The sequence below is a fragment of the Nycticebus coucang genome, chromosome 18, assembly GCF_027406575.1.
Source record: "Nycticebus coucang isolate mNycCou1 chromosome 18, mNycCou1.pri, whole genome shotgun sequence".
NCBI classification, from domain to species: domain Eukaryota; kingdom Metazoa; phylum Chordata; class Mammalia; order Primates; family Lorisidae; genus Nycticebus; species Nycticebus coucang.
In genome coordinates, this window is record NC_069797.1 from 76120757 (window position 1) to 76364549 (window position 243793).

A 243793-nucleotide genomic window follows, 5' to 3' on the forward strand; every position below is an offset into this window, starting at 1 on the left:
AGGAAAAAATTAACATAGAAACAGCCCTCCACTGCCTGTCAGGATTTGTTATTCTCTTCATTACACCCTCTGGTCCAGCCTGGCCAGCACTGATTCTGGGGCTGGCAAGTTCTTTCTCCTCCCTGGCTAAGGAACACCTCCCTCCCCTCCCTCTTCTCTGCTCCCTCCCTGCCCGGACGCCCAGGCCCCAGGTTTGGAGCAGAAGCAAGAAAAGGCGGGCAGCCAGCGTGGTGCGGCCATGACAGGGAGACCCCGCCAAGGCCCCAGCCACAGAGCATTCCCTCAGCCCTGACGTTCATCCTCCACCCTCTGGGAGGAATCCACAGATGCCGCCATCCCAGCCACGCTGTGGGGGTCTTATATTCCCATTCCGCTTCCTCTCTGAGTCACAGGCTGGGGGAGGGCAGCAGCTCCTGGAGGTGGGCCCTGTCCTCCTCCTGGGAAGGCTGCTGGCCTCTGAGCCTGGCCCCCATGTCTCAGCTCCTTCCCAGCCCCTGCTCCCTTCCCAGCTATCTGCCTGAAACAGGCAGGCGCTGTGTTTAGGCTCCAGTCTCCGCCACCATCGCGGAGGTCAGGTAAAGGGGTGGGCAGCCCACCTCAGTAGAAACGCCAGCGCCCTCCCTCACCAAGAGGACAAGAGGCACCCACCCCGCCCACTACCTCTAGGGAACCCAGGGCCGAGTGGCTTTCCACAGGGGCCGTGGAGAGGATGAGGGTGTGGGAACTCTTCCCCCTCCTGGGATCACTGATCAGACCCCCTTCCAGCACAGCAGCAGCCCAGAAGTGCCTGGGAACTAACACCTGCTCCCAGCCAAAGCCCAACAAGATCTATGGGTAAACACTCCTGACCCTGGGGCTGACACTCAGCACCTTCTCCTGACTCCCCCCAGCCACCTACGAAAATGGCACCTGCTGTTTGCCTTCTCTTCCCAGCCCCAGTCCCATCCCCTCCCCGTGTTCCCAGGACCAGCCCCAGATAAACTTCCAGGACTCTAGGACTTAAAGTAGGGTCTGCCTCAGAGGGAATCCGAAGATGGGGGGAAGTTATGCCTCATTTGTGTCCCCATTCATACAAATCTACCTTATTTCTCTCCTGATATCTGGCTGATGGGACTGGTTTATCTTCAGAAAGTTCTGATTTGCCTCCTGTTGAAAACCGACATGTCACCTGTCCCAGGTGACTTTGTTGTGTTCATTTTGTTTTGTGGTTTTTGGCTAGGACTGGGTTTGAACCTGCCACTTCCGGCATATGGGACAGGCGCCCTACCCCTTTGAGCCACAGGAAGGGAATTGACCTGCTCTGAGCCCACAGTGCAAGGGTCTGACCCGGGTCTTGGTGTGCTGGTTAGTTTGAGGTGTCTGGGAGGACCTGTGAGGTGCTCCGGGGGGTGATCAGCATTTGAATCAGTAAAGAAAACCTTCCCTGCCAAGGTGGGAAATCCAGGGGACTAGAATGTGGGAAGGCAGATCCTCTGGGTCTGCACTGTGAGCCAGGACATCCACCCCCTCCTACCCTCAGATCCTGGACACTAGAGGCCCTGGACTCACACCTGCCCTGCCCCTGCCCTGCCCCCTTCTCAGGCTCCCGACTGAGAGCTGCACTATTGACTCCCCTGGTTCTCAGGCCCCTCTGAGCTCAGCAGCCCAATCAGCCTTTCCTCCTCCCCCAAGGACTGCAGCTTCCCAATGCCCCGCCCCCGTCTCTGCCTCCCCCAGCCCCATTTCTTCACTGCATCTCACTTAACTGCGGGGCCAGAGGAAAGCAAGTGGGTGGAACTGACCCTGTTTCTTTTGCTGTCCCAGGAATATGCAGGGAAAGGTGAAAAACTGAACCAGGAGCGAGAAGATGAATGGGGATCTGCCTGGTGTGCCTGCTGGGGTTATCTTCATTCTCATTGTCTTTCAACTATTTTGCTACCTGCAAGTGGTAGAAAATGCATAATCATGCAAATGATCCTTGTCCGCAGAAACCCAGATGAATCGTGTCCAGTAGAACGCAACTGCACCCAGCCGTGTATCCGTGGATGCAATCGCCATTGCCCCAGATGTCCACCAGGTTGCACATTCATGCCTTGCCCTGGGCATCCCTCACTACCTGTGCACATGAGGTTATTTAAACCAGCTGTAACCCCCACTGGGGTCTTTGTTCTGAACAAGTTAGATAGAACTTTGGTGCGTATTCATTTTGTACTTGCCCAAGAGTCGTAATCTTACCTTTTATCAAAACTATCCTTTTTGAGGGTAGACTGCTGATTGGTGGACTTCCAAGCTCTGTGGGCAAGATGTGGAGGATGGAGCATGTCCAGGAGAAGGGAGAGGAAAGGAACCCTCGACCCCACCGTCTCCCCAGCCTCCTCTGCCCATTTTACCTTGTGGCTGACTCAGAAGTGCCCCAGGGCTCTGCCTTGAGGAATGTTCCAGGCACCCCTCTCTTTGTCACCTCTCCCTTCATTTCTGCTGTTGTCGAGTGACATTTAGGTCCTGATGCTGCTGCAGCAACATCCACCTTTCCCCTGAAATGACTCACAGGCCTTCCCACTTAGCTATTTTTTTAAAGAGAAAATCTCACTCTGTTACCTCGACTAGAGTGTGATGGCATCAGTCTAGCTCACAGCAACCTCAAACTCCTGAGTTCAAGCCATCCTCCTGCCTCCACCTCCCAAGCAGCTGGAACTACAGACATGCACCCCCACGCCTATCTAATTTTTCTATTTTTAGTAGAGACGAGGTCTCACTCTTGCTCAGGCTGGTCTTGAACTCCAGACCTCAAGGGATCCCACCGTTTAACAATTAAACATAGGGTTACCACCTGACCCAGCAACTCCACACCTAGGAGTGTGCCCAAGACAAATGGAAACATTATGTTCAAACAAAAACTTTTCCACAAATGTTCACAGCAGCATTATTCATAAAACCAAAATGTGCCGTTGACAAAAATGTCCATCAATGGATAAAGAGATAAACAAAATGTGCTGTGATATGAAGTATATTTCCTATGAAAATAATATTTCTGTATAAAGGAATATTATTTTAGTTGTAAAAATAGTGAATTACTGATACATACCATGATACAAATAAACCCAGAAAATATTACGCTAAGTGACACTCCAGACACAAAAAGCCACATATTATATGATTTCATTTATATGAAATGTTTAGAATAGACAAACCCAGAGAAACAGAAAGAGGATTAGTGGTTGCTTAGGGCAGAGGGAGGGGGGATAAGAACAGGGAGTGAATTAGAGGGGTGTCAGCCCACTTTGTGCTATAACAGAATACCACACACTAGCTAATTTATAGTGAGCAGAAGTGCATTTGGCTCATGGCTCTTGGGGACTGGGAAGTCCAAGATCAATGAGCTGCATCTGGAGAGGGCCGTCTTGCTGTGTCCCCACAGCAGAAGACAGAAGGGCGTGAGGGAGAGAGAAAGAGAGAGGGGGGGAGAAGGGGGCCACGCTCACCTCCTTTGCCAGGAACCCACTCTACAGATAACATTAATCCATTTGTGCAAGTGGAGCCCTGGAGACCTGGACACCTCCTGTTAGGCCTCACGTCCCAACACCGTTGCATTCGGGATTGTGTTTCTAACACATGCATTCTGGGCTCACATTCAGACTGTAGCAAGGGTGATAGCTGAAGGGTACAAAGTTTCCATTTGAGGTAATAAAAATGCTCTGAAGTTGACTAAAGTGATGACTGCATATGTTTGTGAATGTGCCAAAACCATGGAACTGCCCGCTTTCAGTGGGTGGACTTTGTGGGGTATTAGTTTGCCAGGGCTGCTATAACAACATACTGTAGGCTGGATGGCTTAACCATTGGAAGTTTAGTTTTTCACAGGTCTGGAGGCTGGAAGTCGATGGTGAAGGTATTGGTGGGGTGGAGGCCTCTCTCCTTGACTGACAGGTGGGTGCTTTCCTTTTGGGTCTTCACAGAGTCCTTCTTCTGTGCGTGGGCCTCCCCCTGTGTGTCCAAATTTCCTCTTGGAGGGACACTGGTCATAGTAGATCAGGGTCCACCCTAACAGCCTTGTTTTAGCTTAGTCACCTCTTCAGAAGGCCTGTCTCTCAATGCAGTCAAGACTGAGAAACTGGGGTTAGCATTTCATCACAAATTTGGGGAGGATGTGACTCAGCCCATAATGTATGGCAGATGAGTTGTATCTCAACACAGTTGGGTTGTAGGGAGCAAGTGGAGGCTCCCCATAGCCTCTGCTGAACGAGATCCCATTCTCCTCCAAGGGAGAACATGATTTAACGTTCTCTGGAATCTCCAGAGAATTTCTCTGGAATTTCTCTGACTATTACAGCTACCCTCACCTTCAGATGGGCAGACCAGGCCACAGACAGGGGTGACAGTTTGGAGTCTAACCAACCTGGGCGACACCCAGCCAGGCAGGTGGACTCGATGGAACTGAAGCATCTCTATGAGTGTCAGCCTCTGCATGGTGCGGTGCTCTTGCAAATGTCCACAAGGGACTCTAAGGCAGCCCACTACCATTTGCCAAGCACCAGGCAAGTCCCCCCAGCCCAGGTCACCCTGTCCTGGGTGAGGTGCAGAGCTGCATCGCCAGGAAAAACTCGGCCTTGACTTCAGGCTGCTCCCGGCCTGGCCAGCGCAGACCCACATCAACCTGAACCCAGACCTGGTGTCAGCGAGGAAGCTGGGGCCTGGGGGCCAAGCTCCCTCATCCTCTCTCTCACTCACAGCACTTACATGAGGGCTCCACAGAGACCACTAGACCCCCAGCCCCCTCCCGAGGATTCTCCCCCACCAGGAGCCTGCAGCTCCCACTGGGGAGGAGGAGGGAGGGCCTTGGCTGCCTCCCCTTTTGTTATGAGTTCCTCCTGTGCTCTCACCTCAGGCTTGGCACCTTCAAAGCACTCTGCAGATACTAGCTAATGAGTATACATACAGTAATGCGAGATTACCTATTAGGAGGCCACTGTTGATATTAGATCATTAAAGGTGACGACAGCCACCCAGGAGTCTCTCTGGGGCTGGGCTCCAGCTTTTCTTCCTGCAAGTCTGATCTCACAGTGCGGAGAAGCATAAGGAGAGTCTGGTGAATTCCCAGCAGGAAAGAAAAACAGATCTTCCTGCTTCACTTTAACCTAAGGACCTATGGGAGTGGCTGGTCAAGAGGAAATCAAGAAGCAAAAGATTTGGACCCATTTGTGATGGCCATCGGGAGCCCAGGGACTTGTGTCCACCACAGGTCAGTACTCAACTAGTGCCAGAGAGGACGCTGGAGAGAGAGTCATGGGAGGGCCCAATTATGGGAGCCAGGAGGCCGGCCGCTAGGCCCAGCTGGGATGCTGACAGCTCTGTGACCTCTAGAAATCCTCTCATTCATTCATTCAACAAAGGCCCCAAGACATTAAAAACAGAGACAACTGTACTCTCACCTCATCAGCAAATCCTGCCATTCCTGCCTTCTAAATTAATCCAGAATCAGCCAATTCTTATCTTCCCCAACTTAAGATTGTGTTCCAAGACCACTAGATCCCGCGGTAGCCTCCCAATAGGACGTCATGCTTCCCCTACCCCCAGCTCCCCGCAGCATCTGCACACCCATACGCAGTGTCAACACAGAGTGGTGATGACTCCCCTATTGGGCCTTTTTTGGGTGAACAGGAGAGAGAAGTATCCAGGTTTATGCAGGATGCACAGCCAGGACTGCCATGGGCTCTAGGGGAAGAAAGTGTTTTCACGGAGCGTGGTGGCCACCGCAGGGTGTGTGGTGGGGAGTGACAGGGTGTTTGGCGAGGAGTGGCCTTTTCGGCTCAGAAAAGCCCAGCTGCCTCCAACCCCATCAGAGGAAGAACTCAATCCCTACAACTCCCTTCACTCACCCCCATGGGCCTCCTTGGTTCCCTTGACCATGCCTGGCATCCCCATCAAGGCTGTGAGATCTACAGTCCCCTGTGCCCAGAACCCTGCTCTGTTCTCTTCCTCACCTCCCCTGAGAGGTCCTTGTTCACATCATCTAAACAGGGGTCAGCAAATTTTTTCTCTAAAGGGCCAGATAGTAAATATTTTCAGCTTTTCCAGCCAAACAGTCTCTATAGCAACTCTTCAACTTAAAAGCAGTCACAGACAACACCTAAATGGAGAAGCAGAGCTGTGTTCCAATAAAACTTTACTTATAAATACAGGCTGCAGTGGGCCATAGTTTGCCAACAGCTGATCTAAAGTAACAGTTCTCACCACTCCCTCATCTCTCTCATTGCCATGTGACAACATAGGTACTCATCCAACTCCTTGTCACCTGCCTCCCCCATGTTGGCTCCACAAGTACAAGGACCATTTTGCTCACTGCTGTATGGCCAAACTATGAGATACTGGCTGGCATACAATAGTAATTCAGTGCATTAAAAATAAATAAATAGGGCAGCACCCAGCTCAGTGGGTAGGGCGCTGGCCACATACACCAGAACCCACCCTGGGCCAGCTAAAATCAACAATGACAACTGCTACAAAAAATAGCTGGGTGTTGTGGTGGGCACCTGTAGACCCAGGTACTTGGGAGGCTGAGGCAAGAGAATTGCTTAAGCCCGGGATTTTGAGGTTGCTGTGGGCTGTGACACCATGGCACTCTATCCAGGGCGACATAGAGAAACCCTGTCTCAAAAATTAAAATAAAATAAAAATAAATAAATAGAAAGGTCACACTGTTAAAAATTTATTAAAAGCAAACAGAACATCCTAGGTAAGGTGTATTGAGCCAGGCCAAGAAGGAAACAGAGCCATGGAGAGTTTATGTAGCTTGCTCAAAGTCACAGGGCTGGGAGCGGCAGAACCGGACACACCTAGTCCCAGAAACCTAGTTCTAACCCCTTTACGGCTGCTCCCCATGTCGCTCCCCATCACACACGGCTGAATCAGCCAATTCTTATCTTCCCCAACTTAAGATTGTGTTCCAAGACCACTAGATCCCGCAGTAGCCTCCCAATAGGACGTCATGCTTCCCCTACCCCCAGCTCCTTGGTAAGGTGGCCACCACGCTCCGTGAAAACACTCTCTTCCCCTGGAGCCAGTGGCAGCCCTGGCCGTGCATCCTGCATAAACCGGAATGCTTCTCTCTCCCATCCACCCAAAAAGGCCCAACAGGGGACTCATCACCACTCGTCCCACCCTGGACTACTTGGCAAGCTTCTGACTGCTCCCTGGGGTCTTCTGACTCTTCCCAAAGCCGCTGAAAAGTCACAAGGACTTCAACTCCGGCACAGAAAAGAGCACTGGCAGCTTTTGAAGCAAATCTGTCTCTGAAAGTGAAATTCAAGTCTTGACATTGACTCTGATTTGCTGCAAAGTGTGATGAATCAACGCAAACAGGTGTTGACCTCTGAAATCCAGGTGAGAAATGTGTCCCCTGGCTGCTGTCATCTTCCCTCTTCCTCTACACTTTGACCCAGAAATGAGCCCATTGTGGCCACCGTGCCCAAGAAGGAGGCTACAATTTCCTTCGCCTGCCCAACACCAAGGACAAGCCAAGGGAGGGTGGGGACATCGACCAGCTTCAACAACCTGGGTTCTGTAATCGCCTGTCTTTGGCATGAGTTTCTCTAGCAAGAGAGCAAGAAAAGCAGGTAAGAGCAACAGGCCTTTAGACCAGCTCTCAGAGACTCTAGATGCAAACAAAAAGCCCGGTCTGAGCCTTGTTAGAAAGGGAAACTCCAAGGCTCTGAGCCTCATGAGTCAACATCAGGAATGCTTGTGACATTTCATAACAAGAAAAAATAATTCCTTACCTCCATGGGTTTCTGAATAGGCTGCCGTATCAGCTCATTTGACCTGCACATACCTGTGAGTGGGTAGGTTCAACATTTTATCGATAAGGTACACAAAGCCCAGGTAGCCTTGACCCAAGGTCCCATGGGAAGGGAGCAGCTGGGGATAGCCCAGGACTCAGACTTTGGGCTTTCACCACAGCCTGCTCAGGGGACTCCCCCGTTACTGGCCAGCCCTCCTGCTTCCCCAGTGCCTGAACCAGTGCTAAGGCAACATGTCACTTCACAAATAAGCAAGTCCCTTTTTATGCAAAAGCCTGAACTAAGCATGATACAGGTGGTAAAGAGAAGTAAAATCTGGTTGGAAGGAGACCTTCCAGGAGAGCCAGCCTGACCTTCTGGCTGACCCACAAATCTCCTTTACTACCTCTCATATGGGTTGTCTTTTGATGTCTAAGAACATCACCACAAACTCAGCAGCTTAAAGCAGCACACATCTGTCCTCTCACTGTCCAGATGTGGCTTAGCTCGGCCCTCTGCTTCAGGCTCTAATCTAAAAGCTGCAATCAAGGTCAAGGCTGCAGGCTTATCAGAGGCTCGTGTGGGGAAGGATCTGCTTCTGAGCTCCATTGGTTGTTGGTAGCATTCACTTGCTGGTGGCCCATTGGAGAGAAGGCCTTACTTAGTTTCTTGCTGGCTATGGGCAGAAACTATGGTCACTTCCCTGCCCTGTCTGCAGACCTCTGCAACCTGGCCACTTGCTCTGTCAAAGCCAACAAGAGAGAGTTTCTCAGTGAGAAGATATTTCAATCTTATATAACAAAATCACGATGTTACAACATCACATAGCATAATCACAGAAGTGACATCCCATCAATTCGCTGTATTCTGTTGGTTAGAGGAAAGTCACAGGTGCTGCCCACAGCTAAGGGGAAGGGACCACATGAGGTTGAGAACATGGGCAGACAGGATCGTGGGGTCTGCTAGACTCAGCCCATCACAATCTGCCAACTCCCTACCTCAGAAGGCAGCCCATTCCATGCTGAAGTCTAGAAAGTTCTTCCCAGTATCAAACCCAAACCTTACTCATTGGTCCAGGCCCTGTAGCTAGAACAACACAGAAAAAGTCTAAACTAAGCTGGATGCCAGGAAGGCAGGGATCTGTTATATCCTCAGAGAGGAGGGTTGCTGGAAAGTTCCAGACACATTGACATGTGCAGCAGTGCTGTGTCACAGAGCAGAGCGGACGGGATGCTCAGTGGGGCTTGTCTCAGAAGCTTATTGGCTGGTGTCTGGTGCAGAGGTGACCCTGTGCAGGAACTTGCTCACCCAAGTGTCTTGGGGGACAGACCTTCATGGTCTTCCTGAGGACCCTCAAAATCTTGGCACATTAAGATGTTCTAGCTCATCTTGACTGTTATTGGTGTACACAAAGGCTACTGACTTGTGGACATTGATTTTATATCCTGAAACATTACTGAGAAGCTAATTAAGGACACAACTCCCTTCACCATAGTCTCAAAGAAAATAAAATACCTAGGAATATACCTAACAAAGGAGGTGAAGGACCTCTATAAAGAAAACTATGAAATCCTCAGAAAGGAAATAGCAGAGGATATTAACAAATGGAAGAACATACCATGCTCATGGATGGGAAGAATCAACATTGTTAAAATGTCTATACTTCCCAAAGCAATCTACCTATTCAATGCCATTCCTATCAAAATATCAACATCGTACTTTCAAGATTTGGAAAAAATGATTCTGCGTTTTGTGTGGAACCGGAAAAAAACCCGTATAGCTAAGGCAGTTCTCTGTAACAAAAATAAAGCTGGGGGCATCAGCATACCAGATTTTAGTCTGTACTACAAAGCCATAGTGCTCAAGACAGCATGGTACTGGCACAAAAACAGAGACATAGACACTTGGAATCGAATTGAAAACCAAGAAATGAAACTAACATTTTACAACCACCTAATCTTTGATAAACCAAACAAGAACATACCTTGGGGGAAAGACTCCCTATTCAATAAATGGTGTTGGGAGAACTGGATGTCTACATGTAAAAGACTGAAACTGGACCCACACCTTTCCCCACTCACAAAAATTGATTCAAGATGGATAAAGGACTTAAACTTAAGGCATGAAACAATAAAAATCCTCAAAGAAAGCATAGGCAAAACACTGGAAGATATTGGGCTGGGGAAAGACTTCATGAAGAAGACTGCCATGGCAATTGCAACAACAACAAAAATAAACAAATGGGACTTCATTAAACTGAAAAGCTTCTGTACAGCTAAGGAGACAATAACCAAAGCAAAGAGACAACCTACACAATGGGAAAGGATATTTGCATATTTTCAATCAGACAAAAGCTTGATAACTAGGATCTATAGAGAACTCAAATTAATCCACATGAAAAAAGCCAACAATCCCTTATATCAATGGGCAAGAGACATGAATAGAACTTTCTCTAAAGACGACAGACAAATGGCTAACAAACACATGAAAAAATGTTCATCATCTCTATATATTAGAGAAATGCAAATCAAAACAACCCTGAGATATCATCTAACCCCAGTGAGAATGGCCCACATCACAAAATCTCAAAACTGCAGATGCTGGCGTGGATGTGGACAGAAGGGAACACTTTTACACTGCTGGTGGGACTGCAAACTAGTACAACCTTTCTGGAAGGAAGTATGGAGAAACCTCAAAGCACTCAAGCTAGACCTCCCATTCGATCCTGCAATCCCATTACTGGGCATCTACCCAGAAGGAAAGAAATCCTTTTATCATAAGGACACTTGTACTAGACTGTTTATTGCAGCTCAATTTACAATCGCCAAAATGTGGAAACAGCCTAAATGCCCACCAACCCAGGAATGGATTAACAAGCTGTGGTATATGTATACCATGGAATACTATTCAGCCATTAAAAAAAATGGAGACTTTACATCCTTCGTATTAACCTGGATGGACGTGGAAGACATTATTCTTAGTAAAGCATCACAAGAATGGAGAAGCATGAATCCTATGTACTCAATTTTGATATGAGGACAATTAATGACAATTAAGGTTATGGGGGGAGGGGAGGAAAAGCAGAGAGAGGGAAGGAGGGAGGGGGGTGGGGCCTTGGTGTGTGTCACACTTTATGGGAGCAAGACATGATTGCAAGAGGGACTTTACCTAACAATTGCAATCAGTGTAACCTGGCTTATTGTATCCTAAGTGAATCCCCAACAATAAAAAAAAAAAAAAAAGAGGTTCTAGCTCAACCCTATCACTAGGAAAAAAAAAAAAAAGACCATGACTTGCATAAGGTCACACAACTGGTGAAGAGCAGACACAGGAACCAGGACTCTGTCTCCACACACAGCTGGACATGAGGCAAGGGTACCAGGCAGGCCTGGACCCTGCATTGTGGGAGTTTGCAACGCAAGGCTATTTCTTCGCTTTCTGTGAACTACCTTGACCCCTGGCCAGGCAAACCAGAGCTGCATCCTCACAGCCAGAAGCAGGTGAGCAGCAGGCCCTCCACAGGCTGTAGCTGACCCCCTGCCGGCTGTAGCACTCTCCCACAAGCTGTAGCAGGCCCCCACAAGCTGTAGCAGGCCCCCATAAACTGTAGCAGGCCCCCACCGGCTGTAGCAGGCCCCTCACGGCTGTAACCATCCCCCCACTCCCGTGGGCTGTAGCAGACCCCCACAGGCTATAGTAGACCCCCATGGGCTGTAGCAGACCCCCCACGGGCTGTAGCAGGCCCCCCACAGACTGTAGCCAGCTCCCCGTGGGGTGTAGCAGACCCCCCCTGCTGGGTGTAGCAGGGCACCTCAGGCTGTAGCAGGGCCCCCACAGGCTGTAGCAGGCTCCCCACAGGCTATAGCCGCCCCCACCCCCACCCCACCCCTGCTGTGGGCTGTAGCAGACCTCCACAGGCTGTAGTAGACCCCCACAGGCTGTAGCAGGCCCAGCACAAGCTGTAGCCAGCCCCCCGTGGGGTGTAGCAGACCCCCGCTGGGTGTAGCAGGTCCCAACAGACTGTAGCAGGCCCCCCACAGACTGTAGCAGGTCCCCCCCCCCCCCCCGGGTGTAGCAGGGCACCTCAGGCTGTAGCAGGCCCCCCACGGGGTGTAGCAGGGCACCTCAGGCTGTCATTGCTTGCCTTGGCTCAGGGCTGCTCTCTGCCGCTCTGCCTCCCACAACACATGCTTCTCCCCAGGAGTGACCAGACTCCTTGTGCCTCCCAGCCTAGCCCAGCCTCCAGGCTTCCAGGGCCCCAGCAGTCAAGGCCATTTGCTCTGGAGCTTCCAAGGTCCCTCATCCCTGCACCTGCAACCACAGCACCGGCCTGACCCCTGGGGCACCCAGCAAGTGTTGAATGGATGATTGAGCATCCAAGGTCTCAGGGCTTGGACAGGAATCTCAGATGTGAGGCACAGCCTGCCTGAACGCAGTGAGGAAAGGCAGAAAGTCTAGAGGATTCCCAGAGGGCCCTGGTGCAGCTCTGCCTCCAAGCTGTGGGCTGAGGCTGTGTCTAAAGTTCTCTGAGAAGGGAGAGGCTGTAGGGAGGAGCAGGACCCGCTGGCCAGTGTCCCTTCCAGGAAACATTCACTCACCCAGTTACCCCTGATGATTTTTGCTCTCAACCCTACCATGAAGGGAGCCTCCCGCCATCAGCCTTCTCCTCCTCCTGGGCCTTCAGCTTCTCCCCTCGGCGGCTGCTATGCCATAAGGCTCAATAAATAACAGTAATTAAATAATTACTGTTTTCTCTGCCCCGTTCTCCTCCACATATGAACATACCCAAGGTTCTAGCATCTGAAATAAAAAATCTTCAAACGTGTTTCACATGGTTGGCCAGAGGTGATTTTTATTTCTGCCTTTGCAGTTTTACATTCCAAGCTTCTCCGCCATGAGCATAGCATTATAAGGAATGGCAGCTGGTGGCATTTACCGAGCAAGGACTCTGGGCTGAACCTTGTGCTAGAAGCTTCCCATGCACTATCTGGGTTCATCCTATCAACAGCCCATCGTGCGGGTGACCAGTTGTCCCAGTGTTCCCAGGACCAGGACTTTCCTGAGATAGGAGGTCTCAGACAAACCAAGCCCTCCATCCCACACCTGCAGCGGCCACAGTTGGCCGCACTTCAGTTTGGGAGCCACAGTTATGCTCCCCATTTCATAGATGAGGAAACTGAGGCTTAAAAAGGCTTATACCTCTGCCTCAGCATCTGATCTAAAAATAGGCAAAAGACTTAAGTAGACGTCTCTCCAGGGAAGAAGTACAAATGCCAACAACACCAAGACACTCCCCGTCATTCCTGACTAGGGAACGATGAGTGAACGCCGCGATGAGGTGCCTCCCCCCACACTCCGGCACAGCTACGAGTTTGTTTCAAAACTGGAAGTAAGTCTTGGTGGATGTAGAGAAATTAGAACACTTGCACACGGCTGGTGGGAATGCAAAATGTTTCAGTCACTGTGAAAAATAGTAATTCTTCAAAAAGTTCATCACAAAATTACTCCATAACCCAGGGCTCCACTCAGGAATATACCCCAACGACTTGAACACAGATATGGAGGGTGCCAAAAAAATGTATACACAAATGCAAAATGCAAATTCAGCCCCTGCAGTTCCCTGGATCATTTTGCATTCATTCAGACACATATGTATGTGTGCGTCTTAATTTCAGGGCGATTCCAAACATGCTCTTTGTTTTTCAAAATGAGTTTCTTGTGTCCTGTTCCTTTAATCATTCATGGGAATCCCTTTCAAGTGAGAGGGTTCTTACTCTCTGTGCTGGTACCTACTGAGCCCCAAACCAGGGAGCCCCAGTGAGAGGAGTGGTTCACTCATCCATCTTCTACTTATCCTCCCAGCCTGCCATCTACCCATCCAGTCCTCCACCCTGCCAACCACCCAGCCAGCCAGCCAACCTCCCACCCACCATCTGTTCATCCATCCATGCAACCAACTTCCCACCCACCATCTATTCATCCATCCATCCATCCTCCAACCACTCACCCTCCACCCACCTCACCCACCACCCATCTACTCATCCATCCACCCCTCCACCCAACCAGTTATCCATGTCATTGAGTCCTTAAACTCTAGCTTTGGAGAGCCACAGAATGAACGCTATCCTTATGGCACTCACCTCCAGGCCCAAATAACTGCCAACTGTGAGATGTGCATGAAGAAAAAGATCCAGCAGCTGTAAGGGAAAACCCCGGGGACTAATCCAGACTGGGTAGGGGGGTTCACCTAGAAGTGTCTGGGTGCTAAATTTGCATCCCGTGAAAGCAAAGCTGCATCCTGCTTCACTGGAAAGTTCACATGACCTGGCTCCAGCTCATTAGTCGCGTTCAGAAGGCTATGTATGACCACCAGTACAAGCCTGGCCTGCCTCCCTACCAAACAGTCACAATGCTGGCCAGAGACAGCCTCTCCAGCACGGAGGGCGGAGCCAGCAGCGGGGGCTGGGGAGCAGTGCCTGCATCATGGGCTCCGCAGGAGGAGGAGGAAGAGAGGGCAGGGAGGGCAGGGAGGGATGTGTTTCTCACTCCCCAGGGAGGCCAGAATGCCTCCCTGCTCCATGCAGTCAGCCCAAAGGTAATCTCAGACAGGAATGAGAAAAAGGGAGGAAAGGTCCCAGCCGTGTCCCAGCCTCTTACATTTTCTGCTTTTGGATCTCGCAGGAAACCAGTTATCTGAAGAGTAGCTTTGTGGCAAAAGCCCTGCACCGCCAGATGCCTTCCAGAGGCTCCTGGATGCCCCTGGGAAGAGACGCCTGTCCCAGAGAAGGCCCCAAAGAACTTAGCTTGCCAGGTCCCTGGTGCCAGCCAGCTGTGGGCAGAGTGGGTCAAACTCCTCGAGTGCCTCCCCAGCCCCAGTGTCTCGTCAGCTCTGTCCTGTCCCTTCCCCCAGCACACCGCCAGCCTGGCTGGTGGGACGCCCCCCCATTGCTGTCGCCCCACCCCCATCCCATGTTGGCCCCTCTGGGTCTCAGCACAGGGCCAGTTATGATCTCTGGTGGAAGCCCTGAGCTGAGATGGTATGGCCAACACCTAAAGAGGTGCTCTGCTGAGCTGGGCCAGCTGCTTCTGTGCCACGGGAGTGGTGGGCACTTAGGCACCAGCCTTGTTGTGGAGCTCATCGAGGAGACCCTCTCCCCCACGCCGTGTCTCTGTCTTGTTTACATCAGTCAGCCTCCATCAGGGTGTCTCTGCTCACTGTCCTGTCTGCCTCTGTCTTTTCTTATTGTCATCCAAGAGATGAGAGAGGAGTGACCGCTTCACTGAATATGGAAGGTCGCTCTGGAAGGGACAATGGCACGTGGCCTGATCCCTGGGGGGCTGCAGAGCCTTCATGCAGAGACTAAGACCCTCACACTCATCCTGCATGTGTAGACTGAATACATAATGCCCCTACCGGGGTTATTTCTCAAATGTATATACGTGCGGTTGCAAATAATCAAATACAAATTGATTTTAAACCACTACTGAATTCAAAGGAGCTTTTTGTCATCGGAGTTTTCTCAACCAATGAATTCTAAAAATAAAAGCAAGGGCATGTGAAGAGATCCTCAAAGGGTTTGACATTAAAATGCAGTTCACAGACTTGAAAAGATGGAGAGCCACTATTCTGAGGCCAATCCTTTCTTCTTGAGTTCAGAGAGGTTCAGAGTCATGGCCAAGGTTACAAAGCTTGTGATGGTGGCAGAACCTGGACTATGCCGGGGTTTACTTCAGATCAGGATGACTACTTTATTTATTTATTTATTTATTTATTTATTTATTGTTTTTGTTTGGTTGGCTGGTTTTTGAGACAGCGTCTCACTATGTCACCCTGGGTAGAGTGCCATAGCATCACAGCTCACAGCAACCTCCAACTCCTGGGCTTAAGCGATTCTCTTGCCTCAGCCTCCTGAGTAACTGGGGCTACAGTCACGCGCCACAACACCCGGCTATTTTTTGGTGCAGTTATCATTGTAGTTTAGCTGGCCCGGCCTGGGTTCGAACCCGCCAGCCTCCATGTATGTGGCCAGTGCCCTAACCACTGAGCACAGGTGCCGCCAGGGTTCTACTTTAATTCCTCTGACTCTCCCTTCCCTCTTTGTGAAATGGGATTGCTGTGAGGACCAAGTGAGAGAACCCAGGCTCAGCATTCAACACGGTGCCAACACATAGCGGGCTCTCCGTCAGTGCTGACCATCACCGTTACCATGCCCATGACTGCTACCATACCATGCGTTCTCTCTCTGCATCTAAGCCACCCGATGACCCCTTGACTCACCTGCCCACGCACACAACAGGGTTGTGCCTTGGAGCCCCACCTTAGCCACCACACACACACACACACTCACACACACGCACGTGTGCACATGCAAACTGAACACACATGGACACATGCATTTGTACGCATGCACACATGCGTGTGTACACAGATGAGGTGCCTGCTCCCCCTCAGGCCCTCCTCTCCCTGCCTGCCCAGAGCCCACCCCACCACGCCAGCCCCAGCACCTCCCACCTCCTCTGACCCGCATGTCTCTATCTCCACATGAACACTCTGAAATGCCAGCACTAATGTCTGATTTTGAAAATCAAATCTCCTTAATGGTTGAAGCTCCAGGTTCTTTGGCAAAGGAAACCCAGGAGTAAATCCCTGAGTAGAGTCAGAAATTTGTTTTGTAAGCAAAGGACCAGCCAGTCAGGAGCTCAGAACAGGGACCATCAAGAGTTTGACTTCTGGCTCGGTGCCTGCAGCACAGTGGCTACGGTGCCGGCCACATGCACTGAGGCTGGCAGGTTCTAACCCAGCTCAGGCCAGCTGCAACAACAATGACAACTGCAACAAAAGAAAATTAGCCAGGCGTTGTGGCGGGTACCTGTAGTCCCAGCTACTTGGGAAGCTGAGGCGAGAGACTCACTTAAGCCCAAGAGTTTGAGGTTGCTGTGAGCTGTGATGCAATAGCACTCTACCCAGGGTGACATGATGAGACTCGGTCTCAAAAAAAAAAAAAAAAAGAGTTTAACCATCACCTCACAGAAACCATCATTTTATGCAGGAACAGCTTTGGGACCTCGAGTTTTCCCTGCCAGTACATAGGGATTTCTTTTGTGGGTTTGGGTACACAGTCCTCGTCTGTGTCCCTGGGCCCCTTCAGTTTGCTGGACCCAGCCAGGGTGTCAGGTCCTCGAGGCTGTGGGGTGTGACTGACAAGCACAGAGAGCCAAGGCAGGGCGTGTTTCAGGTACTGACTAATAACCAGGCCCGTTCTACTTACGCCCTCTTAGTGCAGACCCCAGTTGTCTGTGTGTGTGTGTGTGTGTGTGTGTCTTCCTAGGAAGACAAAAAAAAAAGATACCAATGTAAATGGCCACCTCAGCCCCTCCAGCCAGGGCTTCCACTAACTAATAAAATGCCCAGAGAGCTGGTGGTCCCCCTCCACCCCCGTCTATGTCTCTAGGGGTCCCCTCCACACCCCCTGGCAATGGGCTGTGCCAGCCAACCAGCTAGGCCCAACCCAGACACTGGGGAGGTCCAGGCCGGGCCCACAGGGGGCCAGTTCTCCTTCTTTTAGGTGTGAAGCTCAAGGTGGCCCCTTTGGGAGCAGCCAGCCAGGCCACCTCGCTCAGTCTCCACCAAAGGGCCCTGAAGGGGAGCTTCTAGGTGGACATTCCTCTGGCCTTTTACTATTTTCACTAAAAGACAGTGTAACCTAGCGTTTAAGAGCCTGGACCTTGCCACTTATTGGCTATGTATCTTTGGGCAAGTTACTTAACCTCCCTGTGCTCCAGGGTCTTCAGTCTATAGGATGATGATACTGTCAATACCACCTCACCGGGTCATGGGGAAGCGTGACTAGCACCATGCCCAAGTGATTAATAAAGATAGTATTACCGGGCAGTGCCTGTGGCTCAAAGGAGTAGGGTACCGGCCCCATATGCCAGAGGTGGTGGGTTCAAACCCAGCCCCAGCCAAAAACTGCAAAAAAAGAAAAAGATAGTATTGCCATTTTTATTTACAGTTAACTAAATAGTGAATGATATGATTCTACTTACAGCAAACTGTGACTAAGAAATGGCTTGGCCCCAAGCTAGCCCCAGCCCCGTCCACTAAGCAGCAACGCAGCGTGCCTGAAGGTAGGGCCGACGGAACTCGAGGCCCACTCTGGCCTGGTCCACGCCTCCTCTTCTTCCTCCACATCCCCAGATGCCATTGCACATCCCGTGCTGGGCTGGGCAGGCTCCCTGCAGGGGCCTCCACCTGCTGTGTCCAGGGTCACATCTCACTATACGCATTGAAGCTAAAGGGACAAGTTTCCTTCTGGGGCTACGCACCTCTCCAGGAACGGGCTGTCCCTCCCTCGGAAGGACCAGGGGAATACCCACCAGGCCAGTCATCCCTCTGTCTCTGTTTACTGATGAGTCCAGAGAAGGGAAGCAGCCTGCCCCAAGACACACAGCAAGGTGGTGGCAGAAGATTCTCGGGGTTCTGAGTTCCAGCCAGTCTAGTTTACAGCTGGAATGACTTCATAGCCACACTCTAGGGGGAAAATGAGCCCTCAGTAAATGTTAGAGGCCACCTCCTCCCTCCTGGCGCCCCCACCAGCAGGAGCTGCTGGCACACTTGCCGCTGGCTGCCTTCCTCGCACCTTCACGCTGTGGTTGCAGGCTGAGCTCTCTGCCCTACAGGAAGAGAAGATGGTAAACTGAGTGGGGAGAGGGCAGGACAGTGGGGGAACGGGGACCCAGGGGAGCCCCAGTGAGTGGCTGTGAGAGCTCCCGGTGGAGGTCGGGCAGCAAGGGGCCCTCAGCCTAGCCTGCTCCTCCTTCACACAGCGCCAGGCCCCTGCAGGCCTCTGGATGTGCTGGGTACTGAGGTCCACTCGGCTCAGCAGGCATATTGGGCCCAGCGACTGACACAGCTTCAGAGGGCTGTCAGCATTCACAGGGAGAGGATGGCCCCCACCCACTCACCCCTTCCAGGAACCTTTCATGGTTCCCGCCCTTTAGGAAAAGCCCAGAGGATGCACAGAAGTTCAGCACCCTTCTTTTCTTCTCTTGTTTGACCGGAGGGCTCCTGAACCAGAAATACAAGGGCACATGCTCCCTGCCCCACCCCGTGCAGGAGGCAGGGCCCTGCTGATGATGCAAGTACAGATAGCACCAGGTTCTTCCTCCTCCCTCCCTCAAGGACAAGATCTGACCATAAGGAGGTCTCAGGCTTTCGTGGAATCAGGGCCTCCCTCCTGGAAGAGGCACCAGGATGGAAGCGTCAGCCTAACTCCTGGGTTAAGTCATTTGCACGGTTCTGCTGCCGGCTCACCTAGCAGGGCAGCCACCTGCCAGAGGTCATTTCTGTGACCTCTGAGGTGCCCAGCACAAACAAGAATATAGCAGGGCCTATGTTTGGGGTCATTTCTGAATGTCACGGGTGAGCAAATAAAATGGGCAGCATTTCCTGCTTACTCTCACTAGCCCATAGAGACCTCTGTGTTGCCTCAAGCAGCTTTGAGCCTCTAGAAGCTGGGGCTGTATGAGAAAGTGAGAGTGAGGGGGCAGCCCTGCTGCCTGGGAAGCTGGGCATGGCAGAAAATCGCGGTGCCCAGGGCTGGGCCCCCTGGCTGTTTGTCCTTGCCTGCATAGTGGATCCCCCTGTAGACCTCTGGGTCCCTACTATCCAGCTCTGGGAAGGGAGGAGAGGCTGCCCATAGCACCACCTCTCTGCACCAGCACACACACACACACACACACACATATGCACACGCATGTACGTACACTCTGGACTGGACTGGCCAACACAGAAGCTTAGCTGAGCCGAAAGGGGCGGGCAGACGCCCTGTCTGGGAGCTGCGTCAGCCTCAGTCTGTGTGGGAGCAGTAAACCATGTCCCAGATGCTGGGTGGACCTCGTTTACGTCTGGAAAGAAAAGGCATTCCAAGGAGGGCTGGAGTAGAGCCCTGGCTCCCCGCAGCCCAGAGCCCACTGCAGGGCCCGGGACTCTCAGCAGGCCTGCCACAGCTGCCGGGGTCCCAGGGGACAGGGTTAGCACCCATGGGCCCAGCAGCACCTTTCCCTTGGGTGTTTAACTTCCCAAAGATGCTGGCAGCTGATTGGGTGAGCAGAGCATCCAGACTGAGCTTAGACTCACACCCAGTGGCTGGCCTGGAACCCCCCCCCCCAGCCCCCGCCTACAGGCCTATCAGTGAAGAGATACATGCCTGGGTCACCTTCGTCTGAAGACCTTTCTGCCAGCACTGTCTGCAGGAACTACAAGAAGAGGGGAGGGAAACAGTCGCCCAGATCCTGAGCCCAGAAATATGCTCCCGCCCCCATCTGACCACGGGCCTGAGTCTACCCTGGACTGTCTGCTCACCCTGGGAGCCCAGCCACGGAGCCCAGGGCCAACCTTTAACACACAGTAATAATGGATAGACATGATAGTTAAATCGCATTGTCTCCAGACGATGGAATATTACTCAGAGAGAAAAACAAATGAACAATTGAGCCACAGAGGATATTCCCAAGTGAAAGGAGCCAGTCCAAAAGGGTCTGCGTGACATTCTGGAAAAGGATAACACTGTGGAGACAGTAAAATGACCAGTGGTTGCCAGGGGCTGGAGGGGAAAGACAGAAGGATGAGCAGGTGGAGGGCAGGGATTTTTAGGGCCATGAAACTACTCTGGGTGATGCTGCAGTGGGGGACACATGACATTATGCATTTGTCAAATGTGTTGTCTACACAACATAAAGCGTGAAGGCTGAGGTGGACGGTGGTCCCAGTTAATAAGGAGTCATTGCTTCGGGTTCAGCTGGAACAAAGTCACCGTGCTACTGCCAGGCGTTAACAATAGGGGGGCTGCGTGCGTATGTTGGGAGAGGGTAATACGAGAGGCTCCTGGGTGGGCAGGTTCAGAAACCACAAGACAGGCCCCCAATGGTATTTCATTTGGGACAGTGAGGCCACAGCAGTTCCCAGCTCACTCATCCCTGCTGACATTGAACTGCTGTGTGAACTCAGACAAGCCCCTTAAGTTCTCTGGCTCAGGATTTTCCCCTATAAAATGAGATTAATAGTTTCAGCTCTGGCTCCCTGTAGTTCAGTTGTTAAGGCGCCAGCCACATACACTGGAACTGGTGGGTTCAAATCCAGCCTGGGCCTGCTAAACAATGACTACTGCAACAGAAGTATAGCCAGGTGCTGTGATGGGTGCCTATAGTCCCAGCTACTTGGGAAACTGAGGCATGAGAATCACTCAAGCTCAGGAACTGGAAGTTGCTGTGAGCTGTGACGCCACAGCACTCTACCAAGGGCAACATAGTGAGACTCAGTCTCAAAAACAAAATAGTTTCAGCCCTACCAGCCCTGTCAGGTCGTAGACAGATCACGTGAGAAAATGGGATATGAAAGCACTTTTGTCAACCGTGCAGCACTCGCTGAGTGCAAAGCCACAACCACGTCCGCCTGGGGCAGCCCAGCCACCTGCCAGCCACAGCTGCCTCTGGGGCTCTTCTGAGTCCTTGGGGCTTTTATTCCCATTCCTGTGGTCCCCCCAACCCCCAGCATTGGAGCAGATGACACACACCAGCACTTTTCATTCTCCCAACAACCCCATTTTCAGATGAGGAAACTGAGGTTTAGAGAAGAGAATAAACTGGCCAAAGTCAGCGTGGACACGTGGTGAGGCTGGGTCTCAACCTCAGATCTGTGTGGTGGCCACCAGAAAATGCCAGGTTCGTCCGACATGCACTCTGCACCGTCACAATTTTTGGCAGATCAAGGCCCCAGCAGACCACTGTGTCTAATAATGTCTTCATTATGTGCAGCCACTCATTCAACAGATTTGTGCTGAGGCATAAGTAAAAGAAAAAACAGACAAAAATACTCACCCACATGGGGCTTACCCTCTAATACTGTTATCTATTTACTTAATAGTCTTTTACTTTTTTTTTTTGTAGAGACAGTCTCACTTTATGGCCCTCGGTAGAGTGCCATGGCCTCACACAGCTCACAGCAACCTCCAACTCCTGGGCTTCAGTGTTTCTCTTGCCTCAGCCTCCCGAGTAGCTGGGACTACAGGCGCCCACCACAATGCCCGGCTATTTTTTTTTTTTTGGTTGCAGTTTGGCAGGGGCCAGGTTTGAACCCGCCACCCTCGGTATATGGGGCCGGCACCTTACCGACTGAGCCACAGGCGCCGCCCAATAGTCTTTTACTTTTAAAAGTCATATTTATTGGTAAAGGAAAAGTTCATGTTGCTACTATGGACAAAAATCCTATAGTGGATTTTCTGATCATGTGAACATAAAGACCATTGCAAATCGAAAGCAGCAAACTCTAGCTGAGCATTCTCCTTGCCGGAGGTTTGAACCCCAAAGAATGTTCTCATTAGATTAAAAAAAAAAAAAGAGAGAGAGAGAGAGAGAGGGAGACTATTCTTCAAAAATTTAAGCATGGAATTATCCTAAGACCCAGTAATTCCACTCTGAGGTATATACACAAAAGAATTAAAACAGATATCTAAACAAATACTTGAACATAAACGTTCATAGGAGCACAATTTGTTACAGTCAAAAGGCAGAAACCACCAACACCTTCTGAGGGACGAAGGGATGAACAAAGTGTGGTGTGTCCATACAATGCAATCTTTTCAGCCACGGAAGTCTTGACAGATACTACAGTACAGATGGACCGCAAAAACATCACGTCAGTGAACGGAGACCCACCAAAGGTCGCGTGTAAACTGACCACATTTCTGTGAAATGCCCGGAACAGGTGACTCGTCAGAGACAGAGAGCAAACCAGTGGTTGCCAGGGGACGGAATGAGGGACAGGGGGGAGCGGGGGGAAGGGAAGTGATTGCTTAATGAGCATGGGGTTTCCTTCCAGGGTGACAAGAATGTCTTAGAACCGGAGACAGGTGACAGTTGCACACCTTTGTGAATGTACTAAATACCACAGACGTGTACGCTTTAAAATGGTTAATGGTTAATTTTATGTGACGTGAATTTTATCTCAATTTTTATTAAAAGGGAGATTTCCAAGGGTTAGTAAGATATTAAGGACATACCTTCCTCAAATGAGATTTTCTCCTTAATGGAATAAAGGAGAATGAAACAGAATTGCAAATTGCCTTCTAATCCCCATGGCACGTTCGCCGCAGCATCTCCTCGGGTCCTCTCAACGACCTTGGGCTGTAGCTTAGAAGGTAATGGTATCTGTTTCTGTTTCCTGGGGCGGCCATGACAAAGTAACATGGACTAGGTGGCTTAGGTAGCAGAAATAGATCAGCTGCCTGTTCTGGAGGCTGGAAGTCCTGAGGCCCCTCTCCTTGGCCTGTGGGCAGCCACCTCCTGACTATGTCCTCATGTGGTCTCTGTACTCATGTGTCCCTGTCATCTATGTCCAAATTCTTATAAGGGCACCCATCAAATTAGGTCTGGGTCCACCACAACAGGCTTTTTTTAACATCATCATCTCTTTAAAGGCCCTATCTTCATATACTGTATGGTGGTCACACCTGAGTCGGGTGGGTGGGGAACTCAATCCAGCCCATAGCAGTGTCCCAGGTGACGGATGAGAAGGCACCATCACAGAGAAGGTCACTCAAGTCACAGAGCTGGTGGGAGTCGAACAAGCCAAGAGCTCAGTGCTTTGATCTGCTACCCAAGATGTCCCCCTCTGCCCGCTGCAGCTGGAGGTGGGAGTGACCCCACATGTGCACACTCGGCTTTACTGCAGTGAACAGGACAGGGTGGCTTCAGCTCACTCTCAGTTACAATCTCCATCCAACAACTGCACAGACTTCATGAAGGCCCTGATCTAGCATCCGGGAGGGATGCGTGGGATTAACTAATGAATCCTAATGAGTCGTGTGTTTGTGTGCCTAGTGGAAAGGACCCACACAGAAGACACACGTCTTCCTGAGTCTGTACCTGGAGAGCTTGATAATAACCACACAGAGCGTTCAGAATCCAGAGCTGGGTCTTTGTTTAATATGCATCTTTCTTCTTCGGGCATCAAAGAGATTAATTTTTTTTTTTTTTTTTAGAGTAAACAGACTTCAAAACAGGATTTAGTCTCTGAAAGCCTGCCTCTGATTTGGCAGCCCTGGCTCGGCTGCCCCAAGCCTTAATCGTTCTGCAGGTGGATGAAAGAGGCCTAAGATAGCAGAGGGGAGGCGGGAGGGGAGAGGCTGCCCCAGGAGGTGCTAGCACGCTGGGTCTATGCCTGCAACGAGAGCAGAGACCAGGATCGAATCTGTGTGAGCCAGAAACAAACGGCACAAAAGAGACCATCTTCCTACTCTGCCCCACAAGCCTGTCACCTCCAAGGAGCTCCCTCTCCCCACACTTTTTTTTTTTTTGAGACAGTCTCCCTTTGTCACCCTCAATAGAATGCCGTGGCATCATAGCTTACAGCAACCTCTAATTCTTGGGCTCAAGCAATTCTCTTGCCTCTGCCTCCTAAGTAGCTGGGACTACAGGTGCCCCTCACGACACCTGGCTATTTTTCAAGACGAGGTCTCGCTCTGGCTCAGGCTGGTCCTGAACCAGTGAGCTCAGGCAATCCACCTGCCTAGGCCTCCCAAGTGCAAGGATTACAGGCATGAGCCACCGTGCCCAGACTCCCTGCCTTTCTCGTGCCAGGCTGTTTTCGAGGCCATCCTTAAAAAGATGCCCCCTTGGGGAAACACTTTTCCTTAGGATCAGCTGTATGATGGTGCTCCAAGCAGCCTTTTCCTCTTCAAGGTCCCTGTGTCCCTTAGAAATCCCTCATTCAAAGACATTCTCACTCTCCAGGGGCTCTGCCTGCCCTGTCCCCACCACCCATGCGGTTCTGCTGAAGGGCGCACCTATTCTGACATCCTGGGAAGGTCCAGTCCCAGACGGGCATCTGTGTGACTGCTGCCCAAGTGCAGAGTTCCCAGAAAAACCAACCAGCCCCTAGAAACCTTTCTGGTCCCCACAGAGCTGCCCCCTCCCTGTGTGCCATCCTTTCTTCTCCCAGCCATGGCCTCAGCAGCAAAACAGTGTCCTGGTACACAATGAGGGTACAAGCCATGTCAGAGGGAGACCTGGCTCAGCCACCATGGCTGAAGACACCTTTGTCCCTACAGCATTGAATGCCTGCTGGACACGGTGTATCTACATCACTGCAGAGGCCTAGTTTCTGGACCAGCCCACCTGCCCACATCACAGTCCTGGCCCCGCAGCCCAGAGCAGGCAGGGCCCAGAGATTGGGTGTGGCCTTAGACCAATCCCATGCCTTAGACCTGGGCTAAATTCCAGCATTTCCCCTTTGTGACCTTGGGTGAGTTCTGAGCTCCCCAGAACCTGTTTCCTCTTATGAAAAATGGAGGTGGTAGCTGAACCCACCACAGGACAGAATGTGTGTGACAAGAATGACATGAAAATGCCACAGATAAGCCAGCACTCTGTCTGCACCGCCTCTCCTCTGCTCTTTGGCTCCTAGTGAAGCTGAGGGGCTTGCAAGGTGGGGTGGGGGGGTGGAGAGGGTCCCCGGCCCTACTCATTCAGGCCACACTGCACCACCAGTCTCCAGTTTCCTAAGTGCCCCTCAGCTGCCTGGGGCAACCAATTGCTCCCCTGAACCTGGCCCCTGCTTGTCAGCACTGGGGGAGCTCAGACTGCAGGAACATTCAGGCGGCTCCAGCCTGGCCACCCCAACCACATACTCGCCCTAATTCTGCCAGAAAGACCAGCCTGTGGTTAGGAAGAGCAGCCATGATGACTTCCAGAAAATTCCTTTGAGCAGAGAGAGCTATTTGCCATTCCTGAGGTCTCTCCAGTCTGTATAAATGTGGTTTTCCAATTAAGCTGGGGCTGCTCCCAGATCTCTGCTTTAAATAGCTGTCTATTTGCTTTCCTTCTAAAGAAACAAAAGTTCTCGAGCTGTGGATGCTCCTTTTCATTTTTTGAAGTGACTTCAGATTATTTTTCCCAATTAACTAAGTAGCTCCTCTTCTGTCATTGAGAATGCCCCCAGGGGCCCTGGATTAGGTCAGAGGTCCAGGGGGTGAAGTCAGGGGCCACATCAAGACAGGCAAGCTTCAAGGGAAGGATAACCAGACCCCTCTCTGGATGGGTTGAGTAAGACGCACTTTGAAATTCTCAAATTCTACCTCTGGGTAGGACTGTCTAGGAGAGAGTTGGATGCCCAAGGCTGACTCTCAGGTGTGGACTGGAAGGGTCAACATGGAGCTCCTGGCACAGATGGGGCACCGGAGTCATGAGGCTGGGTGGGATCTCTGGGATCAAGTGAGGAGTTAAGGGAGCAAAGTGCCAAGGATAAAACAAGGAAGAGTGAACCTGAGGAACCTGGAAGGGGGAAGAAACCAGAAGACAGGAATGCCGAGAGTCCAGGAGGAGGGTCTTGGCAAGGGAGCCAAGCCGTGTAGCCACATAGGTCAGTTTAGATGAGGCCCCAAATGGTCCATTGGATTTGGTATTTAAGTTGTCATCAGATGACCAAGCAAACACGACAGAAGTGATGCTGTGCCAGTTCTGGGTCTGGTCTTGAAGACTAGAGCTTCCACTTACTCTTTCTTGAAATGACGTCTCCCCAGGACCCTTCCTCTCAGAGCCAAGCTTCCATGCTGTGAGAATCCCAGCCTGGGACATGCACAGCCACGTCCATCAACAGCCCTGGCTGGGCAACCAGTTCATAGTTAGCATCAAATACCATGTAAGTAAGGCATCTTGGGGGCTCTGACCTGGGCAAGTTTATCTGTGTCTGCAATCCCAGCCAGAAGAACCTCCCAGCTGAGCCCAGATGACTCCTAGAATCATGAGATAACAAAATGGTTTTTTTTTTGTTTTGTTTTGTTTTTTGTTGTTGTTGTTTGTTTTTTTTCAGATAAACAAACGAAAAAGTCATCAGAGACTCCACCAGAACAACTTTAATGGCTTGTTGGGGATAGACCTGTAACCAAGACGGATAAAGTACAAACAGGTGTGTGTACATGTGTGCGCATGTGCAGGTGTGCAGGGGTAGAAACAGCATTTAGAAGCTCTTCATTGAGGAATTTGACCCTGGAAGGAAGAGAGGCATACCAATTTCCCTTCACTACTTCAAAGTTTTCTTCTTTGCTGAGTCTCAGGCCATGGTCCACCAGGAAGAGCCTGCCAACAGCCTCAGCAATTGGACCTATCAGAAGTATCCAACCAGTGTGATCAAGGAGCCTCAGCAGAGCCAGATAGGGAGCAGCAGGCTCGAGCCCCATCCCCAGACCCGTGACCTAAACTCCCAGATCTCACTTTCTTCCTCTCTAGCATGGGGCTAAGGACACTTCACCTGCCAATTTCTCAGGGTCATAGCTGGAAAGAAATAAAATGAGAGATATGAAACTATCAAGGCAAAGGCTAATGTGAGGGATTCTTCTCATTTTTAGGCAAAGGAAAGAGGAGGCCGAGGTCTAGCCAGGAGCTGGCCACCCACTGACTTTTGTACAGCATGTTTACATAAAAGAATGCTTAGGAAGACCAAGGTACCCTCACCACTTTGAATCTCACCAGCAACCTCAGGAAACTCAGACTTCACGTCATACCACAGAAACCTGTCCAGCCTGCAGCCCCTTCTGAGGGCTGCTGAGGTTTGCAGGGAAAGCTGGGGACTGTTTCTGCCACCAAAAATAAGAGCAGTTTCTACAATGCCTGCCAGAGGAGCTGGCCCCCTCTATCATAATCCCATTTTCTGCTTCCAACATTTGTGACTTAAAATCAGTGCTGCCTCCTTGGGTGGAGGAGAGAACACCAGGAAACGAGCCTGAAAACATCATAAATTTAAGAAAAAAGAATTAGCATCTTTATCCTACTGACCTGCAGGCAGCTCCCTATGCAGGGCCCGTGGGAAAGCAGAGAGAGAAGGGAGAGCAGGGATGGGATGCATAAAGGGGTAAATAAATAAAATTCTCACAGCACGTTAGGCAGAGGATCCAAACTGCCGACCAATGGCGGCTGAGCAGCCCTCCTGGTGGCTGCAGCTTTCGGGGGCTTTCAGAGCGGTTTCCATGGTACCCGCGCCTTCATAATCCTCACCCAAACAGCTGTCCTTCAGCTCACCTTGTGTCACCAAGCTGGAGGAGAAATGAGTAAGTGTGCCGTATATTCTGGTACTGACAAAGACAGAGAAGGAGACAGACAAGCCCAGGGTCTTCCTCTAGGACAGGGCACCTGGGTCCCTGTCTAGAGCTCAGGGGGCATTTCTGGAGGCCTAGATGATGAGACTTTGATTTAGAAGTATCCATGGACTCAAATACCAACAGGGATTGGCAGGGAAGGTGATCCGGGCTGCTGTGTAGGATGGTCAGATCCTACACAGCACGTCACTGTGGGCACAGACCCCCAAGCCTGCGGGGCCAGGGTCTGCAGACCCCACAGTCAGGCCTCTGTCTTGTCATGCTCACCAACCCCCACCCCCACCCAAGGTTCAGCCTCTATCCCCTGGCAGAGATAGGAGCCGAGTGGCCGAGACACGCTGTGTGACCTCATAAAACCTGTGTGTTTCCTCACCCCTGACAAGATGTTCAGTGGTTGTGAATACCAGAATTCCCATCTGTAGATGGTCCCAGCTCATGCCTGGAATGCAGGACTGCAGAAAGTGGTGGAGTTTTAAAAAATCAGATTGAAATATGATTGACGTGCAATAAAATCCACCAATTTTAAGTGTAGCACTTGATGGGTTTTAACACGTGTATGTAATTGTAAAACCATCACCCTAATCAAAATAGAATATTTCCATGACCCCAAAAAGCTTCCTCCTGCCCCTTGGCAGCCAATCTTCTCCCCTCCCCGCCACCTTCCACCCTGGGCCCCTGTGGGTCTGCCTTTTCCAGAATGTCACCGGCAAGAAGGCCTCTGTGTCCAGCTGCATTCGCATCACACGGGGCTGTTAACATCCATCCTTGCTACTACGAGTAACAGCAGCTCTTTCCTGCCCATCACTGGGTAGCGGTGCATCATATGGATTAAATGGTGGCTTTTAAAATTTTAAATATGTGAACTTCAGTTATGATAAAAGTCCACCCTCATCCCTGTTCCCCTCTCTTCACGGTTCACCTCAGAGGCATCACCACAGTCAGATCTTGGCATGTTCCTGAACTTTCTTTAGGCAGTAGTGGCCAAGGGGTGAGAGGGGCAGGGCAGAGGATGAGCAGCCCATCCCACCTGGGCTCAACCTCACTCCATGGGAAGCTTTGCACATCCTCAGTGGCCGTATCCTTGCGTGTCACCAGCTGGAGCAACAGTGGGGCAGTGACCTCGTTCTGTGCACCTTGCCCACTTCACACTCCCCCCCACCTGCTCCTCCTCAACTCTGCAGACAGACGTGCCCCCTGCAGAGTCTAACCTCCCTCCTGCCATCACTGAGCTTTTCTTCTTTCATTCATTCAACAAGAAATCACAGAGCAGCTGCCTGTACCGGGCTTAGGTGGGAGGCAGGGGCCGGGGGGGCAGGGGGCGTCGGGCAGAGGGGCAACCCCAGGGCCCAGTGCCCTGTCAGCCCCACCCCCCTAACTGCTTCTTCTCACCCTGCACTGCCCCGACTGGCAGGACGGAGATGGACACTCACCCTCCAGCGGCCCATGGTCCCCGCTCTTGGTTCCTGCTCTTGACGCCCGGCCCCATGCACAGTGGCAGCAGTTAAAAGGGATTTCCAGGCACTCAGCTCACCCTTTCATCTGCTTTTTTCTCTCTCTCTTTTTATCTTCTTTTTAAAAATGCTCTTTAATAGTGGGAAAGTTAGCATGAAAAGGAGAGAAAATGAGGCTCTGGGAGAGTATGTCAGATGCACAGCAATTTGTTTGCTCTTCAGAGATGCCTCCACTCTGAACCCCACGGCAGGGGGTGGGCAGCGGCCAGCAGCCAGCAGCCGGCCCGGCCTCCCTGCTCCCCTCTGAGAGCAAAGGCAGGGGACTGGTCAGGTTGGGGGTATAGCCTCATGGTGGCAAGTGAGGTCAGGGCCACAGAAACCGCTGGGTCATGGCCTCTGGCATCTATTGGAGACACACTAGGGGCCTGGAGGACCAGACTCTCCACAAAGCATCCCCTTCCCCACCTGAGGGTGGGAACCTACATCCCAGGGGTGGGGAAAGGAGCCTGACTTGGGGTCTGAGGTCCCTGCAGGGTAGTTTGCAGGCCTGGTCATCCCCCACACTCAGGCTCCACTGCTCTCTCTTTTCTCCCTGGGCCCTGGCCGCATGCCCCACTGCCCTCTGGAAGCCCTCTGCTATGGCTCCCCCCAAACCCCAGCTGGGCTGAGGATTTTTAGAAAGCTTCAACCTGCTTTCATCCACATTCCCCAGCCACTGTAGACCAACCCCACTGACCACCTCCCCTGACCCCCAGGAGAAAACTCGGGACCCACATCCCAGGAGGAGCTGCAGGAGAAGACACCCCCCAGACCCCTTCCCAGAGAAAAGATCGCATGGGGTGCTGCAGCTGTCTCCCCCAGGACGGCAGAGGGGCGCAATCCCTGCGAGCCCGGAAACTGGAGAGAGGCTGGAGGGTTCAGGGGTAGAAAGTATGTTTAGATCAGACCAGATCAAATCTGCTTGCTACCATGTGACCAGTACCATAACTGGACTTAAACTGGTCAGGGTAATAGCAGTGCCTCCCTGATGCCCATGCTTTCACCTGTAACACACTTAGAACAGTGCTTGGTACACAGCAGGTGGCAAATACTTGCATCCTGAGTTTGACCCTGTACAGCATGCCAGGCACAGCAGCCACCACCACCACTGGCAAGATGGAGGATGGAGGACAGCCAGGCACAAGGCAAGTGGACCTGCTAGGGATGCCTCTGCACCTGGGCCTCAGCCCCTTCCCATGGCAGAGTCAGAGCTGGGCTGAGGAACCAAAGCTGTGGATAGAGGTCTGTCACCTCCACTGCACAGGGAGATGACGTTGCTTCTTTCAGTGGCCCATATCGGCCCCTGCCCAGGGCTGCAGGGCAAAAGAGGCAGGAGGCAGGATAGGACCCACAGAGGTGATGAGCCTGAGAAGGGAGAGACCCGGCGTGGGGGCATGGGAGAGGAGTGCCAGCAGGCCTGGCCTGCCGTGACCTGGATTTTCCCTTCTCCTGAGCACAGCAGCCAGTTTTGTCCCATAGATGAAAGAGATCAGAAGAAACAGTATCACACACTCCCTCCCCCAAAGCCATCTCACACCCTCACCTCTCTACCACCCTCCCCGAGGGCTGGAACTATGGCCACCCAGAGCGAGAGTGTGGTTTCCTCTCAGCCTTGCTTCCTGGGGACTTCCGCTGCACAGCAGTTGTGCCCAGCTCAGGGGGAGATGTCAGCCAGTCTGCGCGAAGCCGCCCTGCCTGGGGGAGACAGACAGGGACAGAGCACAAGGCCAGACCCCTGCCACTGGAGGGGCCGCAGGTGGGGAATGACAGGGAGAAAACGGCGACCAGGCAGATGGATGCAGACGTGTGTGCCGCCGCATGTGTGTACCAGTGTGCCTAAGTGTGCTTAGGGAGGTGTGTGGGTGTGCAGGTGCAAGTGTGTGGATGTCTGAAAACCTGTGTGCAATGGCGCAAGTGTGTAGGTGCAAATAAATGAATGCCTGCGTACAAGTGTTGCCCATGTGTGGTGTGGGTGTGTCTGTACACATGCAAATGGGTGGGTGCAAATGTACAGGTATGTTGCACAAGTGTTTAGGTATGTGCAAATGTGGGGATATGTGGAAGTGGGCAGTGTGTGCACACAGGTGTGTGTGCAAACATGCATGTGTGTGCACGTGTACCTGTGTGAGAGGCCTGGGAGAGAGGGAGGGAGAGGAGGAGAGAAGGGCAGAAAAGCCAGCACTGCCCAGCTGACCTTCAGGCAGAAAGCCTGGGATGCAGCAGCGCCCTCTCACCTGTTCACTGTCTCAGAAGCCAGCACAGCAGGTGTGTGATGACAGCTGCTGCCTGCCCAGCAGGTCGCCCAGGTCACAGATGCATCCTTGTCACAGGATTCAGTCACCGCAGCCTCTCAACTCCACTTCTTCCCCTGCTTTCCCGAGCTGATCCCACCCAGCTCCCTCCCCATCACGGTCAAGGCCTGCCGGCCCCATCCCCACCAGGAGGGATCCCGGGTGGCATCTGCTCAATGTCATCACTCCATGTGGACCAGTTTCTCCTTACCCAGGAACAAGGGGATTTCCTGACATTTCCCTAGGCGGGTGACGTAAGCTGTTTTTCTAAAGTTTAGCCAAAGAACCTTCCAGACCTCATTTATCTAAATGCAGAGGCCTTTGGGGATGAGGATAACTGGCTTGTTCCTGCCGGAACCTAAGCAAAGGGCTCTGCAGGACTGGAAAGACAAATCCTTCCTCAGACGGTAACACCTGGGGCTAGAGCCGTCAGAGGGTGAGAGGCCCCACAGGACCATCTGCCCACTGCATGGGTGGGTGCCTGACCTTGGCCCTGAAGTGAGCAGATGCCTAACCCCTGGGCAGCCCCTGAAGTGGCGGAGGAAGAACCAGAGCTGGGGGTCTGCTTCCCTATGGGGCTCTCCACGGGGTTCCTACATAGCCTTCTCTGCACAGCCCTCTCTGCAGTCATCCTCCAGGTCAAGAAACTCTCCTTGGGAGAGTCTCCCAAGACAGGCAGCTGGGCTGTGCCCTGGCAGACCCTCATCCACTACACTCCAGGACCCCTGTATTTGACCTGGGAATCACAGCACGGGATATCAGTCACAGATCCAGCAGCCTGGATCAGAGCCGAGACGCAGCTCTGCCTCTGTTCTGCTGCAGCTGTTTGAGGGTTGGTTTCCTCATCTGCAAGATTGGAGCTGAGGTGCCCAGTCTGGACCCAGACAAGCTCTGCTATCCCCACTTCCTCCCTGCTGGTAGAGCACCAGTTCTCTCTCTCCTCCCTCTCCCTGTCTCTGCCTCTGACATTCCTGTCCCCTGATCCTTTTCCTGTCTTCAAGCCTGGGGGGGGGAGGGGTGCTCTCCTGGGGCCTTACGTGTATTCCAAACTTCCACTCTCCTCACATCCATCATGGTGCTCTGGAACCACCTGATAACCCACCTGTCTCCTTCCCAAGACTAAATCCCTTTGAGGACAAGTCCGGTCCCGCAGGCCATCATATGCTCAATGCCCATCACATAGTAGAGGCCCATGAAACATACCTGGAATTAGCAAACTTCCCCCACCCCCAGGACCACTGAAATGGGACAGGGTAGGAGGCAGCTTCTGACTGGCTGCTGGGCAGAGCAAAACATCTCTTGCCTCGCTCCTCCCCCACTCCTCCCGCTCCACTCCTGTGTCCCTGCCATCATCTCAGCCAAGCTCACACTCCAGGGCAGCTCAAGGCTGGTGGCTCTGCCATCACCTGATGCAGACTCATCAGCTGTTGCCATGGAGACCAGCCCACAGTCAGCTCTGTGCCCTCCTGCTGCAGGGGCCGAGCAGAGCAAAGGTGGCAGCCAGCTGTGCACAGAGAGAGCATGCCAAGCAAGGGGAAGTGTGTGGCCCTGTGCCCAGACAAGCCTGGAGCTGGTGCAGCCCACCCTCACTCTCCTTCCACAGCAAGGTGACCTCAGGCAAATCACTTCACCTCTGTGAGCCTTGTCAGTGAATGCACATGAGGATGCCAGCCACAGGTGTTGATTAGGGAAGAGGGCTGTCACCCTGCCATTTTGGTATGCCTGCCCTCTGCATTAGCTTTCTAGAGGCTGTTTTGATGGTTCCTCTCACCTTAACCTTGTCTCCAACTCCTCCCCACACCCCGCAGGTGGGGTTGGGGGAAGGAGAAGTTCTGTTCATTTATGGGACAACCTCCAGGAGGGGGTTCATCCTGTCTCCTTACTCCCTTAAATGGCAGCTATTTCTGGGAATGTCTGAATATTCCCCACTGGGCACCCAAGCACAGGAACATGCCAACATGATACAACCAGCCCTGACAACAAAGAACGCATGCTCACCAGCTCCCCACAGCTGGCATCAGTCTTGGCAAGGAGCTGAACACCTGTGTCCCAGGCAGGCCTGGGCCCTGATGCAAAATGCACCATCTACCTCTTTCTCCCAGACATGAACTCAATCCAGCTGCCAGCAGTGTTGCCATATGTAGGGAACAGGAAGAGGTCCCTTTTGTTAAATGAATGGAGGGATTGTTGGGTGGGTGGGTGGATGGGTGGGTGGAAGGATGGATGGATGGATGGATGGATGGATGGATGGATGAAAAGATGGGTGGCTGGATGGAAGGATGGGTGGATTGATGGAAGGATGGGTGGATTGATGGAAGGGAAGAGGGATGGACGGATGGGTGAAGGATGAATAAATAGATGAATGGGTGGGTGGGTGGATGGATGGATGGATTAATGAATGGACGGGTGAAAGGATGAATGGATGTTCCTGCCCCTATGTGGGTAAATGATGAATGGACAGATGGATGGGTGGATGTGTGGCTGGATGGGTGGAAGGATGGGTAGATGGGTACGATAGGTGTGTGAAAATTAATAGAGGGGTGAAGGATAGATGGATGGATGGATGAGTGGGTGGGTGGATGGCTAGGTGGATGTGTGGTTGGATGGGTGGACGGATGAATAGATGGGCATAAAGATAGGTAGACAGCTAAAAGGAAGCCAGAAAAAGAGGGAATATGTGAGCCCTTCTTGCAGCAAAGGCCCTCAGGGACCCTATGATCACCATTCCAAACTCCTCACTCATTTTTTATCACCCCCCAGCCATGGTGAGAATAAAGGGAAGCCCCAAGAACCAGAATCATAGAACCTTTGAATCCTAGGACCCAGTTCTCTGGAAGCTTCCACAGGGAAGAGTTGAGGGAGTGTGGATAAGGAGGACACCCCCAGCTCCTTTCTCCCGGAGCTGTCCACATGCTGAAAGACAAGAATCTTACCCCTTAAGTCTCAGGCAGGAGTCCCTGCCCCTACGTGAGGCCATCAGGCTACCTCCTTCCTCCCACAGCCTGAAAACCACAACTTTATTATACTGTAATTCCTCTGAGGCTGGGGACTATGTCCTATCTTTCCATCTCCAGCACCTAGCAGTATTTTTGACCCATGGCAGCCACTTAATGTTTGCTGAGTGAATGAATGACCTGCAAATAAGTCAGCTATTGCTGCAATGACGCTGCATAACAGCCAATCCCAGCAATCTCACTTACAGCAACTTTTTTTCTTATTGGTGACTACAGGGGCTCAGCTCTAGGTGTAATTACAGGTCACACAGCCATACTCAGCACCATGCACCAGTGGAGAGAAGGGGGGAAGGGTTGCACTGCAAAGCCACCTGGCAAAGAGACAATTCTATACTGGGGAGGGAGGGCAGAATTAAAAACCAGAATCCAATCTGCCACAAACTATAAAATGGAAACAATAAAAGAAAATGTGTTCCCTTGCAGGATAGAAAGTTGTTATGGCAGAATATGTTTACAGTGTGCTGCAGATCACCAAGCACTGGGTAAATGGTATGACAGTGTGTTGTCATTACAAAAGCCCCCCTACTGTGACAACATGGTGATCATAAAGAGATCTCATTCTTACAGAAAGGAACTGGGTGGTGGGCAGAGAGACTCCTGAGCAGCAGGAGAGGGGAGCCCCTCACAGAGGGATTGGGGCTGTGATCAGCTGGTTAGCCCCCTGAACGGCCACTCCTCAGAGCATGATGGATTAGGGTGGGCCAGGCAGGAGAGGCTGGCCTGCCATTTCAAAAACTGCTAGGATACAGAAAAAAATGGGGGTATTGTTAGCCCCTCAGGCTCTGCGGCAGTGTGTCCCTGATTTCAGATGCATGTGGCTGGCATCAGATCCCAAAGCCTCCCACTTCCTCCACACACAGTACGCACACACACTAAAACACTCCCTCCCTCCTGCTCCCCCAAAGGCACTCAATTCAAAGGTGTGAATGTTCAGAGCCTGCCTACCTTAGGGCTGCTGTGAGCATCAGATGAGAAAATGCCTGGGGTAGTGACCTCAGACCTTCCTGCTCCGCACCTGCCAAGTGTCACTAGACCACAATTCTGCTCTCAGGGAGAGAGGAAAACTGCTACAGCCTCAAGTGCTTTCAGAAGTTTGTCAGGTTATAGTTTCCTTTTTTGTTGTTGTTGTTGTTTTTTTTTTCTTTTTCCTTTCCAAAGCTCCACTTGCCCAAGAGAATAATGTAAACACTTATGATGGCATTTTAATAGTTCCAGGGGCATTACTCATGATTATGAATCTGAAAATAGCTGAGTTGTTAATGTGTGACAGTGCAGTCAGGCAGGGTTTTATGTTATAAAATCGTTAATGGAGTATATTGCTTTTATTTTCCAAGCACTTTCTCATCTGTTATCTCAGAGGGGAGGAGTCAGGCTCCTGGTTAGGGTCACCAGAGAGAAAGCAGGGGTCAGGAAGGGTCAGACCACTCTCCAGCTAGGGGGTGGTGGGTAGGGCTGGGATCTGACCCCAGCAGCCTTTTCTTTCCTCTGCTGCCCTCAGAGTGCCTTCCTCTCCCCAACCTGAGCTTCGTGCTGTCCCCAGCCATCCTCCTCCCCTGGGGTCCTGCTCTGCCAAGGATCTCTACCGTGTGTCTGCTTTCCTGCCTCCACATACAGACATGTTCGTGCCCTGCGCACCCTCCGGACACCCAGATACCGCCCTCCCTGGCTGCCTCGGTTTGGGCTCCCTGGGAGCAGAGTCAGGCACACAGGTTTGGGGGCAAGCATGAAGCTAAACGTCTGCGAGAGGTTGAATTGTGTCCCCCAATACCTGTGAATGAGCTCTTATTTAGGAATAAGATCTTTGCAGACGTAATGAGGTCAGAGGAGGTCATACTGATTTAGGGTAAGCCCTGAATCCAGTGACTGGCATCCTTATGAGAAGAGGAGTCCAAACAAAACTAAATAAATAAATTTTATAAATGAAGAGAGAAATGTGGACAGAGAGACACACTCAGAAAGACGGCAGAGGCAGAGACCGGAGGGGCGCATCTACGAGCAGCCACCAGAGCAACAAGAAAAGCCAAGATGCTTTCTCCCAGAGATCCAAGCCTGCCCTCACCTTGATCCTCACTCCCGCCTCCGAAACCCCAAGAGAATAAATGTCTGCTGTTTCAAGCCCCCAATCCATGGGAACTTGTTACAGCAGCCCCAGGAAACTCAGACAGTGCCCATCTTCCTGAGGCTACTACATTCCTCAGAAAAAATTGGGCCAGGCCACCTTTCAGACAGGCTGGGACAGCCACAGTGCAGCTGAGAAGGCAGCACCAGGGCCAGAGAGCTCTGTGTAAGCCCCAACTCAGCCCCTCTATGAGGGCGGGGGCTGAGCGTGATTTCAACGCCCTCCTCCCAATAACCACATACAATAATAATGAAAGCGCCAGCCCTCTGCCAGGTGCCCTGCTAGGACTTCAGTCCTGGCCATCCCAGATTGGAGGAGCTGTTCTTGGGAAGGCTTCCAGAATAGCTGTGTGCACAGCAGGTGCTCAGGGATGGGAAGGTGGGCGTGCAGGGTGCTCTAACAGGGACACTGTGACAAGGCAGCAGAGGCCGAGGCTGGCTGAGAGGTTGGGCCCTGTCCCCTGCCCTCCTGGCCCTCTCCCCCACCAGGTAACTCTCCTCACCCCTGGGCAGGGCTCTGTCATCCCCCCTTGACACTTGGCTTCTCCTCAACTCTGCCAGGCAAGTCACCATTCATCCTTTCCTCATTTGCTCAACAAGCTACTCTGGGCACCCACACCACACAGCAGAGCTCCAGATGACAAGGTACTGTCCTGCTGTCAAGGAAGAAGGCCAGCACACCTCCGACAGAGACCCCAGCCCTGGAGCAATGGGAGAAACCGAGGCCATGCCAGCTTTCCTCCAACCCCACCCCTACTGCTTCCTCCCCCACCACCTCCCAGGAGCCCGTAAGCCCAGGTTTCTCCAGCTGGGGGAGTCCCACAAGGGGCCCCCCCAAGACAACTCATCCCCCCATCTTGCTGAAGTAATCATTTTATTTTAAACATTGGAAGGAAGGAGTTAAGTTAAACAAATTCAGCCAGCAAGCAACCAGAAATGTAATTGTGCCACAAAGACAATGGGTGATGTAGACGTCAAATGAATTTTCAGAACAAGTCTTCGCACTCACAGATGTCTGTCCACTCCCGCCCAAAGTCCCAGCCCCACGGGATCTGTTCTCACTCCTCCTGCCACTAGGAACACCTATCCAGATGTGCAAGAACCTTCCTGGCATGTGCTTGCATTTTCTCCAAAAGGGCAGCTCCTCAGTCTCCCTCCAGGCCCCATTCCAGGCCCAGTCTCCTCTTGGCCCAGGAGACCTTGTCCTACCCTTCCCTGACAGCTTGCGGAGGGGCCAGAGCTGGGAGCTGCATGGGTGGCTCCTGGGAGGCACTAAAGCCACCTCTGCATGGCAGCCACAAGGACATCAGCCATTAATCATTCTTCCACCCATCACGTCAGGCCCAGCAAGCTGCAGGTGCCATATAAATACACTTAAATTGTAAAGGGCCCAGGGGCTGCCCCAGGGAGGGGCACTCAAAATCCTCACCCCAGGATGAGTCCCCTCCCTCTCCTCCACTCTCCAACTCAACTGATCACGGAAGAGGAGAAAGTTTAAAGCAAGAAGGAAGAGGTTATTGCAAACCTCATTCCATCCATCAAACTAACAGAGCTCTGGCTGCCGGGAACCCAGGGGAGGTTTTCCAAGGAGGACAAAAGCCAAGGAAAGATGTCAGGCGAGTGACCCAGCCCATCTGTCACAACCACCCCAGGGGGCATCTGCCAATGTGGTCCCTGATAATGGGCCTGACCCTGCCTGGGGGGTCCACTAGGCTGGAGGGGGCTCCCCAGCACACCTCACTTTTCCCTCACTCTTGCATTCACTGAGCGAAGTCATGACCAGCCTCCATGCTCCAGGTAAGGCCCTAGGTACCAGGGACACGAAGAGAAAGAAAAGGTATTATCTGCACCCAGGGGACACATGGGAGGAGTCGGGCAGTAGGCAGGCTTGCAAGTAATCATTTCTACAGGATAAAAGTGAAGTCTGGGGGCGGCGCCTGTGGCTCAGTGAGTAGGGCGCCGGCCCCATATACTGAGGGTGGCGGGTTCAAACCCAGCCCCGGCCAAACTGCAACAACAACAACAACAAAAAAAATAGCCGGGCGTTGTGGCGGGCACCTGTAGTCCCAGCTGCTCTGGAGGCTGAGGCAGGAGAATCACATAAGCCTCCCCCCCCCCCAAAAAAAGGGAAGTCTGGGAGAGGTAGGAAGGGGGTGCTATGGAACCCCAAGAGGGGATAGAAGTCCTGATGACTGGAGAAGTGACAGGCATTCTCTCAGCAGAGGTGACATTTGATCTGGGTCTTAAGGAACAAGTTGGAGTTCTGAGCAGACAAAGGGAATTTGAATGGATCAGCTAAGTCCTGGGTGGCAGTGAGGTAGTGACCAATGCTGGGGGCCTGGCCACCCAGAAGGTCAGTGAGGACAGGCCCCACAATGTCACAACACGGTGGACACTGAGCTTCAACACTGAGTGTGTTGCCTGCAGCTGGCAGTGGGCTCAGGGACCCCCAGCTACAGAGAGGTGCCCTGTCCACAGCCACACCCTTCCCTGGGGGGCTACAGCCTGGGCCCTTTGCGTGCAGGGCATGGCTGGCCTAGACAGCTCCGAGGGCCAGCCTTGCCCCCTGCCACTCAGCCTCCTTTCCCTCTTTTGTTCTTCAGTGACCACCCCACAGACGGCGCCTGCCTCCCGGGAAACACGAAACGCGATGGGCGGTAGGGGTGGGGGAGGGAAGGCTGCAGCTTGGAAATAAATCATCAACAAACCAATCAGAAACAAAGGGTCCCCACCACCTGGAAAGACAGCTCGCTCCAATTTCACAAGGAAGACTTCCTCTGCTTCTGAAACATCCTCCACGGAGCACAGCAGGGGCCGGAGTCCTCCCAGTGAGCAGCTTGATAGTCTTTACCTTCCAGGTCCTCGTGGTTCCTACACAGAGACAGGACACCACACACGAAAGATGGCTCTGTAGGGGAGACAGGGCATGTTCTAAAGAAGAACTGTCATATCAGAAAGGGGATTGCACAGTGACACAGAAGACACGCAAGAACCCAGGATACCGAGTTCTCAGAGTGTCTCAGAACCACACCTGAAATCACACCAGAGTTGCTGGAAGACACACAACTGTCTATAGACACAGCGCCAATCTGCAGTTTGCTTGCCCACTGAGCACTCCCTGCTCTAGTAGAAGGGGCCACCTGGGTCACCTGGGCAGCAGATAAAGAAACATGGCTCTCCGGGCAGAAAATCAGGAGGTAACAGGCAGAACTTGCCTCTCCTGCTTCCTCTCCTCCCCAGATCCCTGGCTCAGAGGCTCAAGGTTGGAGACAAATTAACATGCCTTAAGGTGCTTGAGTTTACCTGTTAGTTACACTCGCCTTCCCAAGCCGTGCACCCTCTTTCTGTAGGCGTCTGTGCCTCTGGCCAGAAACAAACCTGATGCCAGCTTGGAGAGACTGGGACATTGAATTTGTTTGTCCACACCTCGTGAGGAAGCTTAGTTGCCAGGGACTCATTGAAGAAGATGCCAGGGTATATTGTTCACTTTTTTGACCTGCCCGGCCACCTTCATTTGCAGCTTAGAAGGGAGGCGTCTATCTGGTTTTCTAACGTGCCCAGCACATGTGACAGTGGTTTCTTCCCTGACCGTGTGCAGGTGTGTGGGGGTATTCCCCTCTCCCCTCCTGCTTGTCAGACTTCAGGGCCTGAACTGGGACCAGGTGGAGACCCTCCTCTCAGGTGAGACCAGTGGAGTGGTCTGGGCACAGAGCAGGTCTGCAGAATGCAGTGTGGAAGCTGCCCCACGGCTGGGGCAGGCAGATGTGAGCTCCCCTGAGCAGGAGCGGCCCTGAGCCGGAGGGTCCCACGGTACAAGGTTGAACCTGGAGGGATCACTTGGCATCCTGAGAACTAGACCAGGTGGAAGCCTGGGGGACAATAACTGAGGAAAGGCACAGGGTGGCACAGAGAGGGACAGCAGGTCCGCAAGGTCCCTGATGTGACAGGTAGGGCAAGCTGCAAGGGCAGATGTGACATCGAGGAGCCAGTGTAGGAAGAACGCTGAGACACTGGTAGGCCTGGGTAGGTGAGTCCAACGAGGGGAGCCCAGGTGGGGCCTGGCACACCAGAGCTTCATCCGGGCCCTGAGCTTCTGGGCCACTGATCAGATTCAAGTCTGGCCCAGAAGGGTCAGAGCCTTCAGGAAGCCAGATCTGGGGAGCAGGAGCCAGGTGACCTCCGTTCCCATGGCCAGTGCTGAGTCCAGCCCAGAAGTGACAGGAAGAAAGAAGAGCTCAGAGAGGCCTTGGGGCAACCTTGGAGCATGGCCGTCTCCTGTGACCCTGTAGCTTACTGCAGCTGCTCACCTGCGATGCTTCCTGAAGGGCCCTTCCAGGCCACCCCCAGCCCCACCCCGCTAAACTCCAGGCACGGTGGACCTGCCCACTAACCTGTGAGATGGCCCCATGACCAGAGCGAGGGCTGGGGTCATGTCTGCATCAGACACGTAGAATTCATTCGTCCTCTAAGCTGACCTGAGCCTTGGTTCCTTTGCATGGAAATAACAATTGCTAACAACTTCCTCGTAAGATTGCTGTGATAATTTTTAAAACAATACTTACAAAACACAACAGTACTTATAAAATGCTTAGCACAAGGCAAAGCAAATGGCAAATGTTCAAGACATGCTTCTTAAAAATTATTATTGTTCCCGGTGACAACTCCAATCCCTGCCACATGGGGTTGTGGAGACAACTCAGACATGCTCTTCCCTTTCTCTGTATTTGTCGAATACTCTGGCAGAGTAACATATGGAGGTTCAGGGGTGGCTAGTGACTCCAGATCAAACAAGATGAGGAAGAGAGAGACAAAGAAACAGGGGTGATTCCACCAAGCCTGGAAACTTCCAGACTCTCAGCCATTCCACCAGGAGAGGCATTAACACCAACCTCAGCCACTTTGGCCACTCTGGAGCACAGACACCAGGGCACAGGCAGGCTGGCCTTGCAGTTGGTGGAGTCAGGCTGGCTGTGCTCAACTCTTAGTAGACTCTCCTTCCATCCCAAAGAAAAGATGACTATTCAGGGACATCCTTGGACGCTCCTGCCACCTTTTCCCACATATAATTCCTCCCACCTCACCTCTAGGAGCAGCCAAGCAGAAAATGAAGGGAGCCATCTGGGGTCCAGGTCCCCGCCCCTTGGGCCCCCCCAGACCTAGGGGGAAGGCATGGCCCTGCTCTGCCCGCCCTGCCCCTCCCCAGCCAAACCCCAGCCTCCCCACCTTGCAGAGTCGCCCCCTCCCTCCCTGGCCCTCCACATTCAGGTCCTCATGGTTGACAGCGCCCCCCCCCCCAGCACTAGGAGATGATACCCTGATTCCAGCCTTGCTCCTTGGACCCCTTCCCCGCTCCCTGGACCATTCCGGGAACGAGGGCAGACTTGGTTGCCTTCATTATAGACTATAGCGCAAAAACACAATAAAATAAAATGAATGTTTTCTCAGCAAGAATCCATTAGATAAGTTACTGGTGTAATTTAATAATGGGACGGGAAACTACAGCAAATTACCGAAGTATATAATTAAAGTAAATCTGTTTTAAAGTCCTTTATTGCTTAGTATTTCTCAGATCTCAGTCTTTCTTTCCTCTGCACTCCCCGCCCATGGCACCCCCTTCCCTTTCACTGAGTGTGAGGAGGGAGATGGGAGCTGTGGTTTCCTATGAAGCTGCCAGGACGTTGGTGGCAAATGCAGGTCACTGCTCCTTACTGGAAGGACAGTGTGCCCAGCGTGGCCAAGGCCCCAGCCTGGCCTCCCCTTGGCAGAGTGGGGTCAGAATGATACTGCTACTGACCAAGGCAGGCCCTGTCTCTGCTGGCTCCTTGGGGGAGAGCCCAGAGAATACCCCTCATGAAGGACAGATGCCACTGACCCCTGGGCATCAGATTGCTAATGATTGCCAGTTTCAAAATAGTGTTGTGGGGGGCGGTGCCTGTGGCTCAGTGAGTAGGGCACGGGCCCCATATGCCGAGGGTGGCGGGTTCAAACCCAGCCAAGGCCAAACTGTAACCAAAAAATAGCCGGGCGTTGTGGCGGGCGCCTGTAGTCCCAGCTGCTCCGGAGGCTGAGGCAAGAGAATCGCGTAAGCCCAAGAGTTGGAGGTTGCTGTGAGCCGTGTGATGCCACAGCACTCTACCGAGGGCGGTACAGTGAAACTCTGTCTCTACCAAAAAAAAAAAAAAAAAAATAGTGTTGTGGGTAAGAGCCAGCAGGAAGCTAAGGCTCAGAGTGGTTCAGAACTTGCCCAGGGTCACACAGCTATAAGTGGCAGAGCTGGAATTGATCTCAAGCTCTTGACACAGGGCCAGGAACCTGCATAAAATCCCCCAAGCCTGCACAGGGACCCCTGTGTGCTGGATATAAAACCCCTGGTTGTAACGAGCCCAGGCCGTTATTGCCCATTTTCAAAAGAGGGAAGAATCGACATAAAATGAGCAGCTGTCGCTTCACAGTCACTTTCTCCTTTCTGCAGTTCAGGACTAGAGGCATGGGGCACCCTATGGGTCAAACCAAACCTGGGATCCCACACACACAAAACTCTCTCCCAGTTACAGCCACCTCCTCTTTGGTCAAGAAATGAATTACCTTCCTCGAAGGCCCAGGTAGGTCCCTTGGCCTGGTCTATAGACAACTATGGCCTAGGCAGCTGGGACATGACAGGGCTGGCTGAGCCTGCTGTCACTTGAAGCCATCTTGATGAAAGAATTTTTGTGGTTCCTTTTTAGGGCCATCTGTTCGCGGCGCCGCCTCCCACTCCTCCCGCTGCCGCCTGAGTCACTGCCTGTGCAGCTTAGGCTGCCTGGCTCCCCCAACCAGCCTCCGGTATTTGGAGATCTTAACAACATGCCAGACGTTGACAACAAAGAACAGTGTGAACTTGATCAAGATTTGGGTGACGATGAAGAAGTAGAAGAAGAAGAAACTGGTAAAGAAACAAAAATCAAAGCTCGTCAGCTGACTGTTCAGATGATGCAAAATCCTCAGATTCTTGCAGCCCTTCAAGAAAGACTTGATGGTCTGGTAGAAACACCAACAGGATACATTGAAAGCTGGCCTAGGGTAGTTAAAAGACGAGTGAATGCTCTGAAAAATCTTCAAGTTAAATGTGTACAGATAGAAGCCAAATTCTATGAGGAAGTTCATGATCTTGAGAGGAAGTATGCTGTTCTCTATCAACCTCCATTTGACAAGCGATTTGAGATTATTAGTGCGATTTACGAACCTACGGAAGAAGAATGTGAATGGAAAGCAGATGAAGAAGATGAAATTTCGGAGGAGCTGAAAGAAAAGGCCAAGATTGAAGATGAGAAAAAGGATGACGAAAAAGAAGATCCCAAGGGAATTCCTGAATTTTGGTTGACTGTTTTTAAGAATGTTGACTTGCTCAGTGATATGGTTCGGGAACACCATGAACCTATTCTGAAGCACTTGAAAGATATTAAAGTCAAATTCTCAGATGCTGGCCAGCCTATGAGTTCTGTCTTAGAATTTCACTTTGAACCCAATGAATATTTCGCAAATGAAGTTATGACAAAGACATATAGGATGAGGTCAGAACCAGATGATTCTGATCCCTTTTCTTTTGATGGACCAGAAATTATGGGTTGTACAGGGTGCCAGATAGATTGGAAAAAAGGAAAGAATGTCACTTCGAAAACCATTAAGAAGAAGCAGAAACATAAGGGACGTGGGACAGTTCGTACTGTGACTAAAACTGTTTCCAATGACTCCTTCTTTAATTTTTTTGCACCTCCTGAAGTTCCTGAAAGTGGAGATCTGGACGATGATGCTGAAGTTATTCTTGCTGCAGACTTTGAAATTGGTCACTTTTTAGGTGAGCGTATAATCCCAAGATCAGTGTTATACTTTACTGGAGAAGCTATTGAAGATGATGACGATGATTATGATGAAGAAGGTGAAGAAGCAGATGAGGAAGGGGAGGAAGAAGGAGATGAGGAAAATGATCCAGACTATGACCCGAAGAAGGATCAAAATCCAGCAGAGTGCAAGCAGCAGTGAAGCAGGATGTATGTGGCCTTGAGGATAATCTGCACTGTAATAGCCTAAACACAACTATTATTTACTTACAGCCTTATGTGTTTTGTATTTTCTTGGTAGACTTAGGTAATTTTTTTTAAAGAATAGGAACTAATATTTTAAAAACCAGTTTGTTCTACCTAGCATTTTAACTATGGTTTTTTTGCCATATATGTTGAATGCACAAATTCTTTCAGCATGTTCCTTCATTGCAACATAGTTTGGTTCTTTTGGATTATTTTCATTTTGTAGCTATTGGAACACAGCTATGGAATTAACTGTTAAATGAAGCATAGTTTCCCCCTAATTTTTGTCCTTAAAGAACCAAAGTATTTCTTCAGCTGTTAGTTGAATGGGGTTAAGTCCACTTGTATTAGCTGTGCCTTTCATTATTTTGTTACAGAAATACAGTGACATAAACTAAGATAATTCATTATTTAAAACAAAAAATTGATGAATCCACTCTATGGTTAAGAATTTCCAGTATGCCCATACCCGATAACTGTTAGATTATTATTGGATTTTGTATTTTAGTTGACAAGAAGTATAAAGCAACTAAATGCAGTTACTGAAACCACAGGGAGAAGAAGAAAACCTAGGCTTTTCGAAAGTTAGCCTGGTAATATTTAACTGTACTTGTAAATTTTATTTCCATTAACTAAGTATCTTTTTTTTTTTTGTGGTAGGAGCTGCCTTCTGCTTCCCTGGAAAGGATGAATTTACATCTTTTGACAAGCCTATTTCAAGTTTTTTGTTCTTGTTTGTTTGTTTGCTTGTTTTTGTTGTTGCAGCCTACAATAAAAATGTCAAATACAAAAAAAAAAGAATTTTTGTGGTTCATTGAGACCCAAAATGATGCATTTCCCCCCTTCCCAGAGCCTTCGGACTGCACTTCAAGACCATGACAGCCACAGAAAACCAAGCAACCCGAATAGACATGAAGCCACTCAAGTCACTTGGAGACCACAGGGAGCTCTTGGCTTAAGAGAGAAAATGACCCCCAAGGAAAACTCCCCTGCCCACTGGTGGGTTTTCCAGGGAAGTTGGACCTCTGGAGAACCAATGCTGCCCAGCAGCCATTGTTCCCTGGCCGCTACTAGCCCCAGGCAGTCTTGTCCCCCTCCTCGCCCAGCACACAGCCAGGCTTCTCCAGCCGTGAGGGCCCCAGGAGCCACAAGGACACCAGGAGCCAGGGTGGGCTGGAGGATGCCAGGAAGGCGCAGGCTTCACAGGCTGTGGGTCCATGCAAATGAGATGCAAAGTGATATGTAAATCAAGCTTCTCTTTCTGAACCTCCTCTGGTGGCTGAGCTGCTACAGCCCTGCGGGTGCTCTGAAGGCCCCTACCATCTGCTTCCAGCCTCACATCAAGGACAGGAAGGTTTGGCGATGGTGAGGTGAGCAGGGCCTCGTACAGAGCAGGGACAGCCTGGCCACTGACACCCTGCCCACCTGACAAGCCCTGGGGACGCTGGAGCTCGGTGTGTGTGTCCTGGGGTTCAGCGGCTGTTGCCTTCTTCTTGGCTGCCCTCCAGGGTGGTGCCCAAACACATGCACCCTACTTCCCCAATTCTGAGGTACCTCTGGGATGAATGCACAGCAACTGTGGGCAGGCAGATGCCCCCGTGCCTCACTTTAGCTTCAAGGGGGTAGCTGTTCAGACTGGGCACCATACTCAGGGTAGAATCTGCATGGACATTTCCGAGCTTGGTGTCGTCATGGGCCATTTCCTGCCCAAGGGGTGAGGGCCGGGCAGGGCAACACATCCTGCCCACCTAGCCAGAGTTGCATCTCCAAAACTACACTGGGGCACCACTCAGAGGCCCTCTCCGTCCACACTGGACAGTCCTAGCCCAGGACACCTAGAACCTACTTAGAAATTGCCTCTGTGGAGTCCCAGAGCTACAGGGCCCTGTGGTAGAGAAGGAGCCAAAGTTTATGACCATAATCATGGGAAGGGAGAGAGTGGGCACAGAAGCCAAGAGCAGAGAGGCCAGCCCTGGGCAGCCGCCCCAGGACTGGAACCACGAGGCCCAGCAGGGAGGCACCTTGGGCAAAGGCAGAGGAGAAAGCAGGAAACTTCAGGAGGGGTCACCAGCAGGGCCACAGACCAACACTCTCCACCCCACCCCGACATCGCTACCCAGGCTGCCCCCGACCCAGCCAGGGTCCAGGACTTCTTTGAAAGGCTATGGCCTCAGTTCCGTCTAGGCTCTTCCCTACGCCCCCTTGTGCCTCCGATACCTCTTCGTCTGAGATGAGAAGATCGGGAGAGAGAGAGAAAGGTGGAACAAACGGGCCTGGGTGGGCGCCCTCCTTCCCTCTCAGCGGGTGCCAGCCTTCAGAACCCTGTGGCACTGGGCTGGAGCCTGTGCAGGGGATGCTCTCAGAGACAGCCCCTTCCTCAAGGTCGCCCAGGCTGGCATCTTCCTGCTTCCTGCAGCCTGAACCACGTCTCTCTGCTCCTGTCCTCTGCCAAAGTCTGCAGAGGAAGAGGTGGCTACTGTGGAACCTCCATCTGGTCAGTGGACATGGGCACTGCCTACACCACAAAACTCTGCATGGGAACAGGCTGCATTCCTCGGGCCACAGGCACAGAGCAAGCACCACTGCATGGCAGGCTCTGCGCCAGCCCTGGGGCTTCAGAAACAGCTGGCAGTGGGGGTTCTCCCTGGCCCACCTCCTCTTCCTTTCCACCAGTGCCCACACTGGCTCTGTGCCTACTGTGATTAATTTGAAAATCGGGGGACTCCCTACTGCTCCAAGGTGGGGATCACCCTTCACAGTGAACATGACTCAGGGCATAAGCAAAGCCCTGAAATAACCAGATAATTCACCAAACTAAATGTAAAGCCAAATTCCGACGCTCAGGTGCTTTCCTGTACCGAGAGAGTGCTGGCACCTTGTCTCAACATTAGCTGGCCCCTCTGTGTGATGCTGCCTGTGACCCCAGGACAGGAGGCGTCCCAGATGCTACCTGCTTTCCCTACTGCCCTCCCGTGTGCTCTCAGCTTAGCTCTGGCTTTGCTGAGGGCTGCCTGGGCCAGCAGCTGCCAGATGGTCTGCTGGGGACACAGCCCAAGGTGTGTGTCCCCAACCAGCCACATGGGGCTTTCCAGCCCTGGCCAGCTCTGAGCCGTATGCATCAGATGAAGAACCAACAGAGGAGGTGTGTGAACCACACTCACAGAGACCCCAGGTGCACACTCACCTGGGCAGTGCCTGGAGCTTCCACCAGCCAGCTCAGGGAACACCACAGTTGCTGCTGTTGTAAACAGGCCATGTTTGGGAGCCAGCTCAGGTAGCACACACCTGTCGGGGGTGGGGATGTGGGGTTTTGGTCCAGCTGATGGTCAGATTAGCGGTATGACCTCGGACTTGCTCCTTAACCTCTCTGGACTTCTGTTTTCTCATCTGTAAAATAGAGAAAATCAGACCTTACATGCTTATTATATAGGTCATATGACTATTTATGCAACCAAAGCTGTGCTTTATAGAGAATCTTCTATGGACCAAACATTTCGATCAATACTCTCTGACAGAATTTCACATATTCATTCTGTGACGAAGGCAGAAGTACTGTCTCTGCCTCTGTTTTATACAGGAGGACGCTCAGGCTGTGACATCACACAGCTGCGAAGTGGTCCAGTCTGGTCAGGGTCTGTGGGGCCGTCCTCACTGCTGAACAGACCTGGAGCAGCCCAGGGGAATAGAGGGCTGTCAACACAGTGCTGCCTCCATCCTTGCTGTGACAGCGCCAGCTCGTTTGAAAATCAACCAGCCTTAGCTCCCACATATTTCCCTGCGTGGGTTTACTAGCTTCCTAGGGCTGCATGACATAGTACCCCAAAACCCCTGTGTATTGTGTGGCTTAACACAATACACATTTGTCATCTGACAGCTTTGTGGCTTGTAAGTCTGTGCACAGGGTGGCGGTATCCACAGCTTAGGGTCTCACTAAGCATCTCCAAGATCAGGGCTACAGTGTCATCTGAAGCCTGACTAGGAAAAGATCTGCTTTCCATACTCAAGTGGTTGTCACAGGTTGTTGGACTGAGGACCCGAGTGTCTTTCTGGCTGTCTGCAGAGGCCACCCTCAGCCCCCTGCCACATGGCCCCCTCATAGGCACCTCACAACAGGGCTATTTGCTTGGTTCCAGACAGAGAAGGAAAGCTTCCTTGCTAGACCAGCAGTAAGCCACTGAGTTAGAGGGCACTATGTCACAATGTCACCGCACACACCCAGTCAGTCCCAGGCCCTGTCCACACTTAGGAGGAGGGGCTCACACAAAGGCACAAGCACCAGGAGGTGGGAACGGAGATCTGCCAAGAGTCTGTCGGCCACAGTGTGAGCCACAGTCACAGACAGTCACATACCCAGTTCCTGGAGATAGGAAGAGAGGCAAGGGCAGGTGAAGGAGCCACCCAAGGCCAGCCTAGCATTCAGGGTTCCCCTGTCAGAGTTCTCACCAGCACCTACAAACATGCCCAGCTTCACAGACACAAATAAAGGTGAGGCTTCTGGGAGGACCAAAAAAGGCCAGGGCAAGGGACAAACGGCCAGGCAGTCAGCGCTAGACCACCAGCTCCGTGAGCTGAGAGAATGTCTGTTTTTACTCCCTCCTGCATTCCCAGTACCCAGCAGTGCGCAGGGCCCCTAAGCACCCAGCCAGCATCTGCTGGATGAAGTAAACACATCAGCTGATGGTAGCAATTGGGACTGATAGGAAGGGGAGAAGGTGGGAAGGGAGGTGTGGGGCAGGGAGCTGGCTGCAGTGTGCGGTGCCTGCCTCCCTCCCACCCAGGGAGCCAGGGATGCCACCAGCTCAGCTAATGTGTCTACAGAAAACACCAGTGAACTCGGGTTGAAGATGGCAAGTAGGGGGTTGAATTCCCCCTCTGGAGTCTAGACTACCCTTCCAAGCCTAGGCCCTGAGCCCTTGGGAAGAAAGAAAAGGCTTTTGTTATGAGAGCCCTCCTTTAATAGAAAGGAAACGGTAGCTCCTCAAAAGCCTGGTAGTGACACCTCCCTAACAGCCATGCTCGCTGGTGACAATGTCTAATGAAGACTTTTATGATAGGGATGTAATTGTAAAAGAAAAAATGATTAAAAAATTGGTTTCAATGCTTTGCAATCCAAGAGTTCATTTGTTTCCTCATTCATGCACTAAATAAGCCCCTAATTAATCTTGAACCTTGGAAAAAGGAGACTAGATTGCCATTTTCTCCATAAGGACACACTTCACATTTTGGAAAGTTTGAAGAGGCTCTTAAGCATTCTCCTTTAGTGGTATGTTATCAGCATTTTAGAGATGCTTCATTAGGCTCCCGAGAGCTACTAATTGCATTACCATATTTTTAAGCCTCCTAGTTGCGGGTCAGGTTCATCCTTCTCCAAATTCTCCCCTTTGTCTGAGGGTTTGACATGTCAGAGACCCAGGGCTCACCGTACTTCCAGGAAGAAGGGAGGATGAGCCCTGGACCCACTTGTCTTCTCTCAGCTCCCTGCCTGCCACCACCAGGGAGGGAGGCCACTTCTCACTCTAGCAGGGACCAAGCTGCTTTAAAAGAAAATTCAATTTCAAAAATCACCGTGCTGTCATCCCTCCTAGGGAGGAAAAAAGCCTCCATCTTTCCAGCCAAGAAAAACAAAAGGAGCATGTGCATGTGTGCGCGTGTTTGTGTATAGACAGAGATGAATATATATGTGCATGTGTGTGTAGACAGATAAAAATATACCTCCTGTGCACACATGAGTATCTGTATGTGTGTGCACAGAGATGAACACATGTGCGTCTGTGTGTAGACAGATACAAATATCTGTATATGCATGTAGATGGGAATATGTGTACATACGTGTATAGATAGACATGGGTGTGTGTACATGAGCATACACATATGTGTGTTCATAAATGCACAGCTTATGTGTATACATCCGGATGTATGCATACAGACAGAGAGATGTGATGACATGTGTGTAGTAAACAAGGATGCTTGTTTTATCAGAAACTTTCCCTCCTTTAAAGAAAATTTCAATGAGGGGCTGGGTGCAGTGGCTCACACCTGCAATCCTAGCGCTCTGAGAGGCCGAGGCAGGTGGATTGCCTGAGCTCACAGGTTCAAGACCAACCGGAGCAATAGAGCAAGACCCCATCTCTAAAACTAGCCAGGTGTTATGGCGGGTGCCTGTAGTCCCAGCTACTTGGGAGGCTGAGGCAAGAGAATTGCTTGAAACCCAGAGTCTGAGGTTGCTGGGAGGTGCGACGCCACAGCACTCTACCGAGGGTGACAAAGTGAGACACTGTCTCAAAAAAAGAAAAAGAAAATTTCAATGAGAAACTCCTTCCCAAACCCAGGCAGCTGCACAGATGAAGGTGAGCCCTCTACCAAGGTCTTCGTGGACATTATGTTATTTAATCCTCTCTACAGCCTTTCAAAGAGCTGACTGGTATTTCTCTCACTTCTCAGAGAGGGAAATGGATTCTCAGAGATGGCAAGGCACAGACCTTGTAAGTGAGGGAGTCAAAATTTGAAACAAAGCTGAGGAACTCAAAAGCTTGTGCTCTTAGTTACTAAGTATCTGCTCAGGAGTCAGGAGCCTCAGAGGTGGACAGACCTGGGTCTAAACCCAGCCCTGTGCCTCTCACAAGCATCTCTACTCCTCTGGGTCCCATCCCTGCTCCCATCGATGGAGTGATGATATTCACCCTGCAGAAATAAGATAAAATGAGATAAAATTTGTCAAGCAATAAACCCTGATCTGGCCACTAGCTGCTCATATGGGCACGGTCCTGACTCGGGCAGTGATCCCAGATCCTCAGCAGGCCCTGGCCAACACACAAATCCCTCCAGCCATCACCACTCAGAGATGGGGTAGGTACAGTCCTGTCTTCTAGCTTGAAAAGACCTATGTGGTTTCTCCTCGCCCACATCTCATCCCCAGAGTCTAAACAGACACTGTACTGGGCAGTGAGACCTTCTCCCTCCTGCTCCATCACTGGTCCCCAGTTTCAGTTTTTTCTGGCAGGAGCACCTGGGACCCAGCAGCCACTACCCTGCTTTCCCTGGTCCCTTCCCCATCCTACCCCAGGACCCCCAGCCCTGGAGCCTCCATCTATGCAGGATAACAGAGCTGGGCTAAGAGTGGGGTACTTGGAGTAGAGAGAAGTGATGGAGCAGCTCCCTCAGGCTGTGACCTTCTGTCCCCTGGAGGGTTTTAACCACATTGACAGGGCCCAGGAAGGGCTCCCTGCCCCTGGTGACAGAGGCTCTCTGTTAACGCAAGGACACCCTCCAGGGGTGAGCTGGGAGTACGGGGCCTGCAGGCCAACTCTAGGAGGAAGGGGGCCTCCCTGGCAGGAGCAGCTGGTTCCTCCTGCCTGTGGCCTGCCCCCCAGAAGCCTAGATGGCAAGAGCCATACTCAACAAGCTGGCCACCAGCCCTCCACCACTTGGGTGGGTTGGCTGAAGGGATGTTGCCCTGGGAACCCCTGGCTTCTCTGCCAGACTAGCATTATTTGATAGTAAATAGAGGATTTCTTATTTCTTCTGTAGGACCCTTCTGTGTCCCCATGTCTCGCATTGAGACAGAGGCATGCGAGGGGACAGAGAGTTGCTCACATAGGGTCCCAGGAGGCAGGGAGGTGAGTTTGGGCTTGGGCTCTGGAGTCAGGCAGATGTGGGCCCAGATGTTGGCTCTGCCACACCCCACAAGAGACTCAGCTGAAAGAGTCACCACTTGTAGGATTGCTAGAGGATTAAATAAGATTAAGTGAAAATTAAATGAGGATTAAATAAGACTAGTCATTCAGCAAATACTTGTTGAGCACCTACCATGCTCCAGACACTAGGCTGCAGGTCGCTGGCCCCACAGGGCACAGGGTCTAGCTGGGGAGGCATTAACAGACGGGATGACCCAGCAAACACGGAAGGACAACCTACAGTGAGCACTGTGAAGCCGAAAAAGACAATGCCGGAGAAGAATGACGGGGGCAGGCAGGGGACGGGGAGGCCTGGTGTTCAGGCCAGGCGTGGAAACGAGCAGAGGGAGTGTGTGGCCCTGAGCAGGGAAGAGCAGGAAGCAGCGGGTGAGACAAGCTGGACTGGGCTGCCCCCAGGTCAGCAGCTCCCTCACTGGGGGTTGTGTGCCCTGCAGTAGATGTTCTGGCAGTCACCTTCCCTTCCCACCAGAGGGCCACCCAGGAGAGTTTGGCCCCTGCCCTGGGGGGCTCTCCAGGTCCCAGACCTGCATCCCGACTGCTGGACCAGCCAGGGCACAGAGACATCACCAACACACCCAAACCACATCCCGTCTTAGCACCCAGGCAGCAAGTCTTAAGCAATAGAACATGTCCTAAATGATATTATTTCCTCTTCTACCAGGAAACTCTATTTTATTCTGGTTTTTTGTTTGTCTTATCTCACTACAAACTTAGGTCAGGAGAAAAGAGATCATATGAGACACTGTTCCATCCATCTCTCTCTCTCTCTCGCTCTCTCTCTCACACGCGCGCCCACACACAGGTCAGCCACAAGTGGGAAAACAAGCACTACATCCGACTCAAAGACCCGGAACCACACCACTCTTTCCCCTGTACACACCAGGTCCTTCACCACCAAACCAACAAAACAGTTGCAGAATGCTGGTGATACGGGTCATCTGTGAAACGCGTGCAGCACTTACACGTACATCTTCCTCAGCCAATGAAACCAGCCAGGTCATGTTTTGTCCCATTTAACACAAAGGAAGGTGAGGCCCGGTTCCAAATGCCGCTGCAACTTAGCTGCAGGGACGTGTGACGCGGCCGTGGTCCTGCTCTTTGAAGTCTGGGCACTTTGTTCCCTAACAAGTGGCACTTTTGGCTTTTTTTCTCAGCTCCCCAACTTAAGAGCAAGGACCATGCTTCGTCCATCTCGACGTCCATCCCTCGGCCGCAGCCCAGCGTCTCTGGTCCATCAGAGACAATCAACGTTTGTTGCCTAAGTGTCCTCCCAAGGCCCAGCTTGGTAGAAATCAAGGCACGTGAAGAGGTAATGTGAGTCCCTACAGCGTGGCTCTGTCCCCCTCACTTCCCAACACTCTCTCCCAGTGCCTGGAAGCCCTGCACCGCCCCCACCTCCCCTCAAGATGAACTGCCCAACTCGGACGGCACCTGGGGTCCTCCAGGTGGCGAACATCAGACTCACAAAGTAGGGAACTCACACGCAGATGGCTGGCTTATTTTCTGAGAAAGTATAATTTTTAAAGCATTTATCATCTGACGTCACCATTATTTTATACAATAAAGGACTTTCTAACACCGAAAGGTAGAAAGGATATACTTTCAGGAGAGAGAACAACTCTGGAAAGGGGCTGGATCCAGCTCCATGAGAAACTCACCGCTCTGTCCTCCGACCTCATTCCAGCATTAGACACTGGGTCAGTGCTTAGGACACCCCTGCCCAGTAGGACGGCCCTCCCACCTCGAGGAGAAAAGCCTCCGGCCAGGAAGGCAGGACAGTGGGAAAGAGGCACGGTTCACCGTCAGAGTAGGGCCAGCACGGAGGAGGCACCAGGGTCCTGACCAGGAAGGCCCCACTGAAAAGAGGCTGAACGCAGCGCTGGGAAGCCTGCCAGCCACAGGCTAGGATTTCACGTGGAAAATAGACGAGAAACCACAAGTCCTCAAGATTCACTCTGGACACCAAAATTCTTTCAATGTCTCAGTTAGAGACCTGATGACAAATTGTGTTCAAGGCCAGCTCTCAATCACATCTATAATTTTACACAGCACAGTCCTCGTTCTCCATAAATGTTTCCTGTGAAACTCAAGAACACTTGGGTTGTCAGGATGACTAAGGCAGGAAACAAGGATGGGCTAGGGCTCCCTTTCCCAGGGCCGGAGCTAATGGTAGACACCCCCCCACCAACTTCCGCAACCACCTCCCCATCTCACCCCCCACACCTGCACCCTGGAGAGGGTCCCCAAAAGCATTAGCTAGGAAGCTGAGGCAGCCAGCCCCCCACCTGCTGCCCACTGTCCACCGCACACCTGGGTCACCACTGGTGACAGCCTCCCCTGGACCAGTCACACAAAAAACTCCACACCAAGGGTCCTCAGCTTGTGGCCCCTTCGTCACTAGAGATGAGGGGGAAGAGAAATTTGTCTTTGAGCACTTCTTCCCCTCTCTTTCTCCCCCCGCCCCTCTGTCCATGCCCCCCCAAGCCTGCCTCTGCTGCATGGCTCCGTCTGAGATAGTTCAGATGTTTAAGGATGGTGAACAGTTAACCGAGGGTCTCAGCTCCAGCTGCACCAACCACTCAGTGGCAGTCACCTGAGGGAGGCTGTAACATAAGGGGTGCCTTGGCCTCACTCTAGAGACCCTGACCTAACCTCTGGAGGGGGGCAGGTATTAAAGGGTCCCCGGGGAATTCTAGTACGCAGCTCAGGTGAGAACTCTAGCACCAAAAGTCAAAGAGGTGCTCACGTAGGGCAACTGTTAGCCAATCACGCCCCGAGTCTTGCCATCTGGGTGGAATGGAACTCCAGGGTTCTAAATTTCAAGCTAAGCAAGGTAATCCCAGGAACAGGGGACCTCCTACCTGAGACATCACCCCAACACCCCAAGGCAGGTACAGATCGGAGATAGCAGGAACCTGTCTCTCTTCTCCCTCAGATGCAAAGCTGGAGACAGGATTCAAAGCCCCTTCTCTGAAGGGGACCAGCTCAGGGGGTGTTTCATACGGGCAACTGGGGACAGTCAACTTCCCGTAGGATCCCCTTTGTGCGAGGTGCAAGGATTAACTGAGATATTAAGTGCAAAATGTCTTACATCTCTTACGTGGGCATGGCCTATACACACACACAGTAGTGCCACCTGGGTAGCTGCCAGGATGTCCCTTTTGAACGCACTGTCCCTGAAGTTCAGCTCCTCAGCCCATCTTTTTCTGTCCCCTGCACGTCCCCAACATGGCGCTGCTCTCCCTGTACCTGGTGCAGCAGAGTGCTGCCCTGTGAAGGAGGAGCCCAGCAGAGATCTGCACAGTGATGAGACAAACACCCACACACACGGGCACACACTCGTCTCCAAACAGCACCACCATCCCCCAGCCATGCCCCCCCCCTCCTCCTGTGCTGGCCGCACCATTCTCCCCCTGGTCTCTCTGTAGCCGCCCTGGCTTCCAGCCCGCTCTCCAAAGTGTGTTCCTTTGAATCCACTGGGAAACATGCACAGGAGATTACTAACTGGTAACTGCATTTCCCCCAAATGATTTGGGTTTTGGAGCACCAGTTTGAACCGAGTCAAGATTACGTCGCACCAGTTTGAACTGAGTCAAGGTTATTTTTTCCTCTATTAAAGACATCGTAGTTCAGGTGCCTCTGAGCCAGTGTGTGTTCCTGGAGAGAGAAGAAGGGTGGGGTGTGGTCCATGCGATGGTCGCCTGTGTGTGGGACCTCTCTGTGTGCCTCAGTTTCCTCATCTATAAAATGTGAGAATGACAGTTCCTCTCTGATAGGATCATTGCTGCGTGTGCAGCTGGGAGCAGAGCCTGGCCCACTGCAGGGGTTAGCCGCTACCACCTCATCATCCTTACTTGTGCACAAAAGGCGGGGCTGAGAACTGCAGCTCTACACTGTAGCCAGCCACGGCTATAAAGTTGCCACCTCCCTCCCCTCATAAAAATCCCTCCACGGCTCTCCAGTGGCCTCAGGCAAAGTCCTTCAAGATCTGGTCCCTCTGACTGCAACCTCCTTTCATACCACACAGCCCCTCTAACCAATTTCGATGGAGGGGGTGCCCCTGAACAAGGCCTGTTCCTACATGCATTGAATGACTAATGAAAGTTCAAGACACGTTCCCATAGCATCTGATCAGTATCTGGCTCAGGCAATGTCCTCTGGTTTAAGAGCAAAATGCAAATGGTAAATTCTGAAATTAGCAGCGAGATTGCGTATCAGGTGCAAGGAGCTCTTCTTCCCATGGTAATGCTGCACGATGGCGTCTGCCAGATTTCTGACTGGTGTCCGTGTGTATTGCAAGTGCCTAATCTTGCTCAGCATTATTATTTTTGGAGGATAAGATAGCAATGTTAGCTCAGAATTATCAGCCTGTGATTGCAGCTACCCGTACTTTATATTCACCGCCGAAGCAGCAAAACCTTCTAAGACTCATGAAACCAACCTGATTAAGGGTGTGGGGAGGGCAGATATAAAAGAAAGAAAACCAGCGTAAGAGCTAAGGAGTAAAATATTATTCTGATTAAGTAAGGGGGAGGAGTTAATACACTAAGGTTAAAAATGCATAGCTTTATTTGTTTTCCTTTTTGCAAATAGTGTTCTTGTGTGTTTCCTGATGACTGATGTGATGTATTCTTGGCTTTCAGACCAAGAAAAGTCATCAGGGTTTCATTTGTTATGTTTATGCCAAGAGAAATAAATCTCTACAGTCACTGTGAAGGCTGCTTACGCTGCCGGTACCGTCTGGGGAACGCGGCTGGTCACGGCCCTGGCAGAAGGCAGAGTACAGGGTAAGGTCCTCTTTGGCCTCATTGATCTCAATGCTTCTTCATTACTTTTGTGGGTCTGCGGATCAATAGGCTTGCAGAAACACAATTGATTTTTTTTTTTTTTAGAAAATCAATTAAACGGAATATTTTTTATAGAATTGAGTTTGCACGGCCATGTGGTTGGTGTGTGGTAACACAGTTAATACGGTTTCCCCATGAGAGCTGCCCTACCATGAAGAGGGGTCAACGCCTCGGGTATAAGTCATACATTGCAGCACCAATGGGTCATATGTGAGAGAAGAAGAGATGGCTGATTCTCTGGGCAAAGGAGAGAGCATCCACTTCATGGCCTGACGCCCCCGCCTTGCTGGGAACTCCCTGCACATCAGCACGTGGATGGAATCTGTTGGGGGTGCCTCCTCTTAGCCTAAAACACATGGAACTGAAACTTCTTAGAAAGCTCAGACTGACATCTGAATTTCCCCATTCTGAAAGGAGAAGGAAGCTCAGAGGGTGGAAGGTGAAATGACGGGGTGGCGGCTGTCCGCATTTGCCATCACAGTGCACAGGCATCTCCCCCACTAAGCAGAGGAGTACCTGGACGTGGGGCTCAGGCTGCAGAACAACAGTGGGGGGGCTCCTGAGGCCCGAGCATGGGCACACTGGCTTTTCCAGGGCACAGATACGAAAGCCCAGTGGGTGGGGGGGCATAGAGGCCACCCTTTGCAGACATGCTGGGGTGCCCCAAATCACCGTCTTGGGCCACAGAGCTGTCACCACCATGTCTCCTTTGTTTCACTCTTCTTGCCGCTTCTTTTCCGGTCTGGCATGATCCTGGATGGCATCCATTAAAAATAAAAAAGAAGAAGTTCCCCGCCCACTCTGGCAACTCTATATGGAGAACCTCTCAAAAGGCTGCAGTAGGAACCCAGCGGGAGAGCTGCCTGAGAGTGCCCCAGCCCCGTGGTACACAAGGACTTGTGTGTTCTGACGGTACATCATCAATAACAGGGAGCCTGGTGGTGACATCTAGGAAGCCCCCTTAGCTTTGTTCTCATGGTTCGTGTCATCCGAACACCAGGATGGAGTCTCAGACTTGATTTATGTCCGTTTCAGAGTGTGCGTTGTTTAACATCATTTCCTTTCCTCAGTCTCCTTTTATTGTGGGCCTATCTCCAGTTGTCCTTCAGCACCACAGGCCTTTCCTCCTTCCCACTCCACCCCGGAGAAGGACGAGGGCACCACCTCCAAGAATTGAGGTCATGGACACCACCAAAAGGACAGGACTAAAGGAGCCATGTCTGGGCTCCCAGCTGCCTGTATGCTGCTCTGTAAGTTCCCTCTGTTTTGTTTTGTTTTATTTTGTTTCCCCAGAGTTGAAAAGACATAGAATTGAATCTCGAAAGCTGGAGTGAAATATGAAGCCCTGTCCCTTTCTGCAGGACTAACAGAGAATCAGAAAGATTCCGGAACAGATGTAAGGCAGCAGCACCCATGTGCCTGGAGACCAACATCTGCCTGAAAATGGAGACACTCATTCCCCTTGACCCTGCAGAGAGTGGTGCTGGGGAGGGATCCAAGGGCACTGGGGCGGGCGGCGCCTGTGGCTCAGTCGGTAGGGCGCCGGCCCCATATACCAAGGGTGGCGGGTTCAAACCCGGCCCCAGCTGAACTGTAACCAAGGGCACTGGGGCTGTCTGTCTTATTTAGAAAGAAGTGCAAACGGAGGTTTTTCAGATTCAGTGATTTGGGGGAAATTGCTTCTTGTAAGACCAGGTTTTCACCCCATTAGATTTCATGAGACCTAGATGTATCTCAGCAAAACAGTGAATGAGCTGTGCAAAGATCAGCTTTAAACCTCCCACATTTAATCATTTGGAAATTCAAGTTGGATCCACAATAGACACTAGATTCTGAGGTTGTGAGGGAACGCTAAAAAAATCACAGAAAATAATAGCATTGCCACAATAAACAATGCAGAAAGGAAAAAATCCCCCTATGTGACCTGTCGGGGGCATTTTTACTGGGACAGCCATGACTGCAAGTTCCTACCTCTCATAGAGGGACCCAACAGGACAGCAACCCACTCAGTACATATTCACTGAGACCTGCCACGCTCTACAGGTTCTCCCAGGAAAATAGCTCAAGTCAGCAGGAAGATTGCCTGCCCTCCAGGCACACACATTCTGTGGGTGAGAGGGAAATGCACAAATGCTCAGAGATTTGTGCAGCACAGGGGCTTTTCTACATGTTCATTGCTGAATCCCAAGTTTAGAAGAGTCCCCTGCCCACAGCAGGCCTTCAGTAAATTATGAACCAGACCCAGTCTATACTGCAGGTGGTAAAACATGATGTGTGTGCTGTAAAGAAAAAGTACCCAATGTACTCAGCCTTATTATGAAACTAATGTAGGACCTTCACATGAAAGCTATAACCCAGTTACAACCTAAGAATAGGGAGAAAGGGGAAAGGGAGGGGAGGGAGGGGGGAGAGAGGGGGAAGGAGGGGGATTAATGGGATAACACCTGCGGTGCATCTTACAAGGGTATATGTGAATCCTAGTAAATGTGGAATGTAAAGGTCTTAGCAAAATAACTAAGAAAATGCTACAAAAGCTATGTTAACTAATGTGATGAAAATGTGTCAAACGATCTATGAACCAAGTGTATGGTGCCCCACGATCATACTAACGTACACAGCTATGGTTTAATAAAAATAAAAAATAAAAAAAATAAAAAGACTGTCCATAAGAAAGAGTCACAGAGGCCCTATGGGGGCTGAGCGTCAGTACTCCTGACCCTGGAACAGGACCACGTTTTATTAGCCCTCAAAACAGCCCCTCCCTCACCCTTTGCACAGCACTTGCAGGCACACGTGCACACACCTGTCCTTGACATGAGACAGACACGTTCTCACCTCATCTGTGACAGACCCAGCCCTTCTTTGCTGCAGTGTCAGGCTTGGGCCCCATTTCATACCCAGACAATATCATTTTTTTAAACCCCTCCCCACAGAATAAAATTACTTTTGGTAATTATAGGTTGGTTGAGTAAGGAGCCCCAAAGAATTCCGGGCCCTGACCGCTAGAGTCCTTGAAGCCTTGAAAAAGGGACTCTACTGGGGCGGTGCCTGTGGCTCAAGGAGTAGGGCGCCGGTCCCGTATGCCGGAGGTGGCGGGTTCAAACCCAGCCCCGGCCAAAAAAAAAAAAAAAAAAAGAAAAAGGGACTCTACCAATGTGGCCAAACTAAGCACGGTGAAATGGGGGGATTATCCTGGTTTACCTGGGTGGGCCCTAAAAGTGGTCATGTGGATCCAAGTAAGAGGAGGGGCAGAGAGAGATGTGAGAACAGAGGGAGTGTGTAACCACAAAAGCCAGGCAGGAGTGAAGGACTCGGAAGACCCAGGATGGGGCCACGTGCCAAGGAACCTGCACCATCTCTAGGAGCCGGAAAGCCAAGGCCAAGAATTCCCTGAGGGATCCCGGGCCTGCCAACACCCTGCTTCTGGTCTGGGGAAACTCATTTCAGATTTCCAGCCTCCAGAACTATAAGATAGTGAATTTGTGTTGCATTAAGCCACCGAGTTTGTGATAATTGGTTACTGCAGCCAAGAGCCTAATGGTCATTCTTCTCTTGATTCTTGATTTAAAATAATTTTATACATTTTAATGTTTAAAATTATTCAAATTGAGCAAAACATTTCATATATGGACTAAATTTTTACTTACCGAACGTATTTAACGTGGCAAGTCACACGGTTTCGCTGTTTTAAATACGAGACCCAGATGCAACCTCAATGCAGTCACACGAAGTGACAGTGCTGGAGTTAGGTCAAGCTCTGTCTCATCGTGCTGCCATCACTGAGCTGTCATTGCTTAAATCATCGGTTCTCAATCTGTGGTTGGTGACCCACAGGAACCGTACTAAAGGGCCACGGCATTAGAAAGGTTGAGAACCACTGGTTTAAATGAAGGAGCAGGTGATTCTGCCGCAGCTGGACACATAAGCCACATCTAAGGCCATCTCGAAAGATTCCAAACCGTTAGGGACTAGCTCCTCAAATGAATGGGAGAGGCCACAGGGAGTTGGGAGCCAACTATGCAATCCGGGCTTTCCAAATTAACTGTCACAAAGAACACAATGTTTATCAAAGGACAAGCAATAAAAATATGCTGTAATAAGTTGGCATTTGCATATATATGACACAACAGAGTTGTTTAGAACGTTAACCAACAAAAAAGAATTTCAGGGACATTGTGCAGAATTGCAGGTGCAGGTTGTTAATAAAAAGCAGAGCAACTTTTAGCTGGTTTTATTATTGCTTTTGAGTTTCCTAGGGATGTTGCGTGTCCCACTGCCTACACGTGGAACGGACAGCACCTGCCACCTGCTTTCTGCATCACACTGACCTCTCACAGGCTGCTCTTCTGGCTGAGAAGCGGAGTCTTCCTCTGATGCTGCCATGCCGGGAGGCATACCCAGTCCCAGAGAAGCTCTGAGAGCTCATGGGCAGATTACAAAAGGCCACAAGTCCCCAACTTTTCTGGCACCAGGGACCAGTTTCATGGAAGACAATTTCCCCATGAATGGGGGGAGGATTAAATTCTCATAAAGAGCACACAACCTAGGTCCCTCTCATGCACAGTTTACAGTAGGATTCAAGCTTCTGTGAGAATCTAATGTCCCTGATCTGACAGGAGGTGGATCTCAGGCAGGGGAGCGGCTTTAAATACACATGAAGTTTCCTTCATTTACTCACCTCATTGGTTCGTGCTGTGCATCCCATTCCTAACAGGCCTCAGCCCATACCAGTCTGCAGCCAGAAGGGGGTAAGGAGTGCAGGATTTGAGAGAAGGGCCAGCCTAGACAAAACCTGCACAGAATCCAAGGGGACACCCCCATGCAGCCCCTTCTCCCCAAGACACCCCAGCCCCCCGAACCTAACTTCCCAGAGAAACTTACTCCAGATGGACACGCCCTCAACCAGAAACTCACCACTCTGCTGACAACCAGCAGTGACTATTTCCTTAGTCAGGTGCCACTATGAGTGGTGGGCCCTGCAAACTGGGGGGTATCTGGATGTCTCTAGGTATTTGGCAGTGCCAGGCCAGCAAAGAGACAAAGTCACCAGGAAGCACAGAGCAGCAGGAAGAAAGCAGTAAGGAGGCCACCCCTACTAGAACCCCCAGGCCACCACTGTGCCAGGGTGCAACCCAGTCCCTGGTCACACTCCAGCCGAGGGTCTTAAGCGAGCCCTGGCAACACTTTAAGCAGGTCACCTCATCCTTGGCAAGGTTCCACAGGTGTTGGCTCAGTTCCCAACATGAAAAGCAGCTCCCCTGGCACCCCAGGCTGCAGGTGGCCTCTGTGTGACAAGAAGACCAGAGGTACCTGTGAGTGCTGCTGTCAGGAGTGCGGGATCCATCACAGCTGGGACTAGAGTGCTGAGACTGGGAGCCTGGTCATTTGGACCAGGTCAGGACATAGTGGCATTTGTCCTGAGCCCCACTGCCCTGGCCTCACAACCAGGAAGGGTCCTACCTGCCCCTCAGAGTTAGCTTTGAACACTGCATGGGAGCCTTTTGGAGAGGTGATGGTCATTTATCGGCAGTTCCGGTGGGGGAGGCATGTGAGGCTTTAGGGAGACACCCAAGGGGACTTCTGGGACAGGCAGCCCCAGTTTGAATTGAGCTGAAGTAGGAACAGGCTTGGGAGGGAGGAGGGCACAGGGAGGCAGCCCCACTTCATATGCAAATCACTTGCTGAGATAAATGATCTGGCAGGATGGCAGATAAGGTCCCAGCAGGAACCATTTGTCATTTCCACTCCCAATGTGGGAGCAAGAGTGAGAGGTTCTCCAGGTAGCTCAGGCAGAGCACAGATCCCTGGGATAGCAAGAGGCATCTCCCCAACCTCCTGCTCCCCAAGTCTAGAGGGGGGCCTGCATGGAACAGCCCCAGAGTTGGACCATCCAGTATAGCACATGGGAGAAAGCTCCTCACTCCCCAGTGGTCAAAGGAACAGACTCTTTGTCCCTGGAAGGACAATATGAAGCACGAGCCTCTTTCTCTCTCCAGTTAATTGACAAGTGTGCATCTTGCTCATGGGCTGCTGAGATTTCTCATGACGTGAGCAGAGCCCAAGAGCATCCAGGGTTCACCCAGCAGGCCCTGCACAGAGCAGGGAATCAGGAGGCCATGTTGTGTTCCAGCAAGAATTTGCAGAATGCTTGCACCTGTAGGCTCATTCATAAAGGACTGATGAAAGGACAGATAAATCAATCAATCCTAGAGATTTTGAAACTGCCATCCAAACCATTACTCCCTTTCCTAAGGACTCAGAATGGGAGCAAACACCAAGCAGTAATGATTTGCAGAGAGAGAAGATGGGCTGCCCTTCCTCTCCACTCACATCCACACACTCAGAGCCTGCTCCATAGTGGGGCCAGATAAATATCTGCTAATGAATTGATAAGCAAACAGCAAAAGTACCCAGTAGGAACACAGAGCACAGACTTAATTCTGGAAAGGAATAAAGCCCTTTGGCACGGTGAGGGGTTGAACCACACCCTTGGTGATGAAAGCACATGGCCCCTCTTGGCCTTTTATTCTCTTGTTCCTGCACTCACTCATTCAAGAACTACTTACGGAGTGGCCACTATGCACTCGTGTCGGCCGATGAGCCTCACCAAGTCCTGGGCTGCCAGTGAGCTGGATCCTGAGCAGTGACTGGAGCTGTCTGCTGACAGTGGCTGGTCATCGCCAGGAACTCCTGCACACAAGGGCCTGCAGCTCGCGGTGGACTCCAGATACTGCTGGGCTTGGCCGACATCAGAGGATATCTCAGCAGCTTGTGCATGGGACACACGCTTGTCCATCAGTGCTAAGCTCTCGAGCCAGAAGGCAGCAGGCGCCATGCACATCCCGCTGCCTACTAGAGGCTGGAGCTGTCTGCCACCTGCCATCTAGCATTTGAGATCCCCATCAGAACTCTCTGAAGTCAACCCCACCTACCGCCTCCCACAGCCAAAATTTTGGAAAGCTCCAGAAAAGCAAGTTTGATTCGATTCAGTTCAACACCTCATTATTAAATACCTATGATGCGCAGGTCCTGTGCTTAGTTTGGGAGCTTTTCCTCTCCCCCATGGTTCCCCATCTCCTGCCCTTCTCTAGCCCTCTCTGCCTGCAGCACCCTCTTGAGTTTCTTCCTAGGGCAAAGGGAGATGTCCCCCAGGTGAAGAGTGAAGCCCCACCTGGCGTCAGTCTCCTCTTTTGTGAAGTGAACAATCAGAAGTCCCAGAATGAATGAAGGGCTTTGAATATATCCACCCCAGTCTCAGGATGTGAATCCTCCAGCCCAGGATTCCTCTGCTAGAGAGAAGACCCTCCCTGCCCCCAAGCTCCCCCCTGCCCTAGCTCCTGCCATTGTACCCTCCTGCCCCGGCTCCTGCCCTGCCTCCCCACCCCTGCTCCCTGCCTTTCCTCCCCCTGCCCAAGCTCCCCACCCTGCCTCCCCCCTGCCCCAGTTCCCCACCCCGCCTCCCCCCTGCCCCAACTCCCTGTCCTGTCTTCCCCTTGCCTTGCCTTGCCACCCCCTGCCCCAGCTCCCCACCCCGCCTCCCCCTGCCCCAACTCCCTGTCCTGCCTTCCCCTTGCCTTGCCTTGCCACCCCCTGCCCCAGCTCCCCACCCTGCCTCCCCCCTGCCCCAGCTCCCTGCCAGCACATCCCTCCTCTGCTCTCTCTGGCCTCCTGAAGTCTCACTATGCCGCACATCCCAGGCAACGTCCAGCTTGGTGGAGATTATAATTACTGTGTTAGCCCAGTGGCCTGAAGAAAGACTGGGGGTCGGGGGTGGACCGAGAACTGGGCAGAGGAAGGCTCTTTATTAAATGCAGATGTTTTTAAAATCACTGTAATTAACTGGAATGGATACCACGAATCACAGGCATAAAAGCCAAATGGGCTTTTGTTTTAACTGTTTGTCATAAATTTAAAAGGGTCATTGGAGAACATAACATGAGATGTTCTTGCTCTCCTCCTGTTTGCTTTTGCCTGGCAAACACTTTCTTCAGGCACATGTGTGTGTACACACGCACGTACCAGCCTCTCCTGCCTCTCATTCACACATATACACACTGTGCACACATCCTCCATGCACACACTCACTCTCCCACTAACTCACACATATACATGCTGTGCACACACACACCCATGCACACCCTCACTCACACTCACATATATACATGCTGTGCACACACACACCCATGCAAACCCTCACTCCCACATGTACATGCTGTGCACATACCCTCCATGCACACACTCACTCTCCCACTAACTCACACATATACATGCTGTGCACACACACCCCCATGCACACCCTCACTCACACTCACATATATACATGCTGTGCACACACACACCCATGCAAACCCTCACTCCCACATGTACATGCTGTGCACATACCCTCCATGCACACACTCATTCTCACACATACACACTGTGCACACACCCTCCATGCACACACTCACTCTCCCACTAACTCACATATATACATGCTGTGCACACACACACACCCATGCACACACTCAGTCCCACATATACATGCTGTGCACACACCCTCCATGCACACACTCACTCTCCCACTAACTCACATATATACATGCTGTGCACACACACACCCATGCACACACTCCCACATGTACATGCTGTGCACACACCCTCCATGCACACACTCATTCTCACACATACACATTGTGCACACACCCTCCATTCACACACTCACTCTCCCACTAACACACATACATGCTGTGCACACATCCTCCATGCACACCGTCACTCACACTCATATATACACAGGCTGTGCACACACCCTCCATGCACACCCTCACTCACACTCACATATATCCAGGTTGTGCACACACCCTCCATGCACACACACTCAGACATATACATGCTGTGCATACATGTCCTCTCTCTCATCCACATCCCCACACACACAACAAACCCACACACAGGGTTGGCCTGAATAAGTCTCAGCTTTAAAGGAGGAGGACCGGGCACAGTGGCTCACGCCTATAATCCTAGCACTCTGGGAGGCCAAGGCGGGTAGATTGCCTGAGCTCACCAGTTGGAGACCAGCCTGAGCCAGAGCAAGACCCCGTCTCTAAAATATAGTGGGTGTTGTGGCGGGCATCTGTAGTCCCAGCTACTCGGGGGGCTGAGACAAGAGAATCACTTAGGCCCAAGAATTTGAGGATGCTGTGAGCTCTGACACCATGGCAGTCTACCAAGGACGACAAAGTAGACTCTGTCTCAAAAAATAAAAAAATAAAGGCAGAGTAGGGTTCACAAAGGCACCTGTGGAAGATTCGGTTCACCCCTTGGAAAGCTTTTCAGAGGCCTGTGGGACTTCCTGCCCCCGAGGCGGCTGGCAACACCAGTGGCTCTGAGAGGACACACAGAGACCCACACTCAGTCTCTGCCTATGACCACCGTGGCCAGGAGGCACATCCATGGAGACTCACTGCCCCAACTCTGTCCTCCTCCCACGGAAAACGTGGAAGGACAGACGTATTCCCTTCTCCTCAGGGACATCGGTTCTCTTCTAGTTGGGCACTGTCCTTCCTGAGTCCAGGGCAGCAGGAAGGACACAGGGTCAGGTCCCCTTTGGCCAAATGCCTCCTCCCCCTTTCTTCCTGGGCCTGCCCCCAAAATACCTGGAAGAAGGCAGGGCCTGCCAGCTGCGCGTGGCACATGGCAGAGGAAGGATGGGACAGGCAGGGGGTCTGCACCAGCAAGGGAAGGGGCTCTCTGGAGTATCTCCTCTAGGCCAACACTCACCCACTGCCCCAGCCTAGAATTGGCCCTGCAGGAAAGAGGATCCAGTGCCAACCTCTCCCTGTCCAGGGAGCCCAACAGTTCCACTTCCAGATGAAGCCAGGACTCTGGGCCCTGACCTCCAGGTGCCCACCTCCGCCCAGACACCAGAGCCCACACCTTGCCCACCCTGAACACACATCCTTCCAGTGGAGCTGTTTCCCTCTGAACCTCCTGGCTGTTCTACTGTTCTCCCTCTCCCCCCACCTCGCTGGACCCAAGCTGTGGAAAAGAAAAGGGAGCAAGGGGGACACTCCCGGGATGCCCTGGAGTGAAAGCCAGAAAGCCACTTCCTCCAGTTCCACAGAATCTATGGGAGGCCAATAGGTTCTCTGGCACTGCACCTAAGGTTGCAACTTAGCCATACCCTGAGCTGAGCTAGGAAGCTGACTCCCGTTGAAAACAGGTTTCCACGGGAAACCATCTGGACACAGCTGGAGCCCACCCTGGAGGCCCAGCTGGAGGCCCCTCACCGGGGACTTTCATCCTTCAGAGCATCAACTTTCCTTATAGTGTGGCCGGGAAGAAGCCCGGGCCCAGTTTCCAGCTCCCTCCCTGGCATCCCCATCATCTCCTTCCTCCCCGACTTCAAGAACTCCTCTTGGGTGATACCGTGGGCAAGACCCCAATAAGACCCCCAGATCACAGCATCCCAGCCCAGGAACACACACCTGTGCTTGTTGCATATAACGGAAACAAACGTGGGGTAGAACAGCGAACCCTTGTTTGAATTTGTACAGTGGTGTTTTCTATTCTAGTCTTCTGTTTTTCCTTCTTTTTTTTTTTTTTTTGCATTATTTTTTCTATTGTATTCTAGTTCTGCCTTCCACTGCCCACAACCTAGATTTCACCCCTTTGGGTCTCCCTTGGGGGTTGAAAACCACTGCTCCCTGCTCCCGCTGGAGCTGCAGCACTAGCCTACCTGCAGGCGCCTTCCTGCCCTGTCCGGCCCTTCCTTTCTCACAGCCCAGCACAGACATCCAGCGGAGAGTCTGACCTTGCCGTCTTCCCTTCTCTTTTGGTCTTCTGCTCATCTTCTTTCCCAGTGTCACTAAGCTCCTTCTCTCTACAGCCTTCCTGTGGTTTCCTCCCAGTTTTCTGAACTCTCAAACGTCTCTTCATTATTCAGAAGACATGACTTGGGTCTCCACCACCTTGAGAGATGACAGAAGGGAAACTCAGCTTCTTTCTCTGTAAAGAATCCACCTGCATGTCCGAAACCTGACCTGACATTAAACTGTTCTTGTCCCGGCCAGCAAACCAATACTCTCAATTTATAGAATGGGTTTTTTAGGAAAGAGAGGAACCAAACATTTATTGAGTACTTACTATATGTCTGGTGTTCTCATTGGAGTTCTAATGGCAACTATCTTCTCTGTTGCTCTGAAGAACCCTATTAAATAGGATCTTAGTACCACTGTTCCACCAGCAGGCTTAGAGAAGGGAAGTCAGTTACCCACGGCTTTAGGGCTAACACCAGTGGGGAGAAACAGGGAGGGTGGTGATGAGGTTTGCAAAGTCGAGTTCTTTCTGCTAGAGAGGTTGCTTCCCCGGAGGGGAGGTGATCTGACGACAGAACAGGTCTCCAGGCAAACCAGGATCATTTTGCTAAATCAACGTGAACCTGTCTTTCCTAAGGCTTGCCACACAGCCCTCCCAGCTGCAAAATGCCAAGCTGAAGGCAATTGTTCTTAGAGTCTTATTTAACCAAAAATGAAAGAGATGGAGAGGGAACAAAGGAAGTAGTTAGGGACAGAATGGGGAAAAACGAGACTTGGCAACAAAGAGAAAAAAGAGGGAGACAGAACCAGAGACAAAAATAGAGATCAGGATAAAAAAGAATCATACCTTTTGATACATTTTCTGTTAGAAAATTTCACTGTCTTATGTTCCTGAAACCGAGGTGCATCTTATACTCGATGTCAACAGAAATCTGTCAAGTAGTGATGCATCTCACAGCCAAGGTGAATTAGAATAAAGGGGGGGAAACGCACAAATACCATAGTCGAAGGTCATCCCTGCAGCTTCCAAGGTGAACACCACCTGGGGCGGTCTGAACTTCCTGTGTGTGGACTTGTGAGGTTTGTTATCAGAAAGGCTTAACATAATCTGGCTACCATACTTTTAAGCACAGCAATGTACGGGGAAGGAAATTTTAGGGCCATGATTTTTATTTGCACAGTATCTGCTGTGCTCAGATACTGTGCAAATAAACATATGCTCTCAGCAAAAAAAAAAAAATTACAGTAGCAATTAACCTAATAAACCACTTTTCCATCATCCAGAGTGTAGCTCCGCCACTTCAGAGAACACCAGATAAACACGGTGCTTTGTGGGCACCTTCTGAGAGAAGGCTGCTATTTTCACAAGCCAGGAGGAACAATGGGAGCTGTTTTAACTGTCTGATCCTAGTAATTAGAGAGAAGAGGCCCCTCAGGTAACCGCTGAGAAAGGTCCCTTAATCTGACCCTGTTTCATACAGTCCAATTTTCAATAAAATGAGACACTTCAGCCCTGTCCCTTAGGAGAAGGGCCGGGTGTGCATAACCCCTCCATCTTCCTGGGGGTTATTCAGTCTAAAGTTCTCCCCGCTGATCTGTTTGCGTCAAACCAGCTGTCCCTCTTCCCGCTCCGTGTTTACCCAGGGATGCTTCCCTGACCCGGAACTCCTTGCCCTATGGCAACATCAGTCAAGTGCAGCCTTTTCTTCCTCCTTGGTGGCAACACCCTTATCATTATTTTTGATGATTTGCTTGAACTTGCATCTCTTCCCCAACTGTTGATGGAAACCCACAGCAGTCCTTGATGGTTTATTCATTATCCCCTTATTTATTCATTGAACCATACTTCTAGTGCAAATACGTTCTTAACAGAAGTAGAAAGAAAAATACTCTCAGGCTGCTCACCCCACACTGCTCTCCCCTGCCCAGCTCCGACAGGCCAGGGAGATGCTTTCACATACAAAGCAGCTCAATTCCCTGTAATGTTGATATCTTCTCCCCAGACACTATAGGTTCTAAGTTTGGGTTTTGTCCCCATATTTCCCTCCTTGAAGTTTGATCTCCTGGTAGCCCGGGATGGCAGCAGGGACAGCAGTCAAATGCCATCTTCCTTCAGGCAGAATTCTCAATAAATGGACCATAAAATTTTCCACTCGCTTTCCCAGGAAACGTAAGCATCTCCAGGTAACCCATGTCTAGCCTTTGGTGCTTCCTGCCATGTGCCAGAACTTATTATCCAGACCCCTTAACTTACTGGGTCTTGGGTACCAAGGAGCTCATCAGAGACTTGGGGCCCAGCTGCCCATAGGTGTGACACACAGTACCTAGGACAGGATGGCTTTCCAGGTGAGCAGCCAGGTGGGACCCTGGGTGAAGAGGCACATGACTGTTTCCTTGGGTTCCCCTAATCTGTCCCAGCATCAGATGAGACTGCACCCCACCCCTGCGTTCTTGAAGGACACTTGGGTGAATCTCAATGAGTTAGAAAGGGAATTAAAGGTCACCCAAAGTAACCAAAACACCACCTCCTTTCAGCAAGACAGATAACCCAGGACTGTGGTGATACAGTTTATCTCATGTCTACCGGACCGTCACTAATCCACATATTTTTATTAATAAAGCTGGATTCTTTCTTAATAAATGCAATTACAATAGAAAAATATCAAAACGCAGTGTCAGTGGAGTTAAAGGATAGTAAAAGACATCTTTAGTAGCTAGGAGTTGGAAACTACTGGCTCGGCGCCTGTAGCACAGTGGTTATGGCACCAGCTGGTGGGTTCAAACCCCAGCCCGGGTCAGCTAAACAACAATGACAACTACAACAAAAAATAGCCGGACACTGTGGCGGGTGCCTATGGTCCCATCTACTTGGGAGGCTGAGGTAAGAAAATCACTTGAGCCCAAGAGTTTGAGGTTGCTATGAGCTGTGACACCATAGCACTCTACCAAGGGCGACACAGTGAGACTTTGTCTCAAAAAAAACAGAGTTGGAAACTACTAATCTGTCACTAACTCCTATTTTATGGTGGGGGAGACAGAAGTGTCCCCCTCATCATGGAGGCCCCCACCTACCCTGGGCTACGTCCTCCTCACTGCATCTTTTGGTAGCTGATCCTAGCCAGAAAGATCTAAAATGTGGATCTCCCCTTGCCCCCTGTCCTTCCCCAGGACCTGAATCCTCAGCCTCTCTCTGAGACCCCTCCAAGGACAAGGTGAAGCTCAACTCTCTGCCATCTTAACCCACCCCAGCCCCCAGCCCCACATCATCTCCCGGACTCTCCCTTTCCTGTCCTTGCTGAGCATGGTGCTAAGGTGCTCCTGATCACCTGCTGACTCTTCAACCCATGCGGTCAAATGGCCCCACACCCTGCAGTGGGTGGAAACTGCCCTGGTGATGGTGACCTTCGACCCCATACTGCCTAATCCAATAATATTTTCCAGTCTTGACAACACAGAGGACAGGGCACATTTGATGACTGGCTCCTTGAAATTCTCTCCCTCCTTGGGCTTCCCGGACCCTGCTGCCAGTGTCCACCACTTCTCCCCCTCCCCTCACGGCTGCCTCCTCCTCCCCTGCCAGCCCTGCCCTCCAGGTCTCGGCTCTCTCCTTGATCCCTCCACTCCCCAGGTTACACCAGCACCTGCTGGGGTACAGCGCTCTGATCTCACCACCATCTTTGCGGGAAGGGCTCCCCGGCACAACCGGGAGGCCTGGACATCCCCAGGAAGTGCTGTCTTGCGTAGTGATTCTCTTCTTTAATCATAAGCCAGTCCCCTAAATTGCCTCAATTATGAGACAAGTTTATTGTAGTTCAGCCATTTGAGTTCCCACGTGATACTCTTCCAGTGACCCACAGCCAATCACGGGGCACCCGTCCACCCGCACAGCTCCGCGCCTGTCCCCAGCACCCGCTTGGCCGCGCCTGCCCTTCCCTTTCCTCTTTGGCAAAGGAACTGCCCCCATTTCCCCCCAGAACCAGGTGGAAAGGAAGGTGACAGTATAACTTAGTTTCTCATACTCTAAGTGTGTGTTCTCCGTGTAAAGCCTCCCAACCTGCTTCCAACAACGCTCCTGGAAGTAAGCACCCCAGCACAGCGCGTCCCAAACTGAACTCATCCCCATCCCCACAAGGCCCACCTCCTCTTTGCCCAATCCTAGCACAAACCCCAAAGCCAAAGCTCAGGTCCGGGTCCCTCCCACTCCCGTGCTCAGTGCAGTCAGCCTCCATGTCCTCCTGACTTCACATCCTCAGCGTTTCCTCAACTTTCTCCTCTCTACCCTGGCCAGACCTTTACCACCTTCTGCCTGAACCTTTGCTTCCTAACTGCTCTCTGCTGGGTGCCTTTCAAATCCATCCCTCAACTATCATCAGAGTTTCTAAAGGACAAGTTTGCCCATAATACTCCCTGCTTCTCCCCCTCTAGGATGCCCAAGAGACTCCCCCTGGCCCACCCGCTCCCCATGGCCTGGCCCTCCCTGCCACGCCAGCTTCCCTGGGTGGCTCCTTGCACACCACGTCCTCTGGGCACACCTGGAGGGAGGCTCACAGCGTCCTGCCTTTGACTCACCCTACCCCTGCAAGACTTGGCTCAGGCACCCACTCCCCCAGGGAGTGTCCTGAGAGGTTTGGCTCCCGGTGCCCCATGGAGCCCCTATACCACCCATGTAGCTGAAGTTTCTGTCTACCTGTGTCCCCAACAAGACCGAAGGCTCTTCAAAAGCAGGATATAGGAAAGGGCTCCTTCAGTTGCACAGGATCCAGAACCAGCCCTGTGGGATTAAGCATAAGAAAAATGTACTGCAAGGCTGGCGCCCCCCTGGACAGAGGCCTGAGTTCCTGCCACATGGCCAGGACTCGCACCTGCTCTCTGTCCCTTCACTCTGCTCTGTCGGCTGCATTTCCAGACTGGCTGTTCCCTCCCGTGCTCTCACTTCTCATCCAGTGGGGAAGAGAGTCTAGGCACTCCCTAGCTCCGGTGAGTTTTATTATAACTTTCTCATAAGAAATATAATACATAAAAAGTATACAAAATTACAAAAAAAAAAAAAAAAAAAACCATTGTTACCAATGACCTCACCACCCAAAGATGATAACTATGAGCACTTTGGGGGTATTTTTCCTTCTAGCCTTTTTTCTGCATGTAGGTATTTTCTTGCCGTTGTGGTCAGATTATCTGTGTGTTTGATGATTCACTTTTTTTTCGCTGAACACTTCACTTTTCTAAGTTAACCTACAGCTTTTATAAACTTTTAATAGTTGCATAATAAACTAAAATGATAGTTGATCACTTTATAATAGGCTGCTTTTAAATGTGGACTATTATAAAAATGAAGATGTAGTGCTTTAAAGAATGGGAGATAATATGACCTCTGATAACCATCCTAGCGATCCTAGATTTCCCTAAAATTTTTTCCATCTACTTTTTCCCGACTCCCGTCAGGACTGTGGGAGGTAGAGGATGTTTTTCTGGGCATTCTGAGTATTTGCAGCTTCATCCAGGGAATCATCCAGGGCTCTTTGGTGATAAATTCACCACAGAGGGATGTGGCTGCCCTCCTAAAATTCTCTTGTGGGGACCATTCTCCGAGGTCTCACGTGGTTTCTAATTGACAACTTGCTTTAATGGGCTGGGATGAGAACTCTTTCTTCAAGCCACAGATGATGATTAATGGAGTTCTAGTAGGACAAGGTCCTCACTTTATTCTCACCTTCATTATTTTAATCTCTCTCTAAATGATCATCTAATGGATCTGTATTGCTGTAAAATTCTGCGAATGGTGGGTGGGTGTCCATAAATCCCTCAAAATCACCAGAGGTCCCCTCCACTCAGATAAAAGGGCCTGCTGAGAGGTTTAGATCAATGTCTTCCCCACCCCCAGGCTCAGGGGGTGACCACCACTGGCAGAAACATGCGTGAGGTGTTAGTACAGAGTGTCCAGATGACGTTGGCTTCCCCTGAATGGCCTGAGAGCCAACAAATTACATTCACTTCTTGTGGGTAGCAATGAAAGCAAAGGGTGGTTAGCGATTTGGAGACAGTCAAGGATTGTGAGGATCGTTAATTAAGTTGCCAATTGATTCATTCAATCATTTAGCATTTTATTGACCAAGTTGGTCTGTGCCAAGCATTGTGCCAGCTACAGGGAAATCAAGACAGCTGAGACGGCCCCAGGACTCCAGGGTCTACCAGCCTCGATGTGGGAGGGAAAATCTGCAACCCAATAATGACCATAGTGATAATGGCCCTGGTAAAGGGCAGGCAGGACCTCGTGACTGCTGTCACTGCTACCCTTCCAATTCATTCGTTCATTCCATGAAGAAGTATCAAGACAGTAGCAAACAGCTCATTAAAACATCTTGGGTGTCAAGCAGGACTGGGTCCCGTGGAGGAAAACCAGGCTGGCCACACCTAGCCCCTCACCTGTGCAGTCCACAGACAGCAAGTGACCACCAGCTAGATGCTGTCATCTTGTGTGCCTGGGTGGTTGGGCTGGTTAACTTTACATGACAACATGGCTCGGCTAAAGCATATGGTGAAACACTAGTCCAGATGTTGCAGTGAAGGTATTTTTCAGATTTTTTTAGATGCAATTAATGTTTTAATCAGTGGACTTTGAGTAAAACAAATTGCCCTTCATAACGTGTATGGGCCTCACCCAATCAGTTGAAGAAGCCCTTAATTAAGAGAAAAAAGACTGAAGTCCCCCCAGAAGGAAGAAATGCTGCCTCAGGACTCAAGACTGCGGCGTCAACTCTCCTCTGCTGCCTGCTCTGCGGCCCCCACGATCACGTGCACCAGTCCCCTAAAATAAACCACTCTTTCTCACTGGCTGTCTCTGTCTCCTACTGAGTCTGCCTCTCTGCAAGGCCCTGACTGACACAGCAGGGCACAAGGCATGGTCGCTGGCTCTGCCCTCCTCCCTGCTCCCAACCTCTACTGGCTGCCAGAGTCAGGATGCAAAGGGGAGGCTGGGGGACGGGAGGCTACTGACCCAGGGACGCATCTGAAGACTCCTCGAAGTTTCCAGCACAAACAGCCGTGGCAGCCACCCCTACCTGTGCCGATGGTCTGGCTGCAGGTGTCTTCCCCTCTGCTTGTTTGGAAAGCCCCATGTGAGAAAGCCCTGCACCCCGCCCCTCCCTGAAAGCCACCGTTGTGATGCTTACGCTCAGAAAGAGAGGTCACTTTCTTTCTGACTGCTATTGTATATGATTTGACTTGGACCCCAGGATGGAGCCACTTTGTGGCAGAAAAGGCCCTCAAATCAAGCCAAATAAAACCTTTCATGCTGCTAATCACTGCACTGTGTGGCACTCCACACCCAGCAGTCTCTGGCGTTCACAGAATCTCTACAAAGGGCCCGTGGCTTGTTGAGTGGTGGGGGGTGGTTGTGGCAGCCATTGGGACAATGTCTAACAAGGTCTTTCAGTAATAAGTACAGAATTCTCCAAAGAGATTTTTGCTGAAATGTCAGGCTCTGGCACTTTTTTTTTTTTTTTTTTGTACATTGAAACACGTGTCATCACTGCAGATCTGTGTTGTCTTATGGGAACAAACACAGAAGCCCATTGTTTGTGCTGCCAATTAGGAACCATGTTTGACCCAACACACAAAGGGCCAGTTGTGTCCAGACCAAGGAGGGAAGTGTCTTGGACCTTCTGACACAGGTCTTCCCACAGTGGGGCCTGGGCTAGTCACTTACAGGACTCTGGAGAGATTTCCCCCGGCTGGGCCAAGCCGGTGCTCCTGCCAGGAGCTGGCAGAGTGCAGCACTGATTCCTGTGGTGTCACTCCTTTGACAGCTCCCCTATCAACTGGGCTGTGCAAGGGCTGCATCCCACCCTGGGGTGTGCTGCCTCTGAGCCCCTGCAGCATCCCCTCCCTGCGGAGCCTGAGAAGGAAGCTGGGTTTGGAAGGGGCTGCAGATAAACTGAGCTGTCAAAGGCTTCCTGCTCAGCAGGGGGATAGTGCACACTCCCCATCAAGAGGAATCTACTGCCACCTCAGAGCTGGGCACAAGGGCAACATGGGGCCTTTGTGAGCCCCAGAAAGGAGCCCCAGAAAGGAGCCCTAGAAGGAAGCCCTGCTCAGGGACAGAGGCCTCCAAAGGCAACGTCAAAACTGCTTTCTTTCCAGAAAGCTGACACAATGTGCCTGCTGTAAAAATAAAGATGAACAGAAATAAGATTTTCTCAATTAAATGCATTCCAATTGTAAATGGATGGAGAAAAGCCGAGGGAGGCGGCTTTGCTGAGACACACCGGCAGCCAAACAATGCTGGCCCACGGGAAAGCACCATTCCCATGATGGTCCTCAGCATCACCACTTTAGAGCAACACTCCCAGCTCCCATCAGAGAGGAGGACTTGATCTAACATCCTAGGCCTAATGTGCAATAGGAGATTCAGTCACACAAATTATGGCAAATTCATTTAATAAAATGGTGTGCCTTCTATTAAAATGGTTTTCACAAAGAATTCATTGTAATAGTAACATGAAAGATTATGATATGAAAAAGTTTCTTACTTCTAGACTAAACATATTTCTCTTTTTCCCCACAGAGTAATTCAAAACAACTTGTAGAGTATAAACATAGCTATGTGTTTTTCTTTTTTAATTATGCTAAGATATGAGTCTGGAAGGAAATATTTTTAAATGTTAACATAGGTTTCTTTGAGGGACAATGTGATAGTTTTCCTCTATCTATATTTTCTATGTTGTTTCATAAAAGAGTCTGTGTATTATTTTATGGAAGGGAAGAATAAAATCATCAAAAATAAATAAACAAGCAGTTGCTAAGATGAGAGAATAGGGTGGGAATAGTGTCACATTGCAGCCAAGGTCTGACAATTGGCAGCTGGGGGGAACCCTGCCTGGGTTAGGAGGGGTGAATACACAGAACAATTTGGCCAAGTCCAGATTATACCAGATGCTAAGTTTAGACCTTTGATTTTTACCAGGTTTGGGTTTGGGATTTTCCCCCCACCTTTGACTAGACACGCACACACAGACATACACGCACATTTTAGTCTGTGGGGGTCAACGTGGGCAGCACACCTCTCAGGGTCCCCTTGAAGTAACATAGACTCCTTTAGCAGATGCTGGAATCCCTGCTCTGTTCTTCTCCAAGGCACATTGACCTTTGAAGTCCAGATGTAGATGAGACAGATTTCAGTGATAAGTCCCAGAATCACAGTTTCTAAGACACAGGCTTCGTTCCAGAGGTCACTTTGAGCGTGGACATAAGGCATCTCCCTGGAGCTTCTTCCCGTGGGTCGAAGGCAGTGGTTCTCAACCTGTAGGTCGAGACCCCTTTGTAACAATGAAAATACATCGAGGCATTAGGAGGGTTGAGAACCACTGGTGTAAGGGCAGGGTCTGACCCCAGGAGGAGGGTGGCACACTCACGTTCTGGGAGACTGACAATGCCACGGTGGCTGTAGGTAAACCTGCTCTCACTTTTAATGCATCAGCTGCTTGAAATCTGGGCCTTAGGCAGCAGCCATACACCAGTATCTTTTTGGTCCCACTTTTCAAAAAACCCAACATATTAATTTTAGCAAAAGTTGCAGCCCAAGCGTCTGAAGTCAGGCTCATTTCCATTCCCCAAACTACCAGGTAGACAGGTTCTGCCTCTATCACCCAGACTGGCTTCCTCGCATTTACATATACGGTGCCCCGAGCCTGGACTGGGTGTGCTCCGATGCACACCTCCTCTTCAGCTCCAATGTCATCACAGTGGCACCTCTCAGACGCCCTCAGGCAGAGGTAAACCAGTAATGTCAGACACAGAAAGTTGTTCATTCAACCAACAAATATTCACTGGACATGGTCTGCCCATGTGGCTTTATTTGGGCACTAAATAAAATGGCCAGAAAGAAGCCAGTGGGAATCCAGCCTTACTGTTGAGGTACAGCAGGCATTTGGGTGACACTTGGAACAACAAAGTGAAGAAACAGCTTGAGCGGAACTGAACTGAGACTTCCTTGGTTGACTTTAATAAAAGACTGAAAGTAGTATGTGCTTTGCTTAATCAAATATTATTAAAGACGAAGTATCATCTGAGTATTAACCAACCCACTTCAAGCACTCCTATGCCTGCTTCTGAAATTCCTTCGTGTGGAAGCAAATCACCCAGGCTCATATCTGGACCTACTTTGACACCCCCACTCCTGCCCTCCAATTAGCCATCAAGTTGGTCTCTCTCTAAAAGGCCTCCGGCAATTTCCTCGTGGCCACCACTCTACTTATCTCCACCTTTCCAACACCTATTTTCCATTCATTCAACAAACATTCATTAAACACCTACTGTGTGCCAGGACTGACCCCAGGACTGAGCTACAATAATAATCAAAAGAGTAAGTGAGGGGGATGGGATCAGGGGTGGTGGCTCCCACCAGTAATCCTAGCACTCTGGAAGTCCGAGGTGGGTAGATTACTTGAGCTCAGGAGTTTGAGAACAGCTTGACCTAGAGCAAGACCCCATCTCTAAAAATAACCAGGCATTGTGGCAAGTGCCTGTAGTCCCAGCTACTCAGGAGGCTGAGGCAAGAGGATCGCTTGAACCTGAGAGTTTGAGGCTGCTGTGAGCTATGACAGTACAGCACTCAACCCAGGATGACAAAGTAAAACTCTGTCTCAAAAAAAAAAAAAAAAAAAGTAAGTGGGGGAACCTACCATCTAGTGGGGGAGAGGGGCATTAACCAGGGCTCATAGGTAAATGAAAATGAGAAAGTTGATAGAATGAGTAAAAAGTGAATGGATAAATACACGAATGAATGACCAGTTATTTGGGATAATATATGATCCATGCTCTGATCCACCCTACACATACTGCCTGGATAATCGTGCCCTAGAATGGCTTTTTTAATGTCACTCCCTGCCTTAAACTCTCAATGGCTCCCTACTGCACACTAAATGAACTTCTGATTTCCCAGCTGGGTAGCTCTCCAAGCTCTGGTTCCAACCTACCTTTCTAGCTTTCCTTCTAACCCTCTAGGAATAATCGCTGTATTACTCTTACTATTGCTATGTTTGTTTTTCCTGTCTAGAAAAGTCTCTCCCATTTCTGATGTTGAAATCTTATCCATCTGAGAGAGGGGATGTGTAAGATGATGGGATGTAGCACAGAAGAGACGCATTCTCGTCCTCTAGAGTAGGAAGTCGTGATGTTAAAACAGAAAAATCAAGAAGAAAGTATAAGCCTATTATTTAAAAATATTAAGGCAAATGGCAGAAGAAGCCGCTGAAGGTCACGCAAGTGGTTGCCTCTAGGGGTAGAAGCTGAGAGCAGAGAGGTGTGGGGGGCACGAGACTGGGTTTTTTTCTTTTTTGTTGTTCTTTTTCAAGATTAGTGATATGTAATTGCCTTTTAAAACTACATATGTGGATTAGTTTGCTTTTAAAATTGTTTTTAATGCATACAATGTATCAAGAGAAAAAATTAAATGAGAACTTTAAATGAGGTAATGCATATAAAGTGTACAGTGTAAAACCTAGCCTGAAATAAGTGAAGAATAAAAGATCATCATTTTTTTGTCTTTTCTATGAATCCTGGAAGTCACAGAAGCAGGGATGAGATGCTGTAAATCTTCATATGTAATGTTGAAACTCCTATAACAGCTTCCTGACTCATTCCTTTGGCTTCATGGTTTCTCTCCCCTAATTATACCATCTTTTTTTTTTGAGACACAGTCCCACCCTATGCCCTGAGCAGAGTGCTATGGCGTCATCGCTCACTGCAACCTCAGACTCGGGCTATGGGCATCTGCTGCCTCAGCCTCTGGAAGCTGCTGGGATCACAGGTACTTGCAGCAGCACCCAGCTGGGTTTTTCCATTTTTTTAGGAGTCGGAGTCTCACTCTCACTCAGGCAAGTCTCCAACTCCTGAGCTCAAGCAATTCTCCCTCCTCAGCCTCCCACAGTGCTGGGATTACAGGTGCAAGCCACCACACCCGACTAATTATACCATCTTAACTATTCATTTCATATTCATCTTTCCAAGACTATTTTTCTTTTGAAATCCCCATGGAAGGACTTTACAAAGGTTTCCCTGTGTGTCAGGGTAGTGGTAGCTGCTATAACAAACATGCCCCAAGTTCTCAATGGAGTCACTTACCATTGAGACATTTTTCACTCATCTGATATTCCTGGTTTTTAAATTTTTCTCCTCTTGAGGTTCAGGAACACAGGCCCTTTTCATCTAGAGGCTCCTCCATCTGCTGGGCCTCCTCATGCCGGCAGGAGGGGAAGGAGCAGAGGAGAAGGCCTGACTGCCTCCCAATTGCCCTATGGTGGAAGTGAATCACACCGCTCTGCTCATATTCCTCCAGGTGTCCAGACTTGGTCTCTTGGTCCTGCAGGAAATGTAGTCCTGGCCGTGTAGCATGAAAAGTGACACTATGGAAAAGCAGTGTGGATTTCGGTGGAGCCGTCTCTGCCACCTTCCCCACTGTGAAGCCACTTCCAAATTTCAGCTCAACCTATAGGTACATTCACTCATCCAGACTGGTTTCTGTCTCCCAACAGGAACCTTCTATAGTCCCAGCCACCAAGTCTTGCTGCCCTCTCTCCCACTTAGCTCTGGACATTGTATGGGACACATCCTATTCATCCCAATACCATAGGCCTTTTCAATGGCAAATGCCACCTCCTCTTTGAAGACTTTCTCTTTCTATAGCCACCCACTCACAGAACCACTGGAACTGAATTCCTGCATCCTCAAGTTTGAGAGTTGGATGGGACCTTTGTAATGTGGCTCAATCTGATTGGTTTAAGAAAAAGGAATGGGGCCCAGGAAGGTGAAGGAAATCCCCCAAACATGGCATTGCCAGCAGACCTGTGCCCTGACCCCCATTTGCCAACAACTCAGCAAGAACCTTTCAGGCCACAATAGGCCACGATCTGGATTTGGTTGAGCCATGAATTTGGCTTGTATGAGCATAACCGACCTCCTGGCATTTGTATCTCAAGGTGGATGCTTTTGTTTTGGTTCCAGCTTCCCAAATGGCTCTATGGAGCTCCCCCTCATGTCTGGATATCCTGTGTCCCTTCCCACACCCTGCTAGAGGCGGTCTGTGCGACAAGTAGCATCTGGCAGAAAGGACAGGATGTTACTTCTAATATTAAATGATGAAGGACTTACACTTAGAGAGTACCAACATGGTACTCTCTCTGGGATTCCTTACTTTGGGGTAAACCGTGTTGTGAGAAACTTACTGGGAGGTGCACCTGTCAAGACACAGAAGCTACAGCCACATGAGCGAGTTTAGAGAAAATCCTCCATCCCCGGGCAAATCTTCAGAGATGTCAGACCAGGTCAACATCTTGCCTCATGAGGGTCTCACCCAGCCAGGCCTCTCCCAGATTCCCGACTCTCTGAGACTGTGTGATACGCTCATGTTCATTGTTTAAAGCTGCTAAATGTTGGGATAATTTGTTTCTCAGGGACAGATCACTGAAACAGTCATTTCTGTTGTCTACTCACAATTTAAGCATGCATTTTGTGTACTTAAGAAGGGGAGAAAACTTAAAACTGTATGTTATGTTACAGTTGCAGTTTTTTAGGTTGGGCTCTACAAAGGGTTCAGGAAGTATCTGTTGTAAATGTCAGACTTTCTGGTATTTCTTCTGTGTGTTGTTCTAAGTCTCCAAATAATTGGTGCACTACTGAGGAAAAGAAAGGAAGGGAAGGAGAAAAGGTGGAAGGAAGGAAGAGCAGGAGGGAAGGAAGGAAGGATGAAGAGAGAGAGGGAAGGAGAGAAAGGAGCCCTATCCACCCCTCTAAGCCATCTAACTGCCAGATCCCCTAGGGAGCTTTTCCATCCCTCACACCTCATATCTAGAGGAGATTCTACTGCAGTCCTTTGACATTACCTTTCTTATGACACTTGTCAAAGTTTATCTCAATTCATTAATTCAACAAAGAGCTATTTATTGAGCACCCAGTGCTGGCTCTGTTCCAGGTGCTTGAGATTCATCAGTGAGCAAAACACGCAAAGAGGTGGCTCTGGTGGAGCTCACATTCTCGCCGGGGGAGACGATAAACAACAGACACAATACACTCCAAATAATATAACATGGAAGGTGATGAATGTTACAGAAAGAAGGAAAAGGAGAACAGGGAGGCGAAATTATTTATGCCTTTACCATGTCCTTGTTCAGATTCTCAGCAGCTTGGGAGGGTGGACAGGAGGAGGGCCCACCTGAGCCTGGACGTCTGCAGTACACTGTGCCAGGTGCTTGCAAATATCTGTTTAATTAATGCCAAAAGGAAGAAGCTAGCCCAGGAAGGAAGAGACCACTCAGATGGCAAATCCAGGAGACAAAGCCCTACCCCTAGTTGTCACCAGATCTATCAGCAGGATTGGGGCCACAGAGAAGCCCACCTGGGTGAAAGCCCATGGGTGAGCCTCACTTGGAGCCCTGAATGACACTCTGCAACCCAAACCACCTTATCTCTCTCCTGGTACACCAGACTGCCAATTGGTAGAACTAGATCAAAGAAACTCAGGGTCTCCAAAGCCATCTGCCCAGCATCACAGGGCCCACATAAATGAGACTGTTTTAAGCAGGTGAGCCCCCGGGAACAGGTAACCTTCTCAGTATGACATCAGTCATTTTACATCCCCAGGGGCCCTCCACAGATTTTCACCCCTCGAGTCTCCCAGAAATAGACTCAATGGACAGAGAGTACTTCACAATGTCCACATGCTGACCAAGGCCCCCAAGACAACAAGTGTTGCTTTACCAAACAGACACAAAGAAACAAAAGCAAATGAAATACTCCTTCCATAATTTACAATGGTGGTCCCATAAAGTTTGGGGGCTGGAATTTTTCTTAATAGCAGGCAAAGGTACGAGGTTTCTTGTTTACTATGTTTTCAAGGTCTCCTATGTTTTCCTGTATATTACAGGCAGTAAATTAAAAAGCAATGCAATTAATATAGGATCAAAAATAATTTGTGTTCAATAGCTACGAAGAAATTTTAGGCCACTTTCAGCATCACCAAAGAAATAAAAAAGGCTGAATGTAAGTAACGTCCTCCATTTTTTTCAAACCACCCCACACAGGCATGCACACACATGTGCGCACATACACAAGGGTCAAACAACTAGTGAGAGTGTAAGTGGGACCCTTACTTTTTTTTTTTTTTTTTGAGACAGGATCTCACTCTGTCACCCAAACTGGAATGCAGTAGCATCATTATAACTCACTGCAACCTCAAACTCCGGGGCTCAAGCAATCTTCCCACCTCAGCCTCCTAAGTAGTTAGGTCACCATGAATTTTTTCCATTTTTAGTAGAGACAACGTCTCTCTCTTGCTCAGGCTAATCTTGAGATCAAGTGATCCTCCCACCTCAGCCTCCCCGTGTCCTAGGATTATAGGCATGAGCCACCGCACCCCACCATCACCCTTGCTCTTATTTTAAATTTCTTCTATTCCAGTGTCACTTACTCCTAGTGCAGTGGAAGGTCAAGTGCACCACAAGCACTGGGAGAGCTGGTAGACATGCAGACTCCTCAGCCTCACCTGGACCTACAGTGAATGAGTGTCATAATAAGCTACTTGGGTGATCTGCATTGACAGAAAGTTTGGAAGCCAGTGCCCTATGCCTTGCTGCTGTCTGAAAGACCTTTGTAAATTGATCGCACTTCCTTAGGGCAAGTCAGTTGTTATCTACTGGCAACAAGCACAGGAACTGAGCCCAGCTTCCTTGGATTTTTATTGAAAAGCAACCCTTGGTTTGAGCCCTGAAGCTTTTCCCTTTAAGAATCCACTATCAGATCCCCAGAGGTGGTTCACGCCTGTAATCCTAGCACTCTGGGAGGCTGAGGCGGGTGGATTGCTTGAGCTCAGGAGTTTGAGACCACCCTGAGCAAGAGCGAGACCCCGTCTCTACTAAAAATGAAAAACTGAAGCAAGAGGATCGCTTGAGCCCAGGAGTTTGAGGTTGCTATGAGCTATGATGCCATAGCACTCTACAAAAGGCAACAAAGTGAGACTCTGTCCCCCCCCCCACAGAAAAAAATCCACCTGTCTATCCTCAGGATGCAAATTCTACTTGTGGACTTAACAGAAATACAAGAAGGGATGGAAGCAGGGCCTTTGGGAGGCAGCCAGGTACTCACATGGGATAGCAGCGTAAGTGAAAGGGTATTGCACACAGAACCCCAGAAAAAGGCTCTTTATGATTCTGCTCTTACTTTAGCGTGTGTCAGAATCACCTGGAGGGCTGGCTAAGATGCAGATACCTGGGCTCCACCCCCAGAGGTTCTGATTCAGCAGGTGTGGCAGAGGATCTGAGAAGTTCCACTTCTAACAGGCTGCCAGGTAGTGTCCAGACTGCTGGTCAAAGGAACACGCCACTGAGAACCACTGAGCTAGTCAACCTTTTTGCTCAATGCAATAATCTATTTTGCTGTACATCCCTGGAGATAAGGACATGATCACCCTGTCTTTCTGCTTACTCCTCCCCACCCCCTGACAGTTGAGAATCTCAATACTTATTCAAAAATAGAGTTTCTGTGGATAACTCTCATGACTCTTGAACTGATCCAAAACTTGCCTCCAATATCTTTCGCCCACTGACCATAGGTCTGCCTCCCAGGTTCTCACAGAATAGCTCTGTGCCTGTTTCAACACAGGAGTTTCTTAAATATTTGAAGACACAGCCATCCCGTCCTGCCTGTCTCTTCTTCCCTACACCAATCCCTCTGTGCCTTTAGCCAATGCTTAAAAGGTTGAAGATTTCCATCAACAACCAGCTGCCTCCCTGCGCCAATTTCTAACGTTGTTGCTTTCTTTCTTAAAACATAGTGGCTGGAACAGGACATAATACTCCATTTGAGATCTGACCAACTTAGAGTACGGTCTCTTGAACTGGACACCTATTTTAACGCAGATCACATATTTTTTTAACAAACCATCACACACATTTAGCTTCGTTAGGCATGTAGTTACCTAAAACTAGAATTTTTTTTACATAAACTTGTATTCAGCCAGGTCTTCTCAATTTGTCTTTAAAGTTGCCTCTTTAAGAGTTATATTTAATCCTCTCAAATGTAACTTTGTTGGGTTTGGCCATTTTTTAATGATTATTAATGTATACCTTAGTTATGAGGTGGTGGCAGCCGCAAGGCTGACAAGAGGATGACAGGCCCCAAATATCAATGTATTCACTTTACAACTTTAGGAGTCCCAACAGCCACCAGTGACACTGTATTCTGCTATCCCCAGACTCAAGGCCTCAACATTTCTGGATCACCCCTGATTTCAAATATTCTTTCTCCTGCTACAGTCTGCATGCCAAACCCGAGTCTAATTTGGGGTTCAGGAAATTCAGTCTCTATAGCTCTGCCTTTCCTCCAGGTGTTCAGAGTCTGAGATAATAAAGACAATTTATTTTGCCAGGCTAAGCTGCGGGAGAAGGATAATACAGTGTAAAGAGAATCAGAAACTCAACATCAAGGACAATATTAAAAATGCAATTTGGGTTCAATTTTCAAAAAAAGTGAAGTTCGGCTTATTACAATGATTGGTCCACCCAGATACCCGGATTCTTCATTTATGTATTCAGTGATCTTCCTCCTGGAAGCTGCGTACTTTGGAGATGGTATTTTGCACTCCCGCCTGGTGCATGTGATAATACCTCTACCGTAGAGGAAGATGAAGCTTCTCCGCAGCCAAGAATTAAATTGAGGTAAATAAAATGTTTAACAGAAAAAGGCAGAAGCCTCCATGTCAGCTCCCTCTGCCTTCAGATCCTTCTACGGGATGTGGGTTTTTCGGGGAGGAAACACACAACGCAACAGACATCTGGAGACTTTAGAGAGCAGTGTCTGACTCTGACTACCAGAGGGCTTAAAACATGGCAGCAAGAAGAAAGGAGCCAAGGGAGCTCTTGGGGCCTGAGGGGAAACGAGAGCGGGCGATGTGTTGTGTCTCTTTATCCACTGACGTTTCAAAGCATGACACTTGCGGTAACAAAATTGCCTCGCGAAAGTTCTAGTGTGATACTGTCTCCTCTTCAAGACCCGGGGACGCGTAGGCAGGGAATGGCCTCTTCTTCCAACCCTAACTTTGGAGCAGCACCGCTGACTCCCCATTGCCTGATGGGGGAAAACCAGCCTGCTGCCACGACCTTTCATGAGAATGGAGAAAATGCTTGCTTTCAAAATCTTCTCGTGGCTTGAACCGAAAGTTAAAAAGGGAGTTTTCAAATTGCACCCTGCGCTTGATCTTACCTACCATTAATGAATAATGTATGTCCGAGAGGAGCCGTGGAATGGAGCATCACGACGGGTTACGGAGCGACGCAGAGGAACCACGGGGTGTGTAGGAGCCGCAGCGCCCGGATTTGGCCCCGACCGGCGATTCTGTTTGCGCTGTAGGGGTGGGGCTGTTTGCTTTGGTGGAAAGGGATGTCTCAGGGGTTGGGGGGGAGCCGTTTCGCAGCGAGGCTTGTTTTGCTCGTAGCGGGGTGCTCCCTGGGGAGCTGCTGCGCGCAAAGGCGGGCCCGGAGGCGCGGGGTGAGCAGGATGCACCAGGGCCCCAGCCGACTCGTGTACGTGTGTGCTCGGAGGGGAGGTGCAAGGCGTGTGCACGACACGGGCAGGACGCGCGCTGGGGCGCCGCGGAATAGAGAACCAGCGCCGCCGGGCAAAATTACGGCGCCAAGCTGGCCTGGAACACCTAGCGGACTGAGATCGGCGCCCCTCCGGCCAGCGCGCTAACGCGGAGCCACAACAGGTCGAGCGGCAAGCTGCAAACGGGAAGAATACGGCGCAGGTCTCCATGCACCCCCGGGTGGAGCGAACACGAGCTCCAGGGACAGGCGCGCGCTCAGACCAAGCAGAGTACGCGCCGCTCGCACCCCGGCGCGCTCCCCGCGCGGTCTGGAGAACCTCGGCGCGGGCGGGTATTAAGGAGAAAAGAGAAGGCGTGGCCTGGCCAAGACAAGCCAATGGGCCGGGGAGGGGCGCGCGGGGGCGGAGTTCTAGTGCAGAGCGCCGATTGGCCAGTTTGCCGCGGTATGCAGATACAGTGGGAGTCACGTGCCAGGGGCCGGGACGACTTCCTGTTGGAGGCAAACGCCGGGCGGGGAAGGGGGCGCGAGCGCCCCGTCTGGTTGAAGCGGGGGGGAGGGGGATTCTTGTCAGTTAGAGCAACAAGATGGCCGCGGTGGCAGCTCCGCACCTCAGCGCGACGGCCCCGGGAGCCGCAGCCGCCGCCGCCGGCCCTACCGCCGCGCAGCCCTGAGCGCCGCCCAGGCCGCCCCCGCCGCCCCCTGACAGGGCCGCCTCCGCGCCCGCCGCGCTCCCGTCGCAGCCGCAGCGGGCCTGCCCGAGCCGGAGGCGGAGGGAGTGGAGCGGCCCCGCGCCCAGCCGCCCGCAGCCGCCGCCGTCGCCGCCTCGGACCCGGGCAGCGCCAGAGCCGCGTCCCGCCAGCGCGAGGAGGAGGCGCGTCGCGGCGTTGCCGGGGCCGGACCTGGACCTGCCGGGACGCGCCGCCGCCCACCCGCCCGCGCCGCCGCCGCCCGCGTCGGGACCTGAGCCCGCGGCGCCGGCGCTGAGCGGGCCCCAGCCGCCCGAGCGTCCCCGAGGCCACCCGGTTGTTTGTGTCGCCGCCGCCAGGCCCGCGCCGCCGGAGCCCCGCGGAGCCGCCGCCGCCGCCGGGGACGGAGCCCAGGTGAGCGCGGCCGCCCGCCCCCTCCTCGCCGCCGCAACTTTGCCCGGAGGTTCGCGGGCCCTTTGTTCGGCCGAGCCGAGCCGGGGCGGGCGCTGGCCCCAAGCGACCCCCTGGCCCGCGGTCTGCGGGGTGCAGAAGGTGCCGGCAGGAGTGGCCCGGGGACCGGGCGCGTGTGTGCGTGTGTGGGGAGATGCGCAGACACCTGGTGTGCGACACAATCAAACGTGATTGGAATGGATGGTTCTAAAATACCCCCCCCTCTTTTAAACTAACGCAGTGGGTGAAATTCGGCCCTCCGAGCTGGCACCTCAGGTTTTGCATTTCTGATGGCAGGTACGGACCCACAGCCCTGTGGTTTGGGGGAAGAGAACTAGGGCGTGCTTCGGGTGAGCAGAAGGGCGTTCTGCGGGTCCGAAATCAGGTGGATTTCTAACGGCGCTGTGGGCTGCGGAGTAATGCGTGTGAGGAACACGAGCCGTCCAACCTCCAGCCCTGTTACCAGATAACGCAACCCGAGCGCTTCTCCGCCACCTCTGCTTTAAGCGATGCCTCCTTGGCACCTTTACCTTGTGGATGAGATTTAATTAATTGATTCATAGCTATTAAAACGTGCAGATGCCAATATAAGGGTTCTCTTAACCTAGCGACGCGATCATTGGCGTGCCCGAGAAGCAGAGCTGGAGGAATCTTAGCAAAGATGAAGGATTGCTGCGCGGATGTTATGCGGGGAGGCGGGGGAGGAGGGGCCGCCAGGTCTTGGCTGCACCTACTGCAGTTGAAGGCATCCGATGGTATTGCTGCTCCTGCATGTAATTAGTTGTCTCAAGCCTTGCCAGATGAAACCTCCATTTGAGTGGTCTGCTGGGTTATTTCTAGGCTTTAACTGCAGATTCTGAACTCAAAATGGTGCTCTGTAGATGTCCAACTTAAGCGTCTTTAAGGAGTTGCAAGTTGGAGCCTTCCGACTGGCTCGATCTATTGTGTTGCCGAGCTTCGGGTTTTCTCGTATGCTGTTGTTCACGTTGGTGTCCTTGGGCTAGTGCGGATAGCCAGTTTGTGGCTGTCACTGTGAGAGGTTAACTGATGATCTGACATCGCTGAATATAGCTTAACCCAGCATAGGGCTTATTTTATGCAAGTAATTTCCTACATTAAGAATTGAGTAACAGTGTAAGTTGAGACACTGGAAACGTGGCTTGAGTGATTTCAGAGGACAGTGGTGGCCAGTTTGAAATGTGGAGGGGATGCTGACAATTTTATTCATAGATTCCAGGCTACCTTCCCTGCTATGTGAAAGAATAAATGGTAAAACTTAGCCCTAGGCCAGATGAACTTGGTTATCAGAGGGCACCTTGAAGAAATTTATATTATTCTAGAACAGAAGTGGTGGTCGTCTTTGAACATTTTTCAGTATGGCATCTCTACGATGCTTTGTGGGGAAAATAATTCAAAATGAGGTTTTTTAAATGACCAGTTACACATTATCTGAATGAATTTGTGTTTACAGAACAAAGTCATGGTGTGTGAGTAGTTGAGACTTTGTTTATTGGTGCTGAAAGGTTCCCCTCTCCCCGAAAGTTTTTAGTAGTCTCATAAGAATAGAACTTCTTAGAATCTGGTTTTCTTTCACACATTGGGTCAGGAGAAATTGAAAGCTCAGAAAATGGTAACCGTAAAATATACATGTATACATACAGACTTGGTTTTATTATTTTAAAACTCTGCTTCTTAGGTAAAGACCTAAATGACTGTTACATGGGTTTTACTATTAAGGTGTGAAATTAGATAAGGTTGACATGAAGATTGTCATAAAGTTTAATCTTATCAATTTCACTTTGGATTCTGGCATTTAAATATTCCAGTAATAACCTGGGGTATATGTAAATATTTGTTTTAGATTTTTCTCCTTACAATGTTTATTGTTGTTTTTTCTTCAAGTGGCAAGTTCTCTTTAACAAAGATTATTTTGTAACAGGTTTATATTTACTCTTAGTTGGCTCAGGAATTTTGGAATAAATAGTTGCCATTAGGATGCTGATTCTGAAGGGGAAATGGGATGAACTGTACCATCTGACATTCTGTGATTAAAAAATAAGTAATTTGGGGGAATATACGAAACTTTATTATTTTTTTTTTTTTGTAGAGACGGAGTCTCACTTTATGGCCCTCGGTAGAGTGCCGTGGCCTCACACAGCTCACAGCAACCTCCAACTCATGGGCTTAAGTGATTCTCTTGCCTCAGCCTCCCAAGTAGCTGGGACTACAGGCGCCCGCCACAACGCCCGGCTATTTTTTGGTTTTAAATTACAGTGTTTCTCAGCACCACCACCTTTTGGTTAAACAGCCCGCTTAACTGAGATAAATTTGTGCTTTTCCAAATGCTTTAATCTGGCTCATTTCCAAACCAAGCCAGAGGAGGAGGTCAGCACTGGAGTAGGACAGCCTTTTTCCTTAGGGAAGAGAGCTTTGGAAAGAAAGGAAAGATAAAATTTCTGCAGTACTGGCTGAGAATGGGCTGTCTGCGTTACCTGCCCAACTCCAAGGGAGGAGGATAAGGTCCTGAATGTAAACTTAGTCTTGCTCCACCTGGAGACAGTGATGCTAACTGACTTTTTTTTACAAAGACTACGAGTGGAAGTTGGTTCATTTATCCATTATGATAATTATGATTGGAGTATATAGTCTTTGGCATCATATTAGTTCCCTACCAGCTCACCTTTTAAGGCTGGAGAATTGTTTTAAAGACTATTTTCGGGTCTTGGGGGCCTTCCCCAGTAGAAATTGGATCCCTTAAATTACATGCTTATGTTTTTAATTACTGTTTATCAGTCAGGGTTTATTGCATTAAGGTGATAATTGAGAAGATTTTATAAGAAAGACAATACATTGGCTGTGAAATCCAGGCTATTCCATATATCAGAATAACATAGGAGACAATTAAGATTTGGGGATGGAGGCTCTGTTGCTGGTATCTCAATGATTGGGGCGCCAGCCACATATGCAGAGGCAGGCGGTTCGAACCCAACCCAGGTCAGCTGAACAGCAGTGACAACTGCAACAACAAAAAAATAGCTGGGCATTGTGGCAGGCGCCTGTAGTCCCAGCTACTTGGGAGGCTGAGGCAAGAGAATCACTTAAGCCTAAGAGTTAAGAGGTTGCTGTGAGCTGTGATACCACAGTACACTACTGAGGGTGACATAGTGAGACTCTTGTCTCAAAAAAAAAAAAAAAAAAAAGATTTAGAGATGGAGGAAGCCAAGATTACTTTGCCAGAGCAGGTGAAGCCCATGGGGAAGACATGAGAAACTGCAAGGAGACAGGGATAGATTTATAGATGCCTTTGGAATGAGAGAAGAGTAGGTTGAGGGAGCAGAGTGGAGCTCTGAACAGGCAGAGCATGGAAGCTCCCATGTAAGCAGGGAAGAACCAGGTAACTTTGTTTTTATCTGTTTTGTTTTCTTCTTTCTCACGATTTTGAGATGAATGGGTGTTTTTCCCTCCAGCTTTATCCTATAGGGTCTTCAGTGTTTCCTGTGAGAAGCAAAGAAATCTTTTGAAGACTATAGGTGACTTAGCATGGTAACTGGATTCACAGTGAAAGTGACCGGATTTTAATTGCTTAGTTAAGATACTTACATCTTAATTTTGATGATGCGAGTAGGGAAAGCAGAATGTCAGGAACCGGCTAATATTTTGGGGGGTTGATTTTACAGGGCTTTTGCTATAAGCCAGTTTAATTACGGTTATCCAAAATTCCAAATTTACAGATGAGCTATTAGCTAATTGTTCAGTCATGAGGAGAGCATTCTTTACCAAATGCTGTATTAAATACAATAAGTTCTTTTTAGGTGGACTTTAATGCAATAGAGATGTTCCCATTTATAAATTTTTAGCTTACAAACACAACTTTTCAGGAGTATAATTACTTAAAAGTATAAAGGTTATTTGTCAGAAATAACTATATAACCTTGTATAGAGAGTGTATATGTGATAATGAAATCAAGGAATGTTCCTTGCCCAGTGAACTTGTTTGAATAACTCAATTAAAATAATCCTGTAAGTTTTCTGTTGTACACATTATACATACGAACGGTTAACTTATTTAATTTATTTATTTATTTGAGACAGAGTCTCACTTTGTCACCCTTGGTGGAGTGCTGTGGCTTCATCTCTCACAGCAACCTCAGACTCCCGGGCTTAAACGATTCTCTTGCCTCAACCTCCCACGTAGCTGGGACTACAGACACCAGCCACAACACCGGCTATTTTTAGAGACGGGGTCTCGCTCTTGCTCAGGCTGGTCTCAAACCTGTGAGCTCAGCTACTCCTGCCTTGGCCTCCTAAAAGTCCTGGGATTAGAGGCATGAGCCACCACGTCTGGCCCCTTGAACTGTTAACTTATTAAATGAAAAGTAAAATATGTATTTTTTAATTCTCCAACTGGGATATAAAAAGGTTTTGCATGTAAAAACATGGTGACAAGCCATACTGTTTGTGCCATTTTTGGGGTTTTACTAAAAATGAATTTTTGATGTCAGGTGTTTTCAGAGAATGAAGGCATTCTTGCTGGGATGAGGAGCTGTTAAGAACTGTTCCTCCTCTCTAGCCCTTAGCAGTCTATAGATCTGTGTGCAGAGCTAGATAATCTGGGCATCCAGCCATAAAACATCACTGCTGTAGCACAGATAGTTGTTTGCACTCTCCTGAGCCCTCCGTAGTGGCAAACCACAACAGAAGGAAGGGCCCTGGGAAAGCGGCATTCACTGGTATTTTGAACTCTTTAATATTCTATGTTTCTCTTGAGTTGTAGCTATGCATTGGGACTTTGGTTTTCTAAAATATAGAAATGATTAAGAATGGGCAAGAATATGTATCTGCTTAAATATATGCCTCTTGTAGGCCAGTGGCTTTAAATATTTGCTCTAGGAAATAAGGAGTATAGAGTTGTCTTTCCCACTATTTGCGTCTTCGTTTGCCTCTGTGTTGCAACATTTCTCTGTTGGAGAATGACCCCTCTGGAGACACATTTGATCACTAGGCCACACACAGTGCACGTGGCACGAGGAGTCACCTGCAATCTGTTTTTTAGAGTGCCCCAGGGATAGATTGGTCTGACATGGCTCATTTTCTACTTTACTTCCTCATAAACCTAACATTAATTTTTTAATTTTTTGCACATAAATGAAATAGTGTTCATCAGCTCACCATTGTTATAAGCTTATAGCATGTTATGTGACCAGCATCTCTTTGTAGAGTCCAGATAATCCCCTGTGGTCCTCCAGAATACAAAAACCTGAGCAGGTCTTTTCTCTTTAATCTGAAGACCCTCTGTTTTCCTTCTTCAGACCATTTTCAAAATTAGTACTTTTATATCTTTGTAACATCCTTCCTCTGAAGGCTTGAACAGCAAACCTACAATATCAAGTCAAATTCTCAGCAGTTAGGTAACTCCTTATCTATGGTTGAGTCCTATACTAGCATCCAGACTGTCTTGAAGTGACTGACTAGTGCCAAATACAAGGTAGTTAGTGGAATGTAAGCTTTGCTTGATTTATTTTATGTGTGCCATCTAGCTTAGTAAGAATAAGATCTCACAGCTAAAATCAGGTGCTTGGTTTGAATGTGGCAAAGGTATTGTTTACTTTTTATTCCCAAAGATAATTTCTTTTTAATTACTCTTTTAATAAGCAGGAAAAACCTAAGTTAAAAAAAGCAGCCAGGAATTAAACTAAGATCTGAAACTGGGAAATGGCAATGTAGGCACGCTATCCCCTTTCCAAGCATTCTTGCTGTGAAGAGACGTTGACAACAAGGTTGTTCAGAAATTATAGTGGGGGAGATGTAATATTACTCCTTGGATCACATTATTGTTTTCTCACACTACATATGAAATATGAAATGCAGAGAAGAGGGGCCAAGAGTGTGTGGGGAGGGAATTTAACAGTCTTTGTTCTTCAGGAGGCTGTGGGCTGATCACTGTGAGGGACAAAGCGATGCCTTTGCTGGACCAAGTACATTTGAGTCACTGAAGACACTTGGGAATTGTGGGTTAGGGTGAGAGGAGGTTAGAAAGTGTCCTCTTAGATAACCAGATTGCCATTTAAAAATAATCATTGAGGCCAGGTGTGGTGGCTCATGCCTGTAATCCTGGCCCTCTGGGAGGCTAAGGTAGGATGATTGCTTGAGCTCAGAAGTTCAAGACTAGCCTGAGCAAGAATGAGACCCATGTCTCTACTAAAAGAGGGCAACAGAGTGAGACTATGTCTCAGAATAATAATAACAGTAATCTTTGAGCATCGACTTTCTGATAGTGTGCCGAGGACATGAGTATTATTCAATCTCACAACACACCTGAAAGGAGAGCTTCTATTATTCCCATTTTATAGACAAACAGGCACAGTGAAAGATGTAATTCCCACAGTATCTGCAACTTGTAGGATATGAAGTCAGAATTTAAAATCAATATTCAAAGCCATCACACATGGAAATAGCTTGAAGTATTTTAAAATAATTGTTCTTCTTAGTCTCTCCTTTTGCTGTGTGTCTCACTTATCTAGCTGCCAATATTAGCTGAATGTGTTCTGAGCACTTTATTCCTCAACAGCAATGTGTAGGTTAGGTGCCAATGCTGTGTTCATTTTATAGATGAGGAGTTAGAGATGATGGAGGTTGAATTACTGTGCTGTAGGAGTACTTGTGGGCCCTTGATTGATAATGCCAGAGCTATCCAGCTGGTGGTAGGAAGAGACACAGACACAAAACAAGTTGTTTTTTAAAAGAGAGATAGCAATAAATGTTGTGAAGGAAGCTGCATGCACATACATAAAAGCTAGTAAAAATCTAAGGTACTACATGATTCTATAGCTGTATACCATATCTCCTCTCTGAAGATGCATGTCAAAATACTGGATGCTCTCAGAAGTCCAGAAGCAAAAGAAGTATGTTTCCCTTTATTAGTTCAGTATTTCCCAAGCTTACGTGAGCACGGAACATTGCTTTCTCTTCATATCACATTTTAGTTCAACCAAATGGACTTTGGGAAATGCAGGAAGAAATAATCTCCAGTCATTCATATGAAAGAAGGGATATGTGGGTTGGAGTGTTCAATCAAGCAGGACTTTACTTAAAATGGCTTCTGAAAGATTGGTAGAATTTGAACGGAAGGAATAATCTACAAGAAGAGAATGAGGAACATTTAGTAAAGTACAGATCAATGGCTGGGACTTAGTAGAAACTTGGTGTATTTATTGAATAAATGAACCCTGAGATCTAGCTGTAAATGGAGGTTTTATGTTGGCAGTAAGGTTTAGAAGGGGCTATGTTGAGTAGAACCACGATTCTTTGACTTGTCAGGAACTATTGGTAGTTGTTGAGGGGCATGACATGAAACAAGTAGTAGATTAGAGACTTCCCTTGAGCAGTGATAATGGTGTTAAAACTGAGACTGTTGTAGCTGTCTCTGAAAGGTGATGCAAGCTGGGAGGAGCATACTGACAGGGTCAGACAAAAGGTGCTTGGAAGAATCAGCAGGACAAACACTGCAAAATGGTAGTTGTGCTGCTCTTGCTAGAACTGGCAGAGAGGCTTTGTTAAAATGTTTGGTTAAATATAACCACTGTGTCCTTTTTAGATGCTGATGTTAAAAGATGACATAGCAGTTTCAGGAGAGTTTATTGTATGAGGTGGTGTTCAGGAGTAGAGATTTGACTCACAGCGTAAATCTATGTATGTAAGGAGCCCTGTAATGATACGGGTCTGCTAATTATGGTGAATACTGTCAATGAAATTGAATTTTCTTTGTGTTGTACCCATAAAAAATTCTTAACTTCATATAACGGTCCCAGATATATTTTAAACTTTATGCATATGGGTATTGACAGAACAGTCTTTAGTGTTTCAAAGAAACATAAGATCCAATTATAAAATAAATAGTACAAGCAGTGTTGTAGTTGTGTTGAAGTTACTAGAACTTTTCAAAGGTTAAATTTAATAAATTCTTTTTTAACAAAGAAAAAAATTAAAACAACAAAATAGACTTTTGTCTCTTATACTCCTACAGAGTGTGGTGGGCAAACTTTAAAACAGATTAAAATATTTTTTGTTCTACTACAGTCAAGTGACAAGAATGTTAGCCACCCTTATATTTTTGTGTATGTTATAGTTTTGTATTTAATTAATTGGGCACTATTATTTCATCTTTTCCTATTCATTTCAGACTTTAAATCTCAGTATATCCATTGCAGGTTAGTGCTTTGTAGAAAACCTTTGTCATTTTGACTATTTCTTTAGATGTGAGTTATTTGTTAGCAGGGATCATAACATGTTCATCTTTGTAGTTTCTATATTATCTATAGTGTTTTGTAGAAATTAAGATAAAAATTTTTAGTTTTATTTTGTGTTGTCTTGTTTCTTCAGAGATGTTGCTTCCACAAATCAAGAAGAGGGAAAAAGGAGATTGATAACTGAACACTTTTCTCCCACATTCAGTCATTCAGGATAATAAGCAACCATATTTTCAACTAGTTAGACCTGCATGTGGGACTTCATCTGCGGATTTCAGGGGAGTGAAGGAGCTTGAGTCCATCTTAACGGTCATAATGGTCAGGGCTCCTTGCGCTGCCTTTTTTTATGGGTAACTGTAGGAATGGGCAGTCCTTTTCTTACGACCCCTGGGCACTGCCAGTAAATGCCACTGACCAAATTATGAGGAAATCACATATCTTACGCACATTAAAATTTTGGTACAATAGAAAAATTACAAAATAATTCCTGGTTTGTCTTTCATAGATTTGGTGCTAATCTTTAGATTCTAGTCTATTGGAAAAATGAGTGTTATAATTAATGGGATCATTCTGGCCAAGCCAGGATGTCTGGTTAGCATATGTTAAACTTTTATTCTATTCTCCTTTAGGGAAGACTCTGGGAAAATAAGAGGATATAAAAAGATATCGTCGGTATTCTTTTTCTTGAAATCAATTTATATTTACTCACTAAGTTAAGTACTCTTTTAACAAAAATAGAGTTGTTAGCTAAGTAGCTTATAGACATGCTTATTTAACCTTAGATGGAAAAAAAAATATTTTTTGAGACTGTCTCACTCTATTGCTCCAGGCTAGAGCACTGTGGCATCACCTTAGCTCACAGTAACCTCAAATTCCTGAGTTCAAGTGATCCTTCTGCCTCAGCCTCCCAAGTAGCTTGGACTACAGATGCCTGCCATAGTGCCCAGTTAATTATTCTATTTTTAGTAGAAACAGGGTCTCAGTCTTGTTCAGACTGGTCTAGAACTCCTGAATTCAAGGTATTCTCCTGTCTCAGCCTCCCAAAGTGCTAGGATTATAGGAGTAAAACCATAATGCCCAGCTTAGATGGCAAAATTATGATTAGACAGATTCTAAGTCCTATGAAGATGATTTCTTTAACTTGTGATTTTTCCAACTAAATCTTAAATTAGTGAACATCATGATGTTTCCGAATTCAACACTCAAAAAAGTTCTCATCATGTTCATAGTGGCTCACGTCTGCAATCCTAATGCTTTGGAGGGCTGAGACAGGAGGATTGCTTGAGCCTAGGAATCTGAGATCAGCCTAAGCAACACAGCGAGACCTTATATCTATTTCAGTACATAGATATATAATGCAAAAAATAGAAAAATAAGCCAGGCATGATGGTGCCCACCTGTAGGCCCAGTGACTTGGAAGGCTGGGGCAGGAGAGTCACTGGAGTCCAATAGTTTGAGGTTGCCATGATCTGTGATGATGGGACTGCACTCCAACCCAGGGGATACAGCAAGGCCTTGCTTCCAAAAAATAAAGAAGTTCTCATATTTTACATTGCTTTTTTTTTTCTTCTTGAGACAGAGTCTCACTTTGTCGCCCTCTGTGGAGTACTGTAGCGTCATAGCTCACGGCAACCTCAGGGGCTTGGGCTTAAGCGATCCTCTTGCCTCAGCCTCTGGAGTAAACTGAAACTACAGGTGCCCGCCACAATGCCTGGCTATTTTTAGAAATGGTGTCTTATTCTTGCTTAGATCTGGTCTTGAACTCCTGAGCTCAAGTGAGCCACCAAGCCTGGCCTTTTCCCTTGCTTTTTTTTTTTTGGCACGGTTTTGGCCAGGGCTGGGTTTGAACCCGCCACCTCTGGCATATGGGGCCAGCACCCTACTCCTTTTAGCCACAGGAGCTGCCCCTTTTCCCTTTTTATTTATCTTCCCCACAGCCTTTTTTCCTCTCTCTCTTTTTTTTTCCATTTGCCCTGTTCTAACTTCGTGCTTTGGGGATGGGAGTAAAGGCCTGGTTTGAGACAACGGAGTGGACAGTCTGCTCATTTTCATTCTGTGTATTGTTGAGTTAGCCTGTTAGCACTGAAGAGATTAACCTACAGCTGGTAAAGGGATTCTAAAGTTCATAGTAGCAATAGTTTATTATCATAAGTGCTTGTCATGTGCAGATACAAAGCATTGAAAATGTCATTTCATTTATTCTCCTTGATAGATGAGCAAACTGAGGCACCTTGAAGTCGGGCCACCTGATTGCACTGACTATGCTTCTGACTGCACTGTTGTAGCTCCTCATTCAGACTGACCAAGTGATTTTCATTATCTTAAAAACTCTGAGAGATTGGCCAGATGCCGTGGCTCACACCTAGCATTGTGGGAGGGTGAAACTGGTGGATTGCTTGAGCTCAAGAATTTGAGAACAGCCTGAGCAGGAATGAGACCCCGTCTCTACTAAAAAGTGGAAAAACTAGCCAGGGTCTTTTGTACTCCCAGTTACTCAGTAGGCTGGGGCAAGAGGATAATTCAAGCTCAAGAGTTTGACGTTTCTGTGAGCTATGACACCACAGCACACTACCCAGGGAGACAAAGTGAGATTCTGTCTCCAAATAAATAAATAAAAATAAAATGAGAGATTACTGTGGCCCCAGATTGGTCTGTGTCATCTGAGCTAGTAATAAAAATTTTTTATTAAATGTTAACATGTGTCTAGGGAGGCACCTGTGGCTCAGTGGGTAGGGCGCCTGCCCCATATACCGAGGGTGGCCAGTTCAAAACCGGCCCCGGCCAAACTGCAACAAAAAATAACCGGGCGTTGTTGCGGGTGCCTGTAGTCCCAGCTACTCGGGAGGCTTAGGCAAGAGAATTGCTGTGAGCTGTGACACGACGGCATTCCACCCATGGTGACAAAGTAAGACTCTGTCTCAAAAAAAAAAAAAAGTTAACATGTCTAATGGGCTGGAAGTTCACATCCCCAAGTAGTATCACTCTTGTCCCTAAAAATATAAAACTAATTTATATATTTATAAGAATTATTTATATTTGAAAATCCTGATACAGGTTTTCTATTCTCTCTGATTTCTAACTTCGGCACCTAGAAGGCAATTTAGGGAGGAATATGCCTATGAGAAAAACGTCAGTCTTACAGAGTATCTTTTTTTCTGCCATAGCAGCAAGGTTTTCTTGGAGCATTATTTGAAAATATCCTTTACTAAAAAATTTAAGCCTATTTAAAGGGATTCTGGCTTCTATCCAAATTGTAAAAAGTGGGAAGACATTTCTGTAAAAATCTGTGTCACTCTTGAAAGAGCAATGCCTGAATAGGGTAAGCTAGAAGTAGCTACCTTTGATATACAGTATAACAGCAGGAATATGAATGGATGATAACTGTCTTTCTTCTGTCTAATTTACCTATTTCCTATTCAGTCTTAAGTCTCAGTTAGAAGCAATTTCCCTCACTTGACCTATTTTTCTTTTGCATTATATCGTCTGTTTCTTCAACACAAGAAGTTTAAAGGACTGGAGTGTTGGAAACTCATAAAGACTTGCAAGGTAGGGAGATTTAGATACCACCTAGGTTTGGGAGTAGCATATTATCCTTTGTTTCTTTATTTGGCTCTCTAGTTGGAAGGCTAACAGTTTTGCATCTTTATTTTGGTATTACAGTTTTCAGAAGAGATATCTGGAAATGACTGAGATTGGTATTGAGGCATATGGATCTAGAAAAAATAGGTGGGAGGGAATAAAGCTCTTCGGTAACATGGACAGTTTATTTATTTATTTATTTTTTGAGACAGAGCCTCAAACTGCCACCCTGGGTAGAGTGCTGTGGCGTCACAGCTCACAGTAATCTCAAACTCTTGGACTTAAGCGATTCTCTTGCCTCAGCCTCCCTATAGCTGGGACCATAGGCATCTGCCACAATGCTCAGCTATTTTGTTGTTGTTGTTGCAGTTGTCGTCGTCGTTTTAACTGGCCCAGGCTGGGTTCTAACCTGCCAGCCTGGTGTATGTGGCTGATGCCCTACCCACTGAGCTACAGGCACCACCAACATGGACAGTTTAATTTAAGAATGTTGTAATTAAGCATATATGGAATAAGCATAACATTAATTTATTCATATTGTAAAGTGCCTGTCTGAGACCTAGGCCTCTTGAATTTATCCCCTAAGTTAATCTGTTAATGCTGTTATTACATATCCATTAGTCACAGGTATCATCTAATAACATTTATTTCACATTATAGAATGCTTGAATTGCCTTCTGTTCTTGCTAGATCAAATTCTAAATTTCCTAAAATGCCTAACATCAAAGCAGTCTTTTTTATGAAGCCTTCTTTACCTTCATTCATGGTAAACTTTTTCTTCTTGGCTCACTCTTTGGCTGACCTCACTCAGTCCTGTCCCTTTACCACATCTTCATTGAGGACTCCTACATTTTATATCACCAGCCTGGAGTTGCTCCCTCACCAGCCTTGACATTTGTCTGTCTAGTTGGCTGCTCCACATCTCCACATGGCTGTTCAATGGGCATTTTCACTTACCAGGTCCAGAACTGGACTGCTGTTCTTGTCCCCCTGTCTGCTCTGCTGGCACTCCTCCCCTCTTGTCCAGGGCACTTCCATCTTTCTAGTTGTTCCAATCAAAAACTTTGGAATCCTCCTCGACTCCCCTCTTTATCTCCATGTACAGTCCACCAGAAATTAAATAAGAGATGTCTATTTTTTTTTAAGTAAATTTATTTCAGGTTCATGTGGGGGTACAAGCAACCCGTTCAGAATATTTAGTTAAGTAGAGTTTGTCTTGTGGTTATGTCCCACACACAGAAGGTGTGCCAAGCATCCCCCCCCATAAGAGATTTCTAAATAGGTTATAGGGTCAGTGAAGAGATCACAGGGGAAAATCAGAAAATATTTTGAACTTAATTAAAACAGAACATATTAAAATTCAGGTGATGGGCTTGGTGCCTGTGGCTCAAGCAGCTAAGGCTCCAGCCACATGCACCTGAGCTGGCGGGTTCTAATTCAGCTCAAAAAAATAGCCGGGCACTGTAGCGGGCGCCTGTAGGCCCAGCTACTTGGGAGGCAGAGGCAGGAGACTTGCTTGAGCCCAGGAGTTGGAGGTTGCTGTGAGCTGTTATGCCATGGCACTCTACCCAGGGCCACAGCTTGAGGCTCTGTCTCAAAAAGAAAAACAAACAGTGCTCGCTTCGGCAGCACATATACTAAAATTGGAACGATACAGAAAAGATTAGCATGGCCCCTGCGCAAGGATGACACGCAAATTCGTGAAGCGTTCCGTATTTTTAGTATTTGACACGTAAAAAAAAAAAAAAAAAAAAAACAAACAAACAAAAAATAAAATAAAATAAAATAAAATTCAGGTGATGTAGCTGAACCTTAAAAGAAGGGACTTTATAGATTTAAATGTCTGTATTAGAAAAAGAGAACAATCTCAAATCAGTAATTTAAGCTTCCACGTACGAATCCAGAAAGTGAAGAACAAACTCAGTATAAACCTATAGCAAGATTAAGGAAAGAAGGAGGGAGGACGGGAGGGAAGGAGAGGGGAAAGGAAGAGGTGAAGGGTAGAGAACTCAATGAAATAAAAACATCAAAGATCAATAAAACTGAAAGTCAGTTAATTGCAGAGAACAACAAAATTGATAAACCCATAGCTAGAACAACCAAGAGGAAAGCAGAAAAGACACAAATTATCGGGCGGCGCCTGTGGCTCAAAGGAGTAGGGCGCCAGCCCCATATGCTAGAGGTGGTGGGTTCAAACCCAGCCCCAGCCAGAAACTACAAAAAAAAAAAAAAAAAAAAAAAAGACACAAATTATCACAACCAAGAATAAGAGAGGTGATGTGACTACTGATACTACAGAAATTAATGTAGGTACTATAAACAACTTTATGCAAACAAATTAGACAATTTAGATGAAATACACAAATTCCTGGGAATGATATATCAAAACCAACTCAGAAGAATGGAAAATCTGACAAGTGAAGAAATTGGATTAGTAATACACAAATCTTCCCACAGAGAAAATACAGGTCATCTTGTCTTTGCTGGTGAATTCTGTCAAACATATAAAGAATCAATGCCAAGCCTTCAAACATTTCAAAAAAATAAAATAGCAGAGGGTATTCTCAGCCAGTTGTATTAGGTTATTAAGTATGAAATGTCTGATCTCCTTGAGTATTACATTTGAGAGTTGATATTGCTGGCATTTCATTTTGACACTTCTTGTTTTGTTATTTTTAATAAGTGAAGGTATACCCTCATTCTTTCAAATGCACATTTGGGCTTGTGATTATCTTTAAAAAAGTTTTTTAGAGAAATTTTTGTGAAACCGTGGATAAATCAAAAATTTTTTAATGTGAGTTCCATTGTGGAACCAATGCAGTACAGACAGCTTGAAATATCAGTGAAGTGTTTGGGAAGGATGTGGCTAATGAACGCACAGCACATTGATGGTTTAAGAAGTTCCATTCTGGTGATTTTAATCTTGAAAATGAGCCACGTGGACAATTTGAGTCCAAAGTGAATAATGATGAGCTGAAAGCTGTAGTAGAGCAAATCCATCTCAACTTACAGCAAATTAGCAGCAAGGTTTGATGTGTTACTGTTCCAGCAACATTGGACCATTTGAAACAGATGAGCAAAGTAAAGAAGCTGGGTAGATGGATTCCATGTGAATTAAACAAGGGTCAGAAGAGAAATCGTCTTAAAGCTTGCCTTTCTTTGCTATCACGACATAAGGGTGAACCATTTCTACACCATATTGTTACGTGTGATGAAAAATGGACTCATTCTGACAATCACAAGTATTCAGCAAATGGCTGGATAAAGACAAAGTGCCAAAACACAGTCCACACCCAGATATTCATCAGAAAAAGCTAGTGGTGTCTGTCTGGTTGCCCAGCATTAGCATTATCACAGCTTCATGACACCTGATCAGTACATTATAGTGGATGCTGACTGCAGCCATTTGGACATGACAAGGATGCGTGTGATTAAGCAGCTGAGATTGGTCAGTAGAGACAGGCCAGTCCTCCTGCAAGATGATGTTCAGCCACGTGTCACGCAAACAACTCTCAAACTACAGAAGATGGACTTGGAAGCTCTGTTATCCATACTAGTCACCAGACTTCACGCCAGCTGACTGCCAGTTCTTCCAGGCTTCTTGCAAAGAAAAAACATTCAACCCTCAACAAGCTGTAGAAAATGCCTTTTGTGATTTCATCACTGCTCACTCTCCAGGCTTCGCTGCTGGCATACACAAGCTACCCTTAAGGTGGTGAAACTTGCTAATAGTTCAGGTGCATACTTGAATTAATTGTACTACTTATTTGAAATATAATAGACTAAACTTTTGGTTCAAAATCAGACATTTCAGATTTACTGAGCTCATATGAGGCCAGTATTACCATGATGTCAAAGCTAAAGACATCACAAGGCAAACTGTAGCCCCGTAGCCATCATGAACGTAGACACAAAAATCTTCAATGAAGGCTTGGTGCCTTGTAGCTCAGCACCTAGGGTGTCAGCCATGTACACCGGAGCTGGCAGGTTTGAATCCAGCCCTGGCCTGCTAAACAACAATGACAGTTGCAACCAAAAAATAGCCAGGTGTTGTGGTGGGCACCTATAATCCCAGCTGCTTGGGAGGCTGAGGCAAGAGAACCACTTAAGCCCAAGAGTTCAAGGTTGCTGTGAGCTGTGACGCCATGGCACTCTACCCAGGGCGACATAGTGAGACTCTGTCTCAAAAAAAAAAAAAAAACTTCAATAAAATACGTATTGGAAAGCAAATCCAGCACCAAATGAAAAGGATTATACCATTTTATGACCGAATAGAATTTATCCCATGACTGCAGAATTGGGTTAACAACCTAAATCAATTAATGTAATAAACCACATTAATAGAATAAAGAGCAAAATCATACGATCATCTCAGTAGATGGAGAGAAAGCATTTAGCAGAATCCAGCACCTGTTCATAATACAAACTCTGAGCAAATTGGGTATAGAAGGGAACTTCTTCAACTTGATAAGGGCATATATGAAAAATAGGAAACTCAGTAAATTGAACATCATACTTAACTGTGAATGTCAACTGGATGCTTTCTCTCTAAAATTGGTAACAAAACAAGTTCTCTTCGCTTCTATTTAACAATGAACTGGAGATTTTAGCCTGTGTCAAATATATTAAAAGGCATCTAGGCTAGGAAGGAAAATATAAAATTGTCCTTGTCCTTATCCACAGATAGCATGATCCTATATGTAGAAAACCTTTACAAATCCAAAAAAAGTTACTAAAGCCAGTTAAACAAGTTCAGCTCAGTTAAAGGATATAAGATCAATATTCAGAAATCATTTGTATTTCTATATACTAGCAATAAACAATTTGAAAATTAAGAAAACTATGTCATTCACTATGGCATCAAAAGGAATTAAATCATTGAGGATAAATGTGATGAAAGAAAGGAAAAATGTTTACACTGAAAACTACAAAAACATTGCTGAGATAAATTAAAGAGGATCCAAATAATTAAAGAGGCATTTCATGTTGATGGATGGGAAGACCCAGTATTGTTATATGACAGTTCTTCCTAAATTGATCTGTGTCTTTGGTCCATTCCTATCGAAATTCCAGAAGGCTTTTTTTCTTTTTTGGCAGAAATTTAATCTGATTCTAAAATGTATATGGAAATGCAAAAGATTTAGAATAGCCAAAAACAGGCTCAGCACCTACTCAGTGAGTAGGGCACCTGCCATATACACCGAGGCTGGCAGGTTCGAGCCTGGCCCATGACTGCTGAACAGCAATGACAATTGCAACCAAAATTAGCTGGACATTGTGGCGGGCACCTGTAGCCCCAGCTACTTGGGAGGCAGAGGCAAGAGGATCGCTTAAGCCCAAGAGTTTGAGGTTACTGTGAGCTGTAAGGCCACGGCACTCTACCGAGGGTGACATAGTAAGACTCTGTCTCAAAAAAGTATGGCCAAAACAATTTTGGCAAGTAATATATTTTTTAAAAGACTTAAAATTCTTAATATAAGAATATAGTATGAAGCTAAGGTAATTAAAACTGTGTGGTACTGACGTAAGGACAGAAGTATAGACAAATAGATCAGAATTGAGCATTCAGAAATAAACCTTTACATTTATTGGTGAACTGGTTTTTGACAAAGATTCCAAGCAGTGGGGAAAAGTTAATCTTTTTTTTTTTTTGAGACAGAGTCTCACTATGTTGCCCTCAGTAGAGTTCTGTGGCATCACAGTTCACAGCAACCTCAAACTCTTAGGCTTAAGCAATTCTCTTGACTTCCAAGTAGCTGGGAGTGCAGGTGCCCCCCACAACACAGGCTATTTTTTTGTTGTTGTAGTTGTCATCATTTAGCAGGCCTGGGCCAGGTTTGAACCCACTAGCCCCAGTGCATGTGGCTGGTGCCCTAACCACTGAGCTATGGGCGCTGAGCTGGGAAAGGTTAATCTTTCTAACAAATGATGCTGGGATGATTAGATACTCATATGCAAACAGGTGAGTTAGACTTTTACCTTAGGCCATACACAAAAATTAACTTAAATGGATCTTAGATCTAAGTGTAAAAACTAAAACTACATGTAATCTTTAGGAAAAAAGAAAATCTTCGACTTTTGGTTAGCCAAAGGATTTTCTTAGGTTGAACACCAAAGTCATGATCCAGAAGTGAAAAATAGTTGATAAATTGGATTCCACCAAAATAAAAAAACTTTGTGCTTCAAAAGATATCTTTAGGAAAATGAAAAGACAGACACAGACTAGAGGAAAATATTTGCAAATCATAGCTGATAAAGGATTTGAATTCAGAATATATCAAGAACCCTTATAACTCAATAGTAAGACAAAGTACCTAATATAAAAAATGGGCAAAGCATTTCAATAAACATTTCACCAAAAAGATACACAACTGGCTAATAAGCACATAAAATGCTAAACATCGCTTCTTCTCAGACAAAAACACCAAATGGCAGATGACATCGGTGCAGCAGGTGGGCCTGGAGAGGGAGCCCTGGAATGGGAGGCTGTGGTGGTTTCTGTGGAGGCTTTGGCAGGGGCATTTGTGGCCAGGGTCATGGACGGGGTTGGGGCCAAGGTCAAAGAGTGGATGCCCGTCACCATGCTGGGCCGCCTCGTCAAGGACATGAAGATCAAATCCCTTGTGGAGATCTGTCTCTTCTCCCTGCCCATTAAGGAATCTGAGATCATTGATTTTTTTCCTGGGGATATCTCTCAAGGAGAGATGCACTGGCCAGCAGACCAGTTTCAAGGCGTTTGTTGCCATTAGGGACTACAATGGCCATGTCAGTCTGGGTGTTAGGTGCTCCAAGGAAGCAGCCACTGCCATCCGAGAGGCCATCATCCTGGCCAAGCTCTCTATTGTCCCAATGTGGAGAGGCTACTGGGGGAATAAGATTGGCAAGCCTCACTCTGCTCCTTGCAAGGTGATAGGCCGCTGTGGCTCTGTGCTGGTGTGTCTCATCCCTGCTCCTAGAAGAACTGGCATTGTCTCAGCGCCTGTGCCCAAGAAGCTGCTAATGATGGCTGGGATCGATGACTGCTACACTTCAGCCAGGGGCTGCACTGCCACCTGGGGCAACTTTGCCAAGGCCACTTTTGATGCCATTTTTAAGACCTATAGCTGTCTCATTCCTGATCTCTGGAAAGAGTGTTCACCAAGTCTCCTTACCAAGAATTCACTGACCATCTTGTCAAGACCCACACCAGAGTCTCTGTGCAAAAGACCCAGGCTCCAGCTGTGGCTACAACATAGGGTTTTTATACAAGAATAATAAAGTGGAGGGTGGCGCCTGTGGCTCAAGGAGTAGAGCACCGGTCCCATATGCTGGAGGTGGCAGGTTCAAATCTAGCCCCGGCCAAAAACCACAAAATAAATAAATAAATAAATAAATAAATAAATAAATAAATAAATAGAATAATAAAGTGAATTAAGTCTGTTAGAAAAAAATGCTAAACATCATTAGACATTAGGGAAAGGAAAATTAAAAACACTGTGAGATACCATATCATACGTTCCAGAATGGCTGCAATCAAAAAGACAGTAACAAGGATGGGGAGAAACGGAAACCCTCAGAACTTCTGTGGGGATTCCTTGAAGTAGCTGCTTTGGAAAACAGTTTGACAGTTTCTTACAAAGTTAAACATAAGTTTACCACTCAATCCCACAGTTCCTCTGCTATTTATCTAACCCAAGACAAATAAAAAAATGTAGCCACACAAAACATGAACATGTATCTTATTCATAATAGCCAGTAAGTGAAAACAATCTAAATGACCCTCAGCTGGTGAATAGATAAATGTGGTACATCCATACAATGGAATGTTATTCAGTAATAAGGATAATGAGATGCTAATACATGCTAAAACATGGATAAACCTCAAAAACAATTACAGTAAGTGAAGGAGCCAGATTTCAATTGATATTTCCAGAAAGAGCACATCTATAGGAATCAGAAGTGTATTTGTGGTTGTCTGGGGCTGAGGATGAGGACAGGTGGTACTGGCTGCAGATGGGAACAAGGGATCATTTGGGGATAATAAAATGTTCTAAAACTGGATTATGGTTATGACTGTATAACCCTGGCAATTTTCTTTTTCTTTTTTTTTTGGTTTTTGGTTTTTGGCCGGGGCTGGGTTTGAACCTGCCACCTCCGGCATATCGGACTGGCGCCCTACTCCTTGAGCCACAGGTGCCGCCCTACCCTGGCAATTTTCTATGACAGGAAAAAAGATAGCCTTATATTTTAAGACTTTGATGCAGTTAAAAAATATGTATTATCAGACTTTAGGATCTTATTTTCTTAATATTTAAAATATTAAGGTTTTGGCTTGGTGTCCGTGGCACAGTGGTTATGGTGTCAGCCACATACACTGAGGCTGGCAGGTTCGAACCCGGCCTGGGCCAGTTAAACAATGACAACTGCAACAAAAAATAGCTGGGCGTTGTGGTGCGTGCCTGTAGTCCCAGTTACTTGGGAGGCTAAGGCAAGAGAATCACTTGAGCCCAAGAGTTTGAGGTTGCTATGAGCTGTGATGCTACAGCACTCTACTGAGGGCAACATAGTGAGACTTTGTCTCAAAAAAAAAAGAAAAATTAATAAAATATTAAGGTATTTTTGTAAATGTTTTGTTTGGTTTTATTTCTTTATTAATTTATTTTTAGAGACAGAATCTCACTTTGTCATCCTCAGTAGAGTGCTATGGCATCACAGCTCACAGCAACCTCCAGCTCTTGGGCTTAGGCAATTCTCTTGCCTCAGCCTCCCAAGTAGCTGGGACTATAGATGCCTGCCACAATGTCTGGCTATTTTTTTTGTTGCAGTTTGGCTGGGGCCGGGTTCAAACCCGCTACCCTCAGTATATGGGGCCGGCACCCTACTCACTAAGCCACAGGTGCTGCCCTTGTTTGGTTTTATTTTGGGTTTATATTACTGTTACTGTTTAATGTTCTGTATAGTCAAGGTGGTAATGATTAGCGCCAACATTGTTAGTGATTATATCTTGTTTATCTGCTGTGTTTCCAATACAGTTTCAAATCTTAACCAATTTAAACTATTTAAATTTCACTGTTCTATAGTATTTACTGAGGAGAAAACCAAGACCTAAAAGAGTTGGTAGGACTTGCTGAAGGTCACAGAGTCTTGGTTGTAAACCCAGGTCTTGTGCCTTTTGGGATAGGTAAGCAAAGAAAAACACAATTTGCGAAACAGTTTAGTAAGGGCATATATTTTTAAAATATATCTTACCAGTAATAAAGGCAAATTGACCAGAATTTTTTTTAATTACTCAGTTGACTAAATTTAAATATGATGTTAAATTTAATATGATACAATTCCACTCATCTGTTGCTGATAGCAACATTAAAAACTGCGCATATTTAAAGTATACCATTAGATGAATTTTGGTATGTGTGTATAGTACACCTGTGCAACAATCTACACTCAAGGTAATGAGCATTGTTGGTGGGGAGGGTGAGGAAGTGTGCTGGAGGGAAAAGAAACGAAATTTCTAACAACCACTGGAAAGATGGTAGTGGAGTAAATGGAGATGCCTCCCTTACAAGCAAAAGATGTAGGATAGAGATTGAGTTTGTTTTCTTTGTTAAGACTATTAGGATTTGTTCTTGTGATGATCAGATCATCAGTTTAATTTGCTGTATCTCACACAAAGAGGCCCCAGAGTTCTAGAAGTGCTTATAAGTTTGTCTCCTGTGTGGCGTTTAATTATCATAATATGGTGAGGTTGGGCTCTTCATCCCTGAAGTCATTTATTTAGGTTTTAAGTCATTTATTTAAGCTTTGTTCAATAAGGTCAGATAACTAAGAAATATACAGTCCCTTAGTCATTTATATATAAAACTTGATTTTCCCTTCATTTTAGAGGTATGTTAAAGAGGAAGAAAACATTGCTTAATGCATTGCTACTTGGCGTACAAATTGTATGAATCGTTATACATGGGTCACTATGAAAGTTTTGACATAGACTGTTATGGTCCATTATTTCACTTCAAGAAATATAGTTGACAGCATCCTTTCTGGGTCACCCAAGGAAGTTTCAGCTTGCTCGGCTTATCAGTTTCCATTTGTTTCCATCTATGCAGATTTTTATGTTTCTTGATTTTTGTGTATCTCAGAACTTTGGTAATGCCTACATAGGACATGTTTTCAGGTGATGTCTGTATCCTGGTGTTTAGGCTTTCTAACCTTCATCATGATTATACATATATACACATTTTCTTTCTTCTATTAAGTTGCAAACTCCTCGAAGGTAAGATTCATGTTTATTTCATCTCTTCATAAATCTTAGTTTATTGACTTACACATAGTAGGCATTCAGTAAATATTGCTTGGTTGATTGAATAACTCAATCTTTGTATCTATTAGATTTTGGTACTGACTTCTGCTGGTATTCACTGTCTCTTCAGAATTTGATGAGATTCAGGTGATGAGGAAAGTATAGTAAGTAGTAATAGCCCATTTTTAGTTCCACACAGTGGTTCTCTACCTGTCGCGACCTACAGGAACTGTATTAAAAGGGTCGCGGCATTAGGAAAGTTGAGAACCACTGCACTAGTATCTTTCCTAAGTTCCTAATCTCCAGTAATGTTAAAGCTTTGGGACAGTGGTTCTCAACCTTCCTAATGCCAAGGCCCTTTGAAACAGTTCCTGTGGGGCACGACCCACAGGTTGAGAACTGCTGCTTTGGGTAATGAAAAGCAACTCCTTGTCTCGGAAATAGTGGATATTTTTTAATGACGTGGTACAAAGCAAAAAGACAACTTTTTAAGTCAAAAGGAAACCATTTATTGAGCCCAAGCTTTGTGCAAAGGCAGTAGTACCATTTTAAGTAGTCACAGATCTTTTGAGAATCTAGAAAACCTAAATAAAACAAGGAAGAAATTTTAATTATCAAATAATTTATCTCCAAAACTTTCTCCTTTTCAAACTTGCATATTTTGTAATGTTTACTTAGAACATTATCTCAGAACTTAAAAAAGGGATAACTATTTATCTTATTTTATGAACCTAGCATAATTACGATACCAGAAACACAAAGATACCTCAAAATCTAACTTTTGATTTTTGAATATAATGTGAGACTGTTAAATAATTTATTGGAAAGCACAATTCATTAGCATTAATAGTATCTCTTTAAAACCTTTCTAAAGAGAATGTGAGACAAATCCAGCAGCGTATAAAACAATAGAATGTGGGCGGCGCCTGTGGCGCAGTGAGTAGGGCGCCGGACCCATATGCCGAGGGTGGCGGGTTCAAACCCAGCCCCGGCCAAACTGCAACAAAAAAATAGCCGGGCGTTGTGGCGGGCGCCTGTGGTCCCAGCTGCTTGGAAGGCTGAGGCAAGAGAATCGCGTAAGCCCAAGAGTTGGAGGTTGCTGTGAGCCGTGTGACGCCACGGCACTCTACCCAAGGGCGGTACAGTGAGACTCTGTCTCTACAAAAAAAAAAAAAACAATAGAATGTTAAGACTGAGTAAGGCTTATCTTTGGAACACAGGAACTCTGCTAGTACTCCATTACAATAGTAGATCAAATAAGAAAATTCACAGGATTATCCCAGTTGGTGCCTGGAAAATTATAAAATTATAAATTATAAATTCAATGTTCTCTGGACTTCTGCTTCTGGCTAAGGCATACTAGTTGTGTCAGACCAGCCTTGCTGCCAAGAATTAAAAAAGGAAGACTTTTAGGGGCCAAGATCCCAGAGAGAAGAGAGGTTTAAAGAGGCAGAATAAACATTGGGTGCCACATGACCCTTCAGAGGTCTACTTGAAAGCTATGACTGAAGAGCTGAACATCCAGGCTTTCAGTTGGAATTGACCCGCCAAAAAAACCCCCACTAACTTTTCACTCTAAGTGTATGGCAAACCTAGAAATGATTCTGAAAATCCATCCCTCATAAAAACTAAAACTCAGTTTTGAAGTAGCTAAAATAGATTAAAGTGATTCACCCCTACTCTTAAATGCTTGTCAGAAGCAAAATGAAATCCTCTCTGGAGGATAACATTTATAGCCTCAGATTATCTCCACTTTTTTTCTCATAAAGTCTAACAACATTCAGTTAAAAAAAACAGGCATATAAAAAGGCTAAAAATTAGGGGAAAAAAACAGGTAATAGGGTCACCCACAGGAGATCCAGATATTAGCATTATCAGACTTGGACCTCAGAGTAATGTTAATTGGCTGGGTATTGCTGGCTCAAGCCTATAATTCTAGTACTTTGGGAGGCTGAGGTGGGAGGTTCCCTTGAGATCAGGAGTTCAGGACCAGTCCAAGCAACATAACAAAGCACATCTGTACAAAAAAAATAGGAAAATATTTGGGCATGATGTCACACACTTGAAGTCCCAGCTGCTTGGGGAGGCTGAAGCAGGAGGATTGCTTGAGCCCACAGTGAGCTCACAGTGATGATGCCACTGCACTCCAGCCTGGGTAACAGAGATGAAACCCTGTCACAGAAAAAGAAAAATGTTGATTATTCTGTTTAATAAATTAAATGACAAATGAGAGATTTCAAAAGAAAACTAGAAACTATGAAAAAATATTGAAAATTCAATAATGGAATAGTACAATATAAATTGACTATTTACAATAACTATTTCAAAATAGCTAGAAGAGAATAATTCAGATGTTACTAGCATAAAGAAAAGATAAACATTAAATTAGTATATGTACCCTTAAAATATGTTCATCTATGTAGCAATATATTTTTCTTTCTTTCTTTCTTTCTTTTTTTTTTTTTTTTTTTTTGCAGTTTTTGGCCTGGGCTGGGTTTGAACCCACCACCTCCGGCATATGGAGCCAGCATCCTACTCCTTTGAGCCACAGGCGCCGCCCACGTGTAGCAATATTTTTAAAAAGAATACTTTTTAAAAATAAAAATACAATAACTCTGGGGATTTAATAGGATTTAATAACTGAGTACTCACGGATAAAGTAAGAATTAGTGAATCTACACTGAAATGCAGGGAAACAAAAGGATGAAAATGAAAAACAAAAATACATGAGACATATGGGACATTTTTAAAAGTGTAAAATACTTATAATTGAAGTATCAGAAGGAAAATGACATAATGACTGAGAATCTTCTAAAACTAATGCAAACTATCAAGCCATAGATTTAATAATCACTATAGAACTAAGCAGAATAAATACAAAATAAAAAAAAAAACAAAGAGAAAAATCGCTAAAATGAAAAAATGTCAGCCAAAGTAGGAAAAAAACATTACTTTTATAGGAACAACAATAAAGACTGATTATCTACTTTGCAGAAGAATTGGAAATCAGAACGCAATTTTATAGTATCTTTGAAATGTTGCAGAAAAATAGCTGCTAAACTAGAAAACTGTATGAGGCTAAAGTATATTCCAAAATGAAGGTAGAATGTAGTTATTTTCAGGCAGACAAAAACTTAAGAGAATTCATCACCAGCAGATACACACTGAACTATAAAGAAAATTCTTCAGGTAGAAGGGAAAACCAGGTGGAAGTGTAGAGATAAATAAATCTATAATGTAACTGTATAAAACAATTAATGACAACAGCACAAAAATCTAGAAGAGAATATAGTTTAAATGTCCTGAGGTCTTTTTAATTTATATTATACTGTAATGAGTCAGGGATACATGATGTGTGATAATATCTAGGGCAATCTTTGTCAATGATGTTAAATGAGAGAAACACATGGTAGTGTGTTAGGACAGGAATTAGCTAACTTCAACCTGCAGGCCAAACCCAGCCTGCCACCTGTTTTAGTAAATGACATTTTATTGGAACACAACCAGGCCCATTAGTTTACGTACTATCTATGGCCGCTTTCATGCTATTGCACTAACATTGAGTAGTTGTTACAGAGACCAGGTGGCCCATAAAGCTCAAAATATTTGGTGTCTCCCCTTAATAGAAAAAGTTTCCAGCCCCTAGGTGTTGTGAACTGATGAATGTTGTGTCCCCATCCCCCTAATTTATATGTTGAAATTCTAACCTCCAATATTAGGAGGTGGGACCTTTGGGAGGTATTTAGTTCATGAGAATGGAGCTTTGTGAATGGGATTAGTGCTCTTTCTTGTAAGAGGAGTCACAGAGAGCTTGCTTCCTTCTCTACTCTCCACCCCGTGAAGACCCAGCAAGAAGACAGCCCTCTGCAAGCCAGGAAGAGGACTCTCACCAGAACCTGACCATGCTTGGCAGGCACCCTGATCTTAGCCTTCCTAGATTTCAGAACTCTGAAAAATATTTGTTGTGTAAGCTACTGAGTCTATGGTACTTTTGAAATAGCTGCTAGAACAAAAACATCTGTGCTATGTCACCTATCATATATTATGAACTAATTCTTTGCATCTAGAATGACACTAGCAATGTACCATACTTGTTTTTTAAGATTTGAAAAAAGTAATAACTCAATATTTTCTGTAGGACATAATTGAGAAAAGCTACTTGAGGATAACTCCTAAAAGGATAGAAAAAGAATTTATAGCTACAAAGCTAGTATAGGAGAGTAGAAATAGAATAGTAAAAATTACTGTCCAAAATAAGACAAAAAAGGAACATAGTGTAGGTGGGGCAAGTTTAAAATAAGCAATAAGATGATCAGCTTAAGTAGTAACAGACACATGGTCCTTAAGGCAAGACACATCTCTAGAAATGAAAAAGGAAATTTCATAATGAAAAATGAGTCAGTTCAGTAAAATGTATGTGTGCACCTAATAACATCGCTTCAGAATACAAAGCACAACAATCAACAGAATCAAAGGAGAAAAGATAAATTCAGTATCCCCGTTTCTTCTGTTAGAACATATTTGGAAGAACAGAATATTTGTTTAATATGACGTGAACTCCCCGACTAATGTGCAGATCATATACTTAATGGTAAAACTCTAAAAGCAGTTTCTCACTATTATTATACCTAATAACCCAGTCTTGAGAATCTCTGCTTCCCATACTAGCAACTTTGAGGTCTGCTGGGATTTGGGATTCTTATTTCTAAATTGGAATGTTTCTGCCAGAGGACACAGAATGCTTCCATTGAATTAAATGATGAGGCTACCACTCTCATGTGGTTCTTTATGCCATTGAACCAATAGGTGGAAAAAGAGATTGGCTGGAGTACTTAATCCTGATTGCTGGACAGTGGTGACTAGGAGGACAATGTTGTTACTCAAGGAATTCTCTGGAGTTTCTCCTAGGACTCTTATGCACAGTGTTGAAGAGTAATGAAAAACTGGTACCCCCCCCTGCCAAAAAAAGGTCTACCTGAGGCAGATCCTTCAGAAATGAGATTTTGGTTATCATGTCACACTGAGAATCCTGACTACCTGAGGCTCTGATTGAGGACAAAGGAAATGTAGGGTGGCTAGTGAAAGAAGAAAGGACACCACACTGCCGCGTGTGACCTTATGACTGGTTACAGAAATGAGGACTGTAGTAGCATAGCATACTTTTTCTTGTGCATCCATATGTTTTTGTGTGTTAAGTTTTCTTTCTCCTCCTCTTTCCCTTATTTTATATACAGATTATTGGAACCTAACAGTTTGACTTTAGAGAGCAGAATATTTAGCGGGACTGTAGGTAAATTTTAAGGGGCAGGTACTATAGCCAGTGACAGATACTGTGACTTTTCATTTTGAGAAGCAGGTGAGATTGGGAAGGGATTGGTCTCTCGTTAAAGAGCACGAGAGCACATACACCATGCTTGCCAGTCTCCACACCTGTGGTTTAAAGACCCACGGGAGAAGCTCCTACTAAGACTGACTGCTGCACCTTTGAGGCGCTCCGGCACCTCTGACCTGACAGACAACTGGTTCCTCCTAATGGGGAGCCTTACCTGACTGAGACAAAATGGGCTCCCTGGCACTTATGGGGAGCTGTACCCCGAGCGAGCTTGTACAGCAGTCCGCGTCCTGGCAGTTTCAGAGGCTGGGGCCCGTGACCTAGCCTCCCGGCTCTGACAACATCTTCATTTATAGCGGTGGTTCTCAGCCTCCCTAATGCCGTGGTGTATTTTCTTTTCTTTTCTTTTTTTTTTTTTTTTGTAAAGACAGAGTCTCACTTTATGGCCCTCGGTAGAGTGCCGTGGCCTCACACAGCTCACCCAACCTCCAACTCCTGGGCTTAAGCGATTCTCCTGCCTCAGCCTCCCGAGTAGCTGGGACTACAGGCGCCCGCCACAATGCCCAGCTATTTTTTTGTTTGCAGTTTGGCCGGGGTCGGGTTTGAACCCGCCACCCTCGGCATATGGGGCCGGCGCCCTACCGCCTGTGGGTTAAGAACTGCAGATTGATAGGAAGCTAGGTGGAAACATTTGTTGTTAGGTGGAAACATTTGTTTTGGTACTTTACGTTTAAAGTTCAAGTGTGTAAAGAGAGTGCATGTGGGGTGGCGCCTGTGGCTCAGTCGGTAGGACACCGGCCCCATATACCGAGGGTGGCGGGTTCAAACCCGGCCCCGGCCAAACTGCAACCAAAAAATAGCCGGGCGTTGTGGCGGGCGCCTGTAGTCCCAGCTACTTGGGAGGCTGAGGCAAGAGAATTGCTTAAGCCCAGGAGTTGGAGGTTGCTGTGAGCTGTGTGAGGCCACGGCACTCTACTGAGGGCCATAAAGTGAGACTCTGTCTCTACAAAAAAAAAAAAAAAGAGAGTGCATGTGGAAGCCAAGGAGCCAAAGGGATGGAATGTGCCAGTTATTAGTTTCTCAGCTCAGTTCCCATTCTACGTAAGTCCAAACCCATCTGTGCCTGTGTTAGTTAACACCTTCCTTCCTTCCTTCTGCTAGCTGGCTTCTTGTTAGGCGTTGTCGATAGAATGCACTGGAGGCACAGTGTAGGGAGCAAGAGGGGGCAAAAGGGGCTTTGCTCCCTGCCTCCAGCATGCTTGTTTTTGGTGCAGTAGTCAGCAGACTGGCACAGGGAGCCCTGCAGTCCTGCCAAGCTCACCTCAGTGATACTTAAGAAGCAGTTTGTTCAATTCTTACCCTCAAGGAAGTTTTTCCACCTCCCTGTGGAACCCTTCTGAGGACCCATTAAATCCTAACCTCTTAGAGGTCTCTTTGCTGCTATCCACCGGCCACACCCTGCCGGTCCTGCCAGACACACGTTCAGCTTGGGGCCTAGTAAGTGCAGCATCTGCTGTCTGCCTTTGCTCTTGCCCTGAGACTTCTGGGTTGGGCGGGGAGGGGTTTACCTCTCTTAAAATATAACCTTATACTGGTTAACAAAATCTTTTTATTAAATCTATCCTATGGCTGGGAGCAGTTACTCATGCCTGTAATCCTGGCACTTGGGGGAGGCTGAGGTAGGAGGATCACTTGAGCTCAGGAGTTTGAGACCAGCCTGAGCAAGAGCAAGACTCTGTCCCTACTAAAAAAAGAAAAATTAGCCAGGTGTTGTGGCGGGTACCTGTAGTCCCTGCTACTCGGGAGGCTGAGGCAAGAGGATCACTTGAGCCAAGGAGTTTGAGGTTGCAATGAGCTAAGCTGATAATATGGCACTCTAGCCTGGAGTAACAGAGTGAGACTGTGTCTCAAAAATAAAAATAAATTTATCCTATTCAGGTTACTGGTGTGGTTTCTGACTCTTGACTGTTTCCTGACTGTGAAGACTTACTAATAACATTAGTATTTAGTCTTCTTTAACATGGCCCTCTAAGTGTAGGCCAGTTAAATAAGACAGATGCACCAGTTCTCTATTGCCACATAACAAATCACCACAAACTTAGAGATTTACAGGATAATCAGTGGTAGTTTGTAGTTCTAGGCCAGAACCCTGGCATGCTGTGACTGGGTTTCTGTTCACAGGGTCACAAGGCTGAGATAAAGGTTTTGGCCAATCTGAATTTTCATATGGCTCTGGGAAGAATCTGCTGTCAGGGTCATTCTTGTTGACAAAATTTAGCTCCTTGCAATTGTAGGACTGAGGTCTTTACTTCCTTCTTGACTGTCAGTAGAGTTGCTCTCAACTTCTAGAAGCCACCCATGTTCCTTGCCTTGTAGCCTCCATCTTCCAGCAGCCATCCTCATACTTTGAGCTTCTGACTTCCTCTGTCCCTGACTGCTAAACCTAGATTTAAAATAGTCATGTGATTAGGTCAGTTTCACCTGGATAGTCTCCCTATCTTAAGGTCAGTTGATTTGACATTTAAATTAAATTGGCAAGGTGTCTCTTCAAATAGTACTTAGATTTGTGTTTGAGTAACTAAGAGAAAGTATGTACGTATACTAGGGGCCAGGAATCTTGAGGGTGGGGGTGTCTTAGATTTCTGACTACCAAAACATGAAATACATGAAATATTATAGAAATTAGAAGGGGAAAAGATGTTTGCTATTTACATATTATATACCTGGAAAACTCAAGATGATCAGCTGAAGAGTTATTTTGTGCAGTATAAATCAGTAATTTTACTAGACACCTAACCATCAGTAACCATTTAGGCAATATATAGAATATTTGATCCAACATAAAACAACAATAAAAAAAATCATAGAATACCTAAAAATGAGCTTAACTTATATAGGAAATGAAAAGAAAATGACAATTTCACTGAAAGAGGAAAAAAATAGATGTTTTCAAATAGGAAAATTAAATTCTACAGAACTTTCAGTTCAATTTGTAGGTTTAAAGTAATTCTAATTTTTAAAAACATTTTTCTTTTGGTTATAAATTTCATCTGGAAGGATACAAGAATAAAGAATTTTTAAAAAGTAAATGAAAGGAAATTCATGGTAGCAGATAAACAAAATTTTATGAAACTGGAATAATTAAAATTATGTGATCCTAGCAGAAACATGTAGTTATCAAACATGAAGAGCAGGATGGTCTTCAGATCCACCTGTTACACATGACTTTGATACATGAAGAGTCAGTATCACCAGTGAGTAGAGAAAGGAAGGGTCATTTAGTACTAGGGCCCAAGTGACAACACCTCACTGCTTGATTAAAACAGAAAACAAAGTGATTCTAGTGGCTACCATAAACCTCAGATAAAATACCATCTGTGCAAAAGAAAACATTTTAAGGAATCTAGAAGATAAAAACAGTGTATTTGTGTAGTTTCTGTACATAAAAGTAAAATCATATGAAAGTGTTCTGTGGAATTTTGTTGGGATTGAATGTGAATGGAGGCCAGGTACAGTGACTCATGCCTGTAATCCCAGCACTCTGGCAGGCCTAAGCGGGTGGATTGCCTGAGCTCACAAGTTCGAGACCAGCATGAGCCAGAGTGAAACCTCGCCTCTAAAAATAGCTGGGCGGGTTATGGCGGGCACCTGTAATCCCAGCTACTCGGGAGGCTGAGGCAAGAGAATCACTGGAGCCCAAGAGTTTGAGGTTGCTTTGAGCTGTGACACAAAGGCACTCTGCTTGGGGCAAGAAAGTGAGACCTTGTCCCCACCCCTCACCCCCCAAAAAAAGAAAAAGTGAAAAGCTATGAATGGCAAAAATAATTAAAAGGCAAACCGAGAGACATGTTTATAGCAACAAACATGTATAAACTCTTATAAATTGATAAAAAGTCAAGAACCCAAGGGATGGGCCAGAATTAAATAGGCAGTTCACAGAAAATGAAATTCAGGTGGGTTAACAAATATGGGGAAATGTGCTCACTTCGGCAGCACATATACTAAAATTGGAACAATAGGGAAATACGTTCATTGATAAAGGATTGTAAATTAAGGCCATTGAAATAGTTTTTCTATTGGATTAGCAAAGATTAAAAATCATTCAGTGCTTATGAGGGTGTTTTGAAATAAGCACCCTTGTCCTCCGCTAATAAAGGTACAGATTATTAAAGTGCTTTTGGATAACAGCATGCTAACGTATTGAAATCTTAATTATACCTTTTTGTTTGAGAAAGTTTCTTTTTGGAGCTCTCAAGATAATAATCACAAATACAGAACAAACTACAAACAAAGATGATTGGTGGTAAAAATAGTATAAAATGGAAACACCTAAGTAAACAGGGGAATTGAATGAATTATAGCCCATGTACACAGTGAAAATATTATATTATTTAATGTGAGAATACTTTGTTAAAATGAAAAAAACAATATGTAAAATTTAATATACAGAATAAAATTTTTAATGCTTAGGCAATTCCCTGGATTTATATGCAATTCCTTTTACTTTTCTCCTTTTTTTGTCTGAGCATATTTCAAGTCCACAAAGGTTCAAGCATAATGACCGTCTTTACCACTAGGGGCTCCTGTGTATCTCAGACTGTAAATCCTTCAGTGAGGTCTGAAACTGCAGTTGCTTTTTCACTGTTGGACATCATTCATTGGGTGGTAAATGTTTACATTTTATTTTATGGTACATATACCTAGAAATGAATAACAGCTAATGGGGAAAATAACATTAATTTTCAAGGAAACATTTTATGCTTTTACCTTCAAGATCCAAGGATGCATAGATTTAAAATGTAAGAACCACACTCTGGGTTCCTAAATGATGTCATGGAATAAAGATGCCTAGCTAGCCTCTAGATCAGCGGTTCTCAACCTGTGGGTCGCAGCCCCTTTGGGGGTCGGACGACACTTTGACAAGGGTTGCCTACATACATCCTGCATATCAGGATATTTACATTATCATATATTTACATCACGATTCATAACAGTAGCAAAATTACAGTTATGAAATAGCAACGAAAATAATTGTATGGTTGGGGGTAACCACAACATGAGGAACTGTATTAAAGGGTCGCGGCATTAGGAAGGTTGAGAACCACTGCTGTAGATTGTAGGGGAGACACATCTTGAGGATATTATATTATGGGGTCTCTTTGTTATAGCAGCTTCACTTGTACTGTGACTAATGTGTCATTTAAAAGATTGGAAACTCTTCAGTTTCAAAAAACTGAGATCAACCTTACCATTAGTTCGTCACAAGTCTGAAGCATATGGCTTTCACTTTGGGGCTATAATAAAGAGTATGCGCTCTTTAGGGAAGCAGCATGGTGTCAGGTCTCAACTTGAATGACAGCTCTGTCATTTACTATCTGTGTACATCAGGCTACTTGCTGAGATACTCTGAACTTAAGATTCCTTTCCTTTAAGATGCAGATGGTATTCTTTTCAGCAGGATTGCTGTGAAGCATGAATGAGATCTTCTGTTTCAAATACCTCCCTAGCCCAGGGCTTAGTAAATGACAGCCCTTGGTATTGTTAGCTTTTTCAAAGACTGTAACCTCAAGCTGTCTGCTGCCCCAGTATTTTTTCAGTTGGAACTTGGTATTTATGGAAGATTGATTGATTTTTTTTATTTTATCTTTGTATTAAGTAAAATCGTTAGAAATCCTCACATTTGGACTGTATTACTTCAGCTCCCAGAGAATTGCTGACTTGAGAATTCCCTGAGTTTCTCCCAGCATGCTTTTTGTCAGTCAAGAGGCTGCAAGAGGCCAGGCATGGAGGCTCACACCTATAGTCCCAGCACTCTGGGAGGCCAAGGCAAGAGAACTAAATCCTGGGGCGGAAATCTGTATGAGCACTAAAATGAAAATAATGGTAGGATCCCTTTGAAATGCCTTGAAGCAGCTGGTTTTGTCATGCCCCTTTTCAGTCTCTCTAATTCTTCACCACCTTTTCAAGATAAAGATCTCTGCTATCATCTGTCCCTGATCAGTAATCAGTTACCAGGGCTGCTCTGAGTCTCTTGGTCCTTTTCTTCAAATCTTCCCTACGTGCCTTATGCTACACTGGTCCTCTGGCTTATGAAGACCCTTACAGTTAAGGCCAGGGGCTGGATTTTCATCTGAAGATTCTACTGGGGAAGGGGATGGTGTCCAAGCTCCCTCAGGCTGCTGGCAAAATTCAGTTCCTTGCAGCAATAGGATTCATGACAGCTTGTTCAAAGTGGGCACCTGAGAGAGAGACCTCGAAGCCAATCTGATGGAAAGATGGAGTCTTGTATAACACAGCAAGGGAATAGCATACGCCCTTGCCATATTTGAATGGCTACAAGCAAGTGATGGGGAAGGGATTAAAGAGTCTATCAACCACAGGACCCCTGATCCTCAACAAAGCTCTTCTTACTCTCTGGTCCTGATTATCGGAGCCCTCTGGCACATAGTTCCCTTTTCCACCTCCCAAGTCCTGGTGTCATGTGGAATGATTTAAACTTCTTGCAGGCAATCCATCCCAGATTCGAGTCTATAGGCTTTTGACCTCTTACATGCTGGTGACTTTATTTTACTTTTGAACCCAGTCCTTGTAACTCTAAATCCCAAGCATGCTCTGTTATTCTGTTTCTTCTCATAGTATATCAGGTATTACATATAATTCAAGCTTAACCTTCTTCCCTGGTAGACCATATGTATGCCCCTTGAGATCTAAGACTATTTTTCTTCTTGTGTTATGCACAAAGGTCTACTGAAAATTTCTTGCACACAATGCAAGATGAATAAATTAAGAACCTTAACTTCTTTTCTTTTCTTTCTTTCTTTCTTTCAGTCTCACTCCGTCGCCCTGGGGTAGAGTGCCCTGGCGTCATGGCTCATAGCAGCCTCAAACTCCTGGGCTCAAGCAATCCTCTCACCTCAGCCTCCCAAGTAGCTGGGGCTACCAGCGCCTGCCATGACACCTGGCTATTTTTAGAGATAGGGTCTCTTAATCAGGCTGGGCTCCACCTTCCAGAGTGCTAGGATTACAGGTGTAAGCCATGCCTGGCCAAGAACCTTAACTGTTTCTATGATACTGGACAGGGTACCACTTCCTTCCCCTTCTCTTTTTAATTTTGGCAGATAATAGTTTACCAGCTCTTCCTAACATAAACACTACAAGGAAATTCTAATTAGCCAAACTTCTTAAATAATGGCATGTAATACGCACCGCCACACCTTCTCACAAAATCAATCAGTGTGTATTTTAATGATGCGGCATTGGAGTCTAACCAGGGTAACTTTGGGGCATAGGTTCTGGTGTATCCTGTAGGTAAAACTAAGTTAGGATGAGAAACATTTATAATTTCTGGTAATTAAACCTCAAAAATAGGCCTCTATCTTCTTTTATTGAATCCTGTTCTTTTATAAATGTAAGGAGTAATCAACTAAGAAAAGATTGGAAATTGTCTAACGTTTCTATTCAGAATAGTTAAGCATAGAGTGCCTGGATTCCCAGGCTACCTACATAATTTTATCTTTTAAATCGTTTATGTGGAAGACGTGCAGTTTAACTATAGAAACGCTGAGATGAAACCCATAGGGTCCTGCTTCTGGGGAACCTCCTACTTCTACTCCCTCTTCCTTTCAGCTGCCTCCAAAACATGAGTATTGCTACTTTCTCTGCCCAAAACCCCCTAATCCAGTGGTTGCAAAACTATTTGAGAATAAAAGAAACATTGAAAACTCAGATTATTTAAAAGTTTTCTCTCTAATAAAACTGGGTACAGAGGGTCCACCATAGTCCACCTTCCATGTGAACCATAGGTAGTTATGTCCACTTTGATCGCCCAAGACATTTCCTCCTTACCTGGCTCCCCTGCTGCTTATATGTTTATAAACTGTTTTGCCTGCTGTTCTCTTCTCCTTAGCAGAGCTGCATAGGAAAGCTAGAGTTCTTTGCTGTGGCAATAAACTCTAAACGAAGCAACTACAAATGAAGAGAGGGATAACTAACTGAACACCGTATGACACCTTCACGCTGTGTTACACTGGGGGCCCTTAGAAATAATAGATTGATCTGCCAGTTGAGGAGGGGAGGAGGGAAATCTCCTTCTCCATGTGTTCAATGAGAAAAGCAGGATGCAAAAAGTTTATATGACACCATCCCAGTTCTGTGAAACAATGATCAAATAAAACCTTTCGTAAAAATGTGTAAGTATATGTGTTTCCATATGACAACATGGGCATGGGCAGAAATATGGAAGGCTATGGAGTAGCTGGTTAACATAGATTTTTTGGGGGGCAGACATTTGACATGAAATGTGAAGCGAGGAAAAAGGATGGATAAGGAATGCCAAACAAATCAGAAAAAAAGCATGATAAGATTACATTTACAAATACATATTAATCATGTGTAGTGAAATGTAATTTTGAAAAGAAAAAAATTCTTGGGCAGCACCTGTGGCTCAAAGAGTAGGGTGCCAGACCCATATGCCAGAAGTGGCAGGTTCAAACCCAGCCATGGCCAAAAACTGCAAAAAAAAAAAAAGAAAAGAAAAGAAAAAATTCTTTGATTAAAAAATGAAATTCTCAGGCGGCACCTGTGGCTCAAGGAGTAGGGCGCTGGTCCCATATGCCAGAGGTGGCGGGTTCAAACCCAGCCCCAGCCCAAAAAAACCACACACACACACAAAAAAAATGAAATTCTCACAGTGTGGCCATTCCTTTTCTTTGTTTCCATTACAGGTTGAGTTATAAGTTTATTTTATAACTTAGAAAAAATAATGATTGACTCTTCATTTCAGTGATAGATAAGGGTTTTTTTTTCCCCTTAAATGAGTCAAGCAACTTTCTAATGATCTTGCTAATTCTGCAAGGTAGGTTATAACTTACTAAATGTTAGTCATATCAGAGAATAGTTTTCCTTGAAAAAAAAACTATGGATTTTTTCCCAGTGTAAATTTCAGCTGGAAATGCTGTGAATGATAACAGGTACTTCTCAAGGCCACAAAGAAGAAAGTCCTGCCACCAAGGCACTTACAGCCCAGAGGACAGAGGCGACTCATAATTTCAGTTAAAACCCCGACATGCGGTTTCCCTGACTGTAACAGAAATATGGTGCGGGCAGGGGCCTCACTCAGACTACAGCAAGAGCCCGTCTGACATGGTCTTCCTGTAGTTTGTACATGTCTCTGTTGAACTTGTGATAATTGGCTTCACTTTTGTTTATATGAATATCCTCGAAAATGTATGTTAGTCTTGCCTTGTTTACTACTGTAATCCTAGAGCACTTCAAAGCCATTGTTCAGAAAATACTAGTTAAATGAATCAATCCATCTCTCCCTCCATCCCTCTTTTTTTTTACCTGGTGCCTATCATGATATATAGCACATTAGTTGTATATGGTTCTTCAGTGATTGAATTAATGAATATACAAGATGTTCTTAAGATTTAGGCTCAGGAAAAGAACAGATGAAAATAGCTTAGAAGAAAATGGAAGAGTCAAGAAATAGGTTTCAATGAGGACAAAGAGCAGGTGCAGTAGAAGTAAGAATAAGGATAGGAAGTGTTGGCCAAGATGCAGGTTTGTGACACACACACACACACACACACACACACACACAAAATGAGGGGTGGGGGGGATTGCAAGTTTTGGCATTTGAAACTGCTCCAGCAAAATAGCCAGCTCCTGACCTAATCTCCCTAAAGCAAAGCCTACTTGGAGCAAATTTAGCCCCAGGCACACACGTTTCCTAATTGGTGTTTCAGTGCTGCTTATAAGCCTGAACAAACAACCAAGTGTTAGTAGACAGCCTTTGCTTGCAGACCAGAGTCTAAGGGAAGAAGTGCTTAGACAACAAGCAAAGATGTGCAGAAAACTTAGAAGACCTTCAGAAAAACCCTGATGAGTGTCCTTAGCTAGACTAGAGATGAAACAAAGCATGGTGTTGTGGGAAAGGTATATTCAAGAGAGTAAACAAGTTATTAAAAATTTTAAATATCACAGAATAAGAAACTCAGAAGGATTAGAAGACCAAGTTGAATCAAACACCCCAAAATAGAAACAATAAATAACACAGAAAATACAAGAGAAAAGGTAAATTACGGTCATCAATCCAAGAGTTAAATATATTATTTAGAAACAGAAGATATTTTCCAGAAAATAGCTAAAAGAAATGTGTCTATTTTGAAAGCTTTGGCCAAATGCTAAGCACTTATGATGAAGGAGAAAAGACTAATGCGCATCATCATGAAGTTTCAGAAACCTGGGAATAAAGAGACTGTAGGCGTCTATAGAAAAAATATATCACCCAAAAGGACTGAAAATCAAAATGACATCAGACTTCTCTTGAGTGGAACTGGATGCTGGTGGACAGTGGCACAGTGCCTTCAAAACGGATTTTCAGCCTGAGGGTTACGCTCAGCCAATACACCAAACAAAAGGTCACCTGAAACTATTTTCAGATGCATGGGCTCTGAAAATTGACCTCCCATGTACTCTTTCTTGGAAAGATACTTGGATGTCTTCCAGCAAATTAAGGAAGTAATTCAAAGAGGGGAAGTCATGGGATGATTGAGTTAATTCTGATCAACATTAATGGATGAGTGATGATGTTTGCTAAGGAGTTTGCATGTTTTACCTCTTCTGCTTAATCTGTTATTTCCTACTTTTCCACAGTATCAGCATGGGTTGGATATAAACCATATAATAATCCAAATAGAAGTTTAATGTAAAAGAACAATTAAAAGATATGCAACATATGAAAAGATGCTGAACATCACTAAACATTAGGGAAATAAAAATCAAAACCACAGTGAGGTATCTAGAATAAATTCATAAGAGATGGAAGGTAGAATGGTGGTTGCCAGAGGCTGGGCTGGTTGTTGAGGGGTGGGGATGGAGAGTGCCCCCCCCCCGCCCCTGTAGAGACAGTCTCACTTTATCGCCCTCTGTAGAGTACTATGGTGTCACAGCTCACAGCAACCTCCAACTCCTGGGCTTAGGGGATTTTCTTGCCTCAGCCTCCAGACTAGATGGGACTACAGGCGCCCGCCACAACACCCGGCTATTTTTTTGTTGCAGTTTGGCCGGGGCTGGGTTTGAACCCGCCACCCTCAGTATATGGGGCCAGTGCCCTACCTACTGAGCCACAGGCAGCAACGCCCGAGAGTTATTTTTTAATAAGAACAAAATTTCGTTTTGCAAGATGAAAAGTGTGGATACTGATTGCACAACAATGTGAATGTAATACTAACAATACCACAAAGGGCTGTAACTATCAGAGTGCTCCCAGCCCAAGTGGAGCTATACAAAGGCTCTGGAAAGTAGATTTAAGCATGCTATGTATTAAACGTGGGATGAGGGGAGGGGCATAAAAAAACAAAACCAGTTTTTATAAGAAGAATAGTACAAGAGGAAAAGAAAGCCAATTAGGAGCTCTAGAAAAAATGACTATGCAAAAAGTAAAATTTAATCACAATATACTACATAGCTCTCTAGCAAACATTTACGTATTCTTTATAAAGCAAATGCCATTTACTGATTTAACTAAAAGTTGTTATGAAGGTAATGGAAAAGCCAAATCCATATCCATCATTACAGGAATTAAACTATTAAGGCCTTAAATTGATAAGTCAGGAAGTAGCAACCTAAGCCTATTTATATAGAGACATGAGGAAACTTAGCTCCTCATACGTATTGGAGTATATATCATCAAGTGAAAAAAGAATAATGTGGAAGAGAGTAAATACTGTGCTCCCATTATTTGTATCAAAGATAGATGCGTGTATAGTCATATCAAGAGAGAATTTTCCTAAAATTTTCCAAGAAACTATTAACATTTGTTAGCTCTAAGGTGAGGGCCTGTGGACATTGGGAAAGGAGGAGTGTTACTTTTTATTATATTAATAGATCTTTTTGAACTATGTATATATTTTCCGTGAGCATATATCAGTTTATAAATTAAAAATGTGGTTACTTTTTTGTTTTTTTTGGAGACAGTTTCACTTTGTTGCCCTCGGTAGAGTGCCATAGCCTCACAGCTCACAACAACCTCAAACTCCTGGGCTCCAGCAATTCTCTTGCCTCAGCCTCCCAAGTAGCTGGGACTATAGGCGCTTGCTACAACACCCAGCTATTTTTAGAGATGGGGGTCTTGCTCTGGTTCAGCCTGGTCTTGAATTCGTGAGTTCAGGCAGTCCACCTGCCTCAGCCTCCCAGAGCTCTGGGATTATAGTTGTGAGCCACTGCACCCAGCCTGTGTTGCTTTTTTTAATAATGAAAATGGCAGAAATTGTACACTAGGAGTTAGAAGAGATTACCGATAGCTGGGGAAACTGGAAAAAGCTTTGAGAGCAGCCTGAATTAGGCTTTCTCATGTGATAATCACAGGTAAGAGAGCGTAAGATAATCTCATAGCTACATGGTGGGCTGTTTATCTACGGCATTCTGCTTTACTGTTAAAATAAAATCTTGAACGTGTCACTGGGGGAATAGTTGCCTCTGATTAATTGGCAGATTGGTAGAATTAAGCAAAAATGATTTTTTAATACCTTTTAAAATATATCCTATACTTGCCTACTCTATGAAGTTGAATATTGGAAAATAACTTGACTCTCATGCTATAGATTAAGAAAGTATGGCAATAGCCGTGGGCCACCCTCACGTGCCTGGTTTTTTGTTCCCTTTCTCCCACTTGGTACCTCTGCAGCTTGATGACCAGAGCACAACTTATCACTCACAGTGATTGATGACCCTTATAAGAATGTCATAAATGCAGATTTCTTAGTATCTCTGAATCTTTTTTTTTTTTGCAGTTTTTTGGCCGGGGCTGCGTTTAAACCCGCCACCTCCGGCATATGGGGCAAGCGCCCTACTCCTTTGAGCCACAGGCGCCGCCCATATCTCTATACCTTTTAACAAGAGAACATTTCTGGAAATTATCATCTAAGATAATAATCATATCATTTTTCAGTGATTACTATAAACGTGTATACCTCCTTTAAATGCAGTGTTCTCAACCTTGATTAAACACTGAAGTCATCTAGAATCTATAAAAACTGATGCCTGAATGCCATTCCCAGAGGTTTTGTTGACATGGATTGCAGTTTTCGCACTGGAAGTTTTGAAGCTTCCTAGGTTATTCCAATGGGCAAAGACTGAGAACCACTGTTTTAAAGGAAGAATATTCACAAAGACATGTCAATTTATTTTAATGTGCTAGTATTTAGATATGTATGAATTAACTCTAGGTTGAAATTCCTTGTACATGTAGTTGTATATAAAACACATTTACAAATGAAAAGCAAACTTCAAAATTAATAAATTCAAAATAACATTAATGGATAGATAGGTGTTTTGCTGAGGCTTTGGTAAATCTTTTTCCTTTTACTTAGTCTGTTAAAGCATCCTTCCCACTTTTATTAGTCTGGGTCCAGTCGGGAGACAGAAACCACACAGTGTTATAAACAGAAAGTTTAATAGAAGGAATAATTAAACTGATAAAATGGTGACTATAGAGAGCTATGCTGTCCCTATGGCTGAATGAAGGAGAATACCCCAGGAAGGGCCAGGCTGGAAGGAGGCCCCAGTCCCCTAGGCTGGGGTTCAGACTCAACATAAAAGGTATAATCACAGCCCACTGAATGGCAGAGCAGTTGGCAGGTTTGCCAGACGAGAGGTTGCCCGTGGTGCTGGGTAGCAGGAAGTCCTCCAGGGTACAGGCAGGGCCAAGCAAGCCATAGTCAGCAGCCAATAGCCAGTTGCACAGGCAGACAGAGGAATTGTGGACCTTGGTTGTAATCCTCCAAGGAATATGGATGACCAGGCATGTGGGTGCACAGAAGAAGTGGGGGTATCACTGCAGCAGGCCTGGTCAGGAGGTCCATGGTTTGGGGTTAGCCTGAGTGACAAATCTGGAGTTAATGGCAAGTGGCAGGAGTCTTGGAGCTCACAGTGTGTTGAGATGGTCATGAGAAGATGACACTAGACCATACCAGAGCTGCAAGATTGCTGAGGAGCACACATGTGTACCCTACCCTGCAGCGGCCAGAGCAGCACGGGGCCCCTTCCTCCTGCAGTCCCCAGGGTGCCCTCTGCTGAGAAAGCTCCACATTGTACTCACTGAAAGCGGAAATGCTCAAAGGACCTCTGTCCATTATCAAGAGCATATATTAAAGGGTGACAGTCCAATAACTAATAGGGTTGATGACTTACATATGTGTGCCACCCCATGCCAGCCGTTCTCTGTAGCTGTCCAGCCCAAGCTCAGAGGCCGCTGTGATCTCCTCTGAAGGGAGCTGCTCTGTACTGCGTAGCAGTGTAACCTTGTAGCAGCTCGCTATGCTGTGTGGGAATCTGCTTACAGAGATTATCAAACAAACACGCAATTAGAGTGTTCCTAGGAATCGCCTGCAAAGATTCTGACTTAGTTGGGCTAGGGTGAAATCTAAGAATTTACATTTTTAACAGGTACCCACAGATAGGTTGGTATTCCACAGAGATGGGCAGAATGGAAGAGAGAGCCCAGCCACTGAAGAAGGCAGGGCAGCTTGGGGTTCTACTGCAGTGAGCCAGAAGGGTGGGCTGATGGCCATTTCTAACACCTTTTCAGAGCAGCCTCCTTTATCCCATGTGCAAAACTCTGCCCGACTTCAAACTTTCTACAGATAAGGTGTTTTCAGTTTTTTATTTTATTTATTTATTTATTTTGAGACAGAGTGTCATTCAGTCACCCTGGAGTTGAGTGCTGTGGTGTCATACAGCTCACAGCAACCTCAAACAAACTCTTGGGCTTAAGCAATTCTCTTGCCTCAGCCTCCTGCGTAGCTGGGACTACAGGCAGTTTTTTATTTTAAATGGATGTTATACTAATGCGGGTTTTCTTAATAGGGAGAAAGAACAAGAAACACAAGAAGAGGAACGTTTGATGGAAGAAAAGAAAAAGAAAAAGCAGGAAGAAAAGAAAAAGAAGGAAGGTGCTCAGAAAAAGGTTTGGGTGAAATCACTCTTGTTGTCTTTATCGTGTGTCCCATTTGCGTTATCACAGCCATTACACATCAGGGTTTCATCAGGTCACTTTTGAAACCAATATGCTAAATTTATAATTAGTAAATAATAGGTATTGTGCTGGTGAAATAAATACAGAGTGACAATGGCAAAATGTCTTCCTTAAGGAATTAGAAATACTAGAACTGTGTTTTTAACAAGCAGTGTTTCAGTTACTGGGAATAAAGAATATCCACGCCATTCTTTAAAATGGACTGTCCAGAACAGCCAAGGCTGAGCAGTGGGAGCAAAAGCTGTCCAAACGATCTTATTAGAAACAATTTTAGCAGCTTTCACAAATGTTCTCTTATAAATCCTATTATTAAACATTAAAAATAATAAGTCCTACTGTAGACCTTACCGTCGTGCTTGAATGCTACGGCATTTACTTTTGTTCTTCCCCAGTGTGATGTATCTTGTAGGTTATGTACACCTTTTAGACTGTATTAAAATATAGAGCTCAAATGAGCTTACAGATATAATTTTTTTAAATTGATATTGGCACGTAATTAATACCGTGTAGACCATTATACATTTTCCCCTAATAATAAATCATGTTACATTAAATGGGCAAAAACTTGTTTTTAAAATTTCCAGTATTAAAAGTCTGCTTATTAAACTTTCATAATGTATACATTCCACACATTATTTTTCCTAAAGAGTTTCTGATTTTTTTTTTCAGGCTGCTGATCAAAAAACCAAAGGTAAGTTTATTTATATTTGTGGGGGTAGGGGGTACATTTTATGGCAGTACCAAACTTTTTATAAGGGTGACTTTTTTAAATTGATGCTTAAAAACAAAGAATCTAAGCCTGCCTTGAGTCTTTTTATTTATTTTTGTAAAATTCCTCATTTATCACTGGTTTTACATCTACATCTCATTGGCACCTGGTTAATCTAAAAATGCCTGAAGAGTATTAACATTAGCTTTCTAAGTAATACTTTTTAATTTTCTTGTGTTTTCTACCAAAGATTGAACTGATAAAAGTTGATGCAGTTTGAATAACCAAAGGACCCTAAATTTTTTAACCTCCTAGTTTCTCATTGCCAACTGTCTTTTATATTATATGTATTGGGCGGCGCCTGTGGCTCAGTGGGTAAGGCGCCGGCCCCATATACTGAGGGTGGCGGGTCCAAACCCACCCCCAGCCAAACTGCAACAAAAAATAGCTGGGCATTCTGGCAGGCGCCTGTGGTCCCAGCTACTCAGAAGGCTGAGGCAAGAGAATCGCCTAAGCCCAGAAGTTGGAGGTTGCTATGAGCTGTGATGCTACGGCACTCTACCAAGGGCAATAAAGTAAGACTCTTTCTCTAAAAAAAAAAAAAAAGGTAGATTCTTTCTGTATTCCCTTTTTGCTTATTGATATGTAAAAGGTTTCCCTTTTTATCCTCCAAGTCCAGAATTTCTTTGTTATTACCTTAATGGGTATTTACTGAAGCATGTGCAGCCCTCCTTATAACTCAGGCATCTCCACAATGTGCTGCAGATTCAGAAAGAGCTCAGTGGAGAACACCAGGTCTTTTCATTTTATATGCTTTGTAGTGGCTAAGAGCATACACTTAGGAGTCACATACATGCCAACTCTGTTTAATTTGGGGTCAGTTACTTCACTTCTTTAAGCCTAGGTATCTCATATTTCAAATTCAAAAGGTAGTGAGTGGTTCCTACTTCATAAATTGTTGCAATTAAAATAAAATAGGCCCAGCATGGTGGCTCAGGTCTGCAATCCTAGCACTCTGGGAAGCCAAGGTGGGAGGATTGCTTGAGCTCCGGAGTTTGAGGCCAACCTCAGCAAGAACAAGACCCTGTCTGTACTAAAATTAGAAAAATTAGCCAGACGTTGTGGTGGCCACCTGTAATCCCAGGCCCAGGAGTTGAGGTTGCTGTGAGCTAGGCTGATGTCATGGCACCTACCCAGGATGACAGAGCGATGGATGGATGGACGGATGGACAAAATAAACTGGGGGAAAAAAAGACTAACTGATCGTGCAGGAAAATAACTTAGTCTCTGGCATATAGTTGGTGCTCGTAAATGTTTGCTGTAACTATTTGTTACGTTTTGAAGTTTTTATTTTCCATTGACCATCATATTGCATGTGCAGATACATGAACTAATACAAGTCTCCATGAGAGTACTGTCTCAGGAGGTATCACTCCTAATACTCTACTTTGTTTCACAGTATAGTTTTCAAGGTAAAGGTTGTGTATGTTATCTCATTTGAACTTCATAATTGAGCAGGACAGGTATTAGTTTACAGATGAGGTTCCTACATCTTGGTTTGGCACTTGGTGGTAAAGACAAGACTTAAGGGAGCCCAGGACTTTGAACCTAGTTCACTGGGCCTCAGAGCCCGTGGACTAAGGCCATATTAAGAGATGGATTTAATGATAATGTGAATATAAAAGGCAGCATAATAAAAGTACGTTTTTCTCTCTAACACTTTCAGAAGCACCGTGAATTTATATAACACTTTTTCAGAAGGGTTTGAGAAGGTTATGGTGCATAGTTGTACTTGAATTTATCATCTTGAATTAGAATCAATGGTTTCTTATCATTGTCATTTAAAAATACAGAATTAGCGTTCTGAATCATCTTTTTATCATTTTGAGAAGTTTTTACAGTCTGATTCAATACCAGCAATATTCTGTTGTCATTGTAATTGTTTTCTCCTCAAATAGTACTAAATTGCTTATTATTATCTAGTGACTATGAATTGCATTGCTATGCTGCTTCACAAAGAGTTATTATTTTCCATTACTGTTCTGATGAGTATTTTCATTGCCAACTCCAAATTCTACTGGATTTTTATCTTCCTCTTCTGTCTTCTCTAAAATACTACTCCTTTGGGTACAGTTTATCAGGAACGACTAACCAGTCTTCATATGGGCTGTAGTAATAATTATTGATGTCCTTCTAAATAAGACATGCTTTTTAAATTATAAATAATCTAGCAGTACTGCTGGGTAATTCATTAATAAGTATTAGCAGCATCAAGATTTAAATTTTTCTCACGTTCCTTATTATCACTGATTGAAATCAAAATTAACTGCCTGTGAAACACTAGTTCTGACTTTCTGACTGGACACTTAACTAATACAGACTGGGCCTGCCTGAATACACGAGATACATTATAGTTAACCAGCACTGGAGTTCACACACAAGACAGACTTGCTCGTCTCACATTCCAGCGTTTGGATGTGCTTCTCCTACTCTAGCCTGTGTGTTCATAAGGGCAGGGGCTACGTCTGCCCTACCCCCTCCTGCCCCCTCCTGCCCCAGCTCCTCCCACCAGGCCCAGAGTCAGCAGGCCTGAGATGGGAACTGTCACTTGGTGACTGCTTTCCTGCCAAACCCTGTGCTACATTTATTATTTCTAATTGTTAATGGTGTTATCTCCAGAGTAAAGAGTAAACTATACTGTATAAACTATACTACGTAAACTTCAGTAAACTGAAGCCATGAAAGTTTGCTGAATACCCCAATACTGCACTGCTAGTGAATGGCAGGGCTGCTGTGCCCAGAATCTTCCTGTGCTAGTAGCTTCAAAAGGCCTACAACAGACATTTATTGAGCATTTCCTGCATCTCGGTACCTACCATGCTTCAAAATAATACTGTATCAGGAAGGAAATGCTCAGAAAGGGACAGTAACTTAGCCCAGGTCACAGAGCAAGTTAATGGGCAGCAGAGCCTGAGACAGTTGTGAGTCTGACTCTGGAACCAGGTCAGGCTACCTGGCCCCACTCCAGAGTCATGAGGAGCTGGGGAAACCTACTCTTGGCATGAGGCAGTGCCTAAAAGGCTCTGGGTCCTAAATTGTTCAAATGCAGGAAAAGTTTGGCAAATATAGAGAGGCCAACAGGGGTCCTCAAACTACGGCCCGTGGGCCACATGAGGTGGTGTGGTTGTATTTGTTCCTGTTTTGTTTTTTTACTTGAAAATAAGATATGTGCAATGTGCATAGGAATTTGTTCATAGTTTGTTTTTTTTTTAAACTATAATCCAGCCCTCCAACAGTCTGAGGGACAGTGAACTGGCCCCCTGTTTAAAAAGTTTGAAGACCTGGGTGGTGCCTGTGGTTCAAAGGAGTAGGGCGCCAGCCCCATATGCCAGAGGTAGCGAGTTCAAACCCAGCCTTGGCCAAAAACTGCAAAAAAAAAAAAAAAAAAAAGTTTGAAGACCGCTGAGGCTATAGTTATAAATTAGACTGTATAATATATTGAGTCAATTAACATAATAGAAAGAAGTTGGGTACCCTCAATGAATCCCCAACAATAAAAAAAAAAAAAAGAAGTTGGGGTTATTTTGATTTTGATAATTAACTCAAGCTAAACCAAACTAATTAGCAATTCCCTTGCTTTGCAATATTACTCACCATTCAAATAGTAGTATTAGTATTAGTGCCTCCATTATTCAGCATTATATTTGACTTAATTGTCTCAATAACTGAAATCCCTTTAAATCATGATTTTAACCATTTTTAGAAAACTCTTTAGAATATATTATACATATATACCCCTCTTCCCTCTCTTAAAGAATATTTAGTCTAATCCATTCTCAATATATCAGTCTTCCTTATAGCATTAATTGTGCTTAAAAGATTTTTTTGTATCTGGTTATGACCATTGAACTTGCGCTGTGAGTCTTTATTTAAAAGACTAATGCAGAACTGACGTTTTTGGATAACTTAATCTAACACATAGCATAGTCACCCATCCTGCCTTCACACATTTGGAAACTAAGTCTCTAGAAAGTCTGCTTTGTAAAATTATAAGTAAAACAGGATTTTTTCCCTGACCGACTTTCAAATCCTGACCTGTTAGTTCTTTTTTGCTGTCATCTTCTTTTAAAGATGCAGGCCAAGTGAGTATGAAGCACTATGCGGCCAGCGGGGCCAGCACGCATACCCTGCATCCTGCCCTGAGGCGATGGTGGGAGCCACCATTCCTCTGCAGCTCGCGCACACTCTCATTCAGCCCTCAAAGTTTCTGTTCAAATAATGGATTCACGCTTGCCTTTCACCAGTTTCTTCCTCCTAATTTCCTTTTGATTCTCCTCTGTACCTCCATGTATGCAAATCCTGCAGTGGGGTTGATGTCCTCCAATCCTAAAGAATCTGGGTATGTTTATATGCTTAGGATTCTTTTCCTTCGTTGCCTCTAATCTTGGATTGTAGTCATTTCTTCCTTATTTTTCCTCCTGTGATGAATTGTTCTCATTGAAAATAATTTGAGCATGATCTTTAAAGAATAAAGTTTACTCAACATCCCTCTATCCTGACGTATTTGTTAACATTTTGTAAACCATCCTTGACTATATCTCTTTATGGACTCATATACTTAAATAAATACATATTCATATAGATTTTTCATTGTCTCTTGCTCCCCCAGGCCCCTGAGCACTCCCCCCATTCTGCCTCAACCTCTGAGCAGTTTGTAAACCTGTGTGGGAGCCTGATCATAAACAGCATAATCCTTTGTAAATTCTGCTGCACATTCTCTTAGCATGATGACCGGATAAAGAGATGGCTGGACACAATTACCTATTATACCTTAGTGGGACCCTAGGTACTCTCATATGAGAGGGGGTGGAATCAGATAGAATCCTGTTGCAGAATATTATTAACTTGTGCCTTATGGCTCTCCTGTGGAAAAGCCAGTATTTACGTGTCAGACGCATTAGACTTGCACAGGTTTGCTCCCATAATCAGCAATCTCTTTTCTTTATTTTGGGCACTGCCCCTAATTTAGATGAATGTCTTAGTAGAATTATATGTGAAATGGTGACTTTGTGAGCCTTTTCTTATTTTTTTGTTTTTTTAAATGAATTAAATGGGTTCGTTTAATTCAGTGGTTTTACCTAGATTTTTTTTAAGTTTATAAAATATATGTTTTCATACAAAAAGCTCAAAGTTAATCATATTGGAAAGCAGATACCCAATGTGGCTCACATTGATAACCCAATGTGGCTCACATTCCTGTGATTAATGAGTTATGATTTTGAATCAATACTTTTATAAATTCATACATTTAATTATTATCCTTTGTTTGTTCGGGGCTTTTTTTTTGGAGACAAGAGTCTTAACTCTAGCCTCCAGTTTCTGGGCTCAAAAGATCCTCCTGTCTCAGCCTACCAAGTAGCTCAGACCATAGTCATTTGCCACCATGCCTCTCTAATTTGTAGAATTTATATTGCCTGGGCTGGTCTCAAACACCTGGGCTCAAGTGATTCCTCCACCGTGGCCTCACAAAGTGCTGAATTACAGGTGTGAGTCTCCGCACCCAACCTAATGAGTATCCTAATCTTGGTTGTAAGGAGTAGAATTTAAGTTTTACAGTCAGATGTTCAGCTTTGCTGTGTGTTCAGGTCATAATTGTTAATTTTAAGAAAAATGTGCTTTTGTTAATGTAAGTCAATTAACATTTCTTTCATGTTGAGTGAAAAAAGGTTTTGGAGTCATAAATTTTGTGTCGTGTGCCATCCTACTGTGTGGTGCCCCAAAAGTAGATGCACAGGGAAGATAGGAAATTGTAGCTGAATGTATGTTTACTTACAAAATATTCGATACAGAATTTTACAAAATATTTCTCTGTGAGTTTATAGGTAAATAAAAATGTTTGTTAATTTTGCTATGGATGGCAACCTTTGGGGCACCCTATGTTAAGGCTCATTCTAACCATCCTTTTGTTTTCCTGAGTTATCTAATGTAGTGTATAGTTAGCCAGAATCCTGGGGTTTATGTGTATTCACATTATCCAACCAAATTTTATTTTGAGTATATAAGTAACCCCTAATGGCAGCAAGTTAAAATCTATTCAGCATGCTCAATGCTATATATTTTATAAAATACAGCATTCTATTCATTTGTTTACAAAATTAATGAGGTCTCAGAACTTGAAGGATCCTCAGAGATTCTCCGGTTTCTATGTCACATAAGGAAATGGGATCCAAATAGGTTAAGTGAATTATTGTTAGAGACAGAACTAGAACTCTCATCTTCTGGTTGTCAGTTATATATTTTTTTTCTACAACAGCATAATAGGACTGGAGACATAGGTATGGTGTGTCTATAATCATTATACCCGTTCATTTTAGGAAGGAACTTAGGCACTTAGGGTCTTTTCAAATAAGGTTGTAAAAAATGTCTAAGAGATTTATTGTTAATACATGAAGAATGGGGTGGCATCTTCTACATTTTAAATATTAGTTACATCTTTTTTTAGCCATTTTTTTCTATATTTAAAGTAATTAATTTTACTGTTAAATCCCAAGTGGAATATATTAAAAATATATTGATTTTTTTCCATGAGAATAAAAGAGTGTATTAAAATGAGGTGTTTTAAATATGTAGGCAATTTAAAAGAATAAAAATTGGGCGCTGTGGCTCATACCTGTAATCTTTGCATCTTGGGGAGCCAAGGTGGGAGGATCATTTGAGACCAGGAATTCAGACCGGCCTGTGCAACATAGTAAGACTTCCATCTCTCCACAAAAAGTATAAGAAAAATTAGCTAGTGGGGGCGATGCCTGTGGCTCAAAGAAGTAGGGCGCTGGCCCCATATGCCAGAGGTAGCGGGTTCAAACCCAACCCTGGCCAAAAACTGCAAAAAAAAAAAAAAAGAAGAAAAAGAAAAATTAGCTGGACATGGTGGTGCTTGCCTGTCCTCCCAGCTACTCAGAAGACTGAGGCAGGATCACTTGAGCCTGGAAGTTGAGGCCATAGTGAACTATGATCGCACCACTGTGTAGGCAGCAGAGTAAGACTTTGTCTCAGAACAAAACCAAAAAAAGATAAACGTTTATTGCCCAAAAACCTTGAAGCAAGTATGTGAATGTATAAGTTTCTTGATCAAATTTTAAAAGAAAGGAGGCAAACCCAGTGATAATAGCGAAGCAGCACACTGCTTTTTTATACGTCCTTTTTTTTTTTAATTGTTAGGGATTCTATTGAGGGTACAAGAAACCAGGTTGCACTGATTGTTGCATTTGTTAGGTAAAGTCCTTCTTACAATCATGTCTTGCCCCCAAAAGATGTGGCACACACCAAGACTCCACGCCCCTCCCTCCTTCCCTCTCTCTGCTCTTCCTTTTCCTCACCCCTCCCTCCTTCTCTCTCTGCTGTCCCCTTCCCTCACCACCACCATGTCCTTAATTTTCATTAATTGTCTTCATATCAAAATTGAGTACATAGGATTCGTGCTTCTCCATTCTTGTGATGCTTTACTAAGAATAATATGTTCCACTTCCGTCCAGATTAATACAAAGGCTGTAAAGTCTCCATTATTTTTAATAGCTGAATAGTATTCCATGGTGTACATATACCACAGCTTGTTAATCCATTCCTGGGTTGGTGGGCATTTAGGCTGTTTCCACATTTTGGCGATTGTAAATTGAGCTGCAGTAAACAGTCTAGTCTAAGTGTTCTTATGATAAAAGGTTTTTTTTCCTTCTGGGTAGATGCCCAGTAATGGGATTGCAGGATCAAATGGGAGGTCTAGCTTGACTTCTTTGAGGTTTCTCCATACTTCCTTCCAAAAAGGTTGTATTAGTTTGCAGTCCCATCAGGAGTGTAAAAGTGTTCCCTTCTGTCCACATCCACACCAGCATCTGCAGTTTTGAGATTTTGTGATGTGGGCCATTCTCACTGAGGTTAGATGGTATCTCAGGGTTGTTTTGATTTGCATTTCTCTAATAATTAGGGATGATGAGCATTTTTTCATGTTTGTTAGCCATTCGTCTGTCTTCTTTAGAGAAGGTTCTATTCATCTCTCTTGCCCATTGTTATATGGGATTGTTGGCTTTTTTCATGTGGATTAATTTGAGTTCTCTATAGATCCTAGATATCAAGCTTTTGTCTGATTCAAAATATGCAAATATCCTTTCCCATTGTGTGGGTTGTCTATTTGGTTTGGTTGTTGTGTCCTTAGCTGTACAGAAGCTTTTCAGTTTAATTAAGTCCCATTTGTTTATTTTTGTTGTTGTTGCAGTTGCCATGGCAGTCTTCTTCATGAAGTCTTTCCCCAAGCTGATGTCTTCCAGTGTTTTTCCTATGCTTCCTTTGAGGATTTTTGTTGTTTCATACCTTAAATTTAAGTCCTTTATCCATCTTGAATCAATTTTTGTGAGCGGAGAAAGGTGTGGGTTCAGTTTCAGTCTGGAAACTGAACATGTGGATATCCAGTTCTAGCAACATTTATTGAATAAGGAAGTCTTTCCCCAACGTATGTTCTTGTTTGGTTTATCGAACATTAGGTGGTTGTAAGATGTTAGTTTCATTTCCTGGTTTTCTATTAGATTCCAAATGTCTATGTCTCTATTTTTGTGCCAGTACCATGCTGTCTTGACCACTATGGCTTTGTAGTATAGCCTAAATCTGGTATGCTGATGCCCTCAGCTTTGTTTTTATTACTAAGAACTGCCATAGCTATTCGGGGTTTTTCTGGTTCCAAACAAAACGCAGAATCATTTTTTCCAAGTCTTGAAAGTACAACGTTGGTATTTTAATAGGGATAGCATTGAATCTGTAGATTGCTTTGGGAAGTATAGACATTTTAACAATGTTGATTCTTCCCATCCATGAGCATGGTATGTTCTTCCATTTGTTAAAGTCCTCTGCTATTTCCTTTCTTAGGGTTTCATAATTTTCTTTATAGAGGTCCTTTACCTCTTTTGTTAGGTATTTCGTTTTCTTTGAGGCTATGGTGAAGGGAGTTGTGTCCTTAATTAGCCTCTCAGCTTGACTGTTACTGCTGTATACAAGGCTACTGACTTGTGGACTTTGATTTTATATCCTGAGACACTACTGTGTTTTTTGATGACTTCCAGGAGTCTTGTGGTTGAGTCTTTGGGGTTCTCTAAGTATAAGATCATGTCGTCAGCAAAGAGGGAGAATTTGACCTCCTCTGCTCCCATTTGGATTCCCTTTATTTCCTTGTCTTGCCTAATTGTATTGGCTAGAACTTCCAGCACTATGTTGAATAGTAAAGGTGACAGAGGACAACCTTGTCTGGTTCCAGTTCTAAGAGGAAGAGCTTTCAGTTTTACTCCATTCAGTAAAATATTAGCTGTGGGTTTGCCATAGATAGCTTCAATCAGTTTAAGAAATGTGCCATCTATGTCTATACTCTTCAGTGTGCTAATTAGAAAAGGATACTGGGGGCGGTGCCTGTGGCTCAGTCGGTAAGGCGCCAGCCCCATATCCCGAGGGTGGCGGGTTCAAACCCGGCCCCGGCCAAACTGCAAACAAAAAATAGCTGGACGTTGTGGCAGGCGCCTGTAGTCCCAGCTACTCGGGAGGCTGAGGCAAGAGAATCGCTTAAGCCCAGGAGTTGGAGGTTGCTGTGAGCTGGGTGAGGCCACGGTACTCTACCGAGAGCCATAAAGTGAGACTCTGTCTCTACAAAAAAAAAAAAAAGAAAAGGATACTGGATTTTATCAAATGCTTTTTCTGCATCTATTGAAAGGATCATATGGTCTTTGTTTTCGCCTCTGTTAATACAGTGGATAATGTTTATGGACTTGCGTATGTTAAACCAGCCTTGCATCCCTGGGATGAAGCCTACTTGATTATGATGTATGACTTTTTTGATGATTTTGTTGAGGCTAGGATTTTGTGCATCTATATTCATTAGTGAAATTGGTCTAAAATTCTCCTTTTTAGTTGGGTGTTTTCCTGCTTTTGGCATCAGGGTGATATTTGCTTCATAGAACGGGTTGGGGAAGATTTCTTCCTCCTCAGTTTTTTGGAATAATTTCTGCAGTATGGGAATAAACTCTTCCTTGAAGGTTTGGTAGAATTCTGGTGTGAAGCCATCTGGACCATGGCATTTTTTTTTGTTGGAAGCTTTTTTATTGTTTCTTTAATCTCAGTGCTTGAAATTGAGTCTGTTCAGGAGTTCTGTTTCTTCCTGCCTAAGTCTAGGGAGAGGGTGGGTTCCAAATATTGATCCATTTCCTTTCCATTGTCAAATTTCTGGGCATAGAGTTTCTGGTAGTATTCAGAGATGATCTCTTGTATCTCTGTGGTATCAGTTGTTATTTCCCCTTTATCATTTCTGATTGAGGTTATTAGAGATTTTACTTTTCTATTTCTAGTTAGTCTGGCCAAAGATATATCTATTTTATTTATTTTTTCAAAAAACCAACTCCTTGTTTCATTAATTTTCTGAATGATTCTTTTGTTTTCAGTTTCATCGATCTCTGATTTAATTTTGGATATTTCTTTTCTTTCGCTGGGTTTAGGCTTAGATTGTTCTTCTTTTTCCAGTTCCATAAGATGGCTTGTGAGTATTGATGCACTCTCTGTTTTTCCAATGTAGACATCTAAAGCAATAAATTTTCCTCTCAGAACTCCTTTTGCAGTATCCCACAGGTTTTGGTAGCTTGTGTCTTCATTGTTGTTGTGCTCAAGGAAGTTAATGATTTCATCTTTTATTTCTTCCTGCACCCAACTGTTATTCAACAGAAGGTTGTTTAATTTCCATGCCTTTGTGTGGGGTTGAACATTTTTGTTGGAGTTGAGTTCCGCCTTTAGTGCCTTGTGGTCTGAGAAGATACAAGGTAAAATTTCAGTTCTTTTGATTCTGTTGAAGTTTGTTTTGTGTCCTAGGATATGATCAATTTTGGAGAATGTTCCATGGGGTGATGAGAAGAATGTATATTCTTTAGGATGGAATGTTGTATAAATGTCTATCAAGCACAGTTGTTCTAGCATCTTGTGTAAATCCCTTATATCTCTGTTTAATTTCTGTTTAGAGGATCTGTCCAGCTCTGTAAGAGGAGTGTTAAAGTCCCCTGTTATTATGGTGTTATAGGATATCATGTTGCTCAGACTGAGTAAGATCTGTTTCAAGAATCTGGGAGCAATTAAGTTGGGTGCATAAATATATAGAATTGAAACGTCTTCATGTTGTATTTTTCCCTTGACCAATATAAAGTGACCATCTTTGTCTTTTTTGACTTTAGTTACTTTAAATTCACATGTATCTGAAAATAAGATTTCAACTCCTCTTTTGAATTCCATTTGCCTGAAAAATTGTCTTCCACCCCTTAACTCGGAGTTTTAATTTCTTTCTTGGAGCTAGGTGTGTTTTCTGCAGACAGCAAATGGATGGCTTGTTTTTTAAATACAGTCAGCCAATCTATGCCTCTTCAGTGAGGAATTCAAGCCGTTAACATTTATTGAGATAATTGATGAGTGTGGTAGTGTTCTGTTCATCTTATTTTGTGAGAGTCCATTGCTTAGTTTTATCTTTTGTATCATTGTGGAAGTTAGGTTCTGTTCTTTAATTTCTGAGTTGTTACTATGCTGTTGATCCATTGTGAGTCAGTGTGTATAACAGGTTGAAGTATTTCCTACAGAGCTGGTCTTGTTGTGGCAAATTTCCTCATTGTTTGTTTATCAGTAAATGATTTGATTTCTCTGTCAATTTTGAAGCTTAGCTTAGCAGGATATAGAATTCTGGGCTGGAAATTTTCTGTTTAAGTATATTAAAGGTAGATGACCATTGTCTTCTTACTTGAAAAGTTTCATTAGAGAAGTCTGCAGTCACCCTGGTGGATTTGCTCCTGTAGATCAACTGGCACTTACTCCTGGCAGCTTGCAGAATCTTTTCTTTTGTCTTGACTTTGGACAGGTTCATCACAATGTGTCTTGGAGAAGCTCTATTAGAGTTGAGGCGACCTGGGGTCAGATATCCTTCTGAAAGGAGTGTGTCAGAATCTTTGGTGATCTTTAGGAAAGTTTCATTTATAATATTCTCTAGTATGGCTTCCATTCACCTGGGGCATTCTTCTTCCCCTTCTGGGATACCTATAACTCATGTGTTTGAATGCTTCATAAAGTCCCACAATTCTATCAGTGAACATCCTACTTTCTCTCTCTTATTTTCTGCTTCTTTAACTGAGTTATCTCAAGAGCTTTGTCCTCTACCTCTGAGATTCTTTCTTCTGCATGGTCTAACCTGTTGCTGATACTTTCTATTGCATCTTTAAGTTCCAGAATTGACTGCTTCAGTTCCTTCAGCTCTGCTATATCCTTTCTATATTCTTCATATCGTTCATCTCTAATTTGATTCTGTTTTTGGATTTCCTTTTGGCTATTTTCCACTTTATCAGCAGTTTTCTTCATTGTTTCCATCATTTCCTTCATTGTTTTCATCTGTATTCTAAATTCCCTTTCTGTCATTTCTAACATTTCTTTATAGGTGGAATCCTCTGCAGTAGCTACCTCACGGTCCCTTGGGAGAGTTGCTCTGGACTGGTTTTTCATGTTGCCAGGATTTTTCTGCTGATTCTTCCTCATGAGTGCTTTCTTTTATCTGTTTCCTTGCCCTCATTTTCCTTCTACTTGTTCTTGCTCTTTAAGTTACCGTGCCTCTGGACTAGGGTTTCGATGAGTCCTTTTAGTACCAGACCAGAAGGATGAGAAGGTTGAAGAGCAAAAAGGGAAAAAAGAAAGAAAAAAGAGAAAGGAGAGGGGATGAGTAAAAGGGAATATTGACAAAAAGAAGAGAAGCACAGAAAGAGGGAGACAGGAGTAAAATAGGTGTGCAGTAGAGTACTTTGACCCAGGCTTAAAAACCCCCAACCTCTGGGGGTGCCAGGTTGAGTGGTTCCCTTGAGGTCAGCAGCTCTTTGCTAGCCTGTTTGGACACATTACCCCACCTCCACCAAGTAGAGAGGAAAGACAAAAATGCTATAATTCAAACCAAAATAAGCAAACAGAAATGCTTTATGGGATAAAATTGGGGGGAAAGTCAAATAATAGAGGTAGAAACACTAGCAAAAATGAAGTTCTAATTGTTAAAGAAGGCAACAATGGAAAATTATATTTAAACTGGAAAAATGAAGGAAGAAAAGAAAGAAAAAAGGGGGAAAATCTAGAGGGGAAATGTTAAAAATTAAAACAATAAAAAAAACCAAACGAACAAAAACCAAAATCAAAGCAGTATATATATCTTGCTGAATATTGTCTAGGCAGCAGGTGATCTGGAGTATGTGATATTAATCGCAATGCTGACACGGGGCTGTACGAGATGGAGACTGGAGGCCTCTGCTGATTGCTCAAACCCCGCAGGTTGGAGAGCGTAAATCTCTCCTCAGCCTGCGTAAAAGACACTTAAACTGCTAACTTTGGCTAAACAGAAGCTTTCTCAGGAAAGCACTTGTCTCTGGGATCACTCCTGAAGTGGCTGTCCATTTACCCAGTGTGCCAAAACCGGTCTCACTCTATACCCCGAGGGCCAGGAGTGTAAGGTGGTCTCAGTCCCTGCCTTTAGGCTGCTCAGTCACTAGATTACTCGCCCAAGGTCTCCCACCTGATCCTTGCTCTGTGACTCTGAGGCGGAGCTTGCCAGGGCAGTTCTCCCATAATGGCACTGCGTGGCCCACAGCCGAACACTATTAGCTCCGTCCAGCTCAGTGGCTCAGTCCGGGGCCCTAGACAACATTTAAATTCCTCCGCACTCTTGCCCAAGTTCTCCCAAGATAGTTCAACTGAGTGCCAAGTCCAAAAAAACTCCAAACAGCTCACAGGGAAGGCCATTCCAGTTTGCAGTCTCCCTGCTGCTGTACTTACAGCTGCCGAACGAATTAGACCGAACGAATACACGCAACCACTTGCCAGTTCTCCACTGCTTTTGTCCTCCTCATGGGGTCCAGAAGTCTCTTGCTGACTTCCTGGGTCCCCAAATGGATGTTTCTGGGCAGATCCCACCAGCCAGAGATGCCTGGAGTCTTCTCTCCCCAGTTTCACCATGCCCAGTTGTAAGGAAGCTGTTACTTGGCTGCCATCTTGCTCCTCCTCATTTTTTTTTTTTTTTTTTTTTTGAGACAGAGTCTCAAGCTGTCACCCTGGGTAGAGTGCAGTGGAATCATAGCACACAGCAACCTCCAACTCGGGCTCAAGCAATCCTCTTGCCTCAATTTTTTGTTTTTGTTTGTTTGTTTTTTGAGACAAAGTCCTGCTATGTAGCCCTTGGTAGAGTGCTATGGTGTCACAGCTCACAGCAACTTCAAACTCTTGGGCTTAAGTGATTCTTTTGCCTCAGCCTCCCATGTAGCTGGGACTACAGGCACCTGCCATAATGCCCGGCTATTTTTGTTGTTGTTGTCATTGTTGTTTTAGCAGGCCGAGGATGAGGTCGAATCCGCCAGCTCCAGTGTATGTGGCTGGCTCCCTAACTGCTGAGCTATGGGTACTGAGCCTTGCCTCAGTTTTTCTATTTTTTTTTTTTTTTTTTTTTAGTAGAGACATGGTCTTACTTTTGCTCAGGCTGGTCTCAAACTCATGAGCTCAAGCTGACGGTCTGCTTTCTGAGAAAAAAATTTACCCAGATTGGTTTCATTTCTTGGTGTTTTTTTATTTTTTTTAGAGACAGAGACTCACTTTGTCGCCCTCGGTAGCATGCTGTGGCATCACAGCTCACAGCAACCTCCAGCTCTTGGGCTCAGGTGATTCTCTCACCTCAGCCTCCCAAGTAGCTGGGACTATGGGCGCCCACCACAACGCCTGGCTGTTTTTTGTTGTTATTGTTATTGTTGTTGTTTCAGTTTGGCTGGGGCCAGGTTTAAACCCGTCACCCTCGATAAATGAGGCCTGGCGTCCTACTCACTGAGCCACAGACACTGCCCCACTTGGTGCTTTTTTAAAAAACAGCTTTAGGGTGGCGCCTGTGGCTCAGCGTCAGCCCAATATACCGAAGGAGGCTGGTTCGAACTCGGTCCAGCCAAACTGCAGCAACAAAAGCAAAAAAAAATAGCCAGGCGTTGTGGCAGGTGCCTGTAGTCCCAGCTACTCAGGAAGCTGAGGCAAGAGAATTGCCTAAGCCCTGGAGTTGGAGGTTGCTATAAGCTGTGTGACGCCACGGCACTCTACCAAGGGCAACAAAGTGAGACTCTTGTCTCTAAAAAAAAAAAAAAGGAAAGGAAAAATAGCTTTATTGATTTATAATTAACATACAATAAACTGCACAAAAGAACAGTTTGGTGAGTTTTGGCATGTATTCACCTGTGAAACCATCCCCACAATCAGAGTAACTCCCATTGTTCATGAAGTATCTTGTGTGCCTTTCTAATCCTTTTCTCTTGCCCCTGTCTTGAGGCAAATGCCGATCTACTTTCTGTCATTCTTGAAGAGTTTTTATGCTGGGCACGGTTGCTCAGGCCTATAATCCTAGAACCCTGGGAGGCTTAGGTGGGCGGATCACCTAAGGTGAGGAATTGGAGACCATGTCTCTACTAAAAATAGGAAAAATTAACTAGGCATGGTGGCAGGTACCTGTAGGCAGGAGGATCTCTCGAGCCCAGATCTTTGAGGTTGTTGTGAGCTATGTATTATGCCACAGCACAACCCCTGGGTAACTAAGCAAGACCCCTGGGTAACTAAGCAAGACTCTTGTCTCAAAAATGAAAAAGCTTTTCTTTTCAAGAATATTACCCTTTTTTTTTTTTTGAGTCTTACTGTGTCACCCTGGGTAGAATGTCGTGGCGTCACAGCTCACAGTAACCTCAAACTCTTGGGCTTAAGTGTTTCTCTTGCCTCGGCCTCCCAAGTAGCTGGAACTATAGGCACCCACCACAATGCCCAGCTATTTTTGTTGTTGTTGTTGCAGTTGTCATTGTAGTTTAGCAGGCCCGGGCCAGGCTCGAACCTGCCACCTTCAGTGTATGTGGCCATCGCCCTGCTCAATGAGCTATGGGACCTGAGCCACAGAATATTATCTTAATAGAGTCATACACTATGCACTCTTGGCTTCTTTGAGTCAATATAGCACTTTCAAGATTCATCTGTGTCATTATATGTTAGAAGTTAGTTCCTAGGCCAAGAGCAATGACTCACACCTGTAATCCTAGCATTCTGGGAGACCAAAGTGGGAGGATTGCTTGAGCTCAGCAGTTTAATACCAGTCTGAGGAAGAGTGAGACCTTGTCTCTACTAAAAATAGAAAAAATTAATTAGGCATTATGGTGGGAGCCTATAGTCCCAGCTACTCAGGAGGCTGAGGCAGGAGGATCTTGAGCCCAGGAGTTAGAGGTTGCCGTGAGCTAGGCTGATACCACAGCACTCTTGCCTGGGCGACAGAGTAGGGTTCTGTCTCAAAAAAACAAACAAACAAAAAAACTTTCTTATGGCTGAGCACTATTCCATTATATGAGTGTATCTTTCTTTATCTGTTCATCTATCCGTGAACATTGGTTTCTAGTTTTGAACTATTGTGAATTAAGCTTCTGTGAACATTCATGTATAAGTCTTAGAATGGATATCTATTTCATTATACTATTTCACACTTCTACATCCAACACATGGTATGGTCATTTTTTTTTTTTTTTTTTTTGTAGAGACAGAGTCTCACTGTACCGCCCTCGGGTAGAGTGCCGTGGCGTCACACAGCTCACAGCAACCTCTAACTCTTGGGCTTAAGCGATTCTCTTGCCTCAGCCTCCCAAGCAGCTGGGACTACAGGCGCCCGCCACAACGCCCGGCTATTTTTTTGTTGCAGTTTGGCCGGGGCTGGGTTTGAACCCGCCACCCTCGGCATATGGGGCTGGTGCCCTACTCACTGAGCCACAGGCGCCGCCCAAGGTATGGTCATTTTTTTTAATTTTAGCCATTCTCATATGTAGGTAGTAGTATCTTGGTATGGTTTTAATTTGCATTTCCCTCAAGATTAATGTTGCACATTATTTTCATGTGCTTATTTGCCATCTGTTCAAATCTTTTGCCCATTTTTTATTGTTATTTATTTTCTTATTCCAGATTGGTTTCTGATATTAAATTGGCCTCTGGAGTTGGGCAGAAAGACTCATCCCTGCAGCTTAGTTGTCTGCGTGCCTCAACCATTTCCCTTCTTTCCTTGTACAGTTACTTGTAGTACAGTGATGTTAGAAAATACCATACGTCATTTAAATATTAGTCATGTTTTGCTACCTAGAGTTGGGTAGTTAGTCCATTAATTAATAAAATGAACAGTTAATACTTAGTAGATAGCAGAAATAGAGAAGTAAACATTCTCAAAGAGATATTTTAGATAAACAAATGTGTGAGCAAATGAATGCAATAAAATGTTCCGAGTGCTGTGATTTATTTATCCCACACCTTCCACCTGAAAGATTTTAAGTTTAGTCATCTTTTCATTAAATATTTATATCTCTATAAGAAAAACTAAACTGTTATTTAAAATAAGTGAGAAAGCTGGGAAAGGAAAATACTGACATGAATGAGATAATTGCATTCTGGATCTGGACAACTCTCCAAGGACAGGTGCCTTATCCCAGTCCTCCCAAACCCATCCATAGACCATCAAGACTGAACACTTAACTGGCTGTCCTACCAGAAAAAGGGTGAAACTAGGGAGCTGGAGCTGGAGAGCTGGCTTACAGAGTCCTTGTACAACCTCTAAAGGACTTTAGATTTGATCTTCTAGAGGGAGCCATTGGAGAGTTTTAAGTGACAAGGTGACATCATGAGATGCATACGTTAGAAAGGTCACTGAATCTGCAGAACTGAAGATGAATTAAGCAGCTGGTGGGGAGAGAGGGCTAGAGGCAGTGGTGGCAGTTAGACCAAGTAAGGGATGGGGGTAGAGAGGAAATGGCAATGTTACTTAGAAACTGACCGGGCTGTTCATTTGATCCAGCAGGTATTAAGCACCTACTAATTGCTTGGTACTGTGCTGGTTGCTATGGGAGAAAATGGTAAAATACATATATTCTTCCCACTCTCATGGAGCCTAGAGCTAGTGAGGGAATGGATGTAAATATCCATCACAGTGATGCATGTGCTTACTAGCTGAGATGGCTGCTCTGAAGGAAAAGAATGTTCGAGGAGATAGTAAACAAAGGAATCTGAACTAGGCTAGAAATTGAGGAAGGCATCCCTGGATGATGCTGAATCAAATCTGAAGGGTCAGCTGAACTGAACTAGGTCAGAACAGAGAGAGAGCGTTTGCTACACCCACATCCAGAGGGACCAGTATATGTAGAGGCAGGATGGACTGTGGCATTTTCCAAGAACTAAACAAAGAAAAGGCTGGAAGAGCAGGTGAGTAGTCAGCAGGAGGAGAGTGAGGTGGGGTGAGGCCTAAGTGGGGGATGGCGACTGGCCTTCCACACAGGCCATCATAGAGGTGTCATGTTCTTTTTCCTGAAAAAATAATAGGGATTTTCAAACTCAATTTGAAATAGGGCCGATTTTCCTCCCTCAACAGCCTTCTTTTCCTGAGTATCGGAGTCATTTAACTTGGGCTCCCTCTTCTGGCAGGTTGTAGAATTCTGTACTTTAGCCCAGGGAATGTCTGAGAGTTACTGTTTCATAGTTTATCAATTTATTAAAGAAAATACAGGTAGGCCTATAGAAGGCAACGTGCATGTCCTGGGCGAACACATTTGAGGCATAATTTCAATAAACCCATGTTTCATGAGATTGGGGATTTGCTGTTGTAAGAGCTTGTTCAGTTCAGGATGGTTTAGCAGGAAAAGAGACATAGTCAGGAAGAGTTGAGGGAACTGACAAGCTCGACGCTCAGTGAACTTGCTTTACCCTTCATGTCTGCTCCAGCATGTTGCCTCACTTGGGAGCGCTGTACTTTATGTTGCATACTGAGAAGATTCTGGAAAAACAGCGTGTATTAATGCTGATTTTGGCTACTCTGCTTTAGCATGTGCTGTTAACCAACATTTTCTATTTCAGTCTTCTAAGTCATCCTGCTGTTGTTTCTTAAAAAACTCAGAAATACTTGCTTATAAGCTAAATAATACATTTTTCTTAGAAGTGTCCAAGGGCCAAAACATGGTAACCTTTTAATGAAACGACTCTTATTGTTAGTAGTCATTGTTAAAATAATCTTACTGTCTTTTAACATTTATGTTATCTAGTCTGATGTATTGAGAGTAGCATTAATTTAATTTAGTGCCTTTTAGAGAGGTAACTGTAAGACATTAGAATAGAAAATACCTCTGAATAGTATTTCTCATTAGTAACAGACACTAAGTTAATGTAGTTTGTAGTTAATGAGTTTGTGCTCATTTTGCGTTGGGTACCAAATGTTGCCATGGTGATAAAGCAGCCAGAAGCGTCAACTGAACAAACAGACGGGCACTGCTTTGTATCCCACGGGGACTACTAATAAACACAACAGATGGACCCTCCTCACCCAGAGCGATCTGCTGCTTGCATCTCATTGTTCTAAAGCAACTTCATGCCACAGTGTTTATTGCTGAATAGATTGCAGAAGAAATTGAAATAACAAAAATATTCCTTAGAATCGCTGATTATTTTGGCACAAGAGAGTAGTTCTCTTATACATAGTCAAATTGCAAGCAATAACTCTAGTATTTGAGTAAATTTAAAATGTCAAGAAACTCAATCTTTGAATGTACTGAACCGATTAGAACTAATGTATGACTTTTGAATATTCTTCTTTTTTGTCATTGTGTAGTGCATAAGGGTTCTGTGCTTTATCATACAAAAACTAAGTTCTCGGGTGGCGCCTGTGGCTCAAAGGAGTAGGGCACCAGCCCCATATGTCGGAGGTGGCGGGTTCAAACCCAGCCCTGGCCATAAACTATATAAAAAAAAAACAACTAAGTTCTGAGCTGATGCCATTCATAAGACATATCATTGATTCAGTAATGTCTTCCTTATGGAGTTGGAGCATTCATGAGGAACTGTAGTAAATTTGCACACTATATATAAGGCATACCCAAATTTCAGAAAGATGTGTTAAATGTGTAGGTAAAATGTCCCTCCAGGTTACTTAACATTTATCTATAAAAAGTAACTTTAATTAATTAACGTATGTATGTATGTATTTATTTTGAGACAGAGCCTCATTATGTCACCCTTGGTAGAGTGCTGTGGCGTCAGAACTCACAGCAACCTCCAACGCTTGGGCTTAAGCAATTCTCTTGCCTCAGCCTTCCAAGTGGCTGGGACTGCAGGCACCCACCACAACACCCTGCTATTTTTTGTCGTCGTTGTCATTGTTGTTTTTGGCAGACCTAGGCCAGGTTTGAACCCCCGGCCTTGGTATATGTGCTGTTGCCCTAACCACTGAGTTACTGGGGCTGAGCCCCAAAAGTAACTTTTTAAAATACACCTTTCTAATTCATCCATGGATGGGGGGCCTGCCTTAAGGAAACTTGTGGCCTTCCTGGTCCTTAAGTGGGACCTTTTTACTGTATCCAATTTTTACATACCTTTCATTAAAAGCAGTGCAGCAGAGAAAAATGAAGCTTTCTTCCCTCTCTTGGTGCTAAAAAAGAAAGATCTTAAAATCAGAAAGCTGCAGTTTCCTCACTACTGCTGAAAGTTTTATGTAAGTCCCTTTACCAGTAAATCCCATTAGAAGGAAACATTTGTAGCTCTTACCACATACTCTGATGTTGTTTAGGTGGATGGAAGATTAAATGTACTATTTGCCTAAAAAACCCTGTGTTCTTAACCAGATTTTGGCTGAAGGATATAGAAAACACTCTAGCTGTTTTAAGCCAAATGAGTTTAAATATGGGGAATTGGCTCCACGCCTGTGGCTCAAGCAGCTAAGGCCCCAGCCACATACACCTGAGCTGGCAGGTTCGAATGCAGCCTAGGACCTCCAAACAACAATGACGGCTGCAACCAAAACTGGGCGTTGTGGCTGGCGCATGTAGTCCCAGCTACTTGGGAGGCTGAGGCAAGAAAGTCACTTAAAAGGAGTTGGAAGTTGCTGTGACCTGTGACGCCATGGCACTCTACCTGGGCGACAGCTTGAGGCTCTGCCTCAAAAAAAAAAAAAAAAAAAGTACCCCTGTAGTAAGGTATTTTTAGCTCCATTTTATCCCCTACTTACCCACGTTTTACAGGTGGCACAATGGAGGGATGGAGAAATTAAATGACTTACCCAGGACCCCTAGTTAGTGTCAGAGCTGAGTTTTGAGTTAAGTCCATAGTCTTAGCCACGGGGCTGCCTCTCAGAAGAAGCGCACAGGAAAGACCAACCTTCCTAATGTGGTGACCATCTGTGGTGGGGGGTGGGGAGTATGCCATAATGGAGGGGCAAGTGGACGGGTTCAGTGGAATTGGTGACATTTTATTTCCTAAGCTGGAGATTGAGTACATGTAGATTTTTGATTATTTGGTCTTTTATGCCTTTTTGTACATCTTAAATATTTCCAAATAAATTTTTAAAGAAAAGGCTATCTTGGTAGTATGACTTGAATAATTAAATAAGATGGAAACAACTCAGTGTACTGGGCATCCCATGCTTCCTGCTCTGTTCAGTCCCTGGTGAGGAAAGTCAGGTGGGTCGTGGTAGGTAGGGAGCTTCTCTTCCCAGGACAGCTTCCTGCACCGGTTGCAGAGCTGAGCAAGGAGGGCGGTTCCACATGACTCTAGAGCCTACACAGGGTCCCAGGGACCTCAACAGGTTTGTTGAGTTTAAACAACCAATGGCAGTCATAGCCCCTTGACCATCCATGGGTTTGCAATCATAGGAGCCATTCCCTAGAGCTTCTCCTGAAAAACTGGAAGTTCTACACTTCTCCATGTGCTACAGCCAGGACAGGGACACCATGGAGTATCCATCTACCTAGGCCCTCCCAGATGCTTCATGATTCAACCCCAAATCCTTCAAGGTCTCTGCCCAGCTCCCTAGCCTCATATCAGACAGCTCCCCCTCGGGCACTAAGCTCCAGAAGCTCTTTCCCACTTCCGGGCCTTCCCAGGCGCTGCCTTGGCTAGTGGGGTGAGTGTGCAGGCACAGTGCACCCACACGTGTGCTCTATCCAGCAAGCACCAACACACCTTTCCAGGCTCAGCTTTATTGTTAACTTCCTCGTGGAGCTTTCTGAGTCCCCAAACTAAATTAGGTTCTTTTGTTCCACTGTCCACTGTCACTTTTATTATGTTTACCACAATGTGTGATTGTGTATTCATATTCAAGGAATCATTTTAAAGATAATGCCCATCTCTTACTCTGTTACCAACTATTAGAACAGGAACTGTATCTGTTTGTTTTCCTCTGTATTCCCGGTGCCTGCACAAAACAGGTACTCATTAAATGTTTTCCAAGTAAGAGGGCAGGTGGATAGGTGAGGATTCTAACACATTTCACATTGGGGGTGGGGGATGAAGAGAATGTAGATCAAATGAGAAGACAGTGAGTTTGAGCCCTTGTTTACCCTGCCCTGCTTCCTCTTCTCACAGCACCCAACACCTTTTGGACCCTGTGTATTACTTCTGCATCATATTTATTGCTAATCTTTTCCCCCTGCTGGGATGTGAGCCACATACAGCAGGAATTTCTTTTTTGTTCACTGACACAGCCCCAGCCTTGAACAGCAACTGGACTGTAGAAAGCTTTGGTATTTGTGGAATGAATAGGAATCCCCTGTCTCAGAAGTCACGATCCTTGGGTGAGCGAGGAAACCAAGTGGCATCAGGATTTCAAAGAACAGAAGTTTTCAACACTTAATAGAGGATCTTGGCAGTCCACATTAGATTAATAAGACGAATTCTTAGTAGCAATGGGACTTATTCACTGAAGTAGGTAGTTGAGCTCATCCCTGTTTCTGAGACTCTGTGGCAGTCTGGAAGCCAGACTGAGGTTGGAATGATGTAGAAGTGTGGAGAGCATAGCTCCAGGGAGCACCGTCGGGGCCTCTGCTGTTATAGGTGGTACAGTCCAAGGACCTGGCCTTGATGTTCAAGCAGCACAAAGTGCTAGGGAGGAAGAGAAGATGGGCTGTGACCAGGCCTTGAGGCCAGGGGCCAACAAGGGAGACTAGACACTAAGGAGACGGGTCATCAGCATGGGCCTTCTCTCTAGCCCTATTAGAGATGACTAATCTAGCACACAGGTTTCAAAAGGTGCTCCTTCTGTCTTGACTGACACCTGTAGCTCAGCGGCTAAGGCGCCAGCCACATACCCCGGAGCTGGCGGGTTCAAACCCACCCCAGGCCTGCCAAACAACAATGACAACTACAACCAAAAAATAACCAAGTGTTGTCGTGGGTGCCTGCAGGCCCAGCTACTTGGGAGGCTGAGGCAAGAGAATCACTTAAGCCCAAGAGTTTGGGGTTGGAGTCCCCACCCTGCCACTTCCGGTCCCGGAGCCGGTGCGGCTGTGAGGGGCCGCGTCCCGCCGCCCAGGCCGGGCATGGTGTTGGGCGCCGGCCCGCCTCGCCTGTCTGCAGGCGCTCAGGGTAAAGGCAGCCGTAATGCTAACGCTGGCAAGCAAACTGAAGCGCGATGATGGTCTCAAAGGGTCCCGGACATCAGCCACAGCATCGGATTCCACTCGGAGGGTTTCTATGAGAGACAAGTTGCTTGTTAAAGAGGTTGCAGAACTTGAAGCTAATTTATCTTGTACATGTAAAGTGCATTTTCCTGATCCAAACAAGCTTCATTGCTTTCAACTAACTATAACCCCAGATGAGGGTTACTACCAGGGTGGAAAGTTTCAGTTTGAAACTGAAGTCCCCAATGCGTACAACATGGTGCCCCCCGAGGTGAAATGCTTGACCAGGATCTGGCACCCCAACATCACAGAGACAGGTAAAATTTTGCCTAAGTTTACTGAGAGAGTCCTCGATCGACAGCACTGGCTGGGCTCCCACTCGGACACTGAAGGATGTTGTTTGGGGATTAAACTCTTTGTTTACTGATCTTTTGAATTTTGATGACCCACTGAACATTGAGGCTGCAGAGCATCACCTGCGGGACAAGGAGGACTTCCGGAACAAAGTGGACGACTACATCAAACGCTACGCCAGATGATGAAGGGGACGCGTGCAGGCCCACGGACTGGACGCAGCTTGTCTCCAACGTGAAGCAGCAAGAGGTGGCCCCTTCGCTCCCCATCCTCACGCTCCCTTAGCCCCTCTGGATTGTCCCAGCCCTGTAACCATGTTGTCCGAAGGAGATCATCCTCATAACTGCCCATTGTAAATGGAGAGTTCAAAGTAAACACAGCAAGAACACGTGTCTGGGCTTCTAAAGAGTTGTCTGCTTACCTTAACATGTTTACTTTTTTGAAATTGTACTGTATAGGTTGTTGGTGAAATTCTTGAAAGTTGTAATGAACTCAAATTTGAGGCTAGAGCTTGCTTACCCTTTCCCCAAACAAAATTGATTTCCTGCACTAGTGACGCTAATGATGTGTTCAGTGTAACTTGCAGATTGGCAATAAGAAACCCGCTACAGGGGCGGCGCCTGTGGCTCAAGGAGTAGGGCGCTGGTCCCATATGCCAGAGGTGGCGGGTTCAAACCCAGCCCTGGCCAAAAACCACAAAAAAAAAAAAAAAGAAACCCGCTACGAACTGTGATTGGATGCAAATTCTCTTTGCTTCTTCTATAAATGTTGGCCCTGCCTAGGTGTCGTGAAGCTTTCCAGAATGCACAGAGTCATCCACTGTAGATCTCTTAATGAAATGCGTATTTTATTTAATGTAAGTATATTTTGGAACAGATTTATAATTTGTACAATTCAATGCTTTAATTATTTTTTCTGTTCTCATTCAGTTTGTGTTTTCATTGTATAGAGCAGACAGAAAGATTTTGGGTCAATCAACTATTGAAGAGAAATACAAAGAAAATATGAAACACATTATTCATTCTGTCCAAATGCAACAAGAATCTGGCTTTTAAAAATCAAAAAAAAAAAAAAAAAAAGTTTGAGGTTGCTGTGAACTGTGATGCCATGGCACTCTACCCAGGGCAAGGTAGTGAGACTCCTGTTTAAAAAAAAAAAGAAGGTTCTCCTTCTAAATAAAGACCTCAGAGTCCCTGAAGGGACAGTCTGAACTTCCTGTCCATAGTGTAGCCTGTTGGTTTGGACAAACAATCACAGGAATTTATAAACTATTTGGTGCTATTATGATAAGGCAACCTAAAAAATTTAGCTAAAAGAAAATTATTTCCTTGAAAAGAAAACTGTTTTAAAAGGCTGCACTTTCTTATGTGAAGAGTTTTAACATCTACCTTTTCACCAGCAGATGTCACCCTCATTTTTTAAAAAGTTAAAGTTTGTAGGGCAAAGAGTAGCCAAAGTTTCCAGCTTGCTGAGGTTCTTTATTAGCTATGTACTTATTAAATGGCTGCAGTCTTGATTTTTTTTTAAAATAGAACGGTTTGTTGACAATCCATCAGTAAATCAGGCTAAATTCCTATCACCTTCCTGTGTTCTATTCCTAAATGAAAACACTGAAATATAACAAGATAGATTTCTATGTAAGCCTTTATTATTTAGGATGTCCTTAGATTCAGGTGTGTTTGAAGAAGAGAACATCAGTATTACTTTTGAGGCCAGGCATGGTGGTTCATGGCTGTACTCCTAGTACTTTGAGAAGCTGAGACAGGGGATCACTGGAGCCCAGGAATTTGAGGCTGCAGAGAGCTGTGACACTACTGTACCCTAGCCTGGGCAACAGAGCAAAAAAAATTGCTTTTCCTGTTTCTTTGGGCAGTAATAGATTCAGAAATTTAGATCTGAAAAGAGTGGATGACCGTCAAAAATTGCCTATTTGATTTATCTTTATTATAAGAATAGACCCAAATTTTGAGATCCTTACATTTGAGATTGAGATTCACTTAACATTTGAGATTGTTTTAGTTGGCTGCTAGTTTCAAAGATCCAAAAAGGTACAGTCCAGAGGTACAGTTGAACTGGGTCAGAATTCCTGGTTCCTATCTCATTGCTTTGCAGAGCAAGGTTCCTCTTCCCTTTCCTTATGGTCCGGGAAGACATACAGAGCACCAGCTAGAGCATTAGCATTGCAAGTAGCTGGAAGTATTACTGTGAGAACTAGTATGTGCGAAAACCGAGCATCTGCGCTTGCATGATACTCCAGGGGCCCTTGGTCTTTGTGTTAATTGAACAAATATTTGGTGACATTTTTCTGTTACCGAGACAATGTGTTAGTACTTTAGTGTAGAGTATAGAGCTATCGGGGAAAATCTCTCACCTGAAAAAGCTTGCGATCTGTCACAGTTTCTGGTTTAGCAGGCTAAATTCAGGTTTTACTTTCTACCTTTCTGAAAACAGTTAATCATTTAAGTTTAGTGTATTTCTGCAAAACTAGCTCAAACATTATTTCTCTTAAGAAAACATTGGCCCATGTGCAGTGGCTCTCGCCCATAATCCTAGCAGTCTGGGAGGCTGAAGCAGGTGGATGGCCTGAGCTCACGAATTTGAGATCAGTTTAGCCAGAGCAAGACCCCATTTCTTTTTTTTTTTTGTGGTTTTTGGCCAAGGCTGGGTTTGAACCCACCACCTCCAGCATATGGGACCAGCACCCCATCCCTTTGAGCCACAGGTGCCGCCCCAAGACCCCATTTCTAAAAATAGCCGGGCCCTGTGTCAGGCACCTGCAGTCCCAGCTACTTGGGAGGCTAAGGCAAGAGGATCACTTGAGCCCAAGAGCTAGAGATCGCTGTGAGCTATGAGGGTGTCAGCCAACTACTGAGGGCGTCAAAGTGAGACTCGTCTCAAAAAAAAAAAAAAAAATTTGTTGTTTCTAGCCCAGCACTGTTCAGTAGAAGTAAAAATAAGCCACAAATGTGAGTCACATAAGTCATTTTAAATAGTCTACTAGCATAATTTTTTTTTTTTTTTAAGAGAGTCTCACTTTATCACCCTCAGTAGAGTGCCGTGGCTGAGTGCCTAGCCTCCCAAGTAGCTGGGACTACAGGCACCCGCCAGAACACCCAGCTATTTTTTGTTGCAGTTTGGCCCAAGCCAGGTTCCAACCCTCCACCCTTGGTATATGGGGTCGGCGCCCTACCCACTGAACCACAGGCGCCGCCCATAGTAGCATCATTTTTGAGAGTAATAGGTGAAATTGCTTTCTTAAAAACAAAGAAATCCACATATTTATTACCTTCTATAGTCCAGTGGGCCAGGAGCCAAGCTTGTTAGAGCTAAGTCCTCGGCTGGGTGTCTTGGAAGGCTGGAATCAAGATGTTGGCTGGCTGTATCCTGTCTAAAGGCTGTACAAGGGAAAGATCTGCTTCCAGACTCCTTCATGTTGTTGACAGAAACGATTTCCTTACAACCAAAGGGCCAGGGTCCCTGTGATTTTGCTAACTGTCCTCTGATCACCACTCTTAGACTTGAGCTATTGCTCTCAGGCCCTTGCCATGTGGCTCCCTCCACAGGGTTGCATTTTAACTCAGTAGATCCAAAATATTGCCAATTCAACATGAATCAATATTAAAAATCATTAATGAGGTATTTTGTATTATTTGGGGGTTTGGGGTAGTAACTATGTCTTCAGAATTCAGGGTTTATCTTGTACTAAAAACCCATCTCCATATGGACACCAGGCGCTTCATAGCCACATGTAGTTAAAAGCTGCATATTGGGCAGCACACCGTCATCTTTCCTCTCTAAACTCACCTGAGAGTTCCAGCTGATTGCATGTGTTTTATACCCTGCGTGTCTTCTGAACCAACCAGTCTATTGTTGGTTTATCTAGGTTAGAAAACACTACCCAGGGGCAGTGCTTGTGGCTCAAGGAGTAGGGCGCCGGTCCCATATGCTGGAGGTGGTGGGTTCAAACCCAGCCCCGGCCAAAAACCACAAAAAAAAAAAATAAAAAGAAAACACTACCTGGTGCTCCAGGACTTTCCTACAGCACTCATGGTCCAGGGCTCTGACTGGGAAAATTCTTGTTTGACTTTTGGATATGCTCAGTTTGGAGGGAAACAAATTCTAAGCAGCCCTGTCAAGTGGGCAGCTGACTTAGAGCTTCAGGGCAGCACTGATAGTATTTGGGCATCAGTAGCATGGAAATGATAGTCCAAAGCATGAGAGTGGATGACCTCTCCAGAAAGTCCGGGGCTGGTGAGTGAGTACAGAGACTTGCAGTGCACTTGTGGTTAGAAGACCAGCAGGACACAGAGGGATGGGCAGCTCGCTCAGGCACGTCTGGTAAAGTGATCTTACAGTCCTTGTAGCTCAGTGCTGTGATATAGCAAAAGCACCTATGTTGTTAAGAGAGTGATCTTGTACCTCTAAACTTAATATGTTCCCTCTTTTTTCTTGATCACTAGCATTTTCATACTTTTCTCTTCAGTAATCATAGAAGAGATGACCTTCACAGTTAGCAAGAAGGGACAGAACAAATTATTTAATTATTTGTTTAGAACTGTTTTTGTTTGTTTTTAAGTAAAACACCCACATGAGACTTTGGGATATGTTACTGGCATTTTTCTCCTAGAAGATTTATTTCTGGCAGTCCAATATTACAGGTACTTTCTGTTCCCCACCCCAGTAGCTGGCAAACTTTTCCTGTGAAGGACCAGGTAGTAAGCGTTTTAGACTTTGCAGTCCGTACAGTCTGTGTTTCTCTTTCCCAACCTTTTAAAAATGTAAGAACATTCTTAGTTCACTCCTGCCCTGCTCAGACAGCAGTTACTCCAGGCGGAAAAGGAAGGCTGGCTTCGAATGCTTTGACTCTAAAAGTAAGATTGTCTTGATAGGAGATTGACTACACACGATGCATCAGGCAGACAGCACAAGGAAAATGGAACATTCCATATTCTGTTAGCTTAGAATTTGGCAGTTTTGGTTGAAAAACGTGGTAAGTCGGGTGGCGCCTGTGGCTCAAGGAGTAGGGTGCCGGTCCCATATGCTGGAGGTGGCGGGTTCAAACCCAGCCCCGGCCAAAAACCACAAAAAAAAAAAAAAAAAAAAAGAAAAACGTGGTAAGTCATACATTTCCTTACATCTTCATTTCTGTAGCATAAAATACCTTTTCCTCTGAAAGTTTTAAAGAAAAACAGCCCTAAATTTGCCCATTGATCTTTTTAAAAAGTAACCGCAGTGTAATAGAGGAGCACAGGACTGGCTGCCAGATGGGAGTGCTGGTCCGTCCAGGTCTATGCAGACGCAGTGGGACCGGATCTTTCTTGAGTTCCTGTCGGCTCAAATTCTTTGCTCCTAAGTCCTTGCCTGATTGTTTCCCTTCATTTCTAGTCTTTTGAAAGACACAGTGATAGGGGAAAATAGAAGCACAGCTGGTCCCCTCTGCATGTCCACTTGGACTCTTTATCTGTGTGTTCAACTGACCTCGGGTTTTCAGAACAAAAAGGATGGTTGCTTGGGCACTGAACATATATAGACTTTTGTGTCATTCTCTAAACAATACAGTATAATAAGTATTTACATACATTTACATTGTACTGGGTATTATAAGTAATCTAGAGATGATTTTCAGTATACGGGAGAAGCCAGATGCAGTGGTTCATACCTCTAGTCCCAGCTACCAGGGAGGATGAAGTGGGAGGATTACGTGAAGCCAGCCTGGGTAATGTAGCAAGACCCTATCTCTAAAAATATTAAAAATTACAAAATTTGTACAGGGGATGTGCATAGGTTATGTGTAAATACTGTATTATTTTATTTTATATCAGAGACTTGTGCATTAGTGAATTTGGGTAGCCTTGGGGATGGTGGGAGTTTCCTGGAACTAGTCCCCCTTCAATACTGAGGGACATCTATACCTTGACTTTGATAGTAACTGGCCATCCAGTGTCAGTTATTTTCGAGAAAGAAAATGAGTTTTTCATCCACAGGTTGGTGGTGTCTCAGTAGCCTGGTAATAATTCTCTTCTTCCCTTCTCCTCCTATTCTTCTGCTGCTACTTTTGAATTTTGTAGTAAAAGAACAAATACTCCTAGCTTCCTCAGAAACATTTGTTGAGTCTAGAATAAAACTTTTGTGCCAGAAACAAATAAATATATAAACTTAATTGATAGCATTCTGAGCACACGTTTTAAAATATACTTAGTGGTTTTAAGTTTGCTAGATAGATGCATATATACTATATTCTTGATTCAGTTTGCTACATTCTTTGTTTTTTTTAATCATAAACACATAGATCATGTATAGATTAATGCATTTATGGGGTACAATGTGCTGACGTCATATAGAATTAGGAACACTTATATCACACTGGTTAATATCTACCTCATCTCGTTTACTTAGTTATTGTGTTAAGACATTTATACTCTATACTTAATAGATCCGACATGCACCTTTGCATTATGCACCACAGGTGTGACCCCACCATTCACCCTCCCTTCATCTGAGCTCCCCTCTTTCCTCTCATCCCCCTTCCTCCCTCCTTCATCTTGGGCCATAGTTGTGATCTATTCTTCATATGAAAGGGTGAGTGATTGTAAATTGGTTTCATAGTAGTACTGAGTACATTGGATATTTTTTCTTCCATTCTTGAGATACTTTACTAAGTAAGATATGTTCCACCAGTTTGCCACATTCTAATGGGAAGTGTGAAAGAAACAGCAAGTTTGTTTCTCTGTTATTTTTAATTAATAGGCTATACTTTTTAGATCAGTTCAGGTTTACAGAAAAACTGAGCAGAAAGTAGAGAGTTCTCATATGTTCTCTCTCCTGTTCACTCCATTTCCCCTATTAACATCCAACACTAGTGTAGTACGTGTGATGCAAGTAATGCACCAATACTGACGCATTACTATTAACTGAGTCCACGCCCTACATCACAGTTTGCTCATTATGTTGTACATTTTTTGGGTTTTGACACATGCATAATGTTGTACAGTATTGTACAGAAGAATTTCACTGCCCTAAAAATCCCCTACTCCCTTGGCAACCATTGATCTTTTTTAACTATTTCCATAGTTTTGCCTTCACCAAAATGTTACACGGTTGGAATCATACAGTATATAGCCTTTTCAGATCGGCAGTATGCATTTTAAGGTTCTCCATGTCTTTTCGTGTCTTGATACCTCTTTTTTTTTAATCACTTAATATTTCATTGTCTGCATGCACCACAGTTTATCCTCTTAAAGGATGCTTCATTGCTTTCAGTTTGGAGCAGTTATGAATAAGCTGCTATACTGTGGACACATTTGTACATTTGTGTGCAGGGTTTTGTGTGAACATAATTTTTCAACTCTAGTAAATGCCTAATAATTTCTCTGTAAGTATAATTAGTTGAAGGTCACTGTCAAAAAATACATTTATGTTTGAAGGCTCCTATACATTGGGAATTAACTTACAATCAATAGGTCTTGCATCCTTTTAAAAAAGAAAAGATATGATGAATGTTCATCCTATATAAACATAACTTTAAAATCTAGATCATTGCAAAAAAATAGTTCATGTCTATACAAAGAGCACAGAAATAGGAGCAAAGACAGGCCAGACATAGGGGAGAGAAAATCAGCACCCGCTGGAATGATAGCCGTCCAAAATTGGCACTGCTCGACATGCTCTCTTCAGACGTGAGAAAAACAACCTCTCCTTTAATATATATTGAGTATTCACTGAGTCAGGCAGTACGCTACCGTTTACAGCCTAGAGAGAAAGACAGACATTTAAAAAGCAGTATGGGCTCGGCGCCTGTGGCTCAAGCAGCTAAGGCACCAGCCACATCTGAGCTGGCGGGTTCGAATCCATCCTGGGCCCGCAAACAATGACGGCTGCAACCAAAAAATAGCCGGGTGTTGTGGTGGGCACCTGTAGTCCCAGCTACCTGGGAGGCGGAGGCAGGAGAATCGCTTGAGCCCAGGAGTTGGAGGTTGCTGTGAGCTGTGATGCCACAGTACTCTACCCAGGGAGACAGTCTGAGGCTCTGTCTCAAAAAAAAAAGGCAGTATGTACAATATTGATTGTGGTAGGAGTACTGTGGATGTTCAGAGTCAGAAGCACCCAAACTGGCCTAGGTGAGTCAGGGAGGTTCAGAAAGTAAGTGACATTTAGTCTGATATTAATTTATTTCATTTTTTAAAATTTTATTAGATTTTTAAAAATTTGTTCTGTTGGCCAGGCTGGAGTGCAGTGATCTAATCAAAGTTCGTCACAACCTTGAACTCCTGGCCTCAAGTGATCCTCCTGCCTCAGCCTCTGGAGTAGCTGGCACTACAGGCGCCTGCCACTATACCCAGCTAGATTTTTTATTTTTCATTTTTTGTAGAGACAGGATCCTGCTATGTTGCCCAGATTCCTGGCCTCAAGTGATCTTCCTGACTCAGCCTTCTAGAGTCCTGGGATTATGGGCATAAGCCACCATGCCCAGCCTAGTGCGACATTTAAAGAATGACCAGGAATTATTATGTTTTGTTGAGTCTGAGATATTATAAATTGTATTATGTATTATTTTATGTACCACTAAGAAAGAAAAAGCATTACCAAACTACCAAAAAGCAAGAAACCATACATATATCTTCAATTATAAAATACATCCAATTTCAAAAATGTTAAATGTTCCAAAATGTATGCTACAATTGATGAAATATGGGGATTAAACGAAAGAGTGAGAGCAACAGCCTTAGGTGAAAAGTTCAACATAGCGAAGCCTGAAGTAAGTCTGAGAGACTGGATATTAGGGACATCTAATTTTTCAGGACCATATGGACCATCCGTAGGGTTTGTATTTTATTCTGAGAGCTTTAGGAAGCCTCAAAGAGTTTCAAACCAAGGAGAGCTGCCCTTCAGAAGGGTCCTGCTGGCTTCAGTGCAGATGATGGGTTAGAAACAGAGTCTCAGCCAGGCGAGGTGGCTCACACCTGTAATCCCAGCCCTCGGGGAGGCTGAGGTGGGAGATAGCTTGAGCTCACACGTTCAAGACCAGCCGGAGCAAAAGCAAGACCCTGTCTATTAAAAATAGAAAAACTGAGGTAAGAGAATCGCTTGAGTCCAAGAGTTGGAGGTTGCTGTGAGCTATGATGCCACAGCACTCTACCCTGGGCAACAGCTTGAGACTCAGTCTCAAAAAAAGAAAAGAAAAAAGGAAACCAAGTCTCTTGTAGTACCCCAGGCAGGAAGTAATGATGCCCAGATTCTGGTAGGAACAGTAGGAATGAAATGGATAGATGCACCTGAGCAGCATAGGCAAGGGTCGTGTAAGAGGTAGAAACGGCAAGATTTGGTGGGTTGAGTAGATGTATGTTGGGAGAAATCGAGCATGAAGCCCAGGTTTTCTTGACAGTGATCTTTAACTAATTATAATTACAGAGAAATTATTTACTAGAATTGAAAAGTTACGTTCACACAAATGTACTACTTAGAGCCATCTGGGAGAGATTGAACGATTCAGGAGTGAGATGAGAAAGCTTATGAGTATTTGGTTGGTTTTGTGGTGTCTGTAAAAGAAACAAATATCCAGTAGCCATCTGGGGCTCAGGTCATGATCACAGGGTTGGGTAAATGAAGCCCTGGGAGATGACCTGGGACGAGTGTATCAGGTATGAGAGCGTGCAGCAAAATCTTAAAGAGAGAAGAACAAACCCCTATAAATTTGGATTCAGTCAGAAGACCACACTCAAGGATCCAGAAAGCTCCACGTGTGAAGAGGAATATTTCAGCTTCATTATGATCTTAGGGGACCACATAAGCAGTCTTGTCCTTGACTGAAATATCATTATGTGACACATAACTGTATTCAGCTTTACTCAGACAACCCAGAGTGCATTAATACATATTTTATACGTTACCAGATTTAAAAGAAGATACATATAAATTCATGAAACCTGAACATCCCTTGAATTTTATAAATACTGAACAAGAGCAGTACTTACAGGTGGTTCAAGGACCAATAGCATCAACATCATTTCAAACATTGTCAAAAAGGCAAATTCCCAGTTTTTCTGACCCCTCCGATCTGAACCAGAAAGTCTGTAAATGAGGATCACGAGTCTGAGCTTTAGAAATACCCCTGGGTGATTGTCATGCATGCCCTGTTAGAACTGCTGCTCTGGTCTAACTTTTATCACATTCATTTTATGAGGAGGAAACTAAGACCCAAGAGTAACTGGCCCGAAATCTCAAGATTGTAGGCCTGCTTTTAGTTCTTTGAGGGATTTCCATACAGCTTTGCATAGAGGTTATGCTACTTTGTAGGAGTGTCCTGCCTCTCCTCATCCACACCAGCATTTGTTGTTTTGGGACTTTTTGATAAAAGCCCTTCTCACTGAGGCTTTGATTTGCATTTCCCTGATGATTGGAAACGTTGAGCATTTTTTTCATGTTTCCTCGTTGTTAGTTTGTCTTCTTTTGAAAATCTTCTGTTCATTTCTTCTGCCCACTTTTTACTGGAATTATTTGCTGTCTTCTTCCTGGTCCCTGTGAGTTCTGTGTAGACCTGCCCTTCATCAGATGTGTGGCATGCAGATACTGTCTTCCCTTCTGTGAGTTGTCTAAAGCTTTTTAGTTTGATCAAGTTTATTTATTTTTGTTGTTGCTATGATTGCTTTTGATGTCTTCTTCATAAATTCTTTGCTCATGCTGATGTCTGCAAGTGTCTTCCCAGCTTCTAGAATTCTCACAGTTTTATGTCTTAAGTTTAGGGTTCTTGCCCCTCACGAGTTAATTTTCCTGAGTGGTGAGAGGTGCAGATCCTGTTTCAGTCTTCTACATGTAGCTATCCAATTTTCCCAGTAACATTTATTTTCTTTCTTTCTTTCTTTTTTTTTTTCAGGCAAAGTCTCAATGGCATCCTAGCTTGCAACAACTTCAAACTCTTGGGTTCAAGTGATCCCCTTGCCTCAGTCTCCTGAGTAGCTGGGACTACAGACACCCACCACAATGCTCAGCTAGTTTTTCTATTTCTAGTGAGATGAGGTCTCATTCTTGCTCAGGCTGGTCTCAAACTTGAGAGCTCAAGCAGTCCACCCACCTCAGCCTCTCAGAGTGCTGGTATTAATAGGCATGAGCCACTGCACCCCCCAGGAGCTTTTATTGAATAGGGATGCTTTTCCCCTGTGTAGGTTTTTGTTTGCTTTGTCAAAAATCAGATGGCAATATAAGCATGGGGTTTTTTTTCTTTTGTTTTGTTTTTGCTTGTTTTTCAGGCAGAGTTTCACTATGTCATCTTGGATAGAATGCTGTGGTGTCACAGCTCACAGCAACCTCAAACTCTTGGGCCTAAGCGATTCTCTTGCCTCAGCCTCCCAAGTAGCTGGGACTACAGGCGCCCGCCACAACACCTGGCTATTTTTTTGTTGTAATTGTCATTATTTTTTAGCAGGCCCGGGCTGGGTTCGAACCCACCAGCTCCGTTGTATGTAGCCAGCACCCTAGCCACTGACAGGTGCCAAGCCTATAAGCATGGTTTTGTATCTAGGTTCTCTGTTCTGATCCATTGGTCTATGTCTGTTCTTGTGCCAGTACCACGTTCTTTTGGTTAATATAGGCTTGTAGTATATATAGCTTGAAGTCTGGTAAATCAATGCTTTCTAATTTGTTCTTTTTACTTAAGTTTGCTTTGGCTGTTTGGGCTCTTTTCTGCTTCCATACAAAGTGTAGAATTATTTTTTCAAGATCTATGAAAAATGACCTTGGTGTCTTAGTGGGGACTGTACTGAATCTGTAGATAACCTTCCTGTATATTATCTCTGTCAATACGTTTGTTAGCCTTAGTTTACTTCTTTATCTCTATATTCCTTTTGCCATTGGGTTTACACTGGGCACTAGCTTTCTAAATCTTGACTTTAACTTGATGAAACATCTTAATAAGATGATTCAGACAAAAAAAAAAAAGATCACAGGTCCTTTGTGGGAAAACGAGATCTTAAATCTGGAACTCTAGACTTTAGTCCAGTTCTCTTTCCAAAGAAATACATGGTCATTTTTTTCTTAGTTTTTTAATTTCAGTTTCCTTGGTTTGGGTTGGGTTTTAAGAAATGTTACTAAAGTTTTGGGTTCTTTTTGTTTCCTTTTGTTCTTTTTAGTGCCAGAACCTACTAAGACCTGTTCAAGCCAGCCCCAGCCTGCCGGTACCAGTACCAGTGCTTCCACCAGCACCATCCCCAGCAGCAGCAATGGCAAGCGTGCGCCTGCCGGTGGCCAGCAGCCAGCTGCGCCCCGTTACCTGCCTCGCGAGGTGCCTCCACGCTTCCGCCAGCAAGAACAGAAGCAGCTATTAAAGAGAGGTCAGCCATTGCCTGCAGGGACTCTAACTAGTGTGAGCCCAACCCAGGGTGCTGGGCCTGCAGGGGTGAGCCCTCCTCCCCCGCCTGGAGCTGGAGCACTGCATCATCCCAGTAAACTCCAACCAGGTAAAAACCACTTAGAGTGAGACATTCTTTTGATATAGACACATTTGGTCCATACTGACTCTATACATATAACAGAGGCAAACAGATTCATTTCATTTGTCTTTTAATATATGTGCTGTGGAAGCCAGCACATACTCCAGTTGGATTTTAAAAAGTGCTTTTCTCTCAGCTTACCAGGCTATCTCACAAGTGCGGCACACTCATTCTTTGCTTCTAGCCAGTGTTTCTAACTGACACTCTTGGAGCCAAAACTGTCTGATAATCTTCTCACCCTAAGTCCCTGTAGAGTCCAGGGTTTTCCTCTACCTGATTCTTGTTGCTTCCTTATCTGTAATTAGATGTTAGCTTTCTGTTGAATCACTTTTATCATATTTTTAAATAAAAAGTTGCATAGTATACTCTAGTTTCTCTTCAGATCATATAAATCTTTCACTTTTTACTAAAGATTTCCATGGAGAGAAACAATTCTAAGTTTTGACCAATTTTGTGAGGTCTCGGCCCTGCAAGGCCGCTGGGGGAAAAAAATCCCATCCCTCCCCAGGTTAAAAAAAAAAGCTGGATGGTACTAGGTGTGGTGGCTCACCATATAATCCTAGCATTTTGGGAGGCAAAGCATGAGGATCTCTTGAGGCCAGGCATTCAAGTCTGACAAACAAAAAACAAACAAACAAAAAAAATCCCAGGCATGATGGTGTGTTCCTATAGTCTAGCTAGAAGAGCAAATGTGCAGAACAGCCAAAAAAATTTTGAAAAAGAATGAGCTATCGAATGGAGCTGTACTCCTCTAGCGATTCTAACAGCCTGTTATCAGGCCAGGAGTAGACAGATGGATCCGTGAAATGCAGTAGAGAGAGGAGAAGAAACAGGTGCACACTTGGAGACCAGGTAGTCATGAGCGGGCCCTGCCAATCACGGAGGAGACGGTGACTCACATCAGTAATGAGCACTAGAAAGCCACATGCAAAGCAAGTACCAGAACTGCTGAAAGATGACATGAGAATGTTTGCCAAATCTTGGAATGAAATTTTCTCTTAATCGTAAGCCACAAAAACAAAAGCTGATGAATTTGAGTGTAAAAACAAGAACTTTTATACAAGACCGTAAATAAAGTCTGAGAGGAAATGTTTACAATGAACTTAGCAAAGGGTAAATATCTCAAAAATACCATGCATCCCTACCCATGAACAACAGTCCAGTAGAAAAGCAGGCAAGGAATGTGAACAGATTGTGGACCCACCACACGTGAGTCCTGAACATACTGAAAGTATTACTATGATCGGGGGAAAGTGAGCGAAAACAGCCGTAAACCACTTTGCGCCTGTCAAATTGTCAGAACTTAAGACCCTGTGAATGTCCTTCTTTTGTAATAACAGTAGTGCTGCCGATTGTTTGCCATTTTCCAGGTCCATGTGCTTTACACATACTAACTCGTCTCATCTTCCTGAGACCTCAGAGCCTCCAGAGGTGACCAGTGAGAACAGGAAAGGGCACTTCTGATTAACTGTTGGTTGAAATGTAAATAGGCACCACCTCATTGAGGGACAATTGGCAGGATTGTCACAGCTCTGGACCAGCTGTCCAGGTGTAGAAACACACCCTGTAGACCAGACTCCTGGAGCCCAGCTCTTCACTGTCAGCCAAAGGCTCAGTGGCATTCTCTGCCCCGTGACAGGCAAGTTGAGACATGTCAAGAGGCAGTGAGGACACAAACGGAGGTCATGTTGCCCCTTTGGAACAGCGACAAGTGTAGGTAGCTTTAGTCTTCCAGTGACCCTTATCAGTAATAATAACAGCCTGTATTTAAGAACCAGCTGACCTTTTGCAAGGCCACGCTCCAGAGAGCTGCAATGTACGCTCTTCCTCCTGTCTCTTACATGATGGCAGGTTCGGTCACCCCCTCTGTGCTGCCTTGGTGTCATCTTCTTGCCCGAGAGGCTTCATGGGTTTCACAGCATTATATTGAAATCAATATTTATCTCATTTTCTAAGATAACCAAGACTTTTACTAGTGGCATGCAAAAACAAGTACTGCACCGTAGTCCAGGCAACAGGGCGAGACACTGTCTCAATAAGTCCTGGATACCTTTAATGTTCATTAATGCTGATGTCCAAGTGAAAATCAAGTTTGAGGTGAAAACAGACTACCAATGGGCTACCAGTTCAGAGTGCAGTTTTCTAGCATCAAGCTGTTGGTTCCCAGTAATGGTTAATGATGTGACTGCATAGGTGTATCCTGTGGGTGCCCTTGCTCATGGAAAACAGAGGCTCTCAAACAAGCATGTCAGAATGGGCAAAGGCCTAGAAATGGCCTCCAAGGACTGGGAGGGCAGCTGAGAGGAGACAGTGAAGAGCTGCAGCCCATGGATACTTCAGCTACCAAAAGGCTGGCCAGGGAGCCCCGGAGCCCATTGCCTCTGGGCAGCTCCACAGGGCACAGGTAGAAGCAGGGTGGCAAGGCTACTGCTGAACAGTGGGCGGGCTCGGCTTCGCAGAGGACATCCGTCCCCTCCCTTCCTTGACAGTAGCCTAAGAGACATGGTGTCACCAGTGGCGAAGGGCTCCAGGTTCTCTTTAAATATAGATTATTACAGGCAAATAAATAATTGGCCTTCTCCTAAAATCATCCAGGGGAAAGTGGAAAAAAAAAAAAGTTTTTTTTTTTTTTGAGACCCTGTGTCACTTTGTCGCCTTAAGTAGAGTCCTGTGGCATCACAGCTCACAGCAACCTCAAACCCTTGGGCTCAAATGATTCTTTTGCCTCAGCCTCCAAGTAACTGGGACTATAGATGCCACCACGATGCCAGGCTTTTTTTTTTTTTTTTTTTTTTCTGAGACAAAGGGTCTTGCTCTTGCTCAGGCTGGTCGGAAAGTGGATTTTTAAATTAATGTATTGATTTGGAGGGCAGCTTCATTTAGCCCGGTGGCAAAAATGTTAACTGGAAAGGTGAGTGTTAGTACATAAATATAGTGATTTCCACTGTTTACAAAGGTTGCCACTTTATTATTTTCTTTTCTATTCAGACTGTTTTTGCAAGTCTGCAGGATAACTCCAGCTTGAAACACTTGAGAGCTTTTATCTTTTCTAAAAAACTCTTTCCTTTCCCTAAAGGCAGAACAATGTCTTGTTTTGGTGTCTGCTTTGTATGTGTATAAAACAGAGGCTTTGATTAATATGCAGCAGTGTTTGCTACTTAGATCTTTTCTAGACAGAGGCAGGAAAGTAATTAAGAAGTTGGACACTTGCCAATTTCCATATGGGGCTCATTTAGCATATTACAGCTAGTGTTGGCACGCCAAACATTTAGGAGCTGTGTAGGAAAAGAGAAAGAAGAAACCGAAAACAAAGGCAGGACAGGATGCAAGTGCAGCAATTTACTTGCCTGCAGCCACTAGGCAATATGCCGTTATTCTTTTGGCTGACTTTCAAAAACACTGAAGAAACGTGGCTGCAGTGCTAATTGTAACTGGGTCCTGAAGTAAACGCGTTTGCAACAATTTAAAAGAATGTAAAGAGGAAGGAAGATCGGTTTAGTGTCAGCTGCAATTAGATAATCAAAGCTGTAAAATCCCATCCGCTGATGCCTCCACCCCTAGTTGAAGGGATGAATTGGATACCTCCTCAAGTGGAAAGGACATTGCTCAGCCCTGCCCGGCTTGCAGCCACGGGTATCTGGGATGTCCTAGGCACAGGCTAGCCCCAGGAGTTTCCTGGCAGCTCCCTGGCAGCTCTGCAGGAGGCAGCTCTCAAAGACCAAGCCGACATGTTGGAGTGAGAGCCCGGGCGAAGCTAGATGTAGCTGGAGGCAGCTGTGCGGGCGAGGTGGCGTCTTCTAGGAGGGTTGGGCAGCACTTTCTGCAGGTATTTCCTCACCCGTCAACCCCACATAGAGCTGGGGAAACAGAAAACTCAGAGCAGGTAGCGGCTGCTTCTTCTGAGTCAGTTTGTGACATGACATTCCAGCATGTGAGGGTGGCTCCGCGTCCCCAGCTCTTGGCTGCAGTTCAGGTTGGATAAAATGGCGTCCTGGAAAACAGCAGCCTGCTCAAGGTCTGCTGCTCCGAGCACACTTGGCCGTGGAGTGCCCACCACAGTTTGACCCTGTGGTGAGCAGGGCAGGCCCTCCCAAATTAGGAAACAAACTGACTTTGGCCAAGTTTCTTTGTTTATTTAATAGATTCTTAACCTTGAGGAAGCAATCTGATTTTATTGCCACTTTGAGGAGAAACACAGGCAACAGCAAGTTTATTCTTTTGGACATTATTGGACACTGTTCGTGTTTCCAGTAAACCTCTTACTGTTCTGCATTTCACATTTCCTTGCATTTATGCTGATTGACAGATGAAATGTTTGGGAGTCTGTCCAGAGATGGAATTTTGAATTCAAAGTATTTTCTCCCCAAGATTTTTACACACGGCAAAGGCAGTGCAGAGGAAGGCATTTTTGGTTAACAAAAGCTGAAAACAGTTGTAATATTGATCCTGCCACTGAAAACCAAGTAGTGAGGAATTTGTGCTCTCAGTAAGCATTAGTAAACATATGTTGTCAACTCTTGGAAGCATTGGGAATTATTTTTTATAATGTTTCTTATTTTGGAATTTCAGTTAAAAGAACTGTGATGATAAAGAATTGATGCATTTATTGTTTATCCACGTTTGGTACCAGTTAAGCATTCAGCATGCTTCTGAGTAAATCTTGTCCACTCTTTTCTATCTGATTAATCTGATACCTAATTAAAATTTTGCCTACTGTAGCTTTTGGAAGCTCTTTGTTAAATACTTTCACTGAACATTTTATTTGTCAGTATTTTGAAAGTTAAAAACAAAAAAAGGAAAGCTTTTCTCTTTAAACCATGCTGTTATGTAATCCTTTTTTAATCACTTAAGACAGTTATGTTACTTAGATTTTTATAGACACCTATTTATAGATCATGTAAACCATATGGACAGCAGCAGAGAACTTACCATTATACATGAACTTCATTTCTTTTTTACTGATGGTTTTTTAAGAGGAGAATTACTTGATAATAGAATGGTACAGTGAGAAGGACACTAAACTTTTATTCTGAAAACACGGATTTCAGTTCAGTCCTTACTGTTTGTTAGTTATAAAGCCTGACCAAGTCACTTCACCTCTCTGAGCCTGTTTCCTTATCTGTAAAGTGTACATAATTTGTTTATAAGGTTCAGTGAAGCCAGTGTGCATGGAAATACTTAAAAGTGCTACATGTATCAAGTGTCAAGTATGTGATGTCTTATGAATAAGAACACTCCTATCTATGTATCTATAAATTCTCTTCAGATTTGCTGCATGTCAGATGTATGGATTTTAACCTTTTTAAACTTTTTTTTGAGGCAGTGTCTCTCTGTGCTACCCAGGCTAGAGTGTCATGGTAATCAGCCTAGCTCACAGTAACCTCAAACTCCTTTGCTCAAATGATTGTCCTGCCTCAGCCTTCTGAGTACCTAGGACTGCAGTCGTCCTCAGTAGAGTGCTGTGGTGTCACAGCTCGCAGCAACCTTTAGCTCTTGGGCTTAGGCGATCCTCTTGGTTCAGCCTCCCAGGTATATAGGCACCCGCCACAATGCCTGGCTATTTTTTTTATTGCAGTTTGGCCAGGGCCGGGTTCGAACCTGCCATCCTCGGTATATGGGTCCGGCGCCCTACTCACTGAGCCACAGGCGCCACCCCTAGGAACTAACTTCTGATATACACTGTGACACAGATGAATCTTGAAAGTGCTATGTTGACTCAAAGAAGCCAAGAGTGCACAATGTATGATTCTATTAATACGATATTCTTAAAAATGAAAACTTTTTTTTCTTTTTATTATTGGGGATTCATTGAGGGTACAATAAGCCAGGTTACACTGATTGCATTTGTTAGGTAAAGTCCCTCTTGCAATCATGTCTTGCCCCCAGAAGGTGTGGCACACACCAAGGCCCCATCCCTCTTCCTCCTTCCCTCTCTCTGCTTTTCCTCCCCCCCATGACCTTAATTGTCATTAATTGTCCTCATATCAAAATTGAGTACATAGGATTCATGCTTCTCCATCTCTCTTGTGATGCTTTACTAAGAATAATGTCTTCCACTTACTTTTTTTTTTCTTTTGAGGCAAAGTCTCACTCAGTTGCTCTAAGGTTGAACGCCATGGAGTTATACCTTACAGCTACCTCAAAGGTCTGGGCTCAAGCGATCCTCCTGGCTCAGTCTCCCATGTAGCTGGGACTATGGGGGCCTGCCACCATGCCCAGCTAATTTTTCCTATTTTTAGTAGAGACAGGGTCTCACCCTTGCTCAGGTTGGTCTTACCACCATGCTCAACTAATTATGTACTTTTCTTCTCTACGTCCCACCACTGAATTTTCAGTAAAATTAATTTTTGGATACCTGGGTTAGTAAAGTGTAAGAGAACAACTGAAATAGGGAAAAGGAAAAACGGAATCGCAGCATGTCCAGTAGTGGGAACCAAACACAGGCTGTAGGTACAGCCTGAGACTTCAGCGGGAGCCCAGACCCAAGCTCCTCTCCTGTGACAGAGATGTGCTTGCCACAGCTTGCCAGAGGCTGCCGCTTCTCCCAGAGCCCTGAGCTATGGAGGAGGAGGAGGAGAAAGAAAAGAGACAGTACAATTGCTTGGGGGGGGTTTTGGTTCTTTTTAAGTTACATGTCATTACTCCAAATTGACTTCCATAGTTTAACTTATCTCTCTTTGAAAGGAGAACTCTTTTTTCTCTCTCTTTTTTTTTTTTTTAGAGCCAGAGTCTCACTTTGTCACCCTCGGTAGAGTATCCTGGCATCACAGCTCACAGCAACCTCCAGCTCTTGGGCGTAGGCCAAGATTCTCTTGGCTCAGCCTCCCGAGTAGCTGGGACTACAGGCGCCCGCCACAACGCCCAGCTATTTTTTTGTTGCAGTTTGGCCGGGGCTGGGTTTGAACCCACCACCTGTGATATTTGGGGCCAGCGCCCTACACACTGAGCCACAGGCACCGCCTAGAGAACTCTTTTTAATGTTGACTTGTAGTCTCAGTTGTAATTTTTTTTTACAAGTAAAGATTTTGAGCTAGGTTCCTTTTCTACTAGTTTGTCTGAGTAGATAACCCAGAATTTTTGCAAATACTATTAACTTAGTTAAGTTGGTTTTTAGTCAACGGCAACCTAAGTTTAATCTTAACGTTGCCTACAAAACTGACTGAAAATTCAGCAGCATTCGTCTTATGCCTTGCTCTTGCTCAGACTGGTCTCAAACTCCTGAGCTCAAGGGATCCTCCTGCCTTAGCCTCCCAGAGTGCTGGGATCACAGGCGTGAGCCACTGTGCCGACCCAACATCGTCATTTCAGAATTGAGAAGTGACTTCAGATTGATCATCTCACTGGTGACTTTAGCTAGAACTGAGATTTTGGCCCTATACATTTATGGTTTTGTCTGAAGCATGTATTGATTGCTGGATATGTGGCAAGCATCATGGATATAAAACTAAAAAAAGACTAGCCATGCTCTCAAGAAATTTAACTTGATCACAAAATCTCAAAACTGCAGATGCTGGCGTGGATGTGCACAGAAGGGAACACTTTTACACTGCTGGTGGGACTGCAAACTAGTACAACCTTTCTGGAAGGAAGTATGGAGAAACCTCAGAGAAGTCAAGCTAGACCTCCCATTTGATCCTGCAATCCCATTACTGGGCATCTACCCAGAAGGAAAAAAATCCTTTTATCATAAGGACACTTGTACTAGACTGTTTATTGCAGCTCAATTTACAATCGCCAAAATGTGGAAACAGCCTAAATGCCCACCAACCCAGGAATGGATTAACAAGCTGTGGTATATGTATACCATGGAATACTATTCAGCCATTAAAAAAAATGGAGACTTTACATCCTTCGTATTAACCTGGATGGAAGTGGAAGACATTATTCTTAGTAAAGCATCACAAGAATGGAGAAGCATGAATCCTATGTACTCAATTTTGATATGAGGACAATTAATGACAATTAAGGTTATGGGGGGAGGGGAGGAAAAGCAGAGAGAGGGAAGGAGGGAGGGGGGTGGGGCCTTGGTGTGTGTCACACTTTATGGGGGCAAGACATGATTGCAAGAGGGACTTTACCTAACAATTGCAATCAGTGTAACCTGGCTTATTGTATCCTCAATGAATCCCCAACAATAAAAAAAAAAAAAAAAGAAATGAAAACAGAATCCTAGGGTGATCTTACACTTTACTACCAAATATATACTGTTGTAAAAATTTTTAAATAGTTCAATGGTAGAAGACATACAAATGTAAATTTTTCAATAGTTCAGTGGTACAAGACATTTAAATATAAAATTTTAAATAGTTCAATGATACAAAATTAAATGGTTCTATTATAAATGTTACTTAACGTATTAATATGTGACTATTAACAATAAAACATTTATTGATTCTTGTAAAAAAAATTTATCTTGAGAAATTATACTCTTAATTCAGTGATCGGATAGACTTTAATCACACTGCTGTGCCATCTCATTTGTATATTTGTATCACATTTAAGCATTTAATTTTTAAAAGAATTTTGAAAACAGAAGTGTACAAAAAATAACGATATTCACAATTGGTATTTAATAATGTTTTGCTGTAGTTGCTTCAGGGATCTCCTGGTTAGAAATTTTAAAGGCACCAACCTCTAATCCCATTCTGTTCCCCTTCCCCAGAGGGAACGACAGTCCTCAGATTTTGGTGTGTGTCACTTCCATCTAGACTGGAAAAATAGTTTTATTGTTTTACTTTTTTTTTTCTTTTTATTGTCTTGTTGTAAAGTGCATTTCTTGATTATTAATGAGGTTGCTTATTATTTCATATGTTAGTTGACATTTGAGTTTTCTCTAAATTGCCTCCTTTTTGTTGGGTTCTTGGTCTTTTTTATTGATTTGTGGTACTTATTTAATCTGATAAACAATCTTTGTCTGTTATATCTTTTTTTCTCCCTGTGACTTGCTTCCATTATATGAGGTCTTTTGTCATTGAGATGTTTTAACATTAACATAGTCAAATGTATCAGTTTTTTATGGCTTATGCATTTTGTGTCTTCTCTAAGAAGATATGCTCAAAGTCATAGAAAGTTTCCTATATTTCTTTATTAAATTTTTAAAAGTTTTGCTTTTCATAATTAGGCCTTTATCTAGAATTTATTTTTATTATGTTATAAGGGATGTACTTGGGTTTTTTTTTTTCATGTGAGCAGCTAATTGTCCAACAGTATTTATTATCTAGTCCTTCCTTTCTCTACTAGCTTGCAATGCTGTTCTTTTGTCAAACCTGTCATATAACTGAGTGTGAACCCCGAAATTAGGGGCTGAGCAATCTTCAAACAGCATTCCACACAAATCCTCAGGTAGACCGTTAACAAACGGCTGATCCTTTTACAGTGTGATGATTATGGAATGAAAGATAATACGGTGTATTCATTGGCACCCCACTTATGGAAAGGAATGCCTTGGTAAGCCAGGTTGTTAACCTGCTTTCTGAGTGCAGGTCGCCATGAGTGCTGTGCCAGTCGAGAGGGCAGTGGCCTGCCCATGGCAAAGCCTGTCCCTGAGGGCAGCCAAAAAGATGGTAAAATGAAATGTAGTTCTTGCTGGCAACAGGTCATAATCTGTGTTAACTTGATCTTATTTTCTGTGTTAAATGATGAATGGCTTGTTTATCTCTTTAAAATTAGTTGTTATATAAGCTAGTTTTTAGGATATTTGTAAAAACTAGCAGAGGAAATTGTCGTAAACCAGAATTGCAGAGCCGATTTCTAATATTTGTTATTTAGAAACTTAATTGCTTTGTAGTAGTTTAGATACTTAAAGTTTTCGTTGCTTATCTTTATTTTTCCTTTGTAATTTTCACTTGGTGTTAGCCACCTACTTTGAAATCACCCAGAGCATAATTCTAAATCCACGACATGAATTTTTAGAATTAGACAGCACAGATTTCTTTTGGAGGTTGATCTTAGCTTTAGCACATGTTCTTTCTAATGCTAATTCTTCACATACTTCCTGGTTTTCCTTAAAAGGAAACTTTAAAAGGGAATTTCTTTGAGAAACCCATGTTTTAGCTCTCCACGAATGAGATTTTTCTTGTTAAAATATTAATAAATTTGAAGAAAACATAATCACTAAAAGGTTCCAAAAGAGAAGAAAATATTTTATTATTATCTATCTGTATATCATACTATTTAAAGAAACTCCATCAAGGATTTCTAAGTCATGTGAGTTTGTTAGGTGTTTAAGTTAAATGATTTTTTTTAACATTTCTTTTACTTTACTTCTGAGTAATGCTTTGAATAAAGTCTACTGGAAATTTTACTGGAATAAAAGTATGATTGCAATGTTGGAAATACTCAAATAATTAGGAAAGTCATAGGAGATAAAATGCAGATACCAAATAGTAAATTTTTTTAAAAGATCTTAACAATGGAATAATGTGAATACTGTAGGAAGATAATCATGGAAAGTTACTTTGGAGACCTTTGAAGAAAACACTGTAAGGATATAGCTGGAATCATAAGAGATCCAGGAAGATACTGAAGGGCTGAGAATTTATTAATTCACAGAAAACAGTGATAGACCAAATTGCAAATAGGGTCAGATGAAGTAATATACGTAAATGTCATTCATCGTTTCTAACCCTGAGCGTCCTTGATAACATAAAATGGCATTCACTAACATGTCTTCTCTCCCTCTCTCAGCCCCCAGCCAGTCCTTACAGTTCCTGTATGCTGAAAGAGCCATGTGCAGCCTCTGTGCAATCCTGTAACTAATTAGAACTCTTGAAGAGAGCTACAAGTTGTTTTCAAAAGTCTGTGTTTCCCAAAAAGTCTCAGTATCCATAGGAATTGCAGAGGCAGAGTGACATGCATTTCCGAGCTGCCTTCTGTACTGTGAATGCTTTCAGAGAGGCCCTTGTGCTGATGTGCATGGTGACTCTTTTCCAGGGGCATTATAGTATGGCATAGTGGTAAGACTTAAGGAACATTAACTCTCTCTAAAAGAGAGCTATTAAAAGAAGACAAATAACTTTTCCTTAAGTCACTTTTTAACATTTATCATTCAGAATTGAAAACTTATAAAGAGTTTCCCCACAGACTAGTTAACTAGTTCATTGACAGATGGGAGGAAAATCTAATTTGGAATTTTGTTTCATCTTTTTCAGATCTCAATCACAGTGGATTGGCAGATCATTATGAAAATTCCCACTGGGGACAGCAGCCCACTTACAGAAGTGAAGCCACCTGCAGCTGGGATCAAGTGATAATAGACAGGACTGACAAGGAGGCGTGGCCTTCCATCACGGGACCCGAGACGGAGCCTGCCTCAGAATGTACTACAGACACTGACTCTGCCTCCAACTGTGGCTCAGAGAACAGTAGCATGGCTACAGGGAGTGCCCAGGGCAACTTTACTGGACATACCAAGAAGACAAATGGCAATAATGGCACCAACGGCGCACTCATCCAAAGCCCTTCCAACCAGAGTGCCCTTGGAGCGGGGGGAGCAAGTGGTAATGGGGGTGCGGCCAGAGTTTGGGGTATAGCCACAGGCTCCAGCTCTGGCCTGACTCACTGCTCTGTTGGTGGCAGTGATGGAAAGATGGACAACATGATTGGAGATGGGAGAAGTCAGAACTGCTGGGGAGCTTCCAACTCCAATGCTGGCATTAATCTTAACCTTAACCCTAATGCCAACCCAGCCGCCTGGCCCGTGCTGGGACATGAAGGAACCGTGGCGACAGGCACCCCTTCCAGTATTTGCAGTCCAGTCAGTGCCATAGGCAACCAGAATGGAAACCCACCAGGCACTTTAGGTGCTTGGGGAAACTTGCTGCCGCAAGAGAGCACAGACCCACAAACGTCCACTTCTCAGAATGTGTCTTTCAGCGTACAACCTCAGAACCTTAACACTGATGGACCAAATAACACTAACCCCGTGAACTCTTCACCAAACCCTATCAATGCAATGCAGACAAACGGACTGCCAAACTGGGGCATGGCTGTTGGTATGGGGGCCATCATCCCGCCCCATCTGCAAGGCCTTCCTGGTGCTAATGGATCATCAGTTTCTCAAGTCAGTGGGAGTGGTGGTGAAGGAGTCAGCAATTCTGTGTGGGGACTGTCCCCAGGTAACTCTGCCACAGGAAATAGCAGTTCTGGGTTCAGTCAGGGTAATGCAGACACTGTGAACTCAGCATTAAGTGCTAAACAAAACGGATCCAGCAGTGCTGTGCAGAAGGAAGGAAATGGAGGAAACGCTTGGGATTCAGGCCCACCTGCCGGTCCTGGAATACTTGCGTGGGGGAGGGGCAGTGGCAACAGTAGTGTAGGTAATGTCCATTCAGGAGCATGGGGCCACCCTAGCCGGAGCACCTCCAATGGTGTGAATGGGGAGTGGGGAAAGCCCCCAAACCAGCATTCCAATAGTGACATCAGTGGGAAAGGATCGACAGGGTGGGAGAGTCCCAGTGCCACCAGCCAGAACCCTCCTGTGCAGCCTGGCAGTGAACACTTGAACTCTTGGGCCAAAGCTGCATCTTCTGGGACTACAGCAAGTGAAGGAAGTAGTGATGGTTCTGGCCACAATGAAGGAAGCACTGGGCGGGAAGGAACAGGAGAAGCCCGAAGGCGTGATAAAGGGATTATAGACCAAGGGCACATCCAATTGCCAAGGAACGATCTTGACCCAAGAGTTCTATCTAATACTGGTTGGGGACAAACTCCTGTAAAGCAAAACACTGCCTGGGAATTTGAAGAATCCCCTAGGTCTGAAAGAAAAAATGACAATGGGACAGAGGCCTGGGGTTGTGCAGCTACTCAGCCTTCAAACTCAGGGGGGAAGAACGATGGGTCCATCATGAACAGTACAAATACCTCTTCAGTATCTGGGTGGGTCAACTCGCCACCTGCCGCTGTGCCAGCAAACACAGGTTGGGGAGACAGCAACAACAAAGCACCAAGTGGGCCAGGGGTCTGGGGGGACTCAATAAGCTCTACTGCTGTTAGCAATGCTGCTGCCACCAAGAGTGGCCATGCTTGGAGTGGGACCGCAAATCAAGAGGACAAGTCACCCACCTGGGGTGAGCCTCCAAAACCCAAATCCCAAAACTGGGGAGACGGACAGAGATCAAATCCAGCCTGGGGTGCCGGAGGGGGAGATTGGGCAGATTCATCATCTGTCCTTGGACACTTGAGGGATGGAAAAAAAAATGGATCTGGATGGGATGCAGACAGTAATAGATCAGGGTCTGGTTGGAGTGATGCCACAAGATCTGGGACCAGCAGCTGGGGTAATGGCACAAGTGCAAAGGGCAATCCAGGCACAAACTGGGGGGAGTCTTTAAAACCTGGTCCCCAGCAGAACTGGGCTAACAAACCCCATGATAACAATGTGAGTAACTGGGGAGGAGCTGCTTCTGTGAAACAGACAGGAGCGGGGTGGGCAGGGGGACCGGCACCTCTCAGACAGAAGGACAGCAGCGAGGCGACCGGCTGGGAAGAGCCCTCTCCACCATCCATCCGACGCAAAATGGAAATTGATGATGGTACCTCAGCTTGGGGGGACCCAAGCAACTATAACAATAAAACTGTAAACATGTGGGATAGAAACAACCCGGTCATCCAGAGCAGCAGCACGACCAGCACCACCACCACCACCACCACCACCACAAGCAGCACCACACACAGGGGCGACACACCACCCCCACACCAGGCCAGTGCACAGCTGAGTCGATCACCATTGCTCGGTCCAGGTATGAAAGGTATTATATGTTACTTTATTCTCATTACGTATGCATAAATACTCTGACTACCGATTGACAGCGTACAGCATTAAAATAAAGGCCCTTTTGCTCTGCCACATTAAGTCTAAATATTCCTTACTGAGAGTAAGACTGGATCCTCCAATAGGTTGCTCTCTTAAGAAAAAATAAAGTCGGCACACCGTGTAGATCATCGGGCTGGTGTTTTTGGTGGTGGGCTACCTAGAGGGGATAGCAGCCAAGATAGAGATGGAGGTGGATTTGAGGGGAAAGAGGGCACAGGACAGCAAGACCTGGCAGCTGTTCAGATGTGTGAGGAAGAATATGGGGAAGAGATGGTTCAGGGCAGATGATCGTGTCACTCACTGGCGTACCTGAGAGCTCAGCAGGAGAATCAGAGTTCTGACGAGTCCAGCAGAGATAACAAAAGATGTTGGATATGGAGGATCCCATCTTAGCCAGAGCTGTGTCCAAAGGCATAGCTGTGGGAGAGTGGCATGGGCAGAGGGACACAGTCATAGGTGGCAAACATGCTGAAAAACCAACAGAAGAAAGGAGCAAGCAGAGAGGATATGGATTCAAAGGGAGTGGATCTCGATGTCCAGGAGGCAGGGGACGCTTCATCCATGTTGCATGGGAGGGAAGGAGCAGGTGGACAGCCACCCAGGTGGCCAGAGAGCAGGGCGCCTTCTGCAGTTCTGTTTTCTCAGGGCAGGTGTGGAGAGGGACGTCTTGGAGCAACAGTGTGAGCAGAGCAGGGCTCACTTTAGCCATGAGAGGACACGCAGAGAGCCACCTGCATCCCCACAGGGTCACTAGGAGGGTTAGGCCAGAAATCAGCACCCAGTGAATCCTGTGGGACCTGCCATATGACGGGCAGCACTCTAGTTGCTGGGGGTACAGCAGGAAGCAAAATCAACCAAAACTATAAAAATTCTGCCTGGATTCAGTGCCTGTAGTTCAGCGGTTAGGGCGCCAGCCACATGCACTGGGGCTGGTGGGTTCGAACCCAGCCTGAACCAGCTAAAAACAAACAAAAAAATAGCCAGGCATTGTGGTAGATGCCTGTCGTCCCAGCTACAAGGGAGGCTGAGGCAAGAGAATCTCTTAAGCCCAAGAGTTTGAGGTTGATGTGAGCTGTGACACCACGGTACTCTACCAAGGACAACATAGTGAAACTCTGTCTCAAAAAAAAAAAAAAAAAAAAAAACCTGCCCAGTGGGGTTTGCAGTGATGAAGTATGTATATACACAGTGTCAGATGGGGACAATGACGCCATAGAGAAAGAGGAAGTTCAGAAGGCGTGGACACTGGGGTGGGGAATTGAGGGATTGTCACCTTGCATTGGGTAGCTGTTTTGTCTTCATTGGAAGCCCTCAGCAGCTGGGGGAAAGGAACGCTGAGCCACTTTCTGTGTTAATTCTGCAAGACTACCCCTGTTCCCTCGGACCCGGTCCTTCCATCCTCCTCTCAGATTCCTGGGCACTTGGATTATGCCCCTGAGACTGCCACGTGACATATCCTTTATCTCAAGGCTACAGGGTATCCCAAAGGTCCCCGTACATAGAAACAATTAATAAGCTGATATTATATATTTATATATCAACCCACAAAAATATTTTGCAAAATTTTGTAATGAATATTTTGCAAATAAAGGCACCTTTAGCTGTAGTTTCCCCTGTTCTGTACGTATGGATGGTGAGCTTTGGGGTGCCCTATATTTCAGCCTCCACGTGCACTTCAGTGTCACTGAACCAAAGGTCCAAAACCTGGTAGTCTGTGCACTGCCCACGAGGTCCCACAAATGTATTTTTTTTTTTGCAGTTTTTGGCCAGGACTCGGTTTGAACCTGTCATCTCCAGTATACGGGGCCAGCAGCCTACGCCACCCCAAATGTACCTTTTTGACCTACATTTTTTCTGAGTCAGTGTTTTTAATGAAAATGTTTTCTATAAAATTCTAGATTTCCATCTTCTTTTGGAAACCTGGAAGGTCTGACACATTAGAGTCACATGGCAGAGTTGGTCACAGGGCTCTGTGCAGTCTTGTCTGCCCCACTCCCACCTGTGGAGGCTCCCAGTTCTGTGGCTTGTGTTCAGTTGCCATTGGTCATCAAGCTCAAGCTTCTGGTCTTCCCAGTACTGGGCCCGTTTACATTGACTGGCTGGTCCCCTAGGGTATGAATTTGGTCAGGCACAGTGCACACACCTATAGTCCCAGCTGGGCAACTTAGCAAGACCCTTTTTTTAAATTCCTCTGAAAACAGTTAATACAATCACAAGATGCTTAACAGTGGGGATATGTTCTGAGAAACGTGTCATCGGGCAGTTTTATCATTGTGAACGTCATAGAGTGTGCTACACAAACCTTGACAGTCTGGGCGGCCACTCAGCTGGGTACATCCTGTCACCTGTCGCTCCAGGCTACCGACCTGTATGGTGTGTGACTACTGAGTACTTAGGCAGCTGTGACAATGCAAAGAATTTGTGTGTCTAAACATAGAAAAGGCGAAGTTGGGAAGCACCTGTGGCTCAGTCGGTAAGGCGATGGCCCCATGTACCGAGGGTGGCGGGTTCAAACCCGGCCCCAGCCAAACTGCAACCAAAAAATAGCCGGGCATTGTGGCGGGCGTCTGTAGTCCCAGCTACTCGGGAGGCTGAGGCAAGAGAATCACTTAAGCCCAGGAGTTGGAGGTTGCTGTGAGCTGTGTGAGGCCACGGCACTCTACCGAGGGCCATAAAGTGAGGCTCTGTCTCTACAAAAAAAAAAAAAAAAAGGCGTAGTAAAAATAGGATGGATAAAAGGAAAAAATGGCACACATAGAGCTTGACAGACAGAAAGTTGCTCTGTGTGAGTCAATGAGTAGGTAGTGCACAAATGTGGAGACCTAGGGTGTCACCGCACACACCTGAGCACTGTGTGAACACTGCGTACTTAGGCTGTACTGAATGTATCAAAAAATTTTCTTCAATAATAAATTGGTTCACTATAACTTTTATACTTTATATGCTTTTTAATTTGTTAATGTTTTGACTCGCATTAACACTTGGCTTAAAATAAGACATTGTACAGCTGTACAAAAAATGTTCTTTCTTTTATCCTTCTATAACTTTTTCCTATTTAAAAAAAAAAAATGTTTGGCTCAGTACCTGTAGCTCAGTGGCTAGGGTGCCAGCCACATACACCAGAGCTGGTGGGTTCAAATCCAGCCCAGGCCAAGTATAACCAAAAAATAGCCGGGGGTTGTGGCGGGCACCTGTAGTCTCAGCTACTTGGGAGGCTGAGGCAAGAGAATCGCTTAAGCCTAAGAGTTTGAGGTTGCTGTGAGCTGTGACAGTACGGCACTCTACCAAGGGTGACATAGTTGAGACCCTGTCTTAAAAAAAACAGTTTAACATTTTTGTTAAAAACTAAGACACCAGGGTCAGGATCATGAACATCACCATTTTCCTCCTCCACTTTTTTTTTTTTTGAGACAGAGCCTCAAGCTGTCACCCTGGGCAGAGTGCTGTGGCATCACAGCTCACAGCAACCTCCAACTCCTGGACTTAAGCAATTCTCTTGCCTCAACCTCCCAAGATAGCTGGGAGTGCAGGCACCCACCACAACGCCCAGCTATTTTTCGTTTATGGCAGGCCTGGGCTGTATTTGAACCCGCCAGCTCTGGTGTATGTGGCTGACACCGTCGCTGTTTGAGCTACAGGCGCTGAGCCCCTTTTCTGCATCTTGCCCTACTGGAAGGTCTTCAGGGGCAGTAACACCCATGGAGCTGTCACCTCCTATAACAACACTACCTTCTAGAATACTACTGAAGGACATGCCTGAGGCTGCTTTACAGTTAACTTATTTTTTAATGAGAAGGAATACATGCTAAAATAATAAAAAGTATACTATAGTATTAATAAATGCATAAACCAATAATAGTCGTTTATTATCATTATAGTCATTATATTTTTAAGACAGAGTCTCACTGTCATTATAGTTTATATCATTATATAATAGTCATTTATATCAATTATTATGCACTATATGTAATTGCATGAGCTAGACTTTATATGACTGGCAGTGCAATGGGTTTGTTTACACTAACTTCACCACAAGCTCAGGAGTAATGTGTGGTGCTACAACATTAAAATAGCTACAGGGGGCCGGGCACGGTGGCTCAAACCTATAATCCTAGCACTCTGGGAGGCCAAGGCAGTTGGATTGCTTGAGCTCTCAGATTTGAGACCAACCTGAGCAAGGGGGAGAACTCGTCCCCAAAAATAGCTGGGCATCACGATGGGCACCTGTAGTCCCAGCTACTTGGGAGGTTGAGACAAGAGAATCACCTGAGCCCGAGAGTTGGAGGTTGCTGTGAGCTGTGATGCCACAGCACTCTACCAACGGTGACAGTGAAATTCTGTCTCAAAAAAAACAGCTATAGGGCCGGGAGCAGTGGCTCACGCCTGTAATCCTAGCACACTCTAGGAGGCTGAAGCTGGTGGATTGCCTGAGCTCACGAATTCAAGAGCAAGACCCCATCTCTAATCAAAAATAGCCAGGCACTTCAGCAGTGATTCCAGCGACAAGCACTTCCCTGAGAAAGCTTCTGCTCATCCACAGGCACGAGAACTTAAAGAGCAAGAGGAAGTGAAAGGAAAATTAGAGCAAGGAAACAGATAAAAGAAATCACCCATGAGGAAGAATCAGCAGAAAACTCCAGGCAACATGAAGAACCAGTCCAGAACAACCCCGCCAAGGGACCATGAGGTAGCTACTGGAGAGGATTCCACCTATACAGAAATGTTAGGAATGACAGAAAGGGAATTTAGAATACACATGTTGAAAACAATGAAAGAAATGAAGGAAACTGCTAATAAAGTGGAAAATAACCAAAAGGAAATCCAAAAACAGAATCAAATCAGAGATGAACGATATGAAGAATATAAAAAGGATATAGCAGAGCTGAAGGAAATGAAACAGTCAATCAGGGAACTTAAAGATGCAATGGAAAGTATCCCCAGCAACAGGTTAGACCATGCAGAAGAAAGAATTTCAGAGGTAGAAGACAAAGTTTTTGAGATAACTCAGATAGTAAAAGAGGCAGAAAAGAAGAGAGAGAAAGCAGAACGTTCACTGTCAGAATTATGGGACTTTATGAAGCGTTCCAATATACGAGTTATAGGAATTCCAGAAGGGGAAGAAGAATGCCCCAGAGGAATGGAAGCCATACTAGAGAATATTATAAAAGAAAATTTCCCAAACATCACCAAAGATTCTGACACACTGCTTTCAGAGGGATATCGGACCCTAGGTTGCCTCAACTCTAACCGAGCTTCTCCAAGACACATTGTGATGAACCTGTCCAAAGTCAAGACAAAAGAAAAGATTCTGCAAGCTGCCAGGAGTAAGCGCCAGTTGACCTACAGGGGCAAATCCATCAGAGTGACCATAGACTTCTCTAATGAAACTTTCCAAGCAAGAAGACAATGGTCATCTACCTTTAATCTACTTAAACAGAACAATTTCCAGCCCAGAATTCTGTACCCTGCTAAGCTAAGCTTCAAAATTGACGGAGAAATCAAATCATTTACGGATATACAAACATTGAGGAAATTCGCCACAACAAGACCAGCTCTACAGGAAATACTTCAACCTGTTCTGCACACTGACCACCACAATGGATCAGCAGCAAAGTAAGAACTCAGAAATTAAAGGACAGAACCAAACCTCCACACTGATGCAAAAGATAAAACTAAGCAATGGACTCTCACCAAATAAGACGAATAGAATACTACCACACTTATCAATTATCTCAATAAATGTTAATGGCTTGAATTCCCCACTGAAGAGACATAGATTGGTTGACTGGATTAAAAAACACAAGCCATCCATTTGCTGTCTGCAAGAAACACACCTGGCTTCAAAAGACAAATTAAAGCTGCGAGTCAAGGGTTGGAAGACAATTTTTCAGGCAAATGGAATTCAGAAGAAAAGAGGAGTTGCGATCTTATTTTCAGATACATGTGGATTTAAAGCAACTAAAGTTAAAAAAGACAAAGATGGTCACTTTATATTGGTCAAGGGAAAAATACAACAAGAAGACATTTCAATTCTAAATATCTATGCACCCAATTTACATGCTCCCAGATTCTTGAAACAGACCTTACTCAGTCTGAGCAATATGATATCTGATAATACCATAATAACAGGGGACCTTAACACTCCTCTTACAGAGCTGGACAGATCCTCTAAACAGAAATTAAACAAGGATATAAGAGACTTAAATGAGACCCTAGAACAACTGTGCTTGATAGACACATATAGAACACTCCATCCCAAAGGTAAAGAATATACATTCTTCTCATCACCCCATGGAACATTCTCCAAAATTGATCATATCCTGGGACACAAAACAAATATCAACAGAATCAAAAGAATTGAAATTTTACCTTGTATCTTCTCAGACCATAAGGCACTAAAGGTGGAACTCAACTCTAACAAAAATGCTCGACCTCACCCAAAGGCATGGAAATTAAACAATCTTCTGTTGAATAACAGATGGGTGAAGGAAGAAATAAAACAGGAAATCATTAACTTCCTTGAGCATAACAACAATGAAGACACAAGCTACCAAAACCTGTGGGATACTGCAAAAGCAGTTTTGAGAGGAAAATTCATCGCTTTAGATGCCTACATTCGAAAAACAGAAAGAGAGCACATCAACAATCTCACAAGAGATCTTATGGAATTGGAAAAAGAAGAACAATCTAAGCCTAAACTCAGTAGAAGAAAAGAAATATCCAAAATCAAATCAGAGATCAATGAAATTGAAAACAAAAGAATCATTCAGAAAATTAATGAAACAAGGAGTTGGTTTTTTGAAAAAATAAATAAAATAGATAAACCATTGGCCAGACTAATGAGGAATAGAAAAGTAAAATCTCTAGTAACCTCAATCAGAAATGATAAAGGGGAAATAACAACTGATCCCACAGAGATACAAGAGATCATCTCTGAATACTACCAGAAACTCTATGCCCAGAAATTTGACAATGTGAAAGAAATGGATCAATATTTGCAATCACACCCTCTACCTAGACTCAGCCAGGAAGAAATAGAGCTCCTGAACAGACCAATTTCAAGCACTGAGATCAAAGAAACAATAAAAAAATCTTCCAACCAAAAAATGCCCTGGTCCAGATGGCTTCACTCCAGAATTCTATCAAACCTTCAAGGAAGAGCTTATTCCTGTACTGCAGAAATTATTCCAAAAAATTGAGGAAGAAGGAATCTTCCCCAACACATTCTATGAAGCAAACATCACCCTGATACCAAAACCAGGAAAAGACCCAAACAAAAAGGAGAATTTCAGACCAATCTCACTCATGAACATAGACGCAAAAATTCTCAACAAAATCCTAGCCAATAGATTACAGCTTATCATCAAAAAAGTCATTCATCATGATCAAGTAGGCTTCATCCCAGGGATGCAAGGCTGGTTTAACATACGCAAGTCTATAAACGTTATCCACCATATTAACAGAGGCAAAAATAAAGATCACAGGATCCTCTCAATAGATGCAGAAAAAGCATTTGATAAAATCCAGCATCCTTTTCTAATTAGAACACTGAAGAGTATAGGCATAGGTGGCACATTTCTAAAACTGATTGAAGCTATCTATGACAAACCCACAGCCAATATTTTACTGAATGGAGTAAAACTGAAAGCTTTTCCTCTTAGAACTGGAACCAGACAAGGTTGTCCTCTGTCACCTTTACTATTCAACGTAGTGCTGGAAGTTCTAGCCAATACAATTAGGCAAGACAAGGAAATCAAGGGAATCCAAATGGGAGCAGAGGAGGTCAGACTCTCCCTCTTTGCTGATGACATGATCTTATACTTAGAGAACCCCAAAGACTCAACCACAAGACTCCTGGAAGTCATCAAAAAATACAGTAATGTTTCAGGATATAAAATCAATGTCCACAAGTCAGTAGCCTTTGTGTACACCAATAACACTCAAGATGAGAAGCTAATTAAGGACACAACTCCCTTCACCATAGTCTCAAAGAAAATGAAATACCTAGGAATATACCTAACGAAGGAGGTGAAGGACCTCTATAAAGAAAACTATGAAATCCTCAGAAAGGAAATAGCAGAGGATATTAACAAATGGAAGAACATACCATGCTCATGGATGGGAAGAATCAACATTGTTAAAATGTCTATACTTCCCAAAGCAATCTACCTATTCAATGCCATTCCTATCAAAATACCTACATCGTACTTTCAAGATTTGGAAAAAATGATTCTGCGTTTTGTATGGAACCGGAAAAAACCCCGTATAGCTAAGGCAGTTCTCTGTAACAAAAATAAAGCTGGGGGCATCAGCATACCAGATCTTAGTCTGTACTACAAAGCCATAGTGCTCAAGACAGCATGGTACTGGCACAAAAACAGAGACATAGACACTTGGAATCGAATTGAAAACCAAGAAATGAAACTAACATTTTACAACCACCTAATCTTTGATAAACCAAACAAGAACATACCTTGGGGGAAAGACTCCCTATTCAATAAATGGTGTTGGGAGAACTGGATGTCTACATGTAAAAGACTGAAACTGGACCCACACCTTTCCCCACTCACAAAAATTGATTCAAGATGGATAAAGGACTTAAACTTAAGGCATGAAACAATAAAAATCCTCCAAGAAAGCATAGGAAAAACACTGGAAGATATTGGCCTGGGGAAAGACTTCATGAAGAAGACTGCCATGGCAATTGCAACAACAACAAAAATAAACAAATGGGACTTCATTAAACTGAAAAGCTTCTGTACAGCTAAGGAGACAATAACCAAAGCAAAGAGACAACCTACACAATGGGAAAGGATATTTGCATATTTTCAGTCAGACAAAAGCTTGATAACTAGGATCTATAGAGAACTCAAATTAATCCACATGAAAAAAGCCAACAATCCCTTATATCAATGGGCAAGAGACATGAATAGAACTTTCTCTAAAGACGACAGACGAATGGCTAACAAACACATGAAAAAATGTTCATCATCTCTATATATTAGAGAAATGCAAATCAAAACAACCCTGAGATATCATCTAACCCCAGTGAGAATGGCCCACATCACAAAATCTCAAAACTGCAGATGCTGGCGTGGATGTGGAGAGAAGGGAACAGTTTTACACTGCTGGTGGGACTGCAAACTAGTACAACCTTTCTGGAAGGAAGTATGGAGAAACCTCAAAGCACTCAAGCTAGACCTCCCATTTGATCCTGCAATCCCATTACTGGGCATCTACCCAGAAGGAAAGAAATCCTTTTATCATAAGGACACTTGTACTAGACTGTTTATTGCAGCTCAATTTACAATCGCCAAAATGTGGAAACAGCCTAAATGCCCACCAACCCAGGAATGGATTAACAAGCTGTGGTATATGTATACCATGGAATACTATTCAGCCATTAAAAAAAATGGAGACTTTACATCCTTCGTATTAACCTGGATGGACGTGGAAGACATTATTCTTAGTAAAGCATCACAAGAATGGAGAAGCATGAATCCTATGTACTCAATTTTGATATGAGGACAATTAATGACAATTATGGTTATGGGGGGGGAAACAGAGGGAAGGAAGGAGGTGGGTGGGGCCTTGGTGTGTGTCACACTTTATGGGGGCAAGACATGATTGCAAGAGGGACTTTACCTAACAATTGCAATCAGTGTAACCTGGCTTATTGTACCCTCAATGAATCCCCAACAATTAAAAAAAAAAAAAAAAAAAAACATTTTAGTGAAAAAAATAAATAATAACATATAACAAAAACAAACAAACAAAAATAGCCAGGCGTTGTGAGCCTATAGTCTCAGCTACTCCAGGAGGCTGAGCAACAAAATCACTTAAGTCTAAGAGTTTGAGGTTGCTGTGAGCTATGATGCCACAACACTCTATCGAGGATGACAAAGTAAAACTCTGTCTCAAAAATAATAAATAAACATAAATAAATAAATAACTAAAAACACCTAGACCTGCTGACATTTGTAAACTATCACATCCATGACACCCTATAGAGGTTGGAAACACATTGCATTTGGTGGTATCTTCTCCCCTTTGATATGTTATCCTTAGAAACTACTTTTAACTAGTGTTTAATAGTCAAAGAATGTGAGCTTTACTCTGATAAAGGCATTCTTATTCAATTAGTAGGGCCGATAAAATTTTCTTTTATATTAAAAATATTTATAGTTTTTTTTTTTAACAAATTGCGCATATTATCACCAAATGTGAGAGAAAAACATGTACTGTGACTCCTGCACCTTGGTGCAGCAGCTGTTTCTGTGCTCCTTCCCCCTCTAGCTCTCAGGCTGTATGCACACGTGTAGTCCTTGTAATCATGGCGTTATTATAGAGGCAGTTGTGAATTTAGTTACACCAGTTAACGGCAGTAAATAAAAGTGGTGCAAATTTTTTCCATGTGGAAGTAAGTACATTTGCTGAAACTACATCAAGTTTGGTATTTTGCTGAACATATGATGGGGTTACTTATTAATTTTTTTCATTTAACCTCTTTTTTATCAGTGACTATAGTTAGCTACATTGAGTGTTATTACCTGTGATATTCAAGGCTGAGACTTAAGCTTTCTTTTGCAGTGAAAGCAAAGTTCATCACTCTTGTGAATTAGAAGTAATCAAAGCCTTCTATTTTCCAAATGTATTGGACCACACTGTTGTTTGAGCCTATGGAAGTAACAGAGTCGGTTCCACACCAGTCTCTTCATAGTGATGACAGTGTGCACGTGTGGCATTATCTCTGGTAGCAGCCCATCGCCCTCCTCGTAGGGGACAGTGCCTCTTGGGCAGTCAGGGCGGATGAGGGCAGCAGCAGCAGGACCCCCAGGCTGACATCTGCACAGGTCTCCATCACTCAGCTGGGATTCCCCACCCAGACAAAAGCCTTCCACTTGTGACTGGCTGATAGATCAGCTTTCTGCTGTTTATAAAGTTAGTGTTTAATGGGTATTCTGCAATTTCAGTATTGACCTATGCTGATGTTACATAATTTCTTATGTCAAAGCTTAGGTTTTAAGTTGTTTTTAAACTGTTGCTCATTACAACTTGAGTGTATTGGTCTCTTTCTATCCTATAAAATGTGGTTTCTCAGTTGTGTATTTTTTTTATGTGTCCAGTTTTGTAGAAGTGAATCTCCCAGTTCAATCATTTTTGTCCTGATCCCATTGTGTTGATATTAATTAGTTTTCTGTGAGCCTGAGGAAGAGATATCATTTTAAGAAGTACAGTATAGCTTCCTAAACTAGATTGTTTGGACCTGGTTCAAACCTGTTCGGAAGATAGGACAGCGGCAGTAATCACAGCAGTATCTCTGTCCCTGTCCTTTTATTCGAGATTATAGACCGCCTGAGATGGACTGCTGAGACTTGGTTTGGCACGGGCTCTCCAGTCACCTACACCTCCTGCGTGGCACAGCACCTCCTGCTTATAACGTGGCCTGATTGCTCCCTCTGCCAGACCAGCTAGACTTGCAGAACCCACTACCTTGTGCTTTGCTGCCTGTAAGAAACTATTAAGTCGACATGGAACCAATCTGTTACTTCAGCACCAAGTGGGGATGTAGGTGAAAGTGCAAACATAGCACTTTCGTTTCTAACAGAATGAAAGTAGATCCTAAAAATACTTTGCATCCTGATCACCTGCTACACTTAGAAATAAAGACTCTCGGACACTGAAAAACCATTTTTCAAACACACAGGAGAACATTGAACGTTAATTAGCAAAACTGTGTAGTAAGCAACAGATCCTCACAGTTGGTTCTGAATCTAAGACTGAGAATGAGGGAGAACTTCAGAGATGGTTTCTTTCATTCCTGACTCAGGTCTCACCAAACCTGTAGATAATTTGAAAGAGATTACTGTAGGGGAGGAAAATTGCCATCAAATTAATTTACAGTCAGATGTGAAGGCCATTATAGACTGGATCGAAGCTAAAGCAGCGACATAGTGGGGTTATGGAATCTCACCTGTCTTCCAACAGTGGATGGAAATAAAATATCATGTGCCAATGAGAAAAGCAGAAGAAAGTACACTGCTAATGTTGGTCTTACTCTGTACCATTTTTGTGTCCATTTTGCTGCCTAGTCTCAGTCCTTTGCTCTAGCAGGTTCCTCAGCTGTGCTTCTGGTGACCCGGTCGTTGGCTTGGGCAGGCTGGCAAAGGCTTTAGCCAGAGGCAAACTTTACTTTAATGGGAACTTAATGTAGTGATATTTGCTTTGGGAACTTAATGTAGTGATATTTGCTTTGGGAACTTAATGTAGTGATATTTGCTTTAAAACTTAGTTTTCTGGCAAAAATATTATAAAATATTATAAATGCAGAGATTGTTTGAGTCAGTCATGGAAGAGGTGTATCTCACATTTGCTAAAGTAAAACCTGGAAAATACTAGATTTGGAAAGCTGCTACCTCGGGAGGTAAAACGTGTACTGTTTCTCTTAATTTTCATCAATAGCAGAAGCTAGAGAACATTGTCCTTCCTTCCAGACTCCCTTTCCCTTTCCGACAAAGTTTCTTTATCATGCTTTGGTATAAAAGTGATAGCAAAAATAAGTCACCTGCAAATAGAATGAATCAGCAAGACGCCATTAGGGGGTGAGCTGTTTTCACACCGTAACTTCAGAAATAGATCCCATTGACCTCTCCAGCTAGAAATAATTCTATATTTTAAGCACTATGCAATAATTATTTAAAGAAGACTAATCTGAATGATCTGTGCTTTCTGTAGATATGGGATTTTTCTTGGGTTTGGGTTAGGTTGGGTTGCTTTTGCTTTCCTGTGTTGTAAGGGGCTGGTCATTGGGGCTGGAACTGAGTAAGAGAGGACAAGAGAATCAGGAGTCCACTGCAGAAGTTGGAGGAAATGCTTGTCGATGTAGATCCATCGTATGAAATGTGTGAACCCCACACACAAAGGCTTTAGCTTTAGGGACCTTCAACTCAAAACAAATAAATGACTAAGACAGTTGAAAATATAATGTGCCTCCCCAGATACCCAATGAGAAAGGCCACGTTTAAAATCTGTTATTAAGGCACTGAAATAAAAACTCAAGATTTTCCTTTTGTGATGTCTGCTCTCTGTGATGATCTGATGAGGCAGGCAGAGAAGCTCTTCTGAGAGAAGTTGCTGTGCAGCTTGAGGACCTTGGTCAACCCCTCAAAAGGACCCTTATCTGTAAACAGAGTCCTCTGAATCAGTCAAATGCCCACAGCATAAGGCATTTGGGAAAGTAGGACTCTTTGCCATCCGATTCTGTCCTCCTGCACAAAGAGCACACTCTTCTGTATGAAATTTCACTATGTAAATACTCATCTCAATTTCAAGTATGAAAGATTTATTATTGCTGCAGCTACCAATTCTGCTGTGTCCCTCTAAAAGCCAGTAGCCAACCAAACATTATAATAAATTTATATTAAGTTTAAAGGCCATCAGTATGAGTAAAAACTCATTTATATTTAAGCCAGTGCCTAAAAATGCCAGGCAGATAGTAAGCACTCAAGAAATGCTTCATCAATTGAATTTTTAGTCCTTCATTACTTTGTCACTTATAGTAGGCCACTTTTTAACTAAACCTTTCTTCCCAAAAAGGACTGCCTGTCGTACTTATAAAACTATGTAAGCAGCCCCAGCTTAGATCTGTAATCCCAACAATTTAGGAAGCTGAGGTGGGAGGACTGCTCAAGACCACAAGTTCAGGACCAGCCTAAGTAACAGAGCGAGACCCCATCTCTCACCTCTAAGTACGTGTACACATACTGTATACAATACGTATGCGGCATCCATGGAACAAGCTAGAATTGGTTTCTTCTTTTCCAAAAGAAAGAGTATCCTCTCCTGCTTTAACTGTAGAGCTCAAGATGGGAACCACTAGGGAGGGAAAGATCATCTATTTCTCGGCCTTTTTATCTGTCATTACCTTTATCTGCAGTCATTACCAGTCTTCTGAGTGCACAGTACTTAGGCCCTTTGTTCTGATAAAAAGATGAAGAATGTGTATTTTTAAATCGAATGAAAGCTGCATATCCTGGTGGCATTTGACGATGGTGATTATTACTATTTTATTATTCTTAACTCTATATTGGTTCAGTTGAAGAAGAGGAAGGGAGACAATGACTCCAGAACCCCACAGTATAAAAATATTTTGCCAAAAATTGTAGTAATGAAGGACCATTTTTTAAATTTTAATATCAGTGTTGTAAGAGAGAAATTTGTTTTGCTTCATCAAGCTCAACTTTAAAAGAATCCCTGTAAATTATTAACAAAGGATGCCAGATTCACCTAGCAGTGAACACTGAACATGCAGAGTATATTTATTTTGATACAATGTATTTAAAGTCACTTTCTACCTACTGAAAATACTTGGCTTAGCATCAACAGGATCTCTAGCCTGTTAGTTTTCAGCAGCTTTTCTAGATGGTGCACATATCTAGGTGGTTGTGTTAGTTTGGCATTGTAGGTAAAGATAGTCTTGTCAGAGGTCAACTTAAAATGAAAATATTGTTGGGGGTGGGGGTTGTGTGTGTGCATAGGAACTGTTTTGAATCTATTGTTTTATTAAACCTATGTTTTTTCAGAATTAAGAATATTTTCTATTAGTAATTTTAAATTAACATATTGAGCTGGGACACTGGGCATAAGCCTTTGAATAAATCCTTACAAAATACATGCTTCTTAGTGGTAATATTATAAAACAAAACACATTTGTGCTTGAAGAAAGTAAGCCAAATTCTAAAATTTAAATTACATTTTTGCTAACACATTTTTAAAACTGTATGGCATGGATCTGTCATCTCCACTTCAAAGGATTGTTAATGGACTAGAGTATGTATATAAGATGGTGATCAAATGGTTACTTCGTCTAGAAAACTATGTCATAACATAAGGAATGCTTGAAGACATTGGGGTTATTTAGCTGGAGAAAAAAATAGTTGAGGGAAGCATCGCAGTTCACTACATGTACAAGTGTTTAAAAGGCTGAACACAGGAAAGGGTAGATGTTTTCTGTTGTTCCAGAGGCGATGAATTTTTTTTTTTTGGGGGGGGGGGCAGTTTTTGGCCGGGGCCAGGTTTGAACCTACCACCTGCAGCATATGGCGCCAGCACCCTACTCCTTTGAGCCACAGGCGCTACCCGCAATGGGTGAATTTGCTTATTTCAGCTCACCCTGACAATGAATTTTCCTGTAAAGTCATCTAATGTATCTAATGGTGGAATTTTTTTATTAATTAATTACTTTTTATTAAATCATAACTTTGTACATTGATGCTTTTATGGGGTTCAGGGTATTGGAAATGTTGTTCTTTTGAATTTTGAGTAAATAGTGTTTTTCCATTTATTTCTAAGATTTTGAAGCATACTTTGCTACATTTCTGCTTTTAGGCAGATTTAAAACTCTTTATAAAAATCAATTAATTGTACTTCCCATAGTTTTAATATTTATTCTTAACTTTTACTTAAGTAACTTATAGTGCATTTGCCTTTCAAAGAGATGGAATAGAGATGACAAATTATAGGTGTTCGTTACCTACAGTAAGTCAGTATTTTTATAGTTAATTGATCTTTAGCAACGCCTAAGTTATTTTAGCTTCCTAAAACATTCATGATTGTTAGCATCTGTGTTAATTTTCCTGATTCAATTTTGTCCCTTCAATTTGTAAAACTGTTTTTCTCTATATATTGTTGTTTTCTGTGTAATTAAAGGTAATATAGTCGGCATTGGCTAGCAGTGATCAATTAGGGCTAATGTCCTGTTACTGGTAACAATTTGCATAATATATTGCTCAGCATAGAGTGCTTATTTTAAAATAATTTATTGGCCAAGGCACAGTGGCTCATCCAAGCACAGTGGGAGGATTCCTTGAAGTCAAGAGTTTAAGACCAGCCTGAGCAAGAGTAAGACCTCATCTCTACTAAAAATGGAAAAATTAGCCGGGCATTGTGGTGCATGCCTATAATCCCAGCTGCTTGGGAGGTTGAGGCAGGAGGATCATTTGAGCCCAGGAGTTTGAGGTTGCTGTGAGCTAGGCTGACACCACGGCACCCTACCCAGGGTAACAAAATGAGACTCTGTCTTAAAAAATAATAATAATTTATGGTTTGGCACTCGTAGCACAGTGGTTTGTGGCGGACACCTGTAGTCCCACCTAGTTGGGAGGCTGAGGCAAGAGAATCACTTAAGCGATAGGAACTGTTTTGAATCTATTGATTCGCGAGTTTGAGGTTGTTGTGAGCTGTGATGGAACGCACAGAAAATCGCTTAATCGATAGGAACTGTTTGAATCTGTTGATTCAAGAGTTTGAGCTTGCTGTGAGCTGTGACGCCACAGCACTTTAATAAGGGCAAGAAAGTGAGACTCTGTCTCAAAAATAATAATAATAATTTATATGCTGTGTGTCCTTTTGCTGTTAATATTACTGCATCTTATTAGAATGAAGAGTAGGAAAGGAACTGTTTCCATGGTGGTTTTTAGCCAGAAAATTATTTTAATAGATTTATAATTGATTTTGTAATAACCATGTTGAGACCAAGTAATTTAAAATTTGCAGTTAACTATTTGCATTTTATGCCATAGCTTTCTGAAGTTATAAGCAGAAATGCTTTCTCTACTTCAGTTAACACCTAAAATATTTATATTTCTCTGATAAAATGCATCTGTATGCAAATTACACATGACACAGCAATGCTTTCTCTACTTCAGTTAACACCTAAAATATTTATATTTCTCTGATAAAATGCATCTGTATGCAAATTACACATGACACAGCTATCAGTCTAATTGTCAACAGTGCAAAGTGAGCTTATAGCAGAAGCAAAATTTTTAGAATTTGAATTGGTTTTGAAAAGTAAAGTTTATATATTTAATATAAAATATTTTTATACTGAAATATAAAACACTTGGACAGATTCTTGTTGCCTGGTCTTTTTTTTTTTTTTTTTTGTAAGCTAGGACTTTCATTAGAAGTTAGAAAGGAATGCAGAAAAGCACCCAGAGCTTCTGGAAGGGGGAAAGAACTGAAGAACTCTCTCAGGAGTCTCCATGTGGGCTCTTTTATCTAGGAGTTTGAAATGTCGCCTGGTCTTATACCACATTCTTGTCTATAGATAATTCAGTTGACCCTTGGGTTTTGGGTGTTGACTCCCAACACAAGTGAAAATCTGAGTGTAACTTTTGACTCTCCTGAAATTTAACTAAACATACAGTAGACTAACACATATTTTATATGTTATGTGAGATCTGACAGTTAAGTTTGTGAACTTGCCACTGTGCACTTACATTAGCAGCACTGTATAAACAGTTTGGTTTCATAACCTTGGTGTATTGATGTCTCACACCTGTGTTCATGTCAACGTGTGGGGATATCTTGCTGAGCGGCATTCATTATTGTTGCTTGTTTTTGTGTGCCATCCCATTGTAAAAATGTCAGAGCTTGAATTAGATAGAGCAGTGAACAAACATTTGTAAATTTCATGTTAAACTTCGTAAGAATGGAAGTAAAATCAGGGACATGTTAGTCCAAGTTTATGGGGATAATGTCATGAAGAAAACACCAGTGTACAAATGGATTAAATGCTTTTCTGAGGAGAGAGAAAGCTTCACTGGTGAAGAGGGGTCAGGACAACCGGTAATGAGTAGAACTGATAAAACATTGCAAAAATTAATTTTCATCAAAATTGTCAGCTGACTATGAGAGGGATAGCAGACCAAGTAAACGTCAATAGAGAAAATAGGAAAATCTTAACTGAAAATCTTGGCCAACAACTCCTGGCTCTTGCATCACAACAGTGCACCAGCTCATGCAGCACTGTCTGTGAGGGAGTTTTTAGCCAGTAAACAAATAACTGTATTGGAGCCCCCTCCCTACTCACCTGATCTGGCCCCCAATGACTTTTTTCTTTACCCAAAAATAAAGGGAATATTAAAAGGAAGACATTTTGATAACATTGAAGTCATCGAGGGTAATACAGTGCCAGCTTTGATGGCCATTGCAGGAAGAGTTCCAAAATTGCTCTGTAGAGTGGACTAGGGACTAACATCAAAGCACAACTTCCCAAGGGAAATACTTCAAAGGTGGCCATAGTGATATTCAGCAGTAAGGTAGGAAGCACTTTTTCTGTGAACTTAATTGTCATACAATAAAGTAAGCTAAAGAAAAAAAGGTATTAAGAAAATCATAAGATGGCTCGGCACCTGTGACATACACTGAGGGTGGCAGGTTCAAACCTGGCCCAGGCCAGCTAATCAACTGCAACAAAAAAATAGCCGGGTGTTATGGCGGGTGCCTGTAGTCCCAGCTACTTGGGAGGCTGAGGCAAGAGGATCACTTGAGCCCAAGAATTTGAGGTTGCTGTGAGCTGTGACGGCACGGCATTCTACCAAGGACAACATAGTGAGACTCTGGTCTCCAAAAAAAAAAAAAAAAACAATAGTAATAATAAAAAAGAAGATCATAACAATTGTATGCTTAATAATTGTTAGATGGAAGTGGATCATAATAACAGTCCTCATCACTGTTTCACCCTCGCAGTAGACTCAGGAGGCGGCATCTCAGAGGGCTGAGGTGGAAGAAAATTCACCTCTAAGTGGACGTGCAGTTTGCACCTGTGCTCAAGGCTTACCTGTAGTGCACACCCTCCACACTCATTGTCAGTCCTTATTTAGTTTCTGTCGGGGTCAGTCCCTAAGGATGCTGTCACAACAGGACTAGGCAAAGCAGTGAAGAATTTTCAACAAGGCCTTGCGGTCACTGTGCCTGTTGGAACTATGGGTGCTGGTCATGATTCCTCAACACTGTTCATTCTTCTGAGACAAACGCTTCAGACAACACTCATGGGTTGTACTGTGGGAGCTGCCTGCATTCTCTAGTATCACTTTACCTTTGTGTGTTTACTGCCGTCTTCTCGTTTCTATGCCCAGATAAATTAAACTATGTCTATCGTGGTCAAAAGATAAGCAAGAATAATTTTTCAGTGTATATTTGCAACTTGTCAATTGCTCTTACAAGAGAGTAATGTAACATACAATTTCTTTTAGGTCATTGCATTCAATGCCAAAAACAAGCAAGCTAGCTTCTCAAACATAGTTTCAAGCTATTCTTTTAAATCCTATTATGTTGCAAAAACTGACCTGAGTAGTCTTCAGTGTTTAATGGACTTTTAAAATTTCAAATGGGCAGAGGTCAAGAGTAAGAAAATTGCAGCTTTAATAAGGTAAACAAATATGATCAGATTTAATAATTATATACATTTAGCTTTCTGTTAAAGGCCATCCCAAAATAGATTATTTGAAAACTATTTTGAAATTGAAAAATGAATTACATGTTTACTTTCTCTCTGTTTTATTCTTATTATATGCTATGCCCCTTGGTACCCTTTTCAGTTTCATCAGGCTGGGGAGAAATGCCTAATGTTCACTCAAAGGCTGAAAACTCTTGGGGAGAGCCATCCTCCCCTTCTACCCTGGTTGACAATGGCACAGCAGCATGGGGGAAGCCACCCAGCAGTGGCAGCGGATGGGGAGATCGCCCTGCAGAACCCACTGTGCCATTCGGAAGAGCAGGTGCACCTGCTGCTGCCCCGGCCCTGTGCAAACCAGGTGAGCCTGGTGTTCTGCTTGCACTGATCTGACGATTTAGAATTGGCTCTCCAAGAATTTTATGTAGAGGGATACTTTTCACTGGATCTTAAAAACTAAATTCTTAGGATACTTTTCTCATACCCTTGCACTTTAAAACTAACCTGAAACCAAGACTGTAAAGAAGTATTTGTCATGTCTGATTCGTGAACACAAAGGAGCTTTTAGCAGAAGTCTGTGCCCTCCTTTTTAAAGCAACACAAATAAAGAATTAAAGCAACCTAGCATATACATATATTTGCTGCTGCTAGTAATATCCATGCTTCACCAGTGTCCATATACCTGCCACATTAACCAATTTGAACTTGCTATTTGAGCAAGATGGATAAACCATGTCATTTTTTTCTTCGAGATTAGTTTTTTAAAACATGTATTACCTCACAGCAATTTCATTTTGGGTACTCTATGCTTAAACTTGAAAAAAGAAAAAAATTGTTCATTTTTCCTCGCATTTTCTTAACATGTAACAAACATACAAATAACATATATACATATATTCTTATAAATGTCCAGATTATGTTTACTAAGTGTAATTCTTGTAACATGAGGGTGTTTTACAATGTGATATTTATAACAGTAACGTGATGTAAGACTGTGATTTAAGTCTGATAATAACTTTTAATTGTTGGCTCGGTGCCTGTGGCTCAGTAGCTAAGGGTACCAGCCACATGCACTGGAGCTGGCGGGTTCGAATCTAGCCCAGGCCTGCCAAACAGCACTGACAACTACAACCAAAAATGGCCAGGCTTTGTGGCTGGCACTTGTAGTCCCAGCTACTTGGGAGGCTGAGGCAAGAGAATCAGCCCAAGAGTCTGAGGTTGCTTTGAGCTGTGACACCATGGCATTCTACCCAGGGTGACAGCTTGAGACTCTGTTTCAAAAAAAAAAAAAAGAAAGAAAACTTTAATTGTTCACATGACTGCACAAGCTGTATCTTTTCTCTGGGTATCATTAGATATCCTAGATCTTTTTTTTTTTTTTTTTTGTAGAGACAGAGTCTCACTTTATGGCCCTCTGTAGAGTGCTATGGCATCACACAGCTCATAGCAACCTCCAACTCCTGGGCTTCAGCGATTCTCTTGCCTCAGCCTCCCAAGTAGCTGGGACTACAGGTGCCCGCCACAACGCCCAGCTATTTTTTGGTTGCAGTTCAGCCGGGGCCGGGTTTGAACCCGCCACCCTCGGTATATGGGGCCGGCGCCCTACCGACTAAGCCACAGGCGCCACCCCAATATCCTAGATCTTAAAATGCAACTTATATAGTGTTGTATTTTGTTATTTTGCTAATAATGGATAGTATGTTACATGTATCTGCCATTCTACTGGAAGTATTGATTGCACTTGTATTACTTCTTATTGGAAATTAAAGAATAAGGGAACTAACTACTGAGTATTTAGATTCACATGCATTTTAGAGTCTGAACTAGAGGCTCAGTTATATGCCTGCCCTATCTTACCATCTGAAAGACCCTAGCTAGCTATGCTATAACCCAGTCTTTGGCCTTAAGTAATGAAAATTTGGGGTAATTTTGACACCAAAAATCACTTTGTACCTTAAGAGAAGAAAAAAATAACATCTTGAGATTGGAAATCAGTAGTTGATTTATAGCTCCATCTGCCTAAGACCTCTGTCTTGCTAGTTAATGAATGTTTGCTGGGATCTTGTTAAAAACACAGATTGCTAGCCAGGTGTTGTGGCAGGCACCTGTAGTCCCAGCTACTCAGGAGGCTGAGGTAAGAGAATCACCTAAGCCCAAGAGCTGGAGGTTGCTGTGAGCTGTGACGCCACAGCACTCTACCGAGGGCAGGAAAATGAGACTCTGTCTCAAAAAAAAAAGAAAGAGGAAAAAAACACACACACACAGATTGCTGGGCCCGAGCTCAGCCCTGCTATGCTGTGCATGCTGCCAGCTGACAGTCACGGATGGGCCAGCTTGAGAAACACTGGCGTCTGCCAGGTAATGCTCACAGGTTTGGGTCAAGCAGTGTTGAGAAGCACCCAGAAGACAATGACAGTTTTCAGGAATCTTCATGTTAGTAGCCTTTTCATACCATGTTGGGTTGCCACCTTCTCCTGTAGCCCCCAGGCTCTATTTTTAGCATGTTGGTTAGTAAATTTAGAACAGCGTAGACTACAAATAGCTGGGGTTTAAAGGAAAACTCTATGTATATGTACACATACGTTTATAGACATTACATATCTAGTGGGAGAAATTCAATTTTAAATCTGGGAAAATGAACTAAAAAAAAGGTAGGTTGCAATACACCCATTTTGTCCCACCTTCCCTAAATTATATATTATAGTGAAGGAGGCATGGAGAATTTGATAAGTTCATGTTGGTTCTCTTCTAGCTTCAAAATCTATGCAAGAAGGCTGGGGCAGTGGTGGGGATGAAATGAACCTCAGTACCAGCCAGTGGGAGGATGACGAAGGGGACGTGTGGAATAATGCTGCTTCCCAAGAAAGCTCCTCTTCCTGCAGCTCCTGGGGCAATGCCCCCAAAAAAGGACTTCAAAAGGTGTGAACAACAAACTTAAAGAAAATAAACCCTAAAACAAAAATCAATTTAAAGGTCATATTTCCAATGGTGAGTAGATAGACCTTAGCTTCTCTTAAGTCGTCTGTGGACCACTGCTAGGAGTGCTTTCCTCTTTGGAAAGAGCAGGCACTAAGCAAATGAGGTAGCCTGGGAAGAAGGCTCTTGTTACATTTTTTTTTATGCTTTTTAATTATGTGAATGTATTACTGTTTAAAAAAAAATTAGGTTAAAAAAAAGCATTCAATTAAAAGCAGAACCCAAAAACTAGAATCAGTGCTCTCTGTTCATAAGGAGGAAAAGTGATTACAGGGATCAAATAAAAAGTCTTTCTGCACCTGGGCTGGCAAATAATCCAATTAGTGATGGGACCAAAAATTGCAAATGGATAAATCAAAATATAATATAATCTTGGCTAATCTCAAGTTATCAAAATAGCCAGTGAATAAGCTGCCTCCGTGAGGAAAGAAAGCCTGTTCAGAAACCACCATGCCTTCCGTTACGTGGTTATAGCAGGGTCAGGCTGAAAAGCCCTGTGAAGAATATTTTCAGAGGGAATTTTTTTTATATTGTGCTAATGTGTCACTAGAGCCTTTGCAGTTGTAGACACAGAAGAAAGTTACCCAGCAGCCACTGTGTCCTGCCTGCTGCCCTGTCCTCTTCATCTTCTCCCTCGCTGCAGCTTCCTACGTACTCCTCTGCTCTACCCTACGGGCTGTAAGGAATGGATAGTCAGTAAAATTAACAAGGATTTTTTTCCTTTCTTCTTGTTGCCTCTTCATTCATTGGAATCAAACCCCTTGCATCTTAAATATTTTTTAGATTAAAGCTTATAAAAGGGCAAAAACTATGTCTCTTTTAGCAAATTTAACACAAGGCTATGTTCAAGGGAGCACTTCTTATGTTTTGATAATGGAAGTAAAATGTATTTTTGATGAACTAAATTAAATCTCTAGGAAAGAGAAATCATTATTATGCTTTGTTTGAGTCCATAAATTATACACAGACACCAGCCTGCAAATGCACCCTGATGCTTTTCATGGTATTAACCAGAAACACCCTGAGAGACTTCTGGAATATAACACTAATACAGAAAGAGTCAGTGACTTTTAAATCACCGTGAATTTAAGCTGTCTTCCATTTCTAGAAGAAATGCATCAGAATGTCACTCATGGACTTCCCCTTTCCCTGCACTTTGTTCCAGGGCGTGAAGACATCTGGCAAGCAGGACGAGGCCTGGATCATGAGCCGGCTGATGAAGCAGCTCACAGACATGGGCTTCCCGGTGACTGGCATCTTACCTTACTGCTACCTGCCCTGATTGTTTCCTCTCCTTGTCTGTTCTGTGTGACGAGGCAGGAAGACTGTTTGAGGGATGCAATTATTGACATCTGACTTCTAAATCCCCTTTTCCTGGGCAATTTGGGTTAGAGATCATTGCTTTGAACTACAGCAAAAATCCACATTTCTGTTGAGAAAGGTGTGAGAGCATTTTCCTAGAGTAAAAGAGCTATGAGATTTTTAATTTTTGATTTAATTATAGTTTTATATTTTCTTTTAACTTATAATTAAAAGTGAATTCATGCGGTAGATTGACAAAGATCCCAAGAGAAAACTTGGCATAAAGTACTGAAGCTTCGTATCCAAAAAAAGTATCTTAACCAAACCTGTTTATTTCCTGAGTTTCTGATCATGTGTTGGGAGAATTCAGATCTCAGGGTATCCCTTGAAAATGTACCACAATGCAGGCGGCGCCTGTGGCTCAGTGGTTAGGGCACCGGCCCCATATACCAAGGGTGGCGGGTTCAAACCCAGCCCCGGCCAAACTGCAACATAAAATAGCCAGACGTTGTGGTGGGTGCCTGTAGTCCCAGCTACTCGGGAGGTTGAGGCAAGGGAATCGCCTAAGCCCTGGAGTTGGAGGTTGCTGTGAGCTGTGTGACGTCACGGCACTCTACCGAGGGTGATAAAGTGAAACTCTGTCTCTACCAAAAAAGAAAAAAGAATTTTTTAGCAAATAGATGAATTTACAAGTACAGAATCCATGGATAATGAGGGTAAACTGTATCATCGTGTGCAAGTGCCAAAGTGTGTGTCTGCCAAGGGTGACAAAGACTCTGTCTCAAAGAAAAAAAAAAGGAAAGAAAAATGTACCACAATATATTCAGGTCCCCGAGATCAGATGACAGGAGTTCAGATGGTGAGGGATGTCACCCATATTTGCCACGTGGTCCCTTCAGATGTCTTCCTTCCAAATTGTTACTCAAGTGAGTATTCATCTTTCAACTACTGTGAATGCCCCTATAGGAGTGATTTCAGAGCTGTCTCCACACAGAAGAGGAACTCTGTCCTTCCTCTGGGTACAGGCCCTCTGTGCTGGGCAGGGCACTGCCTGTGTTGAGATGGCGGGAGGGTGACAGAGGCTTCGGGGAGCCCTGATCTATACTATCACAGTTACCACAACACCCTAGTGGCTCTGGTTATCCACTGATGTTAGTCTGTTCACATATGGGGATAATTATCAAAGTGAATCTCTTTGGTTTTGTTTGGTTGTTGATGATGAAGCCTAGAGTTCATGAAGTAGAAAAGGGAGCTCTGGCTGTGAGTAGTGCCTGCCGCCTGTAATCCCAACACTTTGGGAGGCCAAGACAAAAGGACTGCTTGAGGCCAGTTCAAGACCAGCTGGGATCAAAAAACTTAAATTAGCTGGGCATGGTAAAACCCACCAGTAGTCCCAGCTACTCAGGAGGCTGAGGAGGGAAGATGACTAGAGTCTAGCATTAAATAAATAAGGAAATACATACAAATAGAGCGGCGCCTGTGGCTCAGTCGGTAAGGCCCCATATACTGAGGGTGGCGGGTTCAAACCCGGCCCCGGCCAAACTGCAACCAAAAAATAGCCAGGCGTTGTGGCGGGCGCCTGTAGTCCCAGCTACTCGGGAGGCTGAGCAAGAGAATCGCTTAAGCCCAGGAGTTGGAGGTTGCTGTGAGCTGTGTGAGGCCACGGCACTCTACCGAGGGCCATAAAGTGAGACTCTGTCTCTACAAAAAAAAAAAAAAAAAGAGTACAACCCTATCTCAGTCGGAAATACATACAAATAATGCTCTGTACTCTGTCAGTGCTTTAAACACAGTTGCTGGCACTGGAGAGAGGCAGATGGAGATGTGACTCTCTAGGATAGGAGCCTGCCCTGACCTCCCTGTCCGTGTGTGTCAGGGCTGTGGCCTGCCACCTTGGCTTAGAGCGCATCTTTGCTGCTTCAGTGCTGTTCCATTTTGTACAGAAAGTGATGGTTAGGAGGATTTATAAAGTTTTACTGATACCCTACATTTCCTTTCTAAAGTACTAAATACAAGTTCTTTAAAAAGCAAGTCTGTATGTTTTCTTATTATAAGTATTTTTTACATGTATTTAACAGTCATTTATCTCTAATAATGGAGAAGAGTATTTCCAGTTCCAAAACCTAATACTAGCCATTTTTTTGCTAAGTGAGCAGTGGTTAACCTGTTTCCTCTACTGTCCTACAGAGAGAGCCAGCTGAAGAGGCCTTGAAGAGCAGCAACATGAATCTCGACCAGGCCATGAGTAAGTCAGGAGCACACTTACAGAGTGCACCTTCTTTGGAGATACCTGCTGCCCATTTGTGGAGCCTTCCTTTCTAGAAGGCTTTCATGCTAGTCATGGGTGACAGGTTGTTTATGCACTGGCCTCCGTGAAGAAGCACCCATTTGACTGCGGTAATCGCAGGGAGTCTCTTGGGACTAGCAGGCTTTGGAGACAAATGGACAGGGCCATATTTGGAGCATGTTTGCTTTTTTTCTATTTTTTTTTCCTAGTACTTCAACAAATAGATGAATTTTTTTCCACCCATTTTGAAGGACACTGGGACCGCACACACAGACTTCATTTGATACTGAGGTGAACGTACTCTTCATGCCCAGTCCCCGGTGGGCTCGTGGAGGGCTCAGCAGAAGCTTCGCCTTGCTGGCTGAGCACTTACTCTTGTTGAGAGATAAGATTTACTGTCAAGGGACAAGCATCCCTAATTCCAGGGCTGCTTTAAAAATAATAATGACGTTAAGTATTTATATTTCAATATAGTTGATTCTTGTTATTCTTGGTAGTTCTGTTCTGTGAAGTTGTTGCGAGCACTGAACCAGTGCTCCTAGGGGAGGTAGAGGGGTTGGTGTCCATGAGCCTCTGGCCACAACATTCTTGTGAGTCAGTCACTGTGTAACCCTGTTTTATGTGTGTTTCTGTTTCAGGACACCTTATGTAATATATATTTCTCAAAAATCAATCATATGCCATGCTTCTTACATTAATCCATTACCCAAGAAGGGTCTAAGATTGTTCTGACCCTGGATAATGTGGCCATAAATTTCTTTAGCTTTCAGACTCAGGACTTTTTTCTATTGGTCATCATCCCATGAATTCACAAATTTTGCCTCTTTTCTGTATCTTTATCCCATGCTACAGATGTTATTCTAGCACTTTCTGAGCAGCCTCACATATGGGTCAGTGAATTTCTGGCTTTCTTTTTCTGGATATAATGTATCATTGATTCACTAACATGAAACTCAAGGCAGAAGCCATTCACTCATGCCTCAACAAAACTTGTCTAACAAAGCACCTCACAGCCTTCTTGGGCTTAGAAATGCTCAACACTTAAGCACTGTGCTGGGGGACCATTTTAAACAATGAAATGACCAAGAAGCAGAAAAATAGAAAAAATGTAGCACTAAATAAATCACTAGAAAGATTCTTTACACTGTGAGATCTGAAACAAGACCTGAGCTGAGAACAGGATTCACATTTTTTGACTATCTGCCCTTGTCCACAAAAGTGCCACAATTACTGATTGGGGGTTACGTATCAATTTTAGCAAATAGGGTGGCGCCTATGGCTCAGTGGGCAGGGCGCCAGCCCCATATGCTGAGGGTGGTGGGTTCAAACCTGGCCCCGGCCAAACTGCAACAAAAAAATAACTGGGCGTTGTGGCGGATGCTTACAGTCCCAGCTACTCGGGAGGCTAAGGCAAGGGAATCACCTAAGCCCAGGAGTTGGAGGTTGCTGTGAGCTGTGTGACATCATGGCACTCTACCAAGGGCAGTAAAGTGAGACTCTGTCTATACCAAAAAAAAAAAAAGAAAAATATTTAGCAAATAGATGAATTTACAAGTACGGAATCCGTGGATAATGAGGGTAAACTGTATAATCACGTGCAAGGTACACACTGCCAAGGCAGGAAATCAGAGGGAGCTGGAAGACATGAGTTTCAACTTCTTCAACTGTGAAATAGTACACAGTTGAAGTGGGCTAAACAGGCTCGATGTCCGTAGTGCGGTGGTTACGGCGCCAGCCACATACACTGAGGCTGGTGGGTTCAAACCTGGCCTGGGCCTGCTAAACAACAATGACAACTGCAACAACAACAAAATAGCCGGGCATTGTGGTGGGCGCCTGTAGTCCCAGCTACTTGGAAGGCTGAGGCAAGAGGAGGAGGTTGCTGTGAGCTGTGACCCAATGGCACTCTACCAAGGGCGACATAGTGACACTCTATCTCCAAAAAAAAAAAAAAGAAAGGTAGGCTAAATAGATACTTGTCACAGGACAGAAGCTGTCTGTGTTGCACAGTGTTGCCTCTGGAGCACTTGCAGTAACAGGGACTCTGAGTACAGACACGGTAATCAGGGGAAACCCTCTAAGAAAGGGACACTGGTGGTCTGGAGTGGAGAGGGACGGAGGGCAGGCAAGGCCAGACCACAGGCGTGTGAGAGCAGAAGAGGTGCCAGCTGTCGGGGCTCTTCTATAGGGAAGCCAAGTGCTCTTGCTGTCCCCTTGGCCCCACTGTTTACTAGGGGGTAGGGGGAGGTCCTTGTCCCTCCCTGAGGCTTTGGCTGGAGCCTGTCTTGTGCTCAGCGCTCCTGACTGATGCAGGCTGGCGGTATGCCTTCAGCATGGCTTTTTTTGTTGTGCTCCAGGCGCTCTGCTGGAAAAGAAGGTGGACGTGGACAAGCGTGGCCTGGGAGTGACTGACTACAACGGCATGGTCACCAAGCCCCTCGGCTGCCGCCCACCCATCTCCAAAGAGTCTTCCATGGACCGTCCCACCTTTCTTGACAAGGTATCAATCTAGGTGACTCTTTGTTTGCCTTTTTAACAAGTGTTTTTCATTTTAACTGTGTCCTGTAAACCAGATTAATAACTTGCTGGGCTATAATACTTAAGTGACTTTTGTTCATTTTTTCTGATAAATTTGAACGTTTAACTCAAAAGACGGAAATGGTTGGATTTCGTACAATGTTACTAGGCGTGAAAAAGACTGAAATTGACTGGATATCTGTTTCAATTTGTCCAATAGACAAGGGTCATCAGATTTCTATGTTATTATCTCATCTTAACAGAGTTTTTCCATTTGGAAATGATGTGTTACATGTTTAATTTCAGAAAAAGTGATTAGAAGTGGTGAGGCCTGGGCATAGTGACACACCTGTAATCTTAGTGTTTTGGGAGGCCAAAGTGGGAGGATCACTTGAGCTCAGAAGTTCTAGACAAGCCTGGACAATATAGCAAGACCTCTTCTCTATTAAAAAAAAAAAAAAAAGGAAGGGCCAGGCGCCGTGGCTCAGGCCTGTAATCCTAACACTCTGGAAGGCCAAGGTGGGTGGATTGCCTAAGCTCACAAGTTCGAGACCAGTGTGAGCAAGAGCAAGACCCTATCTCTAAAAATAACTGGGCATTGTGGCACGTGCCTATGGTACCAGCTACTCCAGAGGCTGAGACAAGAGAATCCCTTGAACCAAAGAGTTTGAGGTTGCTGTGAGCTATGACACCATGGCATTCTAAGGGCGACTAAAAAAAAAAATACGAAAAAGAAAAGGAATTATTCCATGAAGTAGGAAGTGTAAAAAATAAAAATTAAATAAAGACATGGTGGAGCTTTTGCACCTGTGCCTGTCTGGGCCTTGCCGATGGCCGCCTTCCTGCCCCCAACTGGCGCCCACAGGAATCCCTGCCTGTCTGACAGGTCCAGGTACAGCTCAGTCCTGAGTACTGTGTCTATAAACATCATGCTCCAGATTGGTGCATCTACAAAAAGAGGGGAAAAGGTATCACTTTAAATTCAATCTGAATGTTGAACTTCGAATATAAAATTGAAGCAAAGACAGGTTTAAAAAAAAGAGTGACAGGCTCACTGGTGAGTCTCAATGTCATTAGGGACTTCACATCGGCTCCCAAACTGAGGCCTCCACCACCACTGCGCTCCAGAACACTCCCGCCTCTCTTCAGTGGGGGCAGGCTATAGGCTGCCCCAGGAAATTGAAATTTCAGACAAACAAAAAATAATTTGGGGAATATATTTATATTAAAAAGTATTTGTTCGGCTTGGTGCCTGTGGCTCAAGCAGCTAAGGCACCAGCCACATACACCTGAGCTGGCGGGTTCAAATCCAGCCCGGGCCTGCCAAACAACAATGACGGCTGCAACCAAAAAATAGCCAGGCATTGTGGCAGGCACCTGTAGTCCCACTACCTGGGAGGCAGAGGCAGGAGAATCGCTTGAGCCCAGAAGTTTGAGTTTGTTGTGAGCTGTGATGCCACGGCACTCTACTCAGGGTGACAGCTTGAGGCTCTGTCCCAAAAAAAAGTATTTGTTCATCTGAAATTCCAGTTGTAACTCAGCATCCTGTATTTTTAATTGCTAAATCTGGCAACCCTAAGTGTGGGACTCTGGACTATTTTCTTACCTCTAAAATATGGGATAATACCACAGGCTTGTGATGTCATTAGATAAGTTTGCAAAAGTTCTGGTGCATAGTGTGACCTCAAGAAGTGTAAAAAATAAAAAGATTTCTGTTTTATAAATTACTCTATTATTAGGTTAAACCATATAAACTGCTATGTTTATAGTTCAGAAACAGCTGAATGCCAACAGAATTCAACCTAATGTATACCTAGCACCTTGGTAATAACTTCTCAGAATCTGTTTATTTGAAAATGGTTGTAAAGTGTTTCTAGATAAGACTTTTGCCAGTGTTTTTGTCCTTTTCTTCCTACTCCTATCCAAGGCAGGGCCGATAGTGTGTGAGGGTTTAGCAGCTAACATGTGTTTGTAAAATAATTTTTTAAGTGGAAACAGCATCTTAATCCTATTTCTCTTTTCTTTTTCCACTCTTTCTTTTGCCCATGTTCTCCATTCCCTTTTTATCCACACTTTTTTGATCTTTGAATTCTTTTCATCCATACCTTTTTTCTATTTCCTTGGGAAACTGTTTGGTGCTTTGTCGCTGATGGACACTGCACACAGCTCACCCTTTCTTTCTCTAATCAGGATGGCGGCCTCGTGGAAGAGCCCACGACTTCACCGTTTTTGCCTTCCCCAAGCCTGAAGCTCCCCCTTTCAAACAGTGCACTCCCCAATCAGGCCCTGGGTGGGATTGCCTCAGGGCTGGGCATGCAAAACTTGAATTCTTCTAGACAGGTAAGGCTGTTGGAAGAGAATAGAATGTGGTCTTTGTTTCGCCTGCCTTTTAAAAAATGTGTTTAAGACATAAACTTTCTTATCGTTAGTTAATAACTCTTTTAAAATAGAAGCGAAGTGTAAAGGTAGCTGAAATACTATAAGGATGTCCCTGACTTTAGGGGATTTGTGGAGTGGAGAGTGGGATAACAAGTTTGAAATTTCACCACGAAGTAGAAAATGCTTCACAGTGATATTTGTTTTTACATTGAACTGAAACATTTAGTTCTCAGCACTCTTGGTACCAACTCACTGCGAGTTGAAATGGTAATATATTGCAGAGTAGTCTTCCATTGCCGGATCCACTCAGACATCTGGTAGTGCCCATCTTCTTTCTCCTGAAAATCAAAATATTAAATACTTTCTTTGTTTTTCTAGTTGGATCTCACTCTGTCACCCAGGCTGGAGTGCAGTGGCACCATCATAGCTCACTGTAACGGCAAACTCCTAGATGGAAATGATCCTCTTGCCTCAGCCTCCTGAGCAGCTGAGATTACAGGCACCTGTCACCGTTTTGTTGTTGTTGTTTTTTAAATTAACCAGGTCTGGTGGCATGTACCTGTAGTCCCAGCTACTAAAGAGGCTGAGGCAGGAGGATCACCTGAGCCCATGAGTTTGACATTGTTGTGAGCTGTGATGGAGCCACTGCACTCCAGCCTGAGTGACAGAGCAAGACTCTGTCGCAAAAGGAAAAGAAAAGAAGGACCTGAGAAAAGTTTTGTTTGCTCCTTCATCTCACTTCTCTCTTGTAGATCCCCTAATGTGGAATGATATGCAAATAATGCTTTCCCATCTATGCAACACTCCTCTCACTGATTTTCTTAGGGATGAGGTTGACACACACATGCCTTAGAGACTTCTCTCCTAGCAGGCACTGTGGTATTTGGGGCAGTGGAACAGACCCCACATTCGTCTGTGTCCCAGTGTCACTGTCCACCAGCAGCCCTGAGTTGCCATGATCCCAGTGATTGACATGGTGGGAAATCTGTACCTCAGTTGTTCTGCCAGCTGCCGGTCCACAGCACAGAGGGCACAGGGACTGGGAGCAGGTGGGCAGCAGGGCGTCTGCTCAGCGCCTTGCACACAGCTCTTCCTAAGAGAGGTCGTAGGTTATCTTCATTCATTTGTTAGGTAACTCATTTCATAAAGTGGAAAATATATCTAAAATATATTTATTGTATTTATCACAAACTTAACTACCTGAATTCTGTTTCAAGGTTAGATGACATAATAGCTATATTTCCTATCTGAAAATTTTGCTATCCTGAGGTTAGTAATGCCCACCCAGTATTACTCTTTCACTCTTACCAAAGATAACCACATGTCCCTTTGGAAATGCATATTATTCAAATAGCTATATTCAAGTTGCTATTGTTTAAAACACTGTAGTATTATAGTGTCTTTGAATTGTATGACCTTATTTAGGGACACTTTTTTTTTCTTTTTCTTTTTTGGAGATAGAGTCTCACTTTGTTGCCCTCAGTAGAGTGCTATGGTGTCATAGCTTACAGCAAACTCAAACTCTTGGACTCAAGTGATCCTTTTGCCTCGGCCTCCCAAATAACTGGGACTACCGGTGCCTGCCACAAAGCCTGGCTATTTTTTAGAGACGAAGTCTCACTCTAGCTTAGGTTGGTCTCAAACCTGTGAGCTCAGGCAGTCCACCCGCCTCAGCCTCCCACAGGCGTGAGCCACTGCGCCTGGCCCAGGGACACTTTAAAACTGGCACTATGTGGCTTCTGTAATTTAAAAGCATAGGCAAGCTTCATGGGCTGATTTTTCGTCATCTGTAACCAATATACACAACACTCATTAAAGTTGCCTTGAGGGTCAGGTACAGTGGCTCACACCTATAATCTCAGCCCTTTGGGAGGCCCAGGCTAGAAGATTGCTTGAGGCCAGGAGTTTGAGACCAGCCTGAGCAATATAGAGAGACCTTGTCTCTACAAAAAATTTTAAAAGTTCCAGGAGTGGTGCATATCTATATTTCTAACTACTCGGGAGGCTGAGATAGGAGAATCAGTTGACCCCAGAAATTTGAGGCTACAGTGATCTATGATCACACCATGCACAACAGTCTGGGCAACAGGGCAGGACTCTTATCTCAAAAAAACAAAACAAGGGCGGCGCCTGTGGCTCAGTCGGTAAGGCGCCAGCCCCATATACCGAGGGCGGCGGGTTCAAACCCAGCCCCGGCCAAACTGCAACCAAAAAATAGCTGGGTGTTGTGGCGGGCGCCTATAGTCCCAGCTACTCGGGAGGCTGAGGCAAGAGAATCGCTTAAGCCCCGGAGTTGGAGGTTGCTGTGAGATGTGTGAGGCCACAGCACTCTACCAAGGGCCATAGAGTGAGACTCTGTCTCTACAAAAAAAAAAAAATTTTCTTGAGTATAACTTGATAATTTTGCATTCACTTTTAAGAAAATGAATCATTGCACCCTACCTCCAAAGCGTTATCTAGCACCTTCCTTGGTCATGAGTCTGATTCTATCTCCTGCAGATACCGAGTGGCAATCTGAGTGTGTTTGGCAATAGTGGAGCAGCGCAAGCCAGGACCATGCAGCCGCCGCCACAGCCACCAGTGCAGCCTCTTAATTCCTCCCAGCCCAGTCTCCGTGCTCAAGTGCCTCAGTTTCTATCCCCTCAGGTCAGACCTACATCCAGGCCCCACTAAGCAAGGAGAGGCAGAGGTGTTGGGTGGGGTCTTTCATCACATTGAAGTCACTGTTTTAAAGTGAGAACCAAATTAACATGCATCTATTTTAACCTGTAAAGCAGTGTTCGCTTACAAAGCAATAGTAAACTGATTCTCCTGCTCCAGGAAACATTTTCAGAGCTTGTTCCATGGAGGGCCTCAAGCCACCCAGACAGGTGATAGGCATTCACCTGGTCAGAAGCAATAGTGAAAAGGGAAAAGATGTGCCCAACACACTACCAAGAAAGCAAAAGCTGTTTGAAGTGCCCACTACGGTCTGGCATTCTTCTGTCGGAGAAAAATAAACCTACTTTCTTGCCTAAGAGATCTCTATTACCAGGAAGGTATCTGAGATTTCTAAAGCACCTTATTTTCAGCCTATTTCAAAAGAAAACGTGCTCATCCATCAGTCTTCTGATTGTAAAATTCAGGTGAAGTTTCAGGTTAGTTTATGGGAATATGCTGCCTTAGTCCATGCAGGCTGGTATAATAAAATACCTCAGACTGGGTAATTTAGAAACAGCCTGGATTTATTGCTGACAGTTCTAGAAGATGGAGTGCCTGCAGGCCTGTTGCTAACAGCTGATGGCTCAGATGGGTCCTCACAGGGGCGGACAAGCTTCCTTGGGCCTCTCTTATAAGGGCTCTAATCCCATCCATGAGGTCGCCTAATCACTTCCTCCCAAAGCCCCCACCTCTTAATAGCACCAGCTTGGGGGTTAGGTTTGCACATGGGAATCTGGGAGGGGCACATGCGCAGACCATAGCAGGTGGTAAGAAGCAGCACGAGCACACGGACACATCAGGTGTTCACTGGAGCAACTTTCACCAGAGAATTGTTTGAAGCCAGGTTTGTGCACAGAGTTGAAATGGGTAGAGCCTGGTAAAATCACAGTTAAAATTAGTCAAATGCATTAGTTAGGGTGCAAGGTAAGCTGCTATAACAATCAGGCCTCACAAAAAAAACAACCGTTGAAACACGCTAGGTGTTCATCTCTCTCTCACATAAAGGTGCAGAAAGGAGCAGCTCTGGGCCTGGGGGGGATGTCTAGGCAGCACCTTTGTGCAGGTGGCCTGGAAGTTGGACAGACCACTTCCAGTCAGATCCCACTGCCCGAACATAGTGCCATGGCCATACCCAGTCCAAGAGGTGGTGGCAAAAGGAGCAACTAGCAGTCTCCCCGAGCCATGTAAACCACCATGTCCCAAATGTCAGTCATCTTCCTACCATCTCACTGTTTTTTTCCATATTTTTATATTACCTGTACTATCACATTTTTTCCCTTCAGTTGACTTGCTTTTTTAATTTAAATTTATTTTTAAATTTAAGGAAACTTTATGTATCTCCCATAAATAGAAAAATCAACATTTTTCTAATATACATTAGATAACTATTAAACTAAAAAATGCCCAACCATGTTCTCCCTAAGACCATCTTACATCCCTGCACTGTAAAGGTACACATCAACGCTTTGGAAAACATCGAAATAGCCAGTGCCAGGTCCTGACTGATTGAGAGCAGTGAATTCAGTTGAAGAGATGCACTCAGTGGGAGGTGAGTGACAGGTCCGGTCTGGCAGAGAACCACAGGGAGGCTGGGGGCAATGTCTGCCCCCATGGTAGTACATGGCAAGTTCCCGAGCACATGCATTTGAGAAGGGCTTACTGGAACCCCTGGTGGGGTGGCAGCTCCCACAGGGCCTGGTCCAGGCAGCCTGTGTGGGAAACACGCGTCTGCCACCTGTGATGAGACTGCTTCCCTGAGCTCATCTTACGGTCTTCAGACCTTAAAGCAGGCCGGGCCGGGCCAGGAGAGCCTGGGGTATTTTCATTTTGGCAGAATATGAAATTAATTGCTAACAGGAATGACCCAAAACCTTAGAAAATTAATTTATAACTAAAATACTTGGAGGAAAAACCTCTTTGAAGACCAACTTTCATTGCTTGCTTCTTTTCTTCCTTTCTTTCTTATTCTTCACGTTAACTACTAATGTTAAAATATTCATAAATACTTCAAAGGTTTTTGAAAACAAATACAGTTGTCATGTAATCAGTTTTAAATATTGAAAAACTACACAGGCTCAGCGCCTGTAGCTCAAGTACCTAAGGCACCAGCCACATACACCAGAGCTGGCGGGTTCGAATCCAGCCCGGGCCCGCCAAACAGCAATGACAACTACAACCAAAAAATGGCCGGGCGTTGTGGCGGGCGCCTGTAGTCCCAGCAGCTGGGGAGGCTGAGGTAAGAGAATCGCTTAAGCCCAAGAGTTGGAAGTTTCTGTGAGCTGTTACGCCACAGCACTCTACCCAGGGTGATGGCTTGAAGCTCTGTCTCAAAAAAGAAAAAGAAAAGAAAAATTACGCGGACAAGTAAGTATTTTCATATAGAGACACGGTGGCTAATAGTATATTTTATGTTAAACAGGTTCAAGCACAGCTTTTGCAGTTTGCAGCAAAAAACATTGGTCTCAACCCTGCACTATTAACCTCGCCAATTAATCCTCAGCATATGACGATGTTGAACCAGCTCTATCAGCTGCAGCTGGTAAGTGAACAGATTGTCCAAGTTCAGAGTAAAGGGTGCGTATTCTCTTGACATTGGTGTAGCCAGCACCAACACACACTGATGCAAGTGTAACCAGAGTGCTGTTTCACATCAGGGTATGTCATTGAGACTTTCGTGAAGTTTTTCACTTACGAGTGTTTTTGACTAATGTTGTAAATTTTTTGGCCTCTTTATGTTGAGAAGGTCTATTAGATCTTATAACTAGGCATGTCTTTTCTTTTTTTTTTTTTTGTAGAGACAGAGTCTCACTGTACCGCCCTCGGGTAGAGTGCCGTGGCGTCACACAGCTCACAGCAACCTCTAACTCTTGGGCTTACGCGATTCTCTTGCCTCAGCCTCCCGAGCAGCTGGGACTACAGGCGCCCGCCACAACGCCCGGCTATTTTTCTGTTGCAGTTTGGCCGGGGCTGGGTCCGAACCCGCCACCCTTGGCATATGGGGCCGGCGCCCTACTCACTGAGCCACAGGCGCCGCCATCTTTTTTTTTTTTTTTTTTAATAGAAGCAGGATGTCACTCTGTTTCCCCATCTGGTATATAACTCCTGGACTTAAGTAATCCGCCTACCTCAGCTTCCTGAATAGAATAGACATGGCTTTTCATTTGTGCTGTCAGGCGGAGTTGCTCCTCTGAACCACAGAACACAAAAAGTCATTTGAGTAATTGTTTCTCAGTTCTTCCAAGTGTAGTATACACAAATACCATTGTAGAAGCACAGGAGAAAAATTGCTTCTTGCAGAGGTGAGGAAGCTGTGGCCTTCTGATTTCAAGATCTTTCTTTTTGAAGCATCAAAGAGCAAGAAAAGCTTCATCTTGCTCTGCAGCATCCCTTTTAAGTAAAGGATTTGTTCTATAAAATTTGGATTCGGTCAAAAGGCCACACGTAAGGATGAGGAAGGCCATAAGTTTCTTTAGGCCAGGTGATACGTCCTAATAATGCTTGAAAGTTTTCTCACTTAATATATCTTTTGGCAGCGCCCATAGCTCAGTGTTTAGGGCGCCAGCCACATACACCGAGACTGGCGGGTTCAAGCCCGGCCCAGGCCTGCTAAACAACAATGACAACTGCAACAAAAAAATAGCCAGGTGTTCTGGCAGACTCTTGTAGTCCCAGCTGCTTGGGAGGCTGAGGCAAGAGAATCGCTGAAGCCCAAGAGTTTGAGGTTGCTGTGAGCTATGTGACACCACGGCACTCTACTGAGGGTGACAAAGTGAGACTCTGTCTCAAAATAATAATTTTATATATATATATATATATGTAGTGTAATCTCTAATTTATATGTGTGTGTGTATATATATATATATATATATTTTTTTTTTTTTTTTTTTTTTTTTGCCTCAGCCTCCCGAGTAGCTGGGACTACAGGTGCCTGCCACAATGCCAGACTATTTTTAGAAACGAGGTCTCATTCTGGCTCAGGCTGGTCTCAAATCTGTGAGCTCAGGCAATCCACCCACCTTGGCCTCCCAGAGTGCTAGGATTACAGGTGTGAGCCACCATGCCCAGCCTTAACTTAATATATCTTACATGTTTTCATTTTCAAACACACTTACTTGACTTTACCATAAAATATCATGTCAATATCCCAGATGCATACTGAATTTATAGACACTAAATGATCAAATATATTAGTCCATGTTTTAATGTGTGGGCACCTGATTTATTTAGAATGACCAGGAATCATGAAGGAACCCGAAAGTGGTGGGAGTCCAGTAGGCAGAGTCATTGCCATAAAACCTTTGCTCCTAAGAGAATCCTCCCACTTTGCCATTTTTTAGACATGGACCCAACAAGTTTTGCATCTGTTTTTTCTGTAAGCAACAGGGGAGGATGGGAAAATGGAAGGACGTATCCTGGAGACACATTCTGTGTGTCCTCACTTTAATAGAAGAACAGAGAGCGCTGGATGTCAAGTCCGGACTGTGGCTTAACCCTCAGAAACCATTTCTGTAGCCATCAAAAGAGAGGTGTTTACCCAGTGGTGTGGTGGTGAGCTCTCACTGTGGCTGGGTGGTGCACCTGTGCAGTCAGCAATGGCTCGAGACCACTGACCTCAGGAAGGGAAGGAGGCAGCTGTGAGAGTAGGCACACAGTAGCTTAGAACTGTTGCTGTGGAGGGACCCCACTTGCTGACCCTTAAAGATATTGCAGGTGTTGCTGTGTTCTGACGTTACACAGAGCTGAATACCATACTAATGTGCTAGAACAGTGGTTCTCAACCTTCCTAATGCTGCATACCTTTAATACAGTCCAAAGGGGTCACGACCCACAGGTTGAGAAATGCTGCAAATCTTTCAGTCTTGAGGACTATCAAGAAAATCTGTTTCTCTTCTGTTGACTAGTGGATCAAAAAAAAAGAAAGAAGCCTGGCCTGGTAGTTCACGCCTATAATCCTAGCAATCTGTGAGGCTGAGGCAGGTAAATTGCTTGAGCTTGTGAGTTCAAGAACAGCCTGAGCAAGACCATGACCCTATCTCTAAAAAATAGCTGGGCATTGGGGTGGGCACCTGCAGTCCCAGCTACTTGGGAGGCTAAAGTAAGAAGATCACTTGAGCTGAAGAGTTTGAGGTTGCTGTGAGCTGTCACACCATGGGACTCTACCAGGTGACAAAGTGAGATTCTGTCTCAAAAAAAAAAAAAAAAAAGAAAATCTTGGGTTATACCCTGTTTCCCCGAAAATAAGACAGTGTCTTATTTTAAGGTGTGCTTCCAAAGATGCACTAGGTCTTATTTTCAGGGGACGTCTTATCTTTCCTGTAAGTAGGTCTTATTTTCGGAGGATGTCTTATTTTCGGGTAAACAGGGTACTTAGTGTGTTCTATTTTTAGAAATTAGAAAAATAGAACATTTTTCAGAAAAATAAAGTTTCGATGCTTCCTAAGATTACATTTTAGGGACTATCAGGATTTGCTGAAGTGATGATATTTTATTCTTCCATAAATTATAGATTGGTGAGGTAGTTCTAATAGTGTAATCTCTAATTTGAATTCTACTTTAATAGTCCTTTTGCCAAAAATGCCACCAAAAATCTTCCTAAGAAAAAATTTGACACTTAACCAACATTCTCAGATAATCAAATGATCCAACCTTTTGCATTAGAGTGTATATCAGAAGAATAAATAAGAATATTGTGTATATTCTATGTAAGAATCAGAAGAATAAATATTGTCATCATGTGAACCAGCTCAGTAGATGGCAGGTTTATGTGACAGAAGTGCCCACAAATCTGTATTTTAGGTTCTTCCTCAGCTTTAGTCCCATGATATTGATGAAAATCCCATAGCTTCCCAATACTCAGCTGTGTAACAGGTGTTCTCTGACCCCGGGGACAGCCTGTCACCAGCACTCTGCCTTGTTGTCTAGGTTGTTCTGAACTTTATAAGAACAAAGGGGGTTTTTTTGGTTTGGGGTTTTTTTTTTTTCATTTTTAGTTTATATGAACTGAGCAAAAAATTTTGATCTCTTCATTAACTGAAAAATAGTTGCTGACAGACCTCATTACTAACACTAAGCAAAGGTATTGACTAAACATTTCTGTGTTAAAAAAGTTTTAGGTGCAGGCATGGTGGCTCATGCCTACAATCCCAGCACTCTGAGGTGGGAGGATCACTGGGGCTCAGGAGTTTTAGGCCAGGCTGACCAAGAGTGGGACCTTGTTTCTTCAAAAATTAGAAAAAACATTAGTCAGGTATTGTGCTGTGCACCTGTAGTCCCAGCTACTTGGAGGCTGAGCCAGGGGGTTAGATGGGTTGAGCCCAGGAATTAAGAAGTTTCAGTGAACTGTGATGACCTTACTGACCTCTAGTGGGGATCAGAATCACAAAAAAACATTTTTTTTTTTTTTTGGTAAGACACTTTGTGCGTCCATTCCACAGTGTGCTCAAACCACGGTATGGTTACAGTGGTTCTCAACCTTCCTAATGCCGCAACCCTTTAATACAGTTCCTATGGGTTGCGACCCACAGGTTGAGAACCTCTGGGTTAGGCGATCAAGAATCACAGCCAGTTTCTCTTTTTTTCTTTCTGACTTCTGTCAGAAAATTAAACCATTTGTCAATGCTTTCTTATTTCAACTCTCTTCTTTCTGTCAACAGGCATACCAACGTTTACAAATCCAGCAGCAGATGCTACAGGCCCAGCGTAATGTTTCCGGACCCATGAGACAACAGGAGCAACAAGTACGTGTTGTCCAGCTTGATTTTCATGACTGGTTATAACTTTCCTTGATAGATAGAAAAGATGCTAGTTGATGAACTGTCAGATTGTCGTTGGTTTTCCTCTAGTCATGCCTTCCCTTTGAGAAGTCCAAGGATCAGCCAGGGAGGAGGTTGGCCTGGCCCTGGGGGCCTTAGCCTAGACACAGTGTAAAATGTGCTTGGCCCTGAGACTAGTTGTGAGCATCGTGTCCTACGTACCCAGCTGAAATGCGCATGTCTCTGCCTGCCAGGTCGCGCGCACAATCACCAATCTGCAGCAGCAGATCCAGCAGCACCAGCGCCAGCTGGCCCAGGCCCTGCTCGTGAAGCAGCCACCACCTCCGCCGCCACCGCCGCCGCACCTGTCTCTACACCCATCTGCAGGCAAATCGGCCATGGACAGCTTCCCCCCCCACCCCCAGGCTCCTGGCCTCCCCGACCTGCAGACCAAAGAGCAGCAGTCTTCACCCAGCACCTTTGCTCCTTACCCTCTTGGTGAGTCTCGGTGGCCTTGACCAGCCACACCAGGAGGAGGTACCTGGAGGCTATATGGGGTGACCACGACTGCGCTTCACTGTCCGAGTGACTGGAAGGTGCTGGACATGCAGCCCCAGACATAGCCGCAAGGCCTCAGGGCTGCGAAATGAGGGAGCAACGCCAGCTGCGTTCAGTAGAGCAAGAGTTTTGCTAGCACCATAATACCTTCAGTATAAAATCTTTTCAGATAGAAGCAGTAAAAATCCCTGAAGTCTTATTTCTATTGTCACATCTGCAGTTTGTCCCATTCCTGGTTTACTCTGTAATGTTCTTTATCAGCTACTGGCCCCCAGCCTAAACTGCAGAGAAGAGTTAATAGCAGTTTTCCAGTGAAAGTATTCAGATATACATAAATCAAGCACTTCTTAAAAAGCAGTTGTTCATACAACTCCTATAGTATAGAATGATTTATATAACCAGCCAACTCAGCACATGTGGGTTGAACATCTAACTTGTAAGAACACGCTCAGCACATAAAATCCGACAGTCAGCAGGAGGCATGATGCCCACCTCCAGTTCAGGCTAGCCAGGAGAGACGCAGAATACACAACTGAAGGCCGTGTGGAAGAACTACCATGGAGGTACAGTTTAGTGAGTTGATGCTGCGAGGGCTAACTTGCTGGAAGATCCAGAAGCTAGTGAAGGCACTTCAGGCTTGTCTGTTGAGTGCTGCTGTAGATACTGGACCAAGGGAGTTTCCAAATGCATCTCTAAAGGGCAAAGGCTGATGGGGTGATAGTGAGTTTGTTATCAGCTGATAATGTCCATTTCTCTAATAGTACTAAACGTCTCTGCAAAGACTGGTATATTCTGATCACACAAACACTTTCTACTTGGCACTTAATGAACTGGGCATGCCTCTAATATGAAGTGGGTAAACCCTAGGCTAGATGACCTTTCCCCCTTATCGTGCCTCATCCTTTAGTGCCCTTTGGGTCTAAGACTACATCTGGTAGCTAAGACCTGACATGGGAATCAGGCTGCCTAGATTTGTAGCAAACACTTTATAAAATGTCAGCTACTTAATGTTGTAGAAATTGTTTAAGAAACAAATTCCATAGCCGGGCGTTGTGGCGGGCGCCTGTAGTCCCAGCTACTCGGGAGGCTGAGGCAAGAGAATCATTTAAGCCCAGGAGTTGGAGGTTGCTGTGAGCTGTGTGAGGCCACGGCACTCTACCGAGGGCCATAAAGTGAGACTCTGTCTCTACAAAAAAAAAAAAAAAAGAAACAAATTCCATTGCATCTATTATCCTAAAGTACTTTAACTTCAAGCTCCCTAGTGTTCATCTGTCCTCTTAACCTGTGTTTGGAGAATAAAGTACAATAATCTTTACTCTTTTTTGTTTTAATTTCAAAGTATTACAGGGGCACAAGTACTTCTGGTTACATGGATGACTTTTATAATGTTCGAGTCATGTTGTAAGTGTCCCTGTCACCCAGGTAGTGTTCATTGATTCCGTTAGGTAGATTTTCACCCATCCACTCTTACCCCTCCCAATAATCTTTATTCTTTTTATTTATTTATGTATGTATTTATTTATTTATTTGCAGTTTTAACCCGGGCTGGGGTTGAACCCACCATCCCCAGTATATGGGGCTGGCGCCTTACCCCTTAAGCCATAGGCACCACCCTATTTATTTATTTTTATGAGACAGAGTCTCACTCTGTTGCTCTCCTGGTGTAGAGTGCTCTGGCATCATAGCTCACAGCAACCTCAGACTCCTAGGCTCAAGCGATCGATCCTTTTGACTCAACTTCCCAAGTAGCTGGAACTATAAGTGCCCACCACAACGCCTGGCTATTTTTAGTAGAGATGGGGTATCGCTCATGCTCAGGCAAATTCCTGATCCTCCCATCTAAGCCTCTCAGAATGCTAGGATTATTAGGTGTGAGCCACCATGCCTGGCCTCTTAAAGATATTTGTGTGTGTGTGTGTGTGTGTGTGTGTGTGTGTGTTTTGGCCGGGGCTGGGTTTGAACCCACCACCTCCGGCATATGGGACCAGCGCCCTACTCCTTGAGCCACAGGCGCCACCCTTAAAGATTTTTTTTTATAGAAAGAATTTCTGCAGTGAATCTTCAAAATTAGATAAAAGATAATTTTGATAAAATTTTATAATATTCACAATAAAGTTACAAATATATTGGGCTGGGTCCAGTGTCTCACACCTATAATCCCAGCACTGTGGGAGGCTGAGGTGGGTGGATATCTTGAGCTCATGAGTTTGAGACCAGCCTGAGCAAGAGTGAGACCCCCTTGGGCTGAAGCAAGAGGATTGCTTTAGCCCAAGAGTTTGACGTTGCTGTGAGCTATGACAACATGGTACTCTACCAGGGGCAAGAACGTGAAACTCTGTCTCAAAAAAAAAAAAAGTTACAAATGTATTGAAAACAATAAATAGCTTATAAAGTATAGGAAGTAGGAAACTTCTCCTATACAATTGCCTATTTTGCTGGCTGTCAGTATTTCTCTGCAGTGGCACCTGTGTTGAAGAGTCTATTAAAAACTGAACAACTCACATAAAGAAGCCAGCAGCCCAAGGCTCCCACTCACCTTTTTTCTTCTAAGTTCAGCCTCTGTTTCTTATTCTCAGTTCCTTTCATCTTCGAGTTTATTGCCTATGTGGAAGAATCAGATATATAAACAGGAAAAAATGATCTTCATGCCCAGTGATATTTAATTCATGAACTCTTCAAGAGCAGACTGGTAAAGCAGACAATACTTGAGTGGCAAAAGAAAAATCAGAGAATGGGATTTAAGCTTGAACTTTACACGAACTGGTGGGATTTCAATAAATAAGGAGGAAGGGTTTTCAAAAAAGGGGAAGTCACACCCAGGAGAGGGAAGGAAAGCGACCTGGTATGCAGCAAGGGCCAGGCCAGTCTAGCTGACCTAGGGAGGGATCACAAAAACCAGAGAGGAAGTTCAAAGAGATGGCTTGGGGCCAGATTGTGGATTTTGAAGAGCTCTGAAGGCCAGGCTAAAGCCCTGATCTTGTCGACACCTCGCCTGACTAGATCTGTTTGAGTGGAAATAGAGGTAGCCTATAAAGCAGAGATTGCAGGTAGGCAGCTCCTTGCCAGTATCAGACTTGCAAAGGTGTTTTGTTGGGTCTACAAAGTGTATGTGTGCGTATGTGTATGCATATGTTAATTGCCAGCATTCACAAATTGGGAAGAATGACTTCCAGATCCTCTTGAAAACAACCTGGCCACAGTGGGTCTGTGCTCCGTATGGCAATAACTGTCTGCCCTACTGGCACCTGGTTATTTTGACGGGGCAGACACTGCCCAGTTTGCCACAGTCCCCACCATGCCCACTTGGCTCCTGTAGGCATTTGAATTTGCAGCCTCTGATATAAAGGACCACAATGTTCAACACCTTCCTTAGTAAGGCTCACTTGGCTTATATACCGTATGGCATATGTGGACACATGGTATGGGATATGTGCACGTATCCATGGGAGCTGCAGCTGTTAGAAAATGACCAGTAAATCCCAATTACACTTCTGTTGGTTACTCCCTTTCAGCTGAGCATCTGTCCCACACCTAACTGGCATCCCAATTACACTTCTCTTGGTTACTCCCTTTCAGCTGAGCATCTGTCCCACACTTAACTCGCATCCCCATCGAGAGCTCTTTTCTTCCACCTTTGTATCACCATCTTCCCCATCATCTTTATTAACCTGGCACAGTGCAGGTGGGTCCCTGGCAGAGAGATGAAACCAGGAACATCAGCTCACCATTCCACCAGGGGTAGATGGAAGCCCCCGCACCCTCAAATAGTTCAGTTCCATAAAATGAACTATTTGGATATTTAATTCATAAACTTTTTTTTTTTTTTTTTTAGATAGAGTTTCACTTTGTCACCCTTGGTAGAATGCTGTGGTATCATAGCTCACAGGAACCTCAAACTCTTGGGCTTAAGCGATTCTCTTGCCTCAGCCTCCCAAGTAGCTAGGACTACAGGCGCCTGCCACAACACCAGGCTATTTTTTTTTTTTTTTAATTTTTTTGAGACCATCTCATTATTTCACCCTTGGTAGAGTGCAGCGGAGTCACAGCTCACAGCAACCTCAAACTCTTGGGCTTAAGCAATTCTTTTGCCTCAGCCTCCCAAGTACCTGGGACTACAGGTGCCCGCCACAACACCTGGCTATTTTTTGTTGCAGTTGTTATTATTTAGCTGGCCTGGGCCAGGTTCAAACCCGCCACCCTCATTGTATGTGGTTGGCACCATAACCACTGTTCTACGGGCACCGAGCCACCCAGCTATTTTTAGAGACAAGGTCTCGCTCTGGCTCAGGCTGGTCTGGAACCCATGAGCTCAGGCAATCCACCTGCCTCGGCCTCCCAAGTGCTGTGATTACAGGCGTGAGCCACCATGCCCAGCCCTAATTCATAAACTTCTTAAGAACAGACTTTGATAAAGTTAACTCATTAAAGATAGAATTGAATTATCCCTACCAGTTTGTTCTGTAGGTGGTACTGTGGAACTCTGGAAAAGGTTTTGTTTTGTTTTGTTTTTAATCTGGTGAGTTTCCTTATGCTATCTCAAAATCAGAAAAGATTTTCCTGGCCAGGCACAGTGGATAGCTTGAGCTCACAAGTTGGAGACCAACCTGAGCAAAAGCGAGACCCCATTTCTACTAAAAATAGAAAAACTGAGGCAAGAGGATCGCTTAAGCCGAAGAATTAGGGGTTATCATGAGCTATGATGCCACAGCACTCTACCCAGTTTGACAGCTTGAGACTCTGTCTCAAAAATAAAAATAAATAAAGAGCTACTCTTTAAAAAAAAAAAAAGATTTTCCTGATTGTTTGTTCTATTTTCCTATGGACTCTGATTGAGAACCCTCAGAACCATGTTCCCTTAGCACTGAAACAGTAAAATGAAGAGATTCATGGATCTTACTTAACTAAAGACTGTTAGCATCTGTGGCTTAATTTAGGAATAATACTCCTAGAAATAGATGTTTGTTAAGAAAACAAAAAGTGTTTTTTCACCAGAGCTAAAAGTTACAGTTAAAGTCTTTGGCTATGAATGAAGACTGAGATAGATTCTCTGGAGAACTTTAGAATGAATCATCATACAGGAGTAAGTATTCCTTAACAGCGTCTCTGTTTTCAGCTGGACTGAACCCAAACATGAATGTCAGCAGCATAGACATGACCAGTGGTTTGTCAGTGAAGGACCCATCTCAGTCCCAGTCACGCCTCCCTCAGTGGACACACCCCAACTCCATGGATAACTTGTCCAGTGCTGCTTCTCCCCTGGATCAGAACCCTGGCAAGCATGGTAGGTCTTGGCTGGAGTGCCTGCCTTGGGGTTACTACCCACTCTGTAATGGATTAACCTGCTTCGGATCAAACTCATTCTACATTTCCAAGAATTCAGTCTGAAAGTTGAATTTTAAAAATTCCATTCCATTACAGAGCACATAAGATCTCAACTAGTCATACTTCTTTTTTTTTTTTATTTTTTGAGACAGAGTCTCAAGCTGTTGCGCTGGGTAGGGTGTCATAGCGTCACTGCTCACAGCAACCTCAGACTCTTGGGCTAAAGTGATTCTCTTGCCTCAGCCTCCCAAGTAGCTGGGATTACAGGCGCCCAGCTATTTTTTTGGTCATAGTTGTCATTATTTGGCAGGCCTAGGCTAGGTTCAAACCCGCCAGCTCCGGTGTATGTGGCTGGCGCTCTAGCCACTTGAGCTACAGGTGCTGAGCCTAGTCATAATTCTTGAACGAACCAAATTTCTTGAATCCCAACCATCAGATCTTAGTTAAAAACCCAGAAATAATTGAAAATGCCCAAGAACAGCGAAGAATATAGGTCACAGCCTGGGTGTTTTTTGTTTGTATCTGTGTTTGCCAACCAAAAAATTGAATCTGCTTTAAAGGTCTTTCAGTAAGATGATAAAACACAAATATAAAATCAAATGCTTAGGAAGGAGGAAAGAAGCAAAAATACTAACCATAAGAGGTAATCTCACTATTAAGCATTAAATTCAGCTCCGAACTTCCTGGTAGAATAAATAGCAAAGGAAATTTAATAGTTTATATTGCTTTCTCCTTATATAATGCATTCTAAAAAGAAAAAAGTTACGGGGCGGCGCCTGTGGCTCAAAGGGGTAGGGCGCCGGCCCCATATGCCAGAGATGGTGGTTCAAACCCAGCCCCGACCAAAAACTGCAAAAAAAAAAAAAAAAATCACTTCTAATGGTTTATTTACGGAAAATCGTCATGAATTCTGGCACTTTCTGCAGCGGGAGACAGCTCTGTTGGCTGTAGCTGGTTGGTTTGATCTGTGTGAATTTAGCGGCCAAATGGTTCTTCCATAGTGGGAGTAGCAGACTAACCAGAGGGCGCAGAGACAGCAAACCTGGGATTAGCAGAGCCAGTGGCTAACCACAGAGATTTACAAGTCATCCCCAGGAAGGATTGTTATGGGCAGCTTCCCGTGGTATGGATATGTGTGGGGTTTTTATTTTGAGACAGTCTCAGAGTCTCTGTCGCCCTGGGTAGAGTGCCATGGTGTCACAACTCACAGCAACCTCAAACTCTTGGGCTCAAGTGATTCTCTTGCCTCAACCTTCTGAGTAGCTGGGACTACAGGCGCCCGCCACAAAGCCTGGCTATTTTTTTTGTTGCAGTTCTCATTGTTGTTTTAGCAGGCCCCGGCTGGGTTCGAACTCGTCAGCCTCGGTATATGTGGCCGGCGCCGTAACCACTGTACTACGGGCACCACTCTGAATATGTGTTTTATAAAGATTTCCAACTTAAGCAGGCCTTCAAGGGATTTAGTCTTCCAAGGACAGAGTTTGAGCTGGCTGAAACAGTGTCTGAATCTTAGAGAATCCCCAACAGACCCAGCCTTCCAATTAATGTCACTCTGAAGAACGCAAGGCATTCAACCTCGCTGGGAAGGCTGGCAGGGCGTCCTGCATCTCATGTAAAGACTGCTCACTGAGTTCTGTGCTTCTTGTTGGCTCGCAGGTGCTATCCCTGGAGGTCTGAGCATTGGGCCTCCAGGTAAGTCCTCCATTGACGACTCATATGGCCGGTACGATTTAATCCAGAACAATGAGTCACCAGCCAGTCCTCCTGTAGCTGTTCCCCATAGCTGGTCACGTGCCAAATCTGACAGTGATAAAATCTCAAATGGCTCCAGCATCAACTGGCCCCCAGGTAAGACCAAGCAACACCTTTGTGTGACAGTGGGTCAGAACATGCTGAGGAGTGTGATCAGGCCCGAAAGGAACAGAAACCTGAGCTAAGGATTCTGGACACACTAAGCCCGCAGCTTGGGCATTTCTACTGGAAATGCATATGTCAGATCAATCTGGGGTCTGGTTGGCATCAGTGTTTTTCTGTAGTCCCTTAATTCACTATACGAGGAAAGGGGAGGCATGGTGTGTGGGGGAGGGGTGGCATGCTGTCTGGTAAAATTACTCAGACCTTGTCTGGAAACTGTCTTAATGTGGTAGCCATAACACCTCACTCTAGGTTGTTACAAAGGATTGATTGCTTTAATGAAAGAAAGTCTAAAATTTGCCTCTTTATTTAATTAGCAGATTATAAAAATTTCTACAAACAGGGGAGAAAAAAACCTTTGAGAATGTCATGAAGCAATGTGCAGCTGCTCTGACGTGTGGCTTCTCGTCTTGGTTTCCATAAACAGAATTCCACCCTGGAGTTCCATGGAAAGGACTTCAGAATATCGATCCCGAGAATGACCCTGATGTCACTCCTGGCAGTGTCCCCACTGGGCCTACCATCAATACCACCATCCAGGATGTCAACCGCTACCTCCTCAAGAGTGGAGGTGAGGAGAAGGGGCCTCCACCTGCCTCTCTGCTGGAAGGTCTCTCAACACCAGGGGCGCCAGGTTGGGCTGTGAAGCAGGAGTGGTGTAAGGCACATTCCATGGGCCTTTTCTAATCCTCCAGAGCAGCATAAGAGGGTACCAGATAGTGAGTGTAGGGAAAATAGGAATGGATTGGGGTGAGTGTTTTGCTGGATTTATTAACAGATCATGTTTTTTCATGGAAATGTCATCTCTGACAAGTTTTATCACAGCATTCCATTACGTGGTAAGCTACATTACCATAGGTATATATCACTAATAAGGCCACGGGATAGTTCCCAAAACATTAATTTAGGTTTCCTACCTGAAGCATGACCGATTGGAACCATATGTTGCTTCTGTGGTTCTTTAAAGTGATAGTCTTCTACATGTGTCCTTGGTTTGGACAGAAAGCCAAATAAATACAGATTACCTTCCTGTTTATTGCTCTGATCTAATACTGGTGCTCCTGCTCTTGGGGATAGGTGGGTAGTGTGGGAAAGGGCGCAGCGCAGGATGGCAAGGGGCAGGCTGAGGTGCCAGCCAGAGAGAGACCTGCTGCTCCCTGTTAAACTCACAGTGGCACCAGGGTTGTTGCCAGAATGAGGGAAGGCCAGTCCGTGTATTGTGAGGACTGTTAAGAAGTGGGATCCAGGCTGTGCTGGTCCAGGCAAAAAAGTGGAATCTCCAGCTGCAGGATTAAAAAGATCAGCCAGCTGCCCAGCCTGGCAGCTCCAAGCTCTGCATGTACACCGTGTGACTTCCGAAGGACCTGGCATTTTTGATCATGTGAATGCTGTGTGTTGGCGGGTCCCAAGCCTGCCTTGGCATACATACATCAGCGGTGAGCGGTGGACAGTGCAGGCCCTTCCTCTGCCCCCAAATGACCCAAGCTCCAGGAAACCTTTGTTCCTGGTGCCCTTCATGGTTGTGTTTCCAGACACGTTAGGGCTTGTTACTGAGAGGAAGGTGAGTCCAGCAAACAGACCTGCATGTGGAGGGGGCTCCCTAGGAGAACCACAGCATGTGGCCACAGCCCATCTCTGCAGATCCACGCCTCATCAGGCCCTCTGTGTTACAGGGACAGAGTGGCCAGCGGGATATAAAGTACAAAGAGAAAAAAATGAGAAAGAGAACCACAGAAGGAAAACAGTAAGAAACAGCCGGGTGGCGCCCGTGGCTCAAAGGAGTAGAGCATCTCCCCCATATGCCAGAGGTGGTGGGTTCAAACCCAGCGCTGGCCAAAAACTGCAAAAAAAAAAAAAAAAGAATGAATGAAAGGAACAGCCACAGCTGTCTGGGTGTTGGCTTGTTTATTTTACATATTTTTAACATGGAATTTTCTGGTTTCTTCTATTGAATGTATCAGATGAGAGTTTTAACTTCCTTTTTTTTTTTTGCTTTTTATTTATCGCCATTGGCACTAAATTCTGACATATTACAAATTTTTATTAGCCCAGCATTTGGCTGTTATTTATAGTTGTAGCCCGTATGAATTGAGTATTAGCAATAAGAGGCAGAGTCATGCTATTTTATACCATTGACACAGACACTTGATTGAGAAAGGGAAGTTAACTGTAATCTTATGTTGCAACTAAAATCTCAAAACTAGAGCACTGCTAACACAGAAGTACCCTGCTATTAATTATAAAAGAAATACTCCATGTGGCTAATAGTAGCTAATTCTGAGATCTTAGGCGCCTGTGGCTCAGTGAGCAGGGTGCCGGCCCCATATACCAAGGGTGGTGGGTTCAAACCCGGCCCCAGCCGAACTGCAACAAAAAAATAGCTGGGCGTTGTGGCGGGTGCCTGTAGTCCCAGCTACTCGGGAGGCTGAGGCAAGAGAAACGCCTAAGCCCAGGAGTTGGAGGTTGCTGTGAGCTGTGTGAGGCCACGGCACTCTACCGAGGGCCATAAAGTGAGACTCTGTCTCTACAAAAAAAAAAAAAAGATCTTAGGTATAGTATGTGTCTCTGGTAAATGAAAGAAGAATGTTTCAATTCTTTTAAAATTGAAGACCTACAATAAATTTTAACTTCATCAACTCTGGTACCCTCATTCTAAAGAGATTGCATACAGCAGGACAGCTGCCAACAGCCGTGCCGTCTGGAGATGCCACCTGCCTGGAGTCGAGGTGAAGGACACCCCTGAGGTGGTTCTGTGCAGAGGGGCTTCTGTGGCTTTTGAGAAGCCATCAGATTCTATTTGTAGTAATGAATGTAACAAACGGACTATTCCCATGTTCCCCTCTGCCAGCCAGCATCCACACACAAGTGATGTCATCGTCCAAGTCAGGAGAGCTCTTCCCATCCTGCTGTCACCCAAACTGGCACCATTACTCCATCCTCAATCTTCTTCTCCAGCTGCTTGCTTGCTTCCCTGAATCAAGAGGGAGAGTAACATTAAAACAAATAGGCTGGGGCTCAGCACATACACCAAGGCTAGAGGGTTTGAACTCAGCCCGGGCCTGTCAAACAACAATGACAATTACAATAAAAAAATAGCTGGGCGTTGTGGTGGATGCTGTAGTCCCAGCTACTTGGGAGGCTGAGGCAAGAGAATCACTTAAGCCCAAGAGTTTGAGGTTGCTGTGAGCTGTGACATCACGGCACTCTACCAACGGTGACATAGTGAGGCTCTGTCTCAAAAAAAAAAACAGGCTGGGCCCAGTGGCTCACATTTGTAATCCTAGCAGCCTGGGAGGCTAAGGCAAGAGGATTACTTGAGCCTAAGAGTTTGAGGTTGTTATAAGCCACAATGCCACAGCACTCTACCCAGGGCAACAGAGTGGGACAGGGACACTATCTTTGAAAAAAAACATAGGACTGAGCCTTTCCCTTGTTTTCACAAAGAACCAAGGTGTCTTAAGGATGGCCTGTATGGCCCCCAAGTCTCCCAGGTATAAGGACAAGCTTTTCTCAGAGGAGAAAACTGCAATTCTAGGGATAGAGTAACTCAAGTTCATATACACAGTTACTAGGACAGGCATCTTTTCATTATTCCTTTATTACAAAAGAGAAACAGGAACCAGGTATGGTGGTATGTGTTCCTAGTCTTAGCTGCTCAGAACACTGAGGTGGGAGGGTCGCTTGAGCCCAGAAATTCAAGGCAACCTGGGCAACAGAGTAAGACCCTATCTCTAGAATATTTTTTAAAAGGGAGAAAAATATGAATGAGAGCTAAGGAAACAATCAAGTTAGAAGAAAATGCTTAAACCAGGTATGGTAGCTCATGCCTGTAATCCTAGCACTCTGGGAGGCCAAAGCAGGTAGGTAGCTTGAACTCAGGAGTTCAAGACCAGCCTGAGCAAGAGCAAGACCCCATCTCTACTAAAAATAGGAAGAAAAAAAAACTAGCTGGGCGTTGTAGTGGCACCTCAGGAAGTCTCAGCTACTCAGGAAGCTGAGGCAGGAGGATTGCTTCAGCCCAAGAATTTGAGGTTGCTGTGAGCTATGACACCACGGCACCCTGTCTCAAAAACAAACAGAAAACAATGCTCAGATTTTATGGCAAATTTTATAGTTTGTTTTTTTTTTTTCATCTTATTTAAACAGGAAATCAATGCAATCCTTAAACCCCTGATATGGTATTTTAAACATTCTGACAATTCTCTTCTCAGAGCAGTTCATGCTGTATGTTATCTTCGCTTCCTTGGCGTTCAGAAATATCCCAGGCTTCCCCACATGGATGCAGGGATTCCAGATAGGAGACATGATTGTGTCTTCCTTCCCACATCACAGTTTCATTTTCAGGCTTCTGTCAAATTAGCAGCTGATGGAAAGATTCATTCTTGGTTATTAAGAGTCTCAACGCCCCAAGCAGGGTTCAGTGGCTCACGCCTATAATCCCAGCACTCTGGGAGGCTAAGGAGGGTGGATAGCTTGAGCTCAGGAGTTCGAGACCAGCCTGAGCAAGAGCGAAAGCCTGTCTCTACTAAAAAAATAGAAAAACTGAGGGATTACTTGAGCCCAAGACTCGGAGGTTACTGTAAGCTATTATGACGCCAGGGCACTATACCTCTTGGGGTTGCTGACCCGCAGGCTCCTGCCCGCCTCGCTTAGTCCGCGTTTGGTTCTGCAGGGTCCTCCCCACCGTCATCTCAGAATGCCACGCTGCCTTCCTCGAGTGCCTGGCCGCTCAGTGCCTCCGGCTACAGTAGCTCTTTCAGCAGCATCGCATCCGCACCTAGTGTTTCAGGTATGGCACCGGCCTCTCCACTTGCAGGTAGCTTTTCTTTCTTTCCCCAAACAAAACTTTGACAGGCCCCCAGTTTTCCTGGTGTTCCCTTTACTCCCTGAGCTGGGAGGCCGTGTTGTGTTAAGGAGAATGGGCGTGGGCTTTGCCTCAGAACAGCCACCATACCTGCCTACAGAGTGGAGCGACAGTATCTCCCCCAGGGCTGCCTCCCCTCTTCCTTACTCCCATGGCTACAGGGCAGGGGGCGTATGGGCTCTAAACTTACAAAGAGTAGAACCTGCCTGCAGAGTGGAGCAACAATATCTCCCCCAGGGCTGCCTCCCCTCTTCCTTACTCCCATGGCTACAGGGCAGGGGGCGTAAGGGCTCTAAACTTAGGAAGAGTAGAACCTGCCTGCAGAGTGGAGCAACAGTATCTCCCCCAGGGCTGCCTCCCCTCTTCCTTACTCCCATGGCTACAGGGCAGGGGGCTTATGGGCTCTAAACTTACAAAGAGTAGAACCTGCCTACAGAGTGGAGCGACAGTATCTCCCCCAGGGCTGCCTCCCCTCTTCCTTACTCCCATGGCTACAGGGCAGGGGGCGTAAGGGCTCTAAACTTAGGAAGAGTAGAACCTGCCTGCAGAGTGGAGCAACAGTATCTCCCCCAGGGCTGCCTCCCCTCTTCCTTACTCCCATGGCTACAGGGCAGGGGGCGTATGGGCTCTAAACTTACGAAGAGTAGAACCTGCTGCTGAATTTGGAGTGAGGGATGCTAGAGACCACAGTAGGTCTCGCCATTAACACCCAGCACCCAGAGCCCAACTGATCTCCATTTCCTGGGTAACTCTCATGTCTGAAGTATTTCCATATTGCCACAGACCGTGCAAGGCTTTCAAATGTGAAATACCTACCATTCAGGTTTAGAGGAAAATTTGGAATTACTTATCATAAAAATTCAGAGGAATTTGAATCTGAAATTTTTAAGACAAAAGATATAAAGAGATATAGACACATAAAATGTGTAACAAGGTGGCGCCTGTGGCTCAAGGAGTAGGGCGCTGGTCCCATATGCCGGAGGTGGCGGGTTCAAACCCAGCCCCGGCCAAAAAAAAAAAAAAATGTGTAACATATTTGTTAATAAATACAGAACTTAAATAAGGGGATTTATTGTTTATATAAAGTCCTTCAGATATATTTCTGTATTCCATTAACCCTCTCATCCACATTGTTTTAAAACCAGTGTAAGAATTCTATACGAATTCTTCTAATACCCATACTGAGAAGAGAAAGTTTTAATATAATTTAGCATCTTATTTTAAAAACAAAATGAACAGCTCAGCACCCATAGCTCAGTGGTTAAGGCACTGGTCACATATACCGGGGCTGGCAGGTTCAAACCTGGCCCGGGCCTGCTAAAGAACGACAGCTGCAACAAAAAAATAGCCAGGCGTTGTGGTGGGCGCCTATAGTCCCAGCTGCTCAGGAGGCTGAGGCAAGAGAATCGCTTAAGCCCAAGAGCTGGAGGTTGCTGTGAGCCGTGACACCACTGCACTCTACCAAGGGGGACGTAATGAGACTTTGTCTCAAAAGGAACTTCTGGATTATTTTTATTTCTTCTAGTGTTGACAAAGGGAGGGTGTATTTAGACCTTTAGTATTTTCGTGATCATTTAGCTAAGAGAAAGGGCAAAGTCTTCTTTCCTAAATCTAAGGCAGCTTTTCATGGCGTTTTTCTTTTTCTAACCAATGGCACCTTTCTAAGCTGAGTATTCATTTTGAAGTCAATCACCTCCAGGAACCAGGTTTGGAGGGCCCCTCCCAGGTACATATGGGATCACATTTGTGTGGCCTGGTCTCTGCTATACTGTCCCAGAAGGGAGCGTGGGAGTCCACAGAGACATCGGGCATTGTGTTGCCTGTGCTGGGCCCCTAGGCCAGTGGGAGCAAGTATGCAAGGGTCTGGGCTGGGGCTGCTGGTGGTTGGTGGTTTTGTTTTTTCTTCCAAAGAGCCTTGAAATAGTGCTTCCTCAAACAACATGCCAAACCTCAGCCTCAGGGTTCCTGCGCCATGTCCATTTTCCACAATTTGATGTACAGAGAGCATCTCTAGGAGCTGTGGGTGAGAGCAGTGGGAGATGGGTAGGCATGACTATGTCGGACAAAGCACAGCCGAAAAGGGGGCGAATACTCAGAGAAACGGCGTGAAGGAGAATGTGTGTGTGTTATGCTTTTGACCTTGACTTATTTGTTACATTTTAAGATGCGCCCCAGTAAAAATAGGTTAATAAGTTGACCTTTGAAAATGCTGTTTTCCTGATGTCAGATTTGTGTCTGGTACATTTAGCAAACTAAGTGTCAGAAATACCAGCAGAGTCGGCAGTGGACACATGTAGACTGTGTCTCTGGATGGAAATTGAAGAGTGCTCCCCGTGGTCTCACTTAAAGGAGCTTTACAGGGTATTCCTCTTTTATTGCGGTCTGCTAGTGTCAGAGGCACTCTGTATGGGTCCCTAAACACACCCATGACTTAGGCTATTCTTTGTGTCAAGAATGCATATGGTCCATTTCTCTGCCTTTCTAGGTAAACTGTCAGACATTAAATCGACATGGTCCTCGGGCCCAGCCTCCCACACACAAGCCTCTCTATCTCACGAACTGTGGAAGGTGCCCAGAAACACTACTGCACCCACGAGGCCACCTCCAGGGTTAGCCAACCCCAAGCCTTCCTCCACCTGGGGTGCCAGCCCCCTCGGCTGGACCAGCTCCTACTCCTCGGGTAAGCTCTATGCCCCTCTCGTTGTCCCTGGAGCCTACGAGGGTTGGGAGGGAGCCAGGGCCACCCAGACTTCTCAGGCATTGGCCAGGTGAACCACATAGTCATATCCACCCACACCGGCCGCCTCCATCCTCAGCAGTGCTATTGCCATGCCCTGGGCCCTCAGGGGGAGGCCAGTGCACCCCTGTAGGCTCCCTCCCCTCGGTGCCCCATCAACCAGCACAGGGGCTCGATTTCTACTTTTTAGATCTGCTTCTGCATAAGCTTTCATTGGAGCATAGGCCTTTATAGACTAAAAACAAAACAAACCCCACCAATTGGAAAACCCTGGCTCTGTCAGAATATTGCAGCTCTACAGGCTTCCCTCAGGCGCCACGTGCGAAACCTTAGAGATGGAAGAAACGGTCTGGGAATTTAAGAAACTAATGATTTAAATCAGCTACAGGTAGTTTGAAAATAACTATTTTTCAGCCTTTTAATAGCAGCCCTTTGGATTTACTGTTTTATTAACCAGTAGAATCACAGAGTGTTCATTCCTCACATAAGGCCAGGGGTGAGCAGAGGTGGGGCCAGACCTTTCTCAGCAACTCTCACGCTCCTGAGCACACACCTCAGACACAGACAGGGAAGCACAGATCTCCTGGGCTGGCGGGAAGGTCCAGCAAGTCAGGGTTCTCACAGGGCAGTGAGTTTTCAGAGGTTGAGAAAGGCTGTCCCAGAGCACAGGGCCAGTCATGCTGCCATGCGCTTTGGGCAGGCTTGGGGACCAGGGAGGGCCCGTGCCATCTGACCCCCAGCCCCGTCAGTGGAGCTCTCCCCACTTGCTGTTCAGGTTCTGCTTGGAGCACCGACACCTCAGGAAGGACCAGCAGCTGGCTCGTTCTTCGAAACCTCACTCCCCAGGTACGGGCACTGGAGTGGGGGGGATGTGACACTGTCCACAGTGTGACTGTGTGTGATCTGAGAAGAGTCCAGAAGTGAGTAGCCCTCAGTGAAGATGACGGAGCGCCAGTATCACCCCCATGTTCCTGGGCTGACCTGCCCACTCCAGGCTAGAGAAGCACTGGTACGCCTCTGCGGACAGAAGCACTGGCCTCACAACCACCCATTCCAGAGTCACTTGGCCAACTCAGGCTGCGCGCCAGCCAGTTCCTCCTCAGGCTCCCTGCTCTGCCAACCTGCACAGCTCCTAAGTCCACTGTCAGCAGCCAAGCCCTGGCACCTTTTGCAAACCAAAAGTGCTATATGGTGAGGGGAGAGCAGAACCCAAAATGGGGTTTTTCTCCTTCCTCTGATTAGCTTAATTCAGCCACAGAGTGTGGGATGTATTTTTGGGGGTTTTTTTGTTTGTTTGTTTATTTGTTTTTAATTTCAGCTTGGTTATTCATTCTTCTTCGTTTGAAGTACTCTTTTTTGTTGTTCATTTTCTTCTTTCTCTGGCGATGCTCTGTCCCGTTGCCTCCCCAGTAGCTGGGATTACAGACGCCCACCACAACGTCCGGCTGTTTTTGATGTTAGTAGAGATGGGGTCTTACTCTGGCTCACTGCTGCTCATACTGGTCTCGAATCTTTGAGCTCAGGCAATCCACCCACCTCAGCCTCCCACAGCGCTGGGACTACAGGCATGAGCCGCCACGCCCGGCCAGAGTGTGAGATGTTAATGCTGTGAAGCCACATATTACTAAGCCTTTCTAAGGAAAGACAATTACCTAGTGTTTAGTGCGTCTGATTTCATATGCCTTGCTTTGAAGAATGCAGTAAAAGAAATGAGAGCAGAGCTCACTGCCTCTGTGCTTCCTCAATCAGATCGATGGTTCTACACTGCGGACGTTGTGTTTGCAACATGGGCCTCTCATCACATTCCACCTGAATCTGACTCAAGGCAACGCTGTGGTCCGGTACAGCTCCAAGGAGGAAGCTGCCAAGGCCCAGAAGTCTCTGCACATGTATGTGTCTCATACTTTGCAGCTTCCTCAGCACTGCCCCGCAGCCACCAGTCTCCAGAGTATTAGGTTTAGCGTGCTGTGTGAGTTTCTGGGGGCTGCCGTTACAAAGTACACCAATTGGGTGCCTTAGACAACACATGTGTTTCCGTAAGTTCTGAGGCTGGAAGTCCAAGACCCAGGCGTGGGCAGGCCTGGTTTCTGCTGAGGCCTCTGTGCTTGGCTGTGGATGACCACTTTCTCTCTGGGTCTACACAGGGGTGTCTCTCTGTGCGTGGCTGTGTCTTGATCTCTGAACCCAGTCACACTGGATCAGGGCCCACCCCCTTGGTAACTTAACTACCTCTTCTAAAGCTCCATCTCCAAATGCATTCTCAAGCTGAGGCACTGGGTCAGAACTTCTGTACAAGGATGGAGCAGGTCAGTCCGAATGGGTGTCTAGCCAGGTGGGTTTTTCCTACTGCTGAATTTGCCTTGCCACACCCAGCACCAGGATAGGCTCCACAGAGTCCACACAGGGCCTGATGGTAGGAAGGAAGCATGCTCACCAGGCAAGGCCCAACAGTGGCCCTCTGGCCAATCCCTGTCCCTAATGAAAGGATGCTTTTGAGATGGTGTGTAAATAAGCATTTTTATTCAGAAACTGCACTTGAGATGTGGGACCTGGAACTTAGTCACTCCTATTTTTAGCCCATGATGCAAATTATACTGATCCTGAATGCTCCCCAAGGTAATTAATTGTGTGTTCATGCACTTGAACTGTACCCTAGCTGGGCACAGTGATGGCACCTACAGTCCCAGCTACTTGGGAGACAGGAGTTTCGCTCAAGCCCAGGAGTTCAAAGCTGCAGTAAGCTGTGATAGTGTCACTGCACTCCAGCCTGGGCAACAGAGCAAGAACCCAAAAAAGAGAGAAAGAAAATGTACTCTATATATCTGATATAGCTGTTACGTAATTCTAAAATAAGAGAAAATTCATAGTATGGGCTTGGAAATAGCCATGGCAGAATGTGAGCCACAGGACAACCCCTGGGAGGCCTTTCCCATCACAGAGAGTACCAGTGCTGCACCCCAAAGGACTGGGGGACCCACTCACATGACCTGTCTTCCTGTTGCAGGTGTGTCCTGGGAAACACTACCATCCTGGCCGAGTTTGCTGGTGAAGAAGAAGTGAATCGGTTCTTAGCCCAAGGCCAAGCACTGCCACCCACCTCTAGCTGGCAGTCCAGCAGTGCCTCCAGCCAGCCCCGGCTGGGGGCCTCGGGCAGCTCCCACGGCCTGGTGCGCGGCGATGCTGGCCACTGGAGTGCCCCATGCCTGGGAGGCAAGGGGGGTAGCGAGCTGCTATGGGGCGGGGGGCCCCAGTACTCAAGCAGCCTGTGGGGCCCGCCCAGTGCCGATGATGGCAGGGTGATTGGCAGTCCCACCCCGCTGACCACTCTGCTGCCTGGGGACCTGCTCAGCGGGGAGTCCCTCTAGGAGCCACAATCATCCGCACCAGGAGAGAGCTGGCCCTTTCCAGCCATGGTGGCGCAGCCCTGCTGGACTCGAGCTGGGGCCCCTTTGAGTACCTCTGTCTAGTACTGAAGACGAACCTTGGCCGCAGTCCTTGTGAACTGTTCACGCAACAGTGCGGGCTGCGTTTGGTCAGTGTCACATGCTAACGACAGGATGTTCCTCATAGCTTTTTATTTTGTGTCTTATGTTTGTATGGTGTGTTGTCATTTTGATTTTTTTAAGTATAAAAGCTGCTTAGAATAGTTGTATCATGAAGGGCACTTTTCAGATTGTGGGCTGGAAAGGGTTATTTTATCATGGGAGGGAGGGAGGGAGACATGAAGCCTATTTAAAATGAGCCTGTGATGATTATGCACATTACCAGAGGCGGCCGGGCATCGGGCAGAGTCTGGCGTGGACCGCCGGGCGCAGAGCGTGGCTCCCCAGGCGGGAGCACAGCGAAGGGGCGGTCTGTGACCTGCTCTCTGCTCGCCCGCATCCGCCTATGCACATTACCCTTGTTTCATTACTTTTTCATGTCATTTTTTTTTATCCCAAAAAAAATATTTTTTAAAAGTTAAGAAAAAAGACATATCAAACATGCAAATACTTGAATCCAGCAGGCCAATAATGAAATGTGAACACTTTCTAAGTCTAATTCTACACTTCCAGGTTGACATCAGTACACAGAAACAGGCTCTAGGAAAATTTCTAAGTTCATTGCCTATGTGTGTGTGTTGAAATAGAACTCTGTGTGTGTGTGTGTGTGTGCGCGCGCACACGTGCGCGCACGATGTGTGCTTCTGCACAGCGCACATTCTGTGTTGGTGTGTTTGAAAGCGTGTGAGGGATTTAACTGTGGGTTTCCCTTTTATTCAGTATATGCTTCTTTTTGGCGCATTGGTCAAATGTTTGTTATTATTATTAGCTTCTAACTTTGCACTGAGTGTCCCTGCCCTCCCTTCAGCTAATCCTATAGTTAAAGAGAATTCATAGGACAGGGCTGGTGACAATTCATGTGTAAATGTTTACTCAAGGACTCTGTTATTGCGTTTAAAAATTACAGTGTATATCTCTGGAGAAATAATATGTATACCTACCTTTAGCAGCTTTTTATTGTGGACTAATGCAAGAAAATTATTACCAGAGTATTGCACCAGTTTTCAATTTGGAATATAAAGTTAAAGAGAAAAAAAACTGTTGTTGAACTGTGGCCATAGATACTTGTAAAGAATGGATGGTTCCTCGGAAGGAACAGAAACAAGCACTTGGACATGGGTTGTGACTGCTTTTGGAGGAGTCCATGGTTTGGGCTCCCACCTGTTTACAGACCTTTTTTCTTCTTCAGACTTTAAATTAAAAAAAAAAAAAAAATTAAAAAGGAATTAAAAAAAAAAAAGACTTCCGTCGTAAAGAAACCTATTTTCAGAATGCAGATGCGCTACTTCAGAGCTCTGGGATTGGACAGTGCTGTCCCCTCGGCGGCGGCGGCGTGGACTCTGCCGGTTGCATTTGGCCTTCGTCACAGTGACGAGGCATCGCGGCCACTGTCTTGCACATGCCGGACACGCTCTCAGGAAAGCCAGGGCTCCCGAGGGCAGCTCCACACCATTTCATGTATTTTTACACCCAACTCCTAGCACTGAAGATGTTATTAAAAAAATAAAAAGAAAAAAATAAAGAAAAAAGAAAAAAACACAAAGAAGAAAAATACCTAATCTCTAATGTGTAGCAGTTACATATTTACCAAATAATGGACTCAAAAAGAAATAGATGTTTGAAGAGTGCTTTATATATTAAAAATTGCTTTATGTTTTAAAAATGATCAATGTTTTGATTGTTTTGCAAGGAAGACAGACAATGGAATAACATACCCTCAAGTATGTTTTAAAAATATATATGAACATTGTGCTCCCTGCCTGCTTGATCAGGAAACTTGTGCATTACGTTTTTTTTAATTAGCTTTTTAATGGTTTTATCAAAACAAAACAACAAAAAACAAACAAAAAAAGTCCTGCAAGATTGCAGATCAACAAAAGCTGGTTTTATAGAGGATCGTGAACTATGCACAAACTGGGTTCAAGACTTTTTTTCTCGAGTTTAGTGGTGTATTTAGCTGAACGAGCCTTCCTCGGAGTGGCTGCGTCTCCTTGCCATTACGTGCATTCTGAGTATGTGACGTACACACACCTGCGTGTGTACATCGGCTAGGCAGTGGGTGTGCGCGCGGGTGCGCCCTGATAGTCAGCTTCCCCTGCTGCCATTCAGCGTTGAGTTACAGAAAAACTCCTGGTGTTTTAAAATTGGAGATGGAAGTAAAGAATATGTTTGTTTTCAGATTTTGTTGGGTTCGTTTGTTTTTTTGTTTTTTACCTTTATTTTGAATTTAAGACGTCTGTAACTCTGAGATTAAAAAACAAGTTTGTGGCTCTTAATGTTTTTCCTCATAGAACGTGATTGTTGAAGAACATGCACCGAAAGTTGCTTTCAAAAGTACAACGCTTTGTTGAATCTTAATAAATTGCAATTTTTTTCTTGGCTGTTCAAATTAATACATTTTTCACTTTCCAAAAATAGACGGTATTTCACTTTGTATGCTGGAATCGGGACTCAGAGTCACCCTGCGGTGCCGTTTCCTTGATGCCGTCCTCAGGGTTCACGCACACAAGTAGTTGAGCGTAGAACTTCAGTTGTTTGACTTATGTTTTATTGTGTGTTGTGTGGCTTTGCTGTTAACACTTAAATCTTATTAATAATAGTTGAGAGGGCTCGGCACCTGTAGCTCAGAGGCGAGGCCGCCAGCCACATACACCAGAGCTGCCAAACAACGATAATTACAACCGAAAAAAAAAAAATAGCTGGGCATGTGGCGGGCACCTGTAGTCCCAACTACTTGGGAGGCTGAGGCAAAAGAATCGCTTAAGCCCAAGAGTCTGAGGTTGCTGTGAGCTGTGATGTCACAGCGCTCTACCCAGGGCGACAGCTTGAGACACTGTCTCAAAAAAGAAAAAAAAATCGTCGCGAGGCACAACAGAGCTCCCAAGCTCTCCGATGCAGTGCCCATCTAATTCTGGACACCCGATCACCAGTGTCATCCAGGATGGCAGCGGACGTGGCCAGGGTCTGCTCAAACATGGTGGAGGACTACCACTCACTTTGACCTAGCACCCAGCTTGGATTGGAGAGAAGAGAGTGAGGAAGTTCTTTTGTGATTCACAGACATTTATCCGTTTGCTTTTGTGACACCACCTTAGCTAATGGTGGCACGCCCAGTGTTGGGTGACGCAGCCCAGTTCTCACCACAGAATTCCCAACGGCATTTAGAAATCAAAACACCGGTCCTCGTCTCCTCAGATCCACAACTTTGTGTGTTTAGTGTCAGCACTGCTAGCAGTCTCTCGAAGGCAAAGGCCACGGTGACCCCTCCCCCACAGACTAACAGAATGAGCATCTCTCGGCTGCATTCCTTTAGGCAGGGTCAAAGCAATACCTGCCCTGTGTGTGTGCACTGCAGTATCAAGGAGATGGAGCCATGACCCCCCACAGGCTGGCCCCACAGTGAGGGCTGCTGGCTCCACCGACCTCTTTGG

The 243793-nt window shown here is 45.3% G+C and overlaps 2 protein-coding genes, 2 non-coding genes and 3 pseudogenes across 16 annotated transcripts; all 7 read left to right on the plus strand.

The window, feature by feature from the left end:
• Positions 1 to 43547: 43547 nt before the first annotated feature.
• LOC128570654 (nucleosome assembly protein 1-like 1) lies at positions 43548 to 45678 on the plus strand. 2 transcript variants are annotated; one of them, XM_053570027.1, is made up of 2 exons: positions 43548 to 44872; positions 45541 to 45678. In XM_053570027.1, exon 1 carries the CDS (start codon positions 43661 to 43663, stop codon positions 44834 to 44836), a length of 1176 nt encoding a protein of 391 aa, XP_053426002.1. In that variant the 5' UTR covers positions 43548 to 43660; the 3' UTR covers positions 44837 to 44872; positions 45541 to 45678. The 2 variants fall into 2 exon arrangements, with proteins under 2 accessions (XP_053426002.1, XP_053426003.1); XM_053570028.1 differs by having other exon boundaries at positions 43548 to 44844.
• A 41708-nt stretch (positions 45679 to 87386) lies between these two features.
• Positions 87387 to 241602, plus strand: TNRC6C (trinucleotide repeat containing adaptor 6C). Of its 11 annotated transcripts, none has more exons than XM_053570524.1 (23): positions 87388 to 87910; positions 130248 to 130347; positions 131086 to 131107; positions 167100 to 167426; positions 178610 to 181207; positions 200658 to 200873; positions 203265 to 203431; positions 204654 to 204734; positions 206978 to 207035; positions 209435 to 209577; positions 211761 to 211934; positions 214473 to 214619; positions 217093 to 217212; positions 221327 to 221410; positions 221680 to 221923; positions 227097 to 227264; positions 228962 to 229153; positions 229647 to 229790; positions 233892 to 234008; positions 236569 to 236763; positions 237596 to 237666; positions 238570 to 238709; positions 239825 to 241602. In XM_053570524.1, the coding sequence occupies exons 2-23, from the start codon at positions 130285 to 130287 to the stop codon at positions 240183 to 240185; spliced, it is 5832 nt and encodes a 1943-aa protein (XP_053426499.1). In that variant the 5' UTR covers positions 87388 to 87910; positions 130248 to 130284; the 3' UTR covers positions 240186 to 241602. The 11 variants fall into 11 exon arrangements, with proteins under 11 accessions (XP_053426509.1, XP_053426499.1, XP_053426503.1 ...); XM_053570526.1 differs by having other exon boundaries at positions 87389 to 87910; positions 211785 to 211934; XM_053570525.1 differs by having other exon boundaries at positions 87389 to 87910; positions 178610 to 181198.
• LOC128571323 (U6 spliceosomal RNA) lies at positions 101385 to 101491 on the plus strand. The gene has a single exon (XR_008375755.1). It is a non-coding gene; the product is annotated as a U6 spliceosomal RNA (small nuclear RNA).
• On the plus strand, positions 106099 to 107006 carry LOC128570919 (40S ribosomal protein S2-like; annotated as a pseudogene).
• LOC128570920 (NEDD8-conjugating enzyme UBE2F-like) lies at positions 154604 to 155578 on the plus strand (annotated as a pseudogene).
• On the plus strand, positions 167822 to 167936 carry LOC128571310 (U5 spliceosomal RNA). The gene has a single exon (XR_008375742.1). It is a non-coding gene; the product is annotated as a U5 spliceosomal RNA (small nuclear RNA).
• On the plus strand, positions 240804 to 241602 carry LOC128570921 (uncharacterized; annotated as a pseudogene). The gene has a single exon (XR_008375664.1). The product of XR_008375664.1 is annotated as an uncharacterized LOC128570921 (transcript).
• Positions 241603 to 243793: the final 2191 nt, after the last annotated feature.

What these genes read in the sequence shown, in the direction of transcription:
- LOC128570654 (XM_053570027.1), top strand. Translation starts at nt 43,661, where the DNA reads ATGCCAGACGTTGACAACAAAGAACAGTGTGAACTTGATCAAGATTTG.
- TNRC6C (XM_053570524.1), top strand. Translation starts at nt 130,285, where the DNA reads ATGGAAGAAAAGAAAAAGAAAAAGCAGGAAGAAAAGAAAAAGAAGGAA. An exon ending in GCTCGGTCCAGGTATGAAAG is followed by an intron (nt 181,208 to 200,657) that starts GTATTATATGTT and finishes TACCCTTTTCAG; the next exon opens with TTTCATCAGGCTGGGGAGAA. An exon ending in CTCAGTTTCTATCCCCTCAG is followed by an intron (nt 214,620 to 217,092) that starts GTCAGACCTACA and finishes TATGTTAAACAG; the next exon opens with GTTCAAGCACAGCTTTTGCA.